The sequence below is a fragment of the Onthophagus taurus genome, chromosome 8 (genome assembly GCF_036711975.1).
Source record: "Onthophagus taurus isolate NC chromosome 8, IU_Otau_3.0, whole genome shotgun sequence".
Lineage (NCBI taxonomy): Eukaryota > Metazoa > Arthropoda > Insecta > Coleoptera > Scarabaeidae > Onthophagus > Onthophagus taurus.
Window position 1 is genome coordinate 2,161,827 of NC_091973.1, and position 209,157 is coordinate 2,370,983.

The window sequence follows — 209,157 nt, forward strand, 5'->3', positions numbered from 1 at the left end:
GCTCCGATTGCGGAGTGGTACCATTAACAGCTTGCAAAAAACAACGAGTTCATCTAATTTTTTATCTTAACTACATCTTGAGGAAAAAAATTTTAATTCAACATATTTTATATAAAATTTATTAATCTATATCGCGATAACAATAACATGATACGTGAATGAATAAGAAGAATCAAATTTCATTTTACTCCGAATTCAGTTTAGAATTCTTGAGATTGCGATTAGTGCTAAATGTATGTTATCAAATTTTTCCATAAGTAAGATCAAGTTTTTATTGATAAGTATATTATAACATGGGTATGTTGGTTTATATATATAAAAGTATTAAAAATAAAATTAATAAAATTGTTAACATAATAAATATTTAGAAGTCCAAATACTATTAAAAGGTTCGTTAATAACAATACGAACGTCTACTTTATATTTTTCGTAGTAATACTCATCGATAGTATTTTCCAAGATGATGTTAGCATAAATCTTTTTCTTATGGCAGACGCTAAATGATCGTTGTGATAGTTCCGTTACGCCTTGGAACGATTTAAGTGTATTTCCATCATTTTCCCATATATAAATTTGATAATCCACGAACCCTAATTGTTTAATTTTAATTTAAAAAAATTTATTACTTAAAAAAAACTTACAATTATACGTATTTGTATCTCGATATTCCATATCATAATAATGTTGATAAATAGAAATAATAATCGAAGTTTTATTTAAAACTTTAAACGTCTCTTCCAATAAAAAACCATCATAATTGCGGTGATTTGCTTGCAACCAAATTGTTTCTTTGTACAGTTTTCCCGCCTTAAACTTTTTAATAAATTATTTAATTAATAAATTTTTTTAAAATACCTGATAAGCCATTTTATTTGTTAATTAACGCTTTCGTAGGACCGTCTTAACCGAACTATTAACACAGACTGACTCAAAGACTTGTTGATATTACATTGTAGCGACAAATAAGGATTAAGGTTCGAAACGTAACATTTTCGCTGACCAAAGAATTTTTTTATTAATTAAAATAAACTCGTGCTTTATAAACTTTAATCATCACCCCTTAAGAAAAAAATAAATAAATAAATAAAGGAATAATTTTTTATGAATATAATAATTAATGCATATTTGTAACGCTTACTTTAGCTCTTTTTTAATAGATGGAAACATGCACTAAAATAATAAAATTTAAGTAATTAAATTTATATAATATATAAAATAAATTAATATATTAATTTATATATATATTAATATAATTATTTAATATTTTTATTTATTTTTAAATAAAACATTTTTTTATTATTTTAATAAATCTTTATTAAGCATCATTTCTTGCTTTAAATTTATATAATATATAAAATAAATTAATATATTAATTTATATATATATTAATATAATTATTTAATATTTTTATTTATTTTTAAATAAAACATTTTTTTATTATTTTAATAAATCTTTATTAAGCATCATTTCTTGCTTATAAAAGTTGCAAAAGTAAAAAAATAAAAATTATTCTTATAAAAATAATCGTTTTTAATATTCCTCCGGTGGACTCGGAAGATCCTGCGTGAACTGCGCAGCGAGGAGAGTATTTTCCGGCATATTCTCCACGTTTATCTCGAACATAAACATGAAGCAAAAGAAGCATTGAGGATTTTCATTAAACCTCCCGGTAAGCTGGACGTTAATCTTCACCTCACCTCTCCCCGGAATCACGTTGATTAATTTATTGTCGATGAAATTGTGATAGTGGCCGTCTTCAAAGTGCAAGGGAGCAATTTTGTTAAGAATAAAATTTGCTACAACTTTTGTTCTAAAAGTTTTTTTGTAATATGCTCCGATTCCCAAATGTTACCATTAACAGCAAAAAACAACGAATTCATCAAATTATCATATTTTTATATTTTTCTCGATATTTAAGCATCTGAGAGCAAAAGTGCAAGAGACCAATTTTGTTAAGAATAAAATTTGCTACAACTTTTGTTCTAAAAGTTTTTTTGTAATATGCTCCGATTCCCAAATGTTACCATTAACAGCAAAAAACAACGAATTTATCAAATTATCATATTTTTATATTTTTCTCGATATTTAAGCATCTCAGAGCAAAAGTGCAAGAGACCAATTTTGTTAGGAATAAAATTTGCTACAACTTTTGTTCTAAAAGTTTTTTTGTAATATGCTTCGATTCCCAAATGTTACTATTAACAGCAAAAAACAACGAATTCATCAAATTATCATATTTTTATATTTTTCTCGATATTTAAGCATCTGAGAGCAAAAGTGCAAGAGACCAATTTTGTTAAGAATAAAATTTGCTACAACTTTTGTTCTAAAAGTTTTTTTGTAATATGCTCCGATTCCCAAATGTTACCATTAACAGCAAAAAACAACGAATTCATCAAATTTTTATATTTTTCTCGATATTTAAGCATCTGAGAGCAAAAGTGCAAGAGACCAATTTTGTTAAGAATAAAATTTGCTACAACTTTTGTTCTAAAAGTTTTTTTGTAATATGCTCCGATTCCCAAATGTTACCATTAACAGCAAAAAACAACGAATTCATCAAATTATCATATTTTTATATTTTTCTCGATACTGAAGCATCTGAGAGCAAAAGTGCAAGAGACCAATTATGTAGAGAATAAAATTTGCTACAACTTTTGTTCTAAAACTTTTTTTGTAATATGCTCCGATTCCCAAATGTTACCATTAACAGCAAAAAAACAACGAATTCATCAAATTTTTATATTTTTCTCGTTATTTAAGTATCTGAGAGCAAAAGTGCAAGACACCAATTTTGTTAAGAATAAAATTTGCTACAACTTTTGTTCTAAAAGTTTTTTTGTAATATGCTCCGATTCCCAAATGTTACCATTAACAGCAAAAAACAACGAATTCATCAAATTATCATATTTTTCTCGATATTTAAGCATCTGAGAGCAAAAGTGAAAGAGACCAATTATGTTAAGAATAAAATTTGCTACAACTTTTGTTCTAAAAGTTTTTGTGTAATATGCTCCGATTGCGGAGTGGTACCATTAACAGCTTGCAAAAAACAACGAGTTCATCTAATTTTTTATCTTAACTACATCTTGAGGAAAAAAATCGTAACTCAACATATTTTATAAAATTTATTAATCTATATCGTGATAACAATAACATGATACGTGAATAAATAAGAAGAATCATTTCTTGCTTATAAAAATTGCAAAAGTAAAAAAATAAAAATTATTCTTATAAAAATAATCATTTTAATATTCCTCCGGTGGATTCGGAAGATCCTGCGTGAACTGCGCAGCGAGGAGAGTATTTTCCGGCATATTCTCCACGTTTATCTCGAACATAAACATGAAGCAAAAGAAGCATTGAGGATTTTCATTAAACCTCCCGGTAAGCTGGACGTTAATCTTCACCTCACCTCTCCCCGGAATCACGTTGATTAATTTATTGTCGATGAAATTGTGATAGTGGCCGTTTTCGGTCAATCCGTATATCGTAACGAGATATTGGATAGAAGCTGAATGTTAAAAAAAAAAAATTTTAATAATTTTAAAGTTGTTAGAAAAAAATGCTTACGAAGCGTGCCATCAAGAAATTGAATTTCTGATATTTTTATGATTATGGGTGTTCCCTGGGATGGAGATAATTGTCGGTGCAACAAACAATTTTCGGAAAAACCGGTATAAAGTGAGGAAAGTTCCACTGAGCTCGCAAAACACATTGTTGGTGTTGGCGGCATCGGCAACGAACGATTAAGCATTTTTAAGAATGTATTAAGAATTAGAGCGACTTCTCTTCGAAGAGAACAATCATGTAACTGAACAGCTTCTTACTCTTTGTTTACTACTGATATAAAATGGAGTAGGGATATCGTTTTTCGGTTGGCAAGATTGTCAACTGCCTTCTAGCGTTCAATAGAAGTAACATATCTTAAGGGTAGGAATTAAATTAAATAAAAATTTTTTTCTTCTTAATACGTTTATTTGTTATAAACAAAGAGTATTAATTAAATCATAAAAGAGGCAAGTTCGGAAGATCTTGAGTAAACTGTGCCGTAACGCGAACATTTCCTGGCATATTTGCTATTTTCACTTCAAGTATCATCATAAAACTGAAATAACATTCAGGAACATCACTCAATTTTCCGGAAAGGTGGATGTGAATCTTCACGAATTCGCTTCCGTTGATTGTATTTATTATTTTATTGTCGATAAAGGTGTGGTATAAACCATCCTTGAATCCATAAATTGTAACGAGATATTCAATTCGTGCTAAATATCACAAAAAAATTAAAATTTAATTAATTAAACCTTAATCAAAAAACTTACGAGGGGAAGCATCAAGCACTTGAACTTCCATTAATTTGACAATTATAGGAACACCTTCACGTGGCGCCAATTGACGATGGAGCAAATATCTAATCGACGAACCAACATAATAGGAATTAAGCTCCAACGTGGTTGTAAAGCATATTATTGGTTTTGGTGGTGGAAGATAGCTACGACGATACATTTTTAAATCGCAACGTCTTCGATGAGAACAATCGTGTAACTGATTTTGGAACATGTGTAGGTTCTTTCCATTCTTAGTTACTACTAAAAGGGAATAAGTCCCGCCATCTAACGTTCATCAGATATACTATATCGTTACAGTAGGAATTTACTTTATTCGGATTAATGCGTAAATTAATTTATTTATATAATTGTGTAATAATAATATGTATAATAGTAATAATATGAATCTATTTTACTATCAAAAACATTATTTTTAAAGAGTTATTTAAAAATGTTGTGACCTTCATATGACCGCGAATCTTCTTATAAGTATGAAAATAAAAAATACTCATAAAGTATTAATTTATTTTATAGAGAGACAAAATCAGGGAGGTTTTTAGTTGATTCAATACAAATTCATATTGACACACACCAATAAGCTATTTCTGCAATTAACTGGTGATGTGGCACGAATGATTACCAAAAAGGATCTTTATCAACAAAATGCGTAGTGATGGGCTAAGAAGGAGGAAATAAAAACGATGTGGGGAGGTTTTGATTTGATCCAATACATTTATTTCATATTCTAAAATGTTTGAGTTTTCTGGAAAACATCTCAATTAATATTTTTCACTTCTTTCGTAGTTATCAAGTAATCTAAGAACGTTTTTAATCATTTAGTGTCATTTTGACACACACCAATAACCTTTTTCTGTTTTGTTAGAATTGGCTGATTATTAGGAATTTGAGGTTATTTCAAATAATGCGATGATTAATATTTTAATGAGATTTTTATTAATTGCAAATACACAAATATTATTTATTTATTAAATGTTTTGCTATTCAGCTGAAAAATTCTCATCTTCAGATTCGTTCTCCAACGTTTGGAATCTATTCTGTATAAATAGAGGTTGATGGGCAACATTTAGTATTGGTCGTCCGTCAGATATTTCGTCTTCCGAATCTTCTTCTACGTCCTCTTCTCCTTCCGGGTTTTCCTCGCTTTTCTCCGCCTCTTCGCTTCCAGGCTCTTCTATTTCGCTATTTGGGTGTTCGATTGTTTGTACATGGACGTAATTGAGCTCATCAAGTTCTAATCCGGGTTCAAAGAAATAACGAACAGTGTTAGTGTCATCAAACCCATGGAAAGTAATTTTTACGTAAACGGTGATGTGATAATCCCCGTATAGGTAGTGGTTGACGTTGCCCTTGAGTCTAATGGTCAAGAATTGCTCATTTTTCGTGTTGAATCCGGCCATTTGCCTCGTTCCATGTTCATCCTCGGTGAACGCATGCATTTTACCGGATTTCGTTTTTCCATAAGTCGATACCATGTAATCGGTGTAATCTAAATAAAATTTTTTATGAAATTAAACGTCATTTCCGACGTAAAAATAACTTACGTTTCTTCCCGCGATTGTATTGCCTCTCTTGTATGGCGATAATAACCGGGCTAAAAGGGAACGTGATTTCCTTCCGGAAAAGCGTGCATACCGATTGGAAGTTGTAATGAGTAATTAAATTCTTGTGGTAATTTATCAGATAAGAAGGCTACAAATTGAAATTAAATAAATCGAATCGAATTATATTTTTATTACCTTGAAAGGCGACGAGGCAAGTGCAGAAGCCATGTTGAAGGTTCGGATGTGATTCTTCAACTGGCACCTAATGCATTCCGTCTCATTTTATAACAACATTTTAGGAACTCGTACAATCGCATAAGAAGATTCCTACTTTTTTATTAAATATAGTAATTGAAAGCGCCGCTAGATGACCAAGCGTTTAAACGGGCCAATCAGAATTGGGATTGATTTAAATACGAAATTATTATTTAAACGTTTATTTTAAGGTTATACATTTTTTATTTAATAAAATTTAAATTCAGAAGTCCACCCATGCGCAATGGGCTCTTTCACCATTATTGAAAGGCGGAGTTCGTAATCGCTGAAATCGACCACATCTTCAATACGATCAGTTAGCAAGATGTTGGCTGAAACCCTGCGATGATTTGGACCGGTGAAAGTGTGATAATTCATGTTCTTTTTTCCAGTGAATCGTTTGAGGATTCCATTAACTTCTTCGAAAATTGCAATTTTGTATTCAACGTATTCTAAGTAATGATTTGAATTAATTTAATTAATTTTATTTATGAATTAACTTACTGAATGGTGCAAGGATCGTTTTTGATGTAGAGGCCAACTCAGTTTTCTTGCAAATTTTTTGGCTCAACGTAAAAATGATTTTTGTGTACGTGGTGAGTGAGATGCATTCTTCGAGTAAAAGTCCTTCGTCCGAAGATCCAAACTTGACGTAATAAGACTGGTCGCGACGAAGAATCTTTTTCTGTTCCATTTCCGGTTCACACTCACATTTTAGTTTTATACTACCCAATGATAAGCCAACTCGAATCATGTGGGATTGAGAACTACAACTTGCCAATGTTAACGATTGTTCTGCCATATTAAAAATGTAACAATAAAATGTTCGCAGGTCATATATTTATGCTACTTATCTTTAAGACATGCGCATTGCTTTGTTTAGACTTCATGATAATCTTTGAAAAAAATAAAATATTAAACAGGATGTTTTTTTGCTATGAGCTTTTATTAAGAGTTAAAACACTTGATTAATAAAGTTTAACAATGATGTAATAAATCATTTTTTTATGGAACCACAACAAGTAATGAACGGTAAATATGAGGAGAACGTTCCGTAATGATCAACTCAATGTCAACCTCGAAATTGGTATATTGAACATTTTCTTCTTTTAAGACATCCTTCAACTTAATCTTCCCGATTAAAAAGCGATTGTAGTTGGTGATGATAGTTTCGAAGTTAAAAAGTTTTGTTCCGTTGTAATTGGTTTCAATATCGTTTACCACTTCTTTTAACACCATGGTGTAAGTTACAACACCTAAAAAAATCAAAATTAAAAAATTTAAAAAAAAATTAATTATTTTAACTTACTCATTGGAATATTACACCAAGGATCAACTTCTTCATCCGGTGGGTAAAAATCGACTTCTTCTTGATAAACCGATACATTCAAAGCGGAATGTTCGGTTAATTTAATTAATTTGTTGGCGAGAAATTGAGGGCCAGATAGGCGATATTTAGTTTCCAAATAAACATGTTTACGAAGAATTCCATCCTATACATGATGAATTAATTATAAATAATAACATAAAAAAATACATACCGGTTGGTAAGCGTTACTCATCTTAAACACAAACTACAAGAGCTGTATTTCTTATAGAAGACTTCTTGTTGAATGATTTGGTTCATATAACAACACCGTTTAAATGCCCTCCACTTGTAAGGTGATACCTAAAATTAACGATAAATATTGCTTTGACTTCGAATTAATACATAACTAAGATTAGGTAAAGTTACGTTTATGATAACATTCAACAAGTTTTATCAGCTTCTATTTAACAAAATATTTGTATACGAATTGATTAACAAACAATTAATATTAAATCTTGAAATGATACCTTTCTTACGAAATTATTTCCAGAAATATTTTCCTTTCTCTATTTTTTGGGATTATTTCCTTTTTCCAAACCTGTAAAAAAAAAAGAAATTTATATAATTTTTTTATTAATTAAAAATTCACGATTTTTTAAAAAATTATTTTATCGAGAAAAATAAATTATTTTATTCCCAAGTGAGGTTTTGTTCTAGTAAAAGTATACATATGATAAAGAATTAAATAATGAAAATATAAATATCATAATAAATATTTTTTTTTAAATAGAGTAAAATTATTAACGTTATGAATTTTGAATTGAATTTATCTCAAAAACGAATAATGATTTAGAAGTGCGGTTTTATTAATCTTAAAGCACATATCTTCTTTTATAAACCCCGAATATTTCATCAAGATATCTTAAGAATTCGATTTTTAACATTTTTTTTTAAAATAGAGAAAAATTATTAACGTTATGAATTTTTTGAATTAAATTTATCTCAAAAACGAATAATGATTTAGAAGTGCGGTTTTGTTCATTTAATAGCACATATATTCTTTTATAAATCCCGAATATTTCATCAAGATATCTTAAGAGTTCGATTTTTAACGTTTTTTTTTTAAATAGAGAAAAATTATTAACGTTATGAATTTTGAATTAAATTTATCTCAAAAACGAATAATGATTTAGAAGTGCGGTTTTGTTTGTTTAAAAGCACATATCTTCTTTTATAAATCCCGAATGTTTCAGCAAGATATCTTAAGAATTCGACTTTTAACATTTTTTTTTAAATAGAGAAAAATTATTAACGTTATGAATTTTGAATTGAATTTATCTCAAAAACGAATAATGATTTAGAAGTGCGGTTTTATTAATCTTAAAGCACATATCTTCTTTTATAAACCCCGAACATTTCATCAAGATATCTTAAGAATTCGATTTTTAACGTTTTTTTTTAAATAGAGAAAAATTATTAACGTTATGAATTTTGAATTAAATTTATCTCAAAAACGAATAATGATTTAGAAGTGCGGTTTTGTTTGTTTAAAAGCACATATCTTCTTTTATAAATCCCGAATGTTTCAGCAAGATATCTTAAGAATTCGACTTTTAACATTTTTTTTTAAAATAGAGAAAAATTATTAACGTTATGAATTTTGAATTGAATTTATCTCAAAAACGAATAATGATTTAGAAGTCATTTTTTGTTCATATAAAAGCACATATTTTCTTTTATAAACCTCGAACATTTCATCAAGATATCTTAAGAATTCGATTTTTAACATTTTTTTTTAAATAGAGAAAAATTATTAACGTAATGAATTTTGAATTAAATTTATCTCAAAAACGAATAATGATTTAGATGTGCGATTTTGTTTATTTAAAAGCACAAATCTTCTTTTATAAACCCCGAATGTTTCATCAAGATATCTTAAAAACTCGATTTTTAAAATTTTTTTTTAAATAGAGAAAAATTATTAACGTTTTGAATTGAATTTATCTCAAAAACGAATAAAGATTTAGACGTGAGGTTTTATTCATCTAAAAGTACATATCTTCCTCTATAAATCGCAAATATTTTATTCACATATCTCAAGAATTCAATTTTTTACGATTTATTAAAAACAACCAATTTTTTAGTGGCACATCAAATTGAGATATTTAATCAAATCTATATATATATATGTATATTTTAGATGTTAGGGTTGGTAACAGGAAACTGTCCAGTGGATTTAACAAACATTACATCATTGTAGTAAAGCTGAAGGACGGTGTAAAGTGATGGGTAACCGGGAAACGTGGAACAATGTAAGGGCTAAAATGGTTTGGGGGAGAGACAGAGACTGGGTCGCATTCAAATTTGATGAAAGCCGCTGCTGTGCATTTGACGCGAAGCGAAGCGACGCCAATTCATCAGGTGTTAAGTTCAAACATAGATATTTAATTGCGGCCATTTCCGGTCCCGCTGCGTGATGAGCGGGCATTATCCGAACACAATGGCACTTGTCGAACGTGCGAAAGAACGGGCCACATGGCGTATTAATCTAATGGTGGGGGTGCAATCCCCTTCGCCCGCCGCCCCGTATAGAAATTAATTAAAAGATCTAATTGTTGTTCTACATGCTCTTCCGATCAATCATGTCGTTACGATTTGTTTCAATTAGTAACCAAATAAAATGGAAACTGGGAAAATTGAAATTGGAAAATAATAAAATGAAAGTTGAATCGATCTTTGGGTGTAAGATGGGGAATGGCAAAAGCTTTTCGGTCTCAATAAAGTAGATTACCGGAGGGGGCGCGTAGCGATAAATTTTCGAATCGGGTGAAAGTTTAAAAAGTCGAAATGACACCCATTAACGTTTAAACTATCATAAATCCCGGATCCGTGGGACCGGGACGCGGGGCTTTTACTATAAGTGCGCACGTTTTATTCGGGCTCCTTTTTATTCAAAGCTCCCCGACGGCTTTAAAACCGCCCCCAAAAACGTAGGGTGGAAAACGACCCCGACGGGATCGGCCGCACGTAATTATCAGTTACCATCCGACTGTAAACGCGCGGACGCTTTTTAGTTCGCTTTTCTTTAAACATATTTATGTCAAAGCTTTTCAATTTCTCGACGTCGCTTCCTATTCCGTCATCATCGGCCCAGTGCACCCAATTTCACGTCTTGAGGGACGCCCCTTTACTCCCCAATTACTTACACCCTAACTGTCACGATTGTTCGATATACTTTTTACTTGTCGACCGTCAAACTTAGACACAAAGAGGGTTATCTACAGTCAATTCAAAAATTTTAATAAAAATTATTACAGTACTCAAACGGGTGCTGTAATAAGACTCCTTACACCATCCGATGCTGTAATGAGATTTTAATAACATTTTACCACTCGTTTTTAAACTTGAATAACCAGTAACAGGTGTGCTATTGGTTTGTTGTTTTAAGAGGAAATGTAGATGAAGTGGTTGGTGGAATTGAAAGCAGTGGTCCCATAAATATTTTTACCGTCGGGGTTTGACCGCGAAACGGATGGTCGGAAGTGGACGAGATGGAAGGTGTGGGTTAAGGGGGAGACCGAACGATTGAATTTCTGTGGGGCAAACGAATTCGATTACGGGGACGAATTAGTTTATAGAGACGGTACAAAACACATGTACTTCGACAGGCTAATGGAGTTCGATGTCGGTGGAATATTAATCGTAGAATTGCGAAGGGGTCCGCTACCTCCGAGATTCAGGAAGGAAGGAGATCCCCGCGGGCGCGATTTAACAGGGCGGCAAGTCAATACTCGGACAAACTGATTTATTATTGCTCTGTGACGAGGAACAAGGATTGGGCGTTCACGGAGGACACCGCACGCCATCTTGACTGACGTTTCATTTAACTCCTGCACCGCTTGTCACTCAAAACGGTCCTGAGGAGTCAGCCATGTGTGATGCTGTTAAATTACCTCCGGAGATTAAGGGTATCGATTAGAAAACTAGCCCTTTTCCCTTCTGGTCCGGGCCCTAATGATTAATTGAATTCTCGTGTAGCGAACGCGACCGAGTCCTTCGATTTGATTAATTCAAGACCTGATCCGATTCCGACGCCATTCCGATTGCCGCGTTCATATTCGTCCAATTCGCGTGATTGAACGATACACTTTCCCGCGACCCTATTGCCACATTAATCAACCAATCTGTCACGTTTTTCCACAACCCCTTCCCCCTTACTATCCTTTGGTAATCATTAACTTCCGGATTTCAGAACAAAAGCACGAATTTTGAGATTTCTGTTGAATTAGATTTTTTGTGAAGGAGCTCAGAGGGACCAAGTTATGGTCGATTTTGCATTGAGGAGACCCTTAGGGAATTTGTAGCTGTTGGGGTGGCGTGGAAGAGCCCTTTATTTGCACATATTGATATTACATGACGGAATTACGGGCGCCCGCTCCATTTATGGGGCTGTTAACGGGGGGATCTCGTCCCGTTTCGGGCGTTCGGGCGTCGCGATTTAACAGTTTCCATTCAGATTCGTCGCGATAAGACGAGCTCACCTCGTGGCGGGCGTCGTTAAGTCAAAAGTGGCATAAAACTATCCGATTTTATGAGCAAATTAAAAAGTTTCATTTAAATACGTTTCAAATATTTTACGGCGCGATAGTAAAGCTCGGCCGTAAACTCCGCAGGGCCGCACGCTAAGCAACTTGACACAATTCGAAGTTCAATCACCATAAAACCGCTCGCGCACGGTCCCACGTCATAATGGCTTAATATATACATTGTGTCTCCGCGAAGATTCCGCTTTGGGCGCACTTTTTATTACCCTACTCATATTTGCAACTCAAATCGCGGCTGCATAAAACCCTTTTATGTACTATTCCACTACTATCTCATCCCCTCGGCTCCATATCCTATTATAAATCTACTCAAGATTAACTTCCACTACAATGTCTTTTACTATTTCAACAACCACCATTACATCTCTCGTATATATCTAATTTTTGATTAATATTATGTTTTTTTAATGTGTGTTAATCTTAGTTTAACGCAAAAATGCCTCGCGAAGGTTAATCAAGGTTGCTGGCGGCCGAGACGCTACATTTTATTAGCTAGTTCCGGATGAATGTGATATTAATTATTGAGCCGTGGTCTAAAGCAAAAATGAAAATGAAGGATTCTTTTCTGAAAGTTAGCCTTGGTCGTTTCAGGCCGAGCCGCTACATCGTATTAATTAGCTCCGGGTTGATATGATATCAGTTGAACCTCGGCTAACCTTAAACAGAGGATTTTTTATTTCACCTAATTAAGCCGAGGTCGCTTGTGGGCGAGGCGCTACATTGTATTGACCAGTTTTGGGTTGGTATGATATTAATTAGATTAATTGGTCGAAGTGACTATTAACTAGTTTCGCATTGAAATAGTATTAATTGTATAATTTTTGGATTTTTTAATAACATACAAATAGTTTTTGGGGAATACCATAAAATCGCTCGTAATGATTTAATGGTACACTTTTTATTATCCATATTTGCAATTCAAATCGTAGCTGCATAAAACCTTTTTATGTACGATTCCACAATCAATCATTAATCAAGGTTACTTGCGGCCGAGGCGCTACATTTTCCTAGCTAGTTCCGGGTGGATGTGATATTAATTATTAAAGCGTCTAAATTTGTTAGGGAAAATGCACGATTTCTTTTCTGAAATTTAGCCTTGGTCGTTTGAGGCCTACATTGTATTGACCAGTTTTGGGTTGATGTGATATTAATTAGTGCCTCAGCCTCGGGCGACCTTAGATTAATTAGCCGAAGTGACTATATTGACTAATTTCGCGTTGAAATAGTATTAATTGTATAATTTTTAGATTTTTTAATAACAGACAAATTGCTTTTTTGGAAATATGTACCATAAAACCGCGCGCGCTTACTCCCATCTCGTAATGGTTTAATAGTACATTGTTTGCAACTCAAATCGCAGCTACATAAAACCCTTTTATGTACTATTCCAGTACTATCTCATCCCCTCGGCTTCATATCCTATTATAAATCTACTTAAGATTAACTCCCACTACAATGTCTTTTATTATCTCATCAACCACGTATATACCCTTATTTAATAATATTTGCATCTTTATAACGTTGTAGTTTTTTTTAATTAATATGTTTACTTAATAAAGACACTTAAATAAGATACATCTTAATTTGCACTGAAGCCAAAATACTTGACGTCCAAGTATTGTGAACAAGATCATTAGGGAAGGAACGTGATGGGATGGATGACTTGCACATTATCTCTTTAGGAGGGCTCTCTCTCCCTCCATATTTGGGGCCATTGCAAAAATCTGCCTCGACGCTATCCAAATTTGATACAGTATTATTCAATTTCCCGGCGAAATGAAGTGTATTGATTGATGGCCGGGGCGAGTAATTTCCAGGGCGAGTTTTTCGAACGGTTCCCCGGATCGACAATGCGCAAACAATTAGCGGGCTTTCCTGGGGCGCGTTTCGCGAGACAATGGTCGCTTCATAATTAGCATCAGGAATGTCGTTATTGGGGGGCGCACACGTCGCAATGGGGATCCCAAATTGAATTTGCCTAACAAATAGACGTTGAACGGACGCGAAAGGTGATAATTTGGAGTACGTGTATCTATAGTATCAAAAAAATTAGTTAGAGATAAAGATGGTGCCGTTTTTATCTGGTAAGAATGCGATGCGGAAAATGAAGTAAACAAAGAGGGTTGATCGCAAAAAACGTGAACCGAAAAAAGTAATTAATCTACCGAGGTCCCCATTATTCCCTGCTTCTAGTTAATTGATTTTACACGTCGCTTGCTCGACAATCATTTTCCGGGCTTGCACCGCGAATGATTGATTGAACAATTTCGTTTTGAGCTTTGTGGTAACATCAAAGCAGAATAAAAAAAAAGATTTATTAGATTAAAAAAAATAATTCGAATTTCTATTCTCTAAATATCATCCTTAATAGTGAGGTCGAAAGATTAATAAGTGAAGGCTTTCAAGGTTTAATGGGGAAGTATTTTCTTAATTAGGGGCGCTTTTATTGAAAGCTCCTGGGCGTTTAAGGGCGTCGTAAAGCGGAGGGTACATAATAGATGAAGGTGGTTGTTTTCTTTTTCGGAGCATTGAAGAATTTGTTTATACTAATAATTGGATAAGTGCGATAGGGATGTATGGAAATGAAGAGGGGGGCCTGCGAAAACAGCATTATGCGACACTAGACGTCGCTTAACGAATTAATTCGCCAAAATGTTGTTTCGGTCGCAAGAGATCAAAGCAACGACCCCCAAGAGGTAACGATAACAATTTTAAATGTAATTTTCACCCGGTTCGTTTTCTTTTCCGAATCGTCAAATCGAATAAATCACCTATCGATATCTAAAAGTCGCAGCCTGCCGATAATAAACATCCCAATGAAATGAAAAAAATATCCCAAAACCATACACTATTAATCAAAAACTTTTACGCCGGTCAACGCCACACAAATCACGGCGCCCCATAAAGATATCAACCCCGCGCATTACAGCTTTATTTACTTACTCCCGATATTTACTCCCGCAAAGATATATCTTTCGACGGCGCTAAAAACGTAAGCATATTTTCAAATGCACCAGATAAACATCCGTTCTTCATTCCAACGTCAAAAAAAAATAGATTCTCTCGCAAATGGTATATAGTGGGTGTGCCCACAATTTTAAAACGTCACTCAGACGTCATGTTAAAATAAAAATCTCTGTGTATAACGAAAACACTCCCTTTCATTATTTATTTTATAAAAATTACACCATAATATTAAACAGTATATTAACAACGTGACATTGAATATATTAAGGGTTATAAATTAGGTCGGAATCGTGATATCGTGAAATCGCACGTGTTAATTTCATTAGTGATGCTCAAAAATTCCAATTGACGTCGCGTTTAATGGAATATTTAGGACGACCGCGGATTTTGTTTGCCACCCAACCCCCCACGGGGCACAATAATGGAACCTACCCCCGTGTTGATGTTGGTAATGTGGACCGGTTGTAATATTAATGCTACATTAGTATTCAGCCCTGTTTGTCAATTACTATTTGCACATCCATCCCTCCATCCCCGACACCCACCCGTTCACTCAACTAGAAAAATGTAACTACAAACCATCATCACACCTGACACAGGAATATATTTCATTTTAATTTAAATATTATATACTTTCTGCCAAAGTCGGCTTACTACTTTTTCCACAATATCTGTACTCTTAAGCCTCGTAGAGCAAAAACAAAAGAGAGCGATGTTATAGAAGATTAAATTTGGCACAACTTTCATCATTGCATATTTTCTGTACGAGTTATATTTTCCGATATCTATCGGTCGAAGTCAACATGTCATTCTGACAAAATCGTCTTACTACTTTTTTCAAAATATCTGTATTTTTAATCCTCGCAGAGCAAAAACAAAAGAGAGCGATATTATACAAAATTAAATTTGCCACAACTTTTATCCTTGCATATTTTCTGTACGAGTTATATTTTCCGATATCTATGGGACGAAGTCAACATCTCATTCTGCCAAAATCGTTTTACTACTTTTTTCAAAATATCTGTATTCTTAAGCCTCGTAGAGCAAAAACAAAAGAGAGCGATGTTATAGAAGATTAAATTTGGTACAACTTTTATCCTTGCATATTTTCTGTACGAGTTATGTTTTCCGATATCTATGGGACGAAGTCAACATCTCATTCTGCCAAAATCGTCTTACTATTTTTTCAAAATATCTGCATTCTTAAGCCTCGCAGAGCAAAAACAAAAGAGAGGGATATTATAGAAGATTAAATTTGCCACAACTTTTATTATTGCATATTTTCTGTGCGAGTTATATTTTCCGATATCTATGGGACGAAGTCAACATCTCTTTCTGCCAAAATCGGCTTACTATTTTTTCAAAATATCTGCGTTCTTAAGCCTCGCAGAGCAAAAACAAAAGAGAGCGATATTATAGAAGATTAAATTTGCCACAACTTTTATTATTGCATATTTTCTGTACGAGTTATATTTTCCGATATCTATGGGACGAAGTCAACATCTCATTCTGCCAAAATCGGCTTACTACTTTTTTCAAAATATCTGTATTCTTAAGCCTCCCAGAACAAAAACAAAAGAGACCGATGTTATACAAAATTAAATTTGCCACAACTTTCATCCTTGCATATTTTTTGTATGAGTTATATTTTCCGATATCTATGGGACGAGCTCAACATCTCATTCTGCCAAAATCGTCTTACTATTTTTTCAAAATATCTGCATTCTTAAGCCTCGCAGAGCAAAAACAAAAGAGAGGGATATTATAGAAGATTAAATTTGGCACAACTTTTATTATTGCATATTTTCTGTACGAGTTATATTTTCCGATATCTATGGGACGAAGTCAACATCTCATTCTGCCAAAATCGGCTTACTACTTTTTTCAAAATATCTGTATTCTTAAGCCTCCTAGAACAAAAACAAAAGAGACCGATGTTATACAAAATTAAATTTGCCATAACTTTTATCATTGCATATTTTTTGTGCGAGTTATATTTTCGGATATCTATGGAACGAAGTCAACATCTCATTCTCCCAAAATCGTCTTACTATTTTTTCAAAATATCTGCATTCTTAAGCCTCGCAGAGCAAAAACAAAAGAGAGGGATATTATAGAAGATTAAATTTGGCACAACTTTTATTATTGCATATTTTCTGTACGAGTTATATTTTCCGATATCTATGGGACGAAGTCAACATCTCATTCTGCCAAAATCGGCATACTACTTTTTTCAAAATATTTGTATTCTTAAGCCTTCCAGAACAAAAACAAAAGAGACCGATGTTATACAAAATTAAATTTGCCACAACTTTTATCCTTGCATATTTTCTGTACGAGTTATATTTTCCGATATCTATGGGACGAAGTCAACATCTTATTCTGCCAAAATCGGCTTACTACTTTTTTCAAAATATTTGTATTCTTAAGCCTTCCAGAGCAAAAACAAAAGAAAGCGATGTTATAGAAGATTAAATTTACCACAACTTTTATCATTGCATATTTTCTGTACGAGTTATATTTTCCGATATCTATGGGATGAAGTCAACATCTCATTCTGCCAAAATCGTCTTACTACTTTTTTCAAAATATCTGTATTTTTAATCCTCGCAGAGCAAAGACAAAAGAGAGCGATATTATAGAAGATTAAATTTGGCACAACTTTTATCATTGCATATTTTTTGTACTAGTTATATTTTCCGATATCTATGGGACGAAGTCAACATCTCATTCTGCCAAAATCGGCTTACTACTTTTTTCAAAATATCTGTATTCTTAAGCCTCCCAGAACAAAAACAAAAGAGACCGATGTTATACAAAATTAAATTTGCCACAACTTTCATCCTTGCATATTTTTTGTATGAGTTATATTTTCCGATATCTATGGAACGAAGTCAACATCTCATTCTCCCAAAATCGTCTTACTATTTTTTCAAAATATCTGCATTCTTAAGCCTCGCAGAGCAAAAACAAAAGAGAGGGATATTATAGAAGATTAAATTTGGCACAACTTTTATTATTGCATATTTTCTGTACGAGTTATATTTTCCGATATCTATGGGACGAAGTCAACATCTCATTCTGCCAAAATCGGCATACTACTTTTTTCAAAATATTTGTATTCTTAAGCCTTCCAGAACAAAAACAAAAGAGACCGATGTTATACAAAATTAAATTTGCCACAACTTTTATCCTTGCATATTTTCTGTACGAGTTATATTTTCCGATATCTATGGGACGAAGTCAACATCTTATTCTGCCAAAATCGGCTTACTACTTTTTTCAAAATATTTGTATTCTTAAGCCTTCCAGAGCAAAAACAAAAGAAAGCGATGTTATAGAAGATTAAATTTACCACAACTTTTATCATTGCATATTTTCTGTACGAGTTATATTTTCCGATATCTATGGGATGAAGTCAACATCTCATTCTGCCAAAATCGTCTTACTACTTTTTTCAAAATATCTGTATTTTTAATCCTCGCAGAGCAAAGACAAAAGAGAGCGATATTATAGAAGATTAAATTTGGCACAACTTTTATCATTGCATATTTTTTGTACTAGTTATATTTTCCGATATCTATGGGACGAAGTCAACATCTCATTCTGCCAAAATCGGCTTACTAATTTTTCCACAATATCTCTATTCGTAAGCCTCGCAGAGCAAAAACAAAAGAGAGCGATGTTATAGAAAATTAAATTTGCCACAACTTTTATCCTTGCATATTTTCTGTACAAGTTATATTTTCCGATATCTATGGGACGAAGTCAAGATCTCATTCTGCCAAAATCGTTTTACTACTTTTTTCAAAATATCTGCATTCTTAAGCCTCGTAGAGCAAAAACAAAAGAGAGCGATGTTATAGAAGATTAAATTTGGCACAACTTTTATCCTTGCATATTTTCTGTACGAGTTATATTTTCTGATATCTATGGGACGAAGTCAACATCTCATTCTGCCAAAATCGTTTTACTACTTTTTTCAAAATATCTGTATTCTTAAGCCTCGTAGAGCAAAAACAAAAGAGAGCGATGTTATAAAAGATTAAATTTGCCACAACTTTTATCATTGCATATTTTCTGTACGAGTTATATTTTTGGATATCTATGGGACGAAGTCAACATCTCATTCTGCCAAAATCGTTTTACTACTTTTTTCAAAATATTTGTATTTTTAATCCTCGCAGAGCAAAAACAAAAGAGAGCGATGTTATAGAAGATTAAATTTGGCACAACTTTTATCATTGCATATTTTCTGTACGAGTTATATTTTCTGATATCTATGGGACGAAGTCAAGATCTCGTTCTGCCAAAATTATTACTTTTTCTACAATATTCTTAAGCCTCGCAGAGATCAAGCGAGGTCACTTGTTGCCGAGTGCTACATTGCCTTCGGCAACAACATTTGGCAACAACATTCGACAACTACATTCGGGTTGATATATTAATTGTTAAGCCTGGGTTAAAAACGAGAATATTAGGCGAAATGAAATTAAAGATTAACTGAGGCCACTTACTAGCGAGGCGCTACACTGTATTGATGCCAATAAGCGACCTTGACTACCCTATTAATATATAAAATAACATTATTTAAAGTTACAATAAGTTTAGTTATAAAAAGATAAATTATTTTGATTGTATTAATTTAACTGTTTAATAAAATATTTAAATGTGTTTAAAAAAAAAATAATAAAAAAAAAGGTGACAGTATATGTGAGGGACATCCGGTATGGAATTTTGTAGCGTTGAAACGGGCGTTGAAAATCCATTTAGGTTGAAATGGTCGTCGCGTATTTAATTATAGGTATTTCGGAGGCAGGCGTGAAACGAGGTTTACGCGTTTGGTTTTATGGACGGACGCGGAAAACAATGCGCGCCGAAATATCTCATCAGTATAATTGCCGGGTCGAAAAAAAAGAGCGTAAAAAAAGTGGGGATAAAAATTGTTCCACGTATGCGATGATGGGGAGGTAGGATTGAGAGGATTGCTGGGGGGAAATTTGGTCGTAGGTGACGTACTGCGGGACTTTTCCGGGGATGATTGGCATGTATTTGGGCGGCTATTTGATTAGGGTTCGCCTAATGATACGTGCAATTTCCTCATATGCGCCGGACAATGTCACGTGAGTCGAGATTACTGTATTCACGGGTTCCACCCCAACAAATAACTTTTGATGAGCGGTGATACGTTTCCATTCCGGTCATCGGCCATGCAAATTGTCTATCCTCTCTTTCGAGGAAGGGTTGCTTTTACCTCCACCTCCGTTTCCCACTTTCAACTTCGGTGCCATCCAACAAACCAACCCCCTCCTGCGTGAATTAACATATGAATTGCTGCCAAGGAGTCGATGTAAACTTCTTAATGGCTGGCGTAACTTTAACGAACACTAAACGCCCAGCCGAGTCGTTTACAAGTTTGTTTATGGAGATGCCTGATTTATTACTCTTGCAAACCGAGTGCGAACCCTGTTTAATACAAAAGGAAATACTATGCCCTCGAAATTTTCGTTCATTCAAATTTGCCTCGGCAATGATGGATTGGGCTGTCGGTCAATTTTTTTTTTGGCGCGTCCCCAATTTTGCGGCCAGCTATAGATACTACCGGTTAATCTTTTTCGATAGAATTTATTCGGTTATCCATCATCTTCCTTTAACTGGGGATTACAAACTTGCCCTCGAAACGTTTGCAGACTTTATGGTTTAATTCCTTTTCAAAATTAAACCATCAAAGAACTTTCTGGTTATTTAAACATAAATGTTTTTTGGATTATTTGAATATTTTGTGAATCGAAGGTGTAATTTGTATAATGTGGGTTGCTTGCATGAAATGTAACCACATGTTCGTTCGATAGCACAATCATGCGAACCCATAATTAGACCTTCAAATTGAATTATAATATCCTTCCGGTTGCAAAGCAACAAGTTGGAGAAGGGCGTTCCCACTCTGAGGCCATCGAAAAAGCTTCGATTGAGCAAATAAATTTTGAAGTAATTAAGTTTAGGTCGCGGTGATGGTTGTATAATGATCGGTAATTGCAGGATGCGTATTTGCGCCGCAAATAAGCCATTTCAAATGTTTGATGTTTCGACAGGAATTGGTAAATTTAATAAAACGGTTTCGGGCTTAATGGCTGATATCAGAAAATCGACATCTAATGAAGGTAATTGTCCCGATCAGAAATTGTGAGAATTGAAACAAATGGCGATGGACGTTGATGATTTGTAATTTTAGTTTTTTTTTTGTTTTGGGGGTGGTATACAGATTTTCCGAGTGTCCGTTTCAACGTCGAATTTCCCAAGGGATTGTATCCAAAACGTGGGGGGAGGAACAAATTTATCAAACCCCATTCCATTGATCGTTCCGTTTAGAACCGATTCATCTTTTTCAATGGCGTTGCAGGTGCAGTTTATTCATTATTCGATTTTATCGGCCAACCCTGCTATTTATCCCCTGTTTCGTCATGTTAATGATAAATTCCACGGTCAACCCGCATACGCGACGCTATCTGACGTTTTTCATTATTTAGTTTTCCGCCTGACTAATGGCTATTAATAATTCCCCAAAAACTATTTGCCCAAAACAATCAATCAATCACATTCGACCCTCCCACAAAACATCATTACATATAAAAATATTACGTCCAACTTATTTTTCTTTGGCTTTTTTTTATAAAACAAATGATTTATTGAATAAAATACGAAAAAAAAAGAGTTGATATAAAAAATATGTATAAAAAAGATAATATTTCGATAAAAGTCGAAAATATCAAATTCTACAATATCTATATTCCAAAGCTTCGCAAAGCAAAAACAAAAGAGAGCGATATTATAGAAGATTAAATTTGCCACAACTTTTATCATTGCATATTTTCTGCACGAGTTATATTTTCCGATATCTATGGGATAAAGTCAACATCTCACTCTGCCAAAATCGTCTTACTACTTTTTGCAAAATATCTGCACTATTAAGCCTCGTAGAGCAAAAACAAAAGAGAGTGATGTTATAGAAGATTAAATTTGCCACAACTTTTATCATTGCATATTTTCTGTACGAGTTATATTTTCTGATATCTATGGGATGTTGTCAGTAAACATTTTGCCAAAATCGGCTTACTACTTTTTCCACAATATCTGCATTCTTAAGCCTCGTAGAGCAAAAACAAAAGAGAGTGATGTTATAGAAGATTAAATTTGCCACAACTTTTATCATTGCATATTTTCTGCACGAGTTATATTTTCCGATATCTATGGGATGAAGTCAACATCTCATTCTGCCAAAATCGTCCTACTACTTTTTTCAAAATATCTATCTTCTTAAGCTTCCCAGAGCAAAAACAAAAGAGAGCGATATTATAGAAGATTAAATTTGCCACAACTTTTATTAGCGCATATTTTCTGTACAAGTTATATTTTCCGATATCTATGGGACGAAGTCAACATCTCATTCTGCCAAAATCGGCTTACTACTTTTTTCAAAATATCTGTATTCTTAAGCCTCGCAGAGCAAAAACAAAAGAGAGTGTTGTTAGAGAAGATTAAATTTGCCACAACTTTTATCATTGCATATTTTCTGTACGAGTTATATTTTCCGATATCTATGGGATGAAGTCAACATCTCACTCTGCCAAAATCGTCTTACTACTTTTTGCAAAATATCTGCACTCTTAAGCTTCGTAGAGCAAAAACAAAAGAGAGTGATGTTATAGAAGATTAAATTTGCCACAACTTTTATCATTGCATATTTTCTGTACGAGTTATATTTTCTGATATCTATGGGATGTTGTCAGTAAACATTTTGCCAAAATCGACTTACTACTTTTTCCACAATATCTGCATTCTTAAGCCTCGTATAGCAAAAACAAAAGAGAGTGATGTTATAGAAGATGAAATTTGCCACAACTTTTATCATTGCATATTTTCTGCACGAGTTATATTTTCCGATATCTATGGGATGAAGTCAACATCTCATTCTGCCAAAATCGGCTTATTACTTTTTGCAAAATATCTGTATTCTTAAGCCTCGCAGAGCAAAAACAAAAGAGAGTGATGTTATAGAAGATTAAATTTGCCACAACTTTTATCATTGCATATTTTCTGCACGAGTTATATTTTCCGATATCTATGGGATGAAGTCAACATCTCATTCTGCCAAAATCGGCTTATTACTTTTTGCAAAATATCTGTACTCTTAAGCCTCGTAGAGCAAAAACAAAAGAGAGTGATGTTATAGAAGATTAAATTTGCCCCAACTTTTATCATTGCATATTTTCTGCACGAGTTATATTTTCCGATATCTATGGGATGAAGTCAACATCTCATTCTGCCAAAATCGGCTTATTACTTTTTGCAAAATATCTGTATTCTTAAGCCTCGCAGAGCAAAAACAAAAGAGAGTGATATTATAGAAGATCAAATTTGCCACAACTTTTATCATTGCATATTTTCTGTACGAGTTATATTTTCCGATATCTATGGGACGAAGTCAACATCTCATTCTGCCAAAATCGTCCTACTACTTTTTTCAAAATATCTATATTCTTAAGCTTCCCAGAGCAAAAACAAAAGAGCGATATTATAGAAGATTAAATTTGCCACAACTTTTATTAGCGCATATTTTCTGTACAAGTTATATTTTCTGATATTTAGGGGATGTTGTCAGTAAACATTTTGCCCAAATCGTCTTACTACTTTTTGCAAAATATCTGTATTCTTAAGCCTCCCAGAGCAAAAACAAAAGAGAGTGATATTATAGAAGATCAAATTTGCCACAACTTTTATCATTGCATATTTTCTGTACGAGTTATATTTTCCGATATCTATGGGACGAAGTCAACATCTCATTCTGCCAAAATCGTCTTACTACTTTTTCCACAATATCTATATTCTTAAGCTTCCCAGAATAAAAACAAAAGAGAGCGATCTTATAGAAGATTAAATTTGCCACAACTTTTATCATTGCATATTTTGTGTATGAGTTATATTTTCCGATATCTATGGGACGAAGTCAACATCTCATTCTGCCAAAATCGTCTTACTACTTTTTTCAAAATATCTGCATTTTTAAGCCTCGCAGAACAAAAACAAAAGAGAGCGATCTTATAGAAAATTAAATTTACCACAAGTTTTATCATTGCATATTTTCTATACGAGTTATATTTTCCGATATCTACAGGACGAAGTCAACATCTCATTCTGCCAAAATCGGCTTGTTACTTTTTTCAAAATATCTGCATTTTTAAGCCTCGCAGAACAAAAACAAAAGAGAGCGATATTATAGAAGATTTAATTTGCCACAACTTTTATCATTGCATATTTTCTGTACGAGTTATATTTTCCGATATCTATGGGACGAAGTCAACATCTCATTCTGCCAAAATCGTCTTACTACTTTTTCCACAATATCTATATTCTTAAGCTTCCCAGAGCAAGAACAAAAGAGAGCGATCTTATAGAAAATTGAATTTGCCACAACTTTTATCATTGCATATTTTCTATACGAGTTATATTTTCCGATATCTATGGGACGAAGTCAACATCTCATTCTGCCAAAATCTGCTTACTACTTTTTCCACAATATCTATACTCATAAGCTTCCCGGAACAAAAACAAAAGAGAGCGATATTATAGACGATTAAATTTGCTACAACTTTTATCATTGCATATTTTCTGTACGAGTTATATTTTCCGATATCTATGGGTCGAAGTCAACCCATTCTGCTAATGTCTGATATAAAATCGAATGTTAAAATGCCAGAAAAATTTAGTAATGGCTGATTAATAACTTATTCATTTTTGACATCGTGCAAAATTTCTTATCGACTGCGATTAAAACAATCGTGTTAAACGTGCAGAGTTAAGCAACAGATAACCCTAAATACTTGACATAGTGAATAAAGATCTTAATTAAGATACATCAAATAATTGGGTACCAAGTAGGAAAGAGTAAATTGCACCCGGTGACCTGCGCCGTAAACTACTATTCTTATTATACTTCACAAGTCAGTAAATAACGGAGCTTAATTTTTTCGTCGTCTGCTCACATGTTTTCAAAACGATAAAACGTACGGACCGCGTGTTAGCTTATTTTTTAGCATACTCCCTATGTTTATAATTCCTTCAGTGCTTGTTAAGCGCACAAAGAGAGCTTTGTTATGGTTTCAGAGAAAATAACGTTCTGGCATTATATATTTTATATATATATAAATTTGTAAATTACACATCATTGTTATTCATAAAATAAGACCACTTTCGATTTCGTGGTCGTTAATAGAATGCGAGGTTTGCCTTCCAACGACATGGTGGAAGGAGTGGAGGTAGAAAACTTTCACTAAATAAATTTTACAGTCGGACTCTGACTTATCCAAAACCATTGACCAGTTTCACTCCGACACAGACCCGAATTCCTTCCCGGTCAAAATGAAGACCACGAAATTAATCCTATTCACTTTCGTCCTTATCAATATATTTTTGTTACAATTGGTGCCATCAGGAAATGCTCAACAATCTTCAATACAGTTACCGGTCGAACTTGTGGGATTTCCCGTCATTATCCTTGCAGTACGATTATCAAATTTTGTCAAGAAACTCGCCTATTCTTTAAATCCGAGTAAGTTTAAAGTCAAATAAGATAAAAAATCCGGGTTAAGACCTTGCTATTTTACGTTCTATTTACTTTCGCTTTTTATAGTTTTGGATTAATCAATTTGTAATGGACCAAAACTAAACAATTTTTTCTAATAATTTAAATAATTATTATTTTAGGTACTTACATCTCTAGAAGTAAAAGAGGAATATCTAACGATGATATGATTGATATGTTAGAAGCAGAAAAACGTTTAGTATCTGAATTAGGTGAAAATGTTTGCATATACACTCGAGTTTGTCTTCTTCACGCAGATAAAGCAAAAAAATCGATTGGGAAAAAGAATTATTCAGTAAATTGGGATGAAGTATTTAGGTATATACATTTTTTATTTCTAGAACTTTTCAATTTCTAAGATTAAAGTTGGAGTCCCCGAAGGGCGATTTATTGTTGCGATTTTAATTCCGAAATTGCTAATAAATTTGAGACGTCGCCGGCGTCGCGAACGTCGATAATTTCACTACACTTTCACGATGTTGTTAATTCGCATGCATCATCATTCACAGGTGGTGAAAGTAATATTGTTTTTCAATTTTACAGCCATTACAAAACCACCAGCGACAAAAACAAGGAGTTCTATCTGCTCAGCATATTTTTGGGGGATTTTATTGCCTCGCCGAAATTTTGTAATTTATTAGCGAAAAGAGGAAGAGCTTGTAATGATTAAAACATGATTTAGTTAATTTTTAATTTTGCTCAAAGAATTTTTTATTTAATATTACGTTTTGTAAATAAAGTAGTTTTGTTGTTAGAATTTGTTTTTTTTTAACAATTTATTAAAAAAAAATTATAAATAAAGGGGAGGTTAATAATTAATTAGAGAGTATATCGATGGTTTTTAGTGATGCATCATCCTTTCGAAAAGGGAATGGGTAATCACCCTCGCAAAATGCATATAACGAACGCTTTCGCCCTGGACACAAATGGGCAATTAATTTTGCAGTTTTGATATTTCACCATTAGTTATGATTACCGTTAAACAATTTCAAGCGCGAACGACGAGGATTACGGCAATAGCGGCTAATTGGGATATAATTGAACCTGGTATATTGGAAATGATGCTTTAACCATGAAATATGTCATTGTTTTTGATGTTTTAATCAATTCTTAGAAAATTAATTATTTATTTAAAATAATTTCAATATATATACACAGTCGATTACTTTTTTAACTGATTTTTTAACAGACTAGATTCGTCTTTAAAAAATTAAAACTTTTAAAGCTTCGTATTCACAAAAATTGTTCACAAAAAAATTGATTTCATCTCATTCGGACTTTTTTCATCATTTGTAACACTTGCAAACCGGGAAACGGGCATGATGGATAAAAATTGTGGCACCCATTTCCGTCGACTCCGGCGATCAATTGGCCCATGTGAGCCGCAAAATGGTATTTGGATGTTAATTCCGCTGTCGCAGTGATCGATGTGTCCCTGAAATCAACAAAAAGGTGCGAAAAATTTTAATAAAACGAATTACGTAAGTTGTTACGGAAGAGAAAGTTAAAACGAAGAAGTCTTGTTATGGAGAGCGTTGTGTACCGTAACAACTTTCGTTTTCTTCATCATTCCGTGACTTAACTGTTATACAAAATTAGAACTATTACCTGATCAACGACAGCAAAGATCTCTCAGATTCCGTTAATTTTTCCTTTTGCGGCGTTGCATTTAATTCGCATATCAATTTTGGAAGGCACGCATTTTTAATTGTTGATAAAATTTGTAATTTTGATGTTGAAGGACCTTAAAGAAAATTATTAAAAAAAATTTAATCAAACAAATAATTTTACCTAATTTTTGCAAAGTATCCTCTTCAATATCAGCATCTAAATCAATTTCTGGTTTAGCATCGCCATAACCAGGGTTAGACGGTCTAGGTCCGTGGTTAGACGAGCCTTCAATCACCTCCTGGTTGAAAATTTTGTCGATAAGTCCGCTGTAGTCGCCTAAAGCGATCAGGACCACGCACAACACTATGATCACCCTCAAAATTGTTTTTCCCGTGAACGCCATTGCCGCGTATCTGTATCAGAGTACGCCAAAGACATCTTTGAGGCAAACTCAAAGGCTCTCGTTTATCCTTGCGGCTTTGTCCCCGCTCCCATCTGAACCAAGTGAAAGTGACTAAAAAACCAACTACGTAACGTAGTATTCTTGTTACGTAGTCTTACAATCGGATCAACCTTGAGAAACTATTTTATATTTTTTCTCATCTTTGAAAACTTCTACAACATACGTTTTAATCTAGAAATCATTCAGTAATAAGGATTACGCAATAAGGACCTTCAAGTTGTTTTCCTGTATATTTTTCCCAAATTAAACACAAACAATAAGTAATTTGAATCTCTATTGAAATGGAACCAGTTATTCATTATATAGCACTGATAAAATAACAGTATATCTAATGGCTCAATTAATAAACATTATATAAACTGAATTATATCAAAAATTGTTTCGAATAAAAGTTGTTACAAATTCAATTTTAAATAAATAATCTTAATAAAAAAATTTGATATCTCTTCTAGTTAAAGCTGTGTACTGGTATAATTTTAATCGTATAAACCGGGCTTAATTAAAAAAGTCGATTATATTAAAAATTTCTTCGAATAAAAGTTGTTACAAATTCAATTTTAAATAAATAATCTTAATAAAAAAATTTGATATCTCTTCTAGTTAAAGCTGTGTACTGGTATAATTTAATCGTATAAATTAAAAACTTAAAAGTTAAGTTAAAAGTTACTTCGTGAGGCATTTTGTGCTATACTAAAACATTAAGAAAGCATTAATTTTTTCTTTAATCGTTAAGTAATAAATATAAAATTAAAATTTGTTATTATTTGGCGACTTTTGCAAAAATTAAATGTGTAACAACCTTCGATAGCTCAGTTGGTAGAGCGGTGGACTGTAGAAGTTATAAGAATTATTGATATCCATAGGTCGCTGGTTCAAATCCGGCTCGAAGGAACTTTTTAGTCATCGTTTTATTCCAAATTTGTTATTTTTATTTATAAAAGACGTTTTATACCATCTTTAGAATTAATAATAAATTTCATAGGCAATTTAGTTTGGGTAAAGGAATTTAAATCAATATTAACAATTATGGACGAGATCGGGTTCCGGTTGGTATAAAAAAGGTTGTTATCCTCAATGGTTTTGGTGGCTGCAACAAAGCGCAACCTGCGTGGGTCCTTGTGACCTGCGGAAAGGTCGACCTTGGAGCTCCCAGACTGCTTGTCGCCGCCCGAACGGCCCGGAGGCCGAAATTCGATACTTTTCACTCGGGCCATAAAGGGAGTGCTCCTTCAGATGCCTTTTTTTTCATTTAAAAAGAACATGCCATTTATCAAGGGTTTTAGGTAGCTTTAGTATCTGTTTAGGTCATCAATGTTGTTTAAATCCTTGTTAACTTATTTTCAAAACATACAAAAAAACCACCCAAAAGTTGATTATTTATTAAAGAATTCGTTTAAGTTTAGATTTTGTACTAAAAACATAATAAAGTTGTACTTCGTATAACTCAACGCGCCCATTGTTCGTGTACATTCGATTAAATTTGTGGCGAGAACAGCCGCAGAACGTAGTAAAGAGAAAAACGGTACAGTTAGGCCATTATTCCTTGGATGGGGTAACAGTAAAAAGACCCGGCAAACAATGAACCGACGAAATGAATCCTGTAATCCGATGACATTCGGCGCCTTAACCACGGATTTTCGAACACGCGTAATCAATTGTCCGTCGAGATTACATCCAAAAAGCTGATAATAAATTTTACGGCGGATGATCGAAAATTGAACGAAAACAACGACACGCGACTTTCAAACGTTAACCCATTAACAAAATACAAGCACAAATTATTAAGAATTAAAAGACTTTTCGCCGAGGGCTGGGGTACACCTTCTCATTTAGCAGGGAGGGTGAAAAGATCAAAGGGTTTCTTTGTTATTCGTTGCTTATTATTTACGCTTTTGTTTCTTTTTTTAATTACTCTTGCCGAAAACCGCAACTGCACGTGTGGGAAGACGTTTATACTCTTATCTTTGCGGGTAAGCCGATAAGAATAGTTAAGGTCACAGTCTCCGCTATCACTGTTTACAGTTTGATTTTCAGTTACCGCTTTGGCGACTTTCACAAAAATTAAATTTTAAAAATCCTTGGTTGGTAGAGCGTTGGACTGTAGAAGATACAAGAATTATTGATATCCATAGGTCGCTGGTTCAAATCCGGCTCGAAGGAAACTCTTTTAGCAAAAATTCTTTGTTGAACTCTATTTTATGGTGTATCGCGACACCAGTGTTTACAATTTGATTTCGCGTTATCGCCTACTATTGTTCCAACATTTGATGACGTGCCGGCCAACTCTCGGTCGATTTCGCATGAAAATCGATATCTACCCGGAAATAAGCGACTTTAATGCACATCAACAAGTTAACGAGCCGCATACAATTCCCATACACCCACATCGTTAAACAATGTGTTTCTCAGATTTTACAACTTCACATAAATCAAACTATTTTTCCTTATTATGTTAGAACAAAGAAAAAAAATTTTATAATTATATTATAAAAGTCGATTATATCAGAAATTGTTTCGAACAAAAGTTGTTACAAATTCAATTTTAAATAAATAATCTTAATAAAAAAAATTGATATCTCTTCTAGTTAAAGCTGTGTACAGGTATAATTTTAATCGTATAAATCGGGCTTAATTAAAAAAGTCGATTATATTAAAAAATTTTTCAAACAAAAGTTGTTACAAATTCAATTTTAAACAAATAATTGTAATAAAAAAAATTGATATCTCTTCTAATTAATGCTGTGTACTGGTATAATTTTAATCGTATAAATTGGACTTGATTAAAAAAGTCGATTATATCAAAAATTGTTTCGAGCAAAAGTTACTCCAAATTCAATTTTAAATAAATAATCCTAATAAAAAAAATTGATATCTCTTCTAGTTAAAGCTGTGTACTGGTATAATTTTACTCATAAATTGGGGTTGATTAAAAAAGTCGATTATATTAAAAATTGTTTCGGACAAAAGTTGTTCTAAATTCAATTTTAAATAAATAATCCTAATAAAAAAAATTGATATCTCTTCTAGTTAAAGCTGTGTACTGGTATAATTTTACTCATAAATTGGGGTTGATTAAAAAAGTCGATTATATTAAAAATTGTTTCGGACAAAAGTTGTTCTAAATTCAATTTTAAATAAATAATCTTAACAAAAAAAATTGATATCTCTTCTAGTTAAAGCTGTGTACTGGTATAATTTTAATCGTATAAATCGGGCTTAATTAAAAAAGTCGATTATATTAAAAATTGTTTCGAACAAAAGTTGTCAGAAATTCAATTTTAAACAAATAATCTTAATAAAAAAGTTTGATATCTCTCTTAGTTAAGGTATACCCGCTAGTATAAGATAATATAATTTATGTATTATTATACATATACTTTAAAAATAAAGTTTAAATCTGATATTTACGTTGTTCTATAAAAAAAAATTGTAAGTTAATTAACTTTGTCACTAATTGCGCTGAATTAAGATGAAGTTGAAAAACGATGTGAACCATGATGCGAATTTTTCGAAATGTAAATTGTTGAAAGCGTATATAGAGTAATTAGGTAAATGAACTCGCGCGATAAAAATCGATGAATCACGTAGCCAACGCCGGTTGCGGTGAAATAAGTAAACGCCGCCGGTGGCGGCGATTATTCAAATCGTTTCGGTTCGCGAACCATTGTTGTCGGCGGCCCTTTTTCTCCTCTTTGTTGGCGGCGTATCTAAAACGAAATCGCAGGGCCAGGAAAGCGAGTTTTTTTACAAGAAAAAAAATTAACAAAACCGTCGACGCGCCTTAAACCGCGGCCAATTAGTGAGATCTCTTAAAATGCAATTACTCGAATTCCAAGGATGTAAAATAAAATAAGTTGGGAGAGGAAAAAAGAAACGGAGGATGAAGTAGAAAAATAGGGGGACAAAATAAAAAAGATTAAAAGATGAGTAACTTTGGGTGTCGAGACACGCGTGCCTCCCCCAGGACACGTGTCAACGCCAGACATTTATTATTGTGGAGGGATTTGCCGTTTCGATGAAACAATCATCTGGTGTTTACTTTCGGTATTGCGTTTTTTTGGGCTCCTTTCTAGTGGAAAGCCAAAATAAATCAAAGTCGGAAACCATTAACAAGAAATAAAAAAGAACCTATTCCAGTTATTTAATCGACGCAAATAGTTTTCGAGTGTTTCTAATTATATCGAATATTTGCATATCCATCATCGGCAGAGAACCGAAAGGGTTATCACTCGCACCAAGAATAATTGAATGATTGAAGCGCGCATTTTGTATCAGTCACCCACACACTATTTACTAATTGCGGACTATTAATTACCGTTATTGTGTCCCGCTATTCAGCATCACTTTGCTATACCCCTTTTGTTACCACCCTGTATGTAAATATTTAACTTCCATTTAGGTTTTCAGATTGTCACAAAATAGTATTCACTCAAATATGTAAACAAGGTGCAAACCGATTTTGATGCATGAATTGTTACACTTACCATACATTATTAATATTGGAAAAATTAAAAAGTCGATTATATCAAAAAGTGTTTCGAACAAAAGTTGTTACAAATTCAATTTTAAACAAATAATCCTAATAAAAAAATTTGATATCTCTTTCAGTTAAAGCTGTGTACTGGTATAATTTTAATCGTATAAATCGGGCTTAATTAAAAAAGTCGATTGTATTAAAAATTGTTTCGAACAAAAGTTGTTACAAATTCAATTTTAAATAAATAACCTTAATAAAAAAATTTGATATCTTTTCTAGTTAAAGCTGTGTACTGGTATAATTTTACTCGTGTATATTGGGGTTGATTAAAAAAGTCGATTATATTAAAAATTTCTTCGAATAAAAGTTGTTACAAATTCAATTTTAAACAAATAATCGTAATAAAAAAAATTGATATCTCTTTCAGTTAAAGCTGTGTACTGGTATAATTTTAATCGTATAAACTAGCCTTGATTAAAAAAGTCGATTATATTAAAAAGTTTTTCAAATAAAAGTTGTTATAAATACAATTTTAAATAAATAATGTTAATACAAAATAATTGTATCTTTTATTTTATATTATATATATAAATTAAGTTAATAAATTTAGCAAAATAAATCCGATATAAATAGAAGCCGCAATGATTTTTAACAAAATCCACCATATTGCGATAAGGTGTCATAAATCGAAGCTTTGTCGGAACACTTTCGGAACATATGATGATAAATCCGAGTTAGTCCGGAAAATCTTGTTTATACGATCAAGGTACAAATGATCAAGGTAAAAAAAATCCTCACGTAGACCGCATGAACAAAAAAAATTGTTTGTATAAATATGTTTTTAAAAACATTAGATATGAAATGCGTTTAAATAAAGAGAGTTAAAGGTGAATCATCAGTCAGCAGTTGACTAGTAGCGAGTGGCGTAAAATTAATGGTAATTATAAGTGGAATGAACTGCCAAAACGGAGGGCGGCCGCCCCCTGACATCTATTACGACGTCTGGGACGCCGATTGTCAGACGCAAATAGAACGCAAAAAGGCTCCCGTCACTTCCAGGGATACTGTTGCTAATCTTTTTGTCGTTCGTGGAACGGCTCCGACGGACTTAAACAGAAGTTAAAAGTCTTCGCCGGCACCGCCAGTCACCTATGAATGATTAAAATTAAAACCTCATCGATTCAGCACCCCTCATACATTTTTAATCATTTCTAAGAATACTTTTAAACTTTTCCAAACTTTTTCTAATTCTCATTTTTGTTTGCTGAATTTTAAGTTAATTATATTCAACGTCATTGAAACAACCACTCGAAGTGAAAGTCATCGCGTCATCAATAATCCGCGTTTGGAAAAAGTGAAAATATCGTGGGCAAAATATCTCCTACGCATTTTTTCGCGAATAACTTACTTATAGTGTTTGCCAAATTTACATTCAGTCCAACGGTAAGCATCAAATAGAAATGTTCTTATTTTTAGCGTTTGTGATAAATGTTTTTTATTCTGGAAATTGTATAATTTCTGGGAAAATAAAAAATGATCCTATTAATTTAATTTGGTAAGTTCTTATTAATTTTTTTTTTTTTGTTTTGATATATAAAATTTTTTATTAGGGATTTAACGAGTTATGCCGTTAAAAGTAGGCAATTAGAAAATAATTATGTTCCAATGATTCCTTTGGGGAACCCTCAAAACATTCTAGAAGCTATGTTTTCGATAGCACAAAATGATGATCACCTTTGTGTGCCAAAACTTTTGTGCGAAATCACATCTGGAACATTATCTTATGGGAGACAAAGTTTTTTGCCTCAATTTAACATGGAATCGATTCTCGAAGCTTTATCAAGTTTTGAAACAATCTCGCCCATCATTTTATTTGGTAGGGCAGCTTTGCTCGGATATAATTCAAAGGGAGACTCATATAGTTGTGCGCAAGCTTATCCGAAATGCCCAAGGGATCCAGATCTGTTATTAAATTATTTAAATAATCATAACGGAGGATTTTTTCGATTTTTTAATGGATTGCCACAGCAACATCAAAATGATATAGTTGGATTTAATGGGTACCATTACGGGTTCTTCCCCCAAAAAGGGAAACATGTGGGGAGAAATTTAATTTTTCCAAACAATGAAATAACCGAGAATTCTTTGGATATACAAAAACCTCTACCGAATCATATCCCGAGCAGAACGATATTTCCAATAAGAACAGGAACCGGCAGCCTTGTCATTGACGATTATGAGAACGATCGAAATAGTGGTTTTGTAAAGTTTGTATAACGCGGCAAATAAAAGGTGTTGGGGACGCATATCGAATTAATTTCGCCACGGGATTTGGGAAATCGGGAGACGGTTGGTAATCCGTACGGAATTGAAACCGGTGTCAATCCGAGGGCGGCGACATTATCTCGACTTTGGACCCTCCGAAAAACGCCGCGTTACGCAGTGACGGATTACGTTGGGGCTTAATGTCAACATCATGATTCAAATTACAGCATGGGTTAACCCGACTGCGCTCGAGGGACGCCTCAATACCTATTAATCATTCTACTAGTCGTTATCCGAAACTATCATTTTGTATCAGGTAAAAATATTAATAATCAATAAAATTCTTAAAACGATTGTGTTGTATTAGAAATTTCCACTAGTGGAGATAGAAAAAAAAACTTACGTTTTGTAGAATCTAATAAGATGACTTCACCTCGTCGTTGTTGTTGATGATTAACAATTAATTGTAACACACCCTTTGAGTGACTTTACCACATTGCATTAACAGCAATAAAATAACCTCGTCATGTGGTGTGCAATAAAATGCGCAGTAACTGTCATCAATGTTGCCAACATAAAATTTTATTAAACTCAAATATTACTAACGTTTATTTACTACAAAATAATATTAAATGATTGCATGAATTAAATACTTGAAAATGCATGAATTTGAAACGTATTGGTACACTATTAAAACAAAATTTGTACAAAAAATATTAAATTAAATTTGTTTAGGTCGACTCATCGCTTGAAATAACTATGACATCATCATCAGCATTGCCATCCCAAAAAACAATTTGAGGGGCTACATGTTCCTCTAAAAATAAATCAAAATAACTAAAAAAAATTATTTGAAATTAAAAAATTTACCAGTAGGAATTCTATATCTCATTCCCTGCAACATTTCACCGTTCACACCCAAATTAAACGAAATGTTGTCTTCACGAGGTGCAACAAATTCCATAGTTGTTCCTGTGGGTTTGCGAATTCCATAAACTTGAAAAATTGGAGCGTTATCCTGAGCAACCCACATATACACCTTGTTAGCTTCTTCCTGTACTTCAGGACGAACATGTAATTCGGGCATTAAATTTTGATTTAATGCAGCACCAGGCTCAGCATTGGATGCGTTACTATCACTTGAAATAACAATGCACTCTGCATTAGAAAGAGTCTCAGAACTTTGTTGAGGGGAAACTCCCTCAACTCCTAAAACAAAAAATAAAGTTTTAAAAAATTGCATTAAAATATTAATTTAATATTTACCTTCGACAACTTTTGTCATTTCTGCTTTTTCTATCAATTGTTTTAAAAGAGTTTTTACTCTTTCATCGTCAGGATTCTTCAACATGCCAAGAATCTCCACATCTTCATCAGATTCACTCTCGTCACGCCTGCGATTCGGGTTTTCACCATTCGAAGACATTTTGGTAAAAGCTTCGATCCTAACCCTACTTTTTGACACTTTTCGGACACTCGATGATAATTTGAGGTAATTGATGAGTTTTCGATTCAAAACTCACTTATATAGTTGATTGGGGTTCAATATTTCGTAATTAAGTCTAATTTAAATGGAAAATAATTAAGAAACTGATAATTGTTTGAAGATTTTTCTTCTTCTTTGTCCTTACCTTACTTTTTGACACTTTTCGAACACTCGATGATAATTTGAGGTAATTGATGAGTTTTCGATTCAAAACTCACTTATATAGTTGATTGGGGTTCAATATTTCGTAATTAAGTCTAATTTAAATAGGAAATGATTGAGAGACACCCAGAACACTGATAATTTTTTGGAGATTCTTCTTCTTTGTAAACGACAACGCAGCGGGATTTTCGAAAAGCTTCGATCCTAACCCTACTTTTTGACACTTTTCGAACACTCGATGATAATTTGAGGGAATTAATGTTTTTGGGGAACACACTAATTCAAAACTCACTTATATAGTTGATTGGGACCCAATATTTCGTATTTAAGTCTAATTTAAATAGCAAATTATTGAGAAACACCTAAAACCATAACGCAGCGGGAATTTAGCGAACTACAATCGACAGTTGTGAATTATATTTGAATTATAACCGAAAAAAGTAGTTATAGATTTCTCTCAATTAGTCTTTGAGGTACGTTTTTTTAAACTTAGTATCTTTACCAACATATATAAGGAGTGATTTTACTTCAAATATAATTCATAACCGTCAATTGTAGTTCGCAAAATTCCCGCTACAGTTTAACAAGAACAAGAATCTCCAAACAATTGTCAGTGTTCTGGGTGTTTCTCAATAATTTTCAGTTTAAATTAGATTTAAATACGAAATATTAGTCCCCAATCAACATTATAAGTGTTTTTGAATCGGCGTGTTCCTCGAAAAACATCAAATCCCTCAAGTTATCATAGTGTTCGAGACGTGTCAAAAAGTAGGGTTAGAATCGAAGCTTTTCGAAATTCCCGCTGCGTCGTCGTTCACAAAGAATCTCCAAACAATTGTCAGTGTTCTGGGTGTTTCTCGATAATTTTCAGTTTAAATTAGATTTAAATACGAAATATTAGTCCCCAATCAACATTATAAGTGTTTTTGAATCGGCGTGTTCCTCAAAAAACATCAAATCCCTCAAGTTATCACAGTGTTCGAGAAGTATAGAAAAGTAGGGTTAGGATCGAAGCTTTTCGATTTCGGCCATTACCAAAATGTCTTCGAGTGGTGAAAACCCGAATCGCAAGAGAATGAGGGGCGCCGAGAATGAATCTGATAATGAGGTGGAGATTATTTACACGTTGAAGAATCCTGATGATGAAAAAATAAACAAGTTTTTACAAGAATGGATACAAAGAAGAGAAATGTCAAACGTTGAAGTAGTAGAAAGTAAATATTAAATTAACACTAATACAATTTTAATTTTGATTTTATCGATGAATTTGGGTTTAATTTGAAAATGTTTGTTAATTATTGATCTTTATTTTTTGTTTTAGAAGAAAATTCTGAGAATCTTTCTAATACTTCAAGTGAAAATAGCTCCAATGTTGAGTCTGAAACAAATTTAAAGCAAAAAGCTAACAAGAAGTATCAGTTTATGTTGATTGCTCGGAATAATGGTACAACTTATGAAGTTTATGAAATTAACAATACCGAAGCAACAAATGTGGAATATGTTTCAGTTGATAAAGACAACAATACGTTAAACTTTGGTATGAAGGGTGAAATTGATAAAAATGCAACGATGAAACCTACAACGTCAACTGGTAAATATTTTAATTTAAAATATTTTTTTTTTATTTATTTTGATTTATTTTTAGAGGAAAATGTATCCCCTCAAAATCATCCTTTATCCGATAATCATACCAGTACTGATAATGATGTCATAGCTAGTTCAAGCAAAAAATTTAAATCAATTTAATTTTTTGAACAAAATTTTTCTTAATAACGTTTTAAATTCCATTTTTTATATTTTTCAAGTCGATTTAATATTATTTTTTAATCAATAAACTTTAGTAATATTTAAGTTTAATCAAATTTTATGTATTCACACGACGATCTTATTTTGTTATTTTATCTTACCAGTACTGATAATGATGTCATAGCTAGTTCAAGCAAAAAATTTAAATCAATTTAATTTTTTGTACAAAATTTTTCTTAATAATGTACCACTACGTTTTAAATTCCATTTTTTATATTTTTCAAGTCGATTTAATATTATATTTTAATCAATAAACATTAGTAATATTTAAGTTTAATCAAATTTTATGTTTTCTACATTAATGAGAGTTACTGCGCATTTTATTTCACTTCACACGACGATCTTATTTTGTTGACACCAAATATGACGATTTCGTGTTATTCTACTAAATCCAGCGCCTCGCCAATATCTTCTTATAAAAAAGTTTGTATCTTAACCAAGATGTATACGGAACGATTTTACTTCAAATCGCCGAGGTCGCTTGCGGGCGAGGCGCTAGATCTACCAAAAATGACGATGTCGTGTTATTCTATTAAATCCAACGCCTCGCCCGCAAGCGACCTCGGCGATTTGATGATAAATATCTTCTTATAAGAGAGTTTGTATCGTAGCCAAGATATATAATGAACGATTTCGCCTCAAATCGCCGAGGTCGCTTGCGGGCGAGGCGCTAGATCCACCAAAAATGACGATGTCGTGTTATTCTATTAAATCCAGCGCCTCGCCCGCAAGCGACCTCGGCGATTTGAAGATAAATATCTTCTTATAAGAGAGCTTGTATCTTAATCAAGATATATAATGAACGATTTCGGCTCAAATCGCCGAGGTCGCTTGCGGGCGAGGTGCTAGATCCACCAAAGATGACGATATTGTGTTGATGCATTAAATCCAGTGCCTCGCCCGCAAGCGACCTCGGCGATTTGAACATAAATATGTTCTTATAAGAGAGTTTGTTTCGTAACCAAGATATATAATGAACGATTTCGCCTCAAATCGCCGAGATCGTTTGCGGGCGAGGCGCTAGATCCACCGAAGATGACGATGTCGTGTTGATTTATCAAATCCAGCGCCTCGCCCGCAAGCGACCTCGGCGGTTTGATGATAAATATCTTCTTATAAGAGCGTTTGTATCGTAACCAAGGTATATAATGAACGATTTCGGCTCAAATCGCCGAGGTCGCTTGCGGGCGAGGCGCTAGATCCACCAAAGATGACGATATTGTGTTGATGCATTAAATCCAGCGCCTCGCCCGCGAGCGACCTCGGCGATTTGATGATAAATATCTTCTTATAAGAGAGTTTGTATCTTAACTAAGATGTATAAGGAACGATTTTGCTCCAAATCGCCGAGGTCGCTTGCGGCCGAGGCGCTAGATCCACCAAAGATGACGATGTCGTGTTATTCTATTAAATCCAGCGCCTCGCCCGCAAGCGACCTCGGCGATTTGATGATAAATATCTTCTTATAAGAGAGTTTGTATCGTAACCAAGATATATAATGAACGATTTCGCCTCAAATCGCCGAGGTCGCTTGCGGGCGAGGCGCTAGTTCCACCAAAGATGACGATATTGTGTTGATGCATTAAATCCAGCGCCTCGCCCGCAAGCGACCTCGGCGATTTGATGATAAATATCTTCTTATAAGAGAGTTTGTATCGTAACCAAGATATATAATGAACGATTTCGCCTCAAATCGCCGAGGTTGCTTGCGGGCGAGGCGCTAGATCCACCGATGATGACGATGTCGTGTTGATATATCAAATCCAGCGCCTCGCCCGCAAGTGACCTCGGCGGTTTGATGATAAATATCTTCTTATAAGAGAGTTTGTATCGTAACCAAGATATATAATGAACGATTTCGGCTCAAATCGCCGAGGTCGCTTGCGGGCGAGGCGCTAGATCCACCAAAGATGACGACATTGTGTTGATGCATTAAATCCAGCGCGTCGCCCGCAAGCGACCTCGGCGATTTGAGGATAAATATTTTCTTATAAGAGAGCTTGTATCTTAATCAAGATATAATGAAAGTCAGTTGGTAGCAAATATTTATTGTGCTCAATTTTTTATTAACTTAATTTTGTGTTGAGTTAATCGTTTTTAACTTATTGAGTTTTTTTTTTATGATTATGGATAAGATTAGGGTGTAAGAAAAGGTGTGAAGAAATAAAAAGCATTGTTTATTTTTTTTACTATAATTACTAATTTCATTATTTTTTAATACTATAAAAGTGAAAAATGCCTACTATGAAAGACTGTTGGTAGTAAAGACGTGCGCGCAGGACACTGGGCGACACTAAAAATACAATGACAGTGTTACGCTATACAAAAGGAGGCATGTTTCGACGAAAAAGAGTAGGAGAACTAAGACATACAGTACTAAAAACAAACGTATTACGTAAAAAACTAATCTCACTGACCGCGTTCGTGGAAAAAGCGAACGCGGTCTTGGTCCTTTATGTCATGTACATACAATCATTGGAGGAAAAAAATGTATATGCGGAGTAATTTTTGTAAAATTTGTTATTTTTTTAATAATAATAATATTAAGTTTCTTACGTTTACAATCACACAGACAGTATTATTTATATTGAACTATGTTGGGCTCTCTAAATAAATAATCCATGCTATTGGGTTACGATTACACTGATGACACTGTTTGAGTAGGAAAAATTTCAAAAAAAAAAAAAAAAAATTGATAGAGTTGCGGATGTACATACAATTGACACAAAAAATAAAATGAACAAAATTATGGCGTTCCCATACTATAAAATTATGAAACATAACGTAAAAAAAATAAAATAAAAACAACTCGTTTGACTAGGGAACAGTGTAAAAAAACATTTAGCAAAATGTATTCTGAGATCAGCATTTAACAGTACTTAGTAAAAATCACAGAGACGCTTTGAGAGCGGTCTATATTTATGCAGTTTTTTTTTAAATATTTTTTCTTTATTTTACGCTACTGCTAACTAAACTAACAATTGCATTAAAAATTTTTTTCGTTTAAAAATATCGGCATCTATACATATAATGAGTTACAATATATATGCACTAATATTTTATAATAGTAAAAAAATACAACCGGAAACTGTCGAAACGAAATCAATCTCAGCGACCTTTCTGCAACTGCAGCGAACGTTTACATATGGATAATATATACATGCTTTCAGCTTTTCCACTGCAATAATGCGTCATCTAACTACAGAGATCATTTGAAAACCATTTAAGGCAGATCAATTCGCTGCCTAGAACATTATAGACAAACCAACAAAAATCATAAAAAAAAGTCAGACTCATAGTAGCAAAAGCATGGGACACTATCGCATATTTTTTTCTCAATCTTTGGCTATAGTGAATCCAACTTTAATTGAAAAAAATAGAAAATATAATAGACAAGAAAACTAAAAACTACAAATTATTAAAAAAAACGACGCTATTTACAATAATTACAAAAAACATTTAGGTTATATATATATTTATATAATGTCGTAATGGGAACAAAATAAACAAAATAAAATTCCTGAGTAGAGACGGTTACTCAGAGGGTAAACGAGATCATCCGTTTTTGATTGGGCCCTTCTCTCGTCGAGGGACGCGCACGCTTACACATTAAAAAAAATTAAAACGTTATAAGCTACTGGATAAAAATTAAAACCCCTATAGACGCGTTTTCAAACAAACAAATAAACGTAAAAAAGAAAAAAACACTATACTCAATTTGGTTTTGGGTGCTGCTACTCTTTGCTTCTGCTGCTGCTGCTTACTTCCTTTCGCCTTCCTTTAAAACACTTTCCATTTTTTATTACTTGCCGAGTTACCGATTTCGTAACAGATGCCATCCAACGCACAGCACCGCCGTACAAATCGAACTCACCATCACTGGCATTGACAATATCTTGGAAAATGTTCCTTTTCGTTCTTTTGATGTTGACAATCTCGAACAACAAGGTAATGACGAATCGACTTCATCTACATCATCTACCTCCTATAACAAAAAAAAATACTTAATAAAAAAATATTGAATTAAATTATGATTTTATAAACATCAACTAATTACTAAAACAAGATACGTCGTTTAATTTTCAAATGACCTTGTATAATAATAAAAACTAGTCTAGGAAGAGATAAGTTGTTGTGTGTTTTAACGATTTAGAATTATTTAAAGTAGATAACGAATTTTTATTATTTGTTGATTTTAAGTAAACTCGAACAAAAAAAGTGTTGAATAAATATTTTTATACATAAACCGATTTTATTACAAAATTCTTTTTTTTTTTTTAATTTTCTTTCAATTTTTGTTTTTGTTTGTGGAATTTTTCTCGTCGAATTCTGATGAAAGATAGCGAAAGAGGTGGAAGTAACAAAGGCCCAAGGTCGGACCTCTCGAGTAACCCGAAGGCCCGTTAGGTAGGTGCGCGCGTAAAAGAGAAAACGTTAAAGGCGTACGAGAAACCGTGCGGAACCAAACTTCTATTTTCGCGGCATGGACCTATTTCTGGCTGCGAATATGACCAAGAGGAGGTCGGATCTGAGTCGATTTGGTTGACTAAACGCAAAACAAACAATCCACAAAATAAAAATAAAAAAAAAGAAAGAAAGCTACTCATCGATAAACAAAAATTAATTTCACAATATTTAATCTTATTACATTTAAAGATATTATTTTTTTTTATTATTATTAAACAAGTTAGAACGTGTTAAGGAAAAAAAAAATAAAGTTTTTTTTTAAAGACTACTAACTTCCAATGTCAATGACGTGTAGAGTAAACGTGATGTGGATTTATATTGTTACAAAGACCACTCTTTACGTGAGATGTTTACGTGACAACAAAGAGTAGTTGTATAGATGATGATATTGCAAGTATGTATAATGAAAAGATAAGTTTTAAACGCAATTATTTGTTATGTAATACTTTTTGTTTATTATGTACTTACCTCAAATGCAGCCGATTCGAATTCATCAGCAATTTTTCTTAATTCGGTACCAACGCGTTTCCACCGTTGGTTTTGCGCTTCCTTGGCGGCTGAGTTAGAGTTGGAGGAATCATCGTGATGAGTAGGACTCTTGGGCCAACGACGTCGTGGTCTTCGGGAAGTATGGAGAGCGTCCGAGAGTGCGGACAACATCCGTCCATCGGCGGCGCGTCCAGACGCTACGTACAAACTTTCATTAAACTTTCAACAAAAACTTTTTTTGATACGATTTTTACGATAAACAGACGGACCACGGGCCAAGTGTAAGACGTTTCCGTGGTTCGTCCCATCATTTCTGCAGCAACAGGTCCCGGTCGCGCACTTTCCCCCCAAAAAGAAGAACCAAAAGCAACGCACCGCACTGCACTTTTGTTAACATCTATAAACAAGTCGACACGTCGAAGAACGTCGTCGACTCCTCTCTTAGTCTTACCTCTAACGCTGGTGGTATCTTCTCTTCGTGTTGTCACGACCTCTTCCTGACGATGATGATTTTGCTGTTGGCGCACGATGAGCAATTGTTGAAGAAAATCGTAAAGTTCACGAAGACGTTCCGGAGAAACCGGAGGTTGTCCGGGGACGGCAAATGGAATAGCCATATTTATCAAAAAAAATTAAAACGAAAATTATTTTCTTTTTAATTTTTTTTAACTCTATCAATTCAGTTCAGAAAATCTAAGTCTTTACTCGCGACGTCGTGTTTAAAAAACGCACATTCGTTGTCGGTCGACGTGACGACGTCGACGACGGCCGGGATGACAGTGAACGCGTTCGGCGCTCGACGAGGTTTCTATCTTGCTGGCGGCGGGAGCACGAGCGTCCCATTGGCGTACGGCGCCTGGGCGGAGCGACGAAACGCGACGCTTATTGTGCCACGGTTGCCGAAACGTCTCTTCAATTCTAGGCTAAAGTGGGGGCCCCCACGGTATTGTTTCTCGGTTTAAACTTCCACAAGTTAATACCGAACTGTGTTACTACGTTCAGGTTGACAAGAGTTCATCGTCGTATTTTAAATACTTCAGACACAACAACACCATGATATACAAAAATTAATATTATTGAAATTTTTTCTAATTCAAAATTGTCCCTGATGATGAGTACACCCCGAAACACGTAAAAAAATTGGCAACTTCTAATTTTAATTTATTAATAATTTTTGTGAAAAATTTTCATAAAAAGTTCCTCAATTATCAAAAATTGAAAAAATATCCGTTTACAAAAATTATATTTAGTTCCTAAGATATGAATTAATAATAATAACATAAACAGTTCGGTTTTTGATTAATTTAAAAAAAAACAAGAAAACTATATAATTAAAATTTTTTGTAATTCAATGTTGTTCCTGATGATGAATACACTCCGAAATCGGTAAAAAAAAAATAAAATTAAAAAAATATCGACAACTTTTAATTTTAATTTATTAATAATTTTTATGAAAAATCGAATACTTTATAATATATACTAACTTATATATTATACTTAATAAAATTTTTATAAAATATTCACCAATTATAAATAAAAGTATTAGCTTTCCAATGCAAGTTGTCGTTTATAAAAATTATTTGTAGTTTGTGAGATATGAGTTAATAATAATAACATAAAGTTCGCTTTTTAATTAATTTTAAAAAATCTAAAAAATTGGTTTCTTTGAAAATGTGATAAAACATCCATGGAATGATTAAATTAAAGCTCTACTTTCCAATAAAAAAGGCCGTTTTGAAAAATAACTTTTAGTTTTTGAGATATGATTTTTTTTAGAAACAAGAAAACTGATATTTATTATTTTATATAATTTTTATGAAAAATCGAATACTTGACAAATTTTTATAAAATAAATTATAAATGAAAGTCTCAGCTTTCCGATGCAAGTTGCCGTTTACAAAAATTATTTTTAATTCCTGAGATAAATTAATAACAAAAACTTAAATTGTTCGCTTTTTGATTAATTTTAAAAAAATTCTAAAAAATCGGTTTCTTTGAAAATGTGATAAAACATCCATGGAATGATTAAATTAAAGCTCTACTTTCCAATAAAAAATCCGTTTTGAAAAATAACTTTTAGTTTTTGAGATATGATTTTTTTTAGAAACAAGAAAACTGATATTTATTATTTTATATAATTTTTATGAAAAATCGAATACTTGACAAATTTTTATAAAATAAATTATAAAAGAAAGTCTCAACTTTCCGATGCAAGTTGCCGTTTACAAAAATTATTTTTAATTCCTGAGATAAATTAATAACAAAAACTTAAATTGTTCGCTTTTTGATTAATTTTAAAAAAATTCTAAAAAATCGGTTTCTTTGAAAATGTGATAAAACATCCATGGAATGATTAAATTAAAGCTCTACTTTCCAATAAAAAAATCCGTTTTGAAAAATAACTTTTAGTTTTTGAGATATGATTTTTTTTAGAAACAAGAAAACTGATATTTATTATTTTATATAATTTTTATGAAAAATCGAATACTTGACAAATTTTTATAAAATAAATTATAAATGAAAGTCTCAGCTTTCCGATGCAAGTTGCCGTTTACAAAAATTATTTTTAATTCCTGAGATAAATTAATAACAAAAACTTAAATTGTTCGCTTTTTGATTAATTTTAAAAAAATTCTAAAAAATCGGTTTCTTTGAAAATGTGATAAAACATCCATGGAATGATTAAATTAAAGCTCTACTTTCCAATAAAAAAATCCGTTTTGAAAAATAACTTTTAGTTTTTGAGATATGATTTTTGTTAGAAACAAGAAAACATATTTATTATTTTATATAATTTTTATGAAAAATCGAATACTTGACAAATTTTTATAAAATAAATTATAAATGAAAGTCTCAGCTTTCCGATGCAAGTTGCCGTTTACAAAAATTATTTTTAATTCCTGAGATATAACTTAATAACAAAAACTTAAATTGTTCGCTTTTGGATTAATTTTAAAAAATTCTAAAAAATCGGTTTCTTTGACAATGTGATGAAACACCCGTGAAATTATTAAATTAAAACTTTTACTTTTCAATAAAAATATCCGTTTTAAAAAACAACCTTTAGTTTTTGAGATATGATTGTTTTTTAGAAACAAGAAAACTCTGATATACCAAAATTTATACATATATATATATATATATATATATATAATTGAAATTTTTTGTAATTCAAAGTTGTTCCTGATGATGAATAGACTCCGAAACCGGTAAAAAAATAAAATTAAAAAAATATCAACAACTTCTAATTTTGATTTATTTTTTTATAAAATCTTATTTTGATTATTGCCGATTTAAAAAATTAACTTTAGTTTCTAAGAAATAATTTTTATATATACAATTTTATAAATTTATGAAAAATCGAATTCTTAAAAAAACGAATTAACAAACAATAGATATAAATTAGAAAAATTACATAATAATATTATTAATATATTTTTTTTATTTCTTAACCTCTTTCATTTCTCCTCTTTGGTAGTTTGCGTCTCTGTTTCATTGGCACTCTCTTCACCTTGCTTTTTCTTCTCTTGATACAGAACTCGATTCCCTTTTTATTACCACGTTTAACAGCGTTTTGTTTTGTCTTCGTTATACGGTTCCTTCTTTTATTTTACTTATAAATTATTCTTTAGGTGCTTTTGTTTACCTCAACTCGGCGCAAGCCTTAAAAAGTGATTGTTAAAAAATGTTTATCTTAATTTTTTTATGAGACATAAAAAAATGTTTACCTGGAGTTAATCGCGGTATTGGGATGAAAAAGAAAACTTGTACTAACAGGTTCTAACAGGACATTTAAAGGGTTTATAACTCAATATCCATAAATAAGGTGGATTTTTTTTGTAATTTTTATATCTATTTGGGCAGTTTGAGATTCTCTGCAAAACTTTTGGCCCGCGAAGAACTTTTTTTAAATAATAAAAAAGAGTAACATGTTCTCCTTTGGAGATTGGGAGGGCAGCCTTTGGGCCAACACCAAGCAGACAATCTTATACCTGAAACGGTGAGTCACGCTTGCAGAAGACGACTTGAGAACATTAGCGACGGAGATGACTCAACCAGTAACCATTCAAGGTCAACTGAGACCGTCTAATATATATTTACTCGGCTCTTTTAAGCTAAACTCTCTAGCTGCGGAGGAGACTCTAGCGAGCTAGGTAGAGATATCGAGGCGAGAAAAGGAAGAAAAAGAAAGAACAAAAAAATAAAGGAGGAGAAGAAGAAAAGGAAAAAAACGAAGATGCGGCGGAACAGGCGGCCGTTATGGGGCCCGTAAAAAGATGAGTCGAGGATGAGGCCCTGGAGTGGATATCGAAAACGACCGAATCTGGTGGAAAAGACACCTGCAAGAGCAAAACCCCTCCAGTTTATTTTTTTTATTCTCTTTCTCATTTCATTTTTTTTTCTAACCGAACCTGTCGATGAGTCATACTAGAAATATCTGTTTTAAAAACATTTTTTTTGTTTTAAAACAATTTTTATTATTTTAAAACAATTTTTTATTTAACACATTTATTTTTGTAATAATTTTTCGATCAATCAAAAAAACGGGTGTAAATATGTAAATCAAGCCGTCCAGTTTACCGTAAACGTCAGAAATTACGGGCGACCCTTATCTGATGGGGCCGCGGGCTCTGGGCGAATAATTAACAAAGTCGCCGTATAATTTTGTGTAAGACAGGTAGCACCGCGTGTTTCCGCTAATCGCCGACCGAAGAAGCAACAATAAACGCATCTGGGACCGCACCATTGAACCGGTTCGAAGTCAAAAACCGACCAGATGATATTTTACTCTTTAACCGACAAAAACTCAACGCTCGGTTACCCGACCCATCGTATTCTTTCTCTTCTCAACAACTCGATTAGAACATAATCTTTAATAATATGATCGCTAAGGAAATTATTCTTGAGTAATAAAATTCGAAATCTTCTACATTGTATTATTTATACACCATAAAAAATCGTTTTTGTTACAATATAGTTAGGGTTAGACCCCTAAATTTAAATTGAGCTTAAAGGGTGATATAAAAAAAGGGATATGCTATATATCCCAACGAGTACTTTTGTCAACAATCTGTTAATGACTGGTGACAGTGTTTACTTTCGATTATTAATGATGCGACAGGGTGGATTTGCATAACCGCTCCGAGACAACCCCGTTTGCAGGTAAAAACTTTCTTAATCAATTCTTTTGTCAGCAAGGAAACCTAACGACTTCTCACCATCGCTCAAAAATCTAAAAATAAAATAAATTTAAACGATTTCATCGCAATAATAATATTATCTAACTGTTTCCTCCCCCTTTAGTTTTGTTGTAATCGGCGAATCGTCAAGATGAACACACTCGTAGTCGTTGTAACTTTTTTTCTAAGGGTGCGTCAGTTCTATCCACAAGCTCGGCCCTTGAGTAATTGTTTTCGGTGTCGGAAGCAATGGAATTGGGACGACCAAAGTGGGGCGTTGTAAAATATCTTATATAAGGGCTGACAACTGGATGCGGGCATCGAGCGAAGTGTATTTTCACCAAGAGGACACGTACTCATCAAAAAGGACTAGCAACGAACGCAAGGGTAAGAAGGGGAAGGACAGATTTTTAGTGCCTCGTTATAGGAGTTTTAAAGCTCACGTTTTACGGGGGTTATTTTATAAACATACCCACTGACTACTAAACACAAAGCTTTTTTAGAAACAAGAATACTCTGATATACCAAAATTTATACATATATATATTTAATTGAAATTTTTTGTAATTCAAAGTTGTTCCTGATGATGAACACACTCCGAAATCGGTAAAAAAATAAAATTAAAAAAATATCGACATCTGATTTTAATTTAATATATATTATTTAATCTATATATATTATACTTAATAAGGTTTTTATAAAATATTCACCAATTATAAATAAAAGTATCAGCTTTCCGATGCAAGTTGGCGTTTATAAAAATTATTTGTAGTTTCTGAGATATGAGTTAATAATAATAACATAAACAGTTCACTTTTTGATTAATTTAAAAACAAAATCTAAAAAATTGTTTTTTTGTAAAATGTGATAAAACATGCATGGAATGATTAACTTAAAGCTTCTACTTTCCAATAAAAAAATCCGATTTAAAAAATAACTTTTAGTTTTTGAGATATGAATTTTTGATGATACCCCAATTTTTAATATGATGATTTTTTGAAACATGATATACAAAAATTAATGTAATTGAAATTTTTTGTAATTCAAAGTTGTTCCTGATGATGAATAGACTCCGAAACCGGTAAAAAAATTAAATTAAAAAAATATCGACAACTTCTAATTTTAATTTATTAATAACTTTTATGAAAAATCGAATTCTTTATAATATATACTAATTTATGTATTATACTTAATAAGATTTTTATAAAATATTCACACATTATAAATAAAAGTATCAGCTTTCCGATGCAAGTTGCCGTTTATAAAAATTATTTGTAGTTTCTGAGATATGAGTTAATAATAATAACATAAACAGTTCGCTTCTTGATTAATTTAAAAAAAATCTAAAAAATCGGTTTCTTTGAAAATGTGATAAAACATCCATGGAATGATTAATTTAAAGCTTTTACTTTCCAATAAAAAAATCCGTTTTGAAAAATAACTTTTAGTTTTTGAGATATGAATTTTTGATGATGACCCCAATTTTTAATATGATGATTTTTTGAAACATGATATACAAAAATTAATATAATTGAAATTTTTTGTAATTCAAAGTTGTTCCTGATGATGAATAGACTCCGAAACCGGTAAAAAAATGAAATTAAAAAAATATCGACAACTTTTAATTTTAATTTATTAATAACTTTTATGAAAAATCGAATACTTTATAATATATACTAATTTATATATTACACTTAATAAAATTTTTATAAAATATTCACCAATTATAAATAAAAGTATCAGCTTTCCGATGCAAGTTGCCGTTTATAAAAATTATTTGTAGTTTCTGAGATATGAGTTAATAATAATAACATAAAGTTCGTTTTTTAATTAATTTTAAAAAAATCTAAAAAATTGGTTTCTTTGAAAATGTGATAAAACATCCATGGAATGATTAAATTAAAGCTTCTACTTTCCAATAAAAAAATCCGTTTTGAAAAATAACATTTAATTTTTGAGATATGAATTTTTATGATGACCCCAATTTTTAATATGATGGTTTCTTATAAAATGTTATAAAATTTCCACTAATTATTAAATTAAAGCATTGATTTTTAGAAAAATCACTTTTAGTATATGAAATATACATTTTTAAAGCCTTATTATATTTAGATCATGAATTCACCCTCAAATATAAATACATAGATGCGGATACATTTTTGCCTATCGGTCCGGAAACCGCTTTGATTTATTCATGGACTTTGGAGTGGACCTCTCCCCACTCGAAAAAGAGCGTACTTCGGTCCACCATATTTCATTGGAATTACTGGCGGCTGACCAGAGAAGAGAACATTATAACATGTAAATGCGCATAACCCTTACGGCAACGCCTCATTTACTTTTTGCACATTACAAAAGGGACTTACATAATTCCTACGTTGTATAATGTGCGGGACCGTTGAGGGTCGTTTTGTGGATTTCGACCCCTCCTTTTAACCGAAAACCATCAAAGACCAATCGATCATCCGTCAAATCTTTCACTCTTTTCAATCAAAATCAAATCACATTAAACGTGTTTGATTAAAAGTGGAAAATATTTTTTTTATTTTAAATGAGAATGATTTACTAGGTGTCATGATAATTATGATCAATGTGGTAAAGTGGATATGGTTTCCTCAATAATTGTGGTTAATAAGGGAGTAAAAAAATAAAAGTCCATCGTTGTAATTATAGACGACCCCCGTGGTTTTCTCCTTGAGGGTGGATTATTATTTTCGCCCGATACTAAATAATAACGGCTTGAAAAAGCATACTACCCCCGACGCTCGTTAGCGGCGATAATAAGTCCTTAATTTCGAGCGATTTAATTAAAAATTACCGGCGAACGCCACCCCAATAATAAATCGCTTCCATTTGTGTTGAGGGGGTGGTAGTAACACGACCGGAGAGTGTAAATAATAGAATCCCCAACGCCCGTGCCGATAAACGTATGATTGAAAGGTCGCCTTTTTGGCCCTTGGGACGTATTTGGCTTGTCAGAGTCCTTTCCCGCGAATTTATGTGACCACTTGACGGAACAATGGTTGTAGGTGCGTCCTCTTATCTTCAAACCAACCCTCCGCCACCCCTCACACAAAACCGGCAATTCACTCTCTCAATCGGCCTCCAAATGTATGCAAATTGAATATTTCTTTCGCCTTCCGAGATAGGATTTCTTATCGGCGCTTATGAGCCGCTTGTGTATCTTTTGTTCCGCGTCCTTTATTGATTTTTTCGCGTGATTCAAGTCTTTCAAAATCAACCACATACCAAGCCGACACCGTCACCCATTGGTCGATATTAGCAAACCCCATATTTCCCACGCATCGAACAGAACCAGGATGTATTCGATGAATTTATCTCAATACTCAAGGATAAATTCTATTCCAACCCATCCTAATTAGATCGTCGTATGACTTATTGGCCGTTCCGTCGACGCCCTCCTAATTACGCTTCACTACGACAATCATGTATTTGTTTCCTCAAATCGCTCATTAGCCCTTTTTTTATCCCGAACCACTCATTAAAAACGAATCAGTCGTAATATTTCATTCGTCGTTAACTTCGTTTATTAAAAGACCAAACATTAACTTTGAATTATTTTGTGTTTTTTTTTTAAATTGAACAATCAGCTCGAAAAAAGGTCGATCGATGTTATTTGAGCGTCATTATACTTTCGCGTTTAATGAGATCCATTTCGAACGAAGACAATGATCACCGCGACCATTGTCCCTCAAGTATCATTCATAAGTTTGAAACTCATTTACAAGTCAAACACGCGTCGGGACGGTTGGGACGTCGGTGTCCAAGCCTAGTGAGGTGAGTGTTTGTACTGCTCTCGAATGGTCAGTATTGTTCTTAGCAGTTGTTGTTTAGGACAAAACGAAAGGGTCAAAGAATTAGAGAGACCTCGTTTTTCAGGCATTTTCAAAGCGGGACTAATCATCAAGTGATTGTTGTTGAAGATATGGGCGGGGAGTTAAATAAATACAATAAATTAAGAATTCAAAATTAATTATTGAAAATTTTTCAAATAAAAGATAAATCGAGGTTTCAGTGTCTCGATCTATTTGACGTCCATTATCGACTTAGTTGCCAAGGCAACAGAGCGAGGACAGTGCTGAAGGCGTTTGCATTTGGCAGGGCTATGGGCATTTCATGACGTATCAATTTCGGCATTATTGCCACCGATACACCGATCTCCGGTATCCCTTTGACAAGGTCTGTTACATCAGTACAGATACGGCATGTCTCCCGTATAATGGATCTGTGGCAAATATTTGTACCCAATTTGATTCCAAAATAAAAATAATATATAAAATTTACGTATTATGAACCACTCAAGGTTCAAATTTAAGTGTAACTGAACACAATAAGAATACAACCCAAAACTTAATCATCACATTGCTGCGCTTCGGCTGCAAAGCAAGTAAAAGATTCTTTGATTAAGGTTAGCCGAGGTTCTACAATTAATATCATATCTACTCAGATGTAGCGCCTCGGTCGCAAGCGACTTCGGCTAACCTTCAGCAAAAAATTTAAAAAAATTTGGTTTCTTCCACGAATTATTAAATTAAAGCTTCTACTTTCCAATAAAAAATAAGTTTTAAAAAAAACTTTTAGTTTTTGAGATATGATGCGATTGTTAGAAAAAATTGGTTTTTTGAAAAATTTTTATAAAATTCTCACGAAGTATCAATAAAAGTATACGCTTTCCAATGCAAGTTGCCGTTTAAAAAAATCATTTTTAGTTTCTGAGATACAAATTAATAATAATAACAAAGTTCGATTTTTGATTAATTTTAAAAAAATTCTAAAAAATCGGTTTCTTTGAAAATGTGATAAAACATCCATGAAATGATTAAATTAAAGTTTCTACTTTCCAATAAAAAAAATCCGTTTTAAAAAATAACTTTTAATTTTTGAGATATGAGTTTTTGAAGATGACCCTAATTTTTAATATGATGCGATTGTTAGAAAAAATTGATTATTTGACAAATTTTTATAAATTTCTCTCGAAGTATCAATAAAAGTATGCGCTTTCCATTACAAGTTGCCGTTTACAAAAATTATTTTTAGTTTCTGAGATACAAATTAATAATAATAACAAAGTTCGATTTTTGATTAATTTTAAAAAAATTCTAAAAAATCGGTTTCTTTGAAAATGTGATAAAACATCCATGAAATGATTAAATTAAAGCTTCTACTTTTCAATAAAAAAATCCGTTTTAAAAAATAACTTTTAGTTTTTGAGATATGAGTTTTTGAAGATGACCCTAATTTTTAATATGATGCGATTGTTAGAAAAAATTGGTTCTTTGAAAAATTTTTATAAAATTCTCACGAAGTATCAATAAAAGTATGCGCTTTCCAATGCAAGTTGCCGTTTACAAAAATTATTTTTAGTTTCTGAGATATAAATTAATAACAATAACAAAGTTCGATTTTTGATTAATTTTAAAAAAATTCTAAAAAATCGGTTTCTTTGAAAATGTGATAAAACATCCATGAAATGATTAAATTAAAGCTTATACTTTCCAATAAAAAAATCCGTTTTAAAAAATAACTTTTAGTTTTTGAGATATGAGTTTTTGAAGATGACCCTAATTTTTAATATGATGCGATTGTTAGAAAAAATTGGTTTTTTGAAAAATTTTTATAAAATTCTCACGAAGTATCAATAAAAGTATGCGCTTTCCAATGCAAGTTGCCGTTTATAAAAATTATTTTTAGTTTCTGAGATACAAATTAATAATAATAACAAAGTTCGATTTTTAATTAATTTTAAAAAAATTCTAAAAAATCGGTTTCTTTGAAAATGTGATAAAACATCCATGAAATGATTAAATTAAAGCTTCTACTTTTCAATAAAAAAATCCGTTTTAAAAAATAACTTTTAGTTTTTGAGATATCAGTTTTTGAAGATGACCCTAATTTTTAATATGATGCGATTGTTAGAAAAAATTGGTTATTTGACAAATTTTTATAAAATTCTCTCGAAGTATCAATAAAAGTATGCGCTTTCCATTACAAGTTGTCGTTTACAAAAATTATTTTTAGTTTTTGAGATATAAATTAATAATAATAACAAAGTTCGATTTTTGATTAATTTTAAAAAAATTCTAAAAAATCGGTTTCTTTGAAAATGAGATAAAACATCCATGAAATGATTAAATTAAAGCTTCTACTTTCCAATAAAAAAATCCGTTTTAAAAAATAACTTTTAGTTTCTGAGATATGAGTTTTTGAAGATGACCCTAATTTTTAATATGATGCGATTGTTAGAAATAATTCTTAAAAATTGGTTTCTTGCAATTTTTTTTATAAACTCTTCACTAATTAGCAGTTAGGCGGAATGAAGGATTCTCTGCAAAAGATTTACATAAAATCAAATCATATCATATCAACCCAAAATTTATGAAAATCTTAGGGCAGAAAATCTATGTCTTCGCCTGGTTATTTCGCCTTGGAATTCAGGCGAGTACTGGAACGATATGTAGATTGTATAGAGTATTGAGATAAAAAGATTTATTTCTATATAATGGAAAAAATTTTTTTTGCTTTATAATACTATGGTGATATGTTTGTTCGTAATTGACTTGGTGTCATGACAGAAAGTAAAAAAACGGGGTACATGCATGCCAGTCGTGCCCCAATTAATTCACTACAACCCTTAATCAAGCGGACCGCTTATTGAATTGTCCCGGCAATAAAGTGATAGTTAGGCCTTTTTCGAGGCCGGCAAAAAGCAAACAACTACTCAATTCACCGGCATAATTACACGACCCTCGCGGCAAGCACTCGTCCGATACATTCATTGCAATGGGAAGCCACCAATTTTTGGGGGGTGAAAACACGGGCTTTTGAAGCGCGAGCTTTTTGGAACGTGAGAAAAACTAGATTTCGCGTTGAGTATCGATTAGCGGGTGCGCTTTGTTGTGGCAGACGGAGTCACACACAAAGGTAAAGCTAAAGCAGGATTCCTGCTCGAAGAAGTGACTCATCGTGCAGGCATTTCCGGACGGAATTGGGTCGATGCTTTTCCCTTATATGTGTTTCATAATAACGTTCTTTTCTTTACTATGTTTGTTTTTCACACTTCCAAGCACTATCTAAAATGTTTTTAGTAAAAACGTAAACAAGAATAAATTTGGAAAGAAATAAAGATGAAGTAAGTTTAATTACAAATTGGATAGTAATCTTAATCGAAAGCTATTAAAATGTAATAGATCATCCATCAAATTTGAGTCCCAATAAAAACGGAGCGGTTCTCGTTCTGCAGGTCGAAGAAGAAGAGGATAATGCATTCCTTATCTGAGCGAAATTTGCCCCGGAGGGCAATAAAGAGCGGCTCCTCCTTTTATTATTTATCGGCGAAACAAAAAGCAGGAAGGGAGCCCGAAAGCGGCTACCGGAATCAGCCGTCGTAACACGGAACAAACTGTCAGCAGGGGCGGTTATGGGGTCATCATCTCACATATCGGCGAGGTAAGAGTGTCCGCAGTCGTCGGTCCATAATACAGTAATCTGGAAACTTGGGGACCAAAGGCCATAACCATAACTATAACTCACCGCCGCCCCCACCAATCAATACCCTCTCATCAAGCGACCACTGCCGCCGCGAACCTTCTACGAACGGCGCCTCAGTTTTCCACCTGATAAATCAATTAGTCCTGCACACCCCATATCGTAAATACTCTTGCTGTCCATCGTATATTTTTATTCGTTTCCGTTATTTCCAAGTGTTTCTTTTATATGATTAAAAATGATATAGGGTTTGAAATTATTTATTATAGTAAATACCCAATTAATAATTACAAAAAAATATACACAACAAAATAATCGAGAAAGCAACATTAATTAATTGATTAGAAAAACAATTAGGGACGTCTTAACATCCAAGTGGAGGCATCGGGAAGTGATCTTCTTCTTTGGTAATGATGAACCAAGTTGGGTATATAAAAGTAGCTGGAAGTAGATGATATGTTGGACGTTTGGCTGGCATTGGTACTGGAGCTGGACGTGTTCTGAAAAGACAAAAAAAAGAAAAAGTAAGATCGAGTCGAGAGGAAATGAAGTGAATTTACATAAAGGAGTAATGATTTCGCGTTGGCTATCGCGCGGATCGTCCAAACTGGTCCGGGAGATATAAATCATGCGATCGCGCGCGACTCTGGCGCCCAACGAAATCCGTCTTGGCTATTAGATTGATGCTACCGGGCTTTAAACGAGCCGGAGCGCGCACACGCAGGTGTCCAAGTGAAAAAGCAAAGAGGCAAGAGCTTGCCCGCCGTAACGTTTCGGTAGATAATCGCCCTTAACGAAATATCGGTTCGGAGAATAGGGCGTAATGACATATTACGGGAGGAAGGCGGGCTATAAATAAGGAATCCGAGACGCAGCGCAGACCGAGGTTGGTAGGCAGTTATTAAAAAGTTTTATATCGCCCACCGTTTTAAAGAATTCATTTCATGCTACTTGTGTTACTCGTAGAATCAGGTTCTGACCGCGCAATTTATGTGCCCCGTTCCCGAGATACTACTCTGCCCACTGCTTGCTGCTATACACGCCTCAAAGTATCGTCTCGTACAGGACCGTATTTGTAAGGATTACTTTGTTTTCCTTTCCTCACCTGGCAAATACCCCCAGCCGTTCAACTATTATGCAAATAAAAAATTATCCACGCCAATCACCCCCGGGGTGGCTTTTCGCTTCCACTTAAGGCGCACGCACTTATTGGATTAGCATACCAATTAGGTTTTCGATCGACGCCGATTTATCGCCTTCGCATTCGCAGCCGGGAGAAAACGTATTGTCACCACAATCGTTACTACAACCGCGCCCCCGTAAAAAGCTCGGGGATAAAATCGCCACTCACGCTTCGGAACCGGGAAATGCGGGAAATATGTTCCAAGCTTGCAAGTCACCGCCCTGATGGCCAACACTGACGGTCCAAGACGAGGCTCGGCTAATTGAACGAAAGAAATGAATTAATGTTGGCCGCATCATCAATTCAATTCCGAATCTCCTTGATTGAAACCAAACTCTCCTAATCATTTCTTCGCGAAATTCGTTCAATAAACACATAAAATATTTTTGTTTAATATGAAGGGTGATGTGTCACATAATACTGTAACAGTCATTAATCAAGGGATGTGACGTATTATCTGCATTCGCCATGGTGGCTGGATGTTCGGTAATGTCATGTCATCGCTGGTAGACCGAGAGGCTTGATTACATCTTCTATACGCAATTAGTATTGGTAATATTCAATCGAATGGCTGGTCGTATATCGTGCGCGCACGTGCTAGTTTAATTACGCGCAATTAGGGATTTTCTTTTTAAAAAAGACGTTAATGATCGGTTAATTTCGATCCCAGAAAGACTTGCAGGGGACTTGTACACCTGTGCGTAATGATCCGTAGACGTAGCTGTGAAGCTTACGTTTTGTGCGTAAGCTTCGCTTAAGCGTCCATTCAGATTTCACCCCATGCGGATCGTCCATCCGTCCGATTTGAAAGACCCGTTGCATTATGTTTACCGGACATCATTATTTGTTATTCGTCGAAGCCTCCCTTTCACACGATCATTGTTTCAGGGCGACGCGTGAAAACGCGATGTCTCTCTGGCTGTTAGTGTAATTGCCTACGAGTCGTATATCCGGAATTTCATTTGAATACCGTCCCGATAAATTCACACCGATACGGGCGAAAATCATTACGGGTTGCTATCTCGCGAAGGAACGTAAAAAATCGCGCCGTATTTCAAGCAGATATGGAAATATCCGTTCGTAACGCTACCACAGCTTAATATATTACTTAGGTTACTCGGAGCTTGCACTCGCCCCGACCTACACCATTATACCGTATATACCGCTATTAGATTAGACGCTCATAACAAACATGCACGGACATGAATTGAGTTGCTCGCACTTGACAACACATCCAACCACTCAAATTTACTAAAAGCTCAAGAGGTTCTATTTTTATTTATTAAATGTTATTTAAAATATAATAAATTAACTCGAGGTTCAAGACATCTCAAGAAATGCTTTTTAAATTAATCAAAAAATTATGATTAATTTGGACACATCCAAATAAACCCCAGAATGATTCATCTTTAATGAACTCTAGAATTGGTTAGATACCCCTTAGAAGACTTCAAAATTCTTTAAAGTAGTTGAAAGTTCTTTAAATCGCCAGGAAATTTGTTGCTAATCTTCTAGAAATTCTAGGAAGTACTCCAAAAGTCTATGTAAGTCCAAATTCATCTCTAATAAGAGTCAGAAATCGTTAGATATCCCTTAGAAGACTTCAAAATTCATTAAAGTAGTTGAAAATTCCTTAAATCCTTAGGAAATTATTGGAAATTTCTTGCTAATCTTCTAGAAATTTTTGGAAGTACCTCAAAAGTCCGTTTAAGTCCAAATTCATCTCTAATAAGAGCCAGAAGTCGTTAGATATCCCTTAGAAAACTTTAAAATTCATTAAAGTAGTTGAAAGTTCCTTTAATCCTCAGAAAATTTATTGCTAATCTTCTAGAAATTCTCCAAAAATCCATGTAAATCCAAATTCATCTTTAATGAACTCTAGAATTGGTTAGATATCCCTTAGAAGACTTCAAAATTCATTAAAGTAGTTAAAAGTTCCGTAAATCCTCAGGAAATTGTTGGAAAAATCTTGCTAATCTTCTAGAAATTCTTGGAAGTACCTCAAAAGTCCATTTAAGTCCAAATCCATCGCTAATAAGAGCCAGAAATCGTTAGATATCCCTTAGAAAACTTTAAAATGCATTAAAGTAGTTGAAAGTTCCTTAAATCCTCAGGAAATTTATTGATAATCTTCTAGGAATTCTCCAAAAATCCATTTAATCCAAATTCATCTTTAATGAACTCTAGAATTGGTTAGATATCCCTTAGAAGACTTCAAAATTCATTAAAGTAGTTGAAAGTTCCGTAAATCCTCAGGAAATTGTTGGAAAAATCTTGCTAATCTTCTAGAAATTCTTGGAAGTACCTCAAAAGTCCATTTAAGTCCAAATTCATCTCTAATAAGAGCCAGAAGTCGTTAGATATCCCTTAGAAAACTTTAAAATTCATTAAAGTAGTTGAAAGTTCCTTAAATCCTCAGGAAATTTATTGCTAATCTTCTAGAAATTCTCCAAAAATCCATGTAAATCCAAATTCATCTTTAATGAACTCTAGAATTGGTTAGATATCCCTTAGAAGACTTCAAAATTCATTAAAGTAGTTGAAAGTTCCGTAAATCCTCAGGGAATTGTTGGAAAAATCTTGCTAATCTTCTAGAAATTCTTAAAAGTACCTCAAAAGTCCATTTAAGTCCAAATTCATCTCTAATAAGAGCCAGAAATCGTTAGATATCCCTTAGAAAACTTTAAAATTCATTAAAGTAGTTGAAAGTTCCTTAAATCCTCAGGAAACTTACTGCTAATCTTCTAGAAATTCTCCAAAAATCCATGTAAATTCAAATTCATCTTCAATGAACTCCAGAATTGGTTAGATATCCCTTAGAAGACTTCAAAATTCATTAAAGTAGTTGAAAGTTAAGTAAATCCTCAGGAAATTATTGGAAATTTCTTGCTAATCTTCTAGAAATTTTTGGAAGTTCTTCAAAAATCCATTTAAGTCCAAATTCATGTCTAATAAGAGCCAGAAATCGTCAGATATCCCTTAGAAAACTTTAAAATTCATTAAAGTAGTTGAAAGTTCCTTAAATCCTCAGGAAATTTATTGCTAATCTTCTAGAAATTCTCCAAAAGTCCATGTAAATCCAAATTCATCTTTAATGAACTCTAGAATTGGTTAGATATCCCTTAGAAGACTTAAAAAATCATTAAAGTAGTTGAAAGTTCCTTAAATCGTCAGGAAATGGTTGGAAATTTCTTGCTAATCTTCTAGAAATTCTTGGAAGTACCTCAAAAGTCCATTTAAGTCCAAATTCATCTCTAATAAGAGCCAGAAGTCGTTAGATATCCCTTAGAAAACTTTAAAATTCATTAAAGTAGTTGAAAGTTCCCTAAATCCTTAGGAAATTTATTGCTAATCTTCTAGAAATTCTCCAAAAATCCATGTAAATCCAAATTCATTTTTAATGAACTCTAGAATTGGTTAGATATCCCTTAGAAGACTTCAAAATTCATTAAAGTAGTTGAAAGTTCCGTAAATCCTCAGGAAATTGTTGGAAAAATCTTGCTAATCTTCTAGAAATTCTTGGAAGTACCTCAAAAGTCCATTTAAGTCCAAATCCATCGCTAATAAGAGCCAAAAATCGTTAGATATCCCTTAGAAAACTTTAAAATTCATTAAAGTAGTTGAAAGTTCCTTAAATCCTCAGGAAAATTATTGCTAATCTTCTAGAAATTCTCCAAAAGTCCATGTAAATCCAAATTTATCTTTAATCAACTCCAGAAATGGTTAGATATCCCTTAGAAGACTTCAAAATTCATTAAAGTAGTTGAAAATTCCTTAAATCCTTAGGTAATGGTTGAAAATTTCTTGCTAATCTTCTAGAAATTTTTGGAAGTACCTCAAAAGTCCATTTAAGTCCAAATTCATCTCTAATAAGAACCAGAAATCGTTAGATATCCCTTAGAAAACTTTAAAATTCATTAAAGTAGTTGAAAGTTCCTTAAATCCTCAGGAAATTTATTGCTAATCTTCTAGAAATTCTCCAAAAATCCATGTAAATTCAAATTGATTTTTAATGAACTCCAGAAATGGTTAGATATCCCTTAGAAGACTTCAAAATTCATTAAAGTAGTTGAAAATTCCTTAAATCCTTAGGAAATTATTGGAAATTTCTTGCTAATCTTCTAGAAATTTTTGGAAGTACCTCAAAAGTCCGTTTAAGTCCAAATTCATCTCTAATAAGAGCCAGAAATCGTTAGATATCCCTTAGAAAACTTTAAAATTCATTAAAGTAGTTGAAAGTTCCGTAAATCCTCAGGAAATTTATTGCTAATCTTCTAGAAATTCTCCAAAAATCCATGTAAATCCAAATTCATTTTTAATGAACTCTAGAATTGGTTAGATATCCCTTAGAAGACTTCAAAATTCATTAAAGTAGTTGAAAGTTCCGTAAATCCTCAGGAAATTATTGGAAATTTCTTGCTAATCTTCTAGAAATTTTTGGAACTACCTCAAAAGTCCATTTAAGTCCTAATTCATCTCTAATAAGAGCCAGAAATCGTTAGATATCCCTTAGAAAACTTTAAAATTCATTAAAGTAGTTGAAAGTTCCTTAAATCCTCAGGAAATTTATTGCTAATCTTCTAGAAATTCTCCAAAAATTCATGTAAATCCAAATTTACCTTTAATGAACTCCAGAATTGGTTAGATATCCCTTAGAAGACTTCAAAATTCATTAAAGTAGTTGAAAATTCCTTAAATCCTTAGGAAATGGTTGGAAAAATCTTGCTAATCTTCTAGAAATTCTTGGAAGTACCTCAAAAGTCCGTTTAAGTCCAAATTAATCTCTAATAAGAGCCAGAAATCGTTAGATATCCCTTAGAAAACTTTAAAATTCATTAAAGTAGTTGAAAGTTCCTTAAATCCTCAGGAAATTTATTGCTAATCTTCTAGAAATTCTCCAAAAATCCATGTAAATCCAAATTCATCTTTAATGAACTCTAGAATTGGTTAGATATCCCTTAGAAGACTTCAAAATTCTTTAAAGTAGTTGAAAATTCCTTAAATCCTCAGGAAATGGTTGGAAATTTCTTGTTAATCTTCTAGAAATTCTTAAAATTTATCTCTAATACATTTCAGAAACTGTTAAATATCCCTGAGATGTCTTAAAAATTCTCCTAAGTACTTAAAAATGCCTTAAACCTCCAGGAAATGTTTGGAAATATACTGGAAATCTTCTGGACATTCTTGGAAATAGTGAAAAAATCACAATAATCCAGATAACTCCTAAATAAATTCCTGAAACCCTTGCAACTCGCAAGCAATTGTTTAAAATTCTTGGATATTACAGAAGATCATGGATATATGCTGGAAATTCTTTAAAATATTCTGAATATCTGGATGTGACCCAAATGAATTACAAAACCCCTATGAGAATCCTTGAAAACTCTTGTAAGTGAGGGTACATTAATGGAAAATCTTTTGAACCACCTCAAAACTAACTGGTAATCAGTACAAAGATCAGAATGCAGAAATGCTTAGAAAACAACAAAAATCTTTGGGAAATCTTTGAAAATCACTAAAAAAATTTTTGAAATTACCAGAAAGATAATTGCCAAATAAACCCTAGATTCAGGAATGAAGATATTTTTTGTTATGTATCGATTTTGTATATGTGAGAAAATAAATAAAAATAAGGGTAAAGAGAAGGGGTTGGAATAAAATGCGAAAGAGGCGACATGTGCACGGCGGACAAGTGACACACGCAAAATGCAAATGGAGCATATCATTTAAATACACGAAAACATCGGGGGCGTTTTGATGTCGAGATGCACACGTGTGCGCAGGGCATATGGTTTTTGGTTACAAGTGGCGCGGGGTGGGAAAAACCGAAGGTTTCTTCTACTATATTTAGCCTACGACGTGACACAGAACACCCCGGTATTGTTTTGGGCCGACGCGCCGTATCAAAAACCTAAAAATAGTTGCCCCGTCCGATCGGATCCACAGGTACGACATCGTTCCCACAGATTCCGGCCACTTCAACCCTCCAACATCGGGGTCAATACCCCGCGGGTGCCCGAAGGTGCCTTCGATGACTAACACGCTTAATATCTCCTCTCCTCGGTGCCACATGATGGTACCAGCAGGGTGTTCCCCCAACGTCCGAAGAAATTGTCTAACGGCGAGGGCGAACTTAACCGTTTTCCACCGCGAGCAGGTGGTTATTTCTCCAACCCCGCATTCTTCGGTACGAATTTCCATCAGGTGCGTCACCGAAATCAGAACATGTGGTCCGGAAGCCGAGGCTTCGAGTTATTTTATTCGTAACTCTGCGCACCTGTGTCGTTCTTCAGTCTGTCATATGGCGTGTTGGCGTTTTCCCGATTTTCGAACCTTAATTGTCCCATTAGAATACGTTATTGTTTCACACACGCTATTTCGTTATGTCATTTTGATAAATTTCTCTTTCTTCCATATGTTTGTAATGTACATACATACATACATATACATATAAATTGATTAAAGTGGTTGTTGGTATGAAAAAAAATAAAAATAAAATAAAGAGAGAGAAGGAAAGAAGGAAGAAGTATAATTACGGGGTGCGTAATAAATACGGTAGTAAAGGTAAGTTTACTGCGGAGCGTCATTTGAGAGCAATCTCGCCGAGGCTTATGTTATTATATCCGGCTTCTTTCGGCGTGTTTACTGCGGGATAAATCTTTAAAATTGGGACAGTAAATCGCCGGAAATTATAGTAGGCGCATCAATAAAAAAAGTAGTCATTTGAGCAATTTAATTTGTGTCGTCAGTAAAACCGCCCCCTCGTTTTACGTTCTGCCCTTAATTTAAACTAAAGGTATAAAAGGACCATATAACTCTCGAGTGTCAGTATTCAAATGACGCGCCGTTCGGGGTAATTGCGAATAATGAAAAACGCGGGCCGGCGATCGGGGAACCCCCGTCGTAAAATAAGTTTCCAGCAAACGTAATGAGGCGTCGTGGGGCTTTATCACTCTATAAACAAGCTCGGATTTGGCCGTGACGAGCACCGTTACCCCCGCGCAACCCACGACGACGGTCAGCGGCTCTCTTTATTATAAAACTACCCGACCCTAATCCGGACCGCTTTTAAACCTAAACCCAGTTTTAACCCTCATTTATCATCATCCTTCCCCCCGAACCTGAATACCCGTTAAACGTTCAAAAAAATCTTTCGACTAATCATCCGCTTCGTGTACGCCTCGAGTACGTATCAATTTTTCTTTTAATTTCCAAGGGTAGCGACCTATCAATTTAAAAGGTAATAACTGTCGGCCCGTCTAATCCAAACCCGACCGGTTGACATAATGCATTATTAATGACCCGTTACCAGTTGCTCTCTTGCTACCGCTTAACTAACGTACCTACGCTTAATCGACTACGGGGTTGATTTTTATTAACCCAATTTACACAGTCATTCCATTATAGTAAAGATAACCAAAAATTTTCTAATTTTCTATTCGTTTTTTTTTCTATATTATGCATAGCACAATTGTATTGCAGCTTTTTCCAGTGGTCCAGTCTGCTATTTATCAATTATGGGTAAAATTGATAAATATTGTCATATTTCTACCGTTTTCTGGATGGCCTCGATGTTGGGATGATCCATGTTTAGGTGCGAATGTTGCAGTTTCTGATGACACCAATGCTACTTTCAAGTCGCGATGGAGATCGGTGTTTTTTATATACCAGTGTTTTTCACTATGCACCTTAGTCAGACTTGCATTTGTCTTGCAGGTACAACCCCACAGTAGGATTCCGAATGTCCATAGCGTTGATTTTCTGCCAATAAGCCAATATAGGTGTCTAAATTTGATATCAAGTTCCCCACGTTTTTTTTGACGTGAGCTTTCCATTTGAGTTTGGCACCCAGCGTCATACCAAGATATTTTGCGGTGTCGGCGTAAGGGATTGCATTGCCATTTATGTGTACTGGGACATAGTTTACTTATAAGTAAAGTTTATGTATGTCGATTTACTTGTATTTACTTTTATTGGCCATCGAATGTGTAGAGTAAGTACAGGGTGTCCCAATTTCGATGTCCGCATAGGTTATCTCCGAAACTAAAAGAGATAGAAAAAAAGTAGCTTACATGTCATGATCTCGTTTTTCGAGAAAATGCTAATGCCGAAAACTCCGAACAGCTATCGTCTTTTGTTTTCGCCCTATCGGCAAAAACTGAAAATTTTGCAAAAACGACAATCGCGAATATCTCACTTATTATCAAAGATGGAGTATTATAAATACAACATTATATGGGCAACTTTTTACGAAGAATTCAGTGGCGTAGGTAGAATTTTTTCCCATCTTTTATTTTCGAGATTTTAGACGTAACTGTATTTTTTTAAATGGAAACCATAGTTGGCTATGACCTAAAATAATTTGTTATTTTGTTCTGATAACAAATATATATATTTTGTGGGGTATACTTCGTATAATTATTGAATAATTAACAAAAATCATTTTGTTCTATCTAAAACTAATGTATGTATGTATTTAAAAGTTATGGCACATAATGTATCAAATAATTGCTTAAGTTTATATTTAAAAGTTCGATAACAACTCTGGCATTATGTGCTCAATGTGCTGATATGAAGCACCAGGATGTTAAGTGTCAAAGTGTAACAAAACTGAATAAAACTTTACAATGAATTTCGAAAATTATGAAAAATGTAACATGATGGAATGCTATATGTTATCAGATAAGAATGCGACGTTAGCCGCGGAATTATATTTCACAAGGTACCCAGAAAGAAGACAACAGCACGTAAGAACCTTCAGCCGGTTAGCAGAAAATTTAATAGATTTTTGGCCATTTCTCAAATCACGTGCAAAAACATACCAAAATGACCGGCAAGAGGATGAAGTCAATGTGTTGGCTTCACTTGCGATAAATCCATCAACATCTTGCAGAGAAATTGAACAAGACGTCTGATCCAAAAGCCGCTGCTCCCGAATGTGAAAGAAAAATAAGTATAAACCATACAAAGCGGGGCTAACTCATTATTTACGTGCCGGAGATGTCAATCTAAGATTAAAATTTTGTAGATGATATTTAGAAAAATTAAATAATCTACTGTTTGTTCAAAATGTTATCTTGACAGATGAAGTCTCTGAGTGTTGAAAGAAGATTAGGGTTCAATGTATGGTGTGCCCTTCTAGATAATAGAATTTTGGCATATAGTATAATAAAAACTTAAACTAAGGCAAATACCTCAATGTATTAAGGCAGCACATTGAGCCTTTGGTCGACAATTTGCCATTAAATATGTCTCAAATGATATATTTTCAATATGACGGAACACCAGCACATAATGCCAGAGTTGTTAGTGAATTTTTAAATACTGCTACAAACTTTGGCAATAACTGGAAACAATATCTTCCATCATGGTATGGTTATCACCATAACAACAGTTAAGTTTTAAATACATACAATAGATTCAGAAAGAACGAAAAAAATTGATACATTATGTTCCATCATCATTTCTATGTATGGTTATCACCATAGCAACATTAACTTTTAAATACATACATTAGTTTTAGGTAGATGGTTTCCATTTAAAAAAATAAAGTTACGTCTAAAATCTCGAAAATAAAAGATGGGAAAAAAATTCTTCCTACGCCACTGAATTCTTCGTAAAAAGTTGCCCATATAATGTTTTATTTATAATACTCCATCTTTGATAATAAGTGAGATATTCGCGATTGTCGTTTTTGCAAAATTTTCAGTTTTGGCCGATAGGGCGAAAACAAAAGACGATACCTGTTCGGAGTTTTCGGCATTAGCATTTTCTCGAAAAACGAGATCATGACATGTAAGCTACTTTTTTTCTATCTCTTTTAGTTTCGGAGATAGCCTATGCGGACATCGAAATTGGGACACCCTGTACAGTGTTGGGTTAAGTACACTTCCTTGAGGAGCTTGTATTTCATGTAGTGGTGGATAAGCGCTTTCGTATTTTACTCTAAAATATCGATCAGAAAGATACGATTTTAATAGTTGACTGTACGTTGATGGTAGTATTTGGTCTAGTTTGTAATTTAAACCATCTAACCAGCCTTTGTCGAAATCTTGTGCAACATCCAGAAATACGGCGGATCAGACTTTATTTTCTTCCATTGCTATTTCGATAGTATTCGTTATTCTATGCACTTGGTCTATTGTTGCATGCTTATTCAGAAACCCAAATTGATGTGTTGGTATTAGGGCTTTTTCTTCTATGACAGATTTTAGTCTTTTTAGTAGTAATTTTTCAAGCAGGTCAATTTTACTTCTATCTGTTGGCCAAATTTTCTATTTTCTATTCGTGAGAAGATAAATAACGGTGTGTGTACGAGAATGAATAAGCAAAATATTATCCATAATAAAATATGGTTAGGTGAGATTAGCACATATTACTAACCTACACCTAACCGATCGCTATTAGCACAACGGAATTTATAGTCAACTTTGCAAGTCGCAGAATAGATTTAAATTCATTTAAATAAATCGAAATCGCCTAAGGGATTTTTTTTCCAAGTGGGTCCGGCTTTTCCGCTCTTCCTCCTCTTCCCCTATGTCACGGTTCGGTTGGGCGCGACGCGACGCATTGTCGAGAGAGCTTTCGTTACATAATAGACTACGTGATTTATCGTCATTAGCCCGGTTAGGAACACCTGGATCGGTTTGCCATCTATTGTGTTATTTAATTATATACGTGTATCATTGATAATACCTTATTAAAACCGGGACGAACAACAATAATGTGGTGTCCCACCACCCGTTATATTTAACAAGCGTAAACTCGGTACCCCGCAAAGTCTTTCACTATTAAAACCAAAAACCAATTTATTAACTTAGTTACTTTTATTTAGGATCAAATCCAAAGTTTCTTAAATCCTCAGGAAATGGTTAGACATTTATTGCTAATCTTCTAGAAATTCTTGGATGTACTCTATAAGAGTCAAAAATCGTTAGATATCCCTTAGAAAACTTTTAAATTCATTAAAGTAGTTGAAAGTTCCTTAAATCCTCAGGTAATTGTTGGAAATTTCTTGCTAATCTTCTAGAAATTTTTGGAAGTACCTCAAAAGTCCATATTATCGAAATGCTTGAAGGTACTCCAGAAGTCCATGTAACCCCAATTTCATCTCTAATACATTTCAGAAACTGTTAAATATCCCTGGGATGTCTTAAAAATTCTCCTAAGTATTTAAAAATCAGATCTCCAGGAATGTTTGGAAATATACTGGAAATCTTCTGGACATTCTTGGAAATAGTCAAAAAATCACGATAATCCAGATAACTCCTAAATAAATTCCTGAAACCTTTGCAACTCGCAAGCAATTGTTTAAAATTCTTGGATATTACAGAAGATCATGGAAATGTACTGGAAATCCTTATCCTTATCCATATCTGGATGCAACCAAATAAACTGCAAACCCCAACTAGAATCCTTGAAAACTCTTGCAAGTGAGGGTAAATTAATGGAAAATCTTTTGAAACCTCGAAACTCACTGGTAATCATCACGAAGATCTTGGAAATACTCTGAAAATTGTTGAAAATTTGTAAAAATTATTGTAAAATGTTTGAAAATTCTTTGTAAATCTTTTGGAAAGTGTTGTCTAATCTAAATAAATTATAGAGATGCTTAGAAAACTATAAAGATCTTATGAATCTATGGGAATTCTTGGAAACTCTTATAAATCCCACCACGCGTTATATTTAACAAGCGTAAACTCGCTACCCCGCAGAGTCTTTCACTATTAAAACCAAAAACCAATTTATTAACTTAGTTACTTTTATTTAGGATCAAATCAAAAGTTTCTTAAATCCTCAGGAAATGGTTAGACATTTATTGCCAATCTTCTAGAAATTCTTGGATGTACTCTATAAAAGTCAAAAATCGTTAGATATCCCTTAGAAAATTTTTAAATTCATTAAAGTAGTTGAAAGTTCCTTAAATCCTCAGGAAATTTATTGCTAATCTGTTAGGAATTCTCGAAAAGTTCATGTCAATCCAAATTCATCTTTAATGAACTCCAGAAATGGTTAGATATGCCTTAGAAGACTTCAAAATTCATTGAAGTAGTTGAAAGTTCCTTAAATCCTCAGGTAATTGTTGGAAATTTCTTGCTAATCTTATCGAAATGCTTGAAGGTACTCCAGAAGTCCATGTAAGCCCAATTTCATCTCTAATACATTTCAGAAACTGTTAAATATCCCTGGGATGTCTTAAAAATTCTCCTAAGTATTTAAAAATCCTTCAGATCTCCAGGAAATGTTTGGAAATATACTAGAAATCTTCTGGACATTCTTGGAAATAGTCAAAAAATTACGATAATCCAAATAACTCCTAAATAAATTCCTGAAACCTTCGCAACTCGCAAGCCATTGTTTAAAATTCTTGGATATTACAGAAGATCATGGAAATGTACTGGAAATCTTTATCCTTATCCATATCTGGATGCAACCAAATAAACTGCAAACCCCAACTAGAATCCTTGAAAATTCTTGTAAGTGAGGGTAAATTAATGGAAAATTTTTTGAAACCTCGAAACTCACTGGTAATCATCACGAAGATCTTGGAAATACTCTGAAAATTGATGAAAATTTGTAAAAATTATTGGAAAATGTTTGAAAATTCTTTGTAAATCTTTTGGAAAGTGTTGTCTAATCAAAATAAATTATAGAGATGCTTAGAAAACTATAAAGATCTTATGAATCTATGGGAATTCTTGGAAACTCTTATAAATCCCACCACCTGTTATATTTAACAAGTGTAAACTCGCTACCCCGCAGAGTCTTTCACTATTAAAACCAAAAACCAATTTATTAACTTAGTCACTTTTATTTAGGATCAAATCAAAAGTTTCTTAAATCCTCAGGAAATGGTTAGACATTTATTGCCAATCTTCTAGAAATTCTTGGATGTACTCTATAAGAGTCAAAAATCGTTAGATATCCCTTAGAAAACTTTTAAATTCATTAAAGTAGTTGAAAGTTCCTTAAATCCTCAGGAAATTTATTCCTAATCTTCTAGGAATTCTCCAAAAGTTCATGTCAATCCAAATTCATCTTTAATGAACTCCAGAAATGGTTAGATATGCCTTAGAAGACTTCAAAATTCATTGAAGTAGTTGAAAGTTCCTTAAATCCTCAGGTAATTGTTGGAAATTTCTTGCTAATCTTATCGAAATGCTTGAAGGTACTCCAGAAGCCCATATAAGCCCAATTTCATCTCTAATACATTTCAGAAACTGTTAAATATCCCTGGGATGTCTTAAAAATTCTCATAAGTATTTAAAAATCAGATCTCCAGGAAATGTTTGGAAATATACTGGAAATCTTCTGGACATTCTTGGAAATAATCAAAAAATCACGATAATCCAGATAACTCCTAAATAAATTCCTGAAACCTTTGCAACTTGCAAGCAATTGTTTAAAATTCTTGGATATCACAGAAGATCATGGAAATGTACTGGAAATCCTTATCCTTATCCATATCTGGATGCAACCAAATAAACTGCAAACCCCAACTAGAATCCTTGAAAACTCTTGCAAGTGAGGGTAAATTAATGGAAAATCTTTTGAAACCTCGAAACTCACTGGTAATCATCACGAAGATCTTGGAAATACTCTGAAAATTGATGAAAATTTGTAAAAATTATTGGAAAATGTTTGAAAATTCTTTGTAAATCTTTTGGAAAGTGTTGTCTAATCTAAATAAATTATAGAGATGCTTAGAAAACTATAAAGATCTTATGAATCTATGGGAATTCTTGGAAACTCTTATAAATCCCACCACGCGTTATATTTAACAAGCGTAAACTCGCTACCCCGCAAAGTCTTTCACTATTAAAACCAAAAACTAATTTATTAACTTAGTTTTATTAGGATCCAATCCAAAATCCCGATGACCGAGGAAATCGCGTTAATTGTAGTCGAGTTGTTCCCGCAAACGACGATGGAAGAACGCCGATCGGCCGCAATTAGACCTTAAATTGGACGGAATTATCAATTATACCTTTATGAATTAAAAGAAGGAATCCAATAATTCGCAGCGTGGACGGCGCACTTCGACGTACACCGTCCATTATCCGAACGGCATCGTCTTTGTTCTCTTTCGATAGGCTTTTTGCCCTCGTGGCAGCAAAAATTGTCTTCTGCTTATCATCGACCGTTTTCTTCCACAATCACACCAAACAAAGAAATTCTTTCTTCGCTCAACTTGAAAATTACGAATACCCAATAAAAATTTAACAAATCAAATTTTATTACCAGCCTAAGATTTACGCAGCTAATTTACTCGCCGTTCGTATCAACTCTTTTATGGTCGCATCAATTCCGGCCTCGGGCTCGGGCTCAAGTGCGCGCAGCTTTTTCGCCTTATTGAGGTTAATGGGAGGGAATTATTCTAACGCGGCCCAAAGCGACGACCAAGGCACGCAAATTCAACTTCCGTGGTTACGTTCGATGGACGCCCCGTTACACGCCATAATTACATTGTTTTTGCCCAACCAATTAATATCTTACCCGACCGAGCCGCGTCGGTTCCCGTTTCATTATAATTCTATTTAATCAATCGCTTACCATCGACTATTACTTTTTGCTTATTAACTTTACTCAATCGAATCCTTACTGTTAATCAGACTTACTTTGTAATCTACCACTACTGTCGTGACACCAGCCAGTTTTTTCTACGTGTTTGGCAACACGAAGTTTTTGTCAGGATGTAGATGGTAAAACACAACAATCGGTAAAGCTTAATTCTTACTTTATTGTCTTCTTACACTTTGGTAATTTGATGATTGAAGAACGAATTCAGGAGATGTGCGACGAGTAAAAGATAGTTGTTAACTGTGTTGAAGTCGAAGAAAATAAGAGAATAAGAGAGGGAGCTTTTGGAATCGAGAGTTTATATATACGACCTTATCGCATTTTCGGTGGTCAACCCGCGCAAATGAACTAGGGGCAAAAATAATCTAGTCGCACACACATCCTGTTGTTCGCTCTCCAGTTCTTATCGTATTTTCGTGGTCGAAAATACTTCGTTAGGGTAATGAGGGTTAGAATTGATTAGGAATAAAGCTTCCTGTTACATTGGTATCTAACACCTCCCCCTTTAAGAATTTTGATGATTTTATTATTTTATCTTCATCAAAATTAGGTCACTTAATCTAACAAAAAACAACTTATTGACTAATAACAAAATAATTTCACAAGAATAATCTATATAAGATGAACTAATTGAAACAAAATTGGAAATGATCAGTTGAAGGTTTATTAAGGTTATTTAAATTTTAAATCGGCCCTCCAATGATTTCCTAGGGCGGATCATGGGTGAAGATGCATTGGGGTGTAATCGTGGAACTTCTACTCTTGCTCGACGAAGGTTTTCGTCGTCTTCTTCTTCTAAATGTCTGAGTCTTAAAGAGTTAAATTCTGCAAGTTGACGATCGGTTAACTCAAAACGTTCGTTGTGATTAGTGATGCACACGTTCGGTAATCCACAGTACTGGGGATGTTTAGGAAAGAAACGCCCTATTATGGGTAACCACGAGCACTTGCAACAGCAACACAGTAGGATTATTGCACAAATTATTAATAACATTGTTGCAACGGTGGTAGACATCCAAGATATCGTCTGATTGAAATAAGAACTTTCCATATTTTCCTTTAGAATTCTATCGAACTGGTCCAATTTGTGTTGGGAGTGACGTAGTTCGTTTAAATTTAAGTTGTGCAGTTTTAGCGGTTCTAACTCCAATTTTTCGGTTTTAAGGAATTCTTGGGTTTTAACGCAGCAATCATCCGTGGTGATATCCAAGGATGGTATATAATTGGTATAATTTGAAGATTGATTTGTCGTTGAATATAATATTGCAGAGAAGGTGTAAGCCTTACATCCTGCGTTGAGTTGGAAAATACCAGAACCATGTAGGTCAATGTCGGTGATTTTAGAGTTGTACGTGTCGCAACTTATCGTTACACTGGTTTTCGTCGAAATTACGTATAACCAAGAATTTGGTGATAACGAATGCCAAATTTCCATTTCTGCACTCAGTGTTCTTGTTGGACAATCATCTGGTATTATGCCTTTAGGATTGATCTTTAATTTTGTTTCGCAGACGGGTCGTTCTGCGGTTGAAAATGTAGTTGCCTTCGAGCATAAATAATCTTCATCGGAGATCTTCTTACAAGCTGATAAATCTTTCAATCGACTATATTGCATCCTAGTGGTACTCAACAATAAGAATGGATAGAGGGGATCGATGTAGGAATAAACAGTAGTATTTGTGTAGTGTGCAGGAAAGGGGATTAAATGATATAAATTGAATAATTGATCGTTAACTAGAGGTATTTTAATGGCATAGATAAGAATTTCGTTGTCGTAAAAAACGGTTAATTCGCAAATAGAAAAGTACCTATAAACGTTTTGTATGTCGTTCAAAGGAATAGGGAATTCTGTATTACTTCTGAGTTTAATTTTTAAGAGTTCCTTACGGAGATTAATAGGAGTGATAATTGAAGGGTGAATGACGTTTTGTCTAGCAAATAATATTGTGGAGATTTGAACATCTGTCTCTTCGTTGAGCTCAGAAATCATTTCGGTTAAAAGAGACATGTGTTTTAAAATTATCTGTTTCTTTGATAAGGTTTCGATCATATTATTGGTTTTATCGTTGATTTTATTAATTTTCTTTATATTGGAATTGATTACGTCTTCATTGGCTTGTAACAATTGGGCTGAGTTATTATAACTGCTAATGGCATCTGAAAGGATATGAATTTGTTGTCTCATTAACGACTGAATATCGTGATTTTGTTTAGTTAACCCTTTAATAGAGTCGGAATAATATTTCGCATCGGAAGCATCGGGTGTACCGAAAAGCCAGTTGAATGCATAAGATACTCCGTTAAACAATCCGCGGCGTTTTCGATTTTGATTCGAATTTTGGTGACCGACTAAATGTGTAACGGTCTCGAATTTGGATTTGATCTGGGGAATTTGGATTTTCATTAGTTTGAGAGGTTCTTGACAAGACATCGCGTCTGGAATTTTAGCACATAATTGAATTAAGTTTGCTTCTATATTTTCGACAAATTTTACTTTTCGCTGAATGAATGATATGTTAGAAAAAGATATCAAAGTAAATTGATCGCTAGATATTTTGGCGTTTCCCATGTTTTGATAGAATATACCAGAGTTGTTTGGTATCTCAGTTGTTTGGAAACTTGTAGAATCGACGAGTGTTATTATGGAGAAGAAGAGGAGTAGAGGGGATGATACATAGGTTTTAGTTGTCGTCATCTGGAATGAAGATTTTCAACATATTAGTATGGTATGTAACTTCTTTATTAGGTTTTATTAGTATTTTTACGGTATTATTGTCATTCACTTGTTTTATGCGGAACGGACCTTTGTAATTGGGGCTTAATTTTTTACTGAGGCCTGATTTAATATTTTTGTTTAGTATGTAGACAAGGTCATCAACTTTAAATGTTATCTCTCTAGCATTTTTATCGTAGTATTTTTTCGATGTTTCTTTGGATTGTAATAAGTTCTGACGGGCAATTTCGTGAGTTTTATTTAATTTGAATTTTAAATTAAAGTAGTAATCGTCGTAAGAGTAGCGGAATTCTGGAGATTCTGTTAATATTCTAGGGATTGTAGCTTTATGTCCAAAGACGAGTTCGAAGGGAGTTAGGTTTGTGGATTTATGAATATGGGTGTTATATGTGAACATAGCTAATTCTACATATTCATCCCAATCAGTTTGGTTCGAATTGATATAATGCTTTAAATATTGCTTTAGAGTGTGATGACTCCTTTCTAGAGCACCATTAGTTTGAGGGTGATATGGGCTAGAAAATACGTGTTTTATTTTAAATAAACGATTTAATTCTTTTAAAATATTTGAACAGAAGTCTGATCCTTGATCGGTTAAAATGCATTCTGGAATACCGAATACAGTGATGAATTGGAGCAGGGTGTTTGCAACGGTTGTGGCTTCGTGATTTGGGAGTGACTTCGCGTAAGAATACTTTGTTAGATCGTCTTGCATGGTAAGAATAAATCTGTTTCCATTTTCGGTTAGAGTGAGGGGACCTACGACGTCTAAAGCTAGCCTTTGGAATGGTTTTTCACTGGTAGTTGTGATTTCCATAGGAGCTTTAGTTGGTTTATGGTTAGTTTTGTTGATCTGACAAGAATGACAGTTTTTAATGTGCCTTTTAATATCCTTTTTCATATTGTGCCATTTGTAGTTTTCTTTGATTTTCTTGTACGTTCTTATATAACCTGAGTGACCGGATATGGATGAATTATGGTTAGATTCTAAAATTTGTTTGATCTCTTCTTGATCTTTTGGGCAAATTTTTGGTTTGTTAACGAGAATTACTTGTATCTTTTTAAATACAAAATGGATCAATTCATTAAACATTTCCTGTTTTAAATGATGGCATTCTTCAATCGGATTTTTCAGGTAGATTTTAGAAATTTTTTGTTTTATTAAGATTTGTTTTAACTTTTGTAATGAATGGAATAGATTTTTATAATCTAACTTGTCAAAATGATTCAGCTTAGTAATAGAAATAAAAGTGGTTTGGTTTTTCGAATTTTTTAGTGTTAAAGAGTCATAGAGGTTTATCTCGTCTGGTATTGAAGTGAGATCTTGAAGTTCTTTAAGGTTATCATAGCATGGGTTTTCTTGGTCCAGATCTTTAGAATAAAATAGGACGTTAGGAAAGTTTGAAAAGATGTTATCCTTTATGATTTCAATCTCTGGGATTTGGGAATTGGTATAGTGGTATTTAATGAAATCGGAGTATGTTTGATCATTTGTGATGGTTAATATGGGATTTCTAGACAAGGCATCAGCGTTGGAATTTATTTTACCAGGTTTGTATTGTATTTCATAATCGTATTCCTCCAATTTAAGTCTCCAACGAAGAAGTTTACTGGATGGGTTTTTACAATTGAATAACCACACTAAGGGACGATGATCAGTGATCAGTTTAAATTGTCTGCCGTATAAATATGGTCGGAAATGATTTACAGCCCAGATTATGGCAAGTGCTTCCTTTTCGGTGGTACTGTAATTACTTTCCGCTTTATTAAGCGTTCGAGAAGCATAAGCCACTGGCAGGTCTTTTCCGATTTCTCCCTGTGATAAGACGGCTCCGATAGCATAATCAGATGCGTCCGTGGTTAGCAAGAATTTTTCTTTGAAATTTGGATATTGTAAAATGGGTTGAGTTGTAAGGATATTTTTAAAAATGTCGAATGATTCCTGTACTTTAGGGGACCAATCGAAAGGTATATCTTTCTTTAACAATGACGTAAGAGGTTTGGCAATAGATGAGAAATCTTTAATAAATCGACGATAGTACCCTATCAAACCTAGGAATTGTTTTATTTGTTTGGGATTTTTAGGAATAGGATAGGTGGAAACGGCTTTTATTTTCTCGGGATTTGGAGCTACACCTTTGTCACTAATCACGTGACCTAGGTATGCTACTTCTTTTCTTAGGAATTCACATTTGTCTGGCTGTAACAAGAGGTTATTGTTTCTAAGTCGACTGAAAACGGCTTTTATCTTGTCTGTATGCTCTTGGAGATTAGATGCGTAGATAACTATGTCGTCCAAGTAAACAAAACATTGTAATCCTTGTAAACCAGAAAGAACGGTATTCATTAATCTTTGGAAGGTGCTAGGTGAGTTTTTTAAACCAAATGGCATTCTGGTGAATTCATAGTGACCGTATGGCGTAGAGAATGCTGTCTTTGAGATGTCTCTTGGGTGCATTTTTATCTGGTGGAAACCGCTAGCAAGATCAAGGGTGGTGAAGTACACGGAATGACCCAATTGATCGAGGATGTCCTCGATATTAGGAAGAGGATATGAATCTCCTACCGTGACATCGTTTAGTTTCCTGTAATCAATGACGATCCGCCATTTTTTCTCGCCAGAAGCGTCGAGTTTTTTCGGCACGATCCACAAGGGACTACAATAAGGAGAGACGGATGGTTGGATGATGCCTTGTTTCAGCATCTTTTTGATTTGTTTATCGACTTCTGTCTTATGAACCTCAGGAAATCGATAAACTTTGGAATGAATCGGCGTTTGATCGGTTACAACAATTTCGTGTTTCACGGCTTGCGTGGAACTTAATTCGTCATTGGGTAAATAAAATATGTCATTAAATTCTGTGCAGGTCTCTAAGATAGAAGATTTTTCTTCGAAGTTCAGATGATCTAATCGAAGATTTTCTTTTAGAAGTTTAATTCGGTCTTTTAAATGTGAATTGGAAGATGATGGGGTGAGATTGAATATGAAAGATTGATTTTCTTCAAATGTGTCTAGAAACAATGAGATGTTATCGATTTTGACTTGACGATTGGTTGTATTTAGGATAGTAGTGAATGCTTTGTTATTTGGACGGACCTTAACGAGAGATTTAGCAAGAAATACTCCGGGACACACGGAAATTTCGGGACTGATACCTTGTTCGATATTTTTGTTTAATATATCGATCTCGATTATAGTTTCTGAACGAGGGTTTAGAAAATATGAATTAGATTTAGAAGGATTAGAATTTGAATAGAGAGGTATCGGGAATGGAAGGCATTCAATTTTTAGAATGTTTCTATTATAACAAATACTAGCCTTTTGTGGTTTAAGGAAATCGTTTCCTATTAGTCCATCAAAGGGTAGATTAGATTCAGCCTTTACGATGTGAAATTTTACATCAAAAGTTTTGTTATATATTTCTAAGGGAAGTACTATGCTACCAATTGTAGGCACCAATGAATTTGTACTTAGTCCGTTTAGTGACATTGTTTCTGAAGGGTTGTATTTAGATTTAGTTTGTTTTAATTTATCTAGTTTTATCAAGGAGACGCTGGCTCCAGTGTCTATTAAAAACATGAATTCAATACTTTGGTAAGTCGTTTTTATATAAACCATGCCCTTATTGGCGATGAATATGTCAACAGCTTTGGAAATATTAGAAGGATTTTGATTAATTTGTTGGCATTTGGAGGTAGAAATGGTGTTTGGATTTGATATAGGAAAAGGTGTAGAGTTCGCTTTGAAGTAATTGTTAGAATTCGCTTTAGGATTTTTAAGATTCGATTCGAATGAAGGATTAGATTTAGAATTAGAATTAAGTTTTGATTCGAATGACGAATTAGATTTAGAATTTTTAAGATTTAATTCGAATGAAGAATTAGATTTAGAATTTTTAAGATTTGATTCGAATGAAGGATTAGATTTAGAATTAGAATTGAGTTTTGATTCGAATGACGAATTAGATTTAGAATTTTTCAGATTTGATTCGAATGAAGGATTAGATTTAGAATTTGATGTTAATTTCGATGAAGAGTTAGAATTTGATTTTATGTTGGAATTTGAATTACTTACGCCATTCGAATGTCTTGTTCCACAAGTGAGGCGTTCACTTGGGATGGATTGGAGTTTAAATGAACTTGTGCGGAATTATTATGATTAGAATTATTATTTTGTTGTTTTCGTTTGTTATTATATTCGCGTTTGCGACACTCGCTTATTATATGTCCATTGTTTTTACAATAGTTACAAAATTTAGCGTTTGGATTAGGGTTTGCATTTGTTTTATTTAACTTTTGATTTGAATTATAATTAGAATTAGAGAAGTTAGATGAATTTGAATTAGAAGGATTAGATGAATTGAAGTTAATTGGTTGGTTTAGGGATTTAGGTTTTCTAAAACAATCTTTTGTGTTATGATTATTCTTTTTACAGAAGCTGCAATATTTATTACTGGATTTTGGTCGAAATTCGCTGTGGGAAATATTGATTGCTCTTTCTTCTTCAAGTGCTTTTAGTAAGGCATCGGAGATGTCATCTAAATTTTGTCCTCTAAGGAATCGGGAAATGTCGGGTTTTGAATGATGGATAAATCTACTCATAGCCAATTCTTTAATCGTTTCAAATTTACCGATTTGTTCATTAAGGTTTTTATAAGAAACTGAACCAAGGAGTCTTGAAGTTAACTTATCTATTCGTTCGTGGAATGAGGCAACAGATTCGGAATTTCCTTGTTTCAAGGTGTTTAATTCTTCCATTAGTTGAATATAATGTTTTTTATCTTGGTAAAAGGTACACAGGATTTCTTTTAAGTCATCCCAATCATCATAACATTTACCTTGTAATTGGGACCTAACACTACCGGTCAATTTTGAAATAATGTACACTAAGAGGGGTCTTTTTTGAGTGTTAGTTGCTAATTCAACCGCGTTATTACAATTCGTGAGAAATTCATGAAATTCTGATCTTTTGCCATCAAAAGATCTGGGAATGAGTGAACACAGAAACGTTAATTGGAACTCTGGTTGATCGTTTGTAATGGAATTAGTGGGAATGTTGTCGTTCGTTTTTTGTGTAGTGGGAATGTTGTCGTTCGTCATTTTAATATGCTTTTTTAAGGTTTTGATATAGAAGAAGTGTTTGAATTAGGAATGGCGTTTTTGTACCAAAAGAAATGCAAAAAGACGAAAGAAAAGAAATATCGCTTACCTTGCTCAATTACGCTCGAACAGTTGTGCCTTGGGTGACGGGCTCTCGCTCAAAGGATTGAAATCCACCAACTGGAAGGAACCTTGGAAGGTGTTGTCTTCGCTGTTGTAGTCGAAGTATCCCACTTCTGACACCAAATTTTATGTCGTGACACCAGCCAGTTTTTTCTACGTGTTTGGCAACACGAAGTTTTTGTCAGGATGTAGATGGTAAAACACAACAATCGGTAAAGCTTAATTCTTACTTTATTGTCTTCTTACACTTTGGTAATTTGATGATTGAAGAACGAATTCAGGAGATGTGCGACGAGTAAAAGATAGTTGTTAACTGTGTTGAAGTCGAAGAAAATAAGAGAATAAGAGAGGGAGCTTTTGGAATCGAGAGTTTATATATACGACCTTATCGCATTTTCGGTGGTCAACCCGCGCAAATGAACTAGGGGCAAAAATAATCTAGTCGCACACACATCCTGTTGTTCGCTCTCCAGTTCTTATCGTATTTTCGTGGTCGAAAATACTTCGTTAGGGTAATGAGGGTTAGAATTGATTAGGAATAAAGCTTCCTGTTACATTGGTATCTAACACTACTTTATATTAATCGTTACTTATTTTAAATATATATCAAAATTAAAATTTTATATTATATATATAAAATTATTATCACAGCAATGTGATATTAGCGGGACTTTGTCAGAAAGTGTTACTTTATGCGTTGTGCTCTTTACATAATAAAGTTGTAATTTGCAGTTTTGGCGAAATGAAGTGTAGTTGCTCTCTCACAGCTTTTTTTGGGCGTATGCATTGTTTAGGTTGAGGTGTGGATGCACAAAGTTGAGGTTGGCAAGATTTTGATGTGGCAGATTCCGCATCAGACTATTTAATGTTTGAAAACGCCTAAATAAAACATGTAGGAGACTTGATACTGCAAGTAGAAGACTAAAAACTGCATATAGAAAGCTAGATACTGCTGGCAGAAAACTTGCATACTACTTTAATAAGAGGCAGAAAATAAAAAAAAATAAAAATTATTTTAATAATTTACTGCGACAAATTTTAATTAATTAACCATGTTCAGATATGAATAAAATTATACAAAGTGAATATTAATTAATAGACATACGAGAGTAAAATATTTAAGATATATGACCGTGATTATTAGAGTATGTTTAAGTAGTATTATGAAAAGTTTAAGAGGATAGGTGTAACCCAATCAAAAGTCAATTGTAGTGGTTTGGCTGTAACATTTACATGTAATTAAACGAGTATGATTAAATTAAATTAATATGCAAATTGGCAATAAATTGTAAACGAGAGGTAAAAAATGTAAATGAATCGAATATTTTTGCGTGTTTGAACGATCCCTCCGACAAATTTAATTACGTTTATTCAGGGTTGTGGGGGAAAAGGCGCGGAGAAAAAAAATAATAATAAAGATGAATAAATAAAATTACGCGACCGGTTTACGGTGTCAAAACGACGTGGTCCGCATGAGGGCCCTGAATATGCAATTTTACACACATTACCTTATCGGGATCGTAAAGTCGCGCCGTAAACTTCACCTTACTTTTAACCGAGACTAAAACAATGCGATTCTTTATTGCGGCGACGTCGGACCTGTACGTTTTGCGTACGAAATAATAAACACGTACAACCGATGTCTAGCGTCAACAAAGGAAATATCGACACCCAACGACAATTGGTATGAATTAAGAAACTAGAATACGGCCTTTGTGTCGACGTTATTGGATAATTCGTTCGTTAGATGGAGTATAGTGTGTGCTTGAACGGTGTCTTGTTCATTTTCTAGTCATTTAAAATAATTGCGGATGAATTATTTTAAGAGCAGTACCTATTTAAATACACTCCAATGGCAAACTAATAATTACCCTAACCCTCTCTCTATACGCACCGACCACATGATCTCGGCCACTCCGTCGTAATTAAGCCAACTGTCGGCCTCTATGTTTGCCATAGATTCGGCGTAAACCCTAATTAACCTTTTCGCCACGTTGCGGTCACTTACGTTAATTGAACTTTGCCGTAAACTAACCTAATTTAATATTCAAGAACCTAACTTAATACGCGCATGAAACGCATAAAATAGCGAAATTACACTTTATTATTTTCCATTTTTTTTTTCATATGCCACCTGACTAATTTTAATTACCTTTACGCTTTACGTACTGACCATAACGTTCGCGTCGCCTACGGCTTGAATTAATAACTACAACAGTTGGCGACCAACACATTCTCTATTGTCTAGTAACTAGAAACCACCTAACAACGTCTAAGAATTATTTATAACATTAAACTTTACAAAATTTTAAATTTATTTTATATATATATATATAATTATATATATAGTGAATTTTAACGCTAGTTAAATATGTTAAAAATATGTTGCATATTTTTTTTGAACTAAAATTAGAACTAACACAAGACGTAGAACTAGAATCATTCGGGTTTAGCCGTCTTAAAAGACGTGCGGCTAAACCCGAATGATTCTAGTTCTAGGTCTTGTGTTAGTTCTAGTTTTGCACTATCACTACAACTAACACAAGACCTTGAACTAGAATCATTCGGGTTTAGCCGTCTTAAAAGACGTGCGGCTAAATCCGAATGATTCTAGTTCTAGGTCTTGTGTTAGTTCTAGTTTTACACTAGCACGATCACTAGAACTAACACAAGACCTAGAACTAGAATCATTCGGATTTAGCCGCACGTCTCTCAAGACGGCTAAATCCGAATGATTCTAGTTCTAGGTCTTGTGTTAGTTCTAATTTTACACTAGCACTATCACTAGAACTAACACAAGACCATGAACTAGAATCATTCGGGTTTAGCCGTCTTGAGAGACGTGCGGCTAAATCCGAATGATTCTAGTTCTAGGTCTTGTGTTAGTTCTAATTTTACACTAGCACTATCACTAGAACTAACACAAGACCTTGAACTAGAATCATTCGGGTTTAGCCGTCTTGAGAGACGTGCGGCTAAATCCGAATGATTCTAGTTCTAGGTCTTGTGTTAGTTCTAGTTTTACACTAGCACGATCACTAGAACTAACACAAGACCTAGAACTAGAATCATTCGGATTTAGCCGTCTTGAGAGACATGCGGCTAAACCCGAATGATTCTAGTTCTAGGTCTTGTGTTAGTTCTAGTTTTACACTAGCACGATCACTAGAACTAACACAAGACCTAGAACTAGAATCATTCGGATTTAGCCGCACGTCTCTCAAGACGGCTAAATCCGAATGATTCTAGTTCTAGGTCTTGTGTTAGTTCTAATTTTACACTAGCACTATCACTAGAACTAACACAAGACCATGAACTAGAATCATTCGGGTTTAGCCGTCTTGAGAGACGTGCGGCTAAATCCGAATGATTCTAGTTCTAGGTCTTGTGTTAGTTCTAATTTTACACTAGCACTATCACTAGAACTAACACAAGACCTTGAACTAGAATCATTCGGGTTTAGCCGTCTTGAGAGACGTGCGGCTAAATCCGAATGATTCTAGTTCTAGGTCTTGCGTTCGTTCTAGTTTTACACTAGCACGATCACTAGAACTAACACAAGACCTAGAACTAGAATCATTCGGATTTAGCCGTCTTGAGAGACATGCGGCTAAACCCGAATGATTCTAGTTCTAGGTCTTGTGTTAGTTCTAGTTTTACACTAGCACGATCACTAGAACTAACACAAGACCTTGAACTAGAATCATTCGGGTTTAGCCGTCTTAAAAGACGTGCGGCTAAACCCGAATGATTCTAGTTCTAGGTCTTGTGTTAGTTCTAGTTTTACACTAGCACGATCACTAGAACTAACACAAGACCTAGAACTAGAATCATTCGGATTTAGCCGCACGTCTCTCAAGACGGCTAAATCCGAATGATTCTAGTTCTAGGTCTTGTGTTAGTTCTAATTTTACACTAGCACTATCACTAGAACTAACACAAGACCATGAACTAGAATCATTCGGGTTTAGCCGTCTTGAGAGACGTGCGGCTAAATCCGAATGATTCTAGTTCTAGGTCTTGTGTTAGTTCTAATTTTACACTAGCACTATCACTAAAACTAACACAAGACCTTGAACTAGAATCATTCGGGTTTAGCCGTCTTGAGAGACGTGCGGCTAAATCCGAATGATTCTAGTTCTAGGTCTAGTGTTAGTTCTAGTTTTGCACTATCACAAGAACTAATGCTATGTTAATTATTGCTATGGTGTATTTTATATGGCATAGTGCAAATGCATAGTAGTTTCGTAACTACTATGACTAAATAAGACATGTAGGAGAGTTGATATTGCAGGTAGAAGACTAAAAACTGCATATAGAAAGTTAGATACTGCTGGCAGAAAACTTGCATATTACTTTAATAAGAGTCAGAAAATAAAAAAAAAAATTAAAAATGATGTTCTTTAAGAATTCCAGTGATGTTGAATATTAGTTAATAAAATTGGAAATTAGCACTGAATGAAGTAAGTAAAAAGTTATTTCGTATCTCCTTTTATCAATATAAAACTTGTAACATGAGGATGTGTGGTATGTTTATGGACAATTAAATTGATGTTTTATAATGGTATTTCAGAAAAAATTAGTTATTTTAGCATTGAATATAAGAAAGGTTATTTACACAATCGAGATAAAATCTAAACTCCTCGGGCGATTTGTCGAGCTTGAACGAGGAAAGCGCGCGACAACTTGCCTCGCGCTATTAATCGCGTCGGCCGACAGAGAACGCGATTGCATATGCAGGTTGGCGCGTGACTCGCCGGCAAAAACGTCGTTTTTACGGGACCCGGCTATTGAATAAATGCATGGGACGTCGGTATTGTTTCCTAAGAGGCGCGCCCGGTGCCGGCCCCGGAGAGTTTATTCCGTTTCCTCGTCTCGGGTTTCGCGATTGGCGATGCTCGGACGCTGGTACTTCTAGAATTTCTAGAAGACGCCATATGGAAACCTCTATGCGACTAAATTAAGGTAATAACGCGATGACGAAAGATGCGTACGACGATCTTATTACGGGGTCGGGCCGCAACGGCCCGTTGAACACGCTAAGTGCTACCGACCAGTTATCCAACGGAGGGCGCTAGTTAGAAATTGCCATCAGAGCAATGAATGCAATATGTCATGTTGTCATTCGCCGGATGAGTAATTACGCCGGGATGGCATGAGCTATTGACAGACGCGTAGGTGAGCAATCCCCGGGGACCCCGGCCACTTGTTTTGCGGCTCCGAGGTAAACTCCAACCCCTAAATTATCCCTACAAACCTCACCCTCTAGAACCCTCTAAAACCGTATAAAACAATTTCAAACCGAGCGTTTCATAATAATTATCTTCTACTATCTCATCAATAATATTAATAGGCACTTTAACTTTTTCAAGTTATTTTTTTCAATTTTTTTTTAACTTTAAAGCAACAACTCCGAAAACCAGTTAGCGAGCGTAGGAGGAAACGCTTTATGGAGGTCAGGGGGGTCGAAGGAGATTACAATCTGAAGACGAGCGGGCCACGCGTTCGCGCAGGTGTCCGTCGGCCGACAGAGGTCGCCAAACCCGGCCCGGGGGGCAACATCTTGCGGCTTTAATTAGTTATTGTCGCGACCGGCGTCCCCTAATATTCTATAAATATTCATAGGCCCAAGCCCCAATTTACCTCCGTCCCGGTTCACTTCTTGGACCCATCGTATGTGGGTTACGGAGGGGAACACGAAACCCCCCCTTTCGTGTCTCGAAAGCGGGGATACGCCGCTACCGTGCACGATTCCCGGACACCTGGGCGTACTGACCTGTAGACCACCTTAATTACAATTATTAACTACCGGCGTGTTCTTGGACGAGGCTGCGTTACCACCATGATTAGTTTCTAGGTTTTCTCCACATTCTATTCTTTTTGCTTTTAATAAATTTTTTCTAAAGGTACTTAATTTTATGAAATTTCTTTTTTCTGTTTGTAATAAAGTTTAAATTATTAAACAGAAGAACCCACATAATTATCTGGTGACTTTATGATGGATCGGGTCCGGGTTGTTACACTTCCCGATAAGGTTGGAGGTAACTCCAAAATTATGCCGATGTATTCCAACCCTAATGAACCTTCAGATGGCAATTAATCATGTAATCTAGGATAATTGAAGATTGAAGTGGTATATATATGGAGAGAGCAAAGGGAAGAGTAAAAGAAAAGAAAAGTAAAATGATTCGTCTTTTTTTATTGGGCATCTTGTCGAGAGTGCACAAAGATAATTGTTGCAAACGTCGTTCTGACATAACGTAGGTCCGGTTTGGAGGAGCAATCTGTCCCGTCCGTCAAACGGCATGCAGGAGGGCTTGGGAGAGTCGCGGGGTACTCGTGAAGTGACAAGAGTTGGCGTCGCACGAGGCCAAGGCAGTTCTTCTGCAACGTCGACTTACACCAGGCGTCCTTGGACGATCGCAACCGAAGGAGTAAGTCGAGTTTACCCGAAACTCTCTTCAGCTTATCTGCGTGCGCGTTTTTATAACGCGCTATTAGGACCTCGGCGCCGATCGCCGATCGACGATTGTCCCCTTTCGGGGATCGCCTCCTTCGTTTTTCGCGGAGGAGCTCCCCGCACCGCGAAACGTAGAGTAGGCGGAGACACCCAGAGTTGTTGACCCCGGGTCATCGCGAACCGCACTCGCCCGTGGGCTTACGCCTTATTTATAATTTACTTTTGTTTTCCCTTTGTATTTCCTCCACTTTTAGGTCCCGAACAGGTTCTGACCGGTCGTTAGCTATGACGCGGACAGTTGCGTTGATGAAAATCGAGTTACGCCTAGCTTCAGGTCACTCATCCCTGCGTACTACCTCTCCGGTTCGCTCCGGTTCTTCCAGCACCATTATGCACTTTACAAAACTAACAAATCTAACACGATTTCATTCTTAATTGATAACAACTTTTAAATATACGGGGTGATTACAGGGTAATCCAATTCAATTATTTACAAAATTATAACACTTTCAAGTTTTCTGCAGCAAATTTATTAATAATCAGTAAAATCAAACATTCAACAAAAACAAAGTTGTCATTGTAAAAATGTACGCTTATAGCACTGAAGAGTATAACAATCAGTACGAGAATATCAAGAAAGATTTCCACAGCCTCATTTGCCATATTATTCAGTTTTTAGCGATTCTTTCAGAACACTTCGAGAACACTTTTGCTCCAGCAAAAGCTATTCGACCGCATGTAGTTAATGTAGAGTATGTAGTAATCCTTCCATCAGCACTCGAAGAATAGCACACAACATACATGTAAGTCAAAATTTTGCATGGCGCGGTCCATTTGCTTGGCCACCTAGAATCCATTGGATTTCTACTTATGGGGTCAAATGAAACAAATTGTGTATCAAGTAGAAATTAACACACGAGAACAGTTATTAAACAGAATACAAATGGCTGCTACTGAAGTAAGAAATCAACCAGACATTTTAATTCGGCTGAAGAACTCTTTAATTCGTCGTTGTGAAGCATGTATATGCAATATTTGTAATATTTATGTTGCAGTTAATTATGATATAAAAATTAAAACTTTAAAGTGTTATAATTTCGTAAATAATTTAAATAGAACATATGTTCATTAACATTTTCTTTTGTAATTGGATTAGCTATCATATGTCAAAGTTTGATGGTGAGCTAATAAATCACCCTGTATATAAAATATACCCAATACGGGTTGACCAGTGCTGCGTTCATATGACATTAAATGTAGGGCCTCGGCCGCAAGCGACCTCGGCTAAGCTTATACCGCACACTGTAATGTGGTTGGACCAGTGATGGGCGCTGGGTAAATACCCGGCGGGTAGGTATTTCTAAAATGGGTATTAATCCGGGTATTTACCCCGACCCAGGGTAAATACCGAAACAGTGGGTATAAAAGTGATACCAATAAAAATATATCGATTCCAATAAAAATGAAGAGAAAGACGAGGAATTGTCAACAATCAAAGACGAATCTGCCGTAATTTAGATTAGATCAAGTTATTATGATTATTATCACCAAGCAGCTCTCTGCGTCCATTGTTGGACATAGACCTTTCTTATTCTGTGCTGTTTGAATCCAATAGTTGGATTTTTAAATGACCACATCATTTACGCCAGTTCTTCTTCATAGGTCTTCATTTCGTATGTAGTCCCTCAGAGTTAGACCCAGGATCGACCTCTCCATCTATCTTTGCGCTACTTGGACCCTCCTGGCAGTGGTTACCGTTAATGTTAAAGTTTTGGAGCCTTATGTCATAATCGGAAACACGCATTGATTGAAAGCCTTTCTTGGCCTTTTCTCTTGAACATGTCTCTAAGATTCTTATGTTTAGTTCGCTTGGGTGATTATCTCTCGATACACGAACCTCATAACCAAGATATACATAGCTGTGAACCCTCTCAATCTCATTATTTGATTGATTTCTCCTTGTTGATATTTAGCACGACTCTTGCACACACCTCCTTTAAGTCGTTCATCATTAGTTTAATCTCTCCAAGGCTATCCGATATAAGAACTATATCGTCCGCGTAGCGCAAATTATTTAAGCATTTGCAATCAATGTTTATGCCTTTTTGGGTCCAATCCAGTTGTTTAAATGCACTCTGAGGACTGTGATGAACAATTTGAGTTCAACAGTGTCCCGCCTTGTTTTACTCACAATCAGTACTTTCATGCAATTTTACCGTCATTGTAGCATTCTTGTAGATGTTATAAATAAGTTTGGTATGCCGATAAGCGACTTTGCATTCTTGAAGTGCTTGCAAAACTGCCATCAACTCAATTTAAATTAAATTTATAAATACCTCAAAATACCCATCTTGGGTAAATACCCCCGGGTATATATCCAGGATATTTACCCTTGAAAATAAATACCCGGGTATTTAACAACACTGGGTTGGACTAGTGTTGGGTTTATGTGGCATTAAATGTAGGGCCTCGGCCGCAAGCGACCTGGGCTAAGCTTATAACGTAAACTGCAATATAGGTTGACTAGAATAAAGTTTATATGGCATTAAATGTAGGGCCTCGGCCGCAAGCGACCTCGGCTAAGCTTATACCGGACACTGCAATATAGGTTGACTGATGTTGGGTTTATATGGCATTAAATGTAGGGCCTCGGCCGCAAGCGACCTCGGCTAAACTTATACCGCACACTATAATATGGGTGGACTAGTATTGGGTTTATGTGGCATTAAATGTAGGGCCTCGGCCGCAAGCGACCTCGGCTAAGCTTATAACGTAAACTGCAATATAGGTTGACTAGAATAAGGTTTATATGGCATTAAATGTAGGGCCTCGGCCGCAAGCGACCTCGGCTAAGCTTATAACGTAAACTGCAATAATTGTTGATTAGTATTAGGTTCATATGACATTAAATGTAGGACCTCGGCTAAGCTTATATTATAATTTTGTAAATAATTGAAATTTTTTTTTGTTAATTGAATTTGCTATAATATGTCAAAGTTTGATGGTGAGCTAATAAATCACCCTGTATACACGATTTTTGGATTCTCTACAAGTGGTTAAAACATTTCGAGTTTTAGAGTTGAGAATAGTAGGAGCTAAGAGATAGAGGAAGCTGTCGTCGCCAATAAATGGGATATCATTAAAGACAAAACGCATTTAAATGGCGGCCCGTTATCTGATGTAACCGCGGCTCCTGTATTTCGTGGCGCGCCACGTCACCTGTCCCCTCGGTTCGTTGGAGAGAAGAAGAAGAAGAAGAAGTAGAAGAAGAGGTGGGGTGCAGAGGGAAAAGCGGGCGTCGAGATGGGATCGCGGGCGCCGTGTCCCCCACTAGCAGTACCAGTCGGATTGCTACCGCTGCTACGCTGTAAAATTACATCACGTATTACCGCCTCCTGGCTTAAGCGTAAAATATCATTTCTTTGTTACATGGAGAAGAGTTTCGAATTGTATTGGTTTTCAAACGGGAAAAAGGAGCCGGGCGCGCTGCGGTGAAGAGGATCGGTTTCAGATCAGCAGAAGCCTTAACAACGCGCAAAAATTAACAGATGTGTACACCGCACGGCAAAAATGTCCGCGGACCCGTATAAAGTATCAGAACACCAAAGACCAGATGTCTTCGATGAGTTTTCCTTTCAGATTGTTTACGGGCCCCTCGTTTCTACTCACTCTATTTTAAGGTCGCGACCCCAAGAATATTCGTCAGCCCCTAAAAATTGAATATTAAAATTTTACATTTAACCCATAAATTCGTCCCAGGACACGTGTCCTCGCAGGTAAACAAGATATTCTATAGGGTCACTCGGCGAATATTTTGGCCTGTTACATTGGTCGCACATGTGTTACACTCTTCTTGACTGACGCACGTGTGCGTCTTCTTCTTTAACACATGACGCGAACCTCTCGTGAGAGAGGTTCACCGCCCTCCTTGCTCTGCTCGCGATCTTCGGGCAATACCGGGCTAATTATCGATCATCATAACGACGCTTGCCCGTCCTCGCAATTATACAGCGATTAGGTCCCCGGGCTACGCGTAAACCAGCTTTCTCTTATCTACCACACACTCTTCTTTGTAACATCTCAAAGGATTTCTTCCAGAAACCCTACCTATAAACTTACTCTTCTCAGATCGCTTCCAAGAACTTTACTCCTTTCTTAATTACACAAATAGACAACTACTACACAAATAATAACAATAATGTCAAAATGGTTTCAGTATTTCAAAGGATTATTTCTAGGAACTATGAACGTATACACCACCTATAATAGACTTGCAAGATCACTTCTTAAAACTAATAAATATAAAATTGATTTAATTTTGAAAAGTCTGCTGATGAGATAATGTTGAATCAATATATTTTAAATAACGAAATTATTAGTGCGAATGGTCATCAAGTTGATAGAAACAGGTGGAAACCAAGATATTTTCAACGGTTTCTTTCAGTGCAACTTGTTCCAACTTTATTATAGAGAGTTGCGGTGCGGTTTGAAATAAAAACAGTTATCGCGGAAACGACGACACAGCTTACTACGCCGCCGTAACACCGGTGGTTAATTGCTATTCGCGGCAGTGCTCCTGCAAGCGGTTCCAAGGCCTGTCGGAGGTTATCAGAGCCTGGCCCGAAGGGAAAACGAGGTGGAAGAGCGTCGTCGTCTACGTTTTTTTTTGCAGCGTTGCGAAACCCGACGATCGGCTAATTGATCCAACGAGAAACCGTGGCATTGTGAAATACCGACTCTGCACGACGTTTATGTATATTACGCTGTTCGAAAGATATGGCATTTTGTAAACACTCTTATGACCTCGCGTATCTAATGCAAATTAGATTTTATTACAAGTTGAATTTGTTTTATTATTATAAAAGTATTATTTTAAAAATACTGACCTAATGTGAGAAAAAGTAAAGTGCCCTTAAAGTTGAAGGGGGTCTAATAGTAAAAACAAATACAGAAGCTAAAAGCGGCAACGGTGTTCGTAGAGATAATGATTTCGAACAAATTGTTTAATGGGCGGCTCAGGAGACAAAAGAGCGGAGTTGGAGTTCGATATTACCGCGCCTTATCACCTTGAAACGCAGATAAATAAGGAGCACGTAGCGAGAGCGGAGAAGTAGAAGGTTTTGCATCGTTTGACGGAGGCCCTCCTCCTCCTCCTCCTTCCGCGCGCCCAGAGAGCCCAGAGAGAGAGAGGCTCGACCAACAGGTTCCACAAACAGGGAGTTAACCCTTGTCCGTGCGGTCCATTGACCTCCGGACTCAATCTAGGGTTCTATAATTATCGAGATGCAACCGTTTGTCTATGCAAATATCGCTTGAAAAAGTGAAAAGAAAAAAAAGAAATAAATAAATAAAAAGAGCGCGTTACGGTAATTACTATCGAGTTGTCCCAGTTTAGCGTCCGAATTGTGGTACTACTACGTAGTAGCCGGGTCCCCCCGTAGTAGAGAGGGACGGAGATACAACAACCTGGTTATCATTTCCATCGATTGGCCTGCTAACTCGCCCGACCGGTCATCGTTTCGGTATTTTTAGCCGGCCGCTTACGCAATTTCGCGTTTGAGCCGGGCTCTCGCCTCAAATGCTATCGCCGATTACGGATTTTACGCGTTTACACGTCCACGCCGTGAACCCTCTCTTGCCCGCCTCCCGGACCCCTCCTCTCCGGGTACCCCCCCGGAGCGCCTCACCGCCCAACATCGTCCTCCCCGGGCGCCCCGACGCCGTCCCGCACACAGAAATCGTCCGCTCTCGCCGGTTTGCCAGTTTGCCCGTTTGTTTATTTTGCGCCAAGTCGTTGAACCGCGACGCCGATAATTATTCAATAAAATTAATTACTTATCGTTTTGTCAGTTCTTATCGTTCATCCAGACCAATTGATGTAAACAGTTTCCTCAAAATAAACTAACCATCGATTACATACTACATTTTGTAATCCCTTTAATACAATCACTTTTAATTTAAGGGATGAAAATAAATTACAAAAAGAACAAAGCGTAATACCAACAGTATCTTTAGAGTTGTATATTTGATTTAGCAAAGATGAAGTTGTATAGTAAGAAAAGGAATAAGAATAAGAGGAGATACAGGGGGAGAAGAACCGTAACAGAGAGCCCACGGAGCATAATGTGTAACTGAAAAAAAGGAGTAAGCGCGTAAGGTCATCAACATCTTTAGTAAAGGCGACTCGAAATCAAGTTCTCCGTATCGCTATACTTCTGTGCCGTTTCCAGATCGCCGCGAGCGCTCGGCGAACGCTCCGCGGTGGCGAGCAACACCGGGAGCCGCGGCAGCGCAAACAAAAAGGACCAAGACGCGCGGCCGGGGCCTATTATCCTCTCTCTCGCGCGCCGCGCCCGGCCCAAACGGCCCGAGCAGGCCCCAACGGCCCGAGCGGGCAAAAAGATTACCAACTACCGGCCGTCCGTCTTCTTCTTTTTGCTTCCTGCCTCCAGGTACAAAACTCGAACCGTGCGGGACAGGAAAAAAATCAACCCGCGCACACGTGACCCGATTAAAGGACCAACTGACTTTACTACTTGATTATTAAACTAACACCAATTTTTATTTACATTCAAATAATCATTTATAATAATCATAATTATTAACAACATAATTTATATAATTCAGATAATTTATATGTTTTAACATCCTACGATTGGAGACTACGAGATTACATTAAATTGTATTTGGTTGCATTGAGTTGCATTGATTTGCATTGATTTGCATTGATTTGCATTGATTTGCATTGATTTGCATTGAGTTGCATTGAGTTGCATTGAGTTGCATTGAGTTGCATTGAGTTGCATTGAGTTGCATTAGGTTGCATTAGGTTGCATTAAGTTGCATTGGGTTGCGTTGGGTTGAGATTGAACCTGGTATTAATAAAAAAAAACACTCATGAGCACTGCATATCAATTACTCTGATTAGGAAGATTTGAATATAAGCATGACGAAAAGCAATTTCAAAATTCCAAATACCTAGCTGAAGAAAAATTTTTTAATCGATCAATTACTATAATTAATTAAATATAATTGAACGAAATGGTGTTAGTAGCAGGTAGAAAAGTAATCATAAACGTTAATACTTGTAATAAACTAATAAATGGTGATTGGTTTCAATTGTTTCGTTCTAGATGTAGATTAAAGTTGTGTATTGAGAAATAAATTAACATAAACGTCAAAATCACAATTGTGTTAAACCAAAGGTAATCAAATCATAAGTATTTGTTTATGTTCGATTGTTCAATTGAGTTATTGCTGAAAAAGCGTATTGAAATTTGTTTGGAAAAGTCTGGGTTTTGTATGATTGTTCAATTGAATTGTGTAAAATGTAAAAAAAAAAAATTGTATTGAAGTTTGTTTGGTTGTTTTAGAGAAGTCGAGGAAGTTGGGTTAAAAGTAAAAAGAAACGCGACCAGCACGTTTTTGCGCGTTGGGTTCAAAGAGTTAGGCGTGGAGGAGTGAAGAGAAGAGAGTGAGGACGTAAACGATGGCAAAGGGGGAGGATGAGGGGGGAGCGGCGCGAACGCGGCCGCGGATCCCGCGACCTTCAATGCAGCTGAGCCGCGGTGCAGTCGTAGGAGCGGCCCGGCCGAACGGTGCACCTACTAAGCAGCACAGTAAGACAACAATCCACTATACGCGCCGGGGCTCGTAAAACTGTCCTTGATCTCTGGGTCGCATAGTGCCAGCCGGACCGAGCGAACACGTGGCCGCTATGCTCCCCCGTCTCCGCGGCCGCCCCCTCACCAGATCCCCCCTTTCGGCCGCCCGCCGCTCGTTGTCGTCGTTGCCGCCGTGACGTCACGAGCGCGGCCGTAATACCCCCTCCCGCGCTCTCTCCCATGCAACCCCCCGCGACACACACGTGCGCGAGCTTGCGCCGGGTGCAATTCGGTTCGGCGAGATCTGGCAACGGCGCGTAACGCCCGATGATTATAGTATGTGTATCTTGGTCGTGTCGTGAGGATTTGTTTTCGAGATACGCGACCCCGTTCCTCTCCGCAGCCCCTTTCGGTCCCCCGCGTTCCCCCGTCCCGCAGGGGGAACACGGTGCAGGTGTCAGCTGAGAGCGGCTCGGATGCTGGCTTGCCACTTCTACACCACTTTCTCGCTAGATTAGAGGCCTGGGCAAGATTTCGAGGCGATCGCGGATGGCACTTCGTCCGCCCCCTCGTCTCCACCGCCGCCTTCTCCTTCTCTTCTTACTCTTTACTCCTCACCCAACCCCCCTTCTTCTTCTTCGGCGCGCTCCTTCGGGCTTGGTAGGGATTTGTTTTGATGAAACATGTGGCAACGGCAAGAGTAGGATCGAGGTGATTGACCACAATACTTTACTCGGTCTCTATTCTCTATTGAAATCCACGGCCCTACGGCCGTCTTCTCCCTCATCTTCCCCGCACCCCGCCAGCTCGCTCTCTGTTTCTTCTCCGATCGAGCTCTCTCTGATTGACTGTCCTGACGTATTCAAATGCGTCGTCGCAGGTAGCCGGACTTCGACCATCCTGGACACTGCGGACCGCGTTGATGCCGATTTAGGTCATGTATTTTTCCTACTTCAGGCCGTTGCCCAACCAATTTGAACAATTACGAACTGCTTGCCTCTTTCGAACAAGGCGACAAAGGGTCAAAAAAAAGATCTACATAATATATTCTTGCACCCATATTTAGTACAATTAAAAAATAAAAATTGACTAGTGCAAAAAAGACGTGATGAAGAAAAATTTGAGAAACTCGATGCAGATCCTTTAACCTTGAAATGTAGCATAGGATGAAGGAAGAAACTGGTAAAGTTGGTAGCCGGAGTCGGCAATAGTCGCGTGTCTCGCCTGAATTGATAAAAACCATCCGACTGCAACCGCAAATTTCAATTTAATTAAACCCATTGTTCCCAAGTCGTCGGGATAATCCTTGGCATACTGCCATTGTCAAGACCAATAAAAAACGTTAATAGAGAGAATATTACAGCCACGATATTGCGTCCGGCCGGGGAGCTTCTTCTTCAATTATAAATGGATTTGCGGGCGTCTTTGTGCACCGTTGATGATGACGACGAAGTGAACATAAATTTCGGTACGAATTCAGTCGATATTAAAAGGGGGTACTTTTACCTTTCGAAGGCCAATAAGACGCTAATGGTGTACGCCTTTGGCCCTCGACTATCGAGTTACAGAACTGCGCAGCGGGACCGAAAATAAACTTCGCGTCTCGGCGCCATAAAACGTCATCGCGTTGGTTTCAAGGACGACGCCGATCTGTATTTGTTTTCCGCGGGATGAGCGCAAGCGAGGAAACGTGTTTTTTGTGATGTAATAGAAAAACGAAGCCTCGGGCGACGTGAGCGCAACGCGCGTCTCGGCACAAAGAACTATATCGCAAGGCTACCGACGCAAAAATAAAACGACGATTGCACTTCGTCAAGGTTTAATTGTTGCGCGAGAGGCGCTATTTGAATCCGAACGCTCCGGCTACGTTTGTTTACGATTTACTGCGCAGAACCCTGGCACCGGGCACAACAGGTGCGCCCTCGTTCTCTACCTGCCTCAGACAGGATAATTCACGTGTCGTCACAAAAACTTCCCTCTATCTCGACCCCAAAGGGTCAACCCTAACCTGTCTATCTCACAAACCCCTTGATACAAAGTCTACTGTTAATCTCATTTTTCAATAGTTTGTAAACGCACACAAAGACATTTCAACACATAGACAAAAAAAAAACTTGTAAAGATATTTGGATGAATTGTTCGTGATTTATAGGCACTTTTTCATAAACAAAACCATAATAATTGAAAAAGCCATTTTATTTTTATGATAATAATTTTTGAACTCATCCAAAATTCTTATTCTTAAGATATATAGATGAAACGTTCGTCATTTATAGAAGATAGTGAGTACTTTTTCATAAATAAAACCATACTTGAACATGTCAATTCGTTTTTATGATAATTTTTAAAATTTATAATTTTTATTTTGATACAATTTTAGCATTATTTTAAAAAATCATAAAAAATCGAATTCTTAAGATATGTGGATGAAACGTTCGTAATTTATAGAAGAAAGTGAGTACTTTTTCATAAACAAAACCGTACTTTAATATGTCAATTCGTTTTTATGATAATTTTTGAAATTCACAATTTTTATTAATTTATAATTTTAAAAAATCGTAATAAATCAAATTTTTAAGATATGTATATGAAAAGTTCGTCATTTATAGAAGAAAGTGAGTACTTTTTCATAAACAAAACCGTACTTGAATACGTCAATTCGTTTTTATGATAATTTTTGAAATTAATAATTTTTAATAATTTATAATTTCAAGAAATCGTAAAAATCGAATTTTTAAGATATGTGTATGAAACATTCGTAATTTATAGAGGAAAGTGTGTACTTTTTCATAAACAAAACCGTACTTGAATAAGTCAATTCGTTTTTATGATAATTTTTGAAATTAATAATTTTTATTTTGATACAATTTTAGCATTATTTTTAAAAAATCATAAAAAATCGAATTCTTAAGATATGTGGATGAAACGTTCGTCATTTATAGAAGAAAGTGAGTACTTTTTCATAAACAAAACCGTACTTGAATACGTCAATTCGTTTTTATGATAATTTTTGAAATTCATAATTTTTATTTTGATACAATTTTAGCATTATTTTAAAAAATCGTAAAAAATCGAATTTTTAAGATATGTATATGAAACGTTCGTCATTTATAGAAGAAAGTGTGTACTTTTTCATAAATAAAACCATACTTGAATATGTCAATTCGTTTTTATGATAATTTTTGAAATTAATAATTTTTATTTTGATACAATTTTAGCATTATTTTTAAAAAATCATAAAAAATCGAATTCTTAAGATATGTGTATGAAACATTCGTAATTTATAGAGGAAAGTGTGTACTTTTTCATAAACAAAACCCTACTTGAATACGTCAATTCGTTTTTATGATAATTTTTGAAATTCATAATTTTTATTTTGATACAATTTTAGCATTATTTTAAAAAATCATAAAAAATCGAATTTTTAAGATATGTATATGAAACGTTCGTCATTTATAGAAGAAAGTGTGTACTTTTTCATAAATAAAACCATACTTGAATATGTCAATTCGTTTTTATGATAATTTTTGAAATTAATAATTTTTATTTTGATACAATTTTAGCATTATTTTTAAAAAATCATAAAAAATCGAATTCTTAAGATATGTGTATGAAACATTCGTAATTTATAGAGGAAAGTGTGTACTTTTTCATAAACAAAACCCTACTTGAATACGTCAATTCGTTTTTATGATAATTTTTGAAATTCATAATTTTTATTTTGATACAATTTTAGCATTATTTTAAAAAATCATAAAAAATCGAATTTTTAAGATATGTATATGAAACGTTCGTCATTTATAGAAGAAAGTGTGTACTTTTTCATAAATAAAACCATACTTGAATATGTCAATTCGTTTTTATGATAATTTTTGAAATTAATAATTTTTATTTTGATACAATTTTAGCATTATTTTTAAAAAATCATAAAAAATCGAATTCTTAAGATATGTGTATGAAACATTCGTAATTTATAGAGGAAAGTGTGTACTTTTTCATAAACAAAACCCTACTTGAATACGTCAATTCGTTTTTATGATAATTTTTGAAATTCATAATTTTTATTTTGATACAATTATAGCATTATTTTAAAAAATCATAAAAAATCGAATTTTTAAGATATGTATATGAAACGTTCGTCATTTATAGAAGAAAGTGTGTACTTTTTCATAAATAAAACCATACTTGAATATGTCAATTCGTTTTTATGATAATTTTTGAAATTAATAATTTTTATTTTGATACAATTTTAGCATTATTTTAAAAAATCATAAAAAATCGAATTCTTAAGATATGTGTATGAAACGTTCGTCATTTATAGAAGAAAGTGAGTACTTTTTCATAAACAAAACCGTACTTGAATATGTCAATTCGTTTTTATGATAATTTTTGAAATTCATAATTTTTATTTTGATACAATTTTAGCATTATGTTTAAAAAATCATAAAAAATCGAATTCTTAAGATATGTGGATGAAACGTTCGTCATTTATAGAAGAAAGTGAGTACTTTTTCATAAATAAAACCATACTTGAATATGCCAATTCGTTGTTATGATAATTTTTGAAATTAATAATTTTTATTTTGATACAATTATAACATTGTTTTTAAAAAATCGAATTCTAAAGATATCTGGACGAAACTTTCGCAATTTATAGAAGAAAACGTGTAGATTTTTATAAACCAAATCGTACTTAAAAATATCAATTCGTTTTTATGATATTAATTTTTGAACCCATCCATAATTCTACAATTTTAGCATTATTTTGAAAAAATCGTAAAAAATCGAATTCTTAAGATATATAGATGAAACGTTCGATATTAATAGAGAAATGTGTGTACTTTTTCATAAATAAAACCGTACTTGAATAAGTCAATTCGTTTTTATGATAATTTTTTGAAATTCATAATTTTTATTTTGATACAATTTTTGCATTGTTTTTAAAAAAATCGTAATAAATCGAATTTTTAAGATATGTGTATGAAACGTTCGTCATTTATACAAGAAAGTGAGTACTTTTTCATAAATAAAGCCATACTTGAATATGTCAATTCGTTGTTATGATAATTTTTGAAATTAATAATTTTTATTTTGATACAATTATAACATTGTTTTTAAAAAATCGAATTCTAAAGATATCTGGACGAAACTTTCGCAATTTATAGAAGAAAACGTGTAGATTTCTATAAACCAAATCATATTTAAAAATATCAATTCGTTTTTATGATATTAATTTTTGAACCCATCCATAATTCTACAATTTTAGCATTATTTTGAAAAAATCGTAAAAAATCGAATTCTTAAGATATATAGATGAAACGTTCGATATTAATAGAGAAATGTGTGTACTTTTTCATAAACAAAACCGTACTTGAATAAGTCAATTCGATTTTATGATAATTTTTGAAATTAATAATTTTTATTTTGATACAATTTTTGCATTGTTTTTAAAAAAATCGTAAAAAATCGAATTCTTAAGATATATGTATGAAACGTTCGTCATTTATAGAAGAAAGTGAGTACTTTTTCATAAATAAAACCATACTTGAATATGTCAATTCGTTTTTATGATAATTTTTGAAATTAATAATTTTTATTTTGATACAATTATAACATTGTTTTTAAAAAATCGAATTATTAAGATATCTGGACGAAACTTTCGCAATTTATAGAAGAAAACGTGTAGATTTTTATAAACCAAATCGTACTTAAAAATACCAATTCGTTTTTATGATATTAATTTTTGAACCCATCCATAATTCTACAATTTTAGCATTATTTTGAAAAAATCGTAAAAAATCGAATTCTTAAGATATATAGATGAAACGTTCGATATTAATAGAGAAATGTGTGTACTTTTTCATAAATAAAACCGTACTTGAATAAGTCAATTCGTTTTTATGATAATTTTTTGAAATTCATAATTTTTATTTTGATACAATTTTAGCATTGTTTTTAAAAAAATCGTAAAAAATCGAATTTTTAAGATATGTATATGAAAAGTTCGTCATTTATAGAAAAAAGTGAGTACTTTTTCCTAAATAAAACCATACTTGAACATGTCAATTCGTTTTTATGATAATTTTTGAAATTAATAATTTTTATTTTGATACAATTATAACATTGTTTTTAAAAAATCGAATTCTTAAGATATCTGGACGAAACTTTCGCAATTTATAGAAGAAAACGTGTAGATTTTTATAAACCAAATCGTACTTAAAAATACCAATTCGTTTTTATGATATTAATTTTTGAACCCATCCATAATTCTACAATTTTAGCATTATTTTGAAAAAATCGTAAAAAATCGAATTCTTAAGATATATAGATGAAACGTTCGATATTAATAGAGAAATGTGTGTACTTTTTCATAAATAAAACCGTACTTGAATAAGTCAATTCGTTTTTATGATAATTTTTTGAAATTCATAATTTTTATTTTGATACAATTTTAGCATTATTTTAAAAAATCATAAGAAATCGAATTCTTAAGATATGTGGATGAAACGTTCGTCATTTATAGAAGAAAGTGAGTACTTTTTCATAAACAAAACCGCACTTGAATATGTCAATTCGTTTTTATGATAATTTTTGAAATTAATTATTTTTATTTTAATACAATTATAACATTGTTTTTAAAAAATCGAATTCTTAAGATATCTGGACGAAACTTTCGCAATTTATAGAAGAAAACGTGTAGATTTTTATAAACCAAATCGTACTTAAAAATACCAATTCGTTTTTATGATACTAATTTTTGAACCCATCCATAATTCTACAATTTTAGCATTATTTTGAAAAAATCGTAAAAAATCGAATTCTTAAGATATGTAGATGAAACGTTCGATATTAATAGAGAAATGTGTGTACTTTTTCATAAACAAAACCGTATTTGAATATGTTAATTCGTTTTTATGATATTAACTTTTGAAGTCATCCATAATTTTACAATTTTAGCATTATTTTGAAAAAATCGCAAAAAATCGAATTCTTAAGATATATAGATGAAACGTTCGATATTAATAGAGAAATGTGTGTACTTTTTCATAAACAAAACCGTACTTGAATATGTTAATTCGTTTTTATGATATTAACTTTTGAAGTCATCCATTATTCTTATTTTTAATTTATTTATATAATTTCAAAAATCTCTATTCATTTTTGAGATAGTAATTTTTGAACTCAACCTGAACTTTTATAAAGTATCGAATTAAAATAATCTCGACCCCTCCCAACCCATTGAATCATAAAAAGGGTAACCCAAACCTGTCCATCTTCATCCCTCACTACAAAGTGTGCTGTTAATCCCATTTATCAACAGTTTGTAATCCCACACAAAGACATTTAATAAAACGCAAGAAGGTTTAAAAGTAGTTTAGATAAAATCTATAACTGTTTTTTTGGTTTAATTATTATTCGATTGTAAGAAATAAAACGTAGAATGACGATGAAAATGTCAAGGGAATAAAGACCCTATCAAGTTTATTTACGAATAAGTTAATCGTAGGATCCTAATTGAAGTAGAGTTCTTTGTTCGTGAAGAGCGTTTTTCCGTCGGTCGGAATTGGAGCTTTTCATTAGTAGCACCAGGAAGAGGCGTTCACGTTGGGGGCGATATACGAAATTAAATTGTAGGAACGGGGACGCGATTGAAAACGCATCCGACGATTACCGGCGGGTGAGGAAAGCCAGACCAGGTAGTTCTTAGGCTAATGGGCCTTGGGGTTTGTGGTTTCCCCCCTTTCGTCAGCATCCCCCAATCCATATTGATTGCATCTCGTAATCTAGGTCAAGATTTTATACACACATACACAACCACTTGGTATCCATTCTTTCGTCCCCCTTCTTTGCCTACCGATTTGCGAACTGGTTTCATCTACGCACCAGCTCAAAATTACAGTCATTGGTCTTTAATCAATTACTCCTATCTACAGAACTGAACGAGTCGGCGTGGCGTGCGCAGTCCCGCGAAAGACACGCCAGTTAAAACCATTGCTTTAAAGCCAAGCGAGCCTTGACCTTTCACCTTACCGATAAGCTAATAATAATCTAACGACGATAAATCATAACGGTCCTACCTACTCTAATGTTGGCGTTAAGTGCACCCAGAAGTGGACAATCACGATGCGATTACATCTTCAAACTCGACGAAATATCTTAAATCTAGACAAAAATGAACAAAATCGACTATCTAGTTATTAACAACAATAAAACAATACCATATCATAAGGGGAAAACTTTAAATTACCCGATATTATCAGCACTACTATGTATTATTCGGTTTGAACTCATTTACACATGCGCATTGCAACTTGCGCGAAAGAATTCGTAATTATTTTCTAACATAACGGTCTTACCAACTCTAATATTGCCGCTAAGTGCACCCAGAAGTGAACAATTACGTTGTGATTACATCTTTAAGCTCGTGTATCTCAAATCTCGTTATTAACGAGAATAAAACAATGCCAAACATAAAATTACGATGTTATTAATTTAATACGAGATTATTACAGTAGAAAAATTCTATTACGCACGCGCATTATATATTACCGACTTAAAACTCCAACTACGATTGCGCAGAAAAAGCTTTCAACTAACATACTATTGATCGATTCTATTCTTTTTGAATTACTTTTTTTCTCTTAATAGCGGCCGTAAAGGTACTATTTCATTAAAACTCTTTATGTCGGGATCGGTTCGAATTATTGCCCTGCCCGATATCCGTTAGAAGCAGCTACTGAACAAAGGGCTCGCCCTAACCTAGCGCAATAAACGGGGATTGCGTCACGTGCGGAGCGCAACCGGTCAGGTTGTTCCACATACGTGATCCGTTTCTTCGTCATTGTCCGATTGAAACGAATTACTTGCTCAAGCAATAAACGAGGCTACCGCTTCCTTTATTTCCCTTTCAATCTAAAACAGGGTTTTCATAAAACGGTTGCCAAACAATTGATGCCCTAACTAAAAAAATAAAGAGTATATTCATTTAAACACGATTAAGATTCAAAAATCAATTTCTTTACATATTTTGATGATATATTTGGGATTTATAGAGAAATGTGTGTACTTTATCACGAACAAAACCGTACTTAAAAATCTCTATTCGTTTTTGAGATAAGGTAACAAAAATTTTTACGTAAACAATTAGTTTTTAAAAAAAATCGTGAAGAATCGATTTTTAAGACATTTTTATGATATATTTTTAGTGATGGTAAATAGGAAAGTATGTTATTCTTGAGATAATAATTTTTGAACTCAACCAGATTTTTTAATTTTATTAATTTATCAAATATTTTTAAAAAATCGTGAAAAATCGAATTTTTAAGATATCATGATATATTTTTAGTAATATATAAAGGAAAGTGTGTACTTTTTCATGAACAAAATCGTACTTAAAGATATCAATTCGTTTTTGAGATAGCAAATTTTAAACTCAACCGGATGTTTTAACTTTATTAATTTAATAAATATTTTTAAAAAATCATGAAAAATCGAGTTCTTAAGATATCTTGATGTAATTTTCACGATTTATAAAGATAAGTGTGCATTTTTTTATGGTGAAAACCGCACCTAAAAATCGCAATTCGTTCTTGATATAATAATATTTGAACTAAAACCGAATTTCTCAATTTAACATTTTTGCCTAAAATTTTTAAAAAAATCGAATTTTTAAGATATCATGATATATTTTTAGTAATATATAGAGGAAAGTATGTACTTTTTCATGAACAAAATCGTACTTAAAGATATCAATTCGTTTTTGAGAATAACAAATTTTAAACTCAACCGGATTTTTTAACTTTATTAATTTAATAAATATTTTTAAAAAATCGAATTCTTAAGATATCTTGATGTAATTTTCTCGATTTATAAAGATAAGTGTGCACTTTTTTATGGTGAAACCCGCACCTAAAAATCGCAATTCGTTCTTGAGATAATAATATTTGAACTAAAACCGAATTTCTCAATTTAACATTTTTGCCTAAAATTTTTTAAAAAATCCTGAAAAATCGAACTTTTAAGATATCATGATATATTTTTAGTAATATATAGAGGAAAGTATGTACTTTTTCATGAACAAAATCGTACTTAAAGATATCAATTCGTTTTTGAGGTAACAAATTTTAAACTCAATCTGATTTTTTAACTTATTAATTTAATAAATATTTTTAAAAAATCGTGAAAAATCGAATTCTTATTATATCTTGATGTAATTTTCACGATTTATAAAGATAAGTGTGCACTTTTTTATGGTGAAACCCGCACCTAAAAATCGCAATTCGTTCTTAAGATAATAATATTTGAACTAAAACCGAATTTCTCAATTTAACATTTTTGCCTAAAATTTTTTAAAAAATCGAATTTTTAAGATATCATGATATATTTTTAGTAATATATAGAGGAAAGTATGTACTTTTTCATGAACAAAATCGTACTTAAAGATATCAATTCGTTTTTGAGATAACAAATTTTAAACTCAACCGGATTTTTTAACTTTATTAATTTAATAAATATTTTTAAAAAATCGTAAAAAATCGAATTCTTAAGATATCTTGATGTAATTTTCACGATTTATAAAAGTAAGTGTGTATTTTTTTATGATGAAAACCGCACCTAAAAATCGCAATTCGTTCTTGAGATAATAATATTTGAACTAAAACCGAATTTCTCAATTTAACATTTTTGCCTAAAATTTTTTAAAAATTTTCAAAAATCGAATTTTTAAGATATCATGATATATTTTTAGTAATATATAGAGGAAAGTATGTACTTTTTCATGAACAAAATCGTACTTAAAGATATCAATTCGTTTTTGAGATAACAAATTTTAAACTCAACCGGATTTTTTAACTTTATTAATTTAATAAATAATTTTAAAAAATCGTGAAAAATCGAATTCTTAAGATATCTTGATGTAATTTTCACGATTTATAAAGATAAGTGTGCATTTTTTTATGGTGAAAACCGCACCTAAAAATCGCAATTCGTTCTTGAAATAATAATATTTGAACTAAAACCGAATGTCTCAATTTAACATTTTTGCCTAAAATTTTATAAAAAATCGAATTTTTAAGATATCATGATATATGTTTAGTAATATATAGAGGAAAGTATGTACTTTTTCATGAACAAAATCGTACTTAAAGATATCAATTCGTTTTTGAGATAACAAATTTTAAACTCAACCGGATTTTTTAACTTTATTAATTTAATACATATTTTTAAAAAATCGTGAAAAGTCGAAATCTTAAGATATCTTGATGTAATTTTCACGAGTTATAAAAGTAAGTGTGTATTTTTTGATTGTGAAAACCGCACCTAAAAATCGCAATTCTTTCTTGAGATAATAATATTTGAACTAAAACCGAATTTCTCAATTTATCATTTTTTTATTAAAACTTTTAAGATATCATGATATATTTTTAGTAATGTATAGAGGAAAGTATGTACTTTTTCAAATATTTAAAAATATAAAAATATTAAAAATTTAACAAATATTTTTAAAAAATCGTAAAAAATTTAATTAAATATAAGATTATAGAGAAAAATATCTAGTTTATTTTATTTTATTTTATAAAATTAATATTTTTTGATAATTCCTAAAATAATTCAAGAAATTGTGAAAGATGTCTTATTAGATTTCGATTAATAGAATTTTATAAAATGAATCGGAGGGTGGCGCTGTAGAAGGTCGTCGTAGGAAGCGATAGCATGTTGTGGTAGCCTTCGAAGCTGCGATGTCAACAAAGTACGCAACAACAAGACTACGACGTCGCGCCGCAAATGTCAGGTCGTGTTGCGAGTATTAGATAAGAAATCGGCATTTTTTATTCGCATCACAGATAATTGCAACTTTCCTTGTACGAATCTCGTTAGCCAATATAGTCTTAAAAAATTCATAAACGAAATCAAAAATTACAGCGCTCTAAATACTAGATATATTTCTGTTACATAACCTTTAATTATATACTAAAAAAAAAAATCATTGACAATAAATCGTTGTTAACAAGTTGTTCTTTGTTGGCTTATTAAGTCGGTAGATTATCATAAACAAGTAGTAAATGATGATAAGCGCAACATTGCGCAAAACCGTCTTTGTTCTGAAACGTATTCGTTCTATGGGTTGCATAGTTGAAGAACAGAAGTCGGTTGCGACGTGCGATTTCACGTAGTCGACACACAATGGCGCCCTGATTGAGAAATTACGGTATCTGCATACAACCTGTAATAACGACGAGTTACGCCCGGAACGAGTTTTTCCCCCCCGGATCGGGAGCACCGGCAACAAAGCTAATCGCGTTCTTGCTACCGCCGCGATCTGTAATTAAATTCACGCGATAATGTGATAGATACGAGACAGTTAAAGTCTCGCAAAAAAAAATAGTAATTTGAGGAAATTTTAAAAAATTAAGAGGAATCAGAGTTGAATGTATCTAATCTTTTGTTAAGGCGGTTGGCATATGAGGAAAAATGATGATTGGTGGAGGTAAATTTGGATTAAAGTAACCTAGTTTTCCCAGATTGAAGGAGTTGAAGGGGTGGAAAGCTCGTGGAGAATTAATTTGTGTGAGTTTGTTGGAACGTTGTCTCTGAGAGGAGTCTCTGGAGGTTTACCTCGGGGGAAAAGGATAAAGGGGCTAGGAAAGTTGAACCCACTCCGGTAATGGGGTTTAAGCGCTTATATTTTGCTAATGCATTTCTCGAAATCTAATAAATCGTGTGGAATCGCAATAAAGTGGCGTTGTGGGGGCAGTTGAGGGGGGGAGGACGTCGGTGCATTACCGCGGATCGGCTTGCAGACGTTTTTAAAATAACAATGCGACTGGCAAACATCGGGTTGTTCGGGAGCCGTGATTTACGCCACTTTTACGGTTGTAAATTGTGCCGTGCCCTTTCCCGGGTCCCTTTATTTTTCCTGCGCTTTTCACTTGTAAATTCCGCCAGAACCCGACGGCGGCGACTGTCAGGTGCACCCGGAATAGATGTTCCGCGCAAAATATACAACCTCCGTGTATTTTCCCTTTTTCCGATTCGGATACCATCGAGAAAATGCCTCCGGCTTCTTTTCCCGTAAATACTCGAAAGACTGCTTTACAAAGTGTATTTGCTAAACATAAGGCTTTTAAGGATTCCATTTTTTCTTCCCCCCATATCTTTCTTTTAAAAGTCAGATTTTTTTGAACACATCCATCGTGTTTTGTAATAATCAAACTTTAAATCCAATAATGGATAAGCGGATTAAAAAAAAAACACTAACCCTAGTTGTACAATAAGCGTGGTGGTTCAACGTCACCGCGTTTTAATTAAGGTCGGAGCGGTGGTTGTTTGGGTCTGCGGGTGTGAAGCGCGAACATGAAGTTTACAAAGTGCCCTTTGCGGGGTAAATTGCACCGAAACGAAATTGAAATGAGTGGGCGTGCGTAAAAAGGCGTGCGGAAACGCGATTGCGGAAAAGATCGATAAAGAGGAAAATCGTACCGGACCGAGCAAATTGGCATTTTAACGAAATTCGCACACAAAAGGGATCTTGGATCTCTTCGGGGCTAGACGTCAATTAGTGTATTAGGTCGAGCGTGAGAAAACAAACAATTATACGCGGCCCGAGGAGTAAGTGACCGTCCCTCAAGTGTGCGCTTGTCACCGTCATCCGGAGTGGTCAGTGGTCACCCCTTTCCGTTATTGTCCATCCAACAACCGCTGACCACACCGTCTCTGACGCCTACTACCGGAGTAATATCTCTGCCTCGTACGCATTTGTGTCAATTTACCGGATATTAGAGAAGCACAAAGGACCCCGGAGGCATAACCCAGAGGACGAAAACCCCAAGTCCGCTGTCCACGTTAGGAAATCCAACAGACGACGTATCATTATTTTTGATACGCTCCCCGTATCGGATTTCGTTTTGATTGGGGAGAGAAACTGGATATTCGTTCAGGTATCGCAACCACTTTAACAAGGACACTCGATCCCCAGGACCTGCACTAAAAATTCCGCTCCGCGATTCAATACGACAGCCCATTTCCTCCTATCTTCCCTGCAATTTTCAATGAAAGGTAAACAAGTATCCGTTCCAACGGAAAGCCATTATTTCAAACCCACTTAACGGACCGACAGATATCGAAAGGGTGCGCGGGGGTCGAATACAAAACTGGTTTCGATTCATTTTTTCATACAATTTCACTTCTGGGCGGGTCATTCTCCGAAATTGACCCTTACAACACAAAAAAGGGGAAATACGGTGTGTTTAATAAAATAAAGTTTCTAAAGAACCGTAAATAATCGTTTCGAACAACATTTTTTGATCGTGATTTTGGTATTCAAGACGAGTTATTCTAATAACTAACTTATTTATTGCGATAATTTTGTATTTAACACCATAACATAACGTAAAAAATAACGATCGAAGTTCCCCAGAGAATTTCAAAACATCTGGGAACCTTATAATCCAGCCTAAATCTGCGAATATTTTATACATTTTTATGTAAACACTGGTACTGACAGTAATGTGAACGGGCGAGGCCCTAAAGGGTAACCGCCATTGGGGGAATGCGAATTGTCGCTAACTATTCCGTTCGAAACCCCCTTTTTCCATCATAATCCCGGGGTGTTAGGCGCAGCCTACGCGTCTCGACACCAACCAACACTTCGATTTAAAATCATTAACTTTAAACATTAAATGCAGGTTTACGTCAAGTATTGATTTCTTTTTTTTTTAACCCCACCGTATGCGTTTAACCCCAAATGTGGGGAATCGTGTTTATACAATTAGAAAGTCTAGAGTCGTTTGATGTCGCGAATAACGTCGTCGTCGTTTGGGGCGTTTGCGATGACGGCAGTATCCACTCGGAGGGCCACGTGTCGAACCCTTTGTACCCCCTTGAGACCCCGCCGGGAATGACGCGCGTCCATCCAAAGTCGCTTCTGTCGCCGATCGCAATTAGCCCCAAGCGAACGACTCGATGTGGCACGGACTGGCTGAAGAGACACTCTTCCGCGCAATTAACTTTTTTACAGCATTTCATTATGTCGACGAAACAGGGCGTTTCAATAGCCGTTGACAATTTTTTTTTTTGTACTCAAGCGGTTCATATTTGAAACAAGTTTAACTCAAAATTATATTGTCCATAAAATTATATTCTCTATATATCTCCCATATTGCAGGGTAGGTTATAAGCTTAGCCGAGGTCGCTTGCGGCCGAGGCCCTACATTTAATGCCATATAAACCCAATATTCAACCCATATTGCAGTGTGCGGTATAAGCTTAGCCGAGGTCGCTTGCGGCCGAGGCCCTAGATTTAATGTTATATAAACCTAATTCTAGTCAACCCATATTACAGTGTGCGATATAAGCTTAGCCGAGGTCGCTTGCGGCCGAGGCGCTACATTTAATGCCATATGAACGCACCACTGGTGTATATTTTCTATACAGGGTCATTTATTAGCTCACCATCAAACTTTGACATATGATAGCTAATCCAATTACCAAAAAAAAATGTTAATGAACGTATATATATATTTGATGAATGATATATGTTAATGAACATACATTTAGAAGACACTATAGCTGTGCTGCTGCGCTGTTGAACCTTACTGATGACGTCTTTAGGTCTCTTGATGAGGGAAGGTCTACAATGTTGATTCTTTTGGACTTCACTAAGGCTTTTGACATTTTAAATCATGATCTATTGCTGTCAATCTTACATTACATTGGAATTAGTGGTGCGGCTGTTGAGTTGTTTCGGAATTATCTTCAGGATAGGCGGCAGTCAGTTAGGGTGAATGGTATAATCTCGTCTTCTATGGCAATTGCGTCTGGTGTGCCACAGGGGTCCATCTTGGGTCCCATACTTTTCACAATTTTTACTTGTAATTTGTTTTCTGATTTAAGTGCCCTGTCGTATCATTTGTACGCGGATGATGCGCAGCTGTACTGTAGCTTCTTTCCACATGAGCTGCCGGATGTATGCAGTCGAGTAACTGGTGAATTGCAGCAACTGTGTGCTCGCATTGAGCAACATTCATTGCTGATTAATCCTAATAAAACGCAAGGTATCTTGTTTACCAAAAGGGGTGCGTTACATGTTGATAGAGTTAACATTAATATTGATATTTTAAATCAGCCATTAATATTTGAAACTTCTGTTAGAAGCCTGGGTGTGGTGATTGATGAGCAGCTGTCTTTTTGTGGTCATGTGAGTATGCTTTGTGGTAGGGCATTTGGATCGTTGAAGACGCTTTATGGTAACAGGAATATTCTTTCTTGTGAATTGAAACGACTCTTGTGTGATTCACTAGTTCTTTCCCATTTTAATTATTGTAGTGCTGTGTTTAGTCCGTGTTTATCGTATGACAGTGCTCGTAGGGTGCAAGTAGTTCAAAACTCTTGCTTACGTTTTATTTATGGTATCGGGCGTAGAGAGCATATTTCTGATAAGCTATTGCTCTGTAGGTGGCTGAATATGGGACAGAGATTCACTATTCACTATCTGTGTCTGGTATATTCAGTGTTATTTCATGGGAAGCCTCCTTATTTGGTTAATAAAATAAAGTTCAGGACTGATGTTCACCACCTTAATTTGAGGCATCGTTCCTGTGTTACCATTCCTAGGCACAAATCTACCAAATTTAAGCAATCGTTTTCGTATCAAGTGGCTAAGATGTGGAACGTGATCCCTGATTCCGTGAGGTGTGCTGGCTCTATCGCGAAATTTAGATTTTTAGTGTTGCGAGACAGGTTGTATGGTCGACTATAGGTTTTTCGTGCTTGGTTAGTTTTGTTTTAATGATTATGAAATTTGGTACTATGTAAATAAGTTTCATTATTGCTCAGTTTTTTCTATTTTTTATTTTATATTATGCATTTTTATTTTGTTTGTTTATTCTTTTTTTTTTTGTCTCACGGTGGAAGTTAAACCAGATTTTTATCTGTTCTTTCACCATTTGTGCTAATATATCTGATTGAGTTATTATTGATTAATTTAATTATTTTATAGATTTGTATTTTTTTTATTGAATATTATGAATTGTATTTGTTTTTTTTTTGGTTTGTTGTATCATGTGTTGGCACAATAAATAATTATTATTATTATTATTATTATTATTATATGTCCTACTTCAATTATTTACGAAATTATAACACTTTAATGTTTTAATTTTTATATCATAATTAACCACCTTTCCAGAAAATTTTCATTAAGAAATACAGTCAGTTGTCTCCCAAAATGTGGTGGTGCCCCATCTTGCTATAATTCGGCAATTCTTCTTCCAAAAAGTGAAGGTAAATTTCTGCACTAAGACATCGTTCAAAAAAATGAAGCCCAATAAAATGATTATTTAACAAGGCGCACCACACGTTGAGGGAAAAACGATATTGATGGTTAACAACGATTGTTTCGTGTGGGTTTTGATACGTCCAGATGTGAGAATTACGTGTGTTGTTAATACCATTCCTTGTAAACTGGGCCTTATCCGAAAAAACAATGTGGAAAAATAACTTCTAAATTATATTGTAACTACTGGCAATACCGTACTCGATTTTCTAAATGTTGAGGAAATAAATGCTGGACTTTTTCTAAATGATAGGGATAAAGTCCACAGTGCAGAATACTCCATACGTTGGTTTGAGGAATTCCCGTTGTATAAGATAGTCTGCAAATACTGGTCGAATAAGATAGCACAAATATCAACCCGTGCGACGATAGCAACAAACCTCCCAGCAACAAACTTTTACCCGTAATTTCCTATCTACTTTCTTAACTGATATCTTCCTTATAATTAGGGATAGCGAAAAACTAAATGCACCACTTGAATGCTTGAATCTTTCTCTATCTAAAACCGGGTTATTGAAATCTATCTTATTGAAAATTTTCCTGCTCTTTCTAGTGATGCATAACACGCGGCGATCACGCGCTTGCACACGTACATTTTTGGCCAAAAACTGCTAAATTCACACGTTTTAGCAATTCTTAAACCCTGTTGTGGTCGATAACTTTCTTATATGAGCAGGAGAAAACTCTAGAACTATATCTATCTTATCGGAAATTTCCTGCTCTTTCTAGTGATGCATAACACGCGGCGATCACGCGCTTGCACACGTATATTTTTGGCCAAAAACTGCCAAATTCAAACATTTTAGCCATTCTTAAACCATGTTCGGGTCGATAACTTTCTTATATGAGCAGGAGAAAACTCTAGAACTATATCTATCTTATCGGAAATTTCCTGCTCTTTCTAGTGATGCATAACACGCGGCGATCACGCGTTTGCACACGTACATTTTTGGCCAAAAACTGCTAAAATCACACGTTTTAGCCATTCTTAAACCTTGTTGGGGTCGATAACTTTCTTATATGAGCAGGAGAAAACTCTGGAACCATATCTATCTTATCGAAAATTTCTTGCTCTTTCTAATGGTGTCTTTTAATAACAATTATACACTTTAATTTAACAGCAATTATTAATTAAAGTTATATAGGATGGTCAGAAATGTGCGTCAAATTTCCGTATCTCAAAAAGGTTATTTTTTTAAATGGCAACTCTACTTTTTTCCCTCACCACCGTATTATATGCTGAAAAATCAGGAGACTTTGTGATTACATCCCATACTAGTAGAGTTACTAGTAAACATACTAGTAGACTTTAAATTTAGTTACTTTACTGTAGACTTTAAAATGCGCACACCCAATAGCGACCGACGAAAACCCGAATTAAGATAGCTGAAGGAGCGCCCTTTCTGACTGTGATAACAGTTTTGTAAAATTCGGTTTCGTAACAATTGCACAAGGCCTTGAAGTTTGGTAATTTTGAGCTATTTTAAGTACAGCGCGGTGTTCTTCATTTTTTATTGATCTTAATATCAACTTATCGGCAGACGAAAACCCGGTTTTAGATAGAGAAATATTCAAGCTTTCAAGTGGTGCATTTAGTTTTTCGCTATCCCTAATTATAAGGAAGATATCAGCTAAGAAAGTAGATAGGAAATTACGGGTAAAAGTTTGTTGCTGGGAGGTTTGTTGCTATCGTCGCACGGGTCAAATATCATTAATTTGTCAAACGTTAAATCGTCAAGACTATCAATTTTTTTAATTCCTTTGATATCTCCGAAATAAAGAGGAATTCACCTATAGGTGATATATTGAGTATATGGAAAAGTTTGTCGGTCGCGTCACGGAACACCCTGTATATATAAACAGGCAAGTCATGCCTAGTGTTAGGCTAGGCACACACGGTCGATTTTCAGTCGACCGATAGTTTAGTCGATATATTAAGTTTAATGTAGGTCCATACACAACATAACTGCATCGATCAACTCGATTTTTAATCAATTTAATATATTTATATCCATCTACTAAACTATCGGCTGACTGAAAATCGCCTAACCTTAAATATAGGGCCTCGGCCACAAGCGACCTCGGCTAAATTTATCATAAACTGCAATATGGGTTGACTAGCTTTAGGCTGATATTATATTAATTACAGTGCCTCGGCTTTTGTAGAAGAATTTATACATTCTGCTACATTCCCTAATTACAGTATTGAATGTAGAGCAACCGAAATCATTTCTATGATCAGTAGAGATCGCTTGCGGTCAAAATTCTACAACATATAACTAACTTGGAACATTGAACAGAAACATTGTAAGTATAGTATTAAATGTGAAACTTTCTTCTGATTTGCCAAAGTAATTTATGTCTTTGGTTTACACCCTTAATATATTGTTCTTATCAGTTCCAGATTTGAAAGTGGTTCACGAGTTGTTCTTTTTGATTTTTCCAAAAAAAGATTTTATAGTGTAGTAACATAAATAAAAAAGGTCCTAATTCAATAACAAGTAACAAAACGAAGGCAGATGGAAAGAGAGTAGGGAAAGAAAGTAAAAGGTAACGAGGTGTAGAAAAAAATTGTTGGGTAGGAGTACGACCGCACCCCGGAGGTTGTAGAAAAAAAGCGAGGGCGGTTGGAAAAGACCGCTTCCATCGGCTCCCTTTTATTGTTACGAAGGTGATTTCGGCTTGGCATAATAAAATATTTTATCGCGACTTCTATTTAAGCTCGAGGCGCGGGTTTTTACGCACGGATTATAACCATCTTCACGCGCGCAAGGGCCGTAAATTCTAAACGCACAAAGGGCGGAAACGGAATTAAAAGAAACGCTTGTTTATTGGGCCGCGGACGAGTCGGGATGTAAAAAATGGTCCGCCCCGAGTCATTACGATAACGAAAGTCGACGCCGAGAGGGGCCGGATAAATCAAGAGGTCCTGCACGAGAGAGCAGAACGGCTCCATTCGAGGAAACCGAACGGATAATCCAGTCTGTCGACAAGATGTACGGCAGCGGAAAGGGACTACGGTCTCGTGACAAATAGCCCCAAATTGTTTCTTTGCCTGCTCAATTTTTAACTCGCTCCTTCTGCTCTTTTCCAGCCCGATTAGGTCCGCTTCGCGTACGGTCTTTCTTCCGAGCTTTAACTTCAAGCGGAAGCATATACGTCAATTCCAGTCCGGGGGTCGTTATTTTGAAGCCCCCCGGGGGAGATGTCCAAACAAAGGGAATTCCATAGTCGCGGTGGCATCAAAAAATAGACGGCGCCGTTCCCAAAACTCGCTAACGGACTAATTAAAGAACGGCCGTCGAGGCGCGTTGCAAAAACAGACCATGTTTATACAACGCTAAAAGGTCTAAGAGCGCGCGAGCACTGTTACTCAACGTTCGACTTTAGAAAAAAAGGACGCGGCACGTCGCCAACCTATTAACCGACCACATCTGTACCCGTCCGAGCCTGTTTGAACACGTGTACTAGGTCCGCCGTGGTCTGACGTCTAAATTACCACCATCCACTTATCTCTCATTAGCCCCCCAAAAAACAAACTTCATTGAAACTTCGTCGCGACGCTCCCGTTCGATTTAAATAAACGCCTTTTCGACGCTGACTTCCGTCGTTGTAATTAACTGGTAATTGATTGTCGATTGCGATACGTAATGGTTGTAAAAACCGTAATGACTGTCGTAATGGCGATAGCCGCCGATAATGGACGCCGACCGACGCCGGCCGTTCGTCTGCCGTCCCGTTTGTAACGTGTTTAAAATACACGTGTTAATGTGCTCGCCATTGTGTTCTGCTTGCGCGGGGTGTCACTACCCCTGTGGGTCAATGCACGCGCTGTCAACGAGGGTGAATTTCACATCAACCTTTAAACCCAATATTATCAAATAATACTTATTATTTTTATAGATACGATTTATAAAACAAAATATAACTAAAACAGAAAGAAATTTCATATTTGGCAATGCCAAAAAAATGTTTCTTAGGTTTTCTCCAAAATCGCAATTTTATTTATTTTTAATTATTTTTTTGGTGTAAAATGAATTGCAGAATGTAACAAATACACGCAATTGAAATTTGGCAATGGCAATAAAAAACAAAATGTTTCAGAAAATATTTAAAATTAAATTAATCACCCTGTATATTTTTCTATATTACTCAATTTATTATACTATTTGAGAGATTTTGCAAAGCAGTGATTTGTATAAACTTTACATTAGTGGGCGGAAATGGGCCGTTAGGGGGGGTAGATAGGGCCCGCAATGCCGTAACTCAGGCCTTAATTTCTATTAATCCGGCCGAGTCGTGAAACCTAAGCACGCCGTTATACCCTTTGGATGCAAAAATGAAAAATTCCCACCCCCAACGTCGGAGGGGTGCTTTGTAGTTGTCGCCCTGGGGCTCAGGTGGTCGTCAATCGACGGCCGCAAACTGTGGGTCTCGATTTTCCTATTCTCGCTCGACGAGGGGAATTAATAATTTGCCCCATTACGGGATGCCTGGGATAATTATGGCGCCGCGCAATCATTTTAGAAGTCATTATGTCCCATTGAACGAGTTTTTGCTTATCAACTTAAAGCTAAAATAAATACACGAAGAATCGTGTACGATTATAACCCTTATTGGAGGTCCAGGTGTTAATGTAACTTGGTGGCGTCAAAAACAAAAAAAAATAAATGTCGTCTTTTTCGACGATAAAGCGTGTCCCCTCGCGTAATGTTTGTAATCCAAAGCCTAAAGACCTGGCGTTTTCCTACCGACGATATGGCACCATCTGTCTTTTCCCCCCACCGTGGGGGACCAATAAGGAGAGGACGTCGGTAACGTCGTTATTAATTGCCCCACAGAAGTGGCACGGTTCCCGGAGTCCCGGCGGATATCTTTTGTGTTTCGAAGGCTTGCTGATATTGCCGCATTTAAACCGTGATTCATGGCAGACTCCGTTTTATTGCCGGTCGCCGTAAATGCATCCTCGCGTTACGCTTCTTGCCATGAATTCCAAATATATTCGACTCCGCATGAGTAACTAGTTTTATGACGAGCGAAATCGAAATAAAAAAGTTTAAAAATAGAAAATTTCATTAAAAACAATCTCTTTTAGAGTTGTATGATGCTGCGAAAAGTTGCAGATTATTCACGTTGATCGAATAGCAACCTGACCTAATCGAATAATGAACATGTCAAATGACAGAATCGGGTCCGGCACGTCGCAGGTGTGACGTTTTATGATGCCGCCGTCAATCATAATCGAACCGCGCCCGATTATTAGTATTGATAAAACATACATCTATTATTACGGTAGCGCTACGACCGTGACGTAACGTTATTATTGCCCGGGACGAGCTTGGACTGCCGTCCAGCGTGATTACACGTACACCTTTGTTATACACATTACCAATTACTCCCGACGTATAATTTCGTCGACAATGGAATTGTTAATTCGCTCTACGCGGCCCCCTTGGTTCCGTTTCCAACGTCTTACGCCCGTTCCGTTCGCAATCGATTTCCTAGTGCCGTTACCCGATAATAGTTCTGCAAATCAATCGTCTTGCTTCGACGCTATTGAAAATTAATCCTTCTTTTACGCGATCGTTACGGAACCAGAAAATTAGAATTACTTCTCTACCTGAATCCAATAGGTACTGTATTAAACACTTCCTATTTTGACCTCAACTTCATAAACATATAAATTAATTTTATTATGTTGGACGCAATTCACATTTGGCAATGGCAAAAAAATGTTTCTTAGCAGATTTGGTTTTCTCCAAAATCGCAATTTTAATTATTTTTAATTTTTTTTTCGTGCAAAATGTTCAAAATGATCTACGGAATGTAACGAATACACGGAATTGAAATTTGGCAATGGGAAAAAAAAGTTATGCAATTTTGAAAATTAGCTGAGTTGAGTTTTTCGGCAGAATTCTTCCATCATATCTTTTTTGATAGATTTACTCATTCATGTGAGAATATATATATATATATATTTGGCAATGACAAAAAAATGTTTTTTAGCAGATTTGGTTTTCTCCAAAATCGCAATTTTAATTATTTTTAATTTTTTTTTCGTGCAAAATGTGCAAAATGATCTACGGAATGTAACGAATACACGGAATTGAAATTTGGCAATGGGAAAAAACAGTTATGCAATTTTGAAAATTAGCTGAGTTGAGTTTTTCGGCAGAATTCTTCCATCATATCTTTTTTTTTTTGATAGATTTACTCATTCATGTGAGAATATATATATATATATTTGGCAATGACAAAAAAATGTTTCTTAGCAGATTTGGTTTTCTCCAAAATCGCAATTTTAATTATTTTTAATTTTTTTTTCGTGCAAAATGTTCAAAATGATCTACGGAATGTAACGAATACACGGAATTGAAATTTGGCAATGGCAAAAAAAAGTTATGCAATTTTGAAAATGAGCTGAAGTTGAGTTTTTCGGCAAAATTCTTCCAGCATATCTTTTTTGATAAATTTAGTCATTCATGTTATATATATATATATATATATATATATTTAGAAGATAATCATAAATAATGAATAGTGGATGTGTCAATTAAAGAGATTAAGTGAAGGATTTTACGTTAATCGAGAGTGGTATTCAATTAAAGTACTTGAATAGAGAGAGTACTCAGAAACGGTGGTTCTAGGTACTAATTCAGGAGGTAATATGCCGAAATATGGCATCGAAAGCAATTAAATGATCGGTACACGAGGCTTATTGTGCAGACGCATGCACGGGATCCAGTACAAACGGGGAACTATAACGGTGCTCGAGTCGGAACGCGTTGGATACGCGTCGGGACGGCCGTGGACAGAATATTGGTGGGTGTGGGGTTTAGAGGCGGAAAGGGAAATCCCATCACTACGGTAATACCGTCCTAAAACGGTATGCAACCGCCGCTGCATATTGGAAATTGAATCTGGGCAATAGCGCTGCCAATGGCGCCCTCCCGTGACAATACATATCCATCTACCGCACCTCGGAAGCCGATGGGCGCCGATTCAATATGTGACAAGCTTGTTTGCCAATGTACGCCGGATTATTCAAACTTGTCGCCATGGAATTTGTCGGTTGACAATTTGCTTTCGACAGGTTCAAAGAAGTTGGAAACAAAATATATATGTGGAACGAATTTGTTTAAAACTGAAAGGATGAGTGTTCGATCACTAGTATCGATAACGCGTCCGTTGCAATATTTGCCCAGGGGAACCGATAGTCCCCAATAATGGAGCGACGTCGGGCCACCCTTCCGCCCCATGAATATTCATATCGGCATGCGCTACAATTTCCGGCACGGCGATGCGGGTTTATGTACTTTCGGCCGAAAGTCGCCGTTTAATTAATGGATATTTTTACGGACCCGTCAATATTGTCCTTGGTGTCACACTTGTCCAACTTTCATACTCTGAGTTTCAACCGTCGGCTTTAGAAATAATTTATTGTTTATGATCTGAAAGCGATTTTTTTACGAATAGAAATTCGACCGCGTTGGCCATTTCGAGGGTCCTCCAGACGGCGAGTGTATTTGGGGTTACCGATATGTATTGATTCGACGGAGAGCGGGTAGCAAATATGTGCATTGTTCGAAATATGGCCCCTCGATTGTTCGTCAGTCGAGCGTACGCGAATTTGCCTAATGCATTCCGAGCCCAACGCCCGGGGACCATATTCTTTTTATATTTATGTTTGCGTGTGCCCGTCGTTAATTTCCTTTTGTTGTTTCCTCTTAAAACTGAACCACGCACGTCTCAAAACACCATGTTTTAACCCCCAAATTACAACTCAATAGAAACCAAATAAAACAATTTTTTTTTAATATCAACACCTGCATTTTGAGTTCTTTCATTTTTATTTCTTTTTTTCTCCGAGATAAACCATAAAATATTGATTTACTACCCGCATCGAAGGGATTCGCAATTGACGCACAAGTGGGCGCCCAAATCGCATAAAAACCGGACCCTCGTGTTTCTTTTCTCTCACAATAGTGACCTAATCAGACCCGATACAAGAGATTACCCCCTCGTCGTTGTCTTGGATACGACGATGACCATAACGACCAAAGAATCTCTTGAATTTTTCTCAATTGAACCGTTTTACTAAATTCTACTAATAATTATTGTAGTATGCAACCAATATCACAGTATTGGTGTTGTAATACGCGATTTGCGTATTTGGTTGCATAATTAATTAACTTTATTACATTAATATATATGTATTTTAATAAAAAAAATTTTTTTAAGTTATAATTATATGTTGTTGACACTTTTAGTAACGTTGGCAAAGAAGATAGTTCGGTAATACCTGGACGTGTCGATTAGTCAGAGCCCATAATAGCTCAGCAAGACGTAGTTTCTGCGTTTGCTTGGTTTTTCTTTGTCCGTAGCGCAAGGACAACGCGTCGGTGATAAATATATCGGGCGGGTTATGTAAGGGAAAGCGTTGGAGCGTTACATAGAGAACCGTTTTGGGAGGGCTAATCGCTTATTGCCGGTCGGACGCTTTGCTAACGAGCATCCACTAAAAGAAAATCACCACCCGAAAACAATAAGTTTCGCGTCCTCGTCGCTGTTAAATTGTCTTTGTTAGGTTCCGCGGTCTTAATTGCTTGTGATTAACACTTTCTTCAACAGGTAACGGTCCGCTCGTATTTGGGTGACCCCCAAAAGAGAGGCCGTGAGTCATTGTTTGTCTTTCATCGTAATTAACCAATCGAGTTTTCAAAGTGGCCACGTGGCCTCCGGAGGCATTCCGTATCGTCTCGTCTCGTCGTTGTTGTTTGCACAATATTTCGAAAGTCCGGGAGCTGGTTCCGAAATTTCGTAGCAGGTAGAAGGAAGAGACGCCCGACGAACCTATTTAGCGATAACAATATTTACTAGGATCGTCTGGACCCCCCAGCGGGGGAGACGCCGAGGATCAACGCCCTCTTTACGTTTATTTAGAGGCGTATCAATAAAAATCCTCGCTCGCCGCACTGTATCAGGACGATATCATAAAAACATTTCGCCGGCAAGTGAATCGTGGGGAAAACAGCATATGTCTACTCGTAAGGGATCATTCTCGGGGCCGTTTCGCAGTGATTCCCGGTTTATGGCGCCTCCAGATCACTTTGCCCGCATGCCCTGCTCTAGTGCTCACTCGACGAAGGCGACACGTATATAAACAGGAAAATGTAATTGAGGGACACATCCCTTTGCCAATCGATTTTATTTGGAGCCTCTTGACATTTATTAGCGCCGCCCGCGACAAAGGGACTCTGCCCTCCTTTGTTCTCTCTCCGACGAAGCTCTCCCAAATGTCATCCGCGAGCAACACACTTCCAGATGAGAACATCGACGCTTATTTGTTTCTATTTTCTACCGGCAACAAAGAAATTTCATTATTGATCCAGATGATGTCATTCCCCATTGGATCTAACTTATCATAAATTTCTATCATTCCCATCATAATGTATGTTTTAAGGTAGGGTTGTTGGGGTGGGGTTATGAAAGTTTTACCATAAAATCCGTAACAGTGGTCAGCTTAGGGAGTAATGTCGGTCACCGACGGCGTCCGATGGACATTTACTGCGGGAAATTATAAATTTATAGATTTACGAGGCGGCCCCAATTAGTTTTACGGCCGACGGATCGCGCGGGCGCCCTAAATGGTTCGTAAAAAGTTTCGGCAAATAAAATTAAAAGCGCGGACGTCGGGGAGTCTAACTGGGTGAATAACTGCCCCCGGTCGATTTGCATATCGAAGGTTATTTTCTCTTCCGCCCCTATGTTGTTTATCATCTAACCCTTTAACGGCCAGTCATTACGGCTCTTCACAATGGACCCGAGAAGCCTCGGTCGCTGATTCATGCGGTCCGCCGTTAACGCTTCGCGTAATAAAGTTCCATTGTCGCTAGACGTGCACCCGCTTTCCTACGGACCGCGGACTTGAATCAATGGAATTCATTCGGTCATCAGGAATTTAACCCAATTAATGTCCCCGTTGGGCTTTAGCTTCACAGAGATGCATAGTTGCCTTTCCCATCCGAATTCAATCAGAGCGTTAGTTTACAATTTCTCTAGCCCTTTGCAGAAGAGGAATCTACCGGTTAATTGCTGAAATTTACATCAAATCCATTTAGGCATATAATTGTAGCGAAAATATTACAGCGCATGCTCCTTCTCACCTCCCTTCTTCTTATCCAAACTAGCAAATTAATGAAACACCAATAGTATTTCCTCCTCTAAACTCTCGCAGCAATTTCCTCAATAACCATATCTCGATTTTCAACGTTGCAGTTTCAAAAAAATTCACTTAAAAATTCCTGCAAACATATATTCGAAGTTAACTGGCAGTTAGTTAACTTACAATTAGTTAACTGACCGTTAGTTAACTGGTAGTTAGTTTTAATAAAAAATTAAATAAAATTATTCAAGTTATTTCATGAATTACTGAAATAGTAGCTATATATAGGGATGTAGATGTTAAGGAATTTTTAATTTAATTAATAAGTAATCGTGTAGGCACGAGAGTGTAAGGAAGATTACGCGTTGGACCGTTTTAATAATATGGGGTGTGGTTGGTGCCGAAGGACTTAGGAAGGAGACGAAAATTACCGCGACAATGTTTGACACGATGCGTGACAAGTGTTCGGGACGCGGCACGAAAATTAATTAGTGCCCGACGGTCGCTCGCATTGCTGCCCGCGTTAATTTTAATATTAACGCGCGGCAAATTTTTAATCAAGCCGGCGCAATTAGAATTTCCGCGCCGAATTGGACGTCAAATTGTTTAAACGGGCCGAAATTAAATCGCTTTTGACGCCGTACCCCTGCCCCCTCCCCGTGGCCACGTCGCCCGGAATTTTCATTATTATTTACAACCCACCTCGAATTTCATCCCGCTAATAATACCCGATTCGCCCTATCACCGTTCGTAAATATTTTGTACACGCCTCGTTCAATTTTTCGTGGCTTTTAACTCGGATTCCGTCATCCCAATTTTATCTCGATTTCGAAATAAAATGTTTCACAATCAAAATAATTTTGTTTAACTTGTTTTGATTTTTTTTGAAGATAATAATAAATTTAAGTTTTGAGGGTTCTTCGTAAATCCCATGGGGTATAATTTACTACTAAGAGTTTCGTTAAGCCGCGTCTGTCAATTACGAGGCGAGCACAGATAAATGAGGTGTTTGAAGTGCATTAGTTAAAAGTTCTATTTCTATTCCGGGTTACAATGTAGCTCTTTTGTCGGAAAGTCTTTGTATGGAAGAGGAGAATTGTGTAGCAACATTGTACGTTTTGGAATACACGAAAATTTTTACGACCTAAACGGGTGACGGTGGAGCGATTGCAGTGAATTGCAGTTCAGTTTAGGTTGAATTCAATCTTTTTTAATATCTGGGAAAAGCGTGCGTCTGAACTGAATTGCAGTGGTCGTAAATAGTTCCGTAGACGGTGGAGTATTTATGCGATTAAAACATTATCGGAATTGAAACGCTAAATATTTTTTAACTGTTGGCCATAAATTGTGGGACTGGTGGGCCTATCGAGGTTTAATAGCTTCCGCAAAAGCTCTCGGCCGCGCGCCGTGATAAATTGTAATTATTCCGACGCGCTTTGCTATAAACCTACATTGTTGCATTGAATACACGGGTTATTGTTAAAAAGAAATTACGCCCCGCGTGTCAACCGGGCATAAATTTTATTTTTATGAGTGACCACGGTTCTCAAAGATATTGAAAGAGAGAAACCCTAAATTAGTTATCGATTTCCGTACACGAATCCCGTCGGCATATAACGAACTCCCCGAGTTAGTTACCATGATTTACGAGAGCTATGCGTTTATAGGCGTCGAGAGACCGCGCGTAATTAACAAGTATTAACCGTAATTACTCGACGCGAAAGAAACCCTCAGCGATCTGAACCCAACTAACACCCTCCATTGGTTGGTTTGCCAATAATTGGCGGAGAAGTGTTTAAACCTCCGCAACCTTTTCCAAATGTCGTCGTTTATAACCTTTACGGCGCAATCGCCACTTGACTTCACCTATGGGCGAGGGATGTGACCTTTGACAGATCGCTCATCCGTGCCCGTACGCAACCCCTTGACTTTGAGCAAATGCTAAATTCATTACCCTAATGTGGATGCGGATACCGGAATCCGGTCGCCAGAGACCAAACCCTATCATCGGCAACGACAAAGCGGTATCATCATGTCCCCGGCGTCCCATCAGACATAGTTCGAATTTCTATTCGATAAATCAATCTTTACAATGATTAACAATCCAATATCTCTTATTTCACATTCCATCCTAATTCTAACTCTAATAAAATTTAAATTTTTTTTCAACAAATTTCTCAGAAACCAATTAAGATATTTCAAATTTATATTTTTTTTTATAAATCTAGAACTAATTCTTTATTAATTTGTTGAATACCCCATTCACATTTTTTGTTTAATTTAAAAGTTACGAATTTTTTAATATTTTATGTTTTTATGGAATATATGAAAGTATATATTTTATTAATTTTCGATTTTTTAAAAACAATTTCCATTAACATTTTTCGCTTAACTTAAAAAGTACAATTTTTTTAATATTTCATGTTTTTATGGAATATGTGAAAAATAAACTTTGAAATTTATTTTCTCAAAAACGAATTCAAATATTTCAAATTTGTATTTTTTGTGTAAATCTAGAAACAATTCTTCATTAAATTGTCGAAAACCCCATTAACATGTTTTGTTTAGTTTAAAAGATACGATTTTTTTATATTTTATGTTTTTATCGAATATATGAAGCTATATATTTTATTAATTTTCGATTTTTTAAAAATACTTTCCATTAACATTTTTCGTTTAATTTAAAAAGTACAATTTTTTTAATATTTCATGTTTTTATGGAATATGTGAAAAATAAACTTTGAAATTTATTTTCTCAAAAACGAATCAAAATATTTCAAATTTGTATTTTTTGTGTAAATCTAGAAACAATTCTTTATTAATTTGTTGAATACCCCATTTAACATTTTTTGTTTAGTTTAAAAGATACGATTTTTTTTATATTTTATGTTTTTATCGAATATATGAAGCTATATATTTTATTAATTTTCGATTTTTTAAAAACAATTTCCATTAACATTTTTCGCTTAACTTAAAAAGTACAATTTTTTTAATATTTCATGTTTTTATGGAATATGTGAAAAATAAACTTTGAAATTTATTTTCTCAAAAACGAATGAAGATATTTCACATTTGTCTTTTTTGTATAAATCTAGAACTAATTCTTTATTAAATTGTCGAAAACCCCATTAACATGTTTTGTTTAGTTTAAAAGTTACGAATTTTTTAATATTTTATGTTTTTGTGGAATATATCAAACTATATATTTTATTAATTTTCGATTTTTTAAAAATACTTTCTTTTAACATTTTTCGTTTAATTTAAAAAGTACAATTTCTTTAATATTTCATGTTTTTATGGAATATATGAAAAATAAACTTTGAAATTTATTTTCTCAAAAACGAATCAAAATATTTCAAATTTGTATTTTTTGTGTAAATCTAGAAACAATTCTTTATTAATTTGTCGAATACCCCATTAACATTTTTTGTTTAGTTTAAAAGATACGAATTTTTTAATATTTTATGTTTTTATGGAATATATCAAACTATATATTTTATTAATTTTCGATTTTTTAAAAATACTTTCCATTAACATTTTTCGTTTAATTTAAAAAGTACAATTTCTTTAATATTTCATGCTTTTATGGAATATGTGAAAAATAAACTTTGAAATTTATTTCCTCAAAAACGAATCAAAATATTTATAATTTGTATTTTTTCTATAAATCTAGAAACAATTCTTTATTAATTTATTGAATACCCCATTTACATTTTTTGTTTAGTTTAAAAGATACGAATTTTTTAATATTTTATGTTTTTCTGGAATATATCAAACTATATATTTTATTAATTTTCGTTTTTTTAAAAATACTTTCCTTTAACATTTTTCGTTTAATTTAAAAAGTACAATTTCTTTAATATTTCATGTTTTTATGGAATATGTGAAAAATAAACTTTGAAATTTATTTTCTCAAAAACGAATCAAAATATTTCTAATTTGTATTTTTTGTATAAATCTAGAAACAATTCTTCATTAAATTGTCGAAAACCCCATTAACATGTTTTGTTTAGTTTAAAAGATACGATTTTTTTATATTTTATGTTTTTATCGAATATATGAAGCTATATATTTTATTAATATTCGATTTTTTAAAAACAATTTCCATTAACATTTTTCGTTTAATTTAAAAAGTACAATTTCTTTAATATTTCATGTTTTTATGGAATATGTGAAAAATAAACTTTGGAATTTATTTTCTCAAAAACGAATCAAAATATTTCTAATTTGTATTTTTTGTATAAATCTAGAAACAATTCTTTATTAAATTGTCGAAAACCCCATTAACATGTTTTGTTTAGTTTAAAAGATACGATTTTTTTATATTTTATGTTTTTATCGAATATATGAAGCTATATACAGTCAGTCCCAAAAGTCATCGTACACAAATGGTTTTCGCATGATTTCCAAAACGTGATCGTAAATAAAAAAATTCTTTTATTACCATACATGTAATTATTTATTTTTAACAGATTTATAAACAGAAAACACTGCAATTTAACAAAATAACTTAATAATTCTTCAAAATCGTTCCATTGCAATCTCACAAAAGTAATCGTACATCTGAAAACCGACAGGGGTTTCCCCGTCTCTTTGTCAATTACGTGGAATTTCCCGTGCAGCTAGTCTAACCTGCCCTACATCTAGCAATCGTTGCTCTCCGTCAAGGTTTATATATAAAAGGTTGCCTAGGTTCGTACGCAACCATACTACGCATTACGTCACATGTGGAAAATAATACCGCCAAGCAATTCAAATTAAACAAATGCATGGAGCACCACATGGCCATGAGGTTGCGTGAGCAATCCGTGATCGCTTACGTCACGAAACACTCCTGCTCTTGCCCCTCGCCCACAAACTAAAATCAAAGTATTGCAGCATAGGAACTGAGACAACCTTTAATATATAAACCTTGGCTCTCCGTTTGTCAAAAAAGTGTCATGGCTCCCCAGAGAACGGAAACAAGTGTAGAAGTGAGAAAAATTGTTATAAAATTACATAATGAAGGTCGATCTATACGTGAAATCGCTAAAAACTTAATAAAAGTGCTTCTAAAATTCAGTATATAATTAAAAGGTTTGTGGATACCGGAAATATTGAAAATGCTCCGCGCACTGGCCGTCCAAAATTGTTGACTCCCCGAGAAGAACGAAGTATTAGGCAAGAAGTCAACGCAAATCCTCGGATAAGTGCCCCAAAAATAGCGGCAAACGTCCAAAACAAATTTAATAAAACCGTAAGGGCAGAAACTGTGCGAAGGGTTTTGCGTAGTGCCGGGTATAACGGACGAGTACCACGAAAGAAACCTTACATTAGCGATGTTAACAAAAAGAAACGAATCGAATTTGCAAAAATGCATAAAGATAAAGGTATGGACTTTTGGAAAAGGGTCATCTTTACAGATGAATCAAAATATAACATTTTTGGATGCGATGGTAGGGGTAAAATTTGGAGGAAGGCCGGTACAGCCCTAGATTTAAAAAATCTCCTACCAACAGTGAAACATGGCGGTGGATCCGTTATGGTATGGGGATCCATGGCTGCTTCAGGAGTCGGTAGTTTAGTCTTTATTGAAAATATAATGAATAAGTGGCAATATTTAAATATTTTAAAGGCTAATTTAAAGCAAAATGCTATACAATTGTGTCTTGGAAGTAATTGGATTTTCCAACAAGACCAAGACCCAAAGCATACAGCGCATGTAGTTCGCGAATGGCTTCCCAAGCAGCTACATTCTCCTCCACAATCACCGGATATTAACCCCATAGAGCACGTGTGGGATTACTTAGAAAAATCTATTAGAATGCACAACATTAGTAGTAAGGAATCCCTAAAAGCTGCATTACATGTAGAGTGGGATAAAATTCCGGCATCATACACTGAAAAACTTGTTCAATCTATACCGAGAAGACTAAAAGCTCTACTTAAAGCGAACGGAGGACCAACCAAGTACTAGTACCAGCTTGGCTGCGTCTTTAATTACAACTTTTGGATCTGTACGATCACTTTTGTGACATTCCAATGGAAGAATTTTGAAGAACTATTAAGTTATTTTGTTAAATTGCAGTGTTTTCTGTTTATAAATCTGTTAAAAATAAATAATTATGTGTATGGTAATAAAAAAATACTTTTTTTACGACCTCATTTTGGATATTATGCAAAAACCGTTGGTGTACGATGACTTTTGAGACTGACTGTATTTTATTAATTTTCGATTTTTTAAAAACAATAAAAGTACAATTTTTTTAATATTTCATGTTTTTATGGAATATGTGAAAAATAAACTTTGAAATTTATTTTCTCAAAAATGAATCAAGATATTTCAAATTTGTATTTTTTGTGTAAATCTAGAAACAATTCTTTATTAATTTGTTGAATACCCCATTAACATTTTTTGTTTATTAATTAATTGTTTTTTTATTAATTTTCGATTTTTAAAAAAGAATTTCCATAAGAATATGGCTATATATGTGTATAGGGTATAAGGAAGGTCTCAATCGGAACTGACTACTTCCGTTTCTTGAGGTGCTAATTGACGGGCGCATAACGTGGAACGATAAATCGGCGACGATAACGGTGTAAATAAGTAAATAAGGCATTTCCGTGACCGGGACGCGTAAATAAAACCCGGTCACGCCTTTTAGGTATGCGTGTACCGTCGAAATTACGGCGTCGTTTCGAAAAGTAGCCGGTTCGCGGACCCTGTTTAGATTAGCATCGGACAATCACGATTTTTAATAATTCGACAAGTCGCCCATATGGACACAAAACGATGCGAAACGATGATAACATACATTAACAAGCACGCTAACCGATTATGTAAAAATTCAAAAACGAGTTATTACTATTGCTTTTAAAGTTAAACAAGAGAATGAGTAATTGTAAATAATGTGCGACATTATAGTGAAAGTGGTTAATGAAAGATTATCAGAAGTCATTATCGTTTAAAACGGATTACGTACGTGGATTCGTTAGTCATTTAAATTGCACCGGGTAGGCGATTTCGGTAACGAAGATGGACGGGGTGCGTTTTTGGGGCCGTTAGTTGCGGGATTAAATCGGGTCCGAGGCGGAATTTGGAGTAGTGATGTATAGGCGGCACTATTAAGCAGGCGCCGCGGCGAATGGAGGCGCAAATCCGAAGCGATTTGACGCCTCACCTGGCCGCGGACGGGTTAGCCATTAACAATGAGTCATTATCGACCATTTATCACCATCCTCGGTTCATTACGGTGGTAATCAAGCCACAATCCGCGGTCAATGTCGCGACCCGCCTACAACGATCCACGTTCACATTGTTGCATTCTATAAATTGATGGCTCCTGCTTTTGTGATCATGAACTATGGGCTACCGACGGTATTGTCTTAGTCATGATCACAATTGCTACGACCACAGCTTTTCATTTCGAATTTATCCGACCGGATTAGAGTTGTTTGTAAATTGAATAAAATCGAAAATCGCATAAATATTAATTTTAATTGCGGCGAGGGGATTAAAATGTAATATTTATGTAAATTTTATTGTCACGGTAATTGATTTGTCGCGTACAACCCTTCCGTACCGATGCGCAGTTCGCAGTTATATCCCCTGTCCTCCAAAGTAGAAAACTCTCCGGTCGCGATATTTGCATAGGATGCGGCGTTTACCATTAAGATATAATTCATAATTACGACAGGGAACGTGTTCGGGCAGGAGCGGTATGCAAAGCGAACTTATTCCGGAATCAAATTACGTTGAATACGTCTCGGTTAATTGCCTATTCTCACTGACAAACAAGCAACGACATGTGTACTGGACGACTCGAGCATGCGCACAGACTATTATGACCCTTAATGAATTTGATGCAAATTTCAACAATTAACCCATAAATTTCTCTTCTGCAAGGAACAACAAAAACTTACCATTTAAAAAAATTAATAAAACACTACAAGTATGCAACCGACATCACAGTATTTTTATTGCAATACGCGATTTGCGTATGACGCTTATTGCACTGTGATATTGGTTGCATACTTGCAATGATATTATTTTTTTCTAGTAAATACAATTTTAATGATAGGTTAAATTTGGTTGTTAAAGTGGTTTAGAACATGTTGTGGTTCCCAGGGTAGTAAAAAAAAGCTCTCGGTGGGTGATTTTAAGTGATTGTGCGGTATTTTTTTGAAATCACGATAATACGAATATAATTCACCGAGGAGCGGGTCACGATAGAGCGCGACACGTACTTCGATCAGTAATGGGCCCTTTTAAAATTGAATTAATAGAACAAATCGTTCGGGATTTATTTGTGCGACCACGCGCGCCTAGTTAGATTTAATTGCGAACGGCCGCGCGGCCGCATAAATGTATTTAACATTAATCGCCGTTTGAATTGTGGACGGACACGGCGTACCTTATTAAGCTAGCAGTTCATCACAGTGGTAAAACCGTGGTCAGACTCGATACGAGGGGGTTTAATATTAATCTGATTGCGCGATAAGTCCACGGTACGCGTTCGGAATACAAATCATTTCCCATTGATCGGAAACATGCTCGCGGAGATAGCGGTAATTGGAACGATTTTCGGGTCGAAAACCGAAAGGCGATTAGGCGAGAAGGAGTCATGTCCTGCCATTAGCAGCATTGTGCGCGATCTCGTCAGAAAACCAGCGAGACGTGCGCCCCCACAATGGGGGTGGCGAACCGATACCCCCGGGACGTCGCGACCCACTGATTTTAAATAATTAATTCAAAGCACTCTAATTAGCCTACCCAGGATCACGGAGAAGCGCTCTAATTGCATTTTTTCGGCGCCGATTCTCCCGCAAATATTCGAGAGCGATTAGCGTAAACTTCTCGATCCTTTACCCTGACAAACTCACTATCACCCCCCCGGGCCTTCCACCTCTTTGTTCCTCCTTCTGTTTACACGTCACTTATCTTATTTGCGTTAGACGCAACCACAACATCTCGTTACTTCAAGCTTACGACTCAATAATTTTCATCCCATACAAAGTTAATCCATATAATTATTAAATTTATCAACAATTTAGATACTAGTTAAATTAATTTGTCATTTACATTTATACATTTATTCGTGACTAACATCGAAGGAACTCGACATAATTCTGATGCCGTGCAAAATCGGTGAATCACCTACAACGGTGATTTACCTATCGAAAATTTCAGTGGGTTGTAACCGTTAATTTTTAATGTTGCAAAATTGTCGTGTGATTTTGGATTCGTGTCTCCACCAATTAAATTGTAATCCTTTGTTTGTGCGACACAAAACAAAAAAAAACTTTGAGTTTAAAAAAAATTCTTTTTAAATAAATTTTGCTGGCCGTAAAATTAATCGAACTTATGCATTCGTTGCCGTCGTGGCCGATCGATTTTGCGGGGTATGCGTTTTCATTTTACAGACGTTAACCTCTTTGTTCATCACACAAAGGCCAACGAATACGTCCGAGTTGTACGACACGAAATAAATAAAATAAACACACTGTAAGTATGACCGTGACCAAAAAAAATGGTTATATAATGTACGGAACGCGGACCCCTCCGTTTCTCAATGGCTTAATGCCGCTTGCTGCAGGTATATTTCAAATGTGTATCGTTATTCTTTGTATCCTTTGTACGTGTGAGGCCCTCGCAAGAGGGTGACTCATTCAAATTGCTTAGGGCGTTACAACTTACTTAGTCATCATAGCTTTTACAAAATTATTCTTAAATTTCAAATTAATATTTAAAACTAATATCTAAAAGAATAGAAAATAGCCCAAGAAACATCTTTTTCCCATTGCCAAATTTCAATTCGTTGCATTCTGTACTTCATTTTGTAACAAAAAAGATTTTGGAGAAAATAGATCTACGAAATCTTTCAAGAAACATTTTTTTCCCATTGCCAAATTTCGATTGCATGTATTCGTTGCATTCTGTAGTTCATTTTGCAATAAAAATTTAATAAATCTGCCAAGAAAAATTTTATTGTGCACAATCATAAGCTATATATATATATATATGTTTTGTAACATGATATAGTTTGTTAATAATAAGGGTAAACGGGATGGGATAGTTGGGAAACGGGAATAGGGCGATGGCGTGTCGTTTGCACGTGTTCCCATTGTGTTCAGGCTGGCCATTACGAGAATATTTAATGCCGTTTCGCTCCTGAATGTACAAAGTAATAATTTAGAAGAAACTGTTAAAAACCGCCGACGATAAAAGTCGCTTAAAGCGTATTTATACGTTTCCCCTCCCGGTGGAGAGAGCAACAGGAGCCCGAAATATATCGGGTTCGTAAATTTGTCCACGGGTTGAGTGCGTATAGTTAAAGCGTTAAAGGTTAGGTAAGTTGGATGTAACGAACCGACAATCGTGTTTATGGAAACGGAATTCTACAAACAAGCGGAGCGTCGTTGTGATTCACCCTCCCATTGTAACTAACCCCTATGGTTTTCCGTTAAAAAAGCATCGATCGAATAGTTTGCCCGTTCCGTGGCCGCAGGGTCTTTTTCTGCGCTCGGCGGACGCACAACAGGTGTGCGACCTGTCCTATTTTCCGTTTTTTTTTCTGTTCTCCCCGCGTCGGGGCTAGAAATTTTCATAATTGCGTAACCTGTATTCCGGATTACGAAGGGGCCGCTCTAATCCTATTCGGACTGGTTTATCAGTTTTTTTTTCATACAATCGGAGGGGTCCGGCCAAAGCAACTAGTTAATAGGTATTAAATTACGTCCCAATTAAACGAAACAATGAAGTGGACGCTTTTTAAAGCCATTATTAGTCGGGAGGAAGATGACTTATGCTGGCCAACGTCGTCGTTGCCAATTATATTACGTATATGCGGGCGAGGCGCACGCCATGCAAATTACAGCGAGCTTCGCTGGTCACTATTTAGTACCCAGCGTTTGATTAATTTCGAATCAGAACCATTGTCCATTGTAAACTGCCCCTATTCTGAGCTGTTTACTTGACATCTAATTGTATCACCAATGACAAGGCTATATATATTTTTTTAAATTTAATAATATTTAAACTAAAATTAGAACTAATTCAAAATAGCTAAATCAAAATGATTCTAGTTCTAGGTCTTGTTTTAGTTTTAGTTATAGTGCTAGTGCAAAACTAGAACTAACATTAGACCTAGAACTAGAAAGTTTCACTAGTTCTAGGTCTAGTGTTAGTTCTAGTTTTAATTGTTAAACAGCGCTAGACCAAGAACTAGAATCATTCGGGTTTAGCCGTCTTGAGGGACGTTCGGCTAAACCAGAATGTTTCTAGTTCTAGGTGTAGTGTTAGTTCTAGTAACAGTGCTAGTGTAAAACTAGAACTAACACTATACCTAGAACTAGAATCATATGGGTTTAGCCGTCTTTAGAGACGTGCGGCTAAACCCAAATGATTCTAGTTCTAGGTCTAGTGTTAGTTCTAGTTTTAATTGTGATTCAGTGCTAGGTTGTTATATATTTTTATTGAACTAACACAAGACCTAGAACTAGAATCATTCGGGTTTAGCCGCACGTCTCTTAAGACGGCTAAACCCGAATGATTCTAGTTCTAGGTCTTGTGTTAGTTTTAATGATAGTGCTAGTGCAAAACTAAAACTAACACTGTACCTAGAACTAGAATCGTATGGGTTTAGCCGTCTTTAGAGACGTGCGGCTAAACCCAAATGATTCTAGTTCTAGGTCTAGTGTTAGTTCTAGTTTTAATTGTGATTCAGTGCTAGGTTGTTATATATTTTTATTGAACTAACACAAGACCTAGAACTAGAATCATTCGGGTTTAGCCGCACGTCTCTTAAGACGGCTAAACCCGAATGATTCTAGTTCTAGGTCTTGTGTTAGTTCTAGTGATAGTGCAAAACTAGAACTAACACTTGATCTAGAACTAGAAATATTCGGATTTAGCCGCACGTCTCTTAAGACGGCTAAACCCGAATGATTCTAGTTCTAGGTCTTGTGTTAGTTTTAATGATAATGCTAGTGCAAAACTAAAACTAACACTAGACGTAGAACTAGAAAGTTTCTCAGTTTCACTAGTTCTAGGTCTAGTGTTAGTTCTAGTTTTAATTGTGATTCAGTGCTAGGTTGTTATATATTTTTATTGAACTAACACAAGACCTAGAACTAGAAACATTCGGGTTTAGCCGCACGTCTCTTAAGACGGCTAAACCCGAATGATTCTAGTTCTAGGTCTTATATTAGTTTTAGTGACACTACTAGTGCAAAACTAGAACTAACACAAAACCTAGAACTAGAATCATTCAGGTTTAGCCGTCTTTAGAGACGTGCGGCTAAACCCAAATGATTCTAGTTCTAGGTCTAGTGTTAGTTCTAGTTTTAATTGTGATTCAGTGCTAGGTTGTTATATATTTTTATTGAACTAACACAAGACCTAGAACTAGAATCATTCGGGTTTAGCCGCACGTCTCTTAAGACGGCTAAACCCGAAGGATTCTAGTTTTAGGTCTAGTGTTAGTTCTAGTTTTGCACTAGCAGTGTCACTAAACCTAATACAAGACCTAGAACTAGAATCATTCGGGTTTAGCCGTCTTAAGAGACGTGCGGCTAAATCCGAATGTTTCTAGTTCTAGATCAAGTGTTAGTTCTAGTGATAGTGCTAGTGCAAAACTAGAACTAGAAATATTCGGATTTAGCCGCACGTCTCTTAAGACGGCTAAACCCGAATGATTCTAGTTCTAGGTCTTGTGTTAGTTTTAATGATAGTGCTAGTACAAAACTAAAACTAACACTAGACCTAGAACTAGAAAGTTTCTCAGTTTCACTAGTTCTAGGTCTAGTGTTAGTTCTAGTTTTAATTGTTAAACAGCGCTAGACCAAGAACTAGAATCATTCGGGTTTAGCCGTCTTGAGAGACGTTCGGCTAAACCAGAATGTTTCTAGTTCTAGGTGTAGTAATAGTTCTAGTAACAGTGCTAGTGTAAAATTAGAACTAACACTAGACCTAGAACTAGAATCATATGGGTTTAGCCGTCTTTAGAGACGTGCGGCTAAACCCAAATGATTCTAGTTCTAGGTCTAGTGTTAGTTCTAGTTTTAATTGTGATTCAGTGTTAGTTCTAGTTTTGCACTAGCAGTGTCACTAAAACTAATACAAGACCTAGAACTAGAATCATTCGGGTTTAGCCGTCTTAAGAGACGTGCGGCTAAACCCAAATGATTCTAGTTCTAGGTCTTGTGTTAGTTCTAGTGATAGTGCTAATGCAAAACTAGAACTATAAATATTCGGATTTAGCTGTGCGTTTTTTGAAAAAATGTTTGACGTTACGGATGCCATGTAGCAACGTTCGAAAGTGATATAAGATATTAATAATATTTAATACATATAAAATTGATTAATTATAGTTACGAGTCCATTACATGTATTACATTTGGAATAGTGGAATTGTATATTATAGCGTATAGTAACACAATTAATTACACTGTCAATCGGAGTAAGTTGGAGCGCCTATACAGGAGCACTCCGGATCTTAACCAAGCGAAGAACATGCAAATGCGGGCAGTTAGGACAATCGCTCCTGTATATCACGCGCCGGGCCATTGATGTCTCAATATCATTATTCAGGACCGTACCGGGGATAATCCTTAGTCCGACAATAAGCCGGGCGCATTAGTTCTTAGTGGGGGCGGTTCGGTCCGTAATTAAATCTCCTAATCAACACGGTCATTCGTTACGATACGACCTCAGCTCAGGTTGGTCGTATCGTAACGCTTCGGACCGCGGACAGCGTCGTCGTCCCCGATGGCCCATTTATACGGATTTCGGACGGGCCGAGGTTTAATAATCGAATAAATAAACAATGACGGTGACTCACCAGCGATTCGTTGGATAACCGTAGGCCGTCGGCTATGTGACGAAGATCGCATCCCATTTGCATCCAGTCGGTGGCCGAATTTCGACGACCTCCTGACGGTGGCGTTAGACGATCCACCTCTGTAACGAATAAATAAAGATCAAATTGGTGCACGAATTGACAGGGCGCGTGCGCAACGAATGAAAACGGGTATTAGGGGCGATATGAAATCGGACCGGTGTTCATTTCACGGTTCGCGCGGTAAGGCGCTTATCCGCGATGTTTTAATTAAACCGTTCGAACGGCATAGATTTTTGAAACGAGTTTTGTGAGGAGACTGCCGCCAGGGGGGGCGGCTTAGCCAACCCGGGGTAATTAACTGGGAATCCCTACACAGTAAACGGCGACAGACAACGTGACAGTTCGAGGTGACTCCCGCGACACCGAATCATTAATTTATTTTGCAAATCAGCTTACTTTCAGTTCGGCCGCCCCTCGTTATTAGGGGGCGGCGAGTTTCGGCGTGTCCCAGCAAGAGGCTAATCCCCGAACACCACCGCGGCTTCGTACTAATTAACCCCTTCCCGTCCAAATCCTACTTAAGACGCTTGTTACTTTTACTCCCCCGGTTACAAAGAAGAACCCTTTGCAGACTCAGTTTCGAAGATGAGAGTGTCCTCCCGGATACGATCCATTTCTCTTCGTGACAATCCAATATAAAAAGGAGCCGTCAAGGGCGGGTTAGTTAGTTTAATGCGTTATTGCGGTCCGTATCAAGAGAAACAATGATATATGATGGCGACTGATTAATGATGCCGAGATATCTGCGAAAAAAAGGAAAAGGAAGCGGCCGAGGGCGGACCGACATCTGAAGGGTCCCCTTTCGGCCCAATCGGCTTAAAAACAAATGCAAAGCGGGGGGAACGCGACTGTGGGGAAATTTTTATCGAAGTGCGTGCTATAAATCACGCAAATTTTTACGTTGTCTCCGCTCTCGAAGATGATAAACCGACGCCCGGCTCGTGAATAAGGATAAATTGCTCGAAATATCTTGACGCATAAACGCAAGACCGTGACGGAGCCGTCTCCCGCTTTATGGGGCACTTTCGAGGTTTATGCAAAGAGACGCGACTCCCGCAATATTTTAAAGTCGCCAGACACACCACCGTTTCCATTGCGTATTTTTCAACAAAATTCTCTATATTCCCACACATAAACTTTTTTTGAGGAAATATCTCTTAAAAAAAAAAATAGCTAAAATATACCAAAAATACAACATTATCGCAACACAAGAAAAATCATTGTTTCAATTCTCGTTAACTCGAAAAGATATATCTAAGTGGTTGATAATCAATTTCCGGAGTTCCGGGTAATGTAAATATCAATTTAGCGCGTTGCGGTTCAAATATTTGTATACGTAATCAGGCGGTACTCGATTATGAATCAATTATCGGGCCCCTTTTCGCGGCGAGCGTCGAACGCACTTAGTAAATTAGATGCGCCGCGATGATAAACGGGCGTCCGCGACCGAATCCGGGGGTCGCCCCGATATTTATGACAACTATGCTCGGGTATTTGTTAAGTGTCAATGGATAATTCGGTGCGAGAAAGGATCATTTTTAATGGCGGCGACGTGAATGGAACCTTCCCGGGCCGCGTCAGACCCGCCGAGAAATTAATTGAAAACGACAGACTGTATTAATCCGGGGCCCCGGCGCGGACCCCGTTAAATTAAGCATATTCCTATAATCCAATTATGCCTCACTTCGAAATTAACAATCCCCGGTGGCGGACTATCTTTTTTTTCATTTTTACATTGCTTCGTGATTATCATCTTTTACATTTATATATATATACATATATATAGACCCGAATATATATAATATATAATATAATATACATAAACCCGAAACGTTATAGTTCTAGGTTTAGTGTTAGTGCTAGTGACAGCACTAGTGTTAGATCACTGGAACTAACACTAGACCTAGAACTAGAAGCATTCGGGTTTAGCCGTCTTGAGAGACGTGCGGCTAAACCCGAATGTTTCTAGTTCTAGGTCTAGTGTTAGTTCTAGTTTTGGACTAGAACTATCACTAAAACTAACACAAGACCTAGAACTAGAATCATTCGGGTTTAGCCGTCTTAAGAGACGTGCGGCTAAACCCGAATGTTTCTAGTTCTCGGTCTGGTGTTAGTTCTAGTTTTGCACTAGCACTATTACTAGAACTAACACAAGGGCTAAACCCGAATGTTTCTAGTTCTAGGTCTTGTGTTAGTTCTAGTAATAGTGCTAGTGCAAAACTAGAACTAACACCAGACCGAGAACTAGAAACATTCGGATTTAGCCGCACGTCTGTCAAGACGGCTAAACCCGAATGATTCTAGTTCTAGGTCTAGTGTTAGTTCTAGTTTTGCACTAGCAGTGTCACTAAAACTAATACAAGACCTAGAACTAGAATCATTCGGCTTTAGCCGTCTTGAGAGACGTGTAGTAATAGTGCTAGTGCAATACTAGAACTAACACCAGACCGAGAACTAGAAACATTCGGATTTAGCCGCACGTCTCTCAAGACGGCTAAAGCCGAATGATTCTAGTTCTCGGTCTAGTGTTAGTTCTAGTTTTGCACTAGCACTATCACTAGAACTAACACAAGACCTAGAACTAGAATCATTCGGGTTTAGCCGTCTTAAGAGACGTGCGGCTAAATCCGAATGATTCTAGTTCTAGGTCTAGTGTTAGTTCTAGTTTTGGACTAGAACTATCACTAAAACTAACACAAGACCTAGAACTAGAATCATTCGGGTTTAGCCGTCTTAAGAGACGTGCGGCTAAATCCGAAGGATTCTAGTTCTAGGTCTTGTGTTAGCTCTAGTGATGGTGCTAGTGCAAAAGTTAGATCACTAGATCCAATACTAGACCTAGAACTAGAAACATTCGCACCTAAATGTTTCTAGTTCTAGGTCTAGTGTTAGTTTTAGTTTTAGTTCAATGAAAAATATACAACAATCTATCGGTGAATAAGTGTCTAAAAGTGATAGGCGTTTTTGTTCGAGTATGAAGATGAAGAAGAATAGATAGTAGTTAAAAACGATTTAAGTGATTCGGCTGATTTGAAAATGTATATAGTAAAGTGATGTTTGGAGAGGTTTTCGGTTGGAGGATTACGAGGAAAAATGGAAATGGTGTCGTAATCCGTCGTGGAGGGCAGAAAATCGGAGTTGCCTTATCATTCCGTTATAATTAGTTCGGTGCGAACGTAAAAAACGAGACAATCTCCAGAGCTGGGGATTAAGGGTGACTGTTTTTGATTTATGGCCTACGACGCGGCAAAGTGACGCACCCGGGAGGAAGCGACGCGATCTCGGGGCGCGCGCGAGAATTAAATATGCGAACGCAATTCCGGGTTGAAACTCCGGGGGGAGAATCGCGGTCCGTGAGAGCACTTAATCAATCACGGGCCGGCAACGAAGATAACGAACAAAGCGCAGAATTACCAGATGACACCCGTAATCGTGGAGTCAAATGGGACGCCGCCGCATGATTTATAGAGCGGGCGAAGCGTTACCTAACGCACAATGCTGCCCCCTAAGTGCAGTTGCCGAACTCGCCGCGGCTGGACTTGGTGATTTAATTACCAAATGCGTTTCATTAGTCGCTTCCGGGTGAGAGGATTGTCGTTGAGATCTACTGATAAATTTGCGCCCATTGTACTGGATTCCACGCTTCTTAATCCGCTAAACTGACCCGTAAACTCGCTATTGTCCTTCCGGGTAACCCCCCATCTGACTTGCAAATCTGGAACGACCGAAAAACGGTCTCGGAATCCGATCTAAACTTGAATTTACGCGAGATTTCGGATGGAAGAGATTCGAGATTGGAGCGGTCCGAATCAATTGTAAGCAAACAATTTCCGGAATATCCGGATCCCGATTTTCTTGTTACCGTCTTACCCGGAAATGCGGAAGGGCTGGAAAATAATATTCGGGTATGCCGGGGTGGCATTTTATGGGACTCGTAACGCGGCGCTCAGGTGTCCATGCTCCCAGGGAGGCGATAACGGGGATAAGCGTCGCTCCTGCCACAGGTCCCGGAGCTTAATCGGACCAGTTCATACCGGGATATATTGCGAAATATCATATCCTCGCGTCAAACCGAACGGTAATGATTGGCATAAATTCCGCGTAACGAACGCGTTTCGCCGCAATAAAAAGGAATTTTCGTTTTACCCGTCGCCCGAATGCAAATGTGCCACCCCCTTATTTTCCCGAACGGTAATGAGCGCTCTGGCAATCAAGTCAGCGATTTGTCTTACCCGTGCGTGTCGTGACATTTTGCGCCCCCATATCGGACGGGGGTGTGTAGACTGTCGCTCAAATCAACTCGACGACTAAAATATTACCACTTTTCTTCCACCCTGACCGTTATTAATTGTCGCGTTGCTCACAGAACCCAAACAAACTTTGATTTCTTTACGCCCCCATACACTGTGTGACTTAATCGCTTATTTTCATATCTCTTTAATCATATCTAATCTAACTTTACAATAAAATTAAACATTTTGATTTATTCAAACATTGTCCGCAAAGATGTAAAGAAGCCACAAAAAAGTAACACTCTGTTTAGTAAGTTTAGTCCTTGGAGAAAAGGCATTAGGTCGAGGAAATTTTTGAATAGGTCGTATCAATCACTCGGGTGACATCGATTCATCAGGGCGTTGCGTCTTCAACGCCGCGTCCTTAATCAGCTATTCAGTTGCAAATGCCCGGATCGAGATCGATGAGCTTCCGGGAGGCCGCGGAAGGGTTTCCGGATCTCATCGATGACTCACGGAGACGCGCGACGCCCCCATTATCATGTTAACCGACGTCAAAACGTCGGGGGTCACTACCCCGGGGGGTTCCCAAAAAAACAAAAGACCGACCGACGGTCACTCACGTTTTCGATCATCCCTTTTTTGTTATCATCGCAACTGATCTAAATTGAAAAGATTCGGTGAGGATTAAAAATATCACTTGTTTTAGGTTTAGTGTAATATGTACCATCAAATTTAGGGGGTATCTTGGATAGTGGCCGTTTGCCCGGATGGAGATTACTGCGGTGAAATTTGAAATTAGAGGGGCTTCATTAGCGCCCCGTCGGCAGATAAGGGGCCCTTCTTAATTAATAAGGCTATCAGGCTTTATTAAATTATTCCAAATCATCAGTCTCAATAAAGAACTTAACAATACTTAATAAAACTTATTATTTTTTTTTTAATGAAGAATTCAATTTGCTAAAACATGAAATTATACAAGAAATAATTTTCTTGTGAGAGAGGCTCAGTTTACTTTTGCGGTGGTTGGGTTTTTGGACGATGGCTATAATGCGGTTTGCGGGATGGGTCCCCGTGGGAATTCCTGTGGACCGTGAACCAGGTGGCCCAAGGAGTTCTTCGACTCTTTTTCTTTTCGAGATCGAGCCGATCAATTTCCTCTTCTCCTTATCAATCCGACGTCTAGTTTACCTCCTAATTCGGTGGACAGAAACTCGGACCTGCTTATCTTTGATGTCGGCCATTTGTTGGGGACAGGGACATAAAGCGATTTTTATTTATACTCCATGTTTGCAGAGCTAAGTGAGTGTTTGTTTTTCGTACGATCTGGGGAACGAGGAGATTGAAAAAAAAATCTCGCGTTTGATGTAGAAAAGTAAAAAAGCCACCGACCACGTCGATTTGCATACCGCTTACGTCTCGATGTAATCCCAGACCCCCTTTTGTCTGTACGACAGTTTACAACCGGCCGATAAATATATCTTGTAAATAATCCAGGGTGGCTGTTTTGGTTAGTCCCGAATCCGAAATGGAGGAACCGTACTTACACCAAGATGGGTACTAAAGTCGTTCCCCGGTAATCCTGGAATAGTTTGAGAGCTGCGTGATCGTTCGCTGACATAATTTACGCCCTGCTGCCGGGATTTGTTCGGGACTGGTAAGTCGCGCTTAAGAGGTACATCATTTGCATACTCGGTTAGAGGTTCGAGATTCGAGATTCGTTTATGATAATGCTTCCACGATCGTAAACTCGTCGTCAACCCACCCGATAGACTGCGAATAACGTGACGCCGCAATTAAAATGATTCGCTTTTCTAAACATCATCTCCCCCAAGTTCATACTAACAACCATCAAATAAAATATTCAAAAAATCGAATTTTTGTACTATAATTTTTGCACCACCGCATACATTGATAGTATATAAATTGATTATATTTTCGCTAGATGTCGCTGTACACAGGTATAGACATAAACATTTTTGAGGTTATGTCAAATATTTTATGAGATAGGTAAGGATTATTGAAATAGTGTATTATTGATTAGAGAAAGGATGTCTTTGGTATATATGGTGGTTGTTGAAGTGGATAAACGAACGTAAGGGGTTTGAGGGTGGAATAAGTGGTGAGAGGGGAAGGACGAAATGGAGTTTCGTATACAGTTTGGCGAATCAATTCGAGTCATCTCGGGGCTGGGTGTATACATATCATACAACATGTATAGAGGCGGATATATTCAAAGTGAATTGAGATCGAGATAAATGAATAATTCATGTATTTGCGCGAGGTAAGGACGGGCAGCGTATGGGATATTCGGCCGGCGGCTTGTTTGGGTTCTATTAATAAAGCGGCTCAGATTAGATAGCTGCTGTTTACATCTCTTTGTAAATGTTAAATGACGCGTATTAAATGGATAAAAGGTGGCGCGGGCCTCGTCATCTGTTCGGTGCGGGCCATATTCAAATCGGGTCCTCGCATATTTCAGATTATATCTGCATAATGGATTCGGCGGTAGTTAACGTAGACGAAAGCCCGAAGCTTGTGGAGGAATGAAGCGGCGATCTAACGCGAGGAGAGAAGACAAAGGGATGGTGGGTTAGAAGATAAACGGGAGAGAAAGAGGTATCGGACAGACACTCTTATGGTGGCTCAATTTAAAACGGTACGGTGTCAGATTTTTATCGACGCTGGGACGCCAGATACAAAGGCAAAGTTTAAATTGAACATTTTACGGCGCCGTTTGTCCCGGTTCTCCGCTTCTCATTTCTCGTCCAGCGCCGCGAGCCGGAAAACAGGAAGTTTTCTATCGAGAACTCCATTTGCATGAGAGAAATATAGCGAGGAAACGACGACCGTATTTGTCAAACTCGGCTCATCTACTGACCAACTGACCGCGCACGGCCGAATCTAATGAGCCGCAAATGCGAATACATCTCCTAGTCATTTATGCATTGTTATCCTGCCGAGAAACATGGGGAGTTTATAAAACGCGGACCTCGACGATAACTTCCATTCGCTTTTTATTGGGGTCGGCCTGGTGGCCATCAATCACCGGACGCCGTCCCGACGCCATCCCCGGGGACCCTCGGACTGATGGACTATGTAATATGTAATGTTTAAGATGTTAACTGGCGGTTTAAACCGCCTCTCCGGAGGGCAGTTACTTTTCCGGATAAAACCGGACAAATAGGCCCAAAGCGCACGCTTTATCGACGGAAACTACCCTCGACTCACCGCTTTGTATACTTCACCACCCTTCTTTTCAAATCCACCTCTAACACGACATTTTCCCGTATATTGTGAACGTTAGAAAAAAATAAATGCGTATTTATAATTGAAAATGTGATACTTTATCCTTTGATGTTGGGACGAGGAAAAGTCGAGGAAAAGAAGAAGTTGACCCGAGGTCAAAAGAAACAGAGACTGATCATAGGACGATGTTGCAGGACGAATTGGGATCCGAAACGTCCACCATTAAAACGTGGCCGGAGGGGTTCCGGTTCAATCGTTCGATAAGCGTAACAAGTGCGGACCATCTCTGGCAATCAGTGGCTGACGGGGCCTTCGGAGAGGATGCAGAGGAAGACGGGATTGCAGCCGCGGGGCACCGGAGGGCCTTGTTATGGGGGTCCCCGGGCGTCCTGCCACCGCGGTGAAACACACGTAACGGCACGTGCCTAGACTTGCGATCCCGCCGCGAAACCCGTGCTAACTTTTTGTTTCCTTTCACTTTATATTAATTTTATTTACCGTCGGGCAGCGTTTTGCACACACGCGCCTCGTCGTGCCAATAAAATACAACGCGACATTCGATAAATGTCATTGTTAATTACGTTCCCTATGGGATATCTTTAACAATGAATAGAAATGGAATAAAAGAATATCAAAATATCGCGACGCGACGGAGGTAAATTTCATAGGCAATAACTGAATTATGGTTGGATCGCATGCGACTAGTAAATAGGATGTAAAACCTCGTAAAAAGCCCGTTTTTGTTCGACGTACTTTTCCTGTGAAAGTCGAAAGGATAATTAACGAGACGCAATACAGTTACGGGGCGACTTTTAGCTGCGGCCAAAATCAATTTGTCAGTTATCGTTCAGTTTATTGCCTCGCTCACGCTAAAAGCTCGCCTAGTTAGCGCTGGGGCTTCCGTTCAATTTGAATGTATTACCTTTTATTTTCCATAAAAATCGGGAAAAAATCACTACCCGGCGCGCGCTCGTAAAACTGTCGAGGCGTCGGCACGGTGAATTTCCGCGAATAAAGACCGCCCTCCCTCCCCAGGAAACGGCGCCCATAAAAAATGTAGATCTATTTTAATAAAATAGGAATCACATAAATGCACTTTATTACTGTGGAAAATAAAAAGAGCCGCGTAAACTTCGCGACTGCAAAAATAAATAATAAAAACCGGGGGGGCGCGCGCGTAGGTATTTACACGAATCGGCGACGGCCTTTTTTATGTATCGGCATAATTTGAGTGTCAATGAAAACGGATGGCGCATAAAGCTTTTATGGCGAATTTAGATATTCTTTCATATATCTAATTGCAACCGTTTCGATTTTATACCCGCGAATAAACAACGGGTCGTAAAGAATTTTCAAACCGTCACCGGACGCTCCTTCGAGCACATAAAAGTATTCGATTAATAATTTTAAGTGTACTCTCCCACTCTAGATTACGCCCTCGTATACTTCCGGTCGATCCAATTTCATTTCTACCTCCTCCACCTAAATGAATTAAAGAAATCCACCACACATCATTTTTTTTATTTATATATTTTTATATATTAGTAAAGATAAAAAGTCTCTTATAAGAAGACACTTACTGTTTATTAACAAGAAACACGTCATCTTTGGACGATTCTAGCGCCTCGCCCGCAAGCGACCTCGGCGATTAGAGGCGAAATACATCTTAGTTAAGATACAAACTCTTTTATAAGAAGATATACCTTCAAATCGCCGAGGTCGCTTGCGGGCGAGGCGCTGCATTTGATATATCAGCACGACTTCGCCATCTTTGATGGATTTAGCGCCTCGCCCGCAAGCGACCTCGGCGATTTGAAGCGAAATCATTCCTTATATGTCTTAGTTAAGATACAAACACTTTCATACTAAGATATTTACTCTCAAATCGCCGAGGTCGCTTGCGGGCGAGGCGCTGCATTTGCTATATCAGCACGACTTCGCCATCTTTAGTGGATCTAGCGCCTCGCCCGCAAGCGACCTCGTCGATTTGAAGCGAAATCATTCCTTATATGTCTTAGTTAAGATACAAACACTTTCATACTAAGATATTTACTCTCAAATCGCCGAGGTCGCTTGCGGGCGAGGCGCTGCTTTTTATATTTTATTAACAAGAAACACGTTATCTTTGGATGATTCTAGCGCCTCGCCCGCAAGCGACCTCGGCGATTAGAGGCGAAATCGTTCCTTATACATCTTAGTTAAGATACAAACTCTTTTATAAGAAAATATATACCTTCAAATCGCCGAGGTCGCTTGCGGGCGAGGCGCTGCATTTGATATATCAGCACGACTTCGCCATCTTTGGTGGATCTAGCGCCTCGCCCGCAAGCGACCTCGGCGATTTGAAGCGAAATCGTTCCTTATATATCTTATATATATATTAATTACTAAATTTAAATATTTTGGTGTGTAAGTTTCTTTGTTATATCATGATGATCGTAAAAGACAACTGGTGAGATGATAAAGTTATTGTCTTGTCCGATTGCGGGTCGCAAAATCCTTGGGCAATAGGGACAAGTAAATTTGGCCGTAAAAATTTGCGTTATAAGAGTAAATTTACGACCAAAAAAGGAGCGCAAAGTGCATAAGCCGGCGGTGGGGCCGTAAACTGACCGCACATATTACACTACGTAATGCGGCGTCCGTGTGCTCGAATCGTAAAAAGCTCGCCGTAATGTCCGCGTCGGGTGAGGAGAGAGAAAAATAATAGTAGTAATTCAGATTTCTTTTATTTTCAGGTAGGAAAATGTTAAGAAAGCTTTTTCCGGTTGAACGGGTCGAAGTAAAGCGGCTGTAATGAAGTGACTAATTACAATTGGTGCTTAAAAATCATGTAGCTAGTCGTTAACCAACAGATGTGCGCGGAGATTTCGGTTAGGGGGAAAGGATCTATTGTGCGGAAGAGCAACCCTTTGCATTTAACAGTCGCTCTCACCCTAACATTTTTTCCCGGGTTAATTTCTCGTTTTTTTTTCTTTCTTTAAATCTCAACCGGCCGAAGACTGACAGGTAATTTACACTTCATTCACATACAGGTGTCTCATGTAATTGATGCTGCCAGAAATATTTACATTGTGGTCTCCCAACTCCTTTAGTATGGTAATGCGTCGTATGCAAATCCGAACGAAGGGCGACCGGCTGCGAGACGTTTTGGCAAAAAATCGAACTCTGCCATAAATCATCAAGCATAGGAAACAAGAGAAATTTGTAACCGGCGTCGTAAACCAGGCAATATAGTCGAAAATGCGCGTTCGGAGGTCCTTTTGACTCCTTTAATATATTGCGGGTAGGGCACTGGGGTGGCCGCAGTTTTACGACTCGATGACCCGATAATGGCGCTCCGAAGGAGTATCGGCCGTCTCAAGCACTCCTCACGAACTTCTTTTCTTTACAGGCGTCGCGACGGCTTCTTTCTTTTTCCCTTTTTCCTTTTATTTTTCAAAAGGCCCCCTCGATTTTCCGCCGAACGCAATTAGCGTATTGAAAACGGATAAAATGGATCTGGACCGGCGTCGTGATTGAAGAGATCGCCGTCCGAGGCCCGACGGCCCGGTGATCAATCACAAAGGCAGGACCCAGACGTGGCGACCATACAAATCTTGACAAATCGTTCCCGATATGAATGCTGAATACGTAACAGAGTCGAAATTAATGCGATAACCTATTATAATAACAGCACTGCTTAACGGGGCGCCGTCGCCTCCTAATCTAATGTAACCAAAGTGATATATTAGTCCAACGGTAATCCTTTGTGTAGAAACTACACGTTAATTGACAAAAAAGAGTTGTTTAAAATAAGGTTTTATTAAATCTCCAACTTCAATCTCATCTTTCTCAAAAAATATGTACCACCGGTTTCAAATCTAGAACTCATCTTCAGGAAATCCTAATATTTTTATAATTATCTAAGATATGTTTATGAAATGTATGAAATTTATAAAACAAAGTGTATACTTGAAAATCTTTATTCGTTTTTGAAGTCTTGTAAGTTCTGTAATTTAATGATAATAATAATATATAAATTTGTTGTGTAAAAAATAAGTGTTCTTAAATAAATTTTCTTTTATCTTACATAAACGCATAAATTAACAAATTAATATATCTTAATTTCCATACATAAAGATTATATATGAAGTGGTATACCGATAAAGAGTTGTTATGAGTCGTAAATATTAGCAATAACATTCCAAGATGGAAATTCACGTGTAATATCGATTTGAAAACAGTGTGACCACCCTTGAGTGGTTATGACGAATAAACACGTATGCGACAATCTTTACGCGTTGTTATACCGAGGCCTATTTTCGGTTATACAATCCACTTTAAGTGCACATTCGTTAGATTAGGCTTGAATCGAAAGAGAGAAGTTGAACGGCTCGAGAGAAGTCATAAATCCGTATCTGCAGGGCTGTTTAATGCTCTTTTAGTGGCGAGCGTTGAAAACTATAAAACATAAGTAGGCCTCGGATTATTGCACGGAATATCTTTATAGCGCGCTCGTTCGTGTAGGAAGTCATTTTTAGCGCTTCCGATACCGTGAAAATCTAATTGGATTTTCCGTAAGGTCCATTTTCGTTTAAATTGCGAAAATCACTTTGAGAGTAACCTATAATTACCGATACAAAGACATCTTTGTGTTCTTTTTCCCTTTTCCTCGGATTCCCTTTTGCTTCCGCGTAATTGATCGTCGGGGGCCCTTTCTCTTCCTTTTTGTTATTCGCAAACAGCAAGGCGATAAGATCTTTCCTATTAGCCTGGAGGACGTCCGGTTGGCTGCACTGCTTTTCCGCGACGTATACTACAATTCCCGTTGGTTTTTTGTTATATTCTTGTTGTAGCAGTGACATTTTTCAGTTGGAAAAGTCAGCATATGGAGGCATAGTGTGAATATAGTAGGGTTAGGTATGGTAATTCGCATGCCATCGTGCACGGTTGGCGAGTATTTTCATATTGGCACCGCCAGATGTCCGGCATAGCAAATAGTTTGTTATTAATTGCCGTCACAGCGCAATTGTACGATAGAAACCGTTAATAGACGCAGTTACGTCATCGCATTACAATTGCAAATATAAAAGTTATGAAAACTGGTCGAGTAAAAGGGAAAACCGACGTTTCGCGATTTCCATACGGACACTGATTGGTGGCCCAATATCCTGACGGGGTGGAAGTTCATTACCAACGGAAAATATACGTCCCGTTTTCCGAAGGATATGATCCCATTTATTTTTCGTTTGTTGGTCAAGCCAGTTCTTTTTTTTCTCCCTCTACGACCCCCGTACGATTTCGAAGACAAACGGCCCCAACTCTCGGGGTCTTTTTCAACGTTGCTCCACATTTGACTACGGCACTAAATCTTTTCAGTCAATTAGTTCCTCCTCGATCCGCTCCAAGATTACTTTCGAATACCGAACTTCCTCAATTAGCGTTATTCTCGTGTTTCGGATTCCTTAGAATATTTGTAGTTTTAGTGTTAGTATTAATTCTAGTGGTAGTGTTAGTTCTAGTTTATAATTATGAAGAATTGAGAATCCAATTAAACATGAAATGGTTTAAGTGTCACTATTTCGTAATTAAACCGCAGACGATAGAGGGCGGGGCTCGTAATCCGCCCCATTAAAAAAGTTAACCTTCGAGAATAAGGTAATTAGTTTCCGGGTCGCTTTGAAGTCGTCATATAATCCGTAGCGAGTACGGATCCGCGGATTCAATTCCATTTAAGTCGGTTTTTATTCGCAAATGCCGTGCGCGGCTATTCGCGAGATATCCGGTGTCATAAAGGGGTTTGAGGGTGGAATTAATAGGTAAAGGATAAGATACGTAGATCGTTAATATAATAAACAATAAAGCGCGAGAGGTTTGGCGTGGAATGGTGGAAAAGGGGAGGTTTGTGGGTGGAGGGAAATATAGGCGCTCTCGGTTCGACGAGTCCTTATTACTGGGAGACCGTTCCGTTACGTTTTACATCTCCGCGGGGAATACGTGTAATTAAAATCGCTCTCCGCTCAAGCTAAATTACGATCGGTGCTGACGCTGGATTTAAACTGGACTAAAAATTATTTTGATGAACTCATCCCGTAAATTAACTCAAGGCTCATTTCGCCATTATTCCCCCGCCCTTAATGCCGATTTTAATAATAAATAATCTCCGGTAATTATAAATAATCCCCAGTCCTACCTCCCCTTTGCTCACTAATTAAGACTCGGCTCGACTCCTTTTTTTACACTTTTTTCCTCAACTCCCCGTTTGCATCAAATATTCATCCTCGAAAAGAAAACAACAGCCCCTTCATCCCTTCATTCTTTCGAAACTCGACTTTTTACAAAAGTAAAGAGCCTATTCGAGCACTCCGTCCCGATCCAACTTGTTTCATTCGGACGAAATTGTCGCCACTTCAATCCCATATAGACGACAATTTGAACAGTCTCCGAACTAATAAGAGAGACACGGACGCTGTTTACGGGACAATGCAATCAGAATTGATCGTCGTAGGTGATTTTAATGACGCGAACGTAAAACGTGATTGCAAGGCGTCGCGACAAGGAGCATTCTAATCCTGCCGCGAATTGCGCTGGGATTTGAGGTTAGAGGGTTGGGGAAGGTCGTTTGGGCGTCGCCTCGTTATCCTTGGGCGAGAACCGGAACAAAATTGGGGCACAAACTTCTTGTTTATTTTAATTTTTTATTTATAACATGAACTCCTCCATACAAAGAACGAGGGATCCTATCTGCATATAATTTTTTTGAAAAAGGTAGGTGATGAGTTTTTATTACGAAATTCGAGGACGAAATTGAAATTTCAACCCCCCACGCTAATCTGCATGGGGAATGTTCTCAATCCGTTCCGGCGTGACAGTTGCGCCACGACCCTCATCGAATATACATATAGATTCATGGGGATGTTGCATCTTCCTGCGTATTACCATACCGTGGTAACCCTTGTCAATCATCCCCCGCGACCGTTTTAAATATGTTTGCTCGGAATTGTTTTTATTTCGAATTTAAAGTGGCGACATGATAGATGCGTGCCCGCGAACCTTGTTTTCCTGTTGCCACGGCGTTTGATTTGAATTTTTGGGGATCCCCCACGGGGTTTTCCCCCTCTTGAACACGTGTGCACCTTTCTTTTTTCTGTCAAAATCTAAGGAAGACAAACCGTCCTGTCACCGTCACGTTAATTTTAGATCTTCCAATATAAGTATCATTGTAACTACGTGAAATGGGATGGACGCAACAAGTTCTACTGTATTGTGGGATGAGTCACTCGTAATAGGTCACTTCCTGCGGTGAGCGATGCTCACCTGGAGTTAATTAATTCGGCCCGAATCAGATAGGGCGCGTTCGCACAGCATAATATTTCACGGTTCGTCTATCGTCGGCTCATCGGCCGGCGTCGCGGCGCACCGTTTCGACGCTTCTGCTTGCTTATCAACCCTGCGGACATCATCGTGGGAAACCTGTGGTTTCACTCCGGCCATATGGGACCAGGATTTGAATATTGATCAGTTTGCTAATGAAATAATACCACGTATCCAAAGCTTGATTGTCGTGAGAACGCTACTGTTGCTATAAAGAATTTTTTTTTCGACTAAGGAATTGCTATACCTAGTTCCACTGTCGTCTATAGCGTCGCCTAATAAATCGTCCTGTCTGGTCTCCTCTATTTATCTCGGGAGTGACGTAGACCAACCTCTCCGCTTGCCACTACTTAAAAATAAATACCGACCCCACCGATATATTTCCGAGGAGAAGATTTACGCGGAAACTTCGAAAATGCGATCGAGACGAGACAAATTGTTATTATCTATGTGGAAATAACGAGTAATATGAAATATTAAAAAACCCCCGCGAGTGTAATTGAGCGTAATTGGGCGTAATTGGGCGAACTTGTTCGTTTGCATTATAAAGGAGCAATTCGTCACGAAAAGAGAAAAAGTTACACGCATTAGGCGCCGTAGGACAAGGTTGGTTGGGCTACGACGGCAGTAAATCCTGGTGACAGATTCCCAGGATTCCTGGTTACAATATATCCTTGACGCTCGGTAGAGTAGAATACCGTTGATCACCAATTTACCTCACAGACGGTGCCATAAATCCGGTGTGCCAATAAAGAGGACGCGCCGAAACAATTAAGACGCGGGATGAGATGTTCTTTTGTTCTGGTCCGGGTTAATTGCGCTCGGGGACCGATACGTGGCCCGTTTGCGCAATTTATCGGGCCTCAATCGGGGGCTGACGGTGTTTACAAGCAAATATTTAAGGCCGCGCGTTGGGATTTACATAAATTACGCCCAGATACCGGGAGGCATTAAAGACGCTCTGTTAGAAGATAGCAACCATTAAGCATCGGGCGTGAGGATGGATCGAGACCTCAGGAAACAAAGGAATTATCTCAACAAATCAGCGTCGACTTCGCCCTAATTACCCGCCACTACTTTACGTATCACTAATATGCAGATTGCCTAGAATTAACTCTTTGTTGTACAAAAAGTTAAACCATGTTCTGAGAGTTTATAAATGCGGTAAAAGACATTGTCAGAAATGGAAGAAATTAACGATCTGCAAGAACGATCGATTGTAAAATATGCCTCTAAAAAGAGGGAAGGCAGAAGTTTTGTGGCGGCGTTGTAAAGGTTAGTAATGCGGCAAAATTGTTAAATATAAGAAACGGGCGCGGACATAAAGGAGGCCCCCGTAATCAAAATTTGATGAGCAATTAAAACAAAACGAAACGATCGCCATCAAGTCGCTGGCGGAGTTATAAGTTTATGGGGGTTGCTGGGGGTTGGGTCGACATTATCGGAGCCCCGTTGATTGCCGCCGTCGGTAAATAGCCGCCCTAGAGCAGAAAACGCAACAGGGGCGACCTCCGCCTAGGACGTGATGCATTATCTAAATTAATCTCGAGAATTACAATTCCTTCGCAACTGTAACCGTCTTTATGGTACGCCACGTTAATATCCGCATTAAATGTTTGATATTCTGTTTTAGGTACGTTTAATCCGTGAATTACCTCGGCCGCGTTTACAACTTACAACGTTAAACAGTTATTATCCGCGAACGAATGGAAGAAAGAATCGAGTGGGCCCACCTAAGTTGGCAGACCTATAAAATTTTCGAATTCAACGGTATTGTTTGTTTACACTCTAAATATAGGAGGTTAATCAGAATTAATGGCCGGCTAACTGAGGGAATTATTAATGCTCGTGCGTCGGTACACGTGTTGCATAATGCAACAGGACCACTCGGTCCTGCGAGCGAGAGAATTTCGCACTCCATTTGTTTAATTGATCGATCACGGGTCCGTCGACTACTCGCCTCGAACAGCCTTCCAATCCTTCCAACCCAATCGCATCGCGAAGGCGAGCCGCACGTAACTTTGTAACATTGCCGTAATGTGAACCTGGAACCTTCAAGGATAAACTTGAAGGCTTATGGCGTCCTTATTAAAATTTGTTGTACGTTCATATGCGACCCGCGCGGTCGTAGACGTACAATCGGACGATAATGGACCGTATAGGTGCGAGGTTTCTCGCCGTCCTATCTTGTTTACGTTCTAAATATGGCCGGTTAATTAGGATTGATGGACACATCGACGTCGAGCCGGATTTAACTAGCAAAATTTCACGACGCGTATAAAAGTCCAACGAGGCACGTCGTAAAAACGCGGAAAAAGCGCGACGTCCGCATCTCTTCTTTCCTTTCCATCTCCCTTTTGTCCTCGGATTATGGCGTTACTTTTGCGTCATTAGTGTCGCTTTTATTACCAGACTTCATTCGGATCCTTTGTTTCTTCCTTGCACGCCCTCGAATGAAACACATTGTAAACGATTGTAAAATTTTAAATATCCGTACTTGTTTAAATAAAACTTTGGATTACATTTTTTTTATCTATTTCATTTACACAACAATCTAACGATGAGTAACAGCTAAAAATATAAAACATAACCTCAAAATTTATGGAAGAAAACATATTTACTTACATTACGAGAATTAAAATATAAAGTTAAACAAAAATGTGTTAACCTGTTAACACATCTTGCGCGGGCACTTTGCCGCCAAAGTCTTACCGTGTAGCGGGCATCAATACCATGCAAAACGAGTTTAGTCGCTTCCCGCGCAAAATGTGTTAAGACGAAGAGGACTCTGATCCAGACACAATCAAGTTTCCGGCCCAAATTGTTTGTTTCACCCTAAATAAAATCAGATAGGTGATAACGATAATTTCACCCTAAATTAATATTTTATATAATACTCACGTTTTTTGGAGAATTACTTTGTTCATTTCACCACTTCGTAAAAATTCTCTGATTAATAGGTTATGTTAACCTAACCTTATTTAAGACGTATGCGTTATACCGGTTTAACTCTCTATCTCTCTCTCTATTAATTTTATGTTCACGTTATATTATTATTCAAGTTTGTATTTTTCCTTATTGAACAGGCCTTAAGAGAACATTATTATTTACCCCAAGAATTTATTATTACAATACCTAGATTTAACACAGTCCAGTTCAACGTACTGTCTACGATCAGACACATAAGACGTAACGAGATTGATGTAAGTATTTTTAAAATTGACAGTTAGGTAACTCAAAAATAATAAATTATTTGCTTAATAAAGAAGTTTGAAGTTTTCAAGGTCGAGGGTCTACTTATGACACCACAATGACACACTATTAAAGAACAATAACGTAAGTACTTGTTGAACTAAAATTAAAAACTAGAAACTTTCGGGTTTGACGTTTCGGATGCCATGTTGCAACTTTCTTCAGAAAGGTTCTAGGTTTTACTTCTAATTTTAGTTCAAAACATAATAACGTCCTTCCTTTTTAATGATTTTAATTTTTTTAGTTTGTTTTTTTCTTCAATTGAAACATTATAGGGAATAATGGATGAATTTAATGCAACAAGTGCGCGTCCAAACCAGAACGAGTTTCTTTAATTGGCAAACGCCATTCGGCTATTAATTTTTCACAATTTGAAACGGCAGCGTGTTTCATATGTAAATTCGGGGCGATTTATGCTAAACGCAGCACAGGTGGTGCGACGACGATAAATTCAGTGGAAAGCGTCCCTAGTATCACCACAGGTGGCAATGATATTTGTTTCTCGTTCGAAAATTTCTAAATAGAATATTTTAGTTTAATAGAGAAGATAAATTAATTGGATGGAAGAGAAGAAAGAGAGAACGTCATTAAAGTAGATTTCTAGGAGCCACAATAAACCAATAAGTATCTGACCAAAGCTCCAATTAATTTGTCAGAAAGCATTAACGTCGCAATGGTTGGGTTCATTTTTCCCTCGAGGAAGGGCGAACCGACGTCGGTCCCATGTCATTTCGTTCGCCTTCCTTTTCGCAAATTCGATTCCGTCGCCGCGCGAGGATTTTAAAAGAGTTCGTAAAGTCAGTCTGGAACGTAAATCAACCTATGGACGAGTCATGGAATTCCTACGAGCAATTGCCTTTTTATAACTGGCGCTATAATTGCGATCCTTTGTTCGTTGGCACACGGTTTTATTGGTTCGCGTGTCAAGCGCGGGCGCAACGCCGAAATAAAATGAATTTTTCACAGGACGAGACCATTAAATAGAAAATGCTGAGAATAACTCGACAATCGATTCCCGGAAATAATAATAACCATAATGAGTCTACTATTAAAAAGAATAAAATTAGAGAAAAAGTGAGACTTTGATTAAATTGTATTTTTTGATATTTTTTAATATCGAGTTGGAAACGCGATGTCGTTCATGAAAATGCGGGATTAATACCCGCACGTCCATTAAGCCGTTTGATTATCAATAAAAATTGACGGTAGGGGTTTTTACGGATAGGAACGGACATTGTTGGGGGTTTACGAGGTCGGTGTGCGCGGGCGGTTTATCTCATTATCGACTTTATCGATATGTTTAATTAATCGACGAGCACGTCGAGCGATAAATTCCGCTAATTGCGAAATTTACGTACCATGTAATCGAACGCGATCAAAATGGACTTATAAAATCAGCTTGGACACGTGTAATTCACGATTGGGGGTAAAAAAAAAAGCCTAAAAGATCCAGGTGCAACGCAAAGATTTAATCGAGTGATTTCGAAATGGAACAATGGACCGTACGGATCATTTAAACTGTTATAAAGGAGCAGTAACTTATCGTGGAGCATCTAATTAAAAGTGAGAAAAAACTCCGGACAGTCGACGTTATGACCGGAACAAAAGAATTACAAAAGAATTACTTCGGTACTCCGTTTTAACAACCCCGAATAAAAATATAATAGAAGCGGGAGTGCTCCTTAACAAAGTTTGCGAGATCGCATCTTCCGCTTCCGTATCGCGTTAAGTCCGGGCCGGTACTTCGATAAACACGTAAACGAATCGTCGAACCTAAAAGAGCCCAACGAAGGGCATTCAACTCTCTCTTTTTTCTCCCCAAGTCTCTCTATAAATCGTCCGAATGATTCCGGCGTAACGGGGCAATGAAACATGCAAATTAATAAAAATTGTGTACGTGTAGATCATTGAGCAGATTGCCGCTCTGAAATATTGCGTTCTCATCGCCCGCCGCGAGAGGGATCCCAGTAATGTATTATACAGCGCAAATTCGACGAATTTCATTCCCTTCCCCTTTGCTCCTAATTCACTTTAAAATATGGTTCTCGTAAGAGCTGCCTTATTACCCTTCATTAGATCCAAAAACTTTCCAAATCTCTTCTAGATAAAGATTGATTATTTTTTTTTTAAATAAAATATTTGCTTTTACTAATATGCTTTTTACAAGTTGTTAATGATATCACTCAGAACAAGAGTAGCAACAACCAGAACAAGAGCAATAATAGGTGAACCGTCTGATAGAAGCAAAAGATGCAAGCCCAAAAGAACATCAAAAGATATCATTGGTAATTATCAAGCAGGTTTCAGGACACTATTCCACTATATCCACTATCATAGGAATTCGACAATGATGTAAGCCAGATTTTCGTAGACTTTCAGCCTGACTCCATAAAAAGAGACAGGATAGATTATGAACGAGTTCGAAATACCCAAAAAATTAACCAAATTACTAAAAACTACTATGAGGGATACCACAGCATATGTCAGAATACAGAATCAGATAACCAACCCATTCGAAATAACACAAGGATTAAAACAAGGTGATGGACTGGCATCCTTGGAATATGTCATAAGAAAAATGTCGATCAATTCCTCTAATATCCTGCATAATAAGTCCTTCCAAATAGCAGCATATGCTAACGACATTAATATAATGGGAAGAGAACTGGAATACAATGCTCGAAAAATGAGTCTATCAATAAATGCAGAGAAAACCAAAGTTTTAATCCAAACACACTAATGTAATAATTTCTTACATTAACATCTCGGATGGCAGATAATAGAATATTAAGTATGGAGCAACATTTTGTTATATTTCCAAGAATAATGAAGATATCTGCCGTGACAGCTAAAATCAAACACACTGTATATTTATATATAGTGTATTTTTTTATTGAAATTGGGGAGTTTTACAACTTTACAATATGGTGGGATAACAACTAGGTTTAGAGGTTTTTCCTTCCGATTCGGTAGAAAGAAACGGTTGGGTTTTTGACGTGGGAAGAGGGCTTTTATCGTAAAGATTCGACCCCGCGGGGGAAAATGACGAAAGCGCATTACTAATAACGATCGCGGCTACGACCGAAGGAGACATCGACATAAACTATAAACGCCTCTGGTTAGTAATGTGCGGAATTCATCGGCTCTATGGGGCGCCCTGGCTTCTTTTTTTTGATAAGAGCCGACTGAGTGTTAGTTCCGCACGGTCGCCTGCCTAACTGGATAGAACAAATTACAGAATGGGTTGGCGACGAGCGATTCGCATTAGTAGGTGGTTCTGGATCGTCCTGAAAATGCTACATATGGTTTATGATAATAATAAAGGGGGTACGGATTCATGCCGATTGATTTTCATGTCGCTTTTTAATAATATTTATGACCCTCTCTTTTTCGAAATATAATGCTAACGGCAAAAAACGCCGATCTGTTAATAATTTGTTTACTCTCCGCGGACTCTTCTCCTTCGACCTCCACCTGCAGCCGAAGACAAGTGGTCGGGACCGGGGGTTGAACAATCTCTTGTTCGACGAAAGAATGGGTGTATATTATCCGTCGGGAATAATGACGCGGAACAGAAAGGAGAGAAGAGCCGAAATAAAAAAAAAGATTGAACTTAAATTTCACCCTGAAGGGCCGCTCGGCGATTCTGGCCGCATTGTGAAAAGCTGCCTGCGACCGCTCGCAATATAGAGAAGATGTCGAGCTCTAGACCACTCTACTCGAGATGTCCGACTTCGTCTTCACGGGGTCTTACCCCGGCTTTGTTTAGAAACGCCAATTACCTCTGCGTTTCATTCCCTACCGATCGTTAGGCCTCCACTTTAGTCTCATCCTTTACGTCAAAAGAAATCGACCACGAATTATCTTGATGTATTTCCTATATATTTCTTTGTCTTTACTCTTTAAACCCCTCATTAAATAACAAATACACTTTCTCTTTTATAATGATTTCAACCAATTTGCAACCAATATCACAGTATTGGTATTCCAATACGCGATTTGCGATATTGGTTGCATACTTGTAATGATGACGTCGGGTACGATAATTAATTAACACATGTATTATATATATTTATTGTTGTATTTAGGGGATTCGAGACTTAAAATAAATGTCGGTAATCATGTTAGAAATTGATATCAATTCGAGGAAATCCAATTTTCGAAGGCGTTTGGAGGGAAATGGAGGCCACAAAAAAGAGGAAGGTTGAAAGCTTGGAACGTTATTGAGTTGTACTGTTACAACAGTGGATATCATCAAGTGTCTTAGTGCGGGCAATAAATTTTATTCCCGTGCGGTAGTATCGGTGAATCATTTCGGTTATACGCGGGTGTTATAAAAGAGTAGCAAGCGGTGCCGATACGATAACGGCGGGTAAATTTATTATTTCTTTTATTTTATCATCGCGAGTCGGTATGGGGTGCAAAGTTGTAAATCTCTCATCCCCAAGGGTGGTGGTCGTCGCGTTATTTGCCGTCGAGGCATTAAGCGTTTAATGTTTTCATGCCTGTACGTTCTCCGCGCGTTAAATTAATAACGTTTTTACGGTTGCAACAATTTTCGGTCATTTACATATTGCGTATGCGGGTAGCGGACGTTTTATAGTCCATGGTGTACATATACACATACACATATAAATTTAACAGGATTAGGGGTTGTTTTTATATTTTGCTTTAATAGGATCTTCGTGAACAGATGCGAGTCTAAAAGAAAAATAAAACCAGACAATTACAAATTACTCCCGAGTTGTAAATTAGGCAACACGAGACTTATTACCCTATGAATCGTGGAGAAAGGAAAAAACTTGCGCACGTGACGATTTTCAACGTCGCGGTCGAAACATTTATCAAGATAGCAAGGGAACAAATTGCCGGTTCGAAGCGAATTCTTCTCCATTCTAAAACGGGCGACACCACGAAAGTGTTGACGCCATTATCTACACACTCTTATTTTTCTTTCAAAAATGGTTACTCGGGTTGCAATTTTCATACCTGCCTGCGTGACGAGGATCTATCACGATTTTTCCGTTACACTTTAATACCTTCCAGGAAACCACCGCGTTCCTTTTGTTTATTACGAATTAACCCGAACGATATCTCTAATCTGCCTTTCAGGACCCGTTCGCCGCAATCGAGACGCAATTATATTCTGAAATGCAATTTGCTGGACACCGTGTACATATCAGCCAGACACGCACCTTTCACCACAAGAACGCAAACCATTTTTTACACGAAAGTATTATTTCTGAATATCATCGTTGATTTCTTCTTTTTGTCAAAATTAATATTCACTTAATTTGGAGTTTCAAATTGCTACTGGCTTAACTTGGACTAGAAATGTTCCAAGTTGTTCAAATGTTTTGTATTATGCCAAAATCGGTGCGGCTATGTTTCGACCAACCAAATAGCCTTCATCAGGCGCGACCAAATGTACAATATAGAATCCTACACAATTTTGCCATCTCAAAGCTGATCGTGGATAATTGCTTGTTGGCTTATGTAAATTTAATAAATTAAAAGAAAATTGATAATGAAATCTCTATCACGTTTTCTATAACATGCAATTACTGGTGAATATTGGTAGTAGAAATAAAGTGAAGATTGTTGTTTACCATTGGGGGAGTATTGGTTGGGGATGGTATTGATTTTATAATAGGTAAAAACGCACACACGTGCAGATATATGGAATACGCACGTCGCAAACACTTGTCCCCGTAAGGTTTCCGCAAAATTGCGTTCGCCGATATCGATTACACGTAGTCTTTGTTTGAAAAATCGCCGGGGTCGCGGCAGTATGATATATACCTACAATTTTCATCATCGGCGACCGCGTAAGGCTACCCCCGGCGTGATTAAAGCTCGCGTCCCTATGCCTCCCGAGGGGGGGCCTTCGAGCTGCCTTTTTCCGCTCCCTTTTCTCTTCGCATTAGCTGTACGGATAAAAAAACTAAATCGACCGCGCGGAATTTATTCGGTCGTGAAGCACGCGGTATTTCGCGTTTTCAATCATCGTTAAAGTTAGGACCGCCTGTAAAAATATTTAAATGAGCCGTCTTCGGAAACAAAAGCCTTACCAAGGTAGAAAAGTTTATTTTCGAAAATAAAAGCCCTCCGCGACGGCCGGCGACCATAAATGCGAATAATAAAAGAATTTATATCAGATATAATAAAACAACATTAAGAGCCGCAATACACTTTCGGGACAAAAGCGAACGATAAAACGCCCGGCCTTTTTTTATCAATGCCCCGTCTTTTATTAATGAGGGACGTCGCGGCGCCCACCAACAGCCGCCACCCCGGCTTATTTATGCCAACGCGTAAAATTTTACGCCGATTTCTTATATGTATATGAATCGCGCAGGCCTCGGCGACACCCTTCACCCCCGCACAAAAGAATCTCTCCCTTCCTATTATATCTTATCGTAAAGGAAACTAAGTTATAATTCTTTATCTCTCTAATACTGTGCCGTAAAATTATTAATACCGACGCGGTCGTAATTGAGTCTAAGCCCGATAGGTGTACGTTTCTCGTATCTCCTAACTGGTAAGGAATTATTACGGAACCATCTTTATTGTTACGATTCTAGAGGGATTTTTATTACGACCTATACATATTTCTATCTACGTGTGTGTCTTCAGATTACTCTTATATTATGCTATCGTATATCATACATTTTTCAATTTGGAAATATAAAAACCTTTTTTTACAGTGTGTTAATTAATTATCGTACCCGACGTCATCATTGCAAGTATGCAACCAACATCACAGTATTGTCTGTTGGTGCTAGATGATCAACTGGTTAATTTTCATTGAGGTTGGTACGTTTTAGAAAGCAGATTATGTACAAAATTCACCAGAAGACGTCGGCTGATAAAAACTCGAGTTTATGTGGATTGCCACTGATGGAGAAAGCAACCCCAATTAATACGAACAGCAACATCATATTAAATCCGATGGATTTTAGACTCTCAAGAAATTGGGAATTGACATGAAATCTCTGCATTTGAGAATAAGAGATACTTCAGGGAGGTTGTATTTTGCCAAGAAATCCTATAAAGTTATTGAAAAATTTCACAACAACGATAAAATCGTCACCAATTCTCCTCAGCACACCTCAATATGATCGTGAGAGGAAATTAATTAAGTTAATATCTTAACACAGCTTGTGCTTGCTAAGACTAGGTTATGTTACATATCAGCTACAGATTCCAGTATTAACTAATTGATTCCAGTGTCCAGTAGTTAGGAGCAATAGAAATATTGGAAACTAGATCCACAGGAGATGGAATACTACTTCTTAATTCCAGCATTAACTAGTTCATTTCAGTGTCCAGTGCATGACTCCAGTACCCTATAGTTGGGTGCAGCATCCATAGGGATTGGTTCCAGTATCCAAACATCAAACACAGCATTTACAGTGATAAGATCAAGTATCCAATACTTATCCACTCATTGGTCTCCTCACAAGACGAATACTAAATCCAATAAATACTGAATAATGGAAATTTTGCTCCTTTTTTTATTAAATGTTACAAGTACGGAAAATAAATGATGAAGATTGTTTAGTTATTGTAATTAAAAATAGTTTTGCTGTTTTTAGAAATAGTCTTGAACGATCGATCATAAAAAAGGGAAAAAAAAGGAACGAAGCTCGGCGAGCGTGTAATCTAAATGCCCTCTGTGCAATTACGCGAAAACGTTCAGCCATAATTGCGTCGATAAGGCATTTACATTTAGCGGTAATCAGGGTATTATGACTTACAGCTGGCGTAATGCATAAAAATCAGAAAAGCCGCCGGCGGCATTAGCACGGGAATTTGTTTCCCCCCTATCGGGCGTACGGTATCGTCGGGATTTGTCAATTTCCCCGCGAAAGGCGTAATAGCGGCCGAGATACGGTGACGAGCTTAATGCGTATGCACTCAGCACAATCGAGGTAATTGTTCGGCGAAAATGGGCGATCTTTGGTTCTTCATCCGAACGACCAATTTGTTTCCTGTTACGCATATTTAAGCGGTGGAAGGGGATACTCGAAAAGGGTCCGGAAAACCCCCAACACGACAACTGTTTCCATACGCCGTGCTCGTTAAATATTGATACGCCTAAATAGTTATTAAGGGAAACAATGGATGATTGTCGTTTCGCGTGATTTGAGAGTGGATAGCGCCTCAGTTCGAGCACCAGCACGTACTGGTACACAAATTCAACGCCAACGTTTAATAACAATCATTTTTCTTCACCCCGAGTATTATTTTTCCAAACAGGCCAATTTCGTGTTTTCGTAACTTCCCGTAATCGCCCAACATCAAATAAAAATTGAAGAAAATATATGTGTCAAAAGACTGATTGAAATGACAGCTAAAAAAAAGGGGGGTTTTCAAGAATTAAAAGGTTATATTCGATTAAATCAATTCGGCTGGGAAAGTAATAAGAAACCAAAGTAATTTCGTTTAGCGCGGGTTCGAATTGCGTGAAACCCAATAATCCAACTGCCGTTGGTGTTTTTTATTAAGCGGCCCCACCCCTTGGGACGGGGTTCGATTATGTTTGGGGTGCGAGGTGGCAAATACGAAGAAGTGATTTAGTGTTTTGTAAACCGGAATCCTCGCGTTCTTTGCGGCTCGTTCATGTCGAAAATATTAATCGGCGTGCATCCCCGTGATGAATGACAATTTAAAGCGACGATTTGGCATCATCGACTCCGGTTTCACCCGAAAAGAGAGGGGGAATTTTAAAAGCTGTAAGAATTACACCATTAATTAAATTGAAGAGAACATCGCTGCTTGTCGGATTTCCGCCAGATGTCGCGACGTTACTACAATACCCGTCACGTGACATTTCCGCGAAACGGACTTTAAAACTTGCACAACCCCGAGCTTTAAAATATTGAAACGCGCTTTCAATGCGATTTGTTTACAGTAGAGTGCCTTGACAAGCGGGGGCAGAATTGAATTTGGTGGCATCTTTTAACAATGTAACCCCATCTCCATGCAGACAGTCCGACATGCATCCCTAATGCTTTGTGGTGGCTACTGGTACGTCGCCACCCCCTTAACCTAACCAACCTCCCGTTAACTCCCCGTTATCCACGACCTCACCCATTATTAACGAAATTCATACTTCAATCACAATTTCACGCCTCAACTCTCCATTTCTAATTAAAACCTAAAATCATTTTCTTCAATCATTATTTTATTCTATCATCCAGTATTCATTGGATTTAGTGTCTTGTAAGCAAACCAATGAGTAGATAACTATTGGATACTTGATCTTATCACTGTAAATGCTGTATTTAATATTTGGATACTATGGATGCTGCCCACTGGACACTGAAATGAACTACTTAATGCTGGAATCAAGAAGTAGTATCTAATGTATCCCATCTCCTATGGATCTAGTTTCCAATATTTCTTTTGTGATGAATTTCTAATATTGCTCCTAACTACTGGACACTGGAATCAATTAGTTAATACTGGAATCTGTAGCTGATAAGTAATATAAGCTGTTTTAATTATCGTACCCGACGTCATCATTGCAAGTATGCAACCAACATCACAGTATTGGTATTGCAATATTTTGATTACAATCATTTTGATCAAGTTTCACTATATTTCAAAATTTTTGTATTTTCTGGAAAACATCCGTTTTAATGTTATTAACTCATCTTGTGTTTCTGAAATAATATAAAGATATTTCTAATTGATTAGCACCATTTTGACACATAGCTTAATATTTAATTAATTTCGATTTGATTTGAAATCTGAAATGTGTTTGAAAGATTTTTTTTGTTAACATTGAATTGATTTGAAGAGAGTAGTATGAATCCCTAGAGGCTAAATCAATTTTGTGCAACCGGAAAGTGCACGGGGTTGATTTTTTTTAATTTCGTAAAACGCGAACGTGTCAATCGTTGGTCGTCGATAATAACCGAAGGGCAAAGTCAATTAAAGCCAGAATACGTGTGGTGATAGGGGAGGAGGGTGAAACTCGATACAGAGCGTTTGCGAGACAAATGAATGAAAGTTTCGCTCGGCGTTGACAAGATGAAACTCAATCTCCTTTCGCCATTAATTGTCCGATAGTGTTATCAGCGGGCGCTACAAAACTGTTCATTAATTATGGTCGCTCTCGCGAAACCCGCTTAATTCCGGCTAACGAGCTTCGTCCTATCTCCTCCACGCATGCTCGGAAGTAGTTCATTTGTCACCGGGGAACCCCCTTATTTTCTAATCTTTACTCTCGAAAAATCTTTTTTTTTCTCATTCATTTTTCTTATAAAAGCTACGAGGAAAACAACTCAATTACAACGTCAACATATTTTTTTGTCCCCCAAGTAAAAAAATATATATATATAATACTCCCAATCATATGACGATTATAGTAATTCGTTGGATAAATCGCGGTCGGAACATTGTGTACAAACTGCATCAGATAGCTACTGAAGACTCATTATCCTAATAACTTAATGCGCCGATAGCGGCTAATTAACGTCCGAGTCGCAATAAACAAAAAGGGGACACGCGGGGGGATGTGGATTCATCCGCGCCCCGAACGCGCCCGATCTTTATCGCGGCTTCGAAATGATTAATGCAGTTTGAACGCATTTTAATTACGTTATGGTAATTCTTTCTTTGTTTCCTGCTGAATTTTGCTCTTAACGCGATTATCGCCGAGACCCATCTCGGCCAGATTTCGTAAACAAGTTACGAAACATGAAATATGTATGCGGGCTAATTATTTTCGGTCCCGTTTCCTCTTTTTTTCATTTTTTTCTTTACCATTTAAAACGATCCAGTGAATTACAACAATAATCCTGAATTGCATTAATCTTCAATTTGAATTAATCTTCTTTAATTATTTTATTGTACCAGGGTGGTCCAAATAATCATTCAAAAATGTTTGGTCTATAGTAGTTTTGTTGCCCTAGATATAAGATTGATTTTGGATATATTTATGCTCACAATTCATGAAACTATCAATGATTCTGTAAAATTTGCTCTCAAAGTAAATAGAGAGGAATAAAGACCAGCAGTAATCTGCCATCATGTGACAATCCCATTGACCCTGTTCCTCGTTATAATTTCCTAAATTATCCGGAAATTTATCCAGATGATTGCGGAGATAAAGTTTGTCAGCATATTTTGTACAATTTCTTCATAATTTGGCTAAATTATCGCGTTCTGTATGTTGTAATTGTTACTGTTGGAGCCAATAAATTTTTTCTTTCAATCTTGTGACTAACAGTCCTGATCCTTGTTTTGATAAATTGACATCACGTATTAAATCCCTGAGTTCATTTTGAGAAAATAACTTCGGCGTAGATGTTTCACCCTCCCATTCACTTCCACTGGTAGACTGTCCCGATTTCTGTGAATTTGGCAACATCATTGTTTTTGAGGGCATGCGAATTACTTTTGAAACGTAAATAGGCCGAGGGAGATTTTCACTGTGTAGAACAGGGCATTTTGTAGACTATAAGTCTGGATATCTCCACGTTTGTAAAAGTAACAATCATCGAAATGATTCTTAGGCTCCATCCAGATGATAGGAATACCTAAGTCTAATCTAGAACGTCCTCCGTGATATTTCTTTTTTGTTTTTTTGTCATATAAACACCGCAAATATAACAAAATAACTATATTTACACTTTCTTCGTGACGAACTCATGTTTCAAAAAACAAGAGAAATATATTAGAATGGACATTCAATAATTGAAACAAAGATATTATCCAGGTTCACGTGTAAGTAGTTTAATATTGTCAAATAACTGAGATCTCAGCTGTTCTACGGAGCAAGATCACGTGATGTTTGTATGCGCGAAAAAGTTGCGCAGAAGCCTAATCATGACTGGAAAAATAAATTTTATTATTAACAAGAAAAAAGTATTAGAAAATTTTTTTGTTGTAAAGCTGTGAAATGATTTTTATCCATAAAAGAATGGGAGCGCAATTTAACGTCCGAACGATTCAATATTGAGCGATACTAAATGTTACGCGCCAAACGCAAACATTGGTCTTGTTCAAACAAGTCTGGACAAGGCATTAGTCAAAAAAATAATAAAATCGATTCCGGGGTTGTTTTTTGACACATAAAAACAAATAGAATTTTTAATATTTTGTTTTGGTTGTAAATGATGTTTTAAATACAAATGATGGGTGTAAATCCTTCTTATACACTTATCGTAAACTCAAAGGGATTAATGTCGCCTTCAATTCAAGTAATAGCGATTGATAAGCGGGTTGAAGGTTCAGTACAGGAGCATATGTCGGTATTATCCTGCGGTCAAGCTTCTTTAAAGACGACGTATCGTACAACAACTTAGGGTATCAGCGTCTATTCAAGAGGTAACGATTAGCCGACACGAAACATCGAACGATTTAGCGTTATTGTTACAGGACAATGGTGTTTGTAAAAAAAAATTGGTAACAAACGGCCGGAGGCACGTCTGCTGGATGTCTGGTGTAGACGTAGTGCCTTCAACCTTAGTAGGACACCCTCGGGGCACATGTGCTACCTCCGTTCGACCGTGTAACTCGCTGATAATTAAGCAAGCTACCGGCGTCGCGACGCCACGAGGACGAGCGCACGCGCGCATATTTGATTTAACACATGAATTTGCTGAATTATTAAGGCGCAACTGACCGCGCGCGATCCCAATTAATCCGGCGAATCAATCAATATCACATGCAGACATACTTGCAAACAAATGGACGCCATCCCCGGCGTCAACCCCCGCGTCCGACCATCATGCAAATACGGGGCGTGGCGGCCGGCGGTTACTTTGGTTTCGATATTCTTCGCAAATATACTGCGCCCCGCGTTGATTGACGTCTCTAAACACGCGTCGTTCCGCATAAATTTCGATAAAAGCACTACAGTCCATTTATAAACGATTACACGCAAATCAAACACCCCCCTTTCAAAATTTTCATACCACATCAATGTGTCAATGTTATACAATTGATCTCAAATATACAATATAAAATAATATATATATATACATATATAGTGATCTAATATTAGCACTCTAGCGTTCTAGTTCTAGGTCTTGTGTTAGTTTTAGTGATAGTGCTAGTGCAAAACTAAAACTAACACTAGACCTAGAATTAGAAACATTCGGATTTAGCCGTCTTAAAAGACGTTCGGCTAAATCCGAATGTTTCTACTTCTAGGTCTAATGTTGGTTATAGTTTGTGGGGTCTAATATTAACACTGTCACTAGAACTAACACAAGATCTAGAACTAGAATCATTCGGGCTTAGCCGTCTTAAGAGACGTACGGCTAATCCCGAATGCTTCTAGTTCTAGGTCTATAGTGTTGGTTGTAGTGATGTAACACTAGCCTTGTCATTAGAACCAACACTAGACCTAGAACTAGAATCATTCCGCTTTAGCCATCTTAAAAGACGTTCGGCTAAACCCGAATGTTTCTACTTCTAGGTCTAATGTTAGTTCTAGTTTGTGGGTTCTAATATTAACACTGTCACTAGAACTAACACAAGACCTAGAACTAGAATCATTCGGGCTTAGCCGTCTTAAGAGACGTACGGCTAATCCCGAATGCTTCTAGTTCTAGGTCTATAGTGTTGTTTCTAGTGATCTAACACTAGCCTTGTCATTAGAACCAACATTAGACCTACAACTAGAAACATTCGGATTTAGCCGTCTTAAAAGACGTTCGGCTAAACCCGAATGTTTCTACTTCTAGGTCTAATGTTGGTTATAGTTTGTGGGTTCTAATATTAACACTGTCACTAGAACTAACACAAGACCTAGAACTAGAATCATTCGGGTTTAGCCGTTTTATGAGACGTACGGCTAATCCCGAATGCTTCTAGTTCTAGGTCTATAGTGTTGGTTGTAGTGATGTAACACTAGCCTTGTCATTAGAACCAACATTAGACCTACAACTAGAAACATTCGGATTTAGCCGTCTTAAAAGATGTTCGGCTAAACCCTAATGTTTCTACTTCTAGGTCTAATGTTAGTTCTAGTTTGAGGGTTCTAAATGTCACTAGAACTATCACTAGACCTAGAACTAGAATCATTTGGGTTTAGCCGTCTTATGAGACGTACGGCTAATCCCGAATGCTTCTAGTTCTAGGTCTATAGTGTTGGTTCTAGTGATCAAACACTAGCATTGTCATTAGAACCAACACTAGACCTAGAACTAGAATCATTCCGCTTTAGCCGTCTTAAAAGACGTTCGGCTAAACCCGAATGTTTCTACTTCTAGGTCTAATGTTAGTTCTAGTTTGTGGGTTCTAAAATTAACACTGTCACTAGAACTAACACAAGACCTAGAACTAGAATCATTCGGGTTTAGCCGTCTTAAGAGACGTACGGCTAATCCCGAATGCTTCTAGTTCTAGGTCTATACTGTTGGTTGTAGTGATGTAACACTAGCCTTGTCATTAGAACTAACATTAGACCTAGAACCAGAAACATTCGGGTTTAGCCGTCTTAAAAGACGTTCGGCTAAACCCGAATGTTTCTAGTTCTAGGTCTAGTGTTGGTTCTACTTTGTGGATTCTAATAATAGCATTGTCACCAGAACTAACACTAGACCTAGAACTAGAATCATTCGGGTTTAGCCGTCTTAAGAGACGTACGGTTAATCCAGAATGCTTCTAGTTCTAGGTCTATAGTGTTGGTTTTAGTGATCTAACACTACCCTTGTTATTAAAACCAACATTAGACCTAGAACTAGAAACATTCGGGTTTAGCCGTCTTAAAAGACGTTCGGCTAAACCCTAATGTTTCTACTTCTAGGTCTAATGTTAGTTCTAGTTTGTGGGTTCTAAATGTCACTAGAACTATCACTAGACCTAGAACTAGAATCATTCGGGTTTAGCCGTCTTATGAGACGTACGGCTAATCCCGAATGCTTCTAGTTCTAGGTCTATAGTGTTGGTTCTAGTGATCAAACACTAGCATTGTCATTACAACCAACACTAGACCTAGAACTAGAAACATTCGGATTCAGCCGTTTTAAAAGTACGTCTTTTAAGACGGCGTTTAGAGTTCTAGTTTTCTTTTTGGCAATAACATACATTCAATTCCCCGTATTAGCCCGTTATATCGAAATTTTACTATATATATATAAATGTTTTATTTTTATTTGATGTACAAACATAATTAGTGAGGAATAAAAAGGAAGGACGAGGTTGATAATAAAGACAAAGGTCCCCCGCGGAAGCCTTTTAGCTTAAAAGCTTGTTGTGCTAGTTAAAAACGGTTATGGGGAAAAGCGGAAGCGTTCCGAGCGATAAAAATCTGTTCACGGACAAAGAATTAAGTAAGCGGGGTGGTTTTATGTAAAATGGTTAGTGCCTTGTATCTAGGATAATATGGGTCATAGATAGGTCCGGGAAGAGGGAGTCATTTTCAAGGTGACGCCAACCTGCAGCGTCGGGATTTTAAGGTTTATAGTTTTAGGGGAGGGGGTGTCTCCGTCGCGACGCTTCCGTCGCTTGTGATGAAATATGTGTCTTTATTCTTTAGGAAAATGCGCGCAATCGATATGACGGATTTTAAAGCTTCTTTGTGTTAGTTTCGACTAGAAGTAAATTTAGATTTATGCGAAAAGAAGATGAAAGAATGATATTCGAAAGGTTGCTAAATTTTTGTATAAGCATATGAAAACCGAAGGGAAAAAGTAAGCGGAAGCTCATCCCATTATCAAAGGAATTCTTTGTGTTTGGATTCTTTAATAAAACGGGAAGAAGTCGTCTGGCTGAGTTCATTACATCAAGCATTATTTAGTATTCCTGTTTACCTTGAAGCGGCCGCCTCGTTTGTTCTTATCATCGGTGATTGAAAGCTCACTCTGAGGGGAATCGGGCTCGCTCCTGGGATTAAATTTTACATGTGGATTGACGGTAATAACAATATACTTCTGCCGGAATGAGCTTTCGGGCGGCGGGAGCTTTGATGTTGGTATTAACAATCCGGAAATAAGGAGACGGGGTTGTTAATTCTTCTCTACCTTTTCGTTCAGCGCCGTCTGTCCCCGGCGGCGGCGGCGACGACGACGTCCGCCCGCCCCTTATCCATTTTTGATATGGCCTTTTTGTTATTACTCCTTTTACGGCGTAACCCCCTCTTCGTTATAAATCTTGTTGTTTCACTATTTTTTATTGAATAATAAAACCCCGGCGTTTAACTTTTACGGCTTATTTTCGGTAAACATTTGCGATGGTAAAACATAACTCCACCTAAGTGTCCGGAAGAGGCTTTAGCTTTACGACCAACCGTTAGATAGGATTACTAACCTCTTTTAATCCTGTCCCAATTTTTCACTACTCATACACACTCTTCATACTAAATCATTCATCCATATCGATTTTAATACCAAATTAAATTTATTATAAAATTATTTTTCGTCATCATTGCAAGTATGCAACCAATATCACACTATTTTTATTACAATACGCGATTTGCGTATGATGCGTATTGCACTGTGATATTGGTTGCATACTTGCAATGAAGACGTCGGATACGATAATTAATTAACACACTGTACATCTAACTGAGTGAATTCGATATTTAATATTCAACATATAACAAGCGTAGGTGCAAAGCGACCTCGACACCTTCGGTTAATCTTCGGCATATTATGATATACAGCCTGATTCAGAGTAAGCGCCTTATTTTTTTTAGCCACACTATGGGTACTACTTTCAAAATATTTGGCAGTAATATGTTTTAGGACACTCTCTACACGATGATGATATCATATTTTCAATTGGACGAATTATTTCAAAATGGCGACTGTCAACTTTTTTTTTTTAAATGGAATGCCAAAATTTTTTTTTTATTATTGAGATCTTAAAAGCATTCTTTTTACGACAGTATTTTGTTTTTCTTAAAAATTCATTTCTTTCCCTATCCAAAAGGAACCTAATATTTTAATCTATACTCTGTTTTTAAACCAGGAGGAGTATTTTAAATTTGTCACCAGATTGACCTTGCACGTGATTGGTTGAATGCGAGGAAGGTTCACACACAGGCAATTTTGAATTTTGATTTTGAATTTGAAGGTTAGGTAATTGATAATTCGACAGTTTCGTGTCATTATTGTATATTTTGTGTTCTTAAACCCTTTTTTATTATATTTTGAAATAAATATACTCATAACTTCAATGTTAATTTGTATGTATAGTGTTGACGATAACAAACGAAAATAAATACAATAATAAGTAAATAAATAAATAATAATTATCAATTTAAATTTACCGCCAAAATATCTAGTGATATTTTCTGGTGATTTTTTCCAGTGTAAATCTGACTTTCGCGTTTACTCCTCCTGGTTTAAAAACAGAGTATAGTTCTAGTGCAAGTGTTAGTTCTAGTTTTAATTGTTATTCAGCGCTAAGTTGTATATTTTTAAGTTTCGGGTTTAGCCCTGTGTCTTCAGACGCTGAATGTTAGGTAAGGTTAGTTTTGTTTACAAACATTAATTATACCATGAAGTTTTCTTTGGCAATTAGTAATGGCAATTATAGCGTGAAGTTTTCTTTTGTAATGTCAATTATAGCGTGAAGGAATGTGAGGTAAGGTTAGTTTTGTTTACAAACATTAATTATACCATGAAGTTTTCTTTGGCAATTAGTAATGGCAATTATAGCGTGAAGTTTTCTTTTGTAATGTCAATTATAGCGTGAAGGAATGTTCGGTAAGGTTAGTTTTGTTTACAAACATTAATTATACCTTGAAGTTTTCTTTGGCAATTTGTAATGGCAATTATAGCGTGAAGTTTTCTTTTGTAATGTCAATTATAGCGTGAAGGAATGTGAGGTAAGGTTAGTTTTGTTTACAAACATTAATTATACCATGAAGTTTTCTTTGGCAATTAGTAATGGCAATTATAGCGTGAAGTTTTCTTTTGTAATGTCAATTACAGCGTGAAGGAATGTTAGGTAAGGTTAGTTTTGTTTACAAACATTAATTATACCTTGAAGTTTTCTTTGGCAATTATACTCTGTTTTTAAACCAGGAGGAGTATTTTAAATTTGTCACCAGATTGACCTTGCACGTGATTGGTTGAATGCGAGGAAGGTTCACACACAGGCAATTTTGATTTTGAATTTGAAGGTTAGGTTATTGACAATTCGACAGTTTCGTGTCATTATTGTAAATTTTGTGTTCTTAAACCCTTCTTTATTATATTTTGAAATAAATACACTCATAACTTCAATGTTAATTTGTATGTTTAGTGTTGACGATAACAAACGAAAATAAATACAATAATAAGTAAATAAATAAATAATAACAATTATTAATTTAAATTTACCGCCAAAATATCTAGTGATATTTTCTGGTGATTTTTCCTAGTGTAAATCTGACTTTCGCGTTTACTCCTCCTGGTTTAAAAACAGAGTATAGTAGCGCATGAATGTTTTACACTCGATGTTATTTTTGTCAAAATAAATAAATAAGTAGATGTTTATTACAAAATAAAGTTTAATTGTTTCTTTTGTGTCTAGCGCTACTTGATATTTGGACAAAAATAACATCGAGTGTAAAACATTCATGCGCTACTAGATTAAAATGTGTGCTTTTTGATGGGGAAAGAAATGAATTTTTAAGAAAAACAAAATACTATCGCATAAAGAATGTTTTTAGGACCTCAATAATAAAAAAAAAATTTTGGCATTCCATTTAAAAAAAAAAGTTGACAGTCGCCATTTTGAAATAATTCTTCCAATTGAAAATGTGGCATCACCATCGTGTAGAGAATGACCCAAAACATATTACTGCCAAATATTTTGAAAGTATTACCCATCGTGTGGCTAAAAAAAATAAGGCGCTTACTCTGAATCAGGCTGTATAATAGTCAAGTGTATCTAAAATTAATATTTTCAAAATTTGATAAGAAGAGCACTTCTTAAATATACTGCCTCGGCCGCAAAGCGACCTCGGCTGTTCTTATACATCAAATCTGTGATGCATTATTTATCATAAATGTGATATGTAGTAGCCAAGTGTATTTAAAACTTGATATATTCCACAAATATGAAGTTAGCACATTTCAAATGTAGCACCTCGTCCGCAAGCAACCTCGGTTACTGCAATATACCAAGGCCATGACCGGCGAGACGATAGCAACAAACCACTCAGCAACAAACCACTCAGCAACAAACTTTTTCCTTTATATTTCCACCTACTTCTAGGGCCCATATCTTCGTTATCTAGAAAGATAGCGAAAAACTAACCACACGGTTGGAAAGCTTGGACTTTTCTCTATCATAAACCGAGTTTTCGTCCGCCGATATGTTGATAATAAGAGCATGAAAAAATAAGAAACGGCGCACTGCATTCAATTTACCTCAAAATTACCAAACTTCACGGCCTTGTGCAGCCGTTATCAGATGGAAATTCAATAAATGGTTTACATATTCGGCAAGAGCTGACCTTGGACTATCTTATTCCGAGTTTTCGTCCGTCAATATCTGTCGGAGTCTGTAAAAAAACGCTCCTGAAAAGGAGCCTACAGTTGGCAACAAACTTTACTGTTGTATTTCCATCTATGTACTTTTCGGATGGATATCTTTGTTATTTATTACACTAGCGAAAAACTAAGTACACGGTTGGAAAGCTTGGTCGTTTCTCTATCATAAACCGAGTTTTCGTAAGCCGATATGTTGATAATGAGAGCAAGAAAAAATAAGAAACGTCGCGCTGCCACGAATTTTTGCCGCGGCTAAACCACGCTTGGGTCAATAACTCTCTTATATGACGGGGAGAAAACTCTAGAACTATATTCATCTTATGGGAAATTTTCTGCTCTTTTCATCGGTATATAACACATCTCAATCACACGTTTGCACAATCGTTTATCAGCCCAGCAACAAACTTTTCCCTAGTATTTCCGTCTACTTTTCGGGCCAACATTTTGGTTATCTAGAAAGATAGCGAAAAACTAAGCACACGGTTGGAAAGCTTGGTCGTTTCTCTATCTTAAACCGAGTTTTCGTCCGCCGATATGTTGATAATAAGGGCAAGAAAAAATAAGAAACGTCGCGCTGCATTTAATTTACCTCAAAATTACCAAACTTCACGTCCTTGTGAAGCCGTTACCAGATGGAAATTCAATAAATGGCCTACATATTCGGAAAGAGCTGACTTTGGACTATCTTATTCCGAGTTTTCGTCCGTCAATATCTGTCGGCGTCTGTAAAAAAACGCTCCTGAAAAGAGCCTACAGTTGGCAACAAACTTTACTTTTGTATTTCCATCTGTATACTTTTCGGACGGATATCTTTCTTATTTATAACGCTAGCGGAAAACTAAGCACACGGTTGGAAAGCTTGGTCGTTTCTCTATCTTAAACCGAGTTTTTGTCCGCCGATATGTTGATAATGAGAGCAAGAAAAAATAAGAAACGTCGCGCTGCCACGAATTTTTGCCGCGGCTAAACCACGCTTGGGTCAATAACTCTCTTATATGACGGGGAGAAAATAATATAGGTTTATGATAGAGAAAAGTCCAAGCTTTCCAACCGTGTGGTTAGTTTTTCGCTATCTTTCTAGATAACGAAGATATGGGCCCTAGAAGTAGGTGGAAATATAAAGGAAAAAGTTTGTTGCTGAGTGGTTTGTTGCTATCGTCTCGCCGGTAAGGCCATGAACATTTCTCTTCGACAAATGTGATATATAATAGCCAAGTGTATCTAAAATTAATATTTTCAAGATTTGATGAGTACAGCACGTCTCAAATATTTCGCCTCGGCCGCAAAGCTTATATTTATCTAAACTATGTATCTAAAACTTGATATATTCCAGAAATATGAAGTTAGCACATCTCAAATGTAGCACCTCGCATGCAAGCAACCTCGGTTATTGCTATATACCAAGGTCATGGAGGTTTGGCTTCGACAAAATATCTTATAATAATTATAATAAAAAAAATTTAATCAAAGCCCAAAAAAGAAATGTAATTGAGGTATATAATGTCTATCTATAACATAGTCCAAGATGAATCTGTAATAATGATTGTATGGTAATTACGTTTTCCTGTTTACCATGAACCCGTATTTCTGTAGAACCATGTTGCATCAGTAAATTTTCGGGCTGGCGCGTTCATCTAGTATTCAACACGGTTCGACAGACGTACACGTCCCCGGCGCCCCGACGCCCGCGTTATGCAATTTTGATGACCGGGCATTTAATTAAACGGGGCCGCCCAAAAATTAACGATGTATTCCTGCCGACTCGGACCGAAAACGCTTTTCCAACCGCCCGCGGCTGATGTCCGAGCGTTAGACCGTTGCCTATTTGATTAGGCACATCGGATGGTCAGTTTTTAATGGATTTATCTTCGTAACCGTCACTAATTGAATTTCCGAAGTATTAACAGTCAAAAGTTTCGTGTAATTTCCGTTTTCTAATTTCAAAATAAGAAATAAGAAGATGTTGTGTATTGGATACGTGAAAACTGTAAATTACAAATTGGACAAAATAGTTGTTGGGTCGTGATGATTTATTGTTGCCGGTAGGAAAGGGAGTAAAGTTTTGGGGCAAATCTGGTCGGTTTAGGTGGTTTATGATAGATAGCTTCCGCGCGCACGGCGTCCCGACGCCTAGCGTCGTCTAGGCCGTAATCTGTGCCATTTGTCATCTCCTCCTCGACGACTTTTGTCGGGATCACAATAACGGTGCAGATTGAGTCTGGGGCAAGATCTTTGTGCGAGTATGAGGATTGATTAAGGCCGGGGACAAATGAATTTCACACCAATTGCCGGATCGTTGTTTCGGAGAATTTATCGCAAGTCGGTTTTTTACACGGAGATTCCTAAGTGGATTCACCCCCGATCTTTGTCCTCGGAAAAATGGGCGCATTTGTCTGATGACGGCTATATACAACCCAGACTGGAGACTCTGAAGAGCGTGTTTGCTTCTTCTAATGCTCCTCTATTCATTACATCCGAAGATCGCTTTATTATGCTGTAGGACGGACCCCAGTAAATCGACTCCAATGAATCTCGCGAAGAGTTCTTTTGCGTGGATCTCAGGTAGTTGATATTGTTGTCAGAGAAAATTTCGTTAGATGTTGGTCCTTCAGTAATTTAATTGGGGTTCCTAACAGTATTTTTCGTTTGGCCGGTGTCCTTTCTCCCTAACTCAATCCTGGCTGATATCGGATTACAGGAATTCCCAATATGGCAGGACGTAAGAGAATCCGTGCGTGTTTGTGTTGGACGAGGGAGGAGATTAGACGACGATCGTGGAGGTGGCACGTCTCGAGCTTTCATCAGGATATCGAGGCGCCTGGCGAAGCCTGTTTGCTCACGTATTGTTTCCTTTGAGGGCAAAAAAAGGGTTTCTTTTTTCGACGGACCTGTTAAAATGTAACCCGACGAAACTCGGATTTGGCGCTTGACAAAGGATCTGCGACTCCGGAATTTCCACCTCCCGAGACGACGACAATTATTTGCGCGTCCTTTGCTTCTTGAGCGTCTTCTCGAGGGTCCTTTTCAACCGGGTTTTTAAATATATGAAAAATCGCGAAGCGAAACGCCCGGATGTTAATGGAGAAGGATCTTTATCGCCCGGCGAGAGCGCATTATGGCGAACTCCTAAATATAAGAATTATGCAAATCCGAGGTACGCCCCGATAAAAGTTTTAATCATTTTAATGGCACGAAAAGAATTCGGACTCTTCCTTGAAATATGAAAAGTCGGCCCGGAGCTGGATTTACGAGCGAATAATTCCAGTTTTCCAGGAAATTGCATCAATGTTTCTTGGATCCCGGAAGGTTTTTACCACTGACTTTCAGCTCGTAAAGAATGTTCGCAAAGTACAAAAAACTCCCTGAGACTAGCGACTATCCACCCAACCGACAATACCAAGAGCATCAAGTGAAAAATTATTCTAGAATTGGAGACAATCGAATTTTTCTCCCAACCCTCCAAAACTTCCAAATCTCAAAGAAACAACATTCTTTTCAAAACCTTTATAATTAATACACCATTTCCTTTGAAGTTTTTTTTATTCATCTCTATCAATTTTAAAAATGGTGGTTGCTATAAAGAAATAATAGTGAACCGTTTTGAATTGGGTCCCAATGGATTGAAAAAAAAAGGGATTTACGATGGAAACGTGGACAGTGGGGAGAATAAACTTCTTAAATCAAACTATAAAAAACCATTTTTTGCGAGCGTCATATCAATTCCACATTACCCCGAGATCTATCACCGGTCCGAAATTGAATTGTCGAAGTATCTTTATATGTCTATGTGATACCTAGAACTAGAATCATTCGGGTTTAGCCGAACGTCTCTTAAGACAGTTAATCCCGTAGGCTTCTAGGTCTTGTGTTGATTCTAGTGATCTCACACTAGCACTGTCATTAGAACCAACACTAGACCTAGAACTAGGAGCATTCGGGTTTAGCCGTCTTAAGAGACGTTCGGCTAATCCCGAATGTTACTAGTTCTAGGTCTTGTGTTGGTTCTAGTGACAGTGCTAATATTAGATCACTAGAATCAACACAAGACCTAGAACTAGAATCATTCGGGTTTAGCCGAACGTCTCTTAAGACGGCTAAACTCGAATGCTTCTAGTTCTAGGTCTAGTGTTGGTTCTAGTAATGTTACATCACTGTCACTAGAAGCAACACAAGGCCAAGAACTAGAAGCATTCGAGATTAGCCGTCTTAAGAGACGTTCGGCTAATCCCGAATGCCTCTAGTTCTTGGTCTTGTGTTGATTCTAGTGATGGTTCTCGTGACAGTGCTAATGTTATTCATGTTACATCACTGTCACTAGAATCAACACAAGACCTAGAACTAGAAGCATTCGGGATTAGCCGTCTTAAGAGACGTTCGGCTAATCCCGAATGCTTCTAGTTCTAGGTCTTGTGTCGATTCTAATGATCTAACACAAGCACTGTCATTAGAACCAACACTAAACCTAGAACTAGGAACATTCGGGTTTAGCCGTCTTAAAAGACATACGCTTAATTTCTAGTTTTAGGTCTATTATTAGTTCTAATGCTAGTATTATTTCTTGTTTTAGTTGTTATTCAACGTTAGATTATTAATATATATTTATTTATAATATTTTATATATTAATATATATAGGTTATTAAGATTGGAATTTCCCATGAAAGGAAACATTTCTATTAAATTAAAGTAGCGGATACGGTAAGTATATGAACGTAACAAATCAGATCTTATTCCTTTGTGAACCCCGAGTAAGTTCTTTGATGTTTTTAATGCGCCCCCGGAAATGATATTTAGTGATGTAACATTAGTAGAACCAACACTAGACCTAGAACTAGTGACAGTGCTAATATTAGATCACTAGAATCAACACAAGACCTAGAACTAGAATCATTCGGGTTTAGCCGAACGTCTCTTAAGACGGCTAAACCCGAATGCTTCTAGTTCTAGGTCTAGTGTTGGTTCTACTAATGTTACATCATTGCTAGTGACAATGAGAGATTAGCCGTCTTAAGAGACGTTCGGCTAATCCCGAATGCCTCTAGTTGTAGGTCTTGTGTTGATTCTAGTGACAGTGATGTAACATTAGCACTGTCACTAGAACCATAATCCAAAAACAACATTCTTTTCAAAATCTTTATAATTAATACACCATTTTCTTTGAAGTTTTTTTTAATTCATCACTATCAATTTTAAAATTTGTGGTTGCTATAAAGAAATGATAGTGCCCTTAGAAACACGCAACCATTTTGAATTGGGTCCCAATGGATTGAAAAAAAAGGGATTTACGATGGAAACGTGGACAGTGGGGAGAATAAACTTCTTAAATCAAACTATAAAAAACATTTTTTGCGCGCGTCATATCAATTCCGCATTACCCCGAGATCTATCACCGGTCCGAAATCGAATTGTCCAAGTATCTTTATATGTCTATGTGATACCTAGAACTAGAATCATTCGGGTTTAGCCGAACGTCTCTTAAGACGGCTAATCCCGAATGCTTCTAGGTCTTGTACTGATTCTAGTGATCTAACACTAGCACTGTCATTAGAACCAACACTAGACCTAGAACTAGAAGCATTCGGGTTTAGCCGTCTTAAGAGACGTTCGGCTAATCCCGAATGCTTCTAGTTCTAGGTCTTGTGTTGGTTCTAGTGACAGTGCTAATATTAGATCACTAGAATCAACACAAGACCTAGAACTAGAATCATTCGGGTTTAGCCGAACCTCTCTTAAGACGGCTAAACTCGAATGCTTCTAGTTCTAGGTCTAGTGTTGGTTCTAGTAATGTTACATCACTGTCACTAGAAGCAACACAAGACCTAGAACTAGAATCATTCGAGATTAGCCGTCTTAAGAGACGTTCGGCTAATCCCGAATGCCTCTAGTTCTTGGTCTTGTGTTGATTCTAGTGATGGTTCTCGTGACAGTGCTAATGTTACATCACTGTCACTAGAATCAACACAAGACGTAGAACTAGAATCATTCGGGTTTAGCCGAACGTCTCTTAAGACGGCTAAACCCGAATGCTTCTAGTTCTAGGTCTAGTGTTGGTTCTACTAATGTTACATCACTGTCACTAGAAGCAACACAAGACGTAGAACTAGAAGCATTCGAGATTAGCCGTCTTAAGAGACGTTCGGCTAATCCCGAATGCCTCTAGTTGTAGGTCTTGTGTTGATTCTAGTGACAGTGATGTAACATTAGCACTGTCACTAGAACCATAATCCAGAAACAACATTCTTTTCAAAATCTTTATAATTAATACACCATTTCCTTTGAAGTTTTTTTTTAATTCATCTCTATTAATTTTAAAATTTGTGGTTGCTATAAAAAAATGATAGTGCCCTTAGAACCACACAACCGTTTTGAATTGGGTCCCAATGGATTGAAAAAAATGGGATTTACGATGGAAACGTGGACAGTGGGGAGAATAAACTTCTTAAATCAAACTATAAAAAACATTTTTTGCGCGCGTCATATCAATTCCACATTACCCCGAGATCTATCACCGGTCCGAAATTGAATTGTCGAAGTGTCCCCTCGGCATTATTATTCGTCGGGTCGACTGACCATCGAGTGGGAACGGCGTCTCCATTTACGGGGACATCTGTAAGGGGCGACGAAGAAGCCGCGAGCCTGCGGCAGTCATCGATGGCCCTCAACGCGACGCCAATTTTACACGCCTCATGTGCATCGTGGGGGTAAAAATTTTTTTTATGGAAAACTCAAGTATTAAACTTTATTTCGAGGATGTAATTCGATATATTGTTATTTTATTCAACGGCAATTTTCAAATAATCGAACTTTATCGAGTATGTAGCTCGCGTAATAATTGTTAAAAATGACTCACCCTTTTTAGTTTCTTCCGCAAAAGCCATATACAACAATGAAGGTGGAGTTTGCGTTCCCACATCTTTCTTGTACTTTATCGTTGGTGGAGTTTGTTGTAAACAAGCTTCCGGCACTCTCACATCCGTTTGACATCTAGACCACTTTTCCAACCACGGCGAACTAACCGGGATTTTTGCCACGCGAATTTTTTTCGGCATTTTACCTGCAACAAATCAACGACACTTTTAACAAAACACTGGTATCTCACGATCAAAGAAGGATAAAAATGAAAATGAAAACAAGTTCAAGAAAACAGGTTTTCCTACATGAGCCCGGTGACAATATTATGACCCCTATAGACTTTTAAATTTATTTTGTCGATACATCAACGTAAGTTTCGGGGATCCATCAACGCGTTCACCATGTAGTTATGTAAAGTAAATAGCGAGGCGATTTATCAAAAGGCAGAAAATAAAATTACTTGTCTGTTATCATCCTCGCATTTGCATGTCGTGAATAGACGTGTGACTTGCTCTTTTTTTTTGTACCCCATCGTCAAGGGACGGGGTTATATATTATAGGGGTTGGATATAAATATACTTTTACCTTTAATAAATACTTTTAACATCTAAAAATATTACATTACTTTATCAATTATTTTAATTTTTTTAATTATATATATGTTATGTATATATGTTATTCAGTGCTAGATTGTTGTATATTTTTATTTAACTTTAAGTAGAACTAACACTAGACCTAGAACTAGAAACATTTGGGTTTAGCCGTACGTCTAAAAAGACGGCTAAACCCGAATGCTTCTAGTTTTAGGTCTAGTGTTGGTTCTAGTGATCCAATATCAGCACTGTCACTAGAACCAACACTAAACCTAGAACTAGAAGCATTCGGAATTAGCCAAACGTCTCTTAAGACGGCTAATCCCGAATACTTCTAGTTCTAGGTCTTGTGTTGCTTCTAGTGACAGTGATGTAACATTAGCACTGTCGCTAGAACCAACACTAGAATCAACACAAGACCTAGAACTAGAAGCATTCGGGTTTAGCCGTCTTTTAGACGTACGGCTAAACCCAAATGTTTCTAGTTCTAGGTCTTGTGTTGCTTCTAGTGACAGTGATGTAATATTAGTACTATCCCTAGAACCAACACTAGATCTAGAACTAGAAGCATTCGGGATTAGCCGTCTTAAGAGACGTTCGGCTAATCCCGAATGCTTCTAGTTCTTGGTCTTGTGTTGATTCTAGTGATGGTTCTAGTGACAGTGCTAATGTTACATCACTGTCGTTAGAAGCAACACAAGACCCATAACTAGAAGCATTCGGGATTAGCCGTCTTAAAAGACGTTCGGCTAATCCCGAATGCTTCTAGTTCTAGGTCTTGTGTTGATTCTAGTGATCTAACACAAGCACTGTCATTAGAACCAACACTAAACCTAGAACTAGAAACATTTGGGTTTAGCCGTACGTCTAAAAGACGACTAAACCCGAATGCTTCTAGTTCTAGGTCTAGTGTTGGTTGTAGTGATCCAATATCAGCACTGTCACTAGAACCAACACTAAACCTAGAATTAGAAGCATTCGGGGTTAGCCGAACGTCTCTTAAGACGGCTAATCCCGAATGCTTCTAGTTCTAGGTATAGTGTTGGTTCTAATGACAATGCTTGTGTTAGATAACTAGAATCAACACAAGACCTAGAACTAGAAGCATTCGGGATTAGCCGAACGTCTCTTAAGACGGCTAATCTCGAATGCTTCTAGTTCTAGGTCTTGTGTTGCTTCTAGTGACAGTGATGTAATATTAGTACTATCCCTAGAACCAACACTAGATCTAGAACTAGAAGCATTCGGGATTAGCCGTCTTAAAAGACGTTCCGCTAATCCCGAATGCTTCTAGTTCTTGGTCTTGTGTTGATTCTAGTGATGGTTCTAGTGACAGTGCTAATGTTACATCACTGTCATTAGAAGCAACACAAGACCTAGAACTAGAAGCATTCGGGATTAGCCGTCTTAAAAGACATACGCTTAATTTCTAGTTTTAAGTCTATTGTTAGTTCTAATGCTAGTATTAGTTCTTGTTTTAGTTGTTATTCAGCGTTAGATTAATATATATTTATTTATAATATTTTATATATTAATATATATAGGTTATTAAGATTGGAATTTCCCATGAAAGGAAACATTTCTATTAAATTAAAGTAGCGGATACGGTAAGTATATGAACGTAACAAATCAGATCTTATTCCTTTGTGAACCCCGAGTAAGTTCTTTGATGTTTTTAATGCGCCCCCGGAAATGATATTTATCAAATCTCACATTTACCGTCGTAAGTATTTAATAAATCTCCTTATGGAAATAATAAAATATTCATACGGAGCCGGTTCGTTCGAGGAAAAAAAAAAGGGGGGATCGGGATGAATGGGTCGTCGCCGAATGGAAGATAATGGAAAGCATAAGCGGGACGGCGAAAATTTCGAGATAAGTTGCGCGTAGAGATATGCAAATATGAGGTAAGATATGACGGGAGAATATTCAAACCTCCAGGGTGCGGGACGATGGTCCTAATCTAAGATGGCGAATGCTATAAAAAATACAATAAGTGAAAGAGGGGGGAAACGGATAAGGTCCGCAATCAAGTTTAAATTGGATTGTTTAGGCCTTCACACTCTTCTCATGAGTGCGGGATAGATTAGGATTGTAGGGCAACTGCCCTTCGGGTACTAAAATTCGGATAGTAAAAGTTGAAGGCATGATTTACTATCGATTTATTCAAACCCCGATCGTATAAACCTCTTTATTGCTTATAACGAATTTAAGCGAGGGCCAAAGCAAAATCTGCTTGCTTATATGTATTTTCTTTTTTTATTTTTATTCCTTATTGAATCGTGGAATTTTATTATAGGCACACAGAGGGTTAAATTTTTATCTATCACCCTCGATCGGAGCATGCGCATTACAAAGTTGCACGCAATTATCGTCCCTCAATCCAATTTTCGAGACGAGAATAGCGTCAGGTGTCACTCGCCCGGTTTCCATTAACTTAATTTCGTTTGCCGGATCTGTCAGCGTCGATAGACTCGCTGTCGTCGAGTTGGTCCAGATCTCATCAAAAAACAAAGGCGATTTGTTACTTTTAACGCTAAGCGGGATTTTTTACCCTTCCCGTTTCGCAAACAACCTAATTACTCTTAATCTCCGGACGGAAGAAAAGAAAGCTCCCTTGAGTGGACACAACGAGCCTCCCTCTCAAACTGGATTTTACTCTTTTAAGTAATTAGACAAACACTTCTTAGCTCTTCAACCATAATTCACGTTGTAACTCTTATCAGTATTTAGTAATTAGATAAGCATTTCTTAGGTTTTTAGTCATTTTTCATGTTGTGAAATTGGGAAAACGATAAAATAGGGGGCTCCCTGTTTCTGTTTGTCCGATCAGAACAAATGGTGTTCCGTCAAAAAACCGAAACGATATAAACGACTCGCGTCACATGTATATTTCATGACATTTTTATACGAGTGATTAATTCGCGTTGTTCCTCAATCGATTATCCCCCTACTCCCATTGTTTCTCATTACCATACCCAATTTTTTCTTTCCTCTCTTACATTTATTTTTATTTTTCTTTTTTTTTGTAAAAATCTAAACGGCGAAGTGAAATAATAACTTCTGAGCGACCGAATAAAGTGGCCGTTATATTCGCAGACGCAGCGCAGTTTATTTTTCACTTCGAAATTTCCCAAGTTCCGAGACAAAGGCAATTATTTTCTGTACATTAATCTCCCCGGAAGCCCGAAGACGAACGCGCACGAATACAGTTGATTTTGTGCCCGTAATTTATACATTGTTTTTCTGTTGCACACACCCGCGGGCCGTAAATCCCGGCCCGCAGGATACTTTATTCCTGTTGCCGTCCTGGCGCTCTATTACGAATGCATAATTCCGGCGGACGACTAAGGAGCGCCACAAGTCGCTACACAAATCCCAAAGGATTTACATCCTCCTCCTCTGTCTGTTAAATATAAAAGGGTGTTCAGACCATGAAATCGTTAAATTTCAACCCCTCAATTTATTACCTATTTTTATTACCTAATGTAATTGGATTGATTCTGATATACATATTTTTAAAAAAAATTAAATCAAATTAACATTTTATTTTTTAATTTATTATAAAATTTTACTTAATCAGGTGAAGTGATATATTCTTTTTTCTTCTAACTTATTTATTTCCATTAATGTCCAGAAAAACCGTTGTGGAATTTCTTTAAATATAATTATTATACAGTGTATGCAACCAATATCACAGTATTGGTTGTATACTTACAATATCACAGTATTAGTTGCATATTTGCAATGATGACGTCGGGTACGATAATTAATTAACACACTGAAATAATAAAAAGATAATTTTCGATTTAACTGTAAATTAATCGTATATAGTAGATCAATTAAAGGGAATCAGAGTACATTAATGTGAGTTAGACATTAATAGGGCTACATACGGCAAATATGTCGTGGCAGACGGAATGGCAGACGTGTGATTATTACGGTTGTCATACACAGCGAGAGAGAGGTTTCGATTTTCGGGCAGTAGGACACACATGCGGCCCCGGGATAATGGCGTGTTGCAATACGCGCGCTAACACGGTCGCAATGTTAAACCTAATTACTGGAATTAATTGACATTAATTATTAGTTCCTGCTGCTCGCAGGATGACCAATTAATAAGGGTTGCGGTCGGCGGCCTCCACTCCCCTGTCTACATAATCCCCGACGTCGCCGCCCGCCACTCTAATCTATTACTATATTTGATACATTGTTAATATACCCGCGCTTTTGTACATATATCACAACCGCACAATGTTATGCATCAAGAACACTTGTTGGCCATTGTAATAGTTGCGCGATATCGCGCGTATAAATCAGTCATAGAATATTGCTAATTGATGGATTTAGTGCACCAATTTAATCCCAATATAATCACATCAATACCCTTGCGGCATTTCACTATTACAAAATCTAATCAAATTTTAAAGAAATTATTTATGACCCACACTAAACGGGCAAAGTGAATTAAATAACAATTAGTCGAGCTTTATTTATTCGAGTACCGTTAAGGGGTAGACCTTAATAACCCCGTCGAGCGATATTAATAACTTTAATTGCACCCCGTACATTGTTCACGGGAAAGTAAGTGGCCGGCGATATGACTTGGATTAAGTAATTTTCATGATTTTCCCGGCATAAATCCCGCGTAAATTTGCATTCGCTAAGTCGCACCGTTGCGACGTTAATTTCACGCCCTATGTGTATATGAAAGTGATTTTATGTCACGCTGGCACCCAAACCAAGAAAAAAATTATAGCGTGTGTATAAAACAAACTGTAGTAATATGCATTTATCATTTTGAAAATGTCAAACATAAACCGACTATCGGAATACGCTGGCAATAAAAGATGATATTTGATGCTGTTGATATTTTGCGAAACGGAAATGTAAAAATAACATCAGGTGCTGTATGATTTATTAAGAAAACGATTCTGATTTATTTTCTTGGGACGTATTTAGTGGTCATTTCATCAAAACTACTTAAAAGTTGAAGCTGTTAACTGTGCCACGAAACGGGGGTTGTTTTTATTTAGTCTGCGAGTCCTTTGTTAAGCGGAGCCTGAGCCTTGAGTCACGGTGCCCAAAGCTGCGAACACAAAAGACGACGGCGGCGGCAACGATACTGGTGGCGGCGTCGGCGTCGGCGCCCGACGTCTGCCGTCATCTGTTTTACACTGACCAGAGATATTACGGTACGGTCCGATAAGTTTCATCTCCATTCACTAGTTAACATGCCCTCTTCCGGGATCGCGTCGAATCCGGCCCTTTTAAAGGACGATTTATCGTCCGTGCCGAAATCGGAGCCGCGGAAAAATATTTAATACGCGTAAGGGTTAAAGCACCCGCGAAACAAAGAAGTCTGCGCATCGTCGTCGGGATTCTCGAACTTCCGAAACATATACTAACCGTGTAACGGATCGGAATTACCATAAAGTGCGCCGTAATAAATTCCCAACCCGATTGCTGCCGCTGCTACGTGCGCGCCCGTACCTACGGGACTTAACAAAGCATATTTTCCTTATTTATTACTAATGGCCCAGTCGTAAATATTTTACGTTTGCCTTTCAACATCTCCGACCGCTTTAAGAGCCACTGAAATCGACAATATTTTCTTTACCTTATTGCTACTCATCATTTTTTGTTACATATTCTATACTAAATCTATATAAAACTACACCACTTTTACGATATTCCAACATCAACCCAAAAAATATTAAATATTGACTCGATCGTAGTGTCTCGGTCATAAACGACCTTGAACGTTAAATATTATTTACCGAATTAGATTGTATTTAAATGCGTAGATATTTGATGATTACAAAAAGGAGTGAGATCAACCAAAAAAATATAATGATTAAATATAAAATTAAATATTGACTTATAGGTCTCAATCGTAGCGTCTCGGTCATAAACGACCTTAAACGTTAAATATTATTTATCGAATTAGATCATATTTAAATGCGTAGATATTTGATGATTACAAAAAGGGATGAGTTACACGAACCCTATTAAATAAAATACATTTGCATCTAAATTTTTAATATGCAACATTAACCCAAAAAATATGATTAAATATAAAATTAAATATTGACTTATAGGTCTCGATCGTAGTATCTCGGTCATAAACGACCTTGAACGTTAAATATTATTTATCGAATTAGATTGTATTTAAATGCGTAGATATTTGATGATTACAAAAAGGGGTGAGATCAACCCAAAAAATATAATGATTAAATATAAAATTAAATATTGACTTATAGGTCTCGATCGTAGCGTCTCGGTCATAAACGACCTTAAACGTTAAATATTATTTATCGAATTAGATTGTATTTAAATGCGTAGATATTTAATGATTACAAAGAGGGGTGAGTTACACGAACCCTATTAAATAAAATACATTTGCATCTAAATTTATTAATATGCAACATTAACCCAAAAAATATGATTAAATATAAAATTAAATATTGACTTATAGGTCTCAATCGTAGCGTCTCGGTCATAAACGACCTTGAACGTTAAATATTATTTATCGAATTAGATTGTATTTAAATGCGTAGATATTTAATGATTACAAAGAGGGGTGAGTTACACGAACCCTATTAGGTAAAGTACATTTGCATCTAAATTGTTGTTGCCGTTAAAAACAAAGTGCAGCGTAAACGGGGACTAAAAGGGCCGAGGGTTTTTTTGGGCGCGGCGCAACAGATTGCAATTAAATTGATCGAGTTTAATTTGCGAGCGGCGGCGGCGAAAATGTGCCTTCGGTTTGCAAAAGCAGCAAAGTCGCCGGGCATTGGCTAAATCTATTTTTTAATCGACACCCGAGTCCCGATTAATTACTTTAGCTGCACTCGACAAAATTAACACGGACAATATATTTTTAATCACAATTTCGAAGCGAGTTTTAATTATACTTGGTCCGAAGAATTAATTTGGCGGGAATTTTTCAGGTAATTACCTGGAATATTTATAAATAGCGTAATAATGATTGCAATTACTTTACGGTTATATTTATTACAAGTGCAATACCGTGTTTTATGATGACCAATAAACGTAGAATGCTAATTGTAATGTTAACTCTAATAAACAAACAATAGCGAATGCAAATCCCGTCGGAGGCCGTCATTTCACGGAGCCATAATTACATCGAGCCTCGGACAGGCCACCGGCTAATATCAAGTCGTTTCACGACGCTACCTGATTTTACGATGATAGAGAGCATTAAATTCGGCCATTTCCACTGGACGCCCGCATTAAATAAATTAACGAGCGTGTTTGTAGCCGGGAAAATTCAAGTTAACCTCCCCGTCCTATCCAGAACCTCTCTTTGTTCGGGTCGCTTCTTAACGCAATTAGATAAATTAGTTGCCGCGCTACCCGAAAAACTTCCGGAGTTACCCGGAACACCCTAAACTATACGATTCCATTCATTAAAGTTTAACCGGAGGACCAATTTAACTTAAATCGTTCGAATTCACTACTTCAAAACGACACTATCTACTACGATTTAAAACTATTTGACAAACTTTTCTCAAAAACATCTTGATAAAATAAATAAATGTATAGTTTTCTTTAAATAAGGAGGGCTGGGGAACCCTTAGTGGAAATCGTTTAGTCGTATTAAAAGTGGATAGAAAGAGGGGTTAACAGTTCGCCCACGGGACCGAGTAATCCGTAATAAAACCGTTTGATGTTTATAAGATCGAATGGCACGACGGGCGACTTTACGCGCGCCCTGAAAGTGGCTCAATTAAACAAAGGGGAACGTGAGCTTTATTTTTGACTCCAAATGGTCGCGCGCAGATGCGGCTCTGTATCAAATTGCCGACGATAGAAGGCGCAATAAACTCTCGACGAACGTCGTAGAGAGGCGTATCGCCTTAGAACGAATTTGCAATAAAATCAATACGGGTAAATTTACGGCTTCCACTCGTTTCAAAACTGATTTCCGTCAATAGGGCGATGACTTGATCGATAATCACTTTAAACAAAACTAAATAAACATAAAAACCAAATTCATTGAGTTGTGAAAAAGTCATCATTGCAAGTATGCAGCCAATATCACAGTATTGGTATTGCAATACGCGATTTGCGTATTTGGTTGCATACTTGCAATGATGACGTCGGGCACGATAATTAATTAACACAGATTTTTGATTTTAGATTGCTCGATATATTTAGAAACGTTAAAAAATATATATAACACACTCCCCATAAATTTGTTTAAGTATGTCATTTATGACCTAGGAATTACGACATTAATTTCTGCAAATTACGAGAGGCATATGAAACACGTACACGTGCAAGGAAAGGTCCACGTCAATAACCAAAACATCGTCATTTCCGATTTATTGAGTAGTCGCAACAAATCAAATATAGAATTATTAAGAGATTAAGACATCCTAATCATCAAAGAAAAAATCCGAGGCAATTAAAGGTATATATCGGAGATTTGAGTTCTATGATGAAGGGACGTGATCGCATTAAGTTTTTAGTGGGAGCAATTAGATGATTGGAAAAGGTGCAAGGATTATTAAATAGAGTGGACGTTGTCTCCCCACAACTTCCCTCCTTCCCCGTTTCCATTCCACCGTCGCCGTGGGGTCCTTGGTACGTATGGGTAAAAATTAATTAAAACCGAAAAATAGTCCGTTTTAATTGCTATGCAATTTCCAGATGGGACAACGCGTTTAGTGCGAAAACGTGACGTACGCCAGGGAATTCGGGTGAAGCGACGCGTTTCCCGGGGCTTTCCCCGGGGACCTTATCGGGTAACCACTAAACATGCATCTGATAAAATCGATCTGGTCGTTTCGGAATGGAGTTGAAATTGCTGTTTCATTAGAATTTTGGCTCGAAACGGTGTGGTAATAAGTTATAAAAACGGGTGAAATATCTTAGTTTGGAGTTATGGAAAGTCGCGAAAATGAACATTATACTCGACGATGTAACAACAAGGGGGAGCCCCGGAGGTTTGAGTTTACGATACGACTAGTTTCGTACAATTAATTTTGCAGCTACATATAAACGGAGATACCGAGACGACCTGAGAGCAAGAACAGCGCCATTTTCCCCGGGCGTTTCGACTTCCTGTTTCCTACCGTCTTCACTTGCCGTTTCCGGTCCCCTCTGCCCTCGGCCTCCGCTTATTTATCTCCGCGAGATTGCCCCCTTCCCATTGATTTAACCTCCTCGCACGACTTCCCTCCAATTATGGTACAATATTTCTACATTTCGGAATATATCAAATATATCTGTCGGAAAACGTTCAGACGAAGAAAATTAAATTGAACTTCCATATCGCCAGAACCAATCTTACTGGACGTTATGAACAAAAAAAACTATATCCGCAAACCCAGACTTTTAAATCTTGCTGAGTTCGCTCGATGGAAGTAGAATTTTAATCATAATCATATTGCCATTTGACTTATTTTATATATTATTGAATTTTCTATTTCTTTTACATTAGTATAAAAGATATTCAATATTTTTTGAGATATAAATAACTATCATGAAACTAATTCATCAATGTTTTATATGTATTATGTAGGTAACAAGACTTCGAAGACGTCGGATTGATACTAAGGTTGATCTAGCCTTTAATTAGCAGTGTTTAGTCTTTCAGTAGCAATATATAACTTTCTTCCAACAGTATATAATGTTCTGCCAATAGTATATAATGTTCTGCCAACAGTATATAATGTTCTGCCAACACTATCTTATCTTCAGCATTCAATAACCCGTTTTTTGTAAGCACTTTCAAGTATCTAATCCTCCTTCAAAATTTCTGTTAACAGTATGAGATGAAGATGTCTGAGTTTTGATCTACAACTAAATTATTTGAATTAATTTTGCAATAAAGTTAATATTACTTTGTTATACATTAAATAAATTATTTATATTAAAATTGTCTATGCATGAATCAATTATTATAAATAGTAAGCATGTGTAAGTAATAAATTAAAGCATTTTTGTGAGTCGAATTGTGTATGCAACAATTTTGACTAATTCATGCCCACGTTAGTCATTCAATTCATTTTCACAAGAGGTGCCGTGAGAAGACATAAAACATAAAAATTAAAATTTGTGTTTAAGTAATTATCATAAGTAAGATGTATTAAAGCATAAGAAATACATATATAACGTTAGCAATTGAGAGTTAACGACTAAGTTTACGCCAAGAATTAATGACGTAACGATGTAGTTGTCGTCGGAGGCAATCGTAGACACGGAGTACAAGGCAGTAATATCTTGGGGCGGAAAGCGATATAAATCGGGTTAATGTACGAAGTTAATATACGTTCGAAGAGAAAGAGAGAGGAGAGTATGAGAGTTAAGTTTGACAGTACCCTAATAAACCAGACATAGTTTTCCGCTTTTCCCTTGCGTCGCAACACCCGACCTAATGAAATTCTATGAGCCATGTCGACTGAATACCGGGGATACGGTATCGTTTGCATGTATATAGCGAACAAGCGGCCGTTCCACCGATTAACGGCAACATCTTGAAAGATGTCCCTTTCATTCCAACTATCAAATAAACGTAAAAGAAGGGCTCCACCCTTCACGTAAACTCTGTTTTTGTTTCCGTCATTTTGGGGTGAATTTCGCCATTTTTAATCCCCTTTTACGATAAAATCGAGTTTGGATCGAAATGAAAAATACAGAACAGGTGGCCCCGCGTCGGATTAGTACCTGTGATTCATAACTAATGCTAGAGCATGAGTTCACGTATTACCATAAAGTGGGTAAGGGTGCGAACCGCTCTTACCCCATATGCCGCTTCCTATGACAGTTGTATAACCCCTCGCGGTAATCTTTATTTACGTTTTTTTAAGCGACGCCAAATGCTAGAGAACCTAACCGGACGCGGTAAACGGACTAATTTTAAATTTCTTTTCGGATCGTTCACTTGTAATTGATTTTGATCCGCTTATATTTTAAAGGGTGACTTTATTTTTATTATTTTCTTTTATCACCATATGCCAACATTACTTCGGTTTAATAAAGCAATTAAAAAATATAACAAAATTTAATCTCACCATTAGTTTTTTTTAAATCCATCACAAAAAAAAATAAACCGAAACCGTTGATTACTTAAATAAAACTAAATCGAATTTATTGCAAAAAAAGTCCGGTGAGTAATAATGTTAAAATAGCTCCCCCCTCTCAATAAAATGTTAGGTAGATAAGAAATTAAATGAAGAAATAAAATAAAGTTATATAAATATTTTTTAGATATATGAAAAGATATTGTAATCAAATAATTTCACTATAAATATTACTGCACGATTCCTGTTAAAGGCGTTAACGATCCATGTATGATAAAAAAATGGTGATATGCATGATAAGAAATGTATCGTGATTCAAGGCATTATAACCAACAATATCAGTGGTAACTATATGGTTAGAACCGCGTCAAATTCCACATCCATTAATTGTTGGTGGTTGGGACGCTTGTGTGTTTATTAATTTGGCTGTGCCATTGTCCCAGGTAATCCCTTGTAATCTAGTTATTATAGGAAATAGAGTATTAGTGCGTAATTGATGAAATATAGAGGTACAGAGGTTTCCATAGTTGCCTATTATGCGATAGGCGATTACCTATTATCCACGCATTTGATGCAAATCCGGTCATGAGGGGACATTTTTTCCATCCGCCACCGATCCCTGAAGGACGATGAATATTTACGAGCCGCGACGTAATTGATCGATTGCCCATAAAACAATTTACTCATCTTAACCGCACCCCCAACGTTAAAAGCTGCTTAGCGGAGCGTTTTTAAACTTTCCCTTAATAAAACCAATTTGGAGCAGATATCCCACAGGAATGCCCCATTATCAAGGGAACGCTTTTACTAAATTAATACGCCGATTTGCTGGTACCTCGTACGTGCACTTGCGTAATTACAGACGATTAGTAGATAAATTATAATAATGTTAAGACACGCTGCGTTCGAAATCACAAGACACGTACGAATGACCTGAATATTACTCAATATGTATACTCAATATCAACAACTATATACACATCTAAAGGAAAATATTTACTTTTTATGATTAAATTTAAATTTAATTTTATCGATAAGATATTCTCAATAAATGTTACATATTTAATAAAAATTACCTTATATTCCTCGACATCATTACATCTTCAAAAATCTGTAATAAAAATCAATGATAATGATCTGTAATAATTAATTTTTGTTAATTTATACATACCCGGGTTAAGGACTCCCAGCAAAACATTCTTGGTCGATCTAAACAAATAATATTAATATTAAATCATGTTATAAAAATTAGTTTAAACATAATTTCATTTTTATTTGAAAGAACAATAAAATAAATCATAGTATCAATCATAGTTTAGTCTAGTAAGAGTACATTCGCTTTTGACTTTGAGTGTAACTACGTCGTTAAAATAAAGTCGTACTCGGTGCAACGAAGTGAAAGGCAGAGAACCTTGCCGGGGCGAGCGCAACACGAAAGAAGGTGGAAATAATAAAATGGTAAAAAAAAGGTGCGCGCACACCTGATTGACGTGTGATATACTCGATTTGATGATTTGTTAACTACCCATTGTATAAGCGATAGCGAGCGGTTGTTGTTATTGCTGCTGCGCTCGATTCGCGTTCAAATCGACGTCAACATTGCGAAACGCGTCTTAAGAACAAAGTCTTAAAACGTACGGTCTCCGATACGATCGCCCCCGGACACGTGCGCACCGAGTCACTCGCCAACAGGAGCCCCAACAAAGCGAACCTTTATTCGTTTTTATTATGTATTTCGTTTCAACGCCGTAAATTTTGCTCTTAACTACCACCAACAAACCGTTTTATTCGTGTTTAAAAAGATTTCGAAACGTGATTAAGGAAACAATACTACTTGTAATTCCCTTTTTGTTTCAAATCATAAAATTCAATTTCAAAAACATTGGGAAAATTCTTTTATACCCATTTAAAAGTCTACTACGGTATACTAACACCATCTATTGGCGAAAACTTTAATTCTACTTCACTAACGCTACCTTTTATTTTTCAAAAACTATCATCACTAAAATTTAAACTGTGAGTATAGCACAAACGTTTAGGTTGGATATAGAAATGTTTTAGTCTCAACGATAAAATAACACCAAGTATGGCAGGAATTACTATATAAAATAAAACGAAAAAAACTGTTTGCTACTGTTATGTTGACGCAATTAATAATAGGAAATACAATAAGGTGTATAAGCCGATGTTTCTGTATTAACTCTTGGTCACTGATTCAATGACCATCGTTTCTAGAGTCCTAGCTGGACGATTTTTACGTCTATGTTTGACTGGTTCTTGTTTTACAAATGGCCATCTTTAAAAATAACGATGCTATCAGAATCAAGCATTACCAAGCAGTATTCCAAACAATACTTAGGTTGGGTTACAATACTTGATACTTATTGTATTGTTTATGATATTTGGGAAGAAATAACATCGGCCGACTTCGAAGATGTCGGCCGTCTCAAATATCATGAACAATACAATAACTATCAAGTATTGTAACCCAACCTAAGTATTGTTCATGAACAATACTTAGTGCGGCCGACGTCTTCGAAGTCGGCCGAGGTTATTTCTTATATCATGAACAATACTTAGGGCGGCCGACGTTTTCGAAGTCGGTATCATGAACAATACAATTAGTATCAAGTATTGTAACTCAACCTAAGTATTGCTCATGATGTAAGAAATAATCTCGGCCGACTTCGAAGACGTCGGCCGCCCCAAGTATCGAGAACAATACTTAGTACGGCCGACGTCTTCGAAGACCACCGAGGTTATTTCTTATATCATGAATAATACTTAGGGCGGCCGACGTTTTCGAAGTCGGTATCATGAACAATACAATTAGTATCAAGTATTGTAACCCAACCTAAGTATTGCTCATGATATAAGAAATAATCTCGGCCGACTTCGAAGACGTCGGCCGCCCCAAGTATCAAGAACAATACTTAGTACGGCCGACGTCTTCGAAGTCGACCGAGGTTATTTCTTATATCATGAATAATACTTAGAGCGGCCGACGTCTTCGAAGTCGGCCGAGGTTATTTCTTCCATAAATTTCAAGCAGGTTAGAGAAACAATCTCAGCCGACTTCGAAGATGTCGGCCGCCCCAAATATCATGAACAATACAATATGTATCAAGTATTGTAACCCAACCTAAGTATTGTTCATGATATAAGAAATAATCTCGGCCGACTTCGAAGACGCCGGCCGCACTAAGTATTGTGCGGGGAGATTATATATAGGGAAATTGATTCCACATCAATCCAAAATTGATCATTACATTGCAGCACCTTGGAATTTATTTAAATTCATGTTAATATTAATACTATCTCGTCGCGAGAGGAACACCTAATATACTAAAAGTATAGACATTTTAGTTCCAGATATTTAAATATAATCATGATTAATAGCAGGTAAAAATCTGGATTTGGGATAAAAATTAATAAAAAGGAAATAAACTCACAACCCTCTATTTTTATACCAATTTTTTTTGTTACATAATTCCCTTTAAATAAAATAAATTAATACAAAAAAAAATTACCTAATAATAAAATTTCCTAATTACCCCTAAAATCATAAATCCCCCATTTTCGTATGAACCAAATCCAAAACTTTCCTTTCCAACTCAAAAAGGTGATCGTCTTGTACATCAGGAGCAATTTCTCGCATAGCTTTAGCTAAATTGCAAACATACTCAATGTTACTACCACTAGGCCCAACAGAACTATACACTTGAAGTGCTATAGAATCTAAATCAGCCTCCCCGGCGTATTGAAAGTTATCCGAAGTTCCAACATAAATTGTAATATCGAACGGGTTTACGTTGGCATCTTTAGGATAGAAAGTTACCTGTTTGCGACGATAACCACCTTTTTCTCTGTAATCTAAGTGGTCAATTACGTGGGACACGTCGTCATCGTGTATCTTGTATGCCACACCCCAAACGCATGCCTCAGGATCATCAGAAGGAACCAAAGTGACTACACGACCAGGCTACAAACATTAACAATTACAATTTATACAAAACATATTAATTTCTCTACGTTTTCGGGTGTTCCTCTATGATCGGTGCTGTGTTGATAAAATCTTCTATAATATCCCTTAATACGACCAATTATTTTATAGTCAATAGGAAAATCAACTTTCCATACCAAGGAACCATAACCAAAAACCCACATTTTAAAAAGTGATGAAACTGGGTGATTTATTACTTTAAGCCGAGATTGTTATTTGCAGACGTGGTTTTCTAAACGATTTTATTTAAATATTTGAAATTTTTTGAAAATACTTTGACGTAATATAATTTTGAGAGTCGGGACGTCATTTTTCTTTGAGGTTATGTTTTTATGTTGTTGGTTAAAATTTTTATATCTTAAATTTGAAATTTTTAATTAATTTATTTTGTATTTAAATTATAAATAAGAGTTAATATAAATAAAAACAATTTGAAACCATCTTGAACAATTTTATTACAAAAAAATTTATTTTGGGTGTGAAACAAGTAATTTCCCAATAGCTCGTCACTAAATATTTACAAACCGAACGTAAAACTCCGCTCGGAGCCGCCCGAAAACCTACTATTTACATCTGCACAGGAAAAAGGTATATTTTTTTGCCGCAAGGACTAGAGGTAATCGTGTTAGAGAAAAAAATTACAACAAAACCAAAAAAATTAATATCGCCGACAATAAAACGTGGAAAAAAATACAGTTAAAAGAAAGAAATAAAAAACGAAATCTTCACTAGGTCATTCATTTTGGGTGACACCATTCTCCTTTTTGTCAAAGACAAGAGATTCGTCTACGCAACGTAATTATACTGATTCGGATTGTCTTTATCCCTTTCCATATAATCACGGTCGATTAACGATTCAATTCGTTTTTTTAAATCAGCAGGCTACAACAAATCAATTATTTTATATAAACAAAAATTATTTTAACTAATAAAAACTTACTTTAACAGGGAATTTTAATTGGATATACAATTCATTTATTAATAAATTATGGCTCAAAGTTTTTCGCATTTTCATAATTCTAACTATAGCTGCGTCTATTTGATATTGGCGATCTTGATAAACGCGTTCTTCAGTTGCTTTTTGTTCTTCAGTCTAAAAAATAATAGTTATTAATAAAAATCAACGAAACAGTAAAATCTCAATATAATGGATTAATATGGGAAAGAAATAACCCAAGAATAAAACAAATAGATAATAATATTATCCATTATATCGAGATTTAATTGTATTAAAAAATGTACCGTTTCTTTCATTTGTATCTGATTAATTTTAATACGATATAATTTATTCGTAAATTCATTATTAAATCGTAATTTATCGGATTCTTCAACATCACGTCCTTTGGGAACTTTAATTAACACCCTCGCTTTACCACACGCCAATGACTGTACGGTACGTTTAAGTTCGCCATCTTCGATATTAGTAACAGCTCTAACGTGTTCATAAGATAATTCGTCGGCGTCGTTAAATAACAACAAAACTAAAGCTTGAAATAAAGAAACCACAAGTTCTTTTAAGCTGGTTTTAAATTGAGCCTTTAACACGCAATGTCCTAACGTCGGTTGCCATTGCAATTTCCTTCCACTATGTTTGCTAAGATAAAACATTTTAAAAACGTATTGAAATTGCATCATTTGTTCGGGTATTGTCACATCCAATGGCGGATAAGTAGGCCAATAACCCATTGTTAATATGTTAACCGTCATATCAATCGGCGGTAAATCTCGATTCACGTTTGCCAAATTCTGTTTAAACGCGATATTTATATCTTTGCTCAATTCCATATCTTTGAACATTCCTTCCAGCTTTGTTGTGAAACCACCACCGCATTCTTGTTTTAATTTGCTCAACATACTCTTTTCGGCATCAACACTCGCCGATTTGCCAACTAACAGTCGTTTGGCCAAGTCTTTTTTATAAAACGCCTCGAATACGTCTTTACCATGTATAAAACGGAATAATACCATTATTTTGTCTAATAATTTTTCTAATTCTTCTTCCGTTGCTTCTTTATTGCCTGCACGTAATTTTGAATCTACAAATTTTGCTAAAACAAAAAAAAATTATTTAGAGAAAGATGATTTTTTATTATGCAATTAAGATTTTATTATTTATTATGCACAAAGTTGTAAGAAGAAAGCTCAGGGCCGACAGTGATACCCAGTGAGCTATTCAATCCATTGAGCATTCTAGGTGGTGGTCAATTAAGATCAATTAGTGACAACAATAATACAAACATGGACCAAAAACTATCAAATAATAATTAAAAAACACGAAATACCCGTTATTTCGTGCATCTTTTGATAAATTTCCCAATATGAGAGAAACTACAATAAATAGGTATAAGAATGTTTATAGATAATTTGTAGAGAATTAAATTCCCTTTCTGATAGGCCAAACAAATATGGGGCGTTCTATTTAAAATATTCGACTTTTTCCCCATTGAATATGAAGAAACGGTAATTCAATTTTTGACCACACTGTATAAAATACTCTGATACAACAAATGACAATCTAAATGACAATTTAGAGCTTCTTTCAATGAACGTTAGCTGGGATATGAAATTAGCCAAAAAAAACTTAAAATCAAATTAACTCGAAAACGAAAAATGCTAAGTAAAAATAAGCCATCTTGAAAATATTTTAGATCGAAAATTCCGAATTAACAACCCATGCTACCCAAATTTCAAAACTGGAATAGTGGAACCTAAAAAAGTTCTAAAATTTGAAAATTTGCCATTTTTTTGAGTTGCATTTGACAAGAGTATGATGATCTACGCAGGATGGAGCATGGCAGACTCGCGAGAGTGCTGACTGAATAGAAGAAGGATTTACAGACTATGTGTGTTGAACAATGGAGCGAGTCAAGTTGTTGAGCCAAAGTAAGATTCAATGCTCTTCGTTTCTAGAGTCGCAGTAGGACGCTTTTTACTTATATGTTTGGCTGGTTCTTGCCATCTTTAAAAACAGGTGTACTAGCAGCGATGCTATCAGAATCAAGCAGTATTTCAAACAATACTTAGGGCGGCCGACGTCTTCGAAGTCGGCCGAGGTTATTTCTTCTATAAATTTCAAGCAGGTTAAGAGAAACAATCTCGGCCAACTTCGAAGATGTCGGCCGCCCCAAATATCATGAATAATACAATAAGTATCAAGTATTGTAACCCAACCTAAGTATTGTTCATCATATAAGAAATAATCTCGGCCAACTTCGAAGACGTCGGCCGCACTAACTATTGTTCTTGATACTTAGGTTGGGTTGAAGGCAAAGATCATGCTACATCACGAACAATAGTTATGGCGGTCGACGTCTTCGAAGTCGGCCGAGATTATTACCTATATCAACAGAAATAATCTCGGCCCACTTCGAAGACGTCGACCGTCCTATGTATTGTTCGCCATACTTAGGTTGGGTTGCATATAGGCGAAGATCATGCTCTATCACTAACAATACCTATGGCGGCCGACATCTTCGAAGTCGGCTGAGATTATTTCTTATATCAGTAACAACACTTAGGGCGGCCGACGTCTTCGAAGTCGGCCGAGGATATTTCTTCCATAAATTTCAAGCAGGTTAAGAGAAACAATCTCGGCCGACTTCGAAGACGTCGGCCGCCCCAAGTATCATGAACAATACTAAGTGCTGCCGACACAGCTGGCACAAATCCAGCGGTTAGCATGTCTTAACATAACGGGTGCAATGAGATCCTGTCCGACGGCTGCTTTGGAAGCCCTACTCGGTCTCACACCGCTCCACATATATATACAAAAGGAGGCAGCCTTAAGTGCCTTATCACTGAAAACAATTTCTTCACTCAAGTTGATGCAGGGTAACCTCAGAGGACACCTCGAGATCCTCAAAGACCCATGTCTAAATCACCTGATTGAAATTAAAACGGACCTTATACCGACGGAATACAATTTCAACCAATCGTATAAGGTCATATTTAGTAGCAGGGATGATTGGGCGAAAGGAGGGCCTCAACTAAAAAGAGGAGCCCTAGCCTGGTACACCGATGCTTCAAAGACAGTAAGATCTGGAGTAGGCATGGGCATCAGTGGACCAAATAGCCACATCAAATTGCCCCTCAGCTCGGACTTAACAATTTTCCAAGCAGAAGTTCTTGCTATAAACTTCTGCACCGCTTTGAACCTACAGAAGGGACAAAAAGGTGCATCCATAAACATTTTCACAGACAGTCGGGCCGCCTTAAAGGCAATTCAGGCCTACACGTGTGGCTCCGCACTGATCAGAGAGTGCACCAACAACCTGAGAGAACTCGCTAGGGGCAATGATGTTACCCTATGGTGGGTTCCAGGTCACAGCAACATTGAGGGCAATGAGAAGGCCGACAAGCTGGCCAAAGAGGCAGCAAACACGCCCTTCATTGGACCCCAACCTGGATGTGGACTACAAAAAAGCCACCTAAAACAAATAATCAACAACTGGGAGGCTTCAAAGATAGCCTTACGCTGGAAAGAACTTCCAGGTCACAGACAAGCGAAGAGTATGATAACTCCGTCGCAAAACAAAACCAAAGAGGTTTTATGCCTCAGCAAAGGGGATCTAAGAACGCTCTCAGGCTACCTAACCGACCATGTGCTCCTAAAATACCACCTCTTCCACATTGGACAAGCTGAGGATCAAACTTGTCGACTATGCAACGACGAGTCAGAAACTGCTGAACATATACTGTGCAATTGCGTCGCCAGAGGCCGTCTAAGGCACAACGTCTTCGGTAAAACTCCCCTGTTACCTACCGACATAAAGGTTCAAGACCTCAGGACAATACTAAGGTTCATTAAGGACCTACATTTGCCCTAAACCTTTGGAGGGCTAAAGTTACAATAGATCTTATAGGTCGCGGTAACGAGAGGGGCCGCCCTCCTCAGCCCGGCAGCAATAATAATAAATAAATAATAATAAGTGCTGCCGACGTCTTCGAAGTCGGCAGAGATTATTTCTTATATCAGTAACAATACTTAGGGCGGCCGACGTCTTCGAAGTCGGCCGAGGTTATTTCTTCCATAAATTTCAAGCAGGTTAAGAGAAACAATCTCGGCCGACTTCGAAGATGTCGGCCGCCCTAAATATCATGAATAATACAATAAGTATCAAGTATTGTAACCCAACCTAAGTATTGTTCATCATATAAGAAATAATCTCGGCCGACTTCGAAGACGTCGGCCGCACTAACTATTGTTCTTGATACTTAGGTTGGGTTGAAGGTAAAGATCATGCTACATCACGAACAATAGTTATGGCGGTCGACGTCTTCGAAGTCAGCCGAGATTATTACCTATATCAACAGAAATAATCTCGGCCGACATCTTCGAAGTCGGCCGAGATTATTTCTTCCATAAATTTCAAGCAGGTTAAGAGAAACAATCTCGGCCGACTTCGAAGACGTCGGCCGCCCCAAATATCATGAACAATGCTTAGTTCAAATCTTGTTAATACTTGTTAACATAAAAAAATCATCTTACATTTATCTTAATATACATAATATATAACACAATCCGAAAATGACTTAATAAATAAATCATAAAATAACAACTTACCTATAAGTTCAGCAGGTTTATTAGCTCTTTGATTAATAAAATGTTCAAAAGCCTCCTTGAGCGAATTACTAAATTTTTCATTTCTATTAAAACAAGTGGCAACAATATTATCAGTACAATCCTTAAAATCAAGTAGTTCTTGAACCATCGTCCTATCCTTTTCAGGATCGATAACAATAGTCCTCCCTCTTTTTTTAATATACCCATTAAAAGCGACGCAAAGTTCATAATGACCGTTTTTCACTCTCCCCAAGAGTGTGTATAGCAAGGATAAGTCACTTAATCGGTTACCATCTAGTAGCCCATCGAGTCCTTTTTGGAGAATGTGGTTAACATGCTCGCTTAGTAATTGTTTTTCCACATTGTGAATTAATTGATGTTTTGTACTGGAATCTAAGTAATGGAGAACACGTTCGTTTTCTTCGTTAATTCTTTTATCAACGTGAGCCAAATATTCAGGCACTTCTAATTCTTGCATTAAACGTTGACCTTCGGCAGCGTAGAGCCGCTCCGTGGCTGCTAAAAATTTTGATTCAAACGCTTTGTCGTAAATTTGTAAATCAGTGAGCATCCGTAAAAGTGACTTTAAAAGCGTTCTATCCACGGCATCACCTTGTCGCTCTTTTTCGATCAACATTAACAAACCTTCAACAATTCTAGTTTGCACAAGGGTGTATTGGAGGATGTACTGACGGAAGATTTCTAGTCCCATATCCCATATTGATAATATATGGGGATGTTGTAACACGTATGTTCGATCCAAATACAAAAATATACTTCTTATCATTATCATTTGGCGGCAATGATCTTGCCAAGTTTCATTCATTTTCTTTAAAAATGAAAACCGATCAACGGACTCTGCTAAAAATTGCTCAACGTTCCCCCGGACATGATTTTCCGTTAAATTTCTTAAATAAGCATAAAGATTATGAGCCATTTTATGATTACACATATTTTCCACTGCTTGATATAACTCTTCAAGGGAGTACTTGTTAGGTTTGGACGTCTGAATTGCTAGCACTGCACCTTTTAATTTAGCCCAAGTTAATTCTCGATAATCATCCGGTAATTTTGGTTCACCTAAAAAATAATAATCGAAATTATTAAGTTTTAATTAAGTATAAAAATGTTTTACCTTTTTGATTTTTAATAACAATTTTCTTGGTACCTGTTGGTTTGTTATTAACTGTATTGAGGGTACGATTAAGACCATTCGATGAGACCGCAGAGAAATTAGCCCTTTTGGCCTTTTCCGTGGCGTTGTCGCACATGTTTTCATCAACCTCCCTCAACTTTCGTCGTTTGGACAACAGCAGAACCGGCTCCTCCTCGGCACCACGCGCGTCCTTCTCGAAAGGAATTCTATGTTGCTTGGACATAGAAAAACATCACAAAAAATTGTCAATTTTGTAACACTGGCGGACGCGAAACGGAGCGACTCCCCCTTTCGTTTCGTTTAACGGTCAATTGTGGTCCCGTTGGGGCGCTCTCATTTCGAAAAACTCCGAAAAAAATGTTCGGTTAGTTTGGTGACATTTACTAAAGTTTGTTAGTCTCTACCAATATGGACATCAGCCATGTAGTTGGCCATGTTAGAAAAAATCGAGACTTTTATGACACCCTGTATGATGATTAAGCGCGATTACTGCCTTCTGTTCAAACGGTTTACAGCGGTTTTTAGTATGCGAGTTAGATTTTTTATGTTAACTTACAATGGAACATTATCAAAAAAAAAATAATAAAACCATTAACCGTTTTATTTCTGGAATTATTTTGTTTGTTCGGTTGGTAACTGCGGTTAATATCGTTTTCAGTCATATGATTTTTACACACTAATAATAGTAATACACTTAATTCAACCAAAATTATTTACAAAATTCATCATTTTAATTCTAATTTTGCAACCAATTAATAATTTCATAAAAAAAAATTTTTTCAACAACCACTCCAAATCATCAAACACACCAATTTTAACTTCAATTTTAAAAAAATCCTTAAAGCATTCATTTAACTCCATTAAATAACAATAATTCATTTAAAAATTAACAACAAATTGTTGCAAAAAATGATACTAACGCGAAGTTAGCCACAACGAATGAAATGTAATAACAGAACGTCAATAATAGATGGCGCTTATTAAAACGTAATTTGTTTAAATTACTAAAAATGCCAAATTGATTTGAAATCATCTTTATTTAGACCTGATTTGTACAACGTCTTAAACTAAATAAACTTAATATTGCTTCTTCAACCTGCTTTTTTATAGAACAAAAAACAAAATATCTGCCTCGGTAACAAATTATCACAAAAAAATTTAGAATACGTTTTATACAGTGTGTTTGATTTTAACTGTCACAGTAGATATATTGGTTATTTCCAATTTTACTACGAGTTATAAAACTATTTTTTGTTCATATAACTTTATATTTTCCTACTTTTCTCGCTATTATTATGCATCTGAGAGCAAATCTTGAACAATAAGAATCATGTATCATGAACAATACAATAAGTAGCAAGTATTGTCCATGATACTGGGGCAGCCGACGTCTTCGAAATCGGGCGAGATTATTTATCTTAACCTGCTTGCAATTTATGGAAGAAGTAACCTACTTCTTCAGAACAATACTTAGTGCGGCCGACGTCTTCGAAGTCGGCCGCACTAAGTATTGTTCTTGATACTTAGGTTAAGTTGCAGGCAAAGATTATGTTCCATCACGAAAAATACTTATGCATCTGAAGGCAAATCATAAACTATAAGTATCATGTATCATGAACAATACAATAAGTATCAAGTATTTTCTGTGATACTGGGGCAGCCGACGTCTTCGATGTCGGCCGCGATTATTTATCTTAACCTGCTTGTAATTTATGGAAGAAGTAACCTCGGCCGACTTCGAAGACGTCGGCCGCACTATGTATTGTTCTTGATACTTGGGGCGGCCGACGTCTTCGAAGTCGGCCGAGATTATTTCTTACATCATGAGCAATACTTAGGTTGAGTTACAATACTTGATACTAATTGTATTGTTCATGATACCGACTTCGAAGACGTCGGCCGCCCTAAGTATTGTTCATGATATAAGAAATAACCTCGGTCGACTTCGAAGACGTCGGCCGCACTAAGTATTGTTCATGAACAATACTTAGGTTGGGTTACAATACTTGATACATATTGTATTGTTCATGATATTTGGGGCGGCCGACATCTTCGAAGTCGGCCGAGATTGTTTCTCTTAACCTGCGTGAAATTTATGGAGGAAATAACCTCGGCCGACTTCGAAGACGTCGGCCGTACTAAGTATTGTTCATGATACTTGGGGCGGCCGACGTCTTCGAAGTCGGCCGAGATTATTTCTCTTAACCTGCTTGAAATTTATGGAAGAAGTAACCTCGGCCGACTTCGCAGACGTCGGCCGCCCTAAATATTGTTACTTAGGTTGGGTTGCAGGCGAAGATCATGTTCTATTACGAACAATACCTATGGCGGCCGACGCATTCGAAGTCGGCCGAGATTATTTCTCTTAACCTGCTTGAAATTTATGGAAGAAGTAACTTCGGCCGACTTCGCAGACGTTGGCCGCCCTAAATATTGTTACTTAGGTTGGGTTGCAGGCGAAGATCATGTTCTATTACGAACAATACCTATGGCGGCCGACGCATTCGAAGTCGGCCGCCGTTATTTTTTATATCAACAGAAATATTCTCACCTATAATTATAATAATAATAATATGATCTTCCTATTCTATATGTAATCCAATCCAACCCAACTCAACCCAACCCAACCCAAGTATCACGAACAATACTTAGTGCGGCCGACTGCGAAGACGTCGGCTGCCCTAAGAATTGTTCATGATACTTAGGTTGGGTTGCAGGCGAAGATCATGCTCCATCACGAACAATACTTATGCGGCGGACTGCGAAGACGTCGGCCGCCCTAAGTATTGTTCGCGATACTTGGGTTGGGTTGGGTTGGATTGGATTACATATAGGCGAAGATCATGCTCTATCACCAAAAATAGTTATGGCGGCTGACATTTTCGAAGTCGGCCGAGATTATTTATCTTAACCTGCTTGCAATTTATGGAAGTAGTAACCTCAGGCGACTTCGATGACGTCGGCCGCACTAAGTATTGTTCTTAATACTTAGGTTGGGTTGCAGGCGAAGATCATGCTCCATCACAACTTATGGCGGCCGACTAATACGAAGACGTCGGCCGTCCTAAATATTGTTCGCGATACATGGGTTGGGTTGGATTAGATTACATATAGGCGTAGATTATGCTCCATCACGAAAAGTAGTTATGGCGGCCGACGTCTTCGAAGTCGGCCGCCCTAAGTATTGTTCATGATATAAGAAATAATCTCGGCCGACTTCGAAGACGTCGGCCGCACTAATTGTAAGTATTGTTCTTTATACTTAGGTTGGGTTGCAAGTGAGGATCATGCTCCATCACAAATAATATTTATGGCGGCCGACATCTTCGAAGTCGGCCGAGATTATTATCTATATCAACAGAAATAATTAGATTCGGTTAGATTGTATATAGGCGAAGATCATGCTCTATCACGAAAAATACTTATGCATTTGTTCATAGGTATTGTTCGTGATAGAGCATGATCTTGGCCTATATGCAACCCAAACCAACCGAACTCAACCCAACCCAAGTATTATTCATCACACTTGGGGCGGCCATGATCCTTGAGATTATATCTTATATCATTCGTAGTGGGTAACGTTCGCGATCTATTTAATTTTTTTTACAGTTTTATAATACATAATAACATTGGGCAGATTCTATTAACATATTTGATACTAAATTGCTTTTTAGAATATAGTAAATAATAGAATATTAACTGTGAAGCAACATTTTGTGATATATCCAAAGAGTAGTGACAGCAAACATCAAACACACCATATAAATTAAGTCACACAAACAAAAAAATTAAATCTATAATTGTTGTCACGATCTTTTTTCAAGTAAATCACATAAATTGCAATCAACAGGCATCCAAATTTGTTTATTATTGCTGATTTGGATTAGCATTTGTTCGTTTTCATTCCGATCTGAAAAATAAAACGTTTGTTTATTAATAATTAACAAAGTAAATTAAGGATATCAATTACTTTTTGAATCAAGGCCATGATATTGAGCAAGTGCGTGCATAAAAAGCCTTTCGAAGCTATTCAAGGGTAATTTAATAAAAATGTCGTAAGGTTTTTCTTTAAAGAATCCAATCAAATCGTTTTCTATTTCCTTGTTATTCATGGATGGGAAATTTTTGCGAAGTTTCATTGATCTTCTAATTTTGTGAGAAATTCTCATGTAGGGATCATCATCGTGTTTTCTTTTACGATAATCTTCGTCGTTTTCTTCCTCTTCTAGTTCTAATAAGAACTTGTTTAAAAAATCCAGCGGATTTTCTTCAATTTCCATGAGTCTTTCGAAGGGTGTTTTGCGATACTCCAACAAATTGTCGTCGTACTCATCATCATTGATTAATGTCTCCAAGTTTTTCTCTAAAAAATTGTTCATTAAATCCTCACAAGTTCAAACATTTTAAATACTTACTTACTGTTAAAATATCTTTGAGTCTTTCTTTTTCCTGTGTTTCTCTTTGGAGCTGGTTCGTCTATTTTTAATACACGAACTCGTCTAACCGTTCTTAATATAATCAAAGGAGTATCATCTTCGCTTTCCGAGGTGGAATTACTAGATCAATTTGTATTATTAAAAGTTATTGCATCATCTTTCGTTTTACTTACACAATTGATTCAATTTCTTCCTGATTTTGGTTTGAATTGCAACTACAAGCATTCGATTTTCGTTCTCTTACAACCCCCATCGTATTTTTTATTTTATATTATTCAATCAAAAAGAATAATCGATTAATTATTATAATCACCGAATATGTTGATGATTTTGAAACAAATTTATATTTAAGATTATAATTATTGCACAATAAGCCGAGTTGATTTGTTGGGGAAATTCGAAAAGAATACGTTTTGACACTAATCAAGTGTCAAGTTACCCGAATTTTTTAGGTTTGATTTTAAGGTGAAATTAAAACCCGGTTGTTTAGAAAAGTAAACATATGTTATCGCGATATAAATAAACTAAACTAATTGTTTCGAAATTATACAATATGTAAAAATCTTTGTTTCGATTATCAACCTTATCGATTTGATTGTGGCGCCATCTTTTAGCGAGTTTTTATTTATTCCTGCAGATTTCTTTTTTAATTAAAATTAATGTTGATTTAAATTTTTATTCAATTTATCGTAAAATATCCTTCAACAATTATAGGACTTGTAATTTTGTTGTTGGGTTGGACTCAATCAAGAAATAATGCCAAATAATGCCAAATATATACTTTAATTATTGCGAAAATCTTCCTTTTCTCTTCTGCCCACTCTCATTCCTGTCCAGCATGCATCCTGAAGATATAGATGTAGAGGAAAATTGATTAGTTTATGTTCAATCACTTCCTTTTATCACCACCTTTATAGGCTCCCTATTTCATATATCAACAAACTGAGATCAAATCATGAACAATAAGTATCATGTATCATAACAATGTACAATACAATAAGTATCAAGTCCATGATACTCAGGCGGCGGACGTCTTTGAAGTCGGCTTTCTCTTAACCTGCTTGAAATTTATGGAAGAAGTAACCTCGCCCTCCTAAGTATTATTCATGATATAAGAAATAATCTCGGCCGACTTCGAAGACGTCGGCCGCACTAAATATTATTCATGAACAATACAATAAGCATCAAGTATTGTAATCCAACCTAAGTATTATTCATAAACAATATTTAGTGCGGCCGACGTCTTCGAAATCGGCCGAGGTTATTTCTTATATCATGAACAATACTTAGGTTGGGTTACAATACTTGATACTTATTGTATTGTTCATGACATCTTCGAAGTCGGCCGAGATTGTTTCTCTTAACCTGTGTGAAATTTATGGAGGAAATAACCTCGGCCGACTTCGAAGACGTCGGCCGCACTAAATATTGTTACTTAGGTTGGGTTGCAGGCGAAGATCATGTTCTATTACGAACAATACCTAAAGCGGCCGACGCATTCGAAGTCGGCCGAGATTATTTTTTATATCAACAGAAATATTAATAATAATAATAATAATAATAGCCTTTATTGCACATTCATCAGGAAAAATGAAAAATAATTATAAATAATTGATTACAAAAATAAAAGTAAAAACAAATTATAATAAAAAGATAATGAGATAATTAATAACATAATGTACTACAGTAAAGTATTATACCAAATAAAAATAAAATAAAATAATAAAAAAAAAAGAACAATAACAAGAGAAACAGAAATAGTGCAATCACGAGGCAAAGATTCAGTTGTATACCAACTGATTTTCAATCCAAACCTTGACAATTATTAGAGAGATATGAAATACATCATAAACCTTAACTCTACAAAAATTAAAAAAAAAGAAAGAAAACAATATCTTAAATAAAGTAAAGAAATATTCGCAGCAAAACTGTGACTCACCGGTCTCTGCCAGAAATAGTAGTCACCTGCTCTCCAAGTAACCGTGCCCTCAAATGTTTTTTAAAACAATTAAAACCGAGATTCCTCAACTCGTCACCAATGCTCCCGTATCACTTATATATATGAAAAGAAAAAGATCTTTGGAAAAGTGACGTTCTGTGTCGAGGCGGGTCTATGTAGCACTTAAATCTAGTTTCACGATTGTGAATATCGCACCTGAAAAAAATCTTATTGTACAAATATATAGGGATTTTAGTAGTAATCAATTTGTGATAATAAGTTAGAGTATGAAGTTCTCTTCTTGAGCGCATTGACAACCAGCCTGATTCAATAAGCCAGTGGGAAATGTGATCGAACTTCCTAATATTCTCACCTATAATAATAATAATAATAATATGATCTTCCTATTCTATATGTAATTCAATCCAACCCAAGTCAACCCAACACAACCCAAGTATCACGAACAATACTTAATGCGGCCGACATCTTCGAAGTTAACGGTTTCGGTTTTTTATCTTAACCTGCTTGAAATTTATGGAAGAAATAACCTCGGCCGACTTCGAAGACGTCGGCCGCCCTAAGAATTGTTCGCGATACTTGGGTTGGGATGGGTTGAGTTGGGTTGGATTGGATTACATACAGGGTGATTCTCAACCTATACGCATAAACTGAGGGATTTATTCCTCAAGACAAATAATGACTAATAGATGAAAAAAATTGTTGCAAAAGTTTTTTAGATGATATGTTTCCTGGAAGATGGATAGGTCGAGATGGTCCAATGGCCTGGTCACAGTAATTGCCCGGCTTCACTCCTCTTAATTTATGCCTTTTGCGTCACTTAAAAAGCAAATATTGCAAAATCAGATACATGCTACAGCCCAGACAATCCGCTAACACCCTGGTTTAGGCCGCGCTAGTGTGGGATCGTGGATTCGGGGAGCCCAACTGATAGATAATATGGGAAATAACTTCGAACACTTGCTGTGATGTTGTTTTAAAATCTTTACTACTAATTTTTTCGCCTATTAGTTATTATTCGTCATAAGGAGTAAATCCCTCAGTTTATGCGCATAAGTTGAGAATCACCCTGTATAGGCGAAGATCATAGGCTAGATTATTTCTGTTGGGATATAAAAAATAGGTATTGTTCGTGATAGAGCATGATCTTCGCCTATAACCAACCCAAACCAACCGAACTCAACCCAACCCAAGTATCACGAACAATACTTTTCTTATTATTTGATTATTTCTGTTGATATAGAAAATAGAGATTTCATAAATAA

At 36.2% G+C, this 209,157-nt stretch overlaps 10 protein-coding genes, 2 long non-coding RNA genes and 1 other non-coding gene across 16 annotated transcripts; 3 read left to right on the plus strand and 10 right to left on the minus strand.

The window, feature by feature from the left end:
• Positions 1–5,262: 5,262 nt before the first annotated feature.
• Positions 5,263–6,144, minus strand: LOC111425591 (uncharacterized). Its single transcript, XM_023059717.2, has 3 exons — positions 6,089–6,144; positions 5,894–6,041; positions 5,263–5,838 (listed from the first exon to the last, which is right to left on the minus strand). Exons 1-3 carry the CDS (start codon positions 6,119–6,121, stop codon positions 5,330–5,332), a joined length of 690 nt encoding a protein of 229 aa, XP_022915485.2. The 5' UTR covers positions 6,122–6,144; the 3' UTR covers positions 5,263–5,329.
• Positions 6,145–6,321: 177 nt separating this feature from the next.
• On the minus strand, positions 6,322–6,971 carry LOC111425633 (uncharacterized). Its single transcript, XR_011641446.1, has 2 exons — positions 6,653–6,971; positions 6,322–6,600 (listed from the first exon to the last, which is right to left on the minus strand). It is a non-coding gene; the product is annotated as an uncharacterized lncRNA (long non-coding RNA).
• Positions 6,972–7,089: 118 nt separating this feature from the next.
• Positions 7,090–35,035, minus strand: LOC111425631 (uncharacterized). The gene is made up of 5 exons (XM_023059777.2): positions 34,887–35,035; positions 7,985–8,055; positions 7,690–7,817; positions 7,458–7,641; positions 7,090–7,404 (listed from the first exon to the last, which is right to left on the minus strand). Exons 3-5 carry the CDS (start codon positions 7,708–7,710, stop codon positions 7,154–7,156), a joined length of 456 nt encoding a protein of 151 aa, XP_022915545.1. The 5' UTR covers positions 7,711–7,817; positions 7,985–8,055; positions 34,887–35,035; the 3' UTR covers positions 7,090–7,153.
• On the plus strand, positions 25,386–26,424 carry LOC111425629 (uncharacterized). The gene is made up of 3 exons (XM_023059776.2): positions 25,386–25,634; positions 25,790–25,985; positions 26,211–26,424. The coding sequence occupies exons 1-3, from the start codon at positions 25,445–25,447 to the stop codon at positions 26,335–26,337; spliced, it is 513 nt and encodes a 170-aa protein (XP_022915544.1). The 5' UTR covers positions 25,386–25,444; the 3' UTR covers positions 26,338–26,424.
• LOC111425628 (geko) lies at positions 26,775–27,912 on the minus strand. Its single transcript, XM_023059775.2, has 3 exons — positions 27,459–27,912; positions 27,276–27,411; positions 26,775–27,102 (listed from the first exon to the last, which is right to left on the minus strand). The coding sequence occupies exons 1-3, from the start codon at positions 27,679–27,681 to the stop codon at positions 26,931–26,933; spliced, it is 531 nt and encodes a 176-aa protein (XP_022915543.1). The 5' UTR covers positions 27,682–27,912; the 3' UTR covers positions 26,775–26,930.
• TRNAY-GUA (transfer RNA tyrosine (anticodon GUA)) lies at positions 28,540–28,632 on the plus strand. Its single transcript has 2 exons — positions 28,540–28,576; positions 28,597–28,632. It is a non-coding gene; the product is annotated as a tRNA-Tyr (tRNA).
• On the plus strand, positions 33,657–34,834 carry LOC111425541 (uncharacterized). Its single transcript, XM_023059638.2, has 2 exons — positions 33,657–33,773; positions 33,829–34,834. The coding sequence occupies exons 1-2, from the start codon at positions 33,679–33,681 to the stop codon at positions 34,493–34,495; spliced, it is 762 nt and encodes a 253-aa protein (XP_022915406.2). The 5' UTR covers positions 33,657–33,678; the 3' UTR covers positions 34,496–34,834.
• A 5,062-nt stretch (positions 35,036–40,097) lies between the features above and the next one.
• On the minus strand, positions 40,098–43,678 carry LOC111425402 (uncharacterized). The gene is made up of 3 exons (XM_023059395.2): positions 43,345–43,678; positions 42,873–43,090; positions 40,098–41,922 (listed from the first exon to the last, which is right to left on the minus strand). Exons 1-3 carry the CDS (start codon positions 43,508–43,510, stop codon positions 41,752–41,754), a joined length of 555 nt encoding a protein of 184 aa, XP_022915163.1. The 5' UTR covers positions 43,511–43,678; the 3' UTR covers positions 40,098–41,751.
• Positions 43,679–55,823: 12,145 nt separating this feature from the next.
• Positions 55,824–192,529, minus strand: LOC111425527 (uncharacterized). 3 transcript variants are annotated; one of them, XM_023059616.2, is made up of 6 exons: positions 192,259–192,529; positions 191,949–191,986; positions 191,854–191,888; positions 179,129–179,332; positions 134,681–134,799; positions 55,824–56,079 (listed from the first exon to the last, which is right to left on the minus strand). In XM_023059616.2, exons 4-6 carry the CDS (start codon positions 179,325–179,327, stop codon positions 55,933–55,935), a joined length of 465 nt encoding a protein of 154 aa, XP_022915384.1. In that variant the 5' UTR covers positions 179,328–179,332; positions 191,854–191,888; positions 191,949–191,986; positions 192,259–192,529; the 3' UTR covers positions 55,824–55,932. The 3 variants fall into 3 exon arrangements, with proteins under 3 accessions (XP_022915384.1, XP_022915386.1, XP_071054656.1); XM_023059618.2 differs by lacking the exon at positions 192,259–192,529 and adding an exon at positions 192,160–192,239; XM_071198555.1 differs by lacking the exons at positions 191,854–191,888; positions 191,949–191,986; positions 192,259–192,529 and adding an exon at positions 190,769–190,814.
• Positions 146,253–152,552, minus strand: LOC139431180 (uncharacterized). The gene is made up of 3 exons (XR_011641489.1): positions 152,479–152,552; positions 152,203–152,412; positions 146,253–152,148 (listed from the first exon to the last, which is right to left on the minus strand). It is a non-coding gene; the product is annotated as an uncharacterized lncRNA (long non-coding RNA).
• Positions 192,530–194,220: 1,691 nt separating the features above from the next.
• On the minus strand, positions 194,221–195,106 carry LOC111425526 (putative glutathione-specific gamma-glutamylcyclotransferase 2). Its single transcript, XM_023059615.2, has 2 exons — positions 194,810–195,106; positions 194,221–194,759 (listed from the first exon to the last, which is right to left on the minus strand). Exons 1-2 carry the CDS (start codon positions 194,942–194,944, stop codon positions 194,340–194,342), a joined length of 555 nt encoding a protein of 184 aa, XP_022915383.1. The 5' UTR covers positions 194,945–195,106; the 3' UTR covers positions 194,221–194,339.
• Positions 195,107–195,404: 298 nt separating this feature from the next.
• LOC111425375 (cullin 4) lies at positions 195,405–202,116 on the minus strand. The gene is made up of 5 exons (XM_023059353.2): positions 201,479–202,116; positions 200,344–201,423; positions 196,023–196,828; positions 195,721–195,873; positions 195,405–195,662 (listed from the first exon to the last, which is right to left on the minus strand). The coding sequence occupies exons 1-5, from the start codon at positions 201,720–201,722 to the stop codon at positions 195,567–195,569; spliced, it is 2,379 nt and encodes a 792-aa protein (XP_022915121.2). The 5' UTR covers positions 201,723–202,116; the 3' UTR covers positions 195,405–195,566.
• Positions 202,117–202,517: 401 nt separating this feature from the next.
• On the minus strand, positions 202,518–206,509 carry LOC111425376 (R3H domain-containing protein 4-like). 2 transcript variants are annotated; one of them, XR_011641342.1, is made up of 5 exons: positions 206,109–206,509; positions 205,919–206,055; positions 205,470–205,862; positions 203,706–205,409; positions 202,518–203,608 (listed from the first exon to the last, which is right to left on the minus strand). XR_011641342.1 is itself a non-coding variant. In XM_023059355.2 (4 exons), exons 1-4 carry the CDS (start codon positions 206,186–206,188, stop codon positions 205,306–205,308), a joined length of 714 nt encoding a protein of 237 aa, XP_022915123.2. In that variant the 5' UTR covers positions 206,189–206,509; the 3' UTR covers positions 202,518–205,305. The 2 variants fall into 2 exon arrangements, 1 of the variants encoding a protein (XP_022915123.2); XM_023059355.2 differs by having other exon boundaries at positions 202,518–205,409.
• Positions 206,510–209,157: the final 2,648 nt, after the last annotated feature.

Coding starts and splice junctions, on each gene's coding strand:
- LOC111425591 (XM_023059717.2), bottom strand. CDS start 6,121: ATGGCTTCTGCACTTGCCTCGTCGCCTTTCAAG. Junction 6,042..6,088: donor TTGCCTCGTCGCCTTTCAAG/GTAATAAAAATA, acceptor TTCAATTTGTAG/CCTTCTTATCTGATAAATTA. Junction 5,839..5,893: donor ATACAATCGCGGGAAGAAAC/GTAAGTTATTTT, acceptor AATTTTATTTAG/ATTACACCGATTACATGGTA.
- LOC111425631 (XM_023059777.2), bottom strand. CDS start 7,710: ATGAGTAACGCTTACCAACCG. Junction 7,642..7,689: donor TGAGTAACGCTTACCAACCG/GTATGTATTTTT, acceptor CATCATGTATAG/GATGGAATTCTTCGTAAACA. Junction 7,405..7,457: donor TTGGTGTAATATTCCAATGA/GTAAGTTAAAAT, acceptor TGATTTTTTTAG/GTGTTGTAACTTACACCATG.
- LOC111425629 (XM_023059776.2), top strand. CDS start 25,445: ATGAAGACCACGAAATTAATCCTATTCACTTTCGTCCTTATCAATATA. Junction 25,635..25,789: donor CGCCTATTCTTTAAATCCGA/GTAAGTTTAAAG, acceptor TTATTATTTTAG/GTACTTACATCTCTAGAAGT. Junction 25,986..26,210: donor AATTGGGATGAAGTATTTAG/GTATATACATTT, acceptor TCAATTTTACAG/CCATTACAAAACCACCAGCG.
- LOC111425628 (XM_023059775.2), bottom strand. CDS start 27,681: ATGGCGTTCACGGGAAAAACAATTTTGAGGGTGATCATAGTGTTGTGC. Junction 27,412..27,458: donor GGATACTTTGCAAAAATTAG/GTAAAATTATTT, acceptor ATTTTCTTTAAG/GTCCTTCAACATCAAAATTA. Junction 27,103..27,275: donor TCTTTGCTGTCGTTGATCAG/GTAATAGTTCTA, acceptor TGTTGATTTCAG/GGACACATCGATCACTGCGA.
- LOC111425541 (XM_023059638.2), top strand. CDS start 33,679: ATGTTCTTATTTTTAGCGTTTGTGATAAATGTTTTTTATTCTGGAAAT. Junction 33,774..33,828: donor GATCCTATTAATTTAATTTG/GTAAGTTCTTAT, acceptor ATTTTTTATTAG/GGATTTAACGAGTTATGCCG.
- LOC111425402 (XM_023059395.2), bottom strand. CDS start 43,510: ATGGCTATTCCATTTGCCGTCCCCGGACAACCTCCGGTTTCTCCGGAA. Junction 43,091..43,344: donor AGATACCACCAGCGTTAGAG/GTAAGACTAAGA, acceptor GTTTGTACGTAG/CGTCTGGACGCGCCGCCGAT. Junction 41,923..42,872: donor TCGAATCGGCTGCATTTGAG/GTAAGTACATAA, acceptor TTTTTGTTATAG/GAGGTAGATGATGTAGATGA.
- LOC111425527 (XM_071198555.1), bottom strand. CDS start 190,790: ATGGATTTAAAAAAAACTAATG. Junction 179,333..190,768: donor GGATTTAAAAAAAACTAATG/GTGAGATTAAAT, acceptor GATTTGTTGCAG/GTAAAATGCCGAAAAAAATT. Junction 134,800..179,128: donor TGCGGAAGAAACTAAAAAGG/GTGAGTCATTTT, acceptor TATTCGTTACAG/AGGTGGATCGTCTAACGCCA.
- LOC111425526 (XM_023059615.2), bottom strand. CDS start 194,944: ATGTGGGTTTTTGGTTATGGTTCCTTGGTATGGAAAGTTGATTTTCCT. Junction 194,760..194,809: donor ATAGAGGAACACCCGAAAAC/GTAGAGAAATTA, acceptor TAATGTTTGTAG/CCTGGTCGTGTAGTCACTTT.
- LOC111425375 (XM_023059353.2), bottom strand. CDS start 201,722: ATGTCCAAGCAACATAGAATTCCTTTCGAGAAGGACGCGCGTGGTGCC. Junction 196,829..200,343: donor TAAACCTGCTGAACTTATAG/GTAAGTTGTTAT, acceptor TTTTTGTTTTAG/CAAAATTTGTAGATTCAAAA. Junction 195,663..195,720: donor AATTAAAATTCCCTGTTAAA/GTAAGTTTTTAT, acceptor GATTTGTTGTAG/CCTGCTGATTTAAAAAAACG.
- LOC111425376 (XM_023059355.2), bottom strand. CDS start 206,188: ATGGGGGTTGTAAGAGAACGAAAATCGAATGCTTGTAGTTGCAATTCA. Junction 206,056..206,108: donor GAAGAAATTGAATCAATTGT/GTAAGTAAAACG, acceptor AAATTGATCTAG/TAATTCCACCTCGGAAAGCG. Junction 205,863..205,918: donor GACTCAAAGATATTTTAACA/GTAAGTAAGTAT, acceptor ACAATTTTTTAG/AGAAAAACTTGGAGACATTA.